The 288,358-nt window shown below is 36.8% G+C and overlaps 3 protein-coding genes across 7 annotated transcripts in view; 2 read left to right on the top strand and 1 right to left on the bottom strand.

The window, feature by feature from the left end:
• Positions 1 to 37,312, top strand: part of CNTN5 (contactin 5) — a 603,192-nt gene extending 565,880 nt beyond the window's left edge. For 4 of the 5 annotated variants that reach the window (XM_039718730.1, XM_039718731.1, XM_039718728.1 and 1 more), the window contains 8 exons: positions 198 to 347; positions 9,467 to 9,537; positions 11,662 to 11,896; positions 23,564 to 23,673; positions 30,529 to 30,715; positions 31,169 to 31,281; positions 32,697 to 32,865; positions 34,477 to 37,312. In XM_039718730.1, coding sequence (XP_039574664.1) covers positions 198 to 347; positions 9,467 to 9,537; positions 11,662 to 11,896; positions 23,564 to 23,673; positions 30,529 to 30,715; positions 31,169 to 31,281; positions 32,697 to 32,865; positions 34,477 to 34,580 — 1,139 coding nt within the window. In that variant the 3' untranslated portion in view covers positions 34,581 to 37,312. The remainder of the gene's footprint in view (positions 1 to 197; positions 348 to 9,466; positions 9,538 to 11,661; positions 11,897 to 23,563; positions 23,674 to 30,528; positions 30,716 to 31,168; positions 31,282 to 32,696; positions 32,866 to 34,476) is intronic. The other variant, XR_005628589.1, reaches the window with a different exon arrangement.
• An 84,411-nt stretch (positions 37,313 to 121,723) lies between these two features.
• ARHGAP42 (Rho GTPase activating protein 42) lies at positions 121,724 to 264,035 on the top strand. The gene is made up of 24 exons (XM_039718509.1): positions 121,724 to 121,913; positions 153,340 to 153,435; positions 170,537 to 170,598; positions 197,962 to 198,033; positions 215,382 to 215,483; positions 219,858 to 219,968; positions 226,294 to 226,398; positions 229,919 to 230,048; positions 231,912 to 232,012; positions 234,319 to 234,428; positions 235,210 to 235,288; positions 236,152 to 236,191; positions 237,689 to 237,751; positions 239,543 to 239,617; positions 240,313 to 240,397; positions 241,612 to 241,670; positions 242,450 to 242,555; positions 246,757 to 246,916; positions 248,734 to 248,878; positions 250,827 to 251,207; positions 252,248 to 252,404; positions 253,526 to 253,588; positions 259,594 to 259,673; positions 259,884 to 264,035. Exons 1-24 carry the CDS (start codon positions 121,760 to 121,762, stop codon positions 259,970 to 259,972), a joined length of 2,625 nt encoding a protein of 874 aa, XP_039574443.1. The 5' UTR covers positions 121,724 to 121,759; the 3' UTR covers positions 259,973 to 264,035.
• Positions 264,036 to 278,606: 14,571 nt separating this feature from the next.
• The window catches only part of PGR (progesterone receptor), a 30,922-nt gene continuing 21,170 nt past the window's right edge, over positions 278,607 to 288,358 (bottom strand). The window contains 4 exon segments of the mRNA XM_039718755.1: positions 278,607 to 279,318; positions 280,727 to 280,884; positions 283,971 to 284,101; positions 287,314 to 287,458. Coding sequence (XP_039574689.1) covers positions 279,163 to 279,318; positions 280,727 to 280,884; positions 283,971 to 284,101; positions 287,314 to 287,458 — 590 coding nt within the window. The 3' untranslated portion in view covers positions 278,607 to 279,162.

The following is a 288,358-nucleotide window of genomic DNA, read 5'->3' as shown; positions in this document are numbered from 1 at the left end:
CTCCCCTAAATCCTTCAATCTGTGTCTTTTCAGGAATACTACAGTGCCAAAAACCTAGCTGCGATTTCTGACATGTTAGATCCTTGATGTCAATAATTTCGAATGACCATGTTGTATCACAAATTCTGTTTCTGTTGAGATACTGTATGCCAGCTTCAGATTTCTGAGTGACCTATACATTTCTTTATTCTCTCCAGTTCCAGATCTGATAAGTGGTGACATGGAGTCTGCTATGGCTGTGGAACTGAACCCTTGGGTGGAGTATGAGTTCAGAGTAGTAGCAACCAATAAAATTGGGACTGGAGACCCAAGTGCACCATCACGAGTGATCAGAACCAATGAAGCAGGTAAGGAAAGGATAGAAAGATTATTTTTACAGCACTATCAGAAACAAAGACTGATTCAATATACTAACAGACCTAATCTCTTTTCACTTGTACACATCTGTGCGTCCAGTAATCATTGTTCCAAGGTGACATTCTTTGTAGTGGGGAGCCAGTTTGTTTTAATTACAGGGATATTGTTTAACTTACAGAAATTTCAAATAAAACTATTCCCTGCTCTTCTACTCCATCTGAACTACCTTACTTTTTATGTTACGCTTATGCCATTGCTGTCTTCCCACTGATAAACCACTTCTGCTCTTAAATTAGGCTATTTTGCAGTCTCTTCAAACAACTGTTACTAAGCAGCCTCTTCCCCCAAATTTTTTACTTCTCTCACTGACAGCACGTGGAATTTTTTTCAAGCAAGATAGGGAAGTTATAAAAGGCTTCTTAATTTAAAATACTTCATATACTAAGTGTTCACACTGTTCACACTCTAGTGTGAACAGTTACTACATTTTCATTTTAATTAATTGTATTTCTAATTAGGATAATACTGTTGGAGACCAGAAAAAGCAATATATCTTATTTGGGTCTCTTGAAAGTTACAATACACTTATTGACAATATCTTTATCTTCCTTCATTCTGCCCAAGTTAAAGAAGATAAAAAAGGACTGGGAATTGAGAAAAATACCTAGGCACTTAGAAAAACATGTTTTAAGAAGCAGAAAGAGGGAGAGATAGGATTTGGACAAAGATTTGGACAAAGCCTCAGATGTGAACTACATGTCAGAACACTTTGAGATCATTCTTCATTCTTTTTTGTTATTTAGGATGCCTAGACAGATTGTTTTGTATTTTGATGTTTCATCAGTTGAATAATTTTTAAGTAACTGTTGTTCCACTGTGAAGACCTTGCCCTGCCTTCTAAGTGACCTCCCCATAGTCACTGGGAGCTGCTCTTAGGTCACCCAAGACCATCTCTTCTCCAGGCTGAACAAGACCAGCTTCCCCAGCCTCCCCTCACAAGGCCACTGCTCCAGCCCCCCTCCACCCCAGTGGCCTCCCCTGAACTTGTAATAGTTGATCAATGTCTTCCACATTGTGGCACCCAAAATTGGATGCCCTGTTTCAGATGAAGCCTGACAAACCTATCTGCAGTTGTAATAACAAATAGTTATATTTTCCTGCTTTAAATAATGGTGTAGTTGCTAGCTGATATTAAATTTCACTGTAACAGCACTGAAGTGATTTGATTCCCATTCACGTGTGTTCAAAGATGCTTCCTTTCAAACTCTCCCTCACCTTTTTCAAGCTCCCCACAGTGTGAAACTCAACAACTGGATAGCAGAAGCTTGAGATGCTCCATACCTTGTTCCATTAAGAAAAAGAGGACATGAAATAAGAAACACAAATTTTTATTTTTTTACAAACTCCCTTTTTTCACCACCATTATTCTTTCCTTAATTTTGTACCATATTTCATTGGCAATACAAATTCTTCTGGACCGCAGTGTTTGAACAACTTTTCTATTTATTCAGATGATACAAGTCAGAGAGGAGAAAAACATTCCGGAGAAAGTTTGTCCTGAAAAAGGTTGCACCCCTGGTATTATGCTCCTTCACACAGAGGAATACTTTCCCTGTTTTCACAAAGATGGCTCAGTATCTTAATCAATCAGGCGTAATTAAATTGTGGGCTAAAGTTTTTCTGACAATCTGAAGTTTGAAAATGTTACATTTCTTCCAGCAGATATGTTTTTAAGGTCCTTCTTCTTTCCCAATGTTTAACTAAGCCTCTATTTGCTAAAACATATTCATATAACTCAAATGAAACTCTTCTTAATGCATATTCATTTTCAATGTTCTCTGCAACTTTATCTCTGTAAAAATGAATTGATAAATCATAATTTGATCAGCAAAAACAAAATCATGGGAAAGAAAAATCATGTGTGATTAATCTTTACCTGGTGTTTGGTATTCATTTCTGAGTAACATTCCACTGGTTTTGCCATCAGAAAGAACAGAGTTTTTAACTCATGAAACAATCTAGTATCTGCACATAGTTGTTAAATTGGAGCAATAAAACAATGGATTCTGTTTTAAATAAAGAACCAAATAAATAAAAAAGCCCAAACTGTTACACACATAGTTCTTTAAAAAATGGCATGATGCACATAATACGTATGGCACTCTTGAAAGGTCAGAGCCTTCATGATCAGCTTCATTCAGGCAGCCAGCTTTTCCTTAACTTCAAATATTCCTGAAATTCAGTCTGGTACCTCTGTATTCTGAAATGCCTTTCACTGATTTTGTGAATCACCCTTGTTATAGTTTTTAGATGCCAAAGAGACTAGAAACCAGTAATAGCTTTCATTGTCTTACAGTAGTTATCATATGGGTTTTCAAATTAGCACATAATTGCCCATTTTAGTAAACTCATTGATTTCAGTGATCCATTATTTTTCACAATCTCTCTATTACTAATTGTTTTTATCTGAAACCTTCAAGGGACACTGTCTACTAATATGATGCCCAGTTCTAATATCATAGTTCTCAATTCTTAAAGGACATTCATGTGACAGGTCATATTTCAGAAAGAACATGGCTTGAACTTCTTCACTCATGATCCAGGCAGAATAACCTGGCTATTTGCACTGATGGTAGATGTGACCAACAATTGCAAACAGGCAGGGTGCCCCTACACTGGGTGGAAATCCAAAGATATTCATCTCAGTCGGGAAAGTGACTGTGACTCGTTTTCAGATAAGAGTTGAAAATCATCAGACTGAATGGTAGCTGTTTAGACAATCCACAGAGGCAGCAAATGTGTGATTCTAGTTCCATTAATTTACACTTAAATGGAAATCGGCATCTGTAGTTTAATGGCACAAGAAAATTTGATTGGAGACTAAAGCCTCTTTTAACCCCATGCCTCACTAATTTTATCACTCCTTATCCAAGATAGCAACAACACCATATATTAGTCCATTATGTAAAAATACCTACAAAAATAATAATTCAGATGGTGTAATAAAACCAACAGAATAATAATCATGTTTTGAGTTTTTGTTTTTTATTAAACTCTAATCTTGCTACTTAACTCATATTTAATTAACATGATTTCTTTTCATTGCTACTACCACTGGAACAAAAAATACCACCGTTTGCTGGCACATCTAACTTACAGCCAGCTGCTGCATTTTTGTCAGTTCTAGCCTTGATACATATTTTACAGGTCCACAAGTTGCAAAAAGCCAATAACATGAATTTAAACATGTCTGGCATTCCACTAAGACAGTCAGGGCATTTGAAGCCTGGGGGCAAAGCATCAGTTACATTATCTATTCATGGGGAAACATGGAGAGAGAGAAATTGAGTGGAATCAAAGTTTAACCTGCTAATCATGCATGCAAACTTGATTTTAGGAGGTAGCAACGTAATGCACTCTATTAGTAGCAGACTCTACACTTGCTCTATTTTTAATAAATCCTTATGTTGCATTAAGTTGCCCTTATTCTCAGCTAGAATTCCTTCACAGCATGACAAGAAATGTCTCTGTCCCAGGAAAAAAAATTGTCAATTTCCGACTGGCTTTATTTTCAGGGTTTTTTGTTGTTGGGGGTACTGTTTTATTTGTGGTTTGTATAAAAGAAGTTCCAGCTTTTCCCATCATTAAAATAAAAAAAACCTTTTTTTTTTTCTAGTACAAAACATTTTCTAGTTTTGTACTAGAAAAAAAAAAGAAAAAAAGGTAGCCTGCTGCATCTGGGACATTTGCAGATGAAGGCATGATCTACCTTTGTAGTAAATGTGCTTTTTCCATGAAGAAAAACAAAAGGAGAAAGTTGGCTATAATCACTGGAGGCTGCTTAGCCTTTGGATTTCAGGCTCAAACTAATATTGACAAGGAATCCAAATGTGCGTGCGACAGAAAATGGAGCAGAAAAGACCTGCATTTGTCCCGTAGTATTTTATGTGTGCCACAGATTTCAGGATTTCAGCTCTGTAGGTGGTGATTTGGAGACTATTCAGGCAGAGTCTTGCAGTCACATATGACCCTCTTGTCAGAGAAAAGAACTGAATTCAAGGTCATAATTAATTACAAATATTAATAATACAGAGGAAATTAGAACAACATTTCAGATGTTGAGACCAGTAGGGACATCCTTATTTTCCAGTAGTTGAATATGTGTGAAATCCCCTTCTGAGATGCTGGCCTGTTGTACATTTAATTCCTGAACAGGTGAGATGTGCCTTGTTATCCTTGGAGGGTGACAGCTTGAGGGCTGGTCTTCCACAGAGTGAAAGCATTTTCACTTAACACCCTCCTGTTTCCCAGATGCGTACTGCAGGAGACATATAGAGATAGATACACACACACATATATACATGCATATAGAGGGAGAATAGAAAGCAACTGGGAAGAAAAAACTGAATGCGTTATACCTTTGGTCTCACATTAAACAGTTCCACCAAGCTGGTGACAAGCCCTCTTTCCCCTCTCTATATCTTCTCTACTAAAAGCTAAAAAAATTTTCTTTTCAAACTACATCTGTATCTTAAGTTATAAAAAGCTTTAAAATAAATAAGTAACAGCAACTGTACCTTGAGAAAACATACAAGTCATTTCTTAACGATTAAAGCCAAGTTCATTAATCTCCAAAAAAAAAGTAGCAATATCAACATTTTCTTCCATTTTTCTTTGTTTGACAAAAATTTCAGAATTTATAGAAAAAGTATCCATGTGGAAAATATCTTAAAAAATACAGGATTCAAGTAGAGTGAGAAAGACCTTGTGAACTAAGTATTGAATTGGAATTGGGGAAATCTGGACTCATTTGATGATGAGAAAACTATAAATTTGGGCTGCTCAGCTCAACATCTCTGAGTCTAAAAACAGGAGTTTAGTAAAACTTTTACTTCTCTTTGTCTTCCCTTTAGCTCATCTATTCTGTATTAAAGGATAGGGACCAAATCTAGGTACAGTTTTCTACTGCAATAATGCAATCAATTATACTCAATTATAATCAATTATAATTTTGCCTGCTAAATATTTTTGTTCTTCTCAAAAAATTAAGACAGAATACAAAATTAAGAATCTATATTTTCCCTTCACAATAAACAAAACACATTGAAGTAAGCCACTAGATATTTCCTTGGGGAAAAAAAAAAAGTAAACAAATAAAAACACAAAACAGAAACACTTTTAAAGTATTAATTATTGATTCAATAATATTTATTAAAATTTTTTCACAAGACTGGAATGTTAAAAAGAGCATAAACTGACCTACAAGTACTTTCAGTTTTTCCAGGTTCAGTGTGATATTTTCTTATTTATTGGCTGCTTATTTATTTTTCTTTAGCAAATTAGAATTAAAATAATAATTCTGGATTAAAATTAAAAATCTTTTTCAACTCAAGCCGAAATACTCTCATCTGTCTTTCTAGTTTTAGTTTTTCTATTTCTAAAAACTGAAACAAGATACAAATTATATTTTTGTAAGGTCAAATTGCTATGTTTCCGTTTTTTATAATGTGAAAAAAAAATACTTAGTGAATCATAATATTTTTCCCGAAACTGAGTCCCATTAATCTTTAAATCAGCTCATCTTTGCAGTCCACCATTTTTATGCAAAAAATTTTTTAAAAACCCTAAACTAAAAATTGGAGACTACAAATATTCATCAGCCTTGCAGACTGAAGAAAAAGGAATTTTTAAAATCTAATTAAATCACCATAAAACACAGAGCAATTTTCAAAATTTTGGACACTTAAAGTGAAAGAAATAGTGAGCATCTACCCCATATGTTTATGGTTTCATAGCTATGGTATCACCCACCATTTCAAAAGGTTGCCCATTTAAATGTTGTACATTTAAATACAGGTTTAAAATATATACATGACACTGTCAGCATTTTTCACCATGTTAAAACCACTGTTCCTATACATAAAACCCTCTGCAATAGCAATTTTGCGTATATATTTTTTCCTAAATTAAACTCTGCTTTTCATCCATATTTAGCTTGTAATGATAAGATACACATGAATTATTAAACAATTGTCATAGCTTCGTGTACAAGCTTTATCCTTCCATATCACCTTTTCTTCATTTATATCTTAAGTATCTTGTCAAATGTTTTGTAGGACTGCTGAGAGCTACATTCTCCATGCCTGCTCTTAGAGAAAATGTTAATGGGTTTTTTGTTTGGTTTAGAGGAGATAAGTTTTAATAGAGTATAATTTGACTTTCATTTCCAGCTTATCACAGTAATTTTATGAAAATGGAAAACAGTAAGAAAAAAATCCTGTTGTTTGCATTCGAATCAAACTCCTAGCACATTCATTTCAAGATTTTTGTTTGTTTGCACTAAGTAGGGGGGGTGTATTTATTCAGAAGAAAAATACCAAACTTCTCAGCTTTGATAAACCCTAAACAAAAATGGTCCTGATGTCCTTGTTCCCCAGGTGCATGTATCGTTTTTCTAGAAGCCAAGTTTAGGCACCATATTTGTGTATTTGGTGCAAGTGCCACTGCTGAGGATTAACAGCAGAAAGATTGGGAAGTCATTAATTGCATGGCAACAAACTCAGGCCATAAGTGAGTAAATTCAGATATAACATTGATATAAAGGGGATGGTGCTGAAATGTGGCTGATGTACAGCCTTGGTGTCCAGCAAAAAATGTTTCTTTTTAATAGTTTTCTTCACTTAATAGTTACTCATTTCAAACTGTCTCCCTCTAACTGTGTATGCTTTGCTTTGCTGCAGTGCAGAGGAAATTTATTCTTTTGACACATTTATTCTTTTAATGGTTATTCATTTGAAAGAGTTTCACTGTGTGAGTGTACATTTTAGTTTCATGCAAAAGAAATTCATCGTTTTGACAGTTTTATTCTTTTAACGTTTATTCATTTAAATAGGGCCACAGTCTGCAACACTGTTAACAAGAAAACTCCAGAAAGAGGGTGCTGCAGGTTAAATAAGTTCATCATGTTGGATGCTTCAAAGGACTACAGCATACTGTCTCATTTCTAATGTGGCAGGCACCTACATAAAAACTTCATTTGTCTCTATAATTTACCCAAAAATACCTTAAAGAGGCAAGAGAGAAATGGATGCTAAACAAGGTTTGAATATGCTCCATTAGAGATGACATCGTAAGTTTTGGATGTTAATTAACTGTCAGATGAGGCTTCATCTGCATCTTTTCATGCTAGACCATTCGTCACACTGCTGCACATTGATTGTATTCTTTCTACTCCTTTTTTAAATCCAGAGGGAAATTCTGTTTCTGATAGGAAAACTTCATTGCCTTTCTGCCATGTCGAAGGGAAAGAAAAGGGAAGGAAGGAAGTGGCGGAAGGAAGTGGCGGAAGGAAGTGGCGGAAGGAAGGAAGGAAGTGGCGGAAGGAAGGAAGTGGCGGAAGGAAGGAAGTGGCGGAAGGAAGGAAGGAAGGAAGGAAGGAAGGATCTGACTCCATGTTCTCAGAAGGCTAATTGATTATTTTATGATACTATATTATAGTAAAGAATACTATACTAAACTATACCAAATAATATAGAAAGGATACATAAAGAATGCTAAAATAGACAATAATGAAAACTCATGAGTCCCTCCAGAGTCCTGACACAGCTTAGCACTGATTGGCTGCTCAGTCAAAACATTCACACCAAAACCAATGAAACAATCACCTGCTAGTAAACAATCTCCAAACACTTTCCAAAGGAGCAAAACACAAGAGAAGCAAATGAAATGATTATTGTTTTCCTTTTTCTCTGAAGCTTCTCATCTACTCAGGAGAAAAATCCTGAGCAAAGAGATTTTTCAGAAAATATAAATGTAACAGCTGGGCAGAAAGCCAAAGCTGTGACATTGGACCAAGCTCCCAAGAGCAAATAGGGCTGCAGATAAAGTAACACCTGCTTCATTTCCAACATTATGAATCAGAATCAGTCCCTACACTTTGTAGGGTTGCATCATTTATGGGCAAAAGCAGAATCAGGTTTCTGTTCTTTATAGGGGGAGTTTAGGGTTCAAAGAAGTTACTACCCAAATGAATTCTGAAATCTTAAATGAACAGACAGGATCTAACAAAAAATTGCATTTTCATTGAATGGCACAGGAAACAGAGAGCACTGTGTACATTTATTTAAATACATTTTATTTTGTCTAGTTCAAAGCTACAGTGCTACTCACTAAATTATCTAAACATCATGAAATAAGGCCTAAACAATTAAAGGCTCACAGAACACTTCTACCAGTGACCTATGTACTGCTGTAAAGAAGAAAATAAAAAGTTTGTATCTTAGGACATATTTAATCAAATAGAGAATGCAGGTAAATACCTCCTTACAGTAAATAAACTCAAGACTTTGGCCATTTGAGAAGTGTCATTAGAGACACTAAACAAGGTAAAAGAAATTTTACAATACCAATAGAACAATAGATATTTCTGGTTTTGCATAACATGATAATACAAATAAAAATGGCAATGATATCTATAATTTACTTTAAAGAATTTCATCTGCTGCTCTTGTGCTTTAAAGCTGAAATTATGAGATCAATTTTAAAAGAACTGTGGGTAGTACTGCTTCTAGCATTTTGTAAGAAATCGTGAGGGATGTTTGAGGTTGGTTGCTTTAAAATTTCTGAAAGTTGGCTCCCCAGTAGAGCAATGAAAAATAGATTTACAATAATTAAAACTTTCTAAATCACTAACTACTTGAAAAATAATATTATTAATTATGTCCTATTTACCTGAAATCTGAAATATGTCAGGCTCCCTGGCATTTCAGTTTGTTTGTTAAAACATGACAAAGATTAACAAGGTAATTCCTGTTTTATCTCTTAAGGGATCTGTACATTGAAATTTTTACCAATCTGCAGAAGACCTAGTTTTTTATTCCAATATTATTTTCATTCTCAGCTTAAGTTTTATTTGATTTTTCTAGCCTGTGTGTGCAATTCTCTGAAATGAGGCTTGAGCAAATTTTCTTTACCACAAGAGTGCTGTGTTTTTATTCCTGTTCTGATTTAACAGTCTCATGTCTTCTGCAGCAACTTATTGCAATGGGGAAAACTTCAATAACTTGGATATTCTGTTTTGTTTTGTTTTGTTTTTCCTTTTTGCCTACAGTACCAAAGACACCTCCAGCTAACGTAAGTGGCAGAAGTGGAAGGCGACACGAATTAGTAATAGCATGGGAGGTAAGTGATTTTTCTTTTTAAAGGTTTTCTTTCATGTTAACTTCTTTGAGGCCAAAGTAAAGAGTAATCTACTGGGGTTTCCTTACAACAAATCATGTCAACACATGAGCATAAAATACTACTCCTAAATATGTTCTAAAATTTCAAAGTATTGTGGACTTTCATGAGGTTTGACTAGAAGACATTATGGCATCATCTCTGAAGTTCTACTAATTCATCAGGCTTTTCTTCTTGATGTACTGCTTGGCTTAATTTGTTGTTTCTGGATCTTATGTAAACACCAGATTAAATTATAGCTAAGACAAGAGAAGGAAAGACTTGTAAAATGTTTTGAGTGTCAATTAAAAAACAATTATTTTTTAAATTTTGAATAGAAATAAACTAAAGAGAATTTTGAGAACATATTTGGCACGCAAGATGCAACACAGATGTATGGTCATGCCAGTGGGACAGTTGCTTTCTCTGCTAATTATAAAAAATAATAAAACAGAGACTTTTCTTAAGGAGTTTTTAAGACTTCTAGATTAATCATGAACAGTTTCAGATTCATAAAAACTAATATATACATGTATACATACTCAAGAAAAATTCAAATAAAGATAGGGGGTTATAATGAAAAATGTTTTAGCTCAGGCAATTGGAGGAATGATTCAGATAGTAAGAGATACACTAAATTCTAATTGTTTAAATTGGCAAATTTTAAGACAACTAAAGAGACTGCCTTCTGTTGGTGCATCTGCCTTTTTTGACATCAGCTACCAAAGAGCTGAGCCAGAGCTGGTTTCAGTTTGCTTTATATTCTACAAGGGTAAATATCAACATCTTTCTTATTAGGAGAGAATTTGCTAAATCCTGAACAAAAATACCAGGTACCTACAACTGTATCTGATATGAACAGACATAACCCCAGTCCCTAAGATATACTAGTATGCAGTATTCATATTAAGTGTCTTTATAGTACTTCCTAGGTGACTGGGAACGACTTCCTAGTATTTCCTACGTTGGGGAACTACTGGGGATTGTTATAAGTCCCCCTTTTTCACTGGCCAGACTTTTCTTCCAAAAGAAATCAGAGACCCATGGGTGAGACTAATTACAAAGTCTGTCTTAGATTTTCATGGAGTCGTGATACTTTTTTTTTTTCTGGGATGCACAGTGCTCAACTTCAGAAGGATGGGTAGAAAATTTTGTCTGCAAGTGAAGTGCCAGACAATGAGACATTCACTTGAAACATGGAGGAGAGAAAATTCAGGGTCACCTATGCCCCAGTTCTGATTCATCTGTCCATTAGCTACATCTCTATGATGGGCATTCAAAGAGAGAGAGTTTAGACACCCATTTTTAGACATTTCACAAAGGTTAAATATACAGGCAGCTGTTAAATATAGCCTAGTCCTTAAATTAGTCCATTGACTTAATAATAAATGTAATCTACTGCTAATTTACTAATTACCATGAAAAGTTCAATTCATTGAGTTGGACACGTAAGTTTTAGTTTTTGCACTGTTGAGACTGTAAAACAGATGCATCCCTTTTCTTACTGCCTGTTTATGTCAGATGTGTCCCAGTTTAAGTGGCTAATTTCACAGGTCCTCTGAAGAGAGAAAAGAAAATGTGTTATTTTCCACCAAAAATAAAGTAAAAACCCTTTGAGGCTTAGACCAACTTAGATTTATTAAAATGTATTCTAAGTATTAAGTTGAACCCTGGAATTGAATTTCTAAGACTTAACACCCCATTTGGAACAGAATTTAGACAGTCTGGCACCTAAAACCCAAAAGAGTCCCACCATACATCATTTTACTCACAATATATTGGTCTATATTTTTAACAAGGCCACTGATAGGGCAATTCCACCTACAGACAACTGGTTGAAGCATCCCAATAAAAAGTGGGATATATAAATGAAAACACTTTTCTGAGCACAAGAGCCCATTCAGTCCTAGGACAATGACTTGGCTATGGTGATTAGGTGAGGAAATGTTTTTAGAAGATACCTATTTGGAAGCACTTTTCCTTATGAGGACAGGTATGTTAAGTGAAATCCTATAATGGAATGTGATATTTTTTATATTAGCAAAACTATTTCTAATCATAATTAAGTTTCTGAATTTAATTTTTCAGCCAGTGTCAGAAGAGTTTCAGAGTGGAGAAGGATTTGGATATATTGTAGCCTTCAGACCCAACGGGACCCGTGGGTGGAAGGAAAAAATGGTGACATCTTCAGACGCTTCAAAATTCATCTACAGAGATGAAAGTGTGCCACCTCTGACTCCTTTTGAGGTAAAAGTTGGTGTTTACAACAACAAAGGAGATGGTCCCTTCAGCCCTATTGTGGTCATCTGCTCAGCTGAAGGAGGTCAGTTCTACATGAAATTAAATTGCATATCATGAACTATATTAAGCCTTTTATATATAATGCATCCTCTTGTGACACACTTGTTAAACCTTAAATTACAAATTTCACAAATTTCTTTGAAAATGTGCTAAATAACATTAAACAGGTTTTGCAGAGAAGGAAGGAACTTGCCAAGCTTACCCATAAAGAAATTTAAAAGTTTAGGAATAGACTTCAAGCCATATCAGTCATATTAAAAAAAAAAAAAAAACAAAAAAAAAAAACCACCCCAAAAAACCCCCAAAGCCATGAAAGTTCATCCTTTATATGAAATCATTATTCTTAATTTTAGACCGGTCTTTCTTTAAAACTGAGCAAAGAAAGGATGCCATTTTCTAATGTTTCTGAGATTTACAATCCTTTTTTTTTTGATGGGTTAATCAGACAACAGCTCAAAGAATAAATAAATTCACTTATGAATGTTCATTTCCTAATTAATGCATTCTAAAAGTGCACAGAAATAAATTTTGTTTTAATTTTTATTTCATTAGTAGAAAGTTCTGAGTTTGCATTATTGTCCCAGTCTTCAATGTGTATTATAGGAATAGCTCCCATGAAAAATGAAAAATATTTCTTGAAAATTTCTATTGAGAATTGTTATAAATTCTAAACAGTATTTTGTGGGGCAGAAAAGAATGAAACAGAAACAATCAACAAACACTGATCGGTACTAGTAAAAGAAGTTTTTCTGTTTGAACAGGACCCAGTGTATAGAAATTCCCAAACACAAAAAAAAAAAAAAAAAAAAACAAAAAAACCCACCCCAAAAAACCCCCACAGCCATGAAAGTTCATCCTTTATATGAAATCATTATTCTTAATTTTAGACCGGTCTTTCTTTAAAACTGAGCAAAGAAAGGATGCCATTTTCTAATATTTCTGAGATTTACAATCCTTTTTTTTTTGATGGGTTAATCAGACAACAGCTCAAAGAATAAATAAATTCACTTATGAATGTTCATTTCCTAATTAATGCATTCTAAAAGTGCACAGAAATAAATTTTGTTTTAATTTTTATTTCATTAGTAGAAAGTTCTGAGTTTGCATTACTGTCCCAGTCTTCAATGTGTATTATAGGAATAGCTCCCATGAAAAATGAAAAATATTTCTTGAAAATTTCTATTGAGAATTGTTATAAATTCTAAACAGTATTTTGTGGGGCAGAAAAGAATGAAACAGAAACAATCAACAAACACTGATCGGTACTAGTAAAAGAAGTTTTTCTGTTTGAACAGGACCCAGTGTATAGAAATTCCCAAACAAAAAAAAGACAAATAAATGTTGTCCTCAAGAATATTTACAGAAGCTCCATTACTGAAATTTATAAATATCAGTTTTTCTTTGCTATACTATCTTGAATTATTGCACCATATCTTATTTAGAGAGTAAAATTAGCAGCGTCTTACTGCAGATGAGAGGAATTTCATACTCTCGCTATAAAAAAGTAATGCAAAGATAATAATATTTCATGTGAAGCCAGAAAACATTAAATGTTACTTCATATTAACCCACAATAAATCTATAACTTCGGAACCGTGATGTAGCAGACATTGTCTACTACTATTCTCTCATTGTAATTACAGAGATTGGAGCTGCTGGTTTTGCGAAAAGTGGTCCCAGTAATTTGGGTTATTCCACTTTTTGAATCAAGATTACCAAGTAGTCATATTTTTATAAAAACAATTATATTTTAAAATGTAAAAATTGCACATTACAAGTTGAAAATGTATACTTGATTTTCCCGTTTCTCAATGAAAATTGATACTGTGAGGCCAATGGTGATGTTTATATTTTTTAATAATCTAAGCAGAAAGTTCTTTGCAAATAAAGTTTTTCAAAGGAAGGGAGAGAAACACTTTATTTTTTTCAGTAGCAAAAGCTATTAAAAGCTATTTTAACAGAAGCTGAATGCTGAATTGTAATAATAATTCCTTATACCTTTACTTATTTGGACAAGATTGGAAATAGAATAATTAGTAATGTATAAACAATTTTTTCTATCAGTTCTTTTAAAATGAGCTTTAAAAATGTTCTTAATAGAATATTAAAATGAACTTTTTCTAGAAACCAGCTTTTCTGATTTGAATTCAGTAACTTGAAAGTATCTATCCATTATAGCTTTGCTAATTCAGTCTCTGTATGTGTCTGCACATAAGGAATTTTATGGGCCTAAATATTTTACAAGATATATTTCAGGAAAAACATGGGATGCTGTGACATTATAGTACAAAATTAATTTATAAAAAGCTTTCCTCCAGAATAAAAAAAAAAACAAGGTAATTTACTGAGAATTTAAAGGAGTAATGAAACATTTTATTAAAGCTAAATTCTAGGCAATATGAAGGTTGAGGACAGTAGACATTGCAGTTTGTTATGAAAATGGGGAGCTGCTTTTAAAAGAAGTATGGACTGTCATGCCTAGGGCGATAAACAACGGAAGGCACAATTTTTGAAGGATTTCTATTGAAAAGTAGATATTAAATAACAATTGATAGTCCAATGTATTATGGTTCTAGGGGTGATCCAGCAAAGCCTTAGCTTACTTGCTTTTCATCACATATCCAATTCACTCAGCAAACATCTAGAGAAAGCAATAGGATAAAATTATTAAAGCTTAAGTCATTATGTTACATATTACAAGTTTTCCCATATCTACAAATGGATCTACAATTGTTTAATGATGTAACAAAGTTGTCTAAGGAAGTCTAAATTATGTTGCTTTTATTAAGCACACTGGAAAAAACAGTTTTCACAGGACAGATTCTGAACCATGAACAAATCTTGCATTTATTAAGAACGAATGCATCTCCTTCTGTATGACTAACAGCAGTGTGAGTCACAGTGTGATTCAGAGCCCTTTGGTAGTGGCTTTAAGTTTTCTTAAGCAAACAACTTGCCAGGTGGTTTTGAGTAAGGTGTTCCCTCAGTGAACACAACACACTGCCCTCTGATTTCATAAAGTGATTCTGTGTGGGGCAAAAGGCTTAAAACATTGCTTTCTAAATAAAAGAACTCAGAAATTTGACCAAAATACTGAGCACTTTTTCAGAAGTAAATAGAGTGGCTAATATTTTTTCTGTCTGTTAAGTCAGATAATATAATAGAATCATAGAATGATTTGGGTTGGAAGGGATCTTAAATATCATCAATTTTAACACACTTGGCTGTGGGCAGAGAAGCTTCCACTAACCAAGTTGCTCAAAGACCCATCCAACATGGCCTTGAACACTTTCAGGGAGGGGCATTCCCATCTTCTCTGGGCAGCTTGTTCCAGGGTCTCACTAACTTCACAGTAATCATTTTTTTTCTAACAACTAACCTAAATCTTTCCTGTTTTCATTTAAATCCATTCCCCCTTGTCCTGTTACTATGTTCCAGTATAAAGTATGTTTGCCTTTTTTATAAGCCTCCTTTAAGTACTGGAAGATTGCTAAACGATCTCACTGGGGCCTTTTCTTCTCCAGGCTGAACGAGCCTGTTCTCCAGCTCTCTCAACCTATCTTCATAGGAGAGCTGCTCCAGCCCTCTGATCAACTTCATGATCCTCCTCTGGACCTGCTAAAGCAGGTCCAGGTCTTTCTTGTGATGAAGACCCCAGAGTTGATGCAGCGATTGCTAAACGATCTCACTGGGGCCTTCTCTTCTCCAGGCTGAACAAGCCTGTTCTCCAGCTCTCTCAGCCTATCTTCATAGGAGAGCTGCTCCAGCCCTCTGATCAACTTCATGATCCTCTCTGGACCTGCTAAAGCAGGTCCAGGTTTTCTTGTGATGAAGACCCCGGAGCTGATGCAGTACTGCAGGTGGGGTCTCACTAGAGCACAGCAGAAGAGCAGAATCTCCTCCCTCGCTCTGTTGCCCACATGCTTTGGATGCAGCCCAGGATATGATTGGCTTTATGGGCTATGAGTGCACACTGACAGCTAATGTCCAGCTTTTCATCCATGACAACTCACAAGTTCTTCTCTTTATGGCTGCTCTCAATTAGTTCTTTTCCCACTCAGTGTTTAAGGCTTCCCCAACTGAGATGCAAAACCTTGTACTTGGTCTTCTTAATCCTCATGAGGTTCCCACAGAACCCCTTCTACAGCTTGCCCAGGTGCTTCTGGATGGCATCCTCTCCTTCAGGTGTGTCAGCTTCAGCACTCAGCTTGCTGTCATCTGCAAATTTGCTGAGGGTGCTGCCCTTGATCTCATTGTACATATCATTGATAAAGACATTGAAGGACATTGGTCCCCAGGCAAAGCCCTGATGGACACTACTTGTCACCAGCCTCCACCTGGACATAGACCAACAGGTATTTAGAAGACAAAATTACACCAATGGTCATTAAAACAACAAGGACAGTGGTGACCCAAAGTTGAAGAGGCAAGAAATTCTACCTGGTCATAGCTACTTTAAGGCCTTTTTCCTCCTTCACCAGTCTTTTGACTTTTTAAAAATCATCTCCAGAATATAGTTCATGGGAAAGACTGTCCAGGAGCTAAAAGTGCAGATGAATGTAATGGAAGAATAGAGAACAGAATGGAGAATCAGTTAAAAAGGTTGTACAAAACTAGACGTATAACCCATGGAGGGAAAAAAAAGGCAAATACATGTGTGACTCTCTGGAAAAGGTGTCTTAATTCAGTAGGGAATTTTGAAAGAAAAGCCTTTCCTGGAACACATAGAAAAGGAAATAAAACAAGTAATCAGAGAGAAAAGATGGAAATAGAGGTCACATGTAGTGATGTTAAGGGGATGATGGGAATCAGGAAGCAGCTCTGAAGAGGGAATGAGGATGATGCTCAGAAGATGCAGGATAGAAAAAAGATGCACAATTACCTCAATAAGAAGGCAGAACAAAAGGAGACTGTAGGCATCTCCAGCAGCAGGGACAGACAAGCCTGAATCTTACATAAAGGAAAACTTTAGTAAGAGAAAGAGACATAAGGGCACAGCAAATTAGGCTACCTGCCAGGAGAAAGGTTGCAGTGTGCAGGCCTGAGGCTGAAAAGGATCTTGAACAAAACAGAGAGAAATCTTCTGACCATGCTTTCTGTCAGGAAAATAAGGTATCTGATTCTTGCTAGAAAATACTGAAACAGCACTGTAATTCAATGCATGTACAGATGATTTTTATCCACAGAAGAAAAAAAAATTGTAAGGGCACTAGACAGTGAGGATAAAGCAATGAGCAAAAGCAATGTTAGCATGGTTTGTTACAACATAAACATTTATGCGTTCTCTTTTTATTGATCACTACATTCCACCTAAATACTAAGGTGACAAGAATTCCAAGATTGCTAATACAAGCTTTCAGTATCAGGGGAAAACCATATACAATCTCTATGTGTGGCTTTAATTCACTAGAAAATGAAAACTGGGGAAATCACAAATATAGCAATGGAGAAGGAAATACAAGTGTGAAGGTATGACGGCAAGAAGATTGGAAAGGCTGTGCTGATAACAGTGATGGCCAGGCTGGTTTTCTGTAACAAGCATGGCTAGACAAAATATGAGCTACACAAGAAAGACAAAATAAAAGTAAGAAATTGGTTGTCATAGCATGCTGATGATGTGATAATGCATCAGCAAATACAAAATCAGTGTTTGGATAAAACAGAATAACCTTGGGTTCCATGTAATTTTGGAAAAGGGCAATTACAAAAGCTGGAAGTCAAGCTAGAGGTCAATTGCTGATTACTCTGATTAATTTGAATGCTGAGAAAGACATTCCTAATTGTTGAAAAATACTAAAGAATGTTGTTATTTATCAGAGAATTTATCTGTTCAGAGTAGTTTGGATAGTAAAAACTAATTAGTAAAGACTAATGACCTTGTGTTCTGGCTGTGCTCATTAGCAGATTCTTTATCCAGTACTGACTAAGTGAGAAGAAATAACAGTACAATAGCCTTGTTCTGATGAATAATTAAGACACTATAGAAAAGCTGATCATAACAAATAACAGTGGAACACGTCATCATTAAAAATCAGGAAATTATTTTATTAACTGGAATTAACTTTTGAAACTAAAAATGGAAGTGTTTGGAATGTCTCTTATCAAAATATTAACAGATATTTGAGGTTTATATGGCAAGAAATGGTACATTTCTGAGACAGGACATTAAATCTGAGCATCTATAGATGTGTCCTCTAAAAGATATTCAGAATAAGTAAAAAACATATATAATACAATCCAAGTAATGAAAAGGATAAAAATAACACAAATATAGACAAAAAATTAAGGTTGTTTTTTTTTTTTAAGTTGGGAAAGTAAATAAAGCATGAAAAATTGAAGTAAATAAGGAATTGAACTTAAATATAATCAAGGAATAGAAAACAATTATGAAAAACGTCATCATTTATTTTAAATAAATAAGATTATATAGACAGGATAGCTAATAAGAACGTAAAAGTGAAAATTTCTATATCTGTAATGAAAACTTCTGGTATTGTATTGCCAATTGTCAGAAATTCAACCCTTTTCAAATTAAACAATGCAGACTTTACTATTCAAATGTACCATAAATAAAATTTAATCCGTTCTTCTACTCATGGAGATGAGGTAGAAATTATGCATTAAAAAGGCTCAAATGTTTTAATTTACATCAGGGCCTTACTCTGATAAAACCATCACATCCTGGGGTAGCACATATTGCCCAGAGTCAACCCGGATGATGCCAACAGTGTAATGCCACAAATAGCTGTTTGTCCATGTTCATGGAGGTGCCTTGTCTGTCCCCATTTAGTTTACAAGTCTAGATGCAGCCTAAAAGCACAAGGATAAATATGAATTAGAGTACTTTACAGTATGGAAATAGATGAGAATATAAAAGAAAATAGAAACAAGTTTCTGGGAACCCAACTGGTTTCAAAATGAGTTAGGCTTTTTATAAAGGGTATTTTTGTTAATGGTTGTCATAATGGGTGATACAGGATCAGTTCTGTTCATTTCAGTAACTAATTTCTCCTTCAGGCATTGACAGAATCTTCTTCACAACAACTGAAAGATCTATAATTTTGATAAAGGGAGTAGTGAATACTACTAAAAACATATATAGGAAATAGAAAACCCTAAGCAATACAGGTTAAAGCCTGAACACTCTCACACACTGTTTGAAACCTCCTGAGGGACCCCAGATGCACTTCTGTAATACGTACAAGATGCAATGATACTGCACAGGGCTTCTGTTCTTACTTTGTATGGATTTGTGGTAATTCATTGAGCCAATGGAGATCCAAACCTCTCAGTTATTTGAAAGGCAAAGGACCATACAAAAGCCATTGCAGTTTTGTTTCTCCATATTTAGACAAATAAATTACTATTTTCTTTTCATTGAGAGGAAATAATATGCAATTACACACCTTTGAATGCAGTCCCAATGTCTTTAATTAAAATCTTAAATTCTTGAAGTTCTTTGATTCATTTCATAGCTAAAGCTGAGCTACCTGGGGCTTAGGTGAACCTGAAAACTAATTGGCAGATTAGCTGTAAACTACAGAGGGTTATTTCCTGATTCTGCCAGATGATCTGTCTGGAGAGATGCTGTGAAAGCTCAGCTAGAGCTGTCTCCAATGACTTTTTAAGGAATGAAATTACAGTCCTGACATACAGGAGTTTATTAAGCACTCCTCTTCTCAATGGCACTAGCCCCATGGGAAGCAGATGTGCAATCAATATAACAGGACATCTTCCCCTCACGTGCTGAGGGTAACTCTGTCTGCAATCAATATAACAGGACATTCCCCCCTCACGTGCTGAGGGTAACTCTGTCTGCCACGTCACTTGATGGAAGCAAACCATTTGTGTTCATAAAGATGACAACACTCCTCTGGTAAATTCTTTGTGGAATGAGGCAGCTCCTTATTCCCAGGTGACACTGCTGTGTGATAAATCTGGGTTATTCCACAGGGAAGGGACAGTCACAGCAGGATGTACACTGTGAGAAAGTGTGCAGGCGAGCATCATTCCAGGAGAAGTTCTCAGAAGTTCTACCCAATAAGAAAGAGTATTTCAGCACTACATCAAAAATATTCAGGGCAGAGGTCTTCACTTATAGCTCATTCCAATACTTTTCTAATTTTTCCTCTGTCTTAAAGTCTTTTGCAAAGACATTGGTTAGAGAGAAGGTGAAAATAGAAAGGACTTTTGGAAAAGTGAGAATTCCAAAGGTCTGTCCTGGAAACAGTAATCTTGTTTCTGCTATTGTGGAAATTGGATATTTTTTCTCTTTTGAGCACAAGATTCTGGAAAGAAAATTCTATATCCTTCAGACAGACATTTCACTGCAGATCTGGTAGAGTCCCCCATTTCTCAGGAATGGAAAAAGTTCACTGAAGGTTCTCTGACTTGCAAGATAGTCCATGTGGTTATTTTTAGCAAGGAAGCAAATGCTACCACTTTCTTTACCTACAGGTTGACAAAGAGGGATGGATTTTCCTGATTTTCCTCCTGATATATCTCTTGTGGATTTTTCCACAGAGAGGCATTATCACAGAAATACATCTTGGCTGAAATCCCAAAATCTCAGCTATGAAGAACTGCCTGCAGTCATAACGCAATTGCTCAGACTGAGGTTCTTATTTCAAATAAGAGCTCAAATTTGAATAAGACTACTTTGTAAAAATCCTTTTTGGAATCAAAATAGGAACTGAACAGATATGAAGTGATTGATTGAGTAGTCCAGACTGAGGCTCCGTTCCACAGAAGAATTAAAGCAACATAAATTTGAGTAGGCTCTTGGACTTCATGTGGAAAACCTTAAGGATTAATATTTCAGGAAAACAGTTCGGCTTACAGTCATAAACAGGTACAACACACTGAGGGCTAGTAATTGGTTATTTTCTTTACTTCCCAGTGTCAAAATTCAGGATTCCCTCTCTGAACATTAGCAATGAAATTAGTACAAATGCATGTCCTGCCATTTTACAGCCATCCCAAAAACCTACATATTGATCATGTTTCTTTAAAGTGTGATTGCAGCACAGGGAAAGTCAGTGTTTCATGGATATTGCACACAACCTTATGATAATTTGTTGTATTGCATCTTTAATTCAAAGCAGGGAATATTAAAGAGATTATTAAAGATGGCCTTTTTTCAGGAAGTATGACCTTAAGTAGACACCTATAAATTTAGCATAATGACAAGATCTGAAGAAAATAATATGATTATAACATCAGTGACCATAATAGAAAAAGCTAATGAACCTATCAAACTTATCATTAGTTTTAGACACAGAGAATAAAGCATGACATTGGAGTGAACCACAGACTGTATTATATTACCGGAAATTATATGGTCCTCATCATATCTGAATCAATAAAAAATGCTATTTAGGCTCCAAAAACTTTCAGACAGTCATGCTATATCGTATTCCCAAATAAGTAATTTCTGTTGTTTTGCTGAACACTATTCTCAGTGCCTAATATCAGTGAAACTGCAGTGAATTATTTCTGAATATGTGAGAAATACATTTTCTTCACATAAAAAAAATCCAAACTATTTCTGCTCCATTTGTTGAAAACATTTTTAAAAATATCAGAAAATATTCTATGTTTGTATTCAAGCAATGTATAAACCACTCCTAGTGAAAGCTATGAAGAGAAAATGATTCCTGCATTTATAGAAAAAGTAAAGTCTGCCAACCAACATTTTGTGTACATCTCAAATTATTTATACCACTGCAATCTTTTCTGACAACAAGGTAATTGCTTCAATAATACAAAAACTAGAAAATAGCTTTTGCCACACAAATCTTAGTAGTACATAAAATAGAAAGCAGGATGTAACTGTTGAGCAGAAAATCATATTATGAGCAATATATTTCTTCATAATGCAATTCTTTCAGTATTGAATTCAAAAGATAATTTCTCTTATTTCTGAACATATTTTTTATTCTTTATTACCTAAAAAGTTCCAAACATATTTTATACTTATTAGTAATACTCATTGTTGGCAAACACCACTTCATATCACATCAGATTTTCTTATTTTCTTCAGATGTAAATTAAAAAAGAGATCAAAAAAGAGTAACAAACATTAAAACTCTGACATCAAAAAGGATGAAAAATTTGTATGAGCTGTGTCAAAAATATTTGTAGGGCAGCAGTGCCAGAGCAACAGCTGCAGAGAAAGGAGGGTAGTTAATGAGTCAACATTGGTATTAGGTATCTTACATATTAGGTGGTTTGATCACTGAGAAAAATATGTAATTTTATCTCAGGCTGCTCTGTAAAGAGACTGCTTTTCTGCAACCCTGCTAAAAAAGTCCCCAAAACCCCATTTTTCAGAAAGCTCTTTGATGTGTCTCCCTATGACATAAAAGACCTCTGCCTGCCCTTCAGGAACAGGTCAACACATTAGAAATGTAATGAGGAACATTATAAGGCCAAGGAAGAAATCACAGGTTCTGTGACTAGAGGGGAATGTGAATTCACATTTTTGCTAAATGAACTACACTAGAAAGATGGAGAAATGCCCTATTGTGTCCTGCACAGTATATGGAGAAGCCTTGCCTCCACAGCTTGTCTTTAAGAAAGTTTTCAGTCATATTTAGGTAATAAAGAAAAAGACCCACAAGATTTTCTTGACTCTTGTCCCAGTTTCATACAAGACAATTTTTGGACCCTTGTCACACCCAGTGTACTGTTACAAGTGATACAATTGAGTGGTGGGGTGCCCAGTAGCCTGTCTTGGCAAATATCTGGGGACATTTATTCAACTTCCCAACCACTGAAAGAAGCTGGGCCTCTATAAAGCATTCATTGATGTGAAAGTACAAAGGCAAACACGCTGGGCAAGTGTGGTGTGTAAAGCATCCCACAGCCTTCTGTGAGCATCCTGGCCGTGCCCCAGCACCACCAAATGGTACCCAGCCAGGCTGGAGGACAGGAAGGGTCCTCTGTTGCAGATAATCAGGAGGTCAGGACTGCAGAGTGTTTTATGAATAGCATGGAGATAGAAGCACAGACAGAGGGCCAATGGAAACAAACACAGGCAGCCAGAGGGATTGACATTAGGTCTTGGTGCCTTTATAAAAATGTGCACCCCAGGCCTAAAACAGTAAATGTTTCATGGCAGAGAGAAGGTGGTACATCCTAAACACTGACGCCTGTGACTTCGAGGATATAATAACATAGTCCTAAAAAAAGAAGAATCTTTCACATAGCATTTCACTACAGTGCTGGGTATCACTTCCTGCTCAGTATTGCCCCAGGGCAGGACTGACTGAGCAGCCCAGCAAGGCATTGCTCATCCTGAGCTGACAGAATGGCACTAAGAAGCCACAAATAGAATGAATGCTCTGTTTACTGCTGCAGTTAGAGCTATGAAAGGGGTGTGTGGAGGCAGGGGACACATATACAAATATTAAAGCTTTTTTAAAAAATCACAGACAAGAGATTCTTTCACAGTTTGCTGCACCCATCATCAGTGATGAGATATTGATGTAGCATGACACAAATAAAGAAATACAACAATAATAATCTCTTCATCTTGTTCAGTTTTTCATGTTCCCCCTAAGTGTCATACCTTCTTGAGAGTATTAAGGGAGAATAAAGGAAGTAAATGACAGTTTCAGACAGAGTGTTTTTGATAAATACAAGCTGTTACAGTGGAGGTTTATTGTTTCAATTTTTCTTAATACAGAACCCACTGCTGCTCCCATCGATGTCAAAGCTACGAGTTTGTCTGTATCAGAGATTCTTGTTGCGTGGAAACATATTAAAGAAAGTCTAGGAAGACCACAGGGATTCGAGGTATGAACTCAGAATATCGTAATGAGAAGTCTTGTTGCTTTTGAGAGTGTTGCATTCTGTTAACATGTGCAGTAGTGAAACTTCAATAGGAATTATTCTTGTTTTAGCATACGTACCACCGGCTGTGGAACAACAGTCACAGCTGTAGCACCGGAACATTTTTTATTTACTTGTGCTTGAAAACTGCTCAACACCAATTCTTGTAACATCTCTTTGTCACTTCAGAAAGAGCTGAAAGAACTGCAAGTGACCCAGCATGCATCATTCACAGGCTGGGGAAAATTAGGTATTGACTGTTTCCAGCTCTAAGCGACCAGTTCAAACTTGTTATTTACTGACAGCAATCAGCACAGAGAAAGGAGAAAGCCTCTGCATCCATGTGCTCTCATCCCACAGTGGCCGAGGGACATCTGCTGGGCAGACAGTAACAGGATGTCAGGAGGGAAGCAGCAGCTGCACAGTCCATAAATAAAACGCTGCTTAGAGACAGCCCTTCCTGGCTTGGGAGAGTGAGCCAGCCCTGGCAAGGGACCTCCTTGCACTTTTGGATACAGTTTACTATCCAAACTTCCGGGAATAGATCAGATCTAGCAGTACACCTGTCTATTCTTTTTGGCCACCACCACAACCCACTCTGACCTGGTGGAGCAGGCTGTGGTGGTCCTCATTAAATAGTCTAGCTAAACCAAATTAACTGATTTTGGGATGCAGGATATTTGTTCTGCTTTAGACCTTTGGACAGTGCTGGCTTTTTCCTGATTTTCTACTGTAACATTGAAAAGAGGGTAAACATGTGGGTCTGAGGTAAACACCAGTCATGTGGGTGTCAAAGGATAATCTATAGGGTGTCTCCCTAGTAGCATGTCTGGGCAACCACAGGGGCTGGTGACAGTCACCAATAGCCTTAGGAAGGAAATGTAGGTGTCTGGGCAGCACCAGAGCCAGCACCTTCTCCAGCCCAGCCTCCAGCTGGCCAGCCACAACCAGGACAGCACATTCACCTCATAGCTCAGATGCAGCCAGTTAATATTTTTTTACCTCTCTCTGTAGCCTATTGATGTGTTGCATAGCAATATCTCTATTAATATCTAGCACCGTGCAAATGGGCTGTGACTTTGGCATGTCCCCTCAGGTCTAGCATTTGTTCAGGTCTTTTTCCCATCTATGTCTGCATGCTGAACTCTGCTAACCCTCTCTCAGTTTTCCTTCATTGTTCTTTTCTCCCACTACTTCCTTACATTAAATATGTTTCTATTCCTTTGCTTGCTTTGTGCTGCAAAAGATATTTTTGACCATTTTACCTTTAAACCTGCCATTTATAAAGAGAGCAAAACTGTATCTGATAGAGATGATATTCATCTTCCAAATACTATTCCTCTCCATGTTGAAGTGTTCCACTTGTTACTAAGCTGACTTCAATCTTGAGACCAGTCTTTTATCATCTGTAATAACTTACTTGCTGCACCCTGTCTTTTTTCTTTTCAGAAAGGTGTCTGGTTTGGTTTTTTTTCCTCATCTATCTTAACATCTTTTAAATTACACATACTGTTTTCACTCTTATCTTCATTCCATCAATCAAAATGATTCACAAAATGTTCTATTAACTTTGCATTACATATTTTAAAATAAAAAATAGATTTTCTTTCTAAAATTGAAATTTATTTCTCTAGAGGCTTATCCTTTCATAATGTGAATGGATTTTGCATTTACTTGCTTGTCACATAACACTTCCCTTAGCTCTACAGGTGTGTCCTAGCAATAGATGGCTGTTAGGTAGGACGGAGGGCTTGCTTTGTGTCAGAGGTGGTCTTCTGCACTTGGAAAGTGCAATACCCTTGGAGTTTGGCATACTCTGACCCAAACAGTAATATTGTCTCTACATCTCTGCAAGCTCTACATCTCTCACAGATTTCTCAGGTACAAATCTGAAAATGTCCATTAATACAGGAGAAGTTACTAACAGTGAACCTTATTAATAATTTGGATCCTCACTCTGCTGTACACCAATTTTAGGATTATAGCATGAGGATTACAGACTAAATATTTCAAACCAAAGGCCTGCAATTGACCTAACAAAAAAAAAAAAGAAATATAAAACATAATTCACTGCTCCCTTTTACCTCCTCCCATAAAGGAATTAGAGGAGCCCTCTGAGTAGCAATACCTTTTAAGGTACTACTTTTATCTGGGGAGATGAGGGTATTTTTTCTTCCCCATCCTACCCAAACCCGTCCTGCACTTTTCATCTTTGTTCATTTAGCCAGAATTTCTCTGCCCACTTTCTGACAGACAAATCTTCCATGGAGTAATTTACTCTCCTCCATCCTCACAGGAATGATTACAATCAGAGCAGCACTTACTCAGTAAACATAAAAGTAAATATTGCTGTTCTGCACAATTCAGCAGGAGAGAATAACTTCTAAGGATAGTATTGCTAGATCTTTCCAATTCCATTTTTGGGAAGGATTGCATCAAAAAGGAGGTAATGATTTATAGGACCAGTACAGTGAGTCGGTGCATTATAATATTCACTTAAGTACACTAGGTCCATACTATCAGCCCAATTTTCTTAACATACTAACAGTTTGCCTTTAAAGCATCCCCACAGAGCAAAAAGGAAAGGAGTCTGTTTGGGAAGACGTTGGGGCTAAATCCTACCCCCAAAAGAAATCACCCAGAAGTACAGAACAGCTTTATATTTTTCATATTATTTACTTTCTTAAGAGTGTCTTTCACTTGTTGGAAAAACTCTTAATTTCAAAACTGATTCTGAAAGTTCATAATTTGTTCAGTGCAGTGGAAAACAAAGACTGTAGTACTCCTTTAATCCACAAACAGCAAATAGATAATGCACAGAAATACAGTAATTTTGATAAAAGGATGAATTATCTTTTTTCAGTTTTTTATTTATTTCCTAAGGTAGAATTATTGTAGGACACAATTAAAGATCTGCCTTCAGTTCAATCTGAATGCAAAACAATCTGACTAGCCACTCTGCTTTCATGTCTCAATTTGTATTCTGGCTGTGGTCATCATAGCAGTGACAACCTCCTACACAGTCTTCACATTTCTGGCCTTTTGGCAACAGCATTATAAAAGAGGAAGCTATTTTCTTAACACTTGAATGTTTGGGCTTTAATCAACCAAAGTGACAGAATATTTACTAAATGTGGACAAGTTCACAGTGACCCATTTTTACTGTGGCCCTCCTTGCCCTTTGTAGTAAGGACTACAAAGGCAAAGGAACTTGTCCAATTTCACATTGTCATCCTTGAAAGGCAGTGTTATGTCACATGAGTTTTATGCGAGGTTTGCTGCCCTCATTTGCATCTTCCAAAGCACATATTATTCCTGCCTTCAGTACAGGTTTGTCAGCTGTCCGCCCGACCTTACTAAATATATGCCAGCTACAGTCTGATAAAGTAGAAGCAGCTCAAAAAATTTGTCAGAATTGTGGAAAAATAGAGGGTGTTGTTCATACTTATTGTTTGGAATCTATAAGATGAAGGTTATAAAATCTATTTGAGCCAGAGGCAGTATTTTCTTTTTTGTTCACTACTGGTAAGTAAGGAAAACAGAAAGAATTACTGACTGGAAGAAGAGATATTTTGAGTTTCTTTTATCTTTTCCAGAAAAACAAGGCCAATACTTAAGTATGAATGAAAAATCTCATGTCTTTTTTGCTGGAGTTCCCCTAAGGGACAGGAGTTTGGTTAATACAATTAAAAGATCCACTTGGAGCAAACAAATAAACAAAATCCAAAAGTAACAAAAATATAAAATATGAAAAAAAAATCTTGAATGCCATTTACAGAGAGGATTACTTGACATAATAACTTGGTTTATTATATTATTTATTTAATAAAACCATATTATGGCATTTCAAGGAGAATTGCTCAATATTGTCCTGCTTTTTAATTGCACTTTATCTATTTTTATAATGGAATAGATAATTTTATCTATATAGTACTTGGGGGTTTTTTTGTTTGTTTGTTTTATTTAGTGAAGTACACCTTGAAGTAATTTAGAAAGAGCACATGGATATTTTAACTATAGCCTGGAAAAACTAGACAAAAATTCTACTTAATTTACGCTCTTACTTGATATGTTTAATTTGTAGCTTTCATTTTCTGCAGTCAGCAGAAAGAATACCCAGCCAGTAACTCTGATTTTACTGCATTTAGTGAAGATGACCTGCAATTAGATCCAATTAAGTAATGACAAAGCCTGTATAACCTAGAAACCAACATAGGGAAAAGAGTGGTGTCATTTAAGATACTTTTTAATTTAAAACTTCAATGAAGTGGTCTACAACTATCAGAGGTGGAAGAATTTTAGACAGATTTTTTTTTTTTTTACCAAGATTTGCTTTTAACTATTGTTTAACCCATGATCAGAGCAAAGCAGGTTGCTCCTCTCCAGTTCAAAGGGATGGGTCTCTGGAAATCAGGTATCAAAATTTACTATTCTTTGGCTAAAAACAACAGAAAGTCCAGAAAAATGTAAAACCTTGTAAACTAGAATGCATTAAACAGACAAAATGCTTTCTTCTCCCATTTTTCTTTTAGTTTTCAAATATGGGCTACTTTTTGTGATTTATGCTTCATACTAATATCAATATTCAATGTTATCATTAATGAAAACCTGTTCTGTGTTATAGATCCCTTCTGAGAAGTATAAACTAAGGTTACAGAAAATAAGATTTAAAAAAGAACAAGCAAATGCAAAGAAGTGTAAATAAACACTCTATTTTAAGATATGTCTCTCACTTTTAAACATCAGAAGAATCTTCATTTCAGTTCAAATCAATGTAAATCCCCACACCACCTACCTCAGTCAACAATCATTGGAATTTTTTTGTTTTATAACTACTTCTTCTTTTGTTTTCTTTGGTCATCAACAAATGTGTTGATGTGCATGTGTTTCCCAAAAAAAAAAGAGATCAAAGTTAATTCATGAACATTTCATTAGCATGCGACATGATGTGTCCTGTGAATAAACACAGCTACTTGAAATATTGCTCCTGGCATTGCTTTCTAGAAAAAGGAGGAAAACTGCAGTTGCATTTCCACCCCTGCTACTGTTCACCTGTGTAAGCTTAGTCATCTCACTTTTCCTTTCTGACCCTTTCCTGGTTGTATCCTCAGCAGCCTGCAGGGTCTGGATGACAGGGTCTCCAGGACATGTTCCCCGCCACTGCCTGTTCATGCAGTGCTCAATATTGTGCAGTTCTCACCATCGTAGCACCGAATTTGTAAAGATGCATCACAAGTAAAATGAAAGGAATCTGACTGCCCAAGAGATAATGAGCATTGGAGATTCAATAGTAGGATGCAAATAAATGGTTATTGATTCCATTTTCTTTTGAAGAAAAGAAAACTGACTCTGAATAGGTGTTATTTCAAATATCAGTAGCTTTGGTCAAATATTCATCCAGCAAAATAGCTCAGTGAATCACACTTATTGCAAAACAAGTGGTGATTGCAGCTAGATTTGTGAACTGAGCTGTAACTGATCTAAGAATTAAAGCAACAGCATTTTAACATGAGATAATGCAGGCACACACACAAATACTTGAATTTTACAGTTTAAAGAGTGGACTGTGAGGTGACACAAACCAATATACCCTCAATAAAAGTTAACAGAGGCACTTCTGTCAAGTGAAGATAGGACCTCAAATGTATATTTTTGCAACCAGATCTTTTTTTTTTTTTATGGCAGTCCTAATGCAACTATGAAAGGTCAGCATTGTGCTCATTGGTCTTACTTTCCTGTGAACCCCTTGGGGTTTTTTTGGCTCGCCATTTCCTGGGAGACATTCTCAAGAGTTCTGCCTTGTCTCTGACCTTTTTTTCTCAGAGGAAATGTTATCCTGATACAATGTAAATAACTTATTAAGAAACAACCAGCTTCACACAAAAGGTCAAAATGTGGAAGAAAAGCAAGTAGGTCTCAGCATGAATAACAGTAAGCTGAGTATAGGTCTTTGAATGGCATTTTTGTGACATCTCCTGTTAGGCAAAATAGGGCCCCATGATAATTGCCTTATTTGTGTAGCTCTCCTAGATACATTGTCTTTAGTTACACCCTGGAAGTGCTTGGTCCCTTAGGACAAAGACCAGCCAAATTCTCAGCTCAGCTTTATAACCTCATTGAGATGATGATAAATTTAAAGAAACTAGAGAATAAGAATTAAGAACCCCCAAAGGTCATTTAGGGAAGAAAAAAGAAAAAAAAGGAAGACCATAAACATACTATCAAAACTTCATTTACCAGAAACCTGTTTACATCCAAGAACTAAAACTGAATCCGTTTCCTTCTTTTTCTTCTGTTAAGATTTTTCAAATGATTGAAATATTTCCATCATTGTTCTGTCATTGCCTATTCATTGGACTGATAAGAAATCTCCTGGATCTAAGTTGCACCAGGCCAGGAAGAGAATATTGCTCACAACACTTAACTGATGCAGTCAGAGTTTTCCAGGGAGAACATAGACGTTCTGGTGACCTACTAAAGGATGAGTTCTCCTTAAATGGTGTCCTTCAATGATGAATTCTCCCTGACAAAGTTCACCCTCTCCTCTTCTGTCTTATAGTAACCTGGTTTTGTTCCAGTACACAGCTATTCCATGTGCTCCAGGTCACACCACAATATTCCATGTCTTGCCATTTTGGAGAAGAGAGCACTGAATATGTTGAGGTCAAGCTGCAAATCCCATATGCTTAAAGGGGTCTGATGATCAGAAAAAGGCATAAATGGCAAAAATACCTTCCACAGGATAACAAGCACAAGCATCTGGCAGCATGAGCTTGCCAGGTGCCTATATTAATCCTTCGTTTGGTTTCTTGTTGGCAGGTTGGTTACTGGAAGGACATGCAGCAGGAAGAAGCAGCGCAAAAGGTCAAAACAGAGGGAAATGAGTCATCCATCCTCCTGACAGGATTAGAAGGAAACACATTATATCACCTAACAGTGAGGGCATACAATGCTGCAGGGTATGGACCACCTAGCACTGCTGTGCATGCAGCGACCAAAAAATCCCGTAAGTAGTCTCAGTACCTTTGATAAAAGGAAGAAATCAGGGAGCAACCTCTGTCCTCTTAAGCTTTTATTTATTAAGAGTGTATAATAATCAGGAATCGTGTATAGCTTTGACTCATGGCTTTGCTTTGATGTTTAGGCATTAATTCATATGACTTTGCATTCATAACAAAGGTTAATTTCCTAGAAAACATGGCATTTTTTACAAAGGGAGAGAAGAGAGTTCAAGTCCAGAAGCTTTGTGGAATTTATGGGGTGGGTGGAATAAATACACTATAATGTACCAAATTACACTACTGATGAAAAAAGATCTTCAGTGTTCCATCTGGAGTTGGAAGCCTGGTAACACTGCCAGTTTTAAATATAATGAAAGATTAAAATACTTTTATTTTGTTTTTAAAGAAACTACTTACAAAAAAAAAAAATATATATATATGTTATTTTTTTTTCTCAGCTCCCAGCCAAGCACCAGGCAATATTATGTGGATACAGGATGGCTCACATGTGTCTCTCGGGTGGGAGCCAGTCAGACCTCTAGCTAATGAATCTGATGTAATGGGATACAAGGTTAGTGTTTCCCCTTCCTTGCTCACCTTTCTCTCTTCCAAGCAATTGCTCCTCTTCTTTGTTGGCTTTTTTCCTGTTCTTGTTTCTCTGTGCAGGGTATAGACCACCTAGCACTGCTGTGCATGCAGCAACCAAAAGCCATAAATAAAATTATTTATTTATTGAGAAGGAATAAATAAAATTAAAATCAGAGAAATGTCCCAACATATTTTTGTGTTATGATTTTCAAATACCAAACTCTATCTGACTCCCCTCTGTCTCAGGGAGTCAGTCCATCCTCTGAGTCAGCAGTGGCTATTAATAATATCAGACTGCAATGAAATTCCTAATACCTCTTCAATTCAACTGTGTTTGCAGTAGGATTTAGAGAAATGCAGAATAATGAGATATCTTTAATTTACATTAAAATTAATATTTTTTTATCAGAAACACAAGTACTTAAGTTTGTTTTGTGATCATGTTAGTGATGGCCAACCACACTGATGGTAATATCTGGAATTAAAGTTTAGAAATTTTAAATAATAAAATCCAGATTAGCACTTAAATAGCAAGTCATAAAATGAGAATTCACTGCAATACCTTAAATAAAAGTAGAATGATTTCAGTGTTTTTAAAAAAGTGTGGAGTCTGGGTTTTTTTGGAGCTCATATCAAATCATTTCTATAGACTACAATCTCCTCTCTCCTCTGATATATCAGGAAATATCACTGAGAAAGTATAAAATGGTTCAAATAAACCAGAAACTGTTCTAACCTTTATCAAAATAGTTGATATTCTGAAATAGTAGAGTTGACTTCTTTGGTTTTTCACACCTCTCTGACCTTTTCAATTTTCTCTGGGAACAGAAACTCTTATGCAGAAATACCAAAAAGACAGCTACGTGCTGACTTGCTTTCCTCCCACATGCCATAAATTTGTATTGAGTTTCAGGGGAAATGCAGGGACAGATCTGAGCTGCTGTCAGTTTATTTAGCCAGCTAAGGTAAACACAGTAAATACATTATTCAAGTTATTTTCCTTACATTTGAAGTTGGTTTCTTGAGCCAAAAATATGAATATCAATATGAACTTTGGGATAAGAATTTCAACCAAGTGGAACTCAAAAGACACTTTGAAATTTGGGAGATAAAGTTGTGCAACACCTACTGCTAAAGAGGGCAAGTCCTCTATCTTTGCTCTAGGTCATAATCTATGTCCTTTCACATCCATGAATCTCTATAATATTTTGCTCTTACTGTTTTGAAGCCACTGCAGGAAAGGAAGAGTAAAAGCAAAGTCTGTTCAAATGCAATGTCAAGAAATCCCTAATGAGAGCATGAAACAGTTAATATTACAGTGACTGTGTTAACTACACAAAATATCTGGCACAGAGCTTGAATGACCGCTGTGACCACGATCTACTTGATTCACCACAGGTGTTATTTCGGCAAGAGGGCCAGAGCAATAGCCAAGTTATAGAAACACAAAAAACCTCTGCAGTGGTTCTTCTTCCTGATGTTGGGGTCTACATCATTGAGGTCTGTGCAGTCAGTGAAGGAGGGGATGGCACTGCAAGTCCCCAGATCAGAGTTCCATCTTTTTCAGGTAAGGTTACACTTTTATTTGAAAGCGTGGTGATTATAGCAATGCTCATTAACTCTTATTCTCTACCAGAAAAAACAATGTTCTCACAATTCTTTAGCTATTAAATAAATTCACTGATCTGAGTCTTTAGTTCTTTAGAAACAAAGGTATCTAGTGACACATGGGATGTTTAAGATCATCTGAGGCAACAATGTGAGGCTGATGAACAAAGAAGATGATTTATAGGAAACCTCTTCCATTTGAGGATAACATCTAAAAACCTACCTGAGCTATAGATGTTTATATGTGCACTAGTGCACAGTGATATAGTCACCTGGGATGCAATCCATGGAGACCAGCAGTGGAGCCTTGACATCAATTCAGCTAATCTTCTGAATTTTAGTATTAAGACATGAGCACCTAAGGATATCTGCAGTGTCCTAAGGCATCCCAAACAGAGCTGGCAGATGAGGTGTGGGACTTAGGAGATACACACCCCATTCTGTACCACCAGCCAGAGGTGTACTATGTAACACAGCTTAAGTGGCATGGATTTAGGTAGCTGACCCCTCTGTACATGCCTCCTTCAGAATAAGCTGGATTTCTCTTTAAGTTCCAGTCACTTCCTTGCGTAATTATTACCATTTAATGTTTAACTTATAGCAGTACTAAAGTGTTTTCATTAGGTAAATTTTGATGTCTAGCTGCTCTCTTCTGAGTTACTGTGATATGTTGAAAGAATGTAAAGTATCACTATTACAAAGGTAAGTAAGGGATGGGAGGATTAGTGGCAAGAACAACAAAGAAATAACATAATCTTTGCCTAAACACAACAAGCCATTTTAATTATAACCTTCTGATAACACTTTAAAATTTTATTAAATTTTTCTCTCTGATCCTTAAGAAGCACAAAAGGTGTGACCCTGAAACTTCAATCTAGAACTACAATTTCAGCTCTAGTCTGGTCACAAACTGCAGTGGTATCATCAGAATGTAGAAGACTAATACCTACCCCATGGAATATTTCTTTCATATGCCATAATTCTAGGCCACAAAGTCCTCCATCTAATTAAACTATGCATATCACATTTGATTCATTTAGGGCAATTGCTGTCCAAAGAAACCCAGTCTGGTTCCCTGCTGATCTTGTTGCCACTACCACCCCTGAGCACAGTTCCCCTTAGCATGGCCTTTTAAGACAGTGTTGTGATCAAAAATTAACACTGCACTAGTTGATCAAATTCCACTTTTTCCTCTGGACAAGGCTAGGGATCAAGGGCTAGCTTTCATTCCTTGTTCTGGGACAAAAATTTGTGACTCAGGGCAATTTCTGCAGCCTAATGCTTTTTTGAAGATTAAGACACAAAATCATATGTCCTTTTGGAATTTCTTATTAATTTGCAGACTGAATATGAGGATCCAGAATGCGAGTTCCTGTAGGTATCATCATAAAATCCCATCTGTGGAGGGAGCCCGTTTTGTGACTGCAGTTCTCATACAGTAATCCATTGCTTAAAAAATTAGTCTTTTGCTGCGGGTAAAAGAATATAAATTTGGACAAAAGCTAATATCTAAATATACTGAGAACCATTTGCATAATTTTTTCACTAATTACTTTGCTTTTCATTTCAGGAGGGAAAGTAACTAGTGCTCAGTCCACCTTACATGTGTTGTCTACTTCCTCATCCTCTGTAACACTGCTTTTGGCACTGATGGTACCTTCAACCTCATGGTGAAGGCTAAAGACTTTGTTGTCGTTGTTATTTGTTTGCTTTAACTTGATGACACCAAGGGATGCAGTTTTATGTCCGTGGAGAAGCTGAAAACCCCAGCTAATGCTTAAAGATCCATCGAAATGCCTGTGGTGCACTTAGAGAAGTGTTGGAGACACGGTCAATAATTCATCAGGTTTTTATCTCTTCTTTATTTGTAAAAGTCCTCCTGGGAGGACACCCTTCTTGCCCCAAAAATATGCAGATTGTATGTAATAAACTTTTGTAAGCAAAGGTAATTTCTGTCAAATGAATTTTCCTTTTTTAATATGTTCATATTTGGTGAACCCCATCATGTATCATCAGGTGTTTTAAGGGGAGTGTCTAGTACAGAACACCTGTATGGTTTGGAGAAGAGAAATTCTTTTTTTAATATAGAAAAAGTTTGATACAGCTGGTTGCTCCTACTGACAAGGAAGAAAAACACAGTTGATATACAAAGATCTCTGCAAAAGTAAAGAAGAACTTGTTCTGAAAATGTATAATATGTATTCACTTAGCAAAAAGAATTGTCAATGAAACAGTAGACAGCTTACCCCAGAAGGTAGCAAAATGGAGCAGAAAATCCATTTGTTTTATTAACAGGTAAATGGAAAATTATTAAACACAAGCTTAGGAGGAAACCAGTCAGTTTTTATCAAATACCACAAGCTTTTATGTCCAACGGAATTTTCAGTAGAAAATAAGAAATCAATTCCCACTGCATATGACAATGAAAATTCCACTGGGCATTTAAGCATTATATACATTAAGCTACTAAGAGGACAAGTAAAGCAATGCAAGATAAACCTTCTTTTCCCAACCACTACTGAGTTGTAACTTTCTTTTTCCTCTGAGTCCAATTTTTGGTAGCATTCTATGCTTTTCAGAATGGCATTATCCACATATCTACAGACTGCAGTAGGATATATTTTGGAGAATTTTGTTTCTGAGAAAAAAATACTTGGAAAAGTGCTACAGAGCATCATTGAAACTATTTATCTAATTGGCTCTATTTCTATAGAAATAGTTGCTCACTGGTGACTATTCTTGCTGGTACTGTGTGCTATCAGTTTTAATCCCATTTTTTGCTGTACCAGACAATGTTTTACTCAATAGACAATTTGGGCTGTTTTTCTGCATTGGAAGGCCTTCCCCCGTACTGGAACCTGAGGAAAAACTACTCCTAGAGAAGATGGTGTGCACGTTTGTACAATCATGGTGGGCACAGAGTTGTGAAAGGCAGCATTTTGCTAACATATGTGGGGACCCTGCCTAGGAAAAACATTGCACTACCTGGAAAGAATCAAGTTAAAAATGGTTAACATGAAAGTCCTAATAGCATGGTTCTTCTAGTTCTTCTAGTCTATCCCTCTAAAAGTTTTGATGAAAACCTGTTTTAGCTGATGGGTTCCCAATTCAAAATGCTATTATTTTGCCAGTTCACTAGCAAAATAATTTTTGGCATTTAGGTAGTACACTGCAACTGTACTCTTTCTCAGCTGCTTCAAAACAGTAACCAAGAAAGCACAACAGAGATAAGAAGGTGAAAAGTTGATAATGACTAAATATTTTTGCTTTTGAATATTTTATCAGTAAAATTTTTCAGAGGAGGTTCAACTTAAATCTTTGCTACCCACTAATGTTTTCAATAATTTTCTAAAAAATGGTGTTTAAAATTACTTGAAGTCACCATGTTGCTCAGAAAACAAAAGCAGGATCGCTAGCTAAGAGTTGACTATAGATATACAGAAAGAGGTATTCTGTTTCTCTGCTTCTGGAAAAGCCTTTGAGATCAAAGAGAGGAAGGTGTAAAGTACCTTATTGATAGAGGAAACTCACAGAGAATAACTACCTGCTGTCCCTTGTAAAACCGCAGCACTGCTACTGTGCAGAGCCTGCATCAGCAATCCATCATCTGCCAAAATGTTAAAAGAAATAAGAATAAAGTGATGAACCAAAAAGTCAAATGGCTATTTTATAAATTAGTTATGCATAATTTCCTCTATTTTTTTATACAGTTGCTTGCCAATGCAGTTCATTTCAGAGTATTCAAAAAGGCTACATTCACTGCTGGTGGCATTTAGTTAAACTTTCTGATAACAATAAATGGACATACTTTATAGGACGAAAAAATGCCTGATAAGGAGACAGAGCTCCACCTAGACACGTCTCCCTGTCTAGTATGAAGACACAAATAGAAATATTGAACATACCATCAGGTAATGTAGTTGTATTGCAGGGACAAAAGGAGGTATGTTTTATACTCAACATGAACAGAATATGTATTTTGCATCTTAAATATATTAATAAACATGTTTTAAATGTTTAAGTACCTATGTATTACCTATTTGTTACTTTGTAGAAGATGTTTCCTTATCATGACATTTTTAGTTTCAAGGGAAAGCTTTTTCCTTTTTCATGTAAAAGATTGTAATAGTGCAGTCTGGCGTCACTGAGGAGACTGTATTTTTGTATAATGTCACAGGATCTGTTCAGAAAAAATAATAATTAGAAAGAAACCTTGTTTCACAGACCAAAAGAAAGTTGCTGTCATGGCCCATAGCAAAATGTTAGATATATTGTATACAATCTGTATATATGCTATATATAATGGTATATACAATGTGGAAGACACAGTAATATAATAGTTTCTGTGTACTGTTCTTGTAACATTAGATCTTTTTAATAAATTATTCTCTTTTTATTGACTTTTATCTTATCTCCTGTCATCTCATCAGTTATATTCATAGATTTCAAGGAGACACAATTGTTTGGCTTTCAGTAGCAAGAACTTTTAAATTACATAATTTTCAAGAAGAAAGAGATGAATCTGCAATGGTGATTATGGAAAATGTGGGCATTAAAATGAAATAATTTTTGACATCATTTTAATTTCACCTAAATTTTGGTTTTTCTAGATAAATATTTTTTTACAGCTAAAAAAACTGAAAGATAAAAGAAGCCCTGAATTTTCAAAACTAAACTACACCTAATGAAAGTTGCAACATAAATCTACAATTCAGCATCAGAGATAAAGGTTCTCTGCCTTTAAAAAATCATGAACAGAAGAGAGATTTATACTAGACTTTAGGGAAATCTAATCTTTCCTGGGAAGATGGTGAGACTCTGGCACAGGTTTCTCACAGAAGCTGTGGATGCCCCACCCTCAGAAATGTTCAAGATCAGGTTGGATGAGGCTTTGAGCAACCTGGGATACTGGAAGGTGTCCGTGCAATGGCAGAGGGCTGGAACTGGATAACTTCTAAGGTCCCTTCCAACTGAAACCTTTCTATGATTTCCATGAAAAGAAATGCTTTATAAGGAGGTCACCGAGGTCAATCCTCTATGTGTTGGATAATTACATAATTTCTGAGCCCTCTCTTTAACATTCTGTCACGGATCACTTGTACCCCATGTCAGTGCAGGCACAAAAGCATAGTGTGGTCATGTCATGTTCAATTAAAAAGTTTAATTGCTTGAAACTCTTGTGTAACTAACCACAAAAGAATATTTTTCAAAAATACATATATCCTTTTAAGAAAAAAATGGAACAATAGATAACCCAATTATAGCAAATATTTTTGTTAGAACAATTTGAGCTCTTAATAATCCCCAATCAGCAATCAGCTCTTCATGAAATGCATATTTATAGTAAATGACTTTGCAATACAGCACGAAGTCAAAAAGCCCAGACTAAAAATAAAAAAACGTTGCCACAGTCATTTGAACTGAGACTTCAATTAAAAAATGGTTATGGCTTAAATAGCATATTATATCAGGACTTCCATTAAATTAATTACGAATGTCACAGAAAACTGTAATGATCTGATTTTGCTGACATGGGAACCATGAATATTGAAAATCCTTATCCTCTCAGAACCAGTACTAATGTACAATCCACTCTTGCCCTATAATGGCCATCATCCCAGTTCATCTGAAGATGAAAGACATTTTATTTCTTAATTACTTTTTGTGCTTTTGAGCAAAACAATGTCAAGGATAAGAGAAAATGAACAGCATCTCCCTACAAGTTACTTGGCTTTAGGCTATTACAAATATCCTCACTAAGCATGCTGACAGACAAGGTGCTTCCAAAAATACAGGAGTTTTCCCTAAGACTTTTCTCTCAATTTCAGTAAAACTTTGTCTTTATTGTGTTTCATATTTTTAATACTTTAAACAAGATAATGATAGTGTATATAAGTTAAAGCCTCACAAGCCTGAAAGAGAAAACTATGGATAATTGTACAATTTCAATTTACAATATTCACACTACTTCTTACAGATGCCAAGTCAGTTGTAAGGTTCTTGCAGGTCAGTTGTTTGCACAAAGTGGCAAAAATATTTAGATGTGCAGCTATTCATGCTTCCTGTGCTACTTTTCTGCTGTCAGATTATTAGCTAAGCACCCCAGTGTGTATAAGAAACCACTGTTATCAGAAGAAACTGATTAAGAAATGTAGGATGCTTTGGTTCATCTTTTGTTATAATGGAATATATATGTCAGGCTAGAGAATAATACACTCATTTTTTGTATGGTTTGGTGGGGTTGTTTGCACTTTTATGCTCAAACACATGAATTCTAAAAAAAATATAGAGCAAAAATAGAAGAGTGCTCATGAAAAATACAGTTAGCAAGATAAATAGCAAAGGCAGGAATTTGTGTTAATCACAAATAAAGGTATTCAGCATATTTTGCTTTTTGTACAGAAAATAAGATGGGAAAATATATCCATTTCCTTTCCATAACAGAAAACAACTGAATAAAAACACTCTGAAAGCAATTGAGGCCCATCATGATCAAAGCTTAAGCAAAAACAATTTTACTTAAAGATGTATTGCTCTGTTCCCTGGCTGAACAAGCATTTCCATTTCATAATGATACCATCTCTTATCTTCTACAAAAGGGACTTTTTAGGGTAATAAAATGGGATAGTTCTCTCGACATTTCCTTAAAAATTTGTCATGTGGAGTAACTGAATGACTTGGAAAAGAAGCCCCAGGTCAATTGCCTACATTTGTGTAACTCATTCCCTTATTCTTGAGTGGTATATACACCCAAATTTATCATTTTGGAGAGAGTTATTCTAGATGATGATGTTTTAGATGTGTGTTTGTTCCAATTACAAACAAGTTTCATATGTGCCTTAGGCAAAATAACTCAGTATCTGTCCTGCTCTGACCACCACCAAGGCTGTAGTGCATGAGCTGCCAGATGATCAGTAGAGGTAAGGCTCAAAAGACTTACCTCTTCCTTGGACAAGACTCAAAAGCAAATTGTTGATTTTTTCTGCATATACTACCTTTATTTTAAGTCATATTGGTAAAAGTTGAATTATCCATGGTGCATATTATCCTTTTTGCTCCAGTTATAGAAATGAAAAAGCAGTATTTCACTGTCCTACAAATTTCTGGACAGCCCCTCTTTCCTTACCCTACCCTGTCCTGTACAAAAAGAAAAAGGGTAGGTGTGTGTATGGAGAGGGATGGGCGGGAGGAGAAATAAAGGAGGCGGGAGTCCGTGGGCACTGTTTCCCACAAGGACAATGTGAAATTAAGCCTCTTGACCTGGCAGTGTTTGCCTACCAACAAGCCATCTGAAATAGTAAGACTTTTACCTTCCAAAAACAGGATGCATTTTTACCTGTCTGAGAATGGCTGCACTAGATTGTCCAAAACACTAAGCTACGTTCCCACTGCATTGCATCAACACTTTCTGACTTTCCAGTGGGAATAGAAGCAAATCCCTCTGCTTTTGAATGGGAAGTGAAATTAATTTCATCACTATAAATTTTTCATTTAAAAAAATCCTCTTGGGTGCCGAGGGTACATACAGTAAATAGTAAATATCAGTCTTTAATGCTCTTAACAAAGCTTTGTCCATTTAATGCAGGAGATAACTTTAGCAGGTTGCAGACTGAATGTATTATTGCATCATGAGAAACAGGCTTGCAGTGGCAAAAATTTTGGCAGATTTCTACTTTCTACACTTGAATGTTGGTGGATCTCTGCATATTTGCTTTCCAGATGACAGTTCTTCATTTTGGGTCATTTTTTGTTACACCCAAACATCTCTTGAAAGTTTCTGTTGTACTAAGATCTACAACACTGAAAGTCCTCTGGCACAAGACATCTGCAGCACCTTAAACTTTGGCGTGACAGCATATTGGCAAACATAATCTTTGCTCAAGGCATAGCTACTTCCACAGTTCTTCCCTCCACTAAGAAAATATTTACCTTCATAAACAACAGTGATTTATCTTCATAAACTACAGTGAGGTATTTCTGTTCTTATATGGCTGCTGAACCCTTTCTTCCTTCTCTTCAAAGAATATGTTCTGTTAAGGTACTGTAAGCATCTAAAAAAGATGTTAAAAATGCACACAAATTCATCAGGTCTATTTTTATAGGTTAGCAAACAAACTAAACCAACCAAAAATAAAACTATGCTCTATCCAGATTAATGGTGGGGGAGGGACTGGAAGTCTATCAACCTGCAAAACCAATTTCATTTGTGGAATGTCAGTACAGAAAGATCTGTAGTGCCATACCAATTTTTCACAAGGTTCCTGGTAGGATCCTATAGAGGAGAAATGGCAGTCAGAAAAAAAGGACAAATAAGATTTCTGTCCATTTTGTGGCTGATGCTGCCATTTTTACAAAGCTCAGCAGCAAGATGAGAGATGTCTGTCCATCTAATATCTCCTTTGTAAACCTAAATCTCAACATTATGATGACAGAAAGCCCTTTAAGATAATTAAGTGGTAGATAATGTAGAAGCACTTATGGACTGCTCAAAACTGATTGAGGGGCAAAAGGCAGTAACTACCTTTTAATGCCAAGAAAGGTGAGATGAAGAAAACCTAAACTGTGAAAACACAATGCTGAGTGTGGAATTGACAAGTGAAACTCAGGAAAGGTGACCTGAAATAATCTCACAGGGAGTCAGAAACTCATGGGTCACCACACAGTAGCTTCTAGAATTTATAGGTTGAATGCCACCAGGAAGGTTACTAAGACAAAGATTAAAAAAACAATTTTCTGCAAAAGAAAAGGCAAAATTTTGTTTTTATCACAGTATTGGTACTTTGTGCACTCAAGGTCTTGGTACCTCAGAAAGGCTCAAAATAGAAATAGCAAAGAGAAAGATAACTCAGCTGACTAAGGGTATCGCCTAAAAGATCCGCCACCTGCAGAAAGGCTAAAAGGACTAGGGCTCCTCAGTTTGGAGACAGCAGGGCATGAATAATAAGCTATCATACCCTAAAGTACTAAAAAGACATATGAAAGACTGACTCCCAAACCACCTCTGCTTCCTATTTGGAAAACGTGCTTTAAATTCAAAGATCCTACTTTATCTGTCCAGTGAATGCTGAACTATTCACAAAGAAAACTCCAACACCAAAGAGATGCTGTTTCAGAATATTCCCTTTCCCAGGAGCACAGTAATCAAATCTACTCCCAGTTGTGATACAAGTTAGAAAGAAAAGGCTTTTGAGATCTGTGAAATCCTCAGCTGGATCTTTAAGTAATTTGCAGCAGACAGAAGAAGGAAATGTGTCTTCCTCTGTTTTAGAAAGGGACACTCCCAAGTATTCATGGGAGCTTATGAAGGTACCCAGGCTGATGAAACCATCCCTCCCACTTGGACATAAAATGTAGGACCTGAAAATCCGTATCCAGAATCACTGTCTAGCATTTCCACCAGTGACTGGATTTAAGACTTTATGGTTATTGCTCTAATTATTGCTGTTTAGGTTACATCCTCATGGTAGCTCTTGCAGACCATCTGTGTTACCTGCTAATAGCTAATAAACTCAAGACTGTATAAAAACAAACTTTAGGATCTTCTTATCCTTGCACCATTTTTTAAGCTATACACAGAGCCTGGGAGAGTTTTAGCTAAGACCACAGAGGAAAAGGCAATATCTGTTCCTACTCTTTTATGGCTAACAACATCACATTTACTGCCAGACCATCAGAGACTGGAGGAAATGAAAATGCAGCATTTTTACTCCCTGTTTTATACCGAATACACTAAGTGGAATGATTTTGATATAATGCAGTAAAGAGGCCTGATTGATGTAGGTTATAATTTTAAAACTTAGTTTTCTGCTTCTGAGTACACACATACTCACTAATTAACTTGAACAGCAGTTTATAAGACCAGTTTTGACTCTGCCCATTTAATGAACAAAATCCAATCAACCACCCTGTTAGCGTAAATGGAAAATACATGTCTGCAAGAATGATAAATAACTGATTGCCATAGTGATTAGCATAACAGGCCTTGTGGAAAGCTATTTGGCATTCAGCTCTCACTAGCACGTTTTAAGGATTGATACAAGCCTTGGTGTACTTTGCATTGGACGTGCAGCTGATTTAAATAGGAAGACATCTTTCTAGATCTGGTGACTGACATTTTAATTTTAAACTTTTACATTTCTGTTTACAAGAAAATGAATCATATTTTTCAAACTGCTGTGGATGTTTTCACATAAAACATATGTTTCTGAAAAAAACCCCAACCACTCTTAGTGGTACCAGATGCTCCAAGCATTATTGCTGAGCTGAACTAACCTCAGGAAAGCTGTGCTGACTCACGCTTAAGGGACCTGTTAACTCTGGACTCTGTGTGCTCCACTCTGGAAGTTTTTAGACCCTCTGTAGACTTTAACTATCTGGGCTATAGAAACATCCAGATATTGAATACATCAGATTATCCCTTTGATTAAAAAAACCTAGATGACATTTTGAATACACTCAAGGTGATTTGAAATGCTGCTAATAAATAACAGGATATATGTATTCGAAAAGTTATCAATTCAGCTACTTTATTTATTTATTTTTCATTCTAATTAGGATGTGCTTTAGTATATTGGTCCATATTTTTAACATATTAGATTGTTCAAATTACAAAATAACTTTAGGGAAGCTTTTCAGAGGTTGCCATGCCTGTCACAGAATTGGCTTAATTTTAGGCCAAAGCTCCTCCTGGACTGCAGGGTCCTCAGTCACTATCTCAGAGGGGGTCACTAGGGCTGCACTCAGTGTTTCTCCCATCTTGCAAATAGATGGGTTCACTTAAGCCAAAAAGAGTTGAGTTGCAAATAAATTATATTTAACTTCCACAAGTTAATATAAAGAGCTTGAAGTAACTGATTGCTACAAGCAACTAATATTTTCAAATTACTTTGTAAATTAAAGGGGCACACCTTCAGGGACACAGTGAAATCGAGGAAGGGAAATAACCTCTCAAGCTGCCATAGATGCAAAAGGGATAAAACAAATGTTTTAACAGTTCCTTGAGCTCCTAAGAACAGGAACTGAGCTATCATTCCCAGGAAGCACACAATGTAAATAAAAATATTGCATTCAGTGTTTTCAAAATCTTGGTTAACTCCACAGCAGCACCTAAATACACAGGCAAATTGTTAATTCAAGGAACACAGATATGAAACTGGGATCTCACTGATCATACATCTGGTGCAAATAAAAGTGGGAAATGATTGCAGGAAGTATAAAAAGAAAATTTAAAATCTCCACTCTTACAAAGTACATAATTTTAAGTCTTAAAAATTGCATTATACTAGCTGGAAGAAAAAAAAAATACCAGCAAAACGGAAATTAAATTAAATATCTTTCTGGCAAATTTGAAATATCTCTTGGACATCCTTCCTTTATTAAATATTCATGGAAGACCCACCAGATAACTACAGGATCTTGCATGTAAACTCTCTTGCCCTTCTTACCTGTGCATCTCACTCTAAATTGTCAGTCATAGGAAGGAAAGGTCAATAAAAGGTTCCCTCTGTTCATGGCCTCTTTCATGCCTGAATGGTGAAGACAACTTCATCCATCAGTAATTCTGAACTGACTGAAGACAAAACCCTGACCTTCCTTTGGTCCCTCAATACCAGCACCAACCTGAGCAGCTGCTGAGAAGCAGTGCTTCCATTTGCTGTTTTGCTCCTGCAAAGCCTGGCATGATCTGTTTGGGAAGGAAAACACCCACCCCACCTTAAAGCACACTGTGGAGGTGGGCTTCAAAGGCTTGTGAGTGTTGAATTTGTTTTGAAAGGTTCCATTTTCATAATTTCTAATACCTTGGAAGGTTTTGCTTTCATCAGAACTCTGGTAAACAGCTCCAGATGTTATGCTGGAACAGCAGCTTCCCTGACTCTCCACTCAGATTATCTCAAAGCAATCTCTGTACAGCACAAATAAATTCTTGTTTATATCATGCATACATGCAAAAAAGAGATATGTTACACTACTGCTCACTTAGCCAATATTTATAAAAGTGTCCAAAACAGCGAAAAGCAAAGACTGAATCTAAAAAAAAAATCTTTCTGTATATGTAAAAAGGCATCCATCACAACTTAAATGATAGTATATTATAAAGAGCTAATTAAAAAAAAATAATAAAAGAACCCTCCAAAGTACTCACTTTTCCACTGAAAAAAAAAAACCAACCCACCTCTCTTCAGGGTTTCCAAAATTATTCTGTGAAGTTTTCTGAAGAATTTGGCATTTCCAAAGCAAGGCTGCAGAATGGAGACTAAATGTTTGTGACTTCTTTTGTTCTTAGTTTGTTTGAACATGTAGTTTTTATGACACTCATTGATTGAAATGTAAACTGAAATAATTTCTTCGCTGTGAAACTCACTAATAATATCTGCCTGTCTCACACCTTCAGACTGGTCCTTCTCTCTGGCATTCAAGTTCAAACTGGGCATATTTGCTATTGTATTTGTCAGTCAAGATGGTCATGCTGTAGCTAAAAGCATTTTTCCATCTAGTTTTCTAGTGTCTGCATTTCAGCCCAAGGTTTCCCCCATATACTCCAGGAGAAAAGCAAGAATCTAAAACTTCTTTTTCTGTGATATAGTGGCTGTATCTACAATTCAGATTGGTTGTCAAGCACACATGCAAACTTGTGTGACATCTCGTGTACCTAAATAAATATCAGTTGACACTGTCATCATGGTTTCGTATCTCTCCTGGAATTCATTTAAAACAGCATGCAATATCACACAGCTAAATGTGTGACATTGCAGTGCCTAATTAAGCAAGAAGTGACTAGGATAGATGGTGACCTTTTCCAAGTGATTTTCTATACATAACATGCTGCATGAAAAGTGAAACTGGCACCTGAATGAAAGCCATCAAATAGGAAGACTGCTCTCTTTTATGCTACCATTCTAGAGCACTGTGCAAATGACTAAAATCTTTAAGGCAAGAGCAAAATCCTAGCATGTGGCATTTCATTTTCATAACCTTTTCATTCCACAAAAGTATGTTTTTAATGGTACAATCCCTGTAAATTATTAATGACTTTTCTGAATGTGACAAAATTTATAAGGCAATAGTCTCAGCATCATTTATAAGAGTACCTATTACGTGTACTGCAGGCATAGGGAGACAATCGTAGCAGAAAAGTGAAATAGTCAAAAAGATATGTAAAATAAGCTGTGATTTGTGTATCACTGCATTGTGTTATTAACTTGAAACATAGTTCTACTTCAAAGGAAATGTCAGAGAGCTTTGTACAGTTTTCAAGTAAGGCTCAATTTGGAGTAATAATGAACCTATCTTAGGCAGAGATGATTTTTCACACAGAAGAAAATTTTAAATTATCTCTCTTATACTTTGAGCATCTTTCACATAGTCCTTGTAAAGATCCTAAATATATATCCTTTAATTGGATGAAAAAGCTTCTGATGCATAGGTAATAACAAACAGGTTTCTAGCATATCAAGTCAGTTCAAGAGGACATTTTCTGGTTTTACATAAAAAGGTAAAGTTCATCTCCATTTTAAAAAATCCTTTTTTCCCTAATTATTCAAGCTCTACTGCCTTTTTTTTTAATTGCTGGGAGATTTAAGAGAGTGAAGGGCATTATCAGTGATGATAAGCAAAAAATTATCCTGCTTAAGGCAGAAGCCTGGAAATTCAACACACAGGGCCTTATTTTCTGTGCTTTTTTGCACCTTTCCACCACTCCTTTAAAATCTTGAGCTACATGGAGAAGCTAAAGAGTATAGAAATTATATTAGCCTATACTTCCCACATGAGATTGCAAATTTGTGAAAAATGACAAGAAATTCATACTGGAATGTCTTTCATTGGTATAGCTTTCTATTACTGAATGGGTATCATAGGAAAAAGAACTGGATTCGTCTCCTTGAGTGAAGTGACCATCTCAGTGTTGGCCAAGTTGGATAAGCTGTTTACTATAGGAGATGAACTGTTACAGTAATACCCTCCACAATAGACATAAGAGTCAAGAAACAGGGAAGGAAATAGTTTCAGGTTGTCACAGCAGGATGTAAAAATGCTCCTCAAGAGCTCTGTCATGAGAATGGGGATAAAAACCCAAAACAATGCGAACTAGCCGAATACTACTATAATATAGTCTGTGTAAAACACGACATTGTACCTTCTAAGACTCTAAGGCACTGGAATCACAATCCAAGGAATCTCAGAGACAGTACTGACTGAATTAATAATGGTCTGCTTAAAAATAAACATTGTTTTCTGTGTACCACTTTTTCAAAAAAGGGAATATTTATTTGTAATGCAGATCAAGAATTTTCAATTGCAAGTCTAATGTACATTTATTCATCTCCACAGGTATTGCTGAATTGTTAATATTCACATCAGAACCTGATGCTCATTAGATCTCAGATGCCTTGAAATTAGTTCTTCCAGTGTCATGCTCTTTAATTTAGATGTACAGATATTTCTTCAATGTTTAATTCCATAGCTTTATGCTTATTCAAATATTTTATTTAGTTTTTTCTGCAATTATGTTACAAGTTTAAAAAAAATAGTTCCATTTAATCCAGAGACAAGATTTTTTTCAAAAATATGGGTCTTTAAAACTTACAGATGTGTTATAGTCCTTAAGAAAATCATTAGGAAAATACAGCATTTTTAGACCAAGGCAAGGTGACAATAGCTAGTGAGCATTGTCTTGGGTTAGCAGTAGGAGCTCTGAAAGACAACACCTCAATTAAAATAATTGTTTGCTCAGAGTGTGGAAGAGAACAGGGGAAAAAAATAAGACTAAAGACTATGAGATGAAATTTTCATTCAACGTAAAATCATTATGAATTGTGAGTGGCTATCAAGATTATTCTATTCTTCCACATCAGCATCATCAATAAAGTGGCAAAAAAGATTATTCTGTTTCAGTTATAATACCAGCAGCAGGTTGCTAAGACTTTTGTGGTCAGTGATCCTTTTCCAAGATGTGGCTCTCATTATGTGGTAAATTTATTTCTGTGTAATTAAACTCTGCCTTGAGTAGAGGGGCTTTTACTGTCCTCTCTGGTCTGGAGCTGTGGTACCATGGTATTAGAGAATATAGACTTCATCATGAGATTCTTCCTCAGAAAGTTGGATCCAGCATTTGTCTTGATATTTTTCTATTAATTTGTTTTATTGATCTTCCCTCCCTTCAAGCACACACTCTGCTTCTTCTATTTCTGCCATCACTTGAATTTCCTCATCTTTGTAAAGTTAACAAATTCAAATCATGACAAGATCTAATTTTTTCACAGACATTTTTCCCTTCTGATCATCTAGCCAGAATAAGCTGGCATTTGCTTAAAAAGACCCTGTGCATAAAATGTACTATCTGTGAGCTATTTTTAGAAGGGAATTAAGCTACTGGAGCATGACTCTCAATTCTGATTACCCTGATAGGAAGAATTAAGCCCTAATGTTAAGTGAATACTCAACAATCTATGAATCAAGTATTTGCAACAGCAGGAATTGAAACTGATACCCCAGATAATCTAAGCATTTCAGCTCACAGTCATTCATGGTCCCTGGGAATTAGGTCACTTCTCTTTGACCTAATCAAATTTGGTATAACCACTAGAACAAAAGAGGACATCCTCAATAGTGAGTTATGTCTTAAGAACAAGCTCTACTGCCGTCTCCTCATTGGTGGTCTCCTCATTGGTGCTGTAGTAAGTGAAGTAAAAGGGGGTCTGAGAGGAAATACAATTTGTAATATTAGATAAAACAGGCAAGAACATAGAAATACTCAGCTTTTGGAAAGTGGAGTTAAATAAAATCAGTGTAGGAGTAAGGTGTGGATTTCTAACTACAAGCATAAACACTGGATCTATTGCTGTCTCATGGCCTCTCCACTGGACAGAACCGTCTTAGAAGGTTTAGAAGGTTTAGAATTCTACCATTAGGTACTCAGGTACAGCCAGACATTAAAGTTTCTATGCAGAAAATTCCGTTTTCCACAGAAAATTAAGGTTGGCCAGAGTATTCCCATCTGTTATGACAATCCACAAACTGTGTAAACCAAGAAGAGCTACAATCCACTATTTCCATGTGCAGAGCTCTGGGGTGAAATAGAAGCCCTGCAGGTCTCACCACAGACATGCTGGAACAACAGAGTTGTACTGCACTAGTCAGATCTTTTGAAAGTAACAACTTCAACTATTTCAGCATTTAAGACTGATTTGAAATGTTTTCCAATAAAATTTTACCTCATAAACAATAGAAATATTCCAGTTTTTAGAAGCAATATGTGCTAATTATGTGAAGGCATTTCCAAATACTAAAGCATATATTATGTCCAAGATTCACTATTTAAGGGATAAAAAAAGAGAATTCTCACTAATTAAAACAAGAAGAGAATAACAAAAACTTTATCACAGAACAGAAAGTAGGAGGAAAAATAGTCAGGCGTTTTACCCTTCAGAAAGATTTGCTGAAGTATTTCAAGCCATTTCAGTGCTAACAGGTCTCATTTCCCTGACGTAATTAGCAAAGGAAACAACAATTACCTGCAGATTCATTAAATAAATCAGTGCTGTTGCTCATTGTGAAGTTAATGATCAGTAGTGCAGATGATTGTTATGGACACAGTTAGTACAGTTGATATTCAGCAGTCTCTTTACGAAAGAATCTATTATAACATTCCTAAATTTTGGCATTCAAACATGTTTCCTGCTTCTTCTTTTGATAACTGAAAATTATTCTAACTGGGACTGAGTTTTCCAGCCTAATTAAGAAAAAGATTTTTCAGAGTGAAATGAATTAACTGTCTTATGGCAGTTTCTATGAAACTGTTTTGCTTACATTCATGTCATGTAACTCAGACCCACCAGCAGCATAATGCTGGCAATTATTGTTGTGAAATTCCCATTTTAATAATACTTAAGGACCCATCAGAATAATAGCTATGTTTGCCAGGAGGTAGCCTCTCATGCAGCAATTTCCATTCTAAGCTGGCAGGGAGTTCTGTCTCATCCTGGTTTCCAGTTTTGTGTTGTTCCACCTGGACTGCCATAGAGCAATATACACAGGCAGGAAATCCTCAACCCTTTGAGGAACATGTATGAACTGTTCTTACACTTCTATATACATTTTCCCCAGAATCTCAGGTTCACATTAAGGCTTTTGGTCTTTATCTTCAAGATGATTGATCACCCAGGTCCACTGTGTGCATAAATATATATTTGTATTAAAATAGTAATCCAACACTTCCTGAGGAAAAATAGTGGAGAACAGCTCTATTCTCAGAATGAAAAAATAAAATAAAATAAAATAAAATAAAATAAAACCAGCAAACAAATCAAACCTTTCTAGCATAAAAGCATAGCTCATTGCTCATGACAGATATCCTCTGAGAATTTCTTGAGACAGCGACTACACTTCTACAAGAACTACAGAAAATGTAGCTTCATCGTCTCTGTTCTGATTTCACATTTCTTACCAGTTTCCACAAGAATAAACTCAGGGCAGCTTTGTTTATACTAACTTTTATCACGTATACCACCTTCAATCAATCTAAGGTACCAGCATGCAATATTTTCCTTAATATTCTGTTCCAAGGGAATGTGACATATTGATGTATAATAACTACTGACCTGAATTTTATAGAATAGTAGTACTGCCCTTTCAGCAGTCTTTCGGCTATCCAAGAAAGATTCCCCCAAGAAGTTCCATCTGTAAGGGTATTTTTAAGCATTTTGCAGCTCCCTGCAAAATGCTATATAAGTTATTTAATATTAAAAAGTAATTAGTGGCAGTTACTGCATTGAATCATGAATTTTTGATCATTTTTTCCCTCCAGCCAGAATTTACCAGGATTTTGTAAGAGAGGAATAAATGTGGTCCCCATTGCCTTGGCTACTTTAAACAGAATTCAACAGATGGAATTTGTCTTGCCCTTCCAGGAGACAGAAAGCCAAGCAACATCCATCTGACCAGCAATCTGCGAGTCAGAGGAAACCTCTCCCCTAAACTGACCTGTTTCCTATTCATTTATCTTTGTTTACAAGTGCCAAAGAGCAATCAAACCCAAGGTTTTATTTTACAAAGCCTTAGTGTGAAGAGTAGAGTAGGATTCACCGTACGTCCAAAGCACTTGGAAGCCAAAGAAGAGCTCACTGTCCCAATTACCATGCTTCAAAAGATGGAAGAATTTTATTTTAGACCTGGCCTACAGGTAATGTAAATAACATTTTCATGTAAACTAATAGAAGGTGAAGAAAGAGGATAAAGCTATTGTATCCATGTAATATCAGTAGTTACCTCTGAAGTGAATAGCTTCAGAAATAAATATCTGTTAAATCAAATATAAATCAAAAATATGTAAGAGAAAATATTGAATTTGCTTTCAGAATTTCTAGCAGTATACTCAACTACAAAGTGGCAGGACACCTCAATCCAAGTAAAAAAAATTATGAGGCACATCAAAATAATAACATATAATTTTAAACCCCACTTTTTATTCACAGAAGCCCACCTACTAAATTTCTGTATAGGAATATTTCACAAACCCCAGACGTTCAGCAAATATTAGTTACTCTATTTATTCCCATTGCAGTTGAAGGTTATTCAGCTGGCAGTTTCTAAGGGAACAGACTTCAATTATATAAAGTGTTATCAGAAATAGAATATCTCTCTACAAGAGATAAGTTTGCAAAAAAGTAACAGTAGATCTAAATAAATGAGCAAAATATCTATGCATTTATGTATGTACATTCTTACACAAGCTCAGAGGTGAGGGATAGATGGTGTTAGATCAAATGAGATTTGATCTAATACCAATACTAAGTTTTGTCTAATTATCAAATTTTCTCATCTGTTTCTTACAGAAAAGGCATGAGGCTAATCTCAAAGAGTTCTCAAACTTTGCTATAAATATCACTAACTGCAACCATTTCACATTAGGCCATTTCTGGAATACAGGTTTGTTTTTGTTAAAGAGAGCACTTCAAGTTTTGCAGATCAGGAGGTGTTAATGATGTGGCACACACTCAAAAGGCAGCCCAGGCTAACAGGAAAGCTAAGCTTTTGAAGGATGAACTTGCCAACATCAGCAAGGGAGACTCAAGCCTCCTATGTGTCTCATTGTTGTTAGGCAGAAAAAATGTCATGCCTTGAGTCAGAAAAAAAATCAACTTCAAAGCATGTTGAGACAATGTCCTTTCCTTTCCTTTCCTTCCTTAGCAGCTTGGAAATCTTGAAATAAATTGAAGTACTTGAAATCTCTCCTCTAGATCTTTTACATTTTTTCTTAGGACCTGGCATCCCAACAGGCAGTGAGGATTACCCCTTGAAGTAGCCCCTATAAGCACTTGTTCTGATGAGTAGACTAAGTAAAAGCGTGATTCCTAAGGCCTAAATCATTGCAGGGGAAAATTTCGCTCTTGAAAAACTGGCTGCCCTTACCTGCCAGGAAGAACAAGAGCCCAGAAAAAGCATGTGGATAAAATAAACCCAGCAGGATAAGTGTTAGAACTGGGCTATTCTGCAGTGCACTGGTGACTTCTAGTCATTTTATTTCAGGGAAAAGTTGTCAAAAGCAAAGATGACAGCCATTGCTCTTCTCCCCCAGTGTACAGCATATAAAAATGCTGAAGCTGATACAAAGCAGCCTGTTCTACCCATTTGTCCTCTAAATCCCTCTGCCCTTTCCTAAGCTCCAAAAAGAGCAATTTTGCAGCCAGCTCAAGACAACCTAGCAGCCAAATGCTGCCAATATACCCAAAGGTAAGCTGTATTTTCAGAAACCTTTCCCTCAGCTGAATAGCACAGAGCTGCAAGGCTTTTTTTATTTGGGCCAAATCCCAAATTTTTTACTCACAGGTTCTCTGTTTCTGCTAAAATTACATTGGAATTCTGTACAGGTTTCCTGAGGAAGGAGTTTGTGTAAAAATGGAAGACACATAGTATGTACAAAAATACTCCACTATTATTTGTCTTTCAGGAAAAATGTAAGGATGGAAGTTTTAGGATCCAAAATGCACTCCAACAACAATGTTCCCTCAGAACCAATCTTATTTTACTCATTTGGGACTTAAAGTTGTTTTTTTAATAAAAAATAAGTTGCTGGGTTTAAAATCTTTTCCACACATTTCAGTATAATTAGTAGTTGTGCCTCTTCACTTTCAATGGGCATAAAAGGCTAAAGAAAAGACACCCCTGCACATCTGTCAGAGCAGAGTGCTATGGAATTGACAGAAGGAAAAATGATTGCAGCATCCCCACACCATGCTTTGCTTGCACTGTGCAGAATACTCCATCAATTTTAGAAAATTCTTTCAATTTCACTGAAAGTTAGGAATGCCATAGTTAGTCCCCAGCTGACATGCTGGAAATGGGCTTCCTTTAGTTTTATAAATCCTGCCAGGAATTTTAAGACCTTTGCCTCCATACATAAGACATCAAAAGGAGCATTATGCAGGTACCTTCATATTTATAGTTTATTTTGAGGTATTTCCATGCAGAAGGTTGGAGTGAGGAAAACAACACAAAAAAACCCCTCTCTAAAAGTCACAAAAAGCAAAATAAGGGAAATAATCTATGTATACATAAATATATCAAGTTTAAGGATTGGAGTAAAAATAATTTCTTTAAGTCTGGTTTGTATAAACCATATCAGCCTGTAGCAATTTGCCTGACACTGCGGCAAAACTTACACTGTTTTGTACAATACCACTACATTACTCATTAAATGGCAGCATTAAATTAACAACTTGAAGCATCATGGGGCCTTTGCATGCACATGGAGTTACTGAATTAGCCGCAGCAGAATAAAAGACCTTAATTCTCTACTTTTAAATCAAGCTACCTCCTTGCATTTTATGAGTGTGATTTATTGAAGGTGCATCAGTGCACAGAAGCTGTGCTTGTATTGCCTTCCATGCTTCATTAGGAAATCCTCTACAGGCAAGACAGGTTTTATTATCACTGACAAGGAACGTGATAGCACAAAGATTGCCAGATAAATTCTAGAGGCACAGAAGAGGCTGTATACCTGAAACACACCATCAAGTGAGCTGGGAGGGCTGCCCACCAGGGCATCTGCCCCACCACATCACAGATGTTGTCTATAAGTTAAGGCTGTCCATGGCCTTCTCATGAAAAGAGAGCACTTTATTGTCCTCTATCAGTCACCTCTGTTGCTGAGACACATAGGAATACAGTGAGAGGGCCACAGCTCCAATGACAGGATCTGGTTTCAGATGCTTTACATACCCTGCACAAGACCAGGATGAGAGAAAGGCATGAGCACAAGGACAGTCACAAAGACTTGAGCGCAATGAAAAATGGCTGTTGTGCCAATGGAATTGGTTTGTGATGGGATAGTTCATTTTCTGCATTGTGCCTGGTATGAGGCTGCATTTTGGATTTGTGTTGAACACAGTGTTGATCACACAGGAATTATTTTGTCACTTCTGAACAGTGCTTACATGGAGTCAAGGCCTCTTCTGTTCCTTGTCGCACCCCCCAGTGAGGAGGTTGAGGGGACACAGCTGGGCTGGCTGACCCCAACAATGGCCCTGTGCTCAGCATATAATTCTTGGGGAAGGAGAAGGAAGGAAGCAGGGGGCATTTGGAGTGATGGCATTTCTCTTCTGAAGCCACAGTTATGCATGATGGAACCCAGCTCTCCTGGAGATGGCTGCCTGCCCATGGGGAGTGGTGAATGACTTCCTTGTTTTCCTTTGCTTGCATGTACAGTTTCTTATTCACCTATTAAACTGCCTTTATCTCAACCTACATGTTTTTCTTTCATTCTTCCAGTTCTCTTCCCTTTCCCTCTGGGAGACAGTGAGCAAGAGGATGGATAGGGCTGAGCTGCTAACTGGGATTAAAACACACCTACAAAAACTTCACAGGCTGAGCAAAATAGACATACACAACAAAGAATGAAATAATTTAATTTCAGCCCCTTTAAAATATTTTTTTTTATTGCAAGATTTTCAAATCGCTTTGAAAATGAATATTTATGCATTCATTTGTTAGGAATAGAATAGAATAGAATAGAATAGAATATTGTTAGGAAAAAATTAATTTATTTTTCACCCAAAGCAAAACACTTCAATCTCATCAGGAAGATAAAGAAATTAATTCTGCACAGGCCCCAAAATATTTTTTTTAATTCTGATAAAAAATATAAAAAACCGTTATTGGCATAGCATTCTCTTTTCAATGTTAAACATTTATAGTCTTACTGAATATTGTTAAACAGCTTCAGAATGTCATGCCAGAGGCTTTAATTTTAGCACAGTTGAAATCACATGCCAAGAGTCACTTTTGAAGTATGACATTTTTAGCTAATTCTATAAATCCTGTTAGTGATACTGCATACTCTAAATTGCCCCTTGTTGACACAGTTATTTATACCTACAAAAATGCAATTCTTCTTTTAGTGTAATTTCCTTAGAGACTAGACATATTGTTTTTACTCACCGATTACAGGTACACCTAAATAACAATTGGAAAATATTAAAATATAAAAGACAAATAAATATTAACAAAGGGGTATTAAATGTTTAATTATTGGTAATTTAAAATGCTAAAACACATTGAAATGTTCCTGTTATGGGGACATTATTACACCTATCTTTACCCATGAAAAATTCTAGGAAAGAGTTTATTCAAGAGATAGAGGCAAAATCTGTCCTTGTAGTTGAAGTTTTGCAGCATCCTTCATGATAGAAAATAAGTTTTCTTACAAAATGGTTGCAGCAAAATAGTCCCTAGAGTAGAGGTTAAAAAAGCCACCAAGAAATACTGACCAGGCAGTAGTCTCTTCCCTAGAGAATTAATTTAAATTGTGTATAAATTTAAATTGAGGAGATTCCATCTGGAAGAGAGTCATATATATTTAAATAATGGTAAATAATTTTGCTTCCTGTTTCTTTACCTGTGGCTAACTGTAATTAAAAATTTGCCTGTGAGTCACCATGAATCAAGTAAAACTCTGCAGCAGTATTTTAACTGAGTTTTACATTGCTTTGTCTGATTCTACTTTTAAATTACATTGTCATTACTATAAGTTCTATTACTCTAGGTAAAATGTCTTCCAACTTATCTTTTGCTCAGTGTCCCTCTAGGGAGTTCAGTGAAGGAAGCTGAGGGTGTAGAATAAAAATTAAAGGGAAGAATTAGAGAATGCTACTATGACTCTGTTTCACAGCATTAAGACCTGGCTTGGGAAACAAATTGTTCTTGTCCCCAGTAATAAGCTATGTTCCAGTTGTGTTCACCTTTTTCTATACACTGTAAATTGTTTTGCTGTCAGATATTAGCTAGGTCTACTATCCAAGCAGAAAATCATCTTAAATCACTCATACAAGACAAATATTGTCCCCTGCAGTAGTAAAGAGGGAACAAACTAGGAAAAATCCCATCATTACAAATATAGATTAAACCTTTCCCACAAGAGCCAAAACTACATTGATTATATCAAATATAGTCATAATAGCACACAATGCACTTGCATTTTACACTCTAATTCCCAGAGAGTAATAATTCTGTAAATAGACAAGTTCGCAGCATTCTCATGCTTTGCTGCAGTAGGTGTTGTACTTGTATTCACATATGTACTGTAAAATTGAATTCATTGGTCTTCTAGATACATTTAAATTGCTCAGATTAATATGGTTTTCCCAATCCAGAGCTTTCAGGGCAGAGCTGTGTAAAAATGTAAAATATTGAAAAAATATGAAAACACAATTACAAGAGTTCACAGTATGGAAAAAGCCTTTGAGAGCCAGTTTTGTGGGTTTGTGTGGATTCCCGAGATTCTCCCATCTTACCCATACAATTAAAAAATGGTTAATCCAAAATTCTTTAAGCTTATTCTTTGCCACTTAAAAATTATGAACCCAGCAAATGAGTGGCATTAAAGTAGAAGTAAAATTGAAGTTTTGTACCATTTCAAAAGCTAACATAGAAAGTGCACATTTCCTTACTATTGAAATCAACTTGTGTTAAGCTCTATGGTATGACTGACATCTTGCCCCATTTTCATTGCTGTTCTTTGAGTGGCAGACCTTTATTCACTATTGAAAAGACTGAAAACAGTGATTTGAATTATTCAGGAAGGTAAATAAGCAGCATAAGCATAAGCATAGAGAAATATGGTGAAATGTATCATGTTTTGTTTGCATGGTTGCAGGGGCAATAGTTGATCCATGCTTTGTAAGTACTAGCTGCTGCTTTGAAGGGGTATTTAAGTCTATATGTAAGGGAAAACAAGGAAAAGAGATATGTCACAAGACTGCTATTGAACTTATAATTAAAGAGAGAGGATCTAATTTATATATCTCTGAACAACATACACAATATACCTAAAGTCATCTTTCAGTTACTCTTTCCAAAACTGTGAATATAGATATAAAATTCAGCTAGTTTTACGTTTGGGTTTTTTTTCTGATAATCCTCCCCTGTAGTTTCCTGTATTCTATATTAATATTTTTCTGATTGTTTTCACAGAAAACAACATAAAGTCAAATGCTGCCAGTGTAAAGAACATTAAACATTCAGATTCATCATTGTGTTTGTGAAGATACATTTCCAAATCCCATACAACAGCTCAGTGGTAATAATGCCTTATCAGATGTAGCAAATGCCACAGGGACTAGATCTGATAATTATAAAAATATTGAGAAAGAGAAAAAAAACTAAGAATCTGTGGGGAGTGGAAAAAGATGAAACAAGAACTGAAACAGTAAATCCTAAATAAAGTCAAGAGGGCATACAGAAGCATCCAGGGGGAAGAGCTAGCACACAAGAATGTAAAATGAAAGACACTGACTTAGCAGGTTTTGGAAGAAAATATCAAAAAAAAAAAAAAAAGCAGGTACAGTCTCATGTGTCTGAAACAGAAAAGAGTTGACACAGATCAGCTAGACAAAGATAAATATGTGACAGTGAAAAGAAATTCATACTCACAGACACAGAGACACAAAAAAGCAAAAAGGTATTGTTTCATATTTAAAGCCAGGATGTCCTTATAACACAATGATGTTTGCAAAGTCCTGACGTGAAACCTTTGAAAGTGTGATCCCCATGGGATACCACCACCTTACAGATAAAGTGGCTTTTGTTCTAATATTTGAACCTGCCATTTTGAACTGAAGGTCTAGGTTAAGTCCTAATAAATAACTGACACATGAATGCTTCAGCTACTTATGGGTAAAATCATTGAATCTTTAACCTTAGTTCTACATCACAGATGTGCATTGATCACAGTTGTTGTTCAGATATCAAAGGCCATAAATATAGCAACATTTTTTCATAAGATTTGTTTAGCACAGCATTTACACAATCATTATCCATTCTTAAACACAAAAAAACACATTCAGGGTAAAAAAGTTAAAAGTAAAGGACAAGGATAGGAGAGGCAGAAATCAGTACAAACCTGTCATCTTTTTAACAGAGTACCAAATGTAACCATTCTTAAAGCAGAAATTAAGAATTATCACTCAACCATGCTGTACCCAAAAATTCATGTAAATCTCAGGCCCAGAATAAGCACACAAGACAAAACATTTAAGAAACATTTAGATTTATATAGCATATTGTATTGCACAGAATTGTAAGTACATTATCTCCTTCCTGTCTTTATCTCCAAGAGGGACAAAGTATAAACTTGAACAGAGATTAAATGATTTTGCATTCATGATGTGATGTATAATTGTAGAATATTTTCATAGCTCCTGATGGAGCCTGTAAAGAGATATAACATAGAGGAACTTTAGATCCATCACATTTAAGCTCAACTCCCCAGCTGTGGAGAATAGAACTCCAATCTGTTCTTTGCTTGGGAAAACTTTAGTAATTGTTGCAGATAAGACTATCACACATCCAATTTTTTTTCTAATTTTCTTTCAGACACATGGAAAAGATGCGTAAACCTTTTATTGGGTCATCTGTTAAAGGTAATCCCAGCATGAGCTATCTGCCCTCACACTCAAATTTTCAGAAAAGTCTACCAGGGATTTCAACCTTTCTCTGTCTCTCTCATGCAATTTGGATCAAAGAAAACAACTTCTTGTTTAGTTCTGACATCAGACAGAGGCCTGATTTTTGGTAATATCATCAGGGCAAACATAAAAGCAGCAACCTTAAACCTACACTGCAATTGAGATACTAAGCAAACAGTTCCTGAGAAAATCATCTTAATGAGGACTCAGCAGGACAATTCCTCTGGTGAATGGATATTGCACCCTGAGTGAGTGCTACAGGCAAGGTGGAGCTCACTGGAGAATAACCCAAAGCCAGCTATTTAACACTATGTTACTGTTTCTTTCAGATTTGAGTTTCTATCTGTATTGATCTGCATTCTCTTCTGCAAAGTGGGGTGTGCTCAACATTCTAGAACAATATAAACAACTACCAGACAGAATTAATTATGTAATAATGAAAAAAAAATCATAAAGAGGGAGAGGAGCATGTGCATGTGTGGATACAAGTGGAAGATAAAAATGTGGGAGAAAACAATGCGAAGACAAAATGAGGTAATTGAGCTTAAAGGAAACTAGAGGAGAAACAATGATTCTGTTACACAAAGAAACTACAGTGGCTGTATGAGGGCATTACCATGGCACCAGATAAACTGGAATAAAAAGCCACTAACCACTGAGTGAGAATTAATCACATGGGATGTCTTGCCCAGTATTATGCACAAGCCCTGCCAGAGAGCTTGTGAATAAATGAAAGGGACTTTTGTAAGCATAGATCATATGGTTCTCTGTGGTAAAACCATGCACAAAAGGAGGCAATGTCTAATAGCTGTATCTGCTCAAGAGCTTAACTTTCAGCAGCTCCTTACTGTCACCAGAATTTTAGGGGTTGCAGTCTATTTTATTTATTAGTTTCAGAATAAAATGCATGCCCATGGCAGGTTAGAAATGCCACAATAACATGACATTGAATTATGTCAAATAGACATTCTCAGATTGATTTGAGTCACTAGTGATGGCAAATACAGTGCCTCTATTCATTCATCTGAAAACCATTTCTCTCCTTGTTTTTCCTCATGCATAAACATATAGGCACTGCAACATCTGAGAAATAAATCACTCAATAAGTAAATCCACTAGCAAGTATAGCGATATCACCCCAGCATAATTTTATTCCTTTCATTTAAATGTATACAAGTCCCTCAATTCCCCCATCCTTAATAATGGGGGATTCATCCCCCATTTAACATTTGTGAAATGAGTCAAGGTGCCTCCTGCTCATTCATTATTGTCATTAGAAAATTAAATGAAACTGTATCTTTCTGCAACTTGTAAATGGTCATTTGACAACACTTTACATCAGGAGAGCAATTTCCTACTTATCACTCCTAACCAGGCCAATCACTTTCACAAACTGAACAGTAAATCTATAAAATACACTTCCACGCTTCATAGTGTTTGCACTAAGTAACCAGCAGTTAAAATTATCAGCAGAGAAATAAATTTGCACAAGTCAGACTGCAGAAAATGGCAAATAGCCAATAAAGGCATTAACAATCATAAAACAATTCCACAAAATAAAATGTCAAGGGCTTAATGGGGGTTAAAAATGGTGAGGTTTACCATAAAAATGTTTATGACTTGACTTTCATCTTCTTTATCCAAATTTCTCATCTGATGAAATGTTACAGAAGTAAGTTCTGTGTACAGGGCTTGTGCCAAGGTACTGGTAATGAGGGTCTGCAGGGATGGCCTCTGTGAGAAGACAATGGGCTCTGCCTCGCATCAGGAACAGGCTGCCTGCAGAAGTTGTGCACACCCCATCCCTGGAAGTGTTCAGCCTGATCTAGAGGGGAGCATCCCTGCCCACTGCAAGAGGGTGAGAACTACACAATCTCCAAGGCTTTTTCCAACCCAAGCCTTTCTATGGCTCTGTGCTGCTGTGTCTGACAGAGCCAGCTCCAGCCAGCTCCAGGATGGACCTGCCACTGCCCAAGGCTGAGCCCATCAGCAACAATGGTGGTTCCTCTGTTTCAACACATTTAGGAAAGGGAAAAACTGCTGAGTAGCAACCAGGAGAAAAGAGGGAGAATATGTGTGAGCCCTGTAGACACCAATGTCAGGGAAAAATGAGGGGGAGGAGATGCTTCAGCTGCTGGAGCAGAGTTTCCCCAGCAGTAGGGAGAGGACCATAACATGGAGGTCCACACTGGGGCAGATATCCACGCTGCTGTCTGTGGATGATCCCATCCTGGAGCAGGTGGATATACCATGAAGAATTTTCAGCCTGTGTAGGTCCCAGGCCAGGAGTGGGTTTTATGTCAGGAAATGTGGCCCATGGAGAGGAACCACCATAGGAACGATCCACTACTGAAGGACTGTACCCCATGGAAAGAGCTCACTGCTGGAGCATTTTTTGCAGCCCATGAAAAGGACCCATGTTTAAGTTCATTAAAAACTTTTTACTGTGGGAGACACCCCACATGGCTGAGGAGCAGGAGGGGGAAGGAGCAGAAAAACCAACAACAAACCCCATTCCATATCCCCCCACAGCACTCAGGGAGGAGGTAGGGGAGTGGGAAGTGAAGTTGAGCCTGCAAAGAAGTTAGAGGGGTAGTGGGAAGGTGTTATTAGCTTTGTTGTATTTCTCAATATCCCACTCTGTTAGTGAGAATAAATAAAATTAATTCCAAAAATATCCTCTGTTTTGCTCCTGTTGTTCTTTCTTCAACTCCTGAGCTTTTTCATCACATTTTTTCCTTTTTTCCATATTTTCCTGCTATTGAGGAGAGGGAATAATAGAGAAGATTGGTGGACATCTAGCAGGCAGCCAAGTGCTGCTGTACCAGTCCAAAATCAGGGTATTTTGCATGGAAAATATATATTTTGAAGACAGATACATTTCATCTTTTTGTATAGACACTCTATAATGTGAACACCAGCACTTTACAAGCTTTAAAACTCTGCTAACAATGCATACACTCCAAAACACTTCAGTATTTCTGAGGCTGAATGTTTTTCCTATTTTTTCTTATGTGTGCTTGATCAGGACACAATAAAAAACCCCTTAATCTGAACAATCTCTAGAGGAACCTGTACTGATGATGTTCCAAAGTTAAAAATATACTGCTAAACATGAAAAGTAGATGCCATCTGCATTATTTGAGTGACTCAGCTCTGTAGAAGGGGCAGACTCATTACATTCCATCCAGAACCACAAGAGGGAACAGAGTTCTGTGGCTTCAGGGCCAGAATATTGACATGGTAGGAAGGATTTTAAATTTTTTTCCATCAAATATAGCAAATTCACTGATGAAGATGAGAATTTTCACAATTTTCCCCCAGAGACTACTAATGCTGAGGCTTTAATTTGTTGCTTCTGAAAGGAAAGAACTTGCACCACAATTTTGGTGGGCTGTGGGTGACTGAAACAGCCACTGAGCACTGAGCCCTGCAGAGGATGCAAGTGACTGATGATAGCACTGCAGTATGTGCTTAAAACCAGAATACAGAAGCAGTTGTCACACACTTGCCCTCAGCTTTCCTTTTATTGTTTGCTCAGATTAAGCTTCATCCCACCTATTACAATGATTTTAAAGTAGTTCCCTTAATCTCCTCCACACCTGACTTAAAGCCTGTTTTCCATAGAAAGTCCATTTACACATTAAGAATAAGTGCTATCTTCTTACAGTTATACACCTATAAATAGAGAACTGAAAAGCTGAAGTCCTTTGAAATTTCAAAGTCCTTTCAAATTTAAATCCAAGGAAGGATTGCCAGTGAGACTGATGCCCTAATTGTAGTCACATTTTGTAGCACTGTAGCTTTGCTATCACTCCTGCTTCCATTTGTGAGGTTCCACTTACGTCTGGTCAACTTAAAATACTTTACTGATCAACCCTTCCTCTCTCTTTACCCTCATGCTGATGCACCTGTCTTTTTTACATGTTTTGATAAAAAAATATTCCCATTCATTTTAAAGTAGTTCCAACAAGAGTTACACTTTAAGGCCTTAAACAGCTGATGGGCATTCAAAAAACAGAATTAAATATGCCACATTCACAGAATACCACACTCACATCATATGAAGATTTCTCAGGGCTACTTTCAGACAAGAAAGAAGGCTTTTCTGAGTAAACCCAAAAATCCAGTGAGATAACTACATCACACCTGCCGTGTGCCTCTGAACGTGTTTTGAGAATTTTTCCACAAATCTAAATTCAGCCTTGATGAAAATGCCTGAAGCTCTGCCTCCTTTAGTCTGTTAACACTAAGGTGAATTTGTTCAGTGTTTTGAAAACTAAACAAACAAAAATCAGCTTCTTCATCTTCAAAAGAATACTGTGGGTTTTAGACAGTAGCTGGCATGAAGGTGCAGTAAACCTCTAGTGCCTCAGGGGCTGAAAGAGATTGCATTGCAGGGAAGCATGCTTTTTCTTCAAACTTGTCTGCAAAAGAGGAAAAAGTGATCTCTGGTATTCTCTGCAGGCACTGGTGCTTCCAAACTCTTCTGTCTCCTGAGGAACAGCCTCATAGACATAAAAGGAATGGCCTCTCCACCCCACTGAACAAAGTGTGAAGATTGTAACAGGTTTTCCCATGAGATACTGTTCCATATTCTGCATTTCTCAAAAACACATGAGTGCAAATAAAACCTTTCGTGCGTCACGTCCAGATATATATCCAGGCAGGCTTCTCAGTCTCAGTGATTTACATTGATATGTATTTGCTTCAACTCTAAAACAACTTCTGCAGCAGAAAAATTACTGCCAGAAAAGCACCATCTTCCAGAAGAAGCTATTTTCTAAAAGTCACAAACATAGGGCAAACCAGCCCACAGATTTCCAAATAAAATGCAATATGCAGCTCTCAAAGATCTGACATCCTCCCAGATACACAGACTGCTATCTCAAAGAAACAACATGACCTTTTGGGCATAACCAAACTGCCTCATTTTGCAAAAGTCAAAAATCAACAGGAAAATTTTGCTTCTTTTCCTGTTGTGTTAGTATATAATGAAATGATGAGGCAAGATTGCTGTTTTCTGCAGAGAGATAGTTATTTTGTGTTAAGGTCTAGGGAATGTGACATTTTTCTGTGGAGCTGTGAAAGGGACAGATGCTCACAAAGGAGTGTGCACACTGGCAGGCCCTGCATTTTTTATTCTGGTAGATGGAGAAATGTAAGTATAGAAGGAATAATGAAGTATGCCTTAGAGCTATTCACACAATCTCTCTTGTACAAAATTCTTCTGCTGCTGAAATTAAAAGTGAGAAAGTAATATTTTCTCTTTCTGACCCTGATAAAATCCCTGTATTCCAGAGAACAACCTTTAGCCTGAACACATCACTTGCAGGCTTTTTCAGATGAAAAGAAAGTACATGATACAAAAATGTGGTCAGGATTCACATAAGGTTTAACACCTGCACACAAGTTGGGTTTATTAGGATTCTGGTTACTAGGTCAGTTCACCACATTCCTGAGAAGCCTAAGAACTTGGCTATAAACTGCACTGAGTCATCTGCCACAATATAGAAAGTATTCCAAAACACCCTCCCATATTAGTGTTTAATTTTCAAAAAAAAAAATTAAAATAGAAGTTTCATGGCATGAGATTTACAATTAAAATTGAAAACTTGTTATTTAAGGAACATAGCAATAATTCCTTAGCAATAATTATATTTTAAGTTGAGATTTTCAATAATGCATATTGAATCAAGGCCTTAATACATATGGAATGCACCATTAAGTAAAATTATACTATGCATGCCATGAAATAAAATATATATTTCCATGAGAAAGATAAACATAGACCTCAAACTTCAACAATCCAACAATAGCAACAAACATTTTTCCACTGTAAGAAATGTGATGGTTTCCAGAGAAGCTCTATAAAGAATGAATTGCAAAATATTATTTTTTAACTTTCTCTTTGCCTATTAGAATTTTTTTTAAAGTTTAGGTCACATAAATGCAAGAATGTGAGATAAAAGTTTCTATTCTTGAATCTTTAAATATAAATGTCTCCAAAGTATCAATAACTAAGCAACACGGAGAGGTTCAAGTTATAAATACTTAGTTAAACAGAGACCTACTAAGTGTGCATGTTGTACTAGACTTCCTCACTTAATTCTTAATTGAAAGTAGTTAACCACAACAAATGAGAATTAGGGACCTGGAAAATCACAGGAGATAATGAACAAGGATACTCCAGAATTAACTTTGTCTTATAATGTCTTGGCATACAAAGACTCACATTGCTGCTGAATGACAAGTCTTTTTATTATTAACTTGAAAGCCATACATGTGAAATATGTGATAACACTTCCTTTACATTAAAAAATGATGGCATGGTGTGAAAGTGATGTTGTGAAAAAGAAATGAAAAATAGATAGCTTTCAGGCAGCGGGATGACATCATGTGTGCCACAGTGCACTACTACAGATGACATACTTAAGTAGATCCGTGACTCCTCAAGTCTGTTCCCAAAGCTAACTTTGTGTTTCAAACAGAAGTTCATTTTTTCTAATCCAGAGCCTTGTCAAAGAAACTGTGGACCACCCAACATGTTTGATGCTATGACATAGCAAATACATCAATTTTCACAGTTTTTTGCAACATAGAAGAGAAAATCAGTAAAACATGTCAATCAGCAGGTCATGTTAACAGCTGCTGTGCCACCAAAGCCAGAAAAATTTCAAATTTGGCCACATTGGATAACTTAGAGATACTTCTCTGTATAGCAAGAGGGCTCTCGGTAACCAATCTTGTCCACGTAATTGATCATCTTTCTGAATAATCTCCTTGTATTAAGCAAATCAGCCTGATTAATTAAGCATGCCTGTGTCTGTAGCTTCAAGCAAGGACAACAAAGCAAGTGCAATACAACTGCTTAGTGTGGACCTGCCTATGAGCCCACGTCTGCCAGCCCATTCATTTTAGATTTTATTACTTGAAAATTATGGGTCAATCATACTATAAGAAAAGTTAGAGTATCCAGAGTATACTCTGAGAGATATTGAAAGATAATTTTTCTGTACTTGACTTTGGAGACACTGGCCAAAGAAAATTAAATCATTTGTCTTAATTTCATTGCCCAGAAATAAGAGGATTTAGTACCACATTGTTTGCAATGTTTATAAAGTTCATTGTAAGAACAGTCATATTACTGCATGAAATCAAAGAGATATATATATTATTTTTTTACTGTAAGTAATTATTTTACAATTAATGACTAATTATCAGATTAGGGTGGTTCAACTATAGTGCTTAATTTATCTTAGGTACTCCTTAAGATAATGGTCCTTTCTTGTTTATGATCACTGATCATGTGACTTTCGCTCTTTCACAAAGCCAAGCTGATATTGATTTTTCTCCTGGCACTTGAGGCAAAATTCTCATGCTGACTCATAAAATCCACCAGACTTTGGCAGGTGAAGCTAGTTAGTGTTCAGCTACTAAGAACGTGGATTGGAAAACCTGAATACATTCAGTTTTATGCCCTGCTCTGTAGATAGTCTCCTCTTGCAGAAAAGCTAGTTGGACTACTGCAGTGACAACATCTTAAATCACCACAAGTTCAAAATCAGTTATCAGAGATCGCCATTACTGCCTTGAAAAAATTGTTCATACAAGCAAGATCTGTGATTTTATAGAAAATTAAGGCTGTGTCTTAAAAATATTATAATTCAATTTTTGTATGAAGGCAGTCACTCTTTCTTTCATAGCTCTGTTTTTGTATCCACTAGATGTTCAAGAAAATATTGTTTTCTCTTTTATACAGGTATATCACAGTATCCAAAAGTAATAGTTTAATTTGGGAACTGTAGACTTCTTTGCAGACCTCCTTTCCTCTGGAGAGCAGAGAATGTCATGGGTTGGTGTGAAAGGATTAGACCCAACACATCCTTTGGACCTCTGAAGAGGTCTGGCCAACCTCTTTGCCTGTTGCAGAGTGCTAAAAAATCTCTTGCAGTGAAAAATGAGATCCAAAGGAAATTATGACGGAGAATTCCTACCTACAAAATAGGCTGCAAAGCAGAGAGGAGATATTGCTAACCAAAAAGTAAAGACAAGAGGCTATTTTAAAGACTGTGGTAGGAGCATTTTAATTGCCACGGCTCAATGGCAACAGTGTGGGAATGTGTGGGAACATATGGGAACTTACAGAGCTGTAAATGTGAAAGTGTGACATCTTGATGATCTCAGGAACAGACCTTTCATGTCGTATTCAAAGTCAGACCCATGCTTTCTTATCTGTTGGACTGCATAATATTCAAGATACAAACCCAAACACCAAGGAGAAAGAGGAAGCCTGTTGTCAGTTGCTACAGCACAAAAAGGATCATACAGCAGAATAAAATAATTATTTGACCATTCCTGGAAAATCAGCTATATGTAAGAACAAACAATAAGAATTTTACTAAGAACCAGGTGGTGATGAGGCTGTGAACTGGTTTTCGCATCAACCAAGTCATTTACCAGAGAGTAGCTTAATAAAATAACATTGTCATTTGGCTTGGAGAACTGCAGCAAATATTTTCTTTAATAAAAACACTGAAATATACTTTACATCAGAAAGTCATGTGGATGCATATTGTGCTTACACTTAAATGATTGGAATAATTCTATGCATGATCAGAAGTATCTTTTGGATCTATTGCACACTTTGGGTCACTCCATTATGCTCAGTCCTTTGATGAGTTTTAATGGATGTAAACTGGTAGATAACCTAAAACTACAAAATCCAAAATTGCTTTTAGAATGATGGACAGCACTTCTTCAAAACAGTAAAGTTGATCAGGCCTATTCTAGTGTTACTCTATTATTTTTCTCAAGAGGCTGTTCTAGAAAAAGCAGCCATGACCAAGTAGGTGAGATAACCAGGACCAGGCCAGTGGGACAGGCCAGTAGCCAGCCCTGGGGCAATGGGATAGGTATGGTTGTAGGATACAGCTCTGTTTACCTCTTTTTATATATCTGTTCCATATGCTTCAAAACAGTTTAGAAATATTACTGAAAATAGACTTCATGTTTATATTGTATTATAAGCACTACTATTACTGCTGTTATCGCTATCATTACTATGCCATTTTTCAGCTAATCAAAGTGAAGCACAAAGACATAAAGGTAATAATTTGAAAGTGACACACATATAAATATTCAGGAATCATTTTAGTCTTTTCATTTATATTATTAAATCTGTTACTGAGGCTGGGAGCAGCATACACATCTCAAGGTCAGACTTTTATTTAACTACCTGCACCTAAGGATTTGGATCAAAAGCTAGTTAAAAACCAAGGTCACCAGAAAAATTCACAGTGGGGCAAAAAGTAAACCCATGTTTTCAAGTGCTGCTCTCTAAACAGAGGATCTAGTCTGCTGCAGCTCACAAGGTAAATATCTAGGTCCAATAAATGAAGTCACTGCATAGCCAGCCTTCCATCCACACAGATAAATATATGCAGATGCATTGGCAGTGTAGACACTTGACTTTTTCTGCTTCTTTGTATTTAACACAGAAGCAGTGGACACAATAGATTGTTTCCTTTATTTATAACCCTCAAGAACAGCCAAAGGCCAAAGCTCTCAGGCTCATGCCCTATCAATCTTGTTGAAAGGTACAGAGTGTATGCAAGATATAAGAAAGCAATGTTGCAGTGTATTGACTAATCTGAGATTGCGTGTCTCCAGAGACTTATACCAGTCTTTTAGAAACTAAAGATGGAAGAATAATAGGAATGAGAAGACAAGTTGAACAACCTCCTGCCAGTTCACTGATTAGAAAGAGATAATTAAAATGCTTTTTCCATGGATTTGGCCTTGTAGGAATGAGCAGACCAAATGCCAAATTGATCTTGAATCAATGAAGGAAAACTACATTGTGAAGGATGAGGAAACAACTTGAAATTAACTTCCTGTGATACACTGACAGAAATTAGGTAGTATCTATAGTTTAGAGGACAGACAGGACTGGTCAGAATTGCTGCTCATATTCAACAAATTCTGTGATACAAAAAGTTGTTTCAGCTGGTTTAAGCAAACAATCACATTTACAGCATGGTATTGTTTTCATCAGAGACTGTTCTTTTCTGTTCAATTCAGTGCAGGTTTACTTGGGGATTTTTTCCTGGCTATATCTTTTCTTCCCCTTTTTTGCTAGCAACATCTTCCTATCCAGTGTCTCATCTTTGACATAACAATAGGAGTAATCTTCTGTTCTGTCACAATCAATACTTTTCTTTACTCTCACAGAATTTCCAACACACTCAAAGTCTAACACAAGTTCTGTGTCTTCTATACCCAGAATGCAACATGAACCTTGCACCAAATGAGTTGTTCCCTTTGGCTTATTCACAAAATCTCACTTGTTAATTGTTATATCATTTTCAAAGATATAATCATATTTTGTCTGTGGAGAGATATTTCCTATGTTTCAGGTTAAAATCCTTAATCAACATAGAGGTGTGTAGCTATTAGTTAACTCATTGTCACTGGCTTCTTAACCTCCCCACTCAGACACCGTGCCCTCTTCTTTCTGTATTCTTAAAAGTAATGTTACGCATCTTCCTAAGTGCTCAATTCTAATTACTCAGAAAAATTAGCAAGAGCATATCTAAGAGCTAGAACAATAAAAGATACTATTTAAACCAAAAGAACACAAAATGGGGTGAGGATTAGCTCAGTTGTTAGACCATGATGCCAATAACACCAAGGCCGTAGCTTCAATCCCTGTACAGGCCATTCATTTAAGAGTTGGACACAATGGTCCCTGTGGATCCCTTCTAACGCACAATATTCTGTGATTACTCTGTAATATTTAACAACACAGAAAGCAACTGAAGAACATTCATAATTTTCTTTTATACAGGACACTATCAAACAATATTATTTCTGTAAAGATCTGGTTTTAAGCCACTTTCTGTAAGAAAATATATGCATGTGAAAGTAGCATTTCTCAGATGCAATGATCAAACTTCCTGTCACCAAACTCTGCACTTCTATATTGTTTACATTAAAGCACTGAGAATTTTCTAGATCTCACTTTGTGCCAGTAGAGAAAAAATAGACAATACAATAATAAAATTTTTTGTGTCAAAAGGGATCTTAATGATCATCTGGTTCTAGTCTGCGTGCCATGGGCAGGGACACCTTTCACTACAACAGGCTGCTACAGACTGGTCATGAATACTTTTGGGGTGGGACATCCACATCTTCTCTGGGTAATCTGTTCCAGTGCCCCGCCACTCTTACAGTAAAGAATTTCTTCTAAATAACTAACCTAAACCCACTGTCTTTCAGTTTAAAACACTCCCCCTTGTCCTGTCACTACATCCTCATGCAAAATGTCCCTCTCCGGCTTTCTTGTAGACTCTTTTCAAGTACTAGAAGGCTGGTATCTCCTGCTGCAGTAGACAAGTGAAATTATTCAGATGCTTTATCTCTTTAGAGATGTTTAAAACTTTCTTTTCAATATAGTATATTGACAACTAATTCAGATGCAGATGTTTAGATTTTAGATGATTAAATGTTTGTGCTGAGCTTACTGGCATGAACTTCACTGATTCTTCCTCCACAAAGTGATACCTTAGTTTCAGACTTCACTATTTGTTGAAATTACAGTTCAAGGGAAAGCTAATACATTTTGCTCTGCAAGGAACCTAACAAACCATTTGTGATTAAATTACAAAAGAATAAGTTAAAGGTGAAAAGGAGGTGAAGATCTGATGTTTGGCATTCAGATAAAATTAGAACACCAGTAATGTATAGTGTAACTTCCTAAAGGAAGCTAATTTATGTTACTAGATCTTTGCCCTTAGTTTGAGAGTTACTGCTGCTGAAATAAATGGGCCATGCTAGTTCTCACTCCCTTAAAATTAGGCTGGTTCCTTGGGTCAGGTATGAGTGATAAATTCCTAACACTGAACCTGAATGTTCCCAGTTTCAAGAAAATATTTTCATTGTTCATAGGCTAACAAAGAATAACATACTTTCAGATTCTCAAATAATTTTAAGTGACTTGGGAATATTTATGATGCATCTTCCACTGTATTTATTATAGAAAATATATAATGTTACAAAAAGTCACTGAACGTGACCTAGGGCTATCTAAACATGCCTTTCATCAAAGGGAATTCACTTTTTACATCAAGGAAAGGTCTTTCTCTTGTGTCTCTTGTATTGTGAAGCTCAGGCTAGCAACATACATATACCTTTAGAATGGAACTTGTTTGTATAAGTTAATGTAAAATTATTTTCTGATCAGTCTTAGCACTGGAAAAGTAGCATAGGTGAAAGTAAACATTAAATCATTGGTGTGATCAAAGTATGGCCTTTCATTTTTTTCTACCCAAAGAACTTCCTTTCAAGTGCAGCTACAATTCACATTATAAGCCAAATTATTTTGTGTAAATTTGTCCTCTGTATTTCTAAAATATCCTTTACAATTATAATTTCACACAGTTTAGCAATAAAAGTATGACTTGCTAGAACTGTAATTTTATGAATAGGACAAACAAAAGGCCATACTTCAAGCATCCTCATTCAGTTGTTTAGAAGCTTATATAAAATTAAATTGTTAATGAATTAGTAGCTAAATTTTGCAATTAACTGAAATTAAAATAGAAAAGTTACAGTGTTTTAAAATGCCCATATTAATATTTTATATATGTTTAGCAACTCTCTCTGTAAAAGAGGAAAAAGCCCTGCAACAGCTGACGATCTACAGAGATCATCCAAAGCAGCTTGTTTCTTCCTTGGAGTATTTCAGTGCCTGAATTCTGTCATCAAACTGTCACTATGATGGTTCAGAGCTGAAGTCCAAAGGCAGCTGTGCACCCAGGCACATCCCATTAAAGTTGCTAACATACTGTGCATCCCCTGACTCTATGAGTGCACATGCCCATACAATCAGAGCCTACCCATTTATCTGACACACATTATTGCTACATCTGAGCATGTACCTGACTTTCATGTATCAATGTTCAATTTATAAGCTTGGACAGTACTGTTACTTTATTTTACAGATGAGGAACAGGCAGACGTATACAAAGTAGAGCTCAATTCAAAGTATCTAACTTAGTCAACCATACTGATTCCAGTGCAGCTTTCAGAGACAGCTTTTTCTTTTGCCTTTGTCATCACATTGACATAAAGATGAAGATGCTGTGAGAAGATTGAAAACAAGAAATACTCCTGTGATGAATGCCATTACATATTTTTTTGTGTAAACATCATGCAGGTTATTAAATAGCAAAAAATTCTTCTTATATTTAGGCAGTACTATACAAATATTTTCAATGAAAGATGGAAGAATAATTCTATGTTTAAAATTATATTGAAGGAGATATTCTATTAGGTGTTCAGGATAATATATATGGAATAAAATGATATCAATTGATAGGTATTTCCCATTTCCAGGTGTCTCATTTACTATCCAATTTTGCTGTCAGTGTCTCATTTCTTTTCTTTTTTTCCCCAGATTCCTCTCTTTTTTCTATTACTATTTCTTTGTAACTTCAGTTATGTCTTTCCTCACCCATCATTCAATTTCATCATAAAGCCATTGTAACTGTGTTTCTCTCCTAAAAATCTGGATTATAAGGGAAATTTCTGTGCTTGTAATAAATGAAAAGCAAATATTGCTGACTTTGAAAACAGTGTAATTAGCATACTAGGTAACAGCACACAAACATTGCAGATCCTGTTATCTTGCAAGTGTTCAAGGCCGGGCTGTATGGGTCCTAAGCAAACTGATCTAGTCACTGGCATGCCTGCCTACGGCAGAAGGGTAGGAATTTGAAGGTCTCTTTCAACCCAAACAATTCTATGATTTTATAACAAAGGCAAGAACCTCATACAAACGGCAACATTTATTTATTTGAATGTCTGTTTAAACCCAGGATCACAGAATATTCTGAGTTGGAAGCGACCCACAGGGATCATTGAGTCCAACTCTTCAATGAACAGTCCATATGGGAATGAAACCTATGACCTTGGTGTTATTAGCACTATTCTCTACCCTGTTGAGATAATCTCTCTTCAATTCATGTAATTCAATAATCTATTTCATCCTATGAAATATTAGAGATATATATATAAATATATATTTATATATATATATAAATATATAGAGATATATCCTTTGTCTACCTTTGTGACCTCCTGGAGCCATCCTAAGTGTTGGATGCACAAAAGAGCTTCACACAGTCTGTCCTATAATTCTCAGAAACCCACTGTATTGTTTCTTTCATGATGTCCCAGCCCTTAACACAATCCATTTTAGTGTTTGTGCCACATGCCCAGATGCTGTTAAGACCCAGTGGCTAAGAAGATTGCTTTGTGGCTGTTAACCTGAGCCATGGCTATGTTAGCTTGCAAGATAATACAGCAGTCATGTAGAACAGCAATCCAACAGCCCATCTGTGTAGATAGTTAATTGCTCCTATACAGAATATGTGAGAGTGTAGGTACATTACCATTATTATCCTACTATACCACCTATTATCAGAAAACTGAGTGTGCAATCAAGGACACAGCATGCAAAACATATATTTATTCTAACTGTGAGTCACAATGCAGAAAAAAAGCAAAAACCAGCAACAACAAAAAGCAATTCACAAGATGTGTCTAAACTCGGGATCTTGTCTTTCCAAAAGGAAATTATTTCTTATTTCTGCTTTAGTAGGCAGATATGTTACTCTACTATATGTGAATAGCTACTTAAAATATTGGATTTGGTTAGAAAAAGATCATTTGTATGGCTTTCATTCTAATTTAAGTACTCTTCCAAATTAAAATTTTAATAGCTTTTCCCCAGTGGGACAATTCATTCTACTGAGAACAACTTCGCTAATACTGCACAGAATTTTAAAGGTTTTTTCTGAAAACTAGTAGAAGGTAACCCAGTCTGCCTTCAGTGTTTCTCTCTATTTGCCATCTACTTCTAGACCAAGTTCAGCGTCTGCGTTGATCTGTGAAAAGCCTAAGGCCCAGGTGCAGGCAATGACAGCAGCATTCCTAGGAAATGCTAGGAAAGCAGCCCAACTGCAGCAATTGTGCCATGGAAACAATGATATACCTGAGCAATTTCATCAGCAGACAAACAACAGGCCACCAAGCAGAACTTCCTTTACCATCAAAGGACTAATGGAGGTCCACACAGGACACTTGTAGCATTACAAAAATGGAAATATCCAGTTGTGAGTGCATCAGAATTTGTGGCAATTAAAATTTAAGGTAATTTTGGAATTTGAAGGTAGTTAGAGTGCAGGTAAAGTAAGCATTTCCCAAAGGCAAAAGGTAAAGATGTGACAGAAAAGAGAAAAATTATAACAGACTATATATGTCTTGGAGTGTTTTAATCTGGGCTACTAAGCACATAACCCCAAGTATGACAGCACTAGTACAGCATTTTTTACATTAACTGCTTGCCATTTACATCAAATAAAGGAACACCCATTATGAAGCTGATCTTGAATTCCATGGTTAAAGATCAGTGGGCACATTTCTAACTTTGAAGCAATCAACACATTATTGAACAGTAGGTAAACTCTTCTAGGCCCAGCCCTGAGAAAACATAACTTAAAGCATCAATATCTAAATATTTCTGACTTCTTTCAGTGCACCAGTTCAAGGTCTCTGTGTTTGGAGGAAAAGCAGGAGAAATATTCATTCTATTGTCCAAACACAAGGACATCAAGTCACAAGAGGTGATTAAACACCAGAAATTTCACAGAGATGATGAAATTGTAAAGAAAATGTTATGTCTGATGAATTAGCCAGAAGATCAGTGAGGTGCTTATCAGACACCCAGCTTTTTCCCCCACTCTCTTAGCATTCAGCATATAGCCAGACCAGTCAATAAACTGTTATATGGATAGGAAAACTGAAAACATCTTTCCTACACAGGGACCCAGGTGTGGTCATTTTTTATTTAGCTATTATCTAACAGAAACTTCCCTAGACTAAATTTGTCTGTACTAGAGTCTATGAACTGCTGTGCATTCAAAGAAAGGGTTAATCCCATAGAAGATACCACATGATTGTGTCCAAACATTTTTAACGTGGGCTATTTTTTAGATGACAGAATGAGAAACATTCTCTTAAATTTTCCTCCTAGAAAGATAATCTGTATACTGATTGTTTTCATTTTCATCTCTTCCTTGAACACTCTCTATGCAAAATAATTTTTGAACTATGTAATAGAAAAGAATCAAAGTCTGCCTCAATGTTAAATAATTTCTAACTAAGAAAACTCTTTTACTATGATTTACATATATTTTTAGGGATTCAAGTATTAATTATGTCATCTTATATTTGAGTACAGTGCATACCCTGGATGTATAGTTATAAAACTCTGATGTGTAAAATGCATAATCAAGTGAATAATGTGACAAACATTCATGAATATAATTATCCTGCTTTAAAAAGGCAGAGAAATTAGGATTAGATACATATAAAATAATAACTTCAGTCATTTAGTTACAGATTTACCGGAAAGATGAATATTTTAAAATAAAACTTTAATCTTAATGTTGACAGTAGATAAAATTAAACAGGTGATTCATTTTTACCTCATACATGTTTCTAACACCTATAAAATGTATGCACTTTTGAACTGCTCTATAAATCCAATCCCATTCTTATAGCTCACACATAGTAATACTTGTTTCAGATTTTTACAACTACCTTCAGATAAGAGAACTAATGTCACAGCACCTACATTTCACAGTCTGTTCATGGCATTTCATAGTCAACAATATCTGAGTATATTCTATTCTTTTGCATATAAAAGTCATCACCAGTACTGATTACTCCAGCCTTTATTTCCACTAGTATAGGACTATTATTCTTTTGAAGTAGAGTCTAATAAGTTTCATGAGTTGAGGTATGCACACTCAATGCAATTTATATGCTGTTTCCTCTACACTGAGCCTGAGCAATACAAAAAAATAAAAATACTACGGAAAAATACCTGTGCTGCTGTCCAACAAAAGTAGAAGGCACCTATTTTTTTATGGTCTCAAAACTACATTTCTGAATGCTACCTCGGTTAGCAATCCATGTTTTAAAATTTGGATATTACATCTTAACATTGTTTCAGCAGTTCTAATTCAGGTCACTTATGTACATGCATTATTATGGCTTGGACTTCCATATAAATCTTTTTTCCTCCCAACCTTATGATTATTTAATGAATTATTCTTGAATAATTTGTGTATTTATACTGCCTTGACATATTGCTATAGATAACTAAAGCTTTGTGAGAAAAATTATTTTCAAATGCTTCTACTATTCTTTATGAATAACAGAATTTTTTATTAATAAATCTACATTTTCATCATGTCATTTGACCTTGATAAAAGGTACTACTCTGTTTTATAGGTAGAGATATTGGGCACAGGAAATGGAGAAGGCCTTGCTTTCACAATGTTATTACATTACTTATCTATTAAATACATTCAATAATACATTAGACTGAGATTAAGATGCTCAAGGAACAGCTGTCTATTTGTACCTATGAGTTTTTGATCAAATAGTCCTAAAGTACAACAGCTGGGCAGCCAGAAAAGAATTAAAGTAGCACAAGGAGTGGATGAAGTACCTTCTATAATCGTGTAGAAAAGACTGGGGAAAAAGCCAAAATCAGATGTAAAAGACTGCCAGGGACTGATCTCTCACCTGCCAGTGGCACTGTCCAGCTACAACACATTTCCTCCAGGTCCCCTCTGAACCCTTTGTGGAGTTCCTGCAACCAGATGACATTTTTGTAGCAGATGACTGGGTGGGAGCGTGTCAATTCAAAGTGTCTGAAATAATGTGAAGGTTGTGTGCCAAGAGATCAAATTATTGATTTTATTAGGTGCGAGAGAGGCTATGCACTGATTAAAATGGAATATGGCATGAGGGCAGCCAAGTCTAGGGGCATAGAGCCTGATGGCATTGAGGCTTACACGGAGTAGAAGGGGCTACCCCTGTCTGAGACATGCCCATGATGCCTCCCAGGAATGGTCCCTAGCACACACACAGTTCCAATCACTACACATTCTATCAGTTGTTTTATCTGCTCAGGTTTTCATTGCTCAGGTTAAAAGTCCAATTGTCATGACCAGGTGGCAACACTGAGCTCAGGCTCCTGATGGGAAACCTGTTCCACTGTTCCATTAATCTCCTTGAGATTTTTTTTTTCCCCTAAAGTTATTATGAACTTCATAAACCAGAATTCACAACTGGTTTAGTTTGTATCATCTGGCATTAGCAAGTGAAGTCTGTCAGCATTGTGGCTTTACTTCCAATCTCTTGAGACAGATCCTGCAACCTCTTTTCACAAGTGATGCCCTAGGCCCATGTCATCTTGAAGCTGCCAGCTGAACCTCTCCAGCTTCTCCACATCCCTTTTGAAACATGAGACAAGAAGTGGACTTGGAATTGGGGATAACTGTATATGGGATAACATTTGTTGGTTGGCTGAACTTGTCTTTTCTAAGGCAGCCAAGTGAATTTGTGTGATTTGCCAGGAGTGCACCATGCAATTATGTGTGGTTCTATTGCAGTGTGTGTCCACAATATGGACTGGCCTCATATTGAGAAGAATCATCTCAGAGAGTGCTAGTCTGAGTAGATTAACATAGTTAACTTACAATTTGATGTCACCTGGGAGATAGCTCCAAAGAAAAGATGTCTATAAAACTGAAGTTTTCCCTACTGACAAGAAAAAAGATAGTTTCTAAGACCTTTGTTCTTATTAATATGACTTAAGAACATAATTATTTTTAATAATATCTAGCAGCTTTCTTATTTTCAAAGGGGAATGTTGAGTAGACGTAGTTACTTCTAGACATAGTTTATTTACTCCTACTCCCAACTGTATTTGTTCTGAGCATTTCTGAAGTTCTCAATTATTCACAAGTCTGTTATTCTATTTGCCATCCCTGTGGAAATTGTAGGCTTATATTATGAGATTAAATTGCATATTTCTGAGTGTTAAATCCTACTACTGAATATTTTTTTTTTAGAATATGACATCAGATGTTGATTTAAAAAATCCTACTGATTATTCATTTTTCAGTATTCTTCTCTGGTGTTTGTCTGAGTGTTTATTACCAGTATATAAATGCAACAGGTTGTTATTTTGAAAGTTTAAAATATAGTAGAAAAGACTAGGCTTTTACTCTTCATTGTTTTCACTATGCTAAAAAAGGCTTTTTGCCTTTGTACTATCACATAAAAAAGAAAAATTATCTATTTAGATTAAAACTTACTCTCACACTGTGCTTAATAGAACAATATATCTATTTGTTTCTAGTATCATGAATACATTTTTATGTGCTATGCTGTTATACATGAAAAATTCTATAACTTCAGACCAGAAAATAATGCTTATCTCACTGTGGTTTATGTTATATAATTGATCCAAACACATAAGCACTATGTTTTTTGTTGTTTTTGTTTTCCCACAGAAATAGACAAATGATTTAACTTTTTAATTAAACTTTAAAGCTTTTAATTAAATGCCTAAATTGCAAAGAACTATTTCAGAGTAAACTGTCTGTAGATTGTTGGTTATGTATCTTCCTATTGCATCTGCTCTGATCTGGAAAGTAACAAAGAGCAATCACTCACATTCTCACTTGTTAATTGGTACAATTAACACTACTTTTATTATCCAGGCAGACAAGCAGTGATTGTGCAAGTGCTTCAGGTAAAACAGAAATTGATGCTTTTAAACCAAATTCTGATTTCAGATGCTTTTAAAGTAGCATTTTAGCAGAATAACTTTATTTTCTTGTTTTTCACACTATTGTTGTGTTATTTTTCCAACACCTTTCCAAGAGAACGTTGTAACCCAGCAGATAAAGCACAGCTTTTACAAATCCTGTAGTCCTTCCATCTGACTTCAATTTGAGGTGACATCAAGCAAGGAGCTTTCAGTCTTCATATTTTGGACACTTCTGCACCTGCCATATAAGGACAGAAGAAATCAATCCTGAAGAAATCAAATTATCAATAATCAAATATCAAAGATATCGGCCCAATTTCTGCTTTGTTTTGAACCTCAGCTATGAAGGACACTATCTTTTCATGGAATATAAATCATCTTTTTCTTCCTTATGGTGTTGCTGTACACTGTACAGCAGTGTATACTACCAGACCTCTGTTAAAAGTGTTGATTGGCATAAGCACTATGCCATGGTGTCAGGTGTCAGCCCCCAGAGAGGGACTGGGGCAATGGTGTGGCAAGGGTAAGCAGCAGCAGGGTTGCTCCCTGAAGGAGAACCAATGGTCAGAGCTGTGCTCTCAGTGACCACCACACAGTCCCACAAGACCTGAGCAGGGCCATGTAGTGAGAATAAGAGGTTTATTCACCAATGCAGTGCGCTTCAGACACAATCAAGAGCAAATGTGGTCTGGGGTTCATCCAAAAAATGCAATCATGCAAAGCAGCTGACTGGGCTGCTGGGTATCGTATTTGCAGGGCCCCGACCAAGCTCCCAAGAGCAAATAGGGCTGCAAACAGACTGCCTGTGCCACAGGACTGAGGTCTGTGTAGAGAGCTGGGCTGCTTCCAGCACCAGGCTATGGCCCCTTCCAAAGAGCAGCCACACTCTCTGAGGTCACACTGGATCCTCACTTTGTAGTTTGCAAAAAAAGCAATCCCATTCTTTCCAAAAGTTTTCCATCATAAATATCTTCTGCAGTGACGCCCAAGGAAAAGCGGAATGTCAGGAAAACTGAGGAATGTATCTAAATTCTCTTCTAATTCAGTAAAGGCTGGGCATACTCTTCAGCTACAAGAGATAGATTTAAGCCAATACTATAAAATCTTGTATCTAGCAGAAGCATGTTCAGCAATGAATGTCTGAATCAATCCTTCAGGTTCCCTTTCTATTTTATGCAATCATCTCATCATTTTAATGAATCTCATCCTTCAAATATGACAGTCCATTAGATACATAAAATACAGTAGGAATAGAGACATGCTAATTAATGCAATTAAAATTGGTTTGTTTCCCTTATATCCAACAAAGTGTACCTATACAGCTAAAAGGGATTTGGTAAATTTTTTTTTTAATGTGCAGCTGATATAATGATATAATATAAACTGATATAATGTAAAGTTTCCTTTCTTCAAGTACATCCTTGAGGAAGCTGTCAGGAGGTGCTACTTGTCAGATTAAGAGCAAAGGAAAATAAATTATTGTTTTCTTATTCTCTTTCTCTGCCATTTACCTGTGGAGACTGAAAGTTCCATCTTTCATCCCCAAACACAAAATGTAAGCTAAGTATAAAAGATGACAACTTGGTACAGACCTTACTTCATATTTATTAAATCAAGGAAGCTATTTAACCAAAACTTGCCATTAAATCATGCTATCATTTAAAATCTTGAAAAATAATGAATCTTAAAATTCAAGCCTCTTTTACTGTACCAAAATAATTACCATACATTTCTTATCATGCTCTCAAGTTTGCATTTTTATTGTAATGACAGCCACTTTATGCTATTCTACTATTTTTTTTGAAAAATAAGAGCAGACTAAAGCTCATTATAAAGTAAAATAAAATCATTCAGATGAGGTAAAAGCAAATCAAAGATGAAACTTAGTTTTTTATTCTAGTATTTTAGGAGTGGCTTCTATTTCCCTAACAATGTGATGTTACATTTAGTCTGCTGAATAATGCCATCACATAATGCTGGTGATGGCAAATCCCTCACTGTAAAGGAAGAAGAGGAGGACATGGCATGTTTTTCAATCTACTTAAAATCAAACCAGGTAATGAACATTTACACTTCACAAGTGTTTACTTCATGATGAAGAGTACTATTCATTCAGACTTGAATTTATAGATTCAAAAATCACAGTTTTTCTTTAGCCTAGAAAACAGCAGGACTTATAACAGAACTTTAACCAGCTTAAGTGATTGATCAGAAATAAGATCAAAATTTCATGTAACTTTAATTTTATACTTTGGACTTAATTTGCATAAAGTCTGACAGGAAAGAATGTTGGCCATTGTAATATCTCTGATAAATGGATTAAACTTAAGACGTTAAAATCTTTACTGAACAGGTTTAAAATAACAGTCCATAATGCCTTGAGAAAAATATTTAGATAACTATTGTTTTTCTGAAGATGCTTCACAAAGTCTGACCAATTATGAAAACTTGAATTGCAGCAAATCAAAACATATTAAGGAAAAAAAAAAAAAGAAACATATAGGTACGGTTTGTGGGGAGAAAAAAAATTTAAATAGTTTTTTAATATGAAATTCTATTTCTATTACATTTGACTGCACTCTCAACAAGTTTGTGTGATGTGGTCAACACTCTGGAGGGAAGGGATGCCATCCAGAGGGACTTTGACAGACTTGAGGTGTGGGCTTGTGTGAAACTCATGAAGTGCAGCAAGGCTGCAAGGTCCTCTCCATGGGTAGGGGAAATCCCCAATATCAAAACAGTCTGGAGAATTAATGGATTGACAGCAGCCCTGCAGAGAAGGACTGGAGGCTTTTGGTGGATGAAAAATTGCAAATAAGGCAGCAATCTGCTCCTACAGGACAGAAATTAAACAAAACACATCCTGGGCTGCATCAAAAGAAATGTGACCAGCAGATCAAGGGAGGTGATTCTGCTCTGCTGGTCTGCCCTCATAAAACCCCATCTGAACACTGCTCTTGGCCCCACAGTATAAGGGCATGGATCTACTGGAGAGTGTACAGAGAAGGCACACAAAGATGATCAGAGAGCTGGAGGACCTCTTCTATCAAGACAGGCTCAGAGAGTTGTTTTTGTCAGCCTGGAGAGGAGAAGGCTCCAGGGAGACTCAAGTGTGGCCTTCCAGTACCTAAAGGGACTACAAGAGAGCTGGAAGGAGATTTTTTTACCAAGGCCAGGAGCAACAAGATAATGTCACTGAAGGCGATGGTTTTAACTGAAAGAGGATAATTTAAAGTGGACCTAAAGATTTATTAGGCACCAAGAGGCACACAGAGGTTGCCCAGAGAATTTGAGGCTGCTCCATCCCTGGAAGTGTCCAAGGCCAGGTTGAATGGGGTTCTGAACATTCTCATTTAGTGAAAAATGTCCCTGTCGATAGTGGGAGAGGGTTGAAACTAGATGATCTTTAAATGTCCGTTTCAACTCAAACCACTGTATGAGTCTTCATGAAGATAATTATATAGTAAATAATAGCACAAAAAGAACATTCAGATTCAACCCAAGAATATCTATTATTAAATGCATATGTTAGGAATAATCACTTTTGAATCAACTGTTTTCTGTTATTTGTCTCAATATCCATCACAGTTGTTTAAGTAGATGACTGGAAAGTACTGAAAACACTATGTTTTATTAAACCAATGAATTCATGGCATGTTTAAAAATAAAAATCTCTAATGTTAATAAAGAAACTGATAACTGAATAAGGTGAACAGGATAACCTAAACAGCAAAAGACAAGATCTTCTTCCAAGCCTAGCAACTTGGAGGTCAGATTTAAAAGTCACTGAAGATCAAAGATGTCTCTAATGCCAATCAGCAAGATTTCCTAGAAGAGAGAACTCATAAAGCAAAACTGATTTCATTCACAGGTGTGATTACAAGGGTGATTGATAAATATGGTTTTATAGAACATAACAGACATTTAGAAAGTGTTTGACTTAGTACATGCTATCCTGACTAATAACCAAAAAAAAAAATCAGAATATTTACGGCATTGATAAACACAATGTTATGAAAATACAGATTTTATAAGCATATATAAGCATATTGAAAAGTCCTATGCTTCAAAAACTGTTTGAAATGCTAATTGAAAGGGGATGGAGAATTTTTGGTAGAGCACAAGATGCATTGTGTTTTTCCAAATTCTATAAAATATTTTCAGCAATCATTTTGAAATACATCACTCTTGCCTACATAACTAGGTAGCAAACAGTTCATTGAAATCATAATGACAAAGCCATGTACTCACACATTTATGTGCAATCAATTACTCACAAGAGATCTCAGTTCTCAAGCCCAAACAAAATCATGAATACCATTTATCCATAGTATTAATTCAATTCCATCTCAGCATGTGGAAACAGACTTCCAAAACAGTGGAGACCAGATTTAGGGGCAGAAGAGCTGGTTTGCATCTCAACAGGTAACACAGGCATGATCTTGAAGCAGGTCTTTATCTTTTTTTTCCCTGGATTACCTCTCTAGACCCCACATCTCTTTTCCAGAAATTTCTCTGCATCATGTAAAGTCTTTCTTTTCCTGGGATAACAAAAATACAAAAACCCAACCACTTAGAAGCAATCCATTTGCTAATTGAATTCCTGATCTTTTTTTTACTTTTTTAAAGATTACCAATTTTGATCCAATTTAAGTCTAAAACAGGGGAGAGATGGAAAGCAGGTGGAAACATTTTGCAACATTTCTGGGACTATTGGCTCTGTTACTACTCACATTTTCTAATAGAGGAAAAAGAGATTCAAAAGATCAGCCCTATCCAGAAGGCAGTCAATTTGACTTTCACAGTTTCTTCATGGATTTTAATCATCATTCCATGGAAGAAGGAAGAAGTAGAACTATAGTTACAAATCCATATAATCTTAGAACAGTGAATATATTCCGATTTTTGAAAACAATTGTTTATAAGCTAGTCAAAAAGCACATTTACTTCAAATACAAGGAAACACATGCTTGCAAACAGGTCTGGCACACATTGGCATTCTTCCTGGAACATGTAAATCTAAAGTACGTGGAAAAGTTATTTGGCTAATCTGATGTTTATACCATTAGAACTCAGCCTGAAGGAACATCTAAACCACAGTTTAAAGGATGTTTGAAGGCTGTAATATTTGGGAAAAAAAGTGATTGTTATCTAATTAAACATAGGAAAATAACGCTAAACAAGACTGACTCAGGGTAAACCACTCATTCTGATTAGTATTGGAAGGCAGGAAATAAATATTTTCTGCAAAAGATATATTAATTTTTAGCATTCAGAAGCTGGTAGGCTGCTAAGAAAAAGGATAAAGAGAGTTTATAAGGGGAAAAAGACAAGTAATTCATTCTGTAATATCTTCGTGTTGTAGGGAATTAGACCATAATATTTGAATTTCCCCATAACGCAATCATGATCATTTAGGTTCCTGCTGTGAATATTTTGAAACGTTACCCTTGACAATGTTAATAAAAAGGTCAGTTCTGTTTCTGCTTTGTTTTGCCTCTGTGCACTGCAGGTATTTTCATTGTGAGAGTAAATATATTGGTAGTAATCTTTGCATGGCTTCTGAATCCCTTAACCTTTAATGTAACATGACTGCAGATTGAGAACAATGATTTGTGCTTTACAGATTTTGCTAACTTAATCAAAATAGCAGACTGAATCTTGACTACTGAATGAATAACATTAGGTCCAGGCAAGGCACCAAGAAATCATTCCATCCACTAGGACACAAACCACAAAATAATTAGGTTGGAGCATAATGGCAAAATTTAGAGGAAGATCAGATGCTGAACAATTATTTCAATGAATTTTCTGATTTATTCCATCTCAGGATATTTACATTAATCAGGGCCAAATTAGACCTTAGTAATATTGACCATCCTCGGTCTTGTCTCTGAATATTATAATGTTAAAAGTGATAGAACTGTTGTTTCTTCAACCATAAAGCAGGCAGTATATGCATTGCAAGACAAGTTTTAGAAAGCCATTCTGTCTGTAGGATATGCTCAAAGATATCTAAGGCTTATCTGCCTTTGAGGAGGACATTTTTGAAAGGAAAAAGATTTTGAAAGCTTATTTTCTGCAGATCAAATAGACTTCTTGTTCAGTTGTTGGCAGTAATTAGTAGAGCTTTTTAATTAAGAGTACTAGTTAGTTGGGGATTTTGCATGAATTATTCCCATTTCATCTACAATTAGTATTTTTCTCTTAAAAACCAGTTATGTAAACTAAATCTATATTTTTGTTAGTTGCAATTGGAATTCCATCCAAGAAACCTGACTATTGGAGACTGCTGTCCTATGTCTTGGCAATTTAGTCTTTAAAATTTGTTTCTTCAAGGGTATCAGAGTCTGCTAAACAGAAAAAAAAAAAGGATTCAGGTCAGTCAGTAATTTAGCAAATATTTCAAATCCTGTAAAAAAAGCTTTCAAACCATGGACCTGATGAGAACCTTGTATCTCTTCAAGGATCTCTGAGGAGAGCTGTCTTTCTAATTTGTCTTGTCGTGACGACTGGTACTGTGACCTCAGACTTGTCTTCTTGACATCCAGTATGAATCAATTAGAAACACAAGACTCAGTACAGAGAATCTTTTCAACACTCTTCCATCATGGGTAGATTTGAGAAGCCTACCTAGAAGCAGCATATTTGCAACACTTACAGTTCTGGCTCCTCACTCCACACCCTTCTACCTTTTCATAAGCAAGAACATTTATTTGGAATGCACAGATATTTTTCCCAAATTTAAATACAATTCACTTTTACATCCCTAGATAATTCTCAAGGCAATTAAGTCATCAAGACAGTTACACACATTAGACACTGTATATGTTAGATTTCTTAAAGTAAAGTTCAGCTAGCTACTTCAGCAAGTAATTAGAGTACTTAATATTATGCAAAATAGAATCAGGAAAACAAACCACAAATGGATTAAAAATGGTAAACATCCTAAGTCAACACCACTCAGAATGTATACACTTATTCATGGTATCTTTTCTAGCACTGCCAGCACACAGTTAAATTAATCATGTCAGTAGATGCCCCTAGATAAGTGATTAACCCATCTAATTGCTGCAGATAGGAAAGTTTTTCAGGAAGGATATAATTTTTTATAATATAGATTGACCACTCTCTTCCCCACAATTTTCTCTACTTTTATCTCTTTTTGTTCATGCTCAAATGCAAATGCTATATGCTTAGTTTTTCTGAATCATATTTCTTCTTAAAAAATTGTTAAATATGTAATGTTTATTTCCATTCTTCACACAATCAAATCATTAACCTAAAATAACAAACAGGAATATGAATGCAATGGGTATTTTTCAAAATAATTTAAACTAACAGAAACCATTAAAAGTTTATAATGAAATCAATAAAATGCTAAAACTAGCTATTCACCATTTTATGTTCTTACTTTGAAGGGCTTTTATAAGTGCTCTCCTTATTGATTCATTTGTCTGCAAGAACAGAGAAATAAAACTACCTAGCTGGTATGAACCTCTTTGCACCAAAAATATAAATCTATGTATTTCATAAGGACTTAGTCTTGTAAAATGTTGACATTTTCATTTCTTTTTCACCATTGGAGTTGTCTAATCTGAAACAGGAACAAGTAAAATGGAAAATATTTGTGAAATGGGGTTTATAAAATACTGGTGGACAACAGAAAAAAGCCTTTATTGGACTCACATTTTACATTATTCTCAAACTGTCAGAATATGATTTTGCTCCCATTCAGATATTATAAAAAACTGGTAAATGAAATAAAATTAATGTATTCAAGATGCACACTTCCATTCTACGCCCCTTTTTCCTGCTGCTCAAATCAGGACCTGATTACGTGATGTTCCCAATGCAATGTGAGGAATTAAAGGAGGATTTTTATTGCAAGGATTATGAGCTTTGTGTTGGATCAGGTAACAGATACATGAGCTTGCAGGTACATGCATCTCATTCTATAAATCCAAATAGTTCAGATGTTAAAGAAAGGCCTGTTTCAGGTTACTGTGCTTAGCATACAGATACAGCAGGCAAAGTGGGATATTAATGATGCACAAAATGTGATCTTTTATAGTCAGCATACATAACAAAATGTTATATATTATATACACTGGTGATGAAATCAAAGGGAAAATGTGAGCCCTGGTTATCATGGACATGGAGAAGGCTGAGCAATGACTTTTTTGCCCTAGTCTTCACCAGCAAGTATTCCAGCCACATTGCCCAGGTTACAGAAGGCAAAGGCAGCACCCAGAGAGTCAAGAATCACCTGCTGCAGGAGGAGATCAGGTCTGAGAACATCTAAGGAACCGAAGGTGCACAAGTTTATGGCACATGATGAGGGACCTGGCAGAGTATGTGGCCAAGCCACTTTTCAATCACATTTGAGAAGTCAGAGCAGTTTAGCGAAGTTCCCACTGACTGGTAAAGGGAAAATATAACCCCATTTTCACAAAAGGGAAAAAAGCAAAAGACCCAGAGAATTACAGGCCAGTCAGTCTCGCCATGGTTCCCAGCAAGGTCATGGAACAGATCTTCCCGGAAACTATTCGAAGGCACATGGAAAATTAAATGGATTGGTGACAACCAACATGACTTCTCTACGGGTATATTGTGTCTGACAAATCTGTTGTCCTTTCACAATGGGATGACAGCATTTGTGGATGAGGAAAGAACAAGAGATATCCTCCAGCTGGACTCAAGCCAACAGCCCACAAAGCCAACCATATCCTGGGCAGCAAAAGCAACATGGCCAGCAGGTCAAGGGCGGGGATCGTCTGAAGCAGAGTTGCACTACAGCCCATATGAAGAAAAAAATACATATATATAAAAGGAAGTTTTAGAAATGTAACAAGGTACTCCTTACAAATAATTCATAGTAAGCAATGTACTCTTCTTGGCAAGCGTTGTTGGTTGGAATGCCAGGGCTCTAAAAAGACCTTTATTAAGGTGTAACAAACTGTGAAAGTCAATTTTTGGAACAGCAACTGTAACTGCAACAATAGAAAGTTGCTGCTAAAAGAATTGGATGAATGCGAATTCTGTAAGAAGCACATGTCAGTGGCCAGGAGCAGACAGAAAGCAATTTAAGAATAAAAACAGTCATAAAATATTCAAGGAAGCCAGAGGATTAGCACTGAAAGCAAGTTGCATTAATTATGACTTCTAAAGCAGAAAAAACTGCTGATAAACCAAACGCCAATTAATAGTAATTGCTCTGAGCCAGATTTTAAACACATTACATGAAAATGGTAATTGTATAAGGCTATGCAGTAAGAGATGACACAAAGTTGAGATCAAAGGTTAATTTCACTACTGCCTACAAACTTATACTGAAAAAAATTCCAAGAATATTAAGGTCAGCAATGGGTTACTTTTGTCAAGATAGATAAAGACAAAGGGACAAACATTTTCAGAAATAAAAATAGTAATTATTCATGAAATTGTGGCTACCATCAAGCTCACAGAACAGCACTCTTCTGACACAGTCACACCAAAATATTCAGGAGTCTCAAAAAAGCAGTATTTTTCTAGACACTTGAAATAAAATGAAATCTGTCCCTCCCCCAGAATAGCTGAAGATGTTAATTTATGTGCAATACAATCAAATATCTAATTCAAGAAAAATACATTTTTTACTGTGATAAAAATGTATAGAAAGCAAGAGCAGTTTGCAAGGAAACTAAAGCATCATTTAGAGGGCTATAGCATATGGATTCAAAGAGCTCACATTAACATGCTATTTTCTGATATTATTATTACATATCACAACAGTATTAAATGGTGTTCTGGACAAGAAGATCTAAAACTTACATTAGAGAAGACTACCAAGCATCTTTTACTTTTTTCCTTTTCAACTTAATGTTTCAACATAGTGCCAAGTGGTGTCAAGAATGCATCTTTCCTGACTGATATTATGACTCGTTTCATTTTAAGAAAAAACCACTTAGACACAACCACAGCATTGGCTGCTACACAGGAAGTGCGCAGAAGATGTAATTGTAGGTAATAAAACAGATCTTGGAAGTAAAAGCTCAACTAACATGCAAGCAAGGAACAAAAATAAGTACACCATCCCAAAACAAAATTAAATGAGAATTTCTTCAAAACAAGTCATGACATATCCTTAGAAGACAGGGAATGTGAAAAATAAGCTAATTTACCTATTTTGGCTGTAACATGCAACATGTAGGGACATCAGGAAGGAAATAATATTAAATCTATAAAGTAGAATATTGGTATTAATATTAATATCAGTTTTGCTTAAAAAAAACTCAAATACCAGACTGCATTTTCAATTCAAATTCTGTTTTTGCCACTAGAATGTAGATTTGAAAGCTGAAAATCTTCCAGAAGAATAAACAATTACTTAAAAGCCTCTTAGACAAAATACTTGAGGAAATTTGTGCATATAAATCTAAAAAAATTAAGAACTTTCCCAGACAACTTCATCTCACTCTAAAATTCAAAGAAAACCATGAGAGCATTGAAAACAGCTAAAACAAAATCATCTTCTGTGACAGGTATTGGATAATACTGAAGTGTTGAAAATTTCAGGCAGAGTGACTTGAACAGCATTAATAACCACAAAGGTCATTCAAGGACATTATAGGTTTTTTTCTGCCCATGTTACATCTGGTGTTCTGGGAAAAAAAAAAAAAGTGTATGTTGTCCTGCAATTAGTTAATAGGATACACAGATATTTCTCCTTGCAGCTCATTAAGTTCGCCATTACTTTAACTTTCTCAGCATTTCTAATCCAGAATTTAATATGAAGCAATTGATTTTTTAGTTAGCACAAGTTTGTTAAACTAAGGGGAGCCGTTTTCTCCTTCCCCTTCTGTATCTATTAAAAAGTTGAGTTCTGTTCCTAAATAGAGTGTGAACTACACAGAAAGCATCAATATCATGCTCAAGCAGTGACAGGTAATGCAGAAAGAGATCCACTCATTTTGACATCAAGGTTTAAATCTCAACTAGTCTTGGCAGGCTCCTTCTGCAGGCCACTGAAAGAAACAGGCGCTTCCAGAGGGTGATTGACACCAGAGTGTAAGTCACTTCTCTCCAGTCTCCACAGACTACATGGGACATTCTCTGAAAGCATCTATTAGTTTTCACTGACTTCAAAAGCAACTGGGGTGACAAGTACAGACTTAAACATAATCTTTCACATATTTAAGGCTGGCTGAGGTAGATCTCTGCACTGCTAGCACTGAAGGCCTCTAAATATTATGATTGGAATTGGATGGATTAATGGATATTTGAAGCTGTCTTAACACAAATATAGAAACTCGGATCAAGTCTAATTGAACAAAACCCTCAGACTGTACAGATTTAAAGTCTAAATATATTTTCAGCTTATGCCTTTTTCATTCCTTTATTTTTTATTTGATCTTGAACCTTATCAGCTCTTTTTTCCCATGAAACCAAGTATAAGCATAGAAGACTACCACCTTTTAACATTTTCTGCTCTTTGTAGTAGCACTCTGTTTTCAACTACATTTTAGTTGTAGTCATGCCTCCTAGAAAGTATTCATGCAAAATAATTAGTATTAGTTATGATAGGTTTACTTCTCCTACCCTCTACCCAGGAAAATCTCTATAAGGAATGCACAATTATTTAATTTAGGTATGTTTTCTCATGCTGTAATGTAGCATCACTACAATACAGTAATTTCCTATGGGAGAAAAAAAAAAAAAACTATCCAGTCTTATTTTCAGTATATAGAGTTTTTAGAAAGATTCTTTTTTATTTATCAGTACTCAAATATATAAAGAGTACTTCAAAAATGAAAAAGAAAAATAATTATATATGTACTATATAGAGCACAAAGGGGAGAAAAAAGAAAGCATTCAATCTTTCCACATCAAATGCAAAGAAACGTTTGGACTACTTACCCAGTGGCCTTGTTTTCATCCTTAGCTTTATGCAGCACAATACAGAACTCTGTGCAGAATATATCACAAGTTGATGAAATTGACTTGCAGTGAGTAGTATGGAAAATAGCAAAGCATTAATGCCCTGCACTGACCTCTTGCTTCTGCTTGAGTGAAACAATGGAGAGGGAGAACATGATATGAGTTATTTCTATACTGTATTTCTATACAGTATTTCTTGTGCGCACTCAAATGAGTGAGAATTCAGACAATGCAGTTTAGAAGGAGCCTCACAGTATTAGAAGGCCTGGTAAGAGGTTCTCATCATAGTACTAATTGTGATGATAGACTCACAGACAGATACATAGTAAATTAGATAGATAGATGATAGATAGATAGATAGATAGATAGATAGATAGATAGATAGATAGATAGAAAAACTGTATGTGTTTTAATTAAAGAAGAAGCAGCTAATGGAATTTTCTTCACAAATTTAAGTGCATCTTCACTTAATGTGAAATAAATAAATGTTCAGCCACACTCTTTCTGAAATAGGAAATGTTCACAGAACTGACACTTTTGTATTCAAGCGCTTATTTATTATATACCCCATTAACTCCATTATATGTTCGTACACACTGTTTTTCATGAATTATCACAATTTTACTTCTGATGCTTTGCTATTGGAGGGAAAAGAAGGAACCTCCATTGCTGCAGTGTTAAAAGCCAGAAAAAATTATGCAATAAACAGCTCTAAGTACATTTTCTCCCCTGCATTTTAGCTGTTCCCTCTGACTTGCTCCTTCTCTCTTGCTTTTGAAATGTAAAATAATGTAATTGCATTCATGTCACAGGAGCTATACCAGAATTGGTGATATATGATGTGTTTTACCAGCTCTGCAATACCAATTTATTAGCAGTCTTTAACTTTACAAATCACCCTGTATTTGAATAGATGATTTAAGAACACTTACTTAGGTTTATTTACCCAACAAATTGCTTGTGGACTTAATAAGGAATTCAAGCAGTTTCCCTGGGGTTTCGTGGTGAGAACTTGTTTTCTCCTGTTGTCCCTGAAACAGAGGAAAAGAAAACTCTCTTGGAGTTCAGAGGTATCAACACATACATAGTCAATTCCACCATGTAACTTACCTAATAAAATATCACTAAGGAGTGGTGCAGTGGCCCTGACTGTTTCACCACTGTACACAGAAGGAATGATCAAGTACATGCAGGACCAGCACAGCCCTCAGGCCAGTGCTGCACAGAATTTGGCTGCAGGACAAACAGAACCCGCTGGTTTTAACAGAGGAGCCTGTGGCAGCTCCTACTTCATACTGGCAGCTCCACTCCCTGCCTGGCCTTGCTTTCATCCAACTGGACAGCTGCAAGCCCCACAAAAACATCTCTCCTGTCTCAGAGCAGAAATTATGAATAGAGCTCCTTCCATATAAGAAAACAAGGAGTAGCTCCAAGGATCCAGAGGGGAGGATGTGTTCTATGGATGGGGTCTGCTTGGTGTGCTGCACAGGGGCTGAAGAGACAGTGCTACAGCACCTAAAGGGACATAAAGATTACCTACACTCTGCTCTTCTTGTCGTGCTGACTCTGATAAATACATTTTTATAGATACCTTACAGAGCAGCAGTGGCTTTCTTATTGCAGTTATGGTGGGCTGGCAAGCATCTCCAGGTACAAACCATTTATCTTGACTTGAGGATATACCTCCTCATTCCATATGAGAAACTTACTTTGCTAATGCAAAGGTTAAATTTAATACAGACACCTCCATTGTAAAATTTCACCTCAAAAAAAAAGAAAATTATATTAAATAGAGGGAATCAAGGTCATAATTGGACACAATTTTCTTGTCTGTATTTTAAGAATTAAATAAAGAAACGTGTAAGAGTAAGATCCAGAACCAAGGGAAATAGAGATGACATACCAAGCTCTGCTAGAACTCCAAGTTTAAACCCAAGTTTATTTAAATCAGTGGACTTTAGTACAAGTCTTCAAAGCTTATCTTTATTTTGAATGAAAATAGCACAAAAAAAGCATTCCATTACAGGACAACATATAACCTTCCTGATTATTATCTTGTGCAAATCCTTGAGAAGGGACAGCCTCTAAACCCACATCCATAAATTTGAAAGTTACCTCCATAAAATCAAAGAATTAAATTTTCCATCTTCAAAGGACCTAATTAGCATAATTAGTCCTAATTACCATAATTAGTGAATGGAATAATTTGTAGGTGGAAAAAACTCCCCCAGTTTGACAGGGAGCAGGGGGGAACAGTAAGACGCCGCAAAAAGTTTCTATTGGCAGTTTTATTTAAGTGCTCAGTGCAATTTTGCTTGTTGAGATCTTTAAAGAAAAATAGAACACAGTGAAAGTGGTCCACAGAAATATTTCTAAATTTATTTTTGGTAGAGGCAGTGTGTCCTTTCAGTAACCTGTGGGAGAGAAATGTACAATCTAGAGATCTGCTTTGTTTTTTGTTTTGCCTGTTTGCATAGTGTGTAGAGTATCCCTTAGCAGAAGAAAGACTTGCCATTAGTTTTACAATTGAAGAAAGAGATATATTCCTGATGAAAGAAAACCATTACAAAGCAAAGATACAGAAGGGGAGGGTGGAACAACTGCAGTAAGACTCCTGCTGTCTCCCTTTTCCAACCTGCTAAGGGATATTTCTAGCTGAGGCTGGATGTACTTTAAGTGCAGAGAACCATGCAGAGGAAAAAGGAGGAAAGTTCATCTTTTCTGTTAAAAGGAGTAATACAATTGTAACTAGCTGCTTATACTGGCTCAGAGCCCAGCATGATTAATGATGCTTTCAAAATGGTTTTAAAGAACCACTTAAACTTGCTCTTATGAATTTCAAGTGTGTCAGTTTTCCAGTGCTTGGCCTGTTTATTTGACTGCCCTGTTGCTCTGAGCAAACCAGCAGGCTAAGACCGAGGAATTTGCACTTTATTAGCTTATATGCTGTTAGATGGAAAAAAAATCTGCAAAAACTCATAGAGAAAGGGAAAATATGAACCTTGGACTGTGAAATTAGTGTCAGTAGTGATAAAATAGGTTTTATTTGGTGTCTGATTATTAGCTATATTGATCAACATGTTCCTGGTGTACACAAAGTCTGTGAGAAAAACTTCCTTCCCTGCTTTCCTCATGTACAGGAAGAACTGCAAGTTGTGGAAAGGTGGGTCAACCAGGAATTAAGTCAGTGCATCTGCTTTTGTTTTGCATGTGTGAATTGATCCACGCTTTTAAAAAAAACAGACGGTAGTACTTAGTGTAATTCAGACTGTTCTGTAACTGATGTAGTGCACAGCATTGACAGTCCCTACAATAATTACTATTTGAAAGAAGGCAAAATTGTTTGAAATTATTAATTCTGCACACAAAGAGGAGGCAGATAAAAGCATGCTATACATTTTAATTTACATCTTTCAAAAGACAATTTGCCCTGTGCCTAGGAGGACATTAGCATCAGAGGAACTTTCCCCTTCTACATCTATCCAGCTTTGCCCAATATACAGAATACTGATTAGAGCACTGCAAGAAGCCCCAGAGAGAAATCAATTTTTTTGGTAAACTGTTTTATTTCAGTGTATTGAAAGTGTTCCCAAATAGATCTGAGATGCACAAATTTTATTTCAAATTGTGAAGCAAGCTTGTTCTTGGTCTGTATTTCCAGAATTCTTGATCATTACAATAGCAATTTTCCTACCAATTCTTTTGATTATATAGGAGAGAGACCTGATAAATTCTTAATTATTTCAGACTGGGATGAAAAGATCATGCCATGCAATAAGTATATTTCAAAGAGAAAAAGAGAGAAAAAAGAAAAAAGAAAATAATTACCGAGAGAGACCTGATAAATTCTTAATTATTTCAGATTGGGGTGAAGAGATCATGACATACAATAAGTATATTTCAAAGAGAAAATTATAGAAAAAAAAAAGAAAATAATTGCAATTATAGTTCTCCATAAAATTTCCTGACTTTAATTTGGTAAAATCATTTTCTAGCAGGAAAATGAAAATATTTTATTACTGATACTTTGTACATATAATTCAAGAAATCAAATAATTTCAAATGAAAAACCAAAATATTATTTTGCCATAATGTTCTTAATGGACACCTCCACTTCTTTTTACTTAATATTTCAAAATTTTCACTTCTAACAAAAAATTCTAATCTTCATAACACCAGGTACATTGTTACAGGAAAATAATTACCTGCAAATATTCAACAAGCTTAGCTGCATTAGAAGTACTATTTAGCAGTGACATAGTTTGAACAACTTGTTCCATTGAGCTCCCTAAACTATCAAAACAGAGGATATCTATGCTGGCAGAGAACATTTATCACTCATTAACAGCTAATTAGTAAATTCCTTAATTTGCTCCAGTTCTACTGAGACTTATCTAGAGAATTTATATTGAAATAAAATCTTGTTTGGCTGATTTGTGTTCTGAAGTTTTGGAAGCAATGACTTGCTGTTTCTGGGGGAAAAAAAGAAAACAAAAGAAAAAGAAAAAAATAGATGACAGATAGTCTTCTTTAACTGACAGTGAAATATACAATAATCTACTGATATATTTATGTCAGATATTCCAGCATCGGAGAGTGAAAAACATCAACTCTAGCCTCACCATACACCAAAGAAAAGATTACAAATAGACAGCTTTAAGCCCAGCATTTTATTAGCAAATTGGTATATAAAAATGTGGTTGTAAATCAGGAAAGCAAAAAAATCTTGGCTTCATCACAAAAAAAAAAAGAAAAAAAAAAAAAAAAAAAAAGGCTAATTTTAAGGGAAAGAAAACCTCAGTACTATTAATAGACCTGTGGAAGAAATAAGTCAGAGATCTTTCATATGTAAGGTCTTTCCTCAGGCATAAGAATTGAGAGGAAAAGTGCAGAAACATAAAAAAGTAAAAAAAAACATATCAAACTATTGATCCCTTGTACTTTCACTGAGACCACAAGATGAATTTCTCCCTAAAGATCTTGCTTTGGGAAGGAAGCATTAACTTTTTTTTGCAACATGAAGGATTTGGGAAAAAAGGGCACTATTTCTGAAAATGTGAACTTTGCAAGATGAATCCAAGAATACATTGTCTAAAAGGAGTAATGACCATAAATTCACTACCAGCTGCACAGCTTATAAATCAAGTTGAAAATTAGATGTCTAGGTCTCCAAATTGGCAAAAGACAGATGCAATGGAAGAACTATGTATTGCTTTTAGGCTTCCACTGGAGAATCCATATCCAAGGGAAGAGAACCAATTCTGAAAGAAAAAAAAATAAGCAGTGACAAAACCATTTTATTTGATGTCTCACATAAGGATGAGGCAGGATTTCAATGTATAAAGCAAAAATATATAAGCTCCATAAAAAACTAAAGAACATTTAGAAAATAAATCAGCTTCCAGTAATAGATGAAATACATTAAAGGAAAACAAGTGGGTTTCCCTTTCTACAGACAAACACTACTGAAATAATAAGGAGGATTTCCTACCTTTACAGTACTTGTTTTTTAAAGTTCAAACATGCAAAGTTGTTAAAAATATTATCAGATTTTTTTTTTTTAAAGTACAGGGACTTGCTAAACAAGTCCATGTGGCACACATTAATATGAGAGCTTTCAGTAAAAAATAAAGAGAGCAAAAGATCACAACAGCTGTGGATTGGAGCATTTCCTGTGCAGCACAAGGGGCTGTGGCCATCATAGGGATTTTACGCATCACAGTAAGGCATGTCTCCTCTGTGAAATATCTCCTGATGATGTATTGACCAAGCAGTATTTTAGCAAAATCTGTTGTTGAAATACAGAAAAGGTTCTAAAGTCATTTGAACAGGGGGAATTGGTCTGCAAGCAAAAAGTATTTCCTCTGTTTGTCCGGATTGGAGTCCTAGTTAAGCAAGGTTCCAAAACATTCCCCATTTCAAGTGAAAACAGAACTTTACCTCAACTTTGGAAAAAGAAAATCCCTATATATATATATATATATATATATATATATATATATATACACACACATATGTATGTATGTATATATGAAAAAATTAATTTTAATGTGGGAGATAAAGCAGTAAAATCAATTATTTTATGCTACACAAAAAATCGTTCTTAGTCTTAGCATTAATGTGATGCATATGCTTCCTTCAGTGAAAACAGGCAATATTATCTTCATTAGAAAGAGTATTTCTGAGGATAAAATACTAGCACCTTCTTAAAACAATGCACATTGAAGAAGAAATGTGACATGGCTCTGTATAAACATTTAGAAGGAATTTCAGTATTCCCCTTCCTTTAGAGAAGATGCAAGATGCACCGGGTTCACAGTAAGGTTTTGGTAGCGGGGGACATGTAGGGGTGGCGTCTGTGAAGAGACAGCAGGAGATGCCCAAATGTCTGAAAGAGCCCATTCCAACATCCTTCCAGTGGTGTTGTCACCTGCGCGGCAATGTGTTTAAGAAAGGGTAAAAACTGCAATGAAGGAGCTGGGATAACAGGAGTGAGAAAATGTGAGAGGAACACCCTGCAGACACCAAGGTCAGTGGAGGAAGAGAGGCAGGAGATGCTGGAGCTGAGATTCCCCTGCAGCCCATGGTGCTGGCCGTGGTGAGGCCGCTGTGGCCCTGCAGCCCAGGGAGGTCCACCATGGAGCAGAGATCCACCTGCAACCCCAGGAAAACACCATGCCAGAGAACATTGATGTACCTGAAGAAAGGTGAAGCCTGTGGAGAGAAGCCCACACAGGAGCAGTTTCTCTGGCAGGAGCTGTGGCTCATGGGGAACCCACACTGAAGCAGTCCACTTGTGAAGAACTGCACCCCAGAGAGAGGACCCGTGAAAGAGCAGTTTGTGAAGAACTCCATTCCAGTGAAGCACCCAGGCTGAAGAAACTCATGAAGGACTGTATCCTATGGACCTGACCCAATGCTGCAGCAGAGGAAGATTGTGAGGAGGAATGAGCAGCAGCAATGAAGCGTTAGGGACTGGCCACAACCCCACTTTCCATCCCGCATGCTGCTCAGAGAGGAGGAGGTGAAAAAATTGCTACTGGAGTAAAGTTGAAGCTTGGGAGAAGGGAAGGATGAGGGGAAGGTGTTCTTCACTTTATCTTTTATTTCGACTATACTACCTAAATTTTAACTGGCAATGATTGAAAACAGAACAAAAGATGTCCTGGCAGCCACTGTAATATTACCGTAAATATCATAATATCAGATGTTTTCTAAACCTCAGACATCAGGCCAAAAAGTATGTTCCTTATTCAGAATGGCTATGGGGTTTTGGTTTTGTTTTTTTTTTTCTAATTATTTCTTACAAGACAACTGAATTCACCATCATCCTGTCAAAATGCCAGATATTACCTATCATAAGTTTTCGAGTTCTTAACATAAGTTTGCCAGTTCTTACTTTATTATCAGAAGAAAAACAGTCATTACGAGGTATAGGGTAGACTGAGGGCTGGTATAAAAATAATAAAAGGAGAAAAAAAATTACCAAAAATAACCTTAAGGCATTTAAAAACTGTTCCTGTCCAATAAATTTGACATGTGCCTTTGCATCTTTCTTCCCTGCAGGTTGTTCTGTTACAGTTGTGGAGAGAGATTTAATTTTCCTCCTTGCTTGCTTTATAAACATGATTATTTTTCTTTTATTTTTCTAACATGAAGTAGCATATTGTAGCAAACAAGATAACAAATGGTATGGTGTAACATGGTGACAAGACAACCATATTTTTTAACACAGATTTCAAAATTCAGGAAAAGGCAAAGCAAGTACTTTGGAAAGTACTGCTAGTTTCACAAAAGCCCTAGTACATCAGCAGGTCTGGCTTGTTTAATGAGCATAACTTGGACAGCACTCTTTGTTCAGTTGTGCTGTTATTTTTCAATTAAACTCTGACACTTTATTGTGACTACTTTTACATGAAATAGATTGAAATTTTCAGATGGATTATCAACATATGTTGCACAATTGCAGTTAAACTAACAAAGTGCAGTACACGACAATTTTAACTCCATTTAATTAAAATGCCTTTTTTTACTAATCCATGTCCATCTGGACAAAAAAAATTGTTTCTGACCCTATGAAAGATAAGAGTCAGAAGCCAAGAAGTAAAACTCTGTGAGTCAGTTAATGTGCTGCACAGAGAAAACACTAATGTAATACATACAGAATTTCTAACATATTTCATGTTAATCATAAAGAATTAATAACTCCAAATTACAAACCTATTTTCATGTACCCACATGCCAAAGTCTTGGTTGCTTTTTTCTCCATTAAAAAATATGTATTTAGACGCGAGAAAAAAGAAAAAATCCCAGGTTCCAAGCAAGCACACAATATCTTGTATCTGAAGAGATTTGAGATAAGTTACTTGATCTTAAAGAAAGACAATACAAATAGTAACTGTTTCTTGCACAATCTTGTTAAGCTGTTCAATTAGATTTCACACACCAACTTATACAAAACACAAGGAGTTCCAATTTTGATTAGTACACTGAGGTAATATAAAGCAGTAATGTGTGGAGGCTTGTGTTCTATGGCACTGGACAAGGCCACAAAACATACTAGTGACAAGTTCAATAACATCATAAGGATTTACATTCAAACAAAATATTTTACAGCTGTCAATGCAAAGTTAAAGCCCAAGCAGGTTAACTCCTAGTTTATCTCATACCAAGCAGAATACCATCCCTATAGGTATATCCCAGAGCCACAATTAACTGACCTGATCACATTACTGTCCTTTAATCTCTGGAGCCATTTATCCATCAGATATGTTTAACAATAGAAAGCAGTTGAGATCTCCCCCTCCTACTTATACATTATCATCACATTGGGTAGGGAAAAGAAGATCTGACAGAACAGTGAACACCAGTGATGAAACCCTCTACTCTCCCTTAGCTCCAATTTTATGTAACAAATGTGGCTTCTCCTGGCTCTACAATTTTAGAATATCAAAATGTTAGATTTTATCTTTTTTTCCTCCAAATACATTTTAGTTTATGTAACATAATGCTGTTTGTATCCAGAAATGGAGAAAAAAAGAGATTAAACCAACAAAAAGAGGTTTAATCCCAGTACAGGACTATTTTTCTGTAGAAACATATCTAACTAGAAGCAGCTAATTTTCTCCCTTTTAAATTGTTCCATGTTACACACTCTTGAGCTTTAAATAACTTTAATAAGACATTCCTTCAAAATTTAGATGCTCTGCTAGATGATGCAAGTCATATGATATCAGTTTTGCCAACATTAAACACTCTTGCTTCCCTGGCTCCTGCCAGTGCCCAGCAGAGGGCATTTTAGGACTGAGCTATGTGAATACAAAATGAAGAGACCGAAATTTCTATCCCACCAGTTTGCTCATGTTGCAGAAGTACAGGTTTGAGAAGATTAATAAATATTTGAGTATAAACTGCAGTGTTTTCCACACAAATATCAGATCCCTAATATTTAAATAAAATGCCACATGTGACATTTATTTTATTAAGAGCTATGTTTTAAAACTTGCACTTGTTCATACTGCATACACTGAAGTACTGTAAAACTGACATTTAGACAGTTAACTGTATAGGCACATCAAAACTTGAGGAATAATACACTTACAAAGCAGGGGGAGCAACCTGCACAGAAGTCAATGACTGAAAATTTTCATTTTAGAGAGCAAAATTCTTCTTGCAACAATACTACTATTTAACTACATGTTCAATTACATTATATAAATAAACTCACAATTTAAGTATCAGTTTAAAACTAGCTTTATGTATTGGCTGAAAACCATAAGTTTATAACATTATAACGCAGTTCTTCAATAAACTTTCACTTTCAGATGTGGTTCTTTGAAATCACCTGAAAATCTGAATTGAATATTATAGCCAAGTTCCTACAAGTTAGCACAAATTGGAACTAGTGCTAAAAGTGCAGCCTGACTGGATGGTGTCAAAAGATGCACACAAAAATCTGCTTGCCTAAGTACTTGCTCAGTTACATCATCTGGGTTTTCCAGACATGGATATTCAGTTACATGCCTTGACTTCGGGGGATAGTTCCACTTATGGTGCTTGTGCAACTTCATACAGCCTGGCTGGAGTCGCAGGCTACAGCATCAGCAGAGTCAGCCACAACCGTGCCCGAATTAACATTTTCCTAAGGTTACAGAGTTTCAGTTTGCAAGGCTGAATGACAGAGCTTCCACTGCAGCTTCCATGAGCTCAGACTGATGACAAAGGAGGGACATAGTACTAATGTGACACACATGCTCTCAGCGTCCAAAAATGTTGCCTACTAGGCCATCGTACAGAGTTTGGGCATGGAAGAAGGAATCGACTGAATCTCTTCTTCAGCCTTCTTAAGATGTTGAAATCATATTGTGACCCACATCTCTGAAACTGTCACTTTCTCCTGCATGACCAGCCTCCCTGTCAGAAGCACATATTCAGGATCATTCACAGTCTAAGCACTGGTACTGAACACAAATTCCCACACACAAAGTATTACTTTGGGGAAGAAGAAAATTCAGATTGCAAACCTTTGTAGTTACAATTAAACTGCTGGGTTTTCCCCCTGTTCCCCATCTATTTTTGAAAATGACAAAGTGTTTCAAGTTTCAATCATATCAGTAATTGAAACAATTATTTAATATCAGATGTGCAGTGCTGATATTAAAAGGGTAAAAGGTTATGGAACCATAAGGACTATGTGCTGGCTACAATCCTTGGTTGCATTGCTGACTGGAGATTATTTGGGGAGCTGAAAGAAGCTGTACAAAACAAGAAAAGTTTGTGACCTTGATGAGGCTTTTTACAGAAAAGTGCAGTTTTCCAGTCTACATATTTCCAAATGGTTTACCACCAGGAACCTGAAAAACCTGCTCTTATGTAAATCTGTCATAAAATAATACCACTTTTGGCAAGGCACACTCCTGGGGGAAATTCCCAGTCAAATGCGCAGAGTGATAATGATCTAATGAAAAGAAAATTACAATAATGACAGAGAGGAAAAAAAGAAAGGATGGCTACTCAAAGGCATACATGCCTAACTTTGAAGGAGAGCTGCAAAATGGGGGGGAACCCCCACAAACACACCAAAAAATCCATCAGGCTTTTCTCCCACTGTGGGCTTATTAAATGAGGAACCTGCTTAAGGTTACCTCCAAACTCCACCTAAATATTTGTAAACACTTTCAAAGCTATGCTTACACCATACCCTTAAATCACTAGCACAGGAGCTGTGATTAGTCTTAGTCACTTCAGGTGACAAAGCTCTGGATGGAATACCAGTTTTCTGAAGTTAAACCCTAGAAAAATGGTTATGGATGGTGAAATTTCTCTCGAGTGTAAATGCACCTCACATCCGATGCAGCTCAATTCCTGGTTGCCAGTGAGAAGGACTGCCTCACTCTTCTACCCACACTTGGCCATTCTTCCTTTACATCTGCCTGGTGATGAAACCAGGGGGTGATCAGCACTCCCTAGCATGGAGCAGCAGGAAGATGCTGTCCCATGAAGGAGGGTAAGCAAGAGCCAAACATGACCGTAGTACAGTGTCCTCATCAAGCAGGGCAGAGTCCTGCTGTGCCTGCATGGCAGCCCCACACCAGCATGACCCATCCAGAGAGCAGCAGGGTGGAGACAAACCTAAAAGGTAGGACTGAAGTCCATCCAGAAAGCAGCACTGAAGAAAATTGACATTAAACATATGTTTGAATGCAGCCAGGAGACAAGACCACAACCTACAACACATCTCAGAGGAGAACAGGTTTCACATGCATGAGCTTAAGATGAGCCCTGACCTATGGTCTGCAGTTATGGGTGGAGGTCCCAGGTGGGGCTGGGCAGAGTATTTAAAGTATATTACTTCTCTCAAGGCACTGCCATTTGTACCATGGAAAAATAAAGTACTAAGGAAGGCTACACTACCACAAGGAACATTTAAAGCTATAATAACAGGTTACTTGAGTCTAGTCTCTTCAGTGTAAGTACCAAATACACTTCTGATTTATAAATTAAAATACTATTAATAGAACTAAATTGATGAGCTTATCCAAGTCTTCAATAGTGGAAAACAGTAGCTAGTATTGGTACCTTGACTTCCTCTCGCTCAGGCTTTAGGCAATGATATGTTAGGGGAATAATGGCAATATGCACTGATTTATATCCTCTTATCTGCTGACAGATCTTGCCAACTGGAATTGTGCACTAGTGTCTCACGTCAGTAGTTAGAAAACATGATGAGGCATTTAGAGCTGACCTTTATCCTACTAGTGTCTCACGTCAGTAGTTAGAAAACATGATGAGGCATTTGACCTTTATCCCATGGTTAGTAAAAGAATAACAGATGACTGCTTTGGTAAACCTGAAGAATATGAGATTGTTTGAGAGGATCTGAGTAACTGCCATAAAGTCAGAAGTTCAAAACAATGCAGGCAAGAGGGCTTCATGGCACAAAGCTCTTCTGGGAGAGGGAATGTGTGTGCCTGTCCATATGTTGAGGGGAAGAGAAGTTTTTCTAAACTGAGAAGGGGACAGTAACGTTTTTGCAGAAGACGGTAAAGATAGAAGAATAAAGGGGTTTGCAAAATCATATCCAGGATAATGATCTGGAATTTCACTTCTTCCTAATTTTCAGCCAAACAGCTTCAGGAAGGAGACTGTGATACATGAATCACCAAGAAAAAAATGAGTCAAAACAATTTCACAGGGATGAAAAAGGAGGTATAAAGAGTTCAAGGTCTGTCATGGGCACAACTTAAAGTGACTTCTTGAAATAGCAGCAGCTCTTCCAAGTTGGATGTCTAACTCTCCCCAGGTAATGGATAGGGCATATTTTTGAAGGGCATTCACAGTAATCTGTATCCTGACTATAGCAGGCCAAGCCAGGAATGGATACAAGAATATAATCAAAGATCTGTTTTCTTACTTCTTTTCCTCCAGCATTTTACCATAGAGAGGGAGAAGGACTGAAATTTGAGAATAAAGCAATCAGGCTTGCTTTCTGTCCCTGCTGGACACTGGCACCTACCCAGCTGCTGAGGCTTTAACTACCACACAGGCATGCAAAGAGTTGCAATTTTTTTTTCAAGCTGTGGGGCCAGAAGGATGCTAAGGTCACCAAGTTCTACCAAACCCACGTGATGCATTTCAGGATGGATTTTTTACTATTGTTAGTGCAAATGTTTTATCATCAAGAGGTACTAGTTCTGCCAGCAAGCATCTGCCTTCCTTGGAAATTTGGATCCTCACAAGGCTCAAGTTCTGGATAGAGATTTCATCAAAACCTGCGTGTACCAAAGTACAGGGATAGGACAGGTATCTACCCACAGTGCATGTCCTCAGGGAAATCAGACCATCATTTCCTGTGAGATATCCAGCACAGCTTCCAAATGATACCACTTTCTTTACCTACAGCTGGATGGAAAAGACTGAGTTGCTGCCCTTTAGATCACATCTGCATTTTGTTCCAAAAGTCTCATAGCTCACAGCTCTAATAACATATCAGGTCTCTCCACAGACTACCTACTGTTAGTCAGAGTCATCCTTCCTGGCTTTGTAATTACAGACTGTGGGAGGACTTGGACTTCATAGCAGCCTTCAGAGTGCTTTGGTGTGAGAGGAGAGGTATGTCTTCCCGTCAGCTCAAAGGTCAGGGGATGTGAGGAAGTTGTACACCAAACTCTTGCTTTGACTGTACATAAGAAAAAGGGAAAGAAGCCATGAGGAACATGTGGCAAAAATAATTGGAGCTGGAGGTATAAGATTCAGCAAGGAATGTGGCTGCCTGACCCTGCAGGGAGTGTTGGGAGATGTGGGATGAACTCTGGACTTTGGAGGCCTGTCAGGACACTTCAGTACAGTTGTGCATTGAAATCCTTTGGGAACTGAACTGCAGAAGATACCTAAATGTATCTAACAAAACAAAACAGAATATAAGGGGAAAATTACCTAGGATGCCAATAATAAAGTGTAAAGTTTGTGTACCCTAAGATGGTTCATTCAGATAAGTCAATGAGATCTTCTTTCTAAGGAATAAATGATAAAGGTTTCTTGCCACAAGGTTCTAAATTCTAATACTTTCAGCAGAGAACTAATTCACCATCTATTTCATGAGGAAATTCAAACCATCTTATTTTGATCTACCAACATTTTGTCTACCAGACCACAGAGACAAATGAGCAAAGCAAAAGAGGAACATCCACTCCTTGTTTGTTGTGGGGAAATACATAAATTGAAAAATTAAAACTAGTAAGTCTGAAGATATTACAGTAATAGAGGTCATAAGTAAACAGTCTAAAAAAAGTCTTGCATTTCTTAAATGAGTCAGACTTCTTGGCAGCTTCCCATGTAAGTGGTGAGGCCCAAGACTGTTTACCTCATAAGACAGCAAGCAGATAAGACCGTGTAAGTGATGATTAAAGATATAAAATGTCCAACATGAGATGAGAACAAGGGAGAGTCAAAAGCAGCCTGTGTCAGTTTTAAAGAAAATGTAAAGCAAATAGCCTATGCAGACACTGAATACACAGCGGTTCAAGGACTGAGAGTGTCACCAAACAGGCAGTGACACTTCAGGTCTGCACAAATGCAGAGAAGTCTTGCTGGAATCTGTTTCTCCATGTGTAGGAATACTTTATATTAAACATAGCATTGAGATACCAAAGAAAACAGAAAATGTTAAGCCTGTAAACCAAGAGCAGCAAAATCATGCCAGCACAGCAGCAATTTCATATACAATTACTGTAGCATATTACAGGTTTGGTAGCTGAATCAGCAGAGCCTTCAGAATGGAAACCCATGAAATGTAAATCTGTGTAAGGCTTACTTGCTATCCCACATCCCTAATTTTCTAGAAATACAAAAATCTGTTAGTGAAGACATCTGAAAGGGATGTTGTTAGACACAGGATTTTGATTCATCACGTACTTCAATTTTATGGTTCTAAGTTTTTGGTTTTCCATGGTAAATATCACAAGAGCCGTACACTAAGAAAACTTTCTTTGTTGTCATAGCCTATTTTCCCTGAATCATCTGATATTTTTAAGAAAAATGAGAAAAACATCAATTTTTCTGACAGGTGGTATCAACTTCAATGGAAAAATCATGTTGTTCACATCCAAGGAAGGTATGAAATTCACTAATGCAGCTTTTGGAATAGTCCAAAACCATTTACAAATGTCCATTAAAAAAAAATTTTAAAAATACTGTAATTTCTTATTATAAAGACCACAGAATGCTTACCAGCACACATAGAATTTTCTCTTCAATAAAAATATTATTCTTTGAATAAGCCAAAGAATACTTGTTCAAATTAATTAATATGAAATTGCATGGGCTGTAATATAAAAAGAAATCAAACAGAATCCATCAGAAACGGAATCTAAAGATTTATTACTGAAATAAAGTATACAAAGCAAACAAAAACCTCTACAACAAAACACCAGAAATATAAAAAACAAACATGAATTTAACTTTAGCTAAGCAGCTTCAGATGTTATGGTTTTGTGTTCATTCCAATAGAAATAACATATCACTGCAGTTGATACATTTAAGGCTCAAATGAACAAGGTTCCTTAAGATAGCAGTAGAAGCAGTCACGTTCCTCATTTATCTTGGCCAAGGGTCATCTTTTATATTTCCTTGTGTCAAAAAATTTCCTTCCACATAGTATGAGCTGTTGTCTCTATTCACCTGCTACTGTTCTGCTGGTGATCACTGGTTTGATACCTGCTGGTTCACTTTTAGGACTATCTCATTTGATTTAAGGAAACTGAGAAAATGAAAACCTCTGTAAGAAAGGGATTACCTGAAACACTGAATCTAATTTAACAGAATTGTTTCCCCCTTGAATTTCACAGATAACTGTCAAAATAGCAATGGCACTAAAACTAGTTTCAGACATGAAAGTTCTTTATAATTATGTCTGATATTTATGGCAAAAGAAAAAGCAAACTTCCCAGAGTTTTAAAAGCACTTCAAAGTGCTTTTAAAAGCACTTCAAGATTCTTCAAAAGCAGCCTCCAGTTTTTACTAAAGTAATATTTTTCACTTAATATAAGCCCAAACCAACTTTATTTTTCCATGTAATCTATCCTTGGTTTATCATCAGGGGGTACTAGTTGTGCCAGTAAGCATCTGCCTTCCTTGGAAATCTGGATCCTCACAAGGCTCTAGTTCTGGATAGAGATTTCATCAAAAGCTGCATGTACCAAAGTACAGGGACAGGACAGGTATCTACCCACAGTGCATGTCCTCAGGGAAATCAGACCATCATTTCCTGTGAGATATCCAGCACAGCTTACAAATTATACCACTTTCTTTACCTACAACTGGATGGAAAAGATTGAGTTATTAATAATATTTCCCATTTTGGTTTTTTGTTTGTTTGTTTGTGGTTTTGTTCATTCATGATTTTGCTGGGCTTTTTTCTATAGCAAAAAGCAATATAGAATCTTGCAGAAATCACATTGGTTTAGGATACATTATATGAATTACAAACAGTAAAACCATAAAGATATTTTATGTAAACTTTCTTAAAACTGCCTAAAAATGAGAGCAAATGACTGCAGTCACTGCAAAGGCAACACTTCCTCAGGAAAGTGGTGGAATTACCATCCCTACAAGTGTTCACAAGGCACATGGATTTGGCATTTGGGGATATGGTCTAGTGATGAACACTGTGGTGCCAGGTAAATGATTGGACTTGATGATCTTACAGGTTACCTTAGTAAGTCTATGATTTGACAATAAAAGGGGAGCTTACTACCACAGCCCAGTTTCCAGAAGTTGCAATTAGAAGGATAAAAATTGAGATACATATAGTACCTCAATACAGTTTAGGAAACCTGAAACAAAAGCTTTAATGTTTCCTAATGTAAGAAGCACACACATTTTACCAGTGATGTTCCCTAGGTCCTAAGCTAAAAGACACCAAACCCAGTATCCTGACGTACAAATCCAGTAAGAGTCCTCAAGTCTTTTACCTAAATAACCAATAAAGTTTCTTTCAATAAAATTTCCCACATCTCTCTGGATTGGTTTCTGCACAGATCCAGACTCTTGATCGACATGGTGTTGTGATTTAACCCTGGTTAACTGCGGTTCTTGACTTGTCACTGTGATGAAAAATAATTCTACCCCATCCAAAACAAGCACATATGGCAGTGCAGGCCTGTAGCTGCCCCTGTGCTAACCCTGTGGAAATAAGCAGTCACCTGCTTTTCAACAACACAGGTCCATGGCTCCACTAAGCCAGTGCAATAGAGCAGCAAGGTTACTTCTGTACTGGTATGTCTGATGCCTTGAGGTCAGACAAAGGTAAGGGCAAAGGAAAGGGCAGAATCATGCAGCTGTGAGCAGGGAAGAGCACTGAACCACTCACTGAACTGCATTTCAGCTGAGAAACTATACACTTATGCATTGCACTCTGGAGTTGTGTAACAGTTACAGACCAAAACAAGTGCTGTACCAACACATGAAGCAAATACTTTCATTAATGAAAATAAACTATAGTTTGGGTTTGTTTTTGTTTTTTTTTCATTTCCAAGGCAATGTCAATCCAGACTGACAGAGTATTTTCAGCAAAATAAAGGGATCCAGACTTTTAAGCCCCTCTCATCTTAAAAGAGCTTTAAACTTTTAACCTACTCTCTTCCTCATGCAATTCTCTCACCTTTCTGAATCTGTATTATGACCCTACAGCACACACACAAAGCTTCAGATATCCTGCACAAGGAGATTTGAGTTTGACTTACACTCCATTGTGTTCTGTATGTTGCCTTCAGGGCCACTGCAGCTTTTCTTTTCTTTTTTTTTTTTCTGTTTGCTTTTAATATGTGATGCATGAACCAGTCTGAAGAACAGCCTATGAACTTCATATAGGAAAATACTTAAATTGCGCAGTCGTTCACTTTAACCCAGGGATGTCTGAGGGGGTTTTTTCAGTGTGAAGACTAGAAAAATTATTTAGGGACATTTGTGTCCATTTTTATATAAAATGCTATACAAGTAGGCATTTTTAAATTTTAAATTTTAAATTTTAAATACTAATTGCAGTTCAAATCTGAATAAAATGTATCCTTCATGGGATGAACACTAGCATGATCAAAGCAGCTCCAGGAGTTGATTTGTAAATATATTACAAAGGAGATGAGTTAGATCCAGGATTGTTGCTTGTATTGTAGTTTTTACAACCAGCCTTTTGTAACAGACATCCCACACATATTTTGCAACAAGGAGGCAACCCTTGACTGAAACAGTTTACAGCAACTGTTAAATTGGAGGAATGAGAATAAAATATTCCAGGCAAGTGATATAAAGACTTCGGAAACAGAAGCCTATGTTGTTTACTCCAAAGTAAAAGCAGATACCATTATTCCAAATGTTCCAGATGTAAATGAAACCTCTCTTATAGCACAAATCCACCTGGAATAAGAATATCCACCAAAGTTAAAGACCCAGTTGTGAAATTAAGTTAATAGTAGAGAAGAAGTGGGATGAGAAAGGTAATAGATTGAAAGCAAGAGATCTGCAGGTGTAAAAAGATACATCTGACACAGCATCCTGATCCTGTCACACTTAAGGCCTGTCCACAGTGAATCTTAACAAAATCTATGACATGATAGAGATCACCTCAAGCAAGGATGTATACGTATAATAAAATGTATTTTTACTGTTTGTGAGAGGAGAAGAAAAATTTCCATCAGGAAGTAACTTACCTTTTTTGTCTAGTGACTTTCTTGTATAATAAGTAGGCAATGTGACCTATGCCTGCTTAGAAAGTCCCCAATCAACATCTTCTCTTGCACATCACATAGCCCCAGAGACCAAATTCAGTGCACCTCAACACTGTAAGAACCCCCAGACAGGCCTTCTCTTTAGATTAAGTGAGGAAGACAGCCTGTTGCCAAAAGCACTGCAGATTGGCATGTTTCCTCTTGATCTTTGGATGAGAAATACTGTTCCTTTGGCATATGTCCATCTCTGGTTCTGTTTAGACTCTGTTTTGTCTCTCTGCCTCAGCCATCTGAAGCCATAAGGCTAGCCTTGCCTTTAAAAAAACCTAAATTATATGGTTGGAAGGTTCTGCTGTTGCCTGGAGGATGTTGTTTCATTATGGGCACTACTATTTCATTTAGTCCACAAACTGGTTTTCCATGTTTCTGTTATCACAATACTGTATTATTATGGTTCCTCTAATTGGCTTCAAGCAATCATATTTTTTTTTTATAAAATAGAACCTCTTCTCCATTAAAAGAGGATTACATCAGTTTATTTAAGCAGAAGAGTGAGAATTGCACAATTTATCCCTAATACTAATCTCTTGACACAGAATCATGTTCACACTATCTCTGTCTTTACTGAAATGCCCATCAGAGCAGGAGAAAATCATGATCGTAAAGCTGTGACTCTAATTCTGAGCTCAAAAGACATGAATTAGTTTCATCCTCTGTCACAGGCTTCCAGTGAGACCATAAACAAGTCATTTAAGTCACCTGCCTCAGGTTTCTCCCAGAATGGTACCCTACTTCCTCATAGCACTGATAAGGCAAAGGGGTGTCTGTGTAGCCTGACTGTCTACGGCAGTAATTCTGCTTTTTTTCTAATATCCTGCATGATAGATGTTATAAAGGCACAGCCATCCAAAACAGTCTTTCAAAATAGAATCTCTAAAATTGTGCAATCTTCATAAAAGACATCTGAACTTATTACACAGTAGCTGCCATGAAATTTCCAGACATAAGTCTAGGATAAAAGAACTATTAAAAATATTTGTGCTGTGAAAGTTAAAGACATACTGTTAATTACACTACAAGTTTGTGAGTGCTCAGGGTAAAAAATTAAATTATTAAAATTATTAAAATTATTTAAAATCTCCACTGCTACATACACGCAAAAAGTCCACTTCCATAGGTGATTGTAGCTTTAAAAATTCCCAGCCTTTCGAATATGTAGATATTGTTATTGCTTCAAAATGGTTTTTTGAAAAGACAGACTAATTCTCCATTGTGAAATTCCCTGGCTGCATGAAATCCTCTTGCTCTTCTCATGAACTGTGAACACAACTCTAAACTCAGCAGGATTGCTTCTAAATCTGGGATCCCTCTCCTTTGCATCAGATTGAGATGTAGAAATCGAGAAAAAACTCAACAGCATTTTTTTCCAAGCACAGTGAGACCTCACTTTGAAGTGGCAAGGGTGTAGGAAGTGGAAACATACTTGTTTGTTCTAAAGACAGATGGGTAAATGCTCATTTTGAGAAATCAGTGAAAAGCTCCCTTCTGCCACAGCAAGGAATGGTAAAGAGTTACAAAAAAATTCTTTATCTACAGCAACTTAAATACTGGGATGAAAGCGTTTGAGGTATTGGCTCAAAAGAAACTGAAATGCTTGAAGGAAATATTGCAACAATCTTAATATGTGGGGAAAAAAACCCTACTTTTTATTCCAGTACACCAGTGATTTCAGAAAAAAATGACAAACTAAAGCATACTAAATCTCTGGACAAGGACAGGTTGCTCAATGAGGATTTGGGGTTAGAATGACAAAACTAAAGTAAGACATGTTTAATCAAGCTAAATATTTTTAGAATAAAAGCCCCCTCAAAATAGTCAGAACTTCTCTTGATTTCAATAAGGCCTAATTAAGCTTAGTCTTTGAAAAGATAGATTAAAATGTGAATGGCCAACATAAATGTTGGGATTTCAATAATGCTTTCAGTCAATCTGATTAATTCCCTATGTGTGGGAGCTATGAGTAGTAGACAAAATAGAGCAATTCAGAGAGATAATACAATCTAGAGATGTCATAACCTGAAAATCAAGGTATAAGAAGAACTTTGAGAGATTTTCTATTTTAGAGAAAACTGATATTACTTAGGGACAAGGATGAACTACAAAATTTTCAACAAAAAAATGCATTTCCATTATGATTTATAGCTTTTATGAATAAACTGGACTATTCCAAAATTTAAGTATCCTTATCACCAGCCATTTTTCCTAGTATAACCCAAATCTTTCATGCTGCAATTTGAACCAAATACCTTTTGTCTGAGCGTGTAAACCAAATATCCCCTTCTCTCTGAAGCAGTCTTGTATCACTTAGTATGCTCTGAGTATTCTCTCTGCATAAACCACACATTATATTCTTTCAGCATTTCCTCTTGTTTCCTGGACCTCTGATCACTATCACTGCTCCCTGCTTATCCCTCTGCACCTAGTCCACATCCTTGAACTACCATGTCCAAGAACAGGACAAAGTTGTCCAGGCCAGAGCTTATTTGAGGTTGATAGAAAATATGCCTTCTTGCAATAATATAACACTGTTCATTCAATTTCAGCTTCTTCATCTGGTATAATCTCAACATATATAAAACATATAAAACTTCTATTGAAACAGTTGCTCAAGGCATCATAAGCAGCAACTGATATTTAAACTGTTTATTTAGAGAGCAGTCTCTTCTTTCATAACAGTATTTCTTTTAGATATGGTTCTAACTCCTGGGAAAGCATAAAGAATTATCTCTAGGGGATTATATAAAGGAAAAATGCTATTGCTCTACTGAAACAAAGATTGCAAAAGTAGTTGAATAGGGAAAGAGTTTTTAGAAATAAGATTTCAGAAAACAGGGAGATGGTAAATAGACAGAGACATTTTCTGAAAGAATTTGAAGAAGTACAGGTAGGACTACATAAAGGTTATCTTGTAAGTCAAACTCTTAAACAGGAAAGGCCACACAGTAGAAGTAGCAGAGACAATTATGTCTGTACTGAGAGCTCTTCAGTAACTTGGACCAGTGAAGAATGAATACAAAAACCGAAAGCGAGGATGAACATAAACCAAGGACATGTCAATGAAAGCAAAGATGTGAGTGGATGTAATGTGACATAAAGAGTTAGGCAAAAAAGTAAAAAAGTTCTGGCAGTAAGAAGTAACTGGAAGAAAAAGGGAATAGTGAGCATATTTTTGAGAAACAAAAGATGCTGAGGAAGTGAAAATACCTAGCAGTGCCCTGGCCTGCTGAGTGTCTTGTCCTGCTGAGAGCTCCCAAAGAGATCTAAGCTCAAATTCTCATTTATCAAAATTAGTCATGATGAAATAGCAAATACTGTTGGTGAAAGGATCAGAATTAAAAATAATTTTGTCAAATCAGAAAGACAACTGGCTTTATCTTACTGGGGTTGGAACAAATAACAACAAAAAAAAAGTGCAATGGTGAAAAGAGAAAATAAAATTCAGAACACAAAATACAGAATGAGAAATGTTTAGCTAGATAGTGGGGACAGAGTTGACCTATGGTTACAATGATTTATAGAGTGATGTCTTTCCAAAGAGCCACATCCTTAAAGAATGCAATAATGAGAATGATAATCAATCTTACAAATTCAGCTTTTGTGAGTCCCCACAGGTAATTCTGTGTCTGGTTTAGGAACTTCATGTCTAGCAAGAAACTGAACAGAATTCTGACTTATTTTTCTCTTTTTTTTTCTTTTTTTTTTTTTTAAGAGCAAGAGTTTTTAAGAAGAACATGAGTTTTTTTCAGAAAAAAAAAATAACATAATGCAGTGAGTTTGTTTGGTTTAGAAAACAAGATGAAGGAAACATGGTAAAAATATCAGAATAAGACAGTCATTGTTCTTCCATGTACAAGGGAGAAGAAAAAGAAAATACTATTGACAGTAAAGGTTAGAACTGGTGAAACAACAGAGGATACTATTTGAACAAACTAAGAAAACTTCACATTGAGAACAAGAGGCAATCAAGTTCTTTCTCAGGGATGATTTAGGAGAGGAAATTCACACTATATGTCTTCTTTGACCCTCTCTTAAATTTTTATATTTTCAGAAACAGAGGGAAGAGGGGGGAGAGTCATTACAATAAACGCATTACATTATAGTCTTTTTCCAGCGCAAGAAGGAGAGAGCTAAAAAATGTATATTTTTTTGAATTCCAGATTAGGAGCATCTGTTTTCTAAGGTATCTCTCTTCAGCCAGTATCATTTGCATAATTATAGTGCTAGACAAGGACCACACAGAAGCAACTCTATATTGAATAGCAAAGCAGACTAACAGCAATTTGAATCACAGCTTGATTTCCCATGACTCTGAGAAACATCAGATAGTTTTGTTGGCCACGTGTAAAATAGACTGAGTATAACCTCCTCCTCTTCTCCCAAATATGGGCTCATCATTAGGCAATATTCAATTTTTTAAGTTACTGATACGAAAAATGAAACTTGAATTGGTTTACATAATAGAAAACAATTTCAACAGTTGTAGACCATCTTCTATTTGAATCTTTGCAATTACATGAAAAATTACCCAGGTTGGCTATAATAGTCTAATTTAATAGCTTTTTAGATATGTGATTTGTTTATTTTTAAATACATTTGTAATATATCTGACATGACTATCAAAAAGTTTCTGGTTATACACTCTATGAAACTCAAAACCAAGAGGGCTTTAACTCAAACAAAAGAAATTACCCTGAGGACTAAAGCATAAGGACAGATAGCTATTCCACTATCTACAGGACGGATTCCCTGTTGTTCCCTTAATGTAATGAAAACATTATGAATTAAACAAAAAATGAAACACTGATGAGAAGAGGAGAGAGTTCAAAGAAAGAGCATATTTCCCTTGTTCACATGAAGATCTATTGAGCATTCATAGATGAAGCCATGAAAAACAGACTACACCTTCTATTTGATTTGGTTTATTACTAAAACAAGAAGCACTTTTCTACTTTTGGCAGTAAACACTTCAATGTCTTGGAAATTACAATGTAAGTCACATGTTTTAGAGGATGAAGAGAAAAATCTACATCATAGCAGTTATCACCTACAGAGTAAATGGGAAAAAACTTCCACAGAGTTCCCATATAAAGAAAGAGTAAGAACATGCTCAGCTAAAATATTCTTGGGAAGTTTAAGGTTTCACTATATTTCTTTTATGCATTTTGAGATTTACTGAGATAGTTATCACTAATGTATTCTAGGATGATCATTTTGCTGTAAATCCTCAAGGGGACACTGCTTTTCAACAATAGGTATTTTAGCAAACTTCCAAGTGCAGACAAGTTTATGGAAGTAACTTGCTCCTGCATTATTAATGTCTCCATTTCCCTACCTGTAAAAAGAAAAATATATTTCACTGCATGTATTCTGTTCTAAATCTGATCCAAACACCCAGAATCATAGCCTGTGTCTTCCACCCTAAGACTGCTACTCAGTGATTCTCACATAAATTACTTGACTAGTTTTCAGAGAAGGACAGGATTAGAAAACATCCTTGTAGGCTTTAATGAGTAGGCATGTAAATTATTCTTTCCTTATATGCTATAAAAAAGAATAAAGAATACCTTTTTTCTGGATTCAGGCAGAACTCATAAACTCAGAACTACTTATTCCTATCAAGACCTAGGTACTTCTGACCATGCACAAAAGCAGAGCTTTGGGTTACACAGAGTTAGAGAAATGTTCAGGTAAACAAATTATTGATTTAGTTTCTGGTTTATGTACCTCTGTAAAAGCAGAGCTTTGGGTTACACAGAGTTAGAGAAATGTTCAGGTAAACAAATTATTGATTTCGTTTCTGGTTTATGTACTTCTGTAAACACATAATTATATTAGTGAAAAAAATACTCCAAGATTAACTTCAAAATGGCATTTGTTCAGTATTTTCTCTGGAATTGTATTACTTTCTGAGTAAAATTTTCTGCAATTAAATTTAGTTTTTAGGGTAGGGCTTGCTTTTGAAAAACTGGTAATTCACGTGTCATCCAACATTTGTATCGCTGTGTTTAACTTGGCCTAGTCCAGATTTATCTTTCCGAACTGAATCCAGCCTTTTACTTGGCAAAATGCTTTCACTGCTTTACGTCTGCCAAGTGGCTTGCAAGATTTGCCCTTTGGATGGGCATTTCAACTGTGTTCTTCCTGCACCGGGAAGTCCTAGCAGGCTGACACAGCTCGTTAGCAGTGCCCACTGCCCAGAGCTGCTAATGAAGTCCCTTCAATTCCCACAGGTGCTCCGCTAGGACAGACCTAACAGATATCAACACAACCAAAAAAATATGACATTTAATCATAAAAGCCTTCCCAGTTATCTGCTGAGTCATCCTAAATGAAAGTTATGTGTTAAAGAGTACTCACAGCTAAGGACTTCAGTCTTCTGGTGAACAATAACTAATGTGAGCATGCAAGAGCTCTTGGCCCTACTGACATCTGTGTCATAACTTACAGACAGACAGCAGAGATAAACTGGTATCTTCTTCCACCAAGTGCAGAGGGTGCAGGTTACAATTACTACTTCAAATTTACAGAGCAATGTATGAAGATAAGTCATAAATTAATAATGACCTTTCCTTTAAAGATCTTACATACTTTCAAATCAAACTATTAAATTACTAGCTGGTGAAAATGATGCCATCTCACTGCCCTGTATTCATAGATCTGATTTGGCTCCTGAAAACTCAAGAAGCATAGCAAAGATTTTATGTGTGACACCAATTGCTGCCTCCTGAGGTCTGTTTCCCCTACACAGCATGGCTGCAATCGGCGTCCATCTAGGTTCCATGCAATAGAGGTACACATGAAAAAGCAGACAGCAGAGCTGTCTGTCCACTTTCCTTCTCTTGCTAAGCTTTCTGTGGCATCCTTTCTACCACAATCTTCCTAAGTGACTGAGCTTCCTTCAGGTACCTTCTGTAATTCCTGTTTCTTGATATCTATACAGTCTGCAGTCACCACAGACATCCACTTTGACCCAAACACTGTGCAAAGGTGCAGCACAGGGCTGCGCTGAATACACCCAGCCTTTAACTGCTCATCAAGATCATGTAATCACCCAGTTCTTATCTGGCACTAACTTGAAGTCTGCTGACTAAGGGCAGGACCAGAATTTGTTTACATCTGCTACAGCCTTTCTTCTTTCATGTTCAAAGTGATACACGTGACAAGGCTAGTAAGGAAGGCATCCACTTAGGGAACTGGATCCTGGATATGAAGGAATGATTGTGGATAATGATGTGAAAATTTAATTTCTTGGTGTTCACCTTGATGATGATTTTCACAGTCCCATTGTTTACTTACTTAAAGAAACTATAATAAATAATGTAAAAAAGTTACTTGCAGAAAAATAGAGGCAAGTACGGAATCTCACCAAAGAGTAAATGAATCCATTTCAATTAAGATGATACATCTACAACCTCTCAGATGCTTCTCCTCCAAAGTGAAAACTAAAGAATGGAGGTATTTCTCTCCTGTATAAAGACATGGAGCGTAATCCATGGAGCGTAATTTCATGCTGACATTTAATCATAAAAGCCTTCCCAGTGGAAACTCCCAAAAGCTTCAAGAAGAAATGCAAGGCAAAGTGTGATCTGAATTTTCCCCCTTCTAGAGATAGCGCTGTGAACCAAGACTGCAGGTACCTAACATTCAGCTTTCCTACTCTATAGGCTAAAACTTTAGGTACTAGGATACATAAAGCAGTCCTCATTACCTTGCTGTGATTTTTAAGCTGCCACACCTACTCCTTCCCATAGAATGTTGACTAGCCTTCATCTGCTCAGTCAGGGAGCCTTCATCTGCTCCCATCTGGGAGCTGGGAGCTGCTTGTTTCAAGTGTCTGTAACTCACGTGGTGTCAGGCACCTACTTCTTGAAGTAAATGCTATTTTGAGCATACCAGAAGGCAGAATCACAGCCAGTTAGGGAATATTCAGATTCAACCCAGAAGTACCCAGGAGGCTTAAGCAAACACAGCGTAAAAGTTACTAAACATGATTTTTAATTCCAGCTTTGAACTTCCCTGTTTGAAGCTTCTCCAAACCACTTTGAGCTAGTTCATGTATTAAAAACACCACATTTTTCTCTAGAAAGTTTACCAATCTGTAATTATTGATGACAATCTGAACCACTGATAGGAATGCACATGTGAGTTGACCTTTGTGCACAGAGACCAATATTTCAGATAATATGGTCTGTACATACTAAATTACAAGGCGTGGTTTCCAGACTATGATTTTGTCCAGCTACTCTCCTCCTCTGACAATGTTAACTTACAGTGAAAATACCCAAACCAACAAAACAAACAGAACACATTGGCAGCTATGTCATTTAGCAGTCAGTTAACAACATGAGGCTGTATTCCAGAGTAGTATTACTTTCAGTTTATATATGCCAGGAAATAAAAAACTTAGACCTACTTTTCTCATGAATTTTTATTTATTTTATATTTTTTAAAATTTAACACTGTTCACCAATATAAACTTAGCATGTAGCATCTTAAATTAATAAGGAGAAACTGAAAACTTTTAATAGAATTTATCCTAGCAAGTTCCTGGGAACCTTGACAATTCCCAAGAAGAAACCTATGGGAAACTTAAGTAAAACAAGCTCTTTTGAGAGCTAAAACAAATTCAAATACTCTGTAAAAAACTGCTTGATGGGGTTTTCTATTCTATTAATATTTTCTATGCTAGATATGTACAGAGTTAATATTGTACACTTGAGTAGTTCAAGAGGACTTACAAGCATCAGTGTCCTTGTATTTTTCTGCCTATAATCCCACAGTCTCTCAAGGGAAAACAGCAATTTTCAGAAGACAGAGCAATGCCACACAGCTCTATAAGCAATTTTCCCATAATTGTGTACATTGAGGCAGAAGAAATAACAAGGAAGTTGGCAAAGTCTCTATCCTAAAATATTCCCCAGTAGATAAGAGACACTCACAGTCCTTCTCTGCATTAACTGACTAGATTAATAGTGTCTAACAGAGGAGGATAGGAGGATAGAGCCTTAAATGTTGGGGACTGCATGTGCAGCCCTATCCTCACACTACGAGTAGGCAGCACCTCCCTCCCTTTTCCCAGGCTGTCTAGAAATAGGCTTGAGGTATCCTCTGGAGTCAGACTAGGGCCAGTGCCCAGAAATTACAGTTCAGTGTTTACATTTAAGATGAACGAGAAATCCACAGTAATTGATCTGACCTCATTAGCATGTAAGATATCAGAATAAGCTTAGAATAGCAAACATAGAAGTTGATGAAACAGGACAAAGCTCTCTGGGGCTCAGAAAAAAAAAAGGCATCCCATTTTTAATTAGTCTCTTCATAGCTAGAAATAACACCAGGCTAACTCATTGACTAGAGCCTTCTATTTGAAGGACTGGTGCTTGTACCTACTTAGGTGTCTAAACTGTACTTCAATATAGTTCACACTCTTCTAGCGTACTATTACTTCATAAGAAAGTTGCTGTTTTGGAAAGTTTAGGCTTCTCCCCAGTTTCTCCCATCTTTTCAAGTTATGAAACCTACTGTTTCTACCAGGGCACTGTGAAAGAATTTTCTAAGGAAAAGAAAAGAAAAAAGAAAACAAATAAAATACAGTTCCATCCTGCTCACTATAAAGTTTGGGCCTCTACATACCCCAAGTACATCTTCAAATACCTTGTTTTCTTTAGAAATCAGCAAACTCCTAGGTCCCACCTAACTCCAACACAAAACACACCCTAGGACTTATCTTTCCATCAAGACTTTTTTTGATAGTTGAACTCTGTAAGTGTGCCAGATCCCTCATTTACCCGATCCTCCTCCAGATGCAGCCATAAACGCTCATTAAGCTCACAGGTTAAGTATAAAACTTTTCTCTGCTGGTGGAAGATAATGAAGGATTGGGTGTTCATTTGGCCACATATAGCCTTATGAAGCAAAGACAATTATTAACAAATCTATTTTCTTAAAAAGAATGTTTTTTTCTGAGAAAAGGGAACGGTAGTACATGTGAACTAGTAGAATTTTTACATGAACTTTGATACACTATATGCTGAGAAAAATCTGGATTATTCTGAGAAACATGGAACCAGTTAAATGGATAATGTCAAGTTACTTGGAGGGAATATGCTATTAATATTGCTTTCATTATTATTTCCACTTGTGATCTTGATATCAAAAGCAGCAGTGTGCTTATGCTTAAGATGAGAACATTATATAGTAAAAATCAGTCACCTTGATTACCAGCATAACATGAACTAAAATGCTTAGTACATGGTTTTGGGACTAGCAAATGTCTCTGTTTTCACTTTGGAATCTGCTAGTTGAAGACAGGAAAAGAAAGATCTAAGAGCCTTAGTGAAGCACAGTAGTAATTTTGCTGTGAAATAGACAAATGCAATCTTCATCACAGGTGTTTAGTTCAGTAACATAGTCATTAATGTGACTGAAAAAGGTCTTGCATATAATTTCAGTAAACTATGATGAAGTAAGATCAAATCAAACTTAGAGACCTAGACAAGAACAACAAGAATAAAAAAGGAAATTAGTATTTTATTATATGACAGAAAGCTTTATTTCAGTATTGTATGGAAGAGTTAAGAGATTACATTATTGTATTCTAAAACTACATCAAAGAATAAACATGGTAGAAGACAAATAATGTTTTCACTTCCAGATTATATTGAAAAGAGACCAACTGTGCCTAAAATGACCTTGTGAATATATGTAGACTGAAAATTTGGTTTTTAATAGTCAGAAAAAAGATCCACTTGCAACATCCTTCCAGTAGTTCAACTGAATTCTAAATAAAGTTTATTAGTTTACAAGTGAAATTACATGCTACTGCCTGCAAAGGCATGGAAATAACCAGCCCTTTTCAGTCTAATTCCTCCTATTATTAGAAAATAGGGAACATGTTAATGAGCAGAGTTTTGCAATCACTATGAATTAAGAGACTTCAATGGGTCTATTAGTATCAACACTGACAGCTAACTCTGATACTGTGCTGAGGAAGTCTCAGCCTTGTGAAAACTGAGAATTATTATTTTTTTACTTGAAGAAATTCTCCAAGCTGTATTAGCTGAAATGGCAGCATCTCTTCCGCATTTTTGACACTCACAAAAATCTACTGTGAATACAAAGAGGTAAATTTTGATGAACAGTTAAGAAGAGTGAAAACAACAAATGATATCAAGGAATTACAGTACAGCATGTAGGAGCACTGAGCCTTCCCGCACTTCCATATTCAACTGTGTAGACATGGTGTGTCTATTATTTGGTAGGAGTGTGTGCATGGCTGTCTTCTTGAAAGCAATTTTGGGCAAGTGGTGGGCTTCTTGAAGTACAATTACTTTCACAGCCATGCCTTGATGATTGCTTCCAATTGAGTTGTTGCCGACTTGAAGGTGTGTTTATGGAGAGATCTCCTTAAATTCAGTATGTGTATTTGTGTACATGCATACTGACATGATACGTCGGGATAAACCACTCCAGATAAACAAACACACAAGAATCAATCAAAGTGTTTCTGTTTACTGTGAAAAGCCCACTCACATACTCGTAAAAACCAACTTTGCTGCAGAAACCAGGCTTGATGCTCATCTTTAGGATGGATTTGGCTCAGCTGTATCCCCTTCATAGCAACCAAGTGCTACGGCAGAACACGGATGCTCCCATCTTTGTGTCTGCCCGTCCCGGGGCCGCTGCCCCGCCGCAGGCCGGACGCGCACCCGGGGCAGGCTGGCCAGGGTGCCAGCGGGATCCCCTGCCAGAGCAGGCCCGCTCGGGCTGCCTGCCTCCGGCCCCGGCTGCCGCGGCTCCTCCAGCGGGGCAGGAGCCCCGGGGCTGGCATTGCTCCTGCCCCAGCAGCCGCCCCGCTTCACCCCGACAGAACCAGCCTCCTCCAGGCGCACCCTCTGCAATGCCCCTGCGCCTCCGTGCCCCGTGGTGCAGCCTCCCTCCCGACTTCGCTCTGGCCGTCCCAAAGCCCCTGGTAAAGGAGGCGGCGAGCGCCGGACCGAGCCGAGCCCGGACCCTCCACCTCGCCCCGGGTCGCAGCGGCCCGAGGCCGCGCCGCCGCTGGAGGGCAGAGCGCGGAGGGGCGGCGAGCGAGGGGCGGGCACTGCCGGGCCGCGGCCCCGGCGTGTGAGCATGCCGCGCCGGGAGGAGGAGGAGGAATTCCTCGGCCGGGCCGGAGGAGGTTCGCACTGGAGTTAGCGCCGGGCAGGGAGGAAGAGCGAGCGCTGCCGGAAGCGGCGGAGCGGCGGCGGCGCTGGGAGCCCGCGGTATCCCGCGGGCAGCAATGTAGCTGGGTGACAGCGGCCGGAGCGCGCCGCCTCCGCTGCCAGCGGGCCGGTGCGGCGGGTCGGCAGCTTCTCCGGGGAGGCGGCAGCCGCGCCTCGTCTCGCCGCTCCCCCGCTATCCCCTCTGCCCTCGGCGCCGTCTCTCGGCGCGGCCCTCCCTCCGTTCCTGCCTCTCTCCGCCGCCGGCCGGGGGGCTGCGGCCGCCACCGCTGCCATGGGGCTGCCCACGCTGGAGTTCAGCGACTCCTACTTGGACAGCCCGGATTTCAGGGAGCGCCTCAAGTGTCACGAGATCGAGCTGGAGAGGACGAACAAGTTCATCAAGGAGCTGATTAAGGACGGAAGCCTCCTCATCGGGGCCCTGCGAAGTGAGTGGGGCGGTGGGACCGGCGGTGGCTGGCAGGAGAAGGGGCTTCTTTTGTTTGAATGGGCGCCGGGCGCGGGCTCCCCTGCCGGCGGCCGCCGAAAGGCGCCTCCTCAACTTTCTCTGCCCCGCTCCCTCCCTTCCTCGCTCCCCGCCGCCGTGCCTCGCCTCGCCCGCGGCGGGGCCGGGTGGGTGTCCCGGGGGAGCGGGGGCGTGGTCCCGCCTGGGGATGCGGGCAGAGCCCGGGGTCGGGCATGGGGAGGAAAGTCGCCGTGTAGATCGCTGTACGCTGCGAATCAGTGGAGTGTTGCGGCGGGGTGTGTTTTCGGCACGCTGGCTGCAAGTTGCGTGTCTTCAGATAAAGAAGATGTTCGTAATGAAGCGGATTTATAGGAGAGTTTATGTCTTCCCCCCCATAATGTTTTCATGTGGTAGATTAACTTTTTATGTATTTTGAAAGTTCTGAGAGCGGAGATAAACACGAAGAGCGTAGCGCTTTTAAAGGTCTGTGAGTTGAGCAGTGACAGCTTTCTGGGGCATGAAAACAGCAGTCATGCTCTGAAGATCATAAAGTGAAAGCTGGAAATTGCCCAGGAGTGTCACTAGACTCGGATTGTCCTCCCGTCCTGTAAACCTTGCCACCTACTTCTTGTCTTTATGTCACTAAGTCACTTTGGATCTCTCACCTGTTGCCCAAAGTTTTCCTTCACCGAAAGCAGAGAAGTAACTTACAGCATCTCTTTTTGCAACATGAGATAGTCAAAAGAAAGAATTGCTTTAATCCTTAAAAATATCTGCCACATTGTCATGGTATGTCGGTTTTTGTCGAGTTAGAGGTAGCACTACTGCTTGTTATGTGCACAGGGAACAGGTGTTGCTCTGAGCTCTGTAGTTCTTAAGAACTGTTTCTGACCCAGAGTCTAAACCCAAAGTTTGTGTCCTTATCTAGGAGGTAAAAATTGTAAGGATTTTATTTGCCCAACAGTAGGGTTTAATTGGACTTGTTCATGCATCAGCTGTATATTTACAGCACTGCATTTACATAAAGCAGCTATTGCCTTTTTGAGAGTTTTTTTCATATAAATGCATGTATTTCTGGACACATCTAATTTTTAGTGAGTAGCTGGGTAGAAGTTTAACATCTTGTTTGAATTTCTATTAAATTTAATAAATTTCTGAACCCATGCCCACAGGATGTGAGATGACCAATTACACCCAAAATGTGCGTGTGTGTATATATGTGTGTGTGTATCAGTCTACGTGTATCTCTGAAAACTCACTGGTACAGTTTTCTCATTTACAGTTTTCTTTCAAATAAACTAAAAAAGTTTATTTGTATTTTAAACCTTTCTTGTTGCTAAGAAGTTTTCTCAGTGTAACAGAAAGTCTAAGCTTGTTTTAAGTAGTAAAAGCTTACTATTACAATCCTGGTCCAAAAATTAGTAATGACAGATTGGGATACCACATGAGTACTTTTTTGACCTGGACTAGCACTGTGAGCTGACTGCTTTTGGGTCCAGATCAGATACGAACAAGCACAACTTTCTTGTTAGGCTGTCTGAAGACAGGCTGAGAGGTTGAGGCTGTTAAGCCTGGAGAAGAGAAGGCTCTGAGAAAAACTTCCTTCAGCTCTGCAGTAACTAAGGAGAGGCATACAAGAGCTGGAGCAGGAGATTTTACAAGGATGTGCAGTGAATAGTCCAAGGGGTAGGTCTAGATTGGATATTAGGGAGAAATTCTTCTCTGTGAGGCTAGTGAGTCTCTGTAACAGGTTGCCCAGAGAAACTGTGGATGCTCCCTTTGTGGAAAATTTCAAGGCCAGGCTGGGTGGGCCTTGAGCAGCCTGGTGTAGTGGGAGGTGTCCCTGCCCATGGGAGGGGGGGTGGAACTTGATGATATATAAGGTCCCTCCCACCACAAGCCATTTTATGGCTGTCAAAGACAGATTGTAGTGGAACAAATATTGTATTTGGGAAGTAATTTGAACCCTGGTTCTGAAGTGAGTAATCCCATTAGTTTTGGGGAGAACACTTAGAGTCCTTGCAGGGTTTAGAGCAATATTTATATCTCAAGTAATGACTACTTAATTTGTAAGTTCTCATGATTTTTCAAACCTTTTAGTTCAAATGTTATTCTATTTGACACAATGCTTGTTGTATCCTATATACAGATCTAGAATCTTTCAGCCTCAGAAAAAATAAAGTTTGTTTTGGTATAGTAAGAAATCTTTGTCCTCTTGTTCATTTCAAATCCCCTGATTTCATGACTGTGTCATTTTTTTATAGAATATTGCCTTAATTCCTCTGTTAGGACTGCTGAGAAAATGCCTGCATTTTTTTCTCAACAATTTAGAAATCCTGTACTTATGCTGTAAAGACTATTGTAGATGCTGCAAGGACAGTGTACCTGTTACAGCAAGTAGCACTATTTCTGTACTAGAGCACAGAAATTTGACTTGTTTAAGAAAATTAGTGGCTCTTACTCACCTTTAAAATCAGTGAAGTGTAAAATACTTATACAAGCCTTTTATTTTTTCAAATTTCTTAAAATGTGTTTGAAAATCAAATTGTGAAGTACTTGACTTCAGTGATAACTATATTATTAGATTTTTGAATATTTAATAACCTTAAAGCCCAGTAACAAAACAAGTATTATTTACCAAATTTTATCTCTAGGTGATCTAGGATTTTTATTTACACATCATTTTGTAGGATCAGTTCTGATGGGGTAAAAAAAACTGCACTGTGCTGTAGAACTTCAATGGAAATGAGTTTTGGAACATGTCACCCTGACCATGCTTAGAGAAGAAACAGTGAAACTGACTTAATGCAGTTAGAAAACACATTATTCTAAAGATTGCTAAATGTAAGTTTTATTATATGAAATGACAGCATGTCCATGGTTTTTCAGGTGAAATTAAACTTCTGTATTACAAATGTTACAAAATTTTAATATTTTCACAATCAAATATTCAAGTTACTGTAACAATGCAATGTTTATAAATACCTGGCAGATTGCCCTTGAAGGTAATTTAAGGTAGAACGAACACACTCAATGTAGCATGCAGATATTTTGCATTTCATTTGGAGTCATCCCAAAATGAGTCAGACTTCATTAATGTGGTTTTGCTACTTTAATTGTGGAGAGTGCTGTTTTCCAAGGTGGCATGCAGAGCTGTAGTACTGTGTTCCATGAAGCAGCAGTTGACTATTGTGAATACAGTGGGAACTGATAAAGCTAGAATTAATAGAAAATCCACGGCAGCTTTTCCCTGGCATTTTTTGCACTGCTTCATTGTCTTTCCAAATAAGCAGGATTCTGTGAGTAGCCCAGAACAACACAGATTATATGTTTCAGTTTAGTTTTAGTTCAGGTGTTAGCATCCCATCTGCATGGCCATTGTGCCTGCTTTAGACTTGTCCTACAATTAGTATTTAGTATTGGTATTAGGACTACACTTCCTTTTTCAAATCAGCTGAGGTACTAAATGCATTACTATCTCTTGAAAGATTTGGATTATGCATGTAAGAGACTTGCCTATTATATTAAAAGTGTATATTTTGACAGAACTTTAGCCCTGGCTATAGGCACATTTCAGTAGAAGTATATAGTTTTTTAGTGCACCCAGAAGAGGGTTTTTGTTGTTAACTTAGGAATTAAGAGGGTAAAAAAATTTATAGAAAGAATGGTTTCCTGTTACAACTGGTCTTGATTATTAGGTAACTGTTGTGTTCATAATTTCTTCAGCCACCCAGTTTAATAGCTCTTTCAGGTGCATGTTGAAAGTGCATATGCCTAAATGCTTCACATTGTGAGCTCCAGCTGTAGAATGACTCCTAAGGCAGAATTGATGTTTCTCCTTTCTGTTCATTCTAGGTTGTTTTCAATTAAAACATCAAGTCTGTTTTTCCCTGTACTTTTTTCCAGTCATGTACTTTGTAATTTCTTTGTAGCCATCTTCTGAAAAAGCAACCTAGTCTAGGGTGTTGTCGTATAGATTATATAGACAACTTCCCTTCTAGAATTACTTGTATGCTTGTAATTTCCATAATAGGCCTACTGACTTGCCAGAGTTAATGAATATTGTATTTAACAATCCAGAAAAGTGACATTCATCTTGTACAGGTGATCTTTTGGCTCAGGGTGTGCAGAAGTCTTCTGTTTCTCCCTCTGATTTTTGAGGCCCTCTCCATCTTAAGTCCTGTCAAATTCACATATTTAAAGATGAGAGCTGCCTAAGTTTTGGGTTAAGTGGTTGAAAGTTCAATATGTTTACAGCTGTTTTAAGTAACACTATACTTTTTCAAGTGTCTTAGAATGATGCCAATAGTAATGCAGAGATGTGGTGTTATATGTACATGTAATATAAATAAGATTTAGGAGATATCTTTAGAATTTTGTAATTTAGTAGCAGTCATTAGTTTTATTTTATTACTTGACACAAGGAGAAACAGACAAGATGGAAATACTGTGTTTTGCAAGGGGTGCAAGGGGATGTCATTTACCAGGGTTTTATTGAAATTTCACACATAAAAATACTCAAGTTGTTTGGCATATTTCAGGGTTTTCAGGGATGATTCACTTCTCTACTAAACCTAACAATAAAAATACAGTGATGAGCCTGTTTATACATAGGGAAATTTTGGGGATTAGCTCCCTGGGAAAAAAAGGGACAAAATTACAGCATAAGAATTTACGATCTTTTTATCTCTTTGGGGGATTCATTTTTTCATGAAAAAAAACCAAAACCTTTGTATCTTTCCAGAGAGATGCATTTTCCCAGATACCTTTGCCTCGCATATTTTCATAAGATTATGTCTTTTCCAGACTCTAAGTGAAGCAAGACTGAGTTCATTGAATGCTGACTGCTGAAGTTTGATAGCAGTCATTCTCCTTGATTTATGTAGCTGTAGCTTACATTTCTTAGTCTCTTAAGTATATTATTCCCAATTTAAAAAAAAATATTTCCCTCTTAGTATGGCCATACATAAAGATGTGATGCTAACTAAACTAGACCATATGTTCTGTGTTGTTCTGGGACATTCCCAGAGTCACACTTACTTTGTAAGTAAGCATTCATGACAGTCAGCAGCAGCTTCATGGAGCACACGTGTGGTCATCATGCCTACTCCAGCCGTGTCCTACAACTAGTATTTACTGGGAGAAACTACATTTTCTTTTTTCCCACTTAAAGGAATTGAAACCTATTCATTGCCATTAGGTTTTGTTTTTGAAGTTATTGGTTCCATTGCTGTTCTGTTACTTCTGACAAACATTTGCAGGGTCCTATGCAACCTTAGATGCTGTCTGCAATGTCTATGGATTATGGATGTAACTATCAAAAACACTTCTAACAGTGGTCTGCCTTTTATGCAGAGATACCAACAGTAAGCTGATTGGTGGCCAGAGAAGGATCTTAATTGCTTCCTCTAGTGCTTAAAGCAGCTGCAGTCTGTATCATATTATCTTTAGCCAAATATATGGGAAGAAAACAAATATCAGGATGTAGTGGACTGTTACAGAGTGCATTATTTTCTGGCCATCACATGATGTTTAATTTGGAACCAGTAGTACCTGCAAGTGAATTTCCAAACTGTCAGTAATGATTACTGTATTAACAAAACCTTGAATGACTCAACATGGGTGTTCTTAAGCCTTAATATTGTATTGAAACTGGTATTCTTTAGAGAAACTTGGTAATTGGATTATGTCAGGCTACCAAAGGAGCAGATTTGAGTTTCAAATGCCATGTGAAATGATATCTCTGCTTGAAAAAAATATTGTGGATTTTTTTTTTAATTAGGATTTTTAAACTGATTTCTTTAAAAGGTCAAATTTAATCTGTTTCTTAATAGGCCAGTTGGCTCGTTGTCTACTGTGTGCTTCATTTGCTATGAATAAGATAAATGAATTCTATTAATAAGAGACCAGCTGCTTCAGGAATATTGTCTTTACTACAATGGAAAATATGATGCTGTGGTCACTGAACTTGTCCAGATCTCTTGGGTTTTTGTGGGCAGAAGTGCTACAGCAATTTGCAGTTTCCTGTAATAGTAAATAACTTCGTATTCATGCTTCAGGAATATTGTCTTTACTACAATGGAAAATATGATGCTGTGGTCACTGAACTTGTCCAGATCTCTTGGGTTTTTGTGGGCAGAAGTGCTACAGCAATTTGCAGTTTCCTGTAATAGTAAATAACTTTGTATTCATCCTCTGAAAAAAAAAAAAAGCAAAAAAAAAAAAAAAAAACAGAGGACAATACAATCCTTTTTCCTACTGAATAAGTAAGACAGTGCTGTATCTTTGCCTTTCTATTTTTCCTGTATTCTCAAAACTGTAATTATAAGTAAATCTGGAATACAGAGAAATTTGGTACCATGGATTTACTTTATTAAATCCAGTCTCCTGCTAGTATTACACAATGTAATCCCTACTTGTCAAGTTCCATTTTAAAAACAATTTTTTTCCTTTCTATTTCTGCTAGAAAACTGTTCTAGAACCTTGTTACTCTGAGAATTGAATAACTCATTAAAAATAAATTTCATCTGGAAATTCAAACATGTTTATGCTAATTTTCTTTTCACTCAACATTGTTGTTTACTTGGATTTGCTTGGTGAATAATCACATCCTTTTGCTGGACTGAACAGGCTATTCACATCCTCTCTTCTAAGAGGTTCTCTGGTTTCTTGGTCATTTTAGTAGCTCTTTTCTATGCCTTTTTAAATTGGCTTTTAAGTTTTCAAGAGCTCACAAAGTAGGGAAAACAAGACTAGTATAATAGTCTTCATAATTTTTATCTTTCCGTATTCTGTAAGAACATCAGTCATTGGATCAAATCAATGCTTATGGTCTTTTGACTATGTGGTGCTATGGATTCCTCAAGTGTATGATTAAAGGTGAAAAAGTCTCAGGATCTTGTAGGCAGTAGCAATGAGGTATATATTTAAACTGAAGAAAAATAACTTGACCTTCTTCCATATTAATATGGAATTGAAGTACTGTTGGGCTGTAATGTAGCCTCCCATTGGCACCCTGTGATGTGCAAATAGCTTTCATTAGAAAGATATATTTCACAGCAGGTTATAAACTCCAGGCTATGTTACAGTGTAGTTTTTCAGATTAGTTAGAAGTTATCAATTTAAATCACTTCCCTCTTCTGAATTATGCAAACTTGTATTTCACAGGACACAAAAGCTTAAACATGTTACTGCACTCTAGTGTTTTGATTAATATCGTTCAGACATGGCAAAACAGTATGGAAATGCTGTATGTCTTAAGAAGTCTTGTCTTCTTTTAGCTCAATATTTAAAGCAGGATACAAAGTGCTGCAATGCCTCGGTCATATAGTTTGTTCTACTGCTCATGTTAGTTGATTTGCAAGTTGATTGCATGCCAGATGTGGGTTATAGTGTCTGTTTACAAAGGTACTCTTGGTCTCAGAAAGATATTATGTAAATCAAAGTAGGTATCACCATTAGGATTAACTTTCTACTGTAAAAGCCTGTAAGTAAAATAAAAATAATGAAAAGTAAAATAGGTAACAATAAGAAGAATTGGTTTGTGATTTTGCCAAGAGGTTGGATCAGATGACCCTTGAGGTCCCTTCCAGCCTGGTATTCTGTGATTCTGTGATTTGATTCTGTAGAACCATCTGTCTGACATGAGATGAGCTTCTGATGTCTTCTCGCAGAAGCTGCCTCTGCTGCCCTCCTCTGCCTCTACCTTGCCGTGTAAACCCAGTAAAGCTCTTCTCCAAGTACTTTCAGTGCTTCTGTCTTTGGAAGAGAAATGTTTTAGTTCCTCTTCTAACAAGCAGCTGCTGTCTAGGCATTTGATGACTGAGAATTGTTTTGTTGTTCATGGGGACAGGTAAAATTAGGAAAATAACAGGGGAATGAATTATTAAAAAGCTACAATGGCTTTTAATTCTTTTACAGTATACATTAGATGAGGTGGTCATTCAGCTGCCCTGTTTAGACTTTTGTTAAGGATATAATTTTTTTTGTGATGACCCCATCCTGCTGCTTTCTGCACAAAAATACCTGATTGCTTCTAGAAAATTATCAAATATAAAAATCACCTTTGTTCTTCTTCCCCAAGTCCACACCTTTGCTACTGTCTCACCACCATGCACAGAAAAACCCCACAAATCCTTGGTAAAACAACCAATACAGGAGATAGGGTTTCCTAGTAAAGACATTTGTTTTTGAGTTAAGTTCTTAGTTTGCTAGTTGAAAATGCACAAGAAGAGATAACTGTATTTATTTAATTTTTTTCCTGCTGTAACAATTAGATTAATTTCAAGATGTGGCCAAATGTCAGTGAAAATATGTGCAAATCAGTCCTTAGAAGCCACAGTTCTTAAAAGTGCAGGTCATATTTAAATGGAAGAGCTGAGAGATTTGCGATGTTGTGGTAGTACATGTTGATGTTCAAAAGCCTGCTTAGATTATCAGTATTGTCAAAGCCTTTGGAGTTTTGGACCATGCTATCCAGAAAGTTTATATTCCTTTGTAACTCCATTCCTTCCATGTCATCACCCTTTTCTGTCTTATTTACCTTTAATCTTTGTTTACAAAGGATGAGGAGGAATTGAGAGATAAAGGTAGAAAGAACACAAGAACTCATCTTCTGTGGAATTTACTATTTGTATAAACTGTTACTTTATATTGAATATTTATATTATAATGAATATTAGGGGGGTGATTTTCCTCTAACCCTAGAATTACTTATAAATTGCAGGGAGCATGCAGAAGAAACTTGCTGCTTTAAAAAAGATTGCTCTGAGCCTGAGGTTATCAATTTAAAAAATTGTTCCCTTTTTGAACCTTTTCATGTCTAGAACTACCACTGTCATTAAAACAAGCTGTATAATGATACTTCAAGAAAGAAACTAAACCTTTCCATGCTCCTCTTGTGAGTTACTGTTTAGCCTACATGGCAGGGAAGCTGTGGAGCCATGTCGCTTACCTTCCAGGAAACCTCAAGATAAGTAAGACTTGAGCTTTACCCTAGGAGTGGTAAAATCCCCTTATTCTGGGGAAAAACAGAAGTTATGAGAACATTTGAGAGACTGATAGTGCTAAAACATATATGTTTAAAAATGCATCTATTAATTTATAAAGTGTTATCAAATATTTTACCTCCTAGGGTAAATAAAAAGTATTTATAAAATATTTTACCTCTAGGTTGGATATTAGGAAAAGTTTTTCCAGCCAGAGGGTGGTTGTGCACTGGAACAGACTCCCCAGTGAAGTGATTATGGTAGCAAGCCTCCAAGAGTTCAAGAAGTGCTTGGGCAGTGTTCTCAGGCACATGTTGGGATACTTGGGCTTCTCCTGTGCAGGGCCAGGAGTTGGACTTGATGACCCTTGTGGGTCTATTCCAGCTCAGGATAGTCTATGAAGCTGCACCAACTTCCATACTTCTAGGAAGAATCTGTACAGAAAAATTAAAATTAACTAATGGCTTCTTAATGGAAAGTAATAGTTGGCTTATAATAAAAATTTTAGTTTGCTCTGTGTACTCAGAGATGCTTTTGTGAATCTCATCTCATGGTATGTGTTATTTGCATTAAAGTCAGTGCAATCGAGTTGGGCTTTGGCATTCTCAGCATTTAATGGGCTGGTTTCTCCATCTGAGTTGTGCTTTGAAGAGAGTAGGGACCAGGTAGAGGTCCAATAGTACAAAACAGACCTGAGGAAAAGAATTGCTGCTTTCAGTTGATATCTGATCTGGTTAAACAGGAGTTGGTTTCAGCTGCAAGTAGGTGGGGTTAAAATTATCTTTGGGAGCATTAGTTTTTGATTAACCATTTGCAGATACTGAAATGAAATATGGCTAGTACTACTTCTTCCCCTCTCCTGTTTTTTTGTTTATTCTCCCAGTTTCAGCATATTATGGGCCAAGCCTGATGGTTAAAACTAAGGAGAAACAGTGCAAATTGGAAAAACTAACAGTGCAATTTGGTAAGCATCATGAATGCTTATTGAGATGTTTTTTGACTCATAGGTCTTTGTCTAGGAATTACTGACTGGTTATTTTTGTACAGATTGGATATGAGAACTTGTTACCTTAATTTGATATATTTATTAGTGTAAGTCAGTTTATCTGAAGTAGCAAGGAAGTGAAAACACTGCAGGTTCTCAACATGTTTTCTTCTTGACAATGGCCAGTGTTTCACTCTGATTTTTAGAGGGAATTCCCTTGCTTCTTGTTTTTAAGAAGTGTGGTAAGACTTCTGTGTTGGAAAACATGCTTTTCTTTTTTGAGAGTTGAAAGTTGTTGGAATCGCAGTAAATCAGTCTTTGTTGTCCTTGTGTAATCTTTTTGGGAACATTTTCAGCAAGTCAAGAAACAGCAAATGTGGCATGCCTACAGGGCAGCTACACTGACTGTGGGAAGTATCTGGCTGGTGGAGGGGAAGATGAGTACATTTAGTAAGGTGAACATGGGCTTGCAGGCTGACAGATGCCAGAAGTATGTCTGCAAGTATCAGTTAAAGGATATCCATTTTATGGATAGTCTTTGCATTTATGGATGTTGAGTCTGGTCCTGCTGCTCATTTTCTGGAGAATGCTGAAAAATTGTGAAGGCACAAAGGAGACACTTTTGAACATTTGAAGAGCATATAAACATGCCTCAGCTTCTTGAAGACCACAAACACCATGTGGCACATGTTTTTCACCATTACTTAATCTGAAAGTTAAAGATTTATTTATATTTATATATTTTGTGTTTATATGTATATTTTTATTTATATTAAAGGAAAAATTATTGATGGGAGGTTTTGCTAAGACACCAAGGTGTATGAAGACCCAAGTGTTGGCAGAAGCTATACAAATTAAGACTATAAACCTGCAACTGCAGAACTAGTAAGATGCTTCCTTAGGACTATAATGGACTTTTCATTGCTGGAAAATCTTAAGTTGTTTGGATTTTTTTTTTTCCCCTAAGTTGTAGTCTTGTTCACTTATGCCTGTTGGACTTGAAGTATTAAATCCTGAATCTTCTGTTCAGGGTAGCAGCGCTTGTTGATCACACTGGGGTTTTTTTTGCCTTAAAAAGAAATGTTTTCAGTCTACTTGCAAGTCATGAAGTTACATTCCTTGAATGTACATGTGTGAGTGAAACTTTGAAATCTGTGAAGAATACATCCTTAAGACATTTTGCTTTAGTTTAATGTTTTTCTTGTAAAATACTTGCAAGCAAGGCCTCAGATGTTTTCCTCTGGTACTCTTTACTTTGGTATCAGTATTGTGATTCAAAATGGACGTGCTGTGCGGTAGTAACTGTCTTGGGGGGATGGTTTTGGTGTCTGGTTTTGTTGTTTTGTGTTTTTTTTTTTCTTTTCTCTTTCTTAGTTTTGAACGCTAGACTGTATTATTTTAGTGTATGTACATGCCTGTGGAAATATACATTGAAACAAAACCAAATAGTTGAAGATAGTAATACTATGTTTCTTTTAATATATACAGATACTAAACATGCTCAGTTCAAGTTTCTGTCTTACCGGTGTGCAAAGGTAGCAAACTTAACATTTTTCAAAGATCCTTAATGTCAAGAAAGTGGGTTTAATAGTTAGCTTTGTTAACCTATTGAGATAGAGATAGTCTGAACTACTTAAAAAACCTTAAAATTCTCACAGTTCTTGTGTATACAGTGTTTTTTTGTCTACTGCTATGACTGGTTTAGTTGGAAACGGACATAAGAACGCAGAAGTGTGTCTAAGCTGATTCTTGTAGGCATAATTGTAAGCTTGGCAATAGACTTAACAAAGTTTTCTCACAAATACAGTCAGTATGGTTGGATTTTCACTGCATGAACTTAGAGCTGCTGCATCTTGGTGCTGTTTGGGAGCCTAAGGTCAAATGAGAAATCCAAAATATTTCATTTTATGAAGAGGCGTTTAGACACAGCAGGATATTTCCTGTTTACATAGCCAAATCTTCTTTGTATGCTGAGAGATTTCCTGATTCACTCATACAGAATTTTTGAGTTTGCTCTTTAAGATATAGCTTCTGTTAGCTGGTTGAAGATGCCATCTTCTGCACTCTAGCCAGCATGACACAGCTCATTTTCCCATGAACTGATGGGATGTTCGTCTAAGTCTTACCATCTTGTTTATCCCCAGATTGCAAGATGAAAGATAAAAATGTTAAGGCCATGTTCAAGAAATTTCTTCGGCATTTATTTCTTTAAGTCTAATTGAGAAGTCAAAAATTACTAGTTTTGTAAAAGTACATTTTTTTGCCATTCTTTTTCCTCTGTAATCCAAGAGACATCTCTGGTCTAAGTAAATTTAACTCACAAATTCACAGGACCTACTGATTTCCTTTAGTTCCATACAGCCTAAGAACTTCTGTTTTTTATATTCTCATACAATATTGATAACTGTACATAGTGCTACTTTTTCTGTTTCATGCCTTCTCTGTGTAGTTGAAATACAGCAGGTTAAAATGTGTTTATTCTTATTCTGTTTGCATTGCTGCAGCACAGCAACAATGTAATTCTTTATTTTGTTTGTTCATTTAGTTTTACTCTTGTCTCTTAATGCATCATATCCCAAATCTCCCTGGGAATGGTAATCATCTTAAATTTACTAAAATGGCATTGCAGATCATGTGGATTTTTTTCCTCCACCAGCTTTCTGACAGCTTCCAAATCATTTGTCAATGAAATATGCATTATGCTGTCACAACTCCTCCTCACTGACACTCCAGAGCCTCTCTGATGCTCTCTATGAGAAGCCAGAGTTGTCAATGCACCTTGAGACTTCAAGACTGTTTTACAATAAAAACTCCCTTGCATGCCTACTTCTGTCACTTCTCTTGACAAGTCATTATGAAGCTCTGAGTACTGTGTTGCTGGGTTGAACATCAGTTTTGCAATGTTTTCTTGAATGTTTAACGTTCCGAAAGGAATCCATGATATTTTGACAAACACTTCTCTTGCTCCTTTGTAAATCATAATGGCACTTGAACAACAATGCATTTGTACAGATGGAATAAAACACAAGACAGCAGTGTTACTCTTGATAATGAATGGGTTGGGGGCATGACATTTTAGTGATTTGATATTTTCTTGGTTGGTTCGTTGGTCTGGTTATCTTTTCATAGCATATTAAGTGATAAAAATCTTGATCCCCCTTCCCCTTTGTGAGATATGCAAGAGGGGCTGAGTACAGTGAGGATGGGCAGAGACTATGAGGTTCTGCACCAATGGGAGTTGGAGTGTGTATCAATCCCATGTCTGGATTCTGGGCAGGTATCAAAGTTAAACCAGTTGTAGGCCAAGTTCTTGCCTTTCTTCTTGTTCCACAGTAAAATAAAACCTGTGATTTGGGGAGATTTATCTTTAACTTTTACATTTTTCTGTAAATAGTACTTTGGTCTTTTTCTGTATATAAGCAAGTATTGAGTAATTTAAATGTCTGCTATGTGTTATGGGGTCATTTCATTTCCATCTCAGTTTTTACATATGCTTTTAGATTGAAATTTTAAAAAAGTTATTATCTATAAAAGTATTAAATACTATTTTAAACATTTGAATTACTATTTGAGTTGGCTTGATTTAGGTACTTATAAAATAGGCACTTTTTAGTACAGGAGTGGGATCTTAAAACAGTTCATTAGTATATTTTATTGAAATAGGCGTTCATTTTTTTCTGAAGCTAAACAGATTGTTCAGGTAATCCCTACTATCAGTGCATACTGATAGTGCATAAAATACTATCTACTACTGCCAGCAGACATTTTGTCATACTGTTTTGTTGAACTTCATTAAAAGTACGTTAGCTCTTTAAATATGTAGTCTTACACTTTTGTAACTCCTCATTCATTCCAGTGAGGACTGTATTTTTACTTCTCAAATTTAGGAGGGAAGATTTATGGTGAGATCCTGATCTGCAACATGAAATTTGGTCTCTCAGAAGTTTGCTTCTGCTTCTAAAAGGATGTCAAGTATATGGAAAGTTTGGGGATTTTTAAACAAACAAAACCCCATAAATTGATAGGCACTTCTGCAAAATCTGATTATTTCCCCATGAAACAAATTAATGTAGTCAGTAGTTAGGTCCTATTATTAGTGAGATGAAAGTTTCAGATTTTGTGAGGATATTTAGATTCAGAGTTGTGTCAGCATCTGTGCAGTCTCACTGAGCCATGCACTATGCCTTCAGACCTCCAGAATAAAACTGCCCAGTCAGTGGCTCTCACAGAAGTGCTGAGCTTCTATAAGTCAGACAAGGAGAACCTCTAAATTGAGCAGCCTTCTGCTTAAAACTTCCCCAGGTGTCATCAAATAACCCCTTTTCAGAAAGGGATTTATCTTACCTGGGTTGAAATGTCCTGTTAGGCTCCACACCAGTCTGCGACAGCCGGCAAGGAGTTCCATGATTTAAGTGTGCACTGCAAGAGCAAAAATGTTTCCTTTGTTGTATGCCTGCTGCTTATTTTTTTTATCTGACAATAGCAGTTTTTGTTCTATGAGAAATAGTAGCTGTTGTCTGTATATATTGCCTGCCCTGTTCATCTGGGTTTGCTATATATTTTTAAGGTCTTTCTTTTATTTTCTTTCTTCATTCTTTCAGGTTTTGCTCCCCAGCTGCTTTGAAAAGTTCCAGTCCAGTTAGTGTCTGCTTTTAAGTTAGCAAATCTGTCCTCTGGTTGTCCTTTGTACCTTCTTTATGTAACAATGCCCATTCTGAGTTAGATTGCAAGAAACTTCATGGAATATTCAAAGCAAGAATGCATCAAATAGTGATAGTTTCTGCTTTTGACATTCTTTCCCTACTGGGCCTTAATATTTGTGACTGTTGCTGATTGTTGAGTTGGTGTTATAAAATAACTGCCTGCAGTGACTCCCAAGAACTTTCAAGGAGTATTAAATAGAATGTAAATAGCACCAGTATGTGGATATAATTTTTTTTACTATGTGCATTAGTGTGTGCTTCCTAAATATTATTTTCCCATATCACCTTGCCTTCTTGGCATTTAAGATTCTGCCAACCTTCTGCTTTTCAAGAAAGGAAAAAATGAAAGTTGATTGTGAATACAAGTATCAGCAGCAAAATATGTTACTCAGTGTTAACACCCTTTTTCCAATTTGATCTCCAGGTTTTATGATGGATCTGATGAATAGTAAGACTCCTTGGAGATTCAGAAGGGAATTATTTGGCAGGAAGAAGAAGTGTTAGTACAGAAAATGTACTAAAGTTTGATTCCGTTATAAGAAGCTGTGACAACTGAGTTAAGTACTGCCTTCGTGCCCTGGCAGTTGTGAAACCAGTTTGGTTGGTCTGTCGTGTAATATTCCAGATGATTGAGTATTTTACTGGCTTAAAGCCCACATCCTCTTGTGTTTCTTTCAAGATAAATACTTTACACAGCTGGAATATGCACTTTGCTGAGTTCAATACTTAGCAAAACTGAAGCTAAAAGAAGAGCCTTCTGACTTTTTTACAGCTCTACTACTGCCCTACCTTGATCTTTAAATGAAAATATTTGTTTGGACTGTAAAATATTATAAGGATTATGTAAATTGCTATTGATATTTTCAGAAGTATAAATGAGCAAGAGCTAAATGCTCTTGAATTTTCAATGGAATATGATTTTTCCAGAAATACATCTCTCTTTGCTCAAAAAGTTGTTGTGCAAGTACCTCGTGGTATTGCTTATCTGTGGAGAGATGATAAAAAACAGAATCTGTCTATTTTGCACATACAGAAACATGTTCTGTTTTTTCATGAAGTAGGACAAACCCACAAATTTTGAAATTATTTTTTAGGTGTATTTATTGGGAAACTATATAACAACTAGTGAAGTTAGCAGCTGCATAATCTTTTAGCCACTTGGGTAATTTGGTTCAAGGAGACTTCTTAAGCTGAAACCTTTACTAAATTTTCTTGCCAAGACTGAACTTTTGAGGGTTATTATTAGATTTTGTTTTTCTTTGAGGAAAGAGAAGTTTCATTTTTCATGTTAAAAACAGGAGGAGGAAGGATTAGCTGAAAAAAAATCAGCACCTTGAGTGTCATTACTGAAAAACTGGCACTGTAAGTCCTTGTTTTTGTTTGACTTAGTGGGTGTTCTATTTCTAAGTAACTGTGTGCATATTTTGGTGACCTCCAAATCCAATAGGAAAATAATTCTCAATGAGGCTATTTATGTCAAACTTCATGTTGATTCTCTCATCCATATTTATAGTTACTGTTTCCCACAATAATTTTGAGAGCAGTCATTGCTTGTCATTACCCAGTTTGTAATTATTATTCCACAGTGATTTTTTAAAATTTTATTTTCAGACATTATGGGAATTAAGAGCAGAACACACAGGATTCACTTATATGTTTAGCTTGAGGGTAGGGTATCAAAGTTAAATTTTGCTAGCTCTTTGGCCACTAAGTAATGATTGTGACCAGCTAGCATAGAGGTAGCTCTGATTACTTCAGTGTTCTGTGCTCTTGTCCATGCAGAGTTTATCCCAGGAGTATTGTTTTGTGTTGCAAGGTGCTTGTAAAAGGATTTAGCAAGCCTGTCTTTGAGAATAATTGGCTTGATAAGCGATGCTATTGTATGTTTAGGGAGCCAGAGGATCAAAATCCTTAATAGCTGAGCTATTGCAACAGTCAGCAGGAGTCATTATGATCTCTCTTAAGAATGTATAGATTGGGCATCCTAAATTTAGGTACAATTCACAAAATAGATTTGACTTTGGTGAAACTATGTCTTGCCCTGCATGTTAGAACCAAAGATAGCTGCAAAACCATCTGCTTACTGGTGGCTGTAATTTTAAATAAAAGAATTGAAAAGTAAACATCATCCCTACCCCCTCCCCTGGCTAGTTAGTGCCATGTTTTCCTCCTCTTGCAGTTAATATTTTGATTGCTCTGTTTGCTTATGTCAAGGAAGCTAACATGAATGTTTTGGGAAGAAGGTGTTTTGCTGTGCTGTTAAATTAATTCTCCCAAGTAATTCAGAGACTCTTCATTGATTCATGTTTATGTACATGTTCACCTGCAGATGAACAAGGATTACAATCTACAGACATGGAACTCTGAAAGGAGTATCCATTGTAGTTAAGCATTTTACATGGTCACGGAAAGAAAAAATATGCATTTGGGAGGCAGTGTCCAAAATGCAGACTACCGTGTTTGTACTCTGTTTGTTTGGTTCATATTGCTCGTTGTAGACAGTAGACATTGTCTAGACTGAAACTTTTCACTGCACAGAGAATTCCGCTTCCGGTTACAGAACTTGTTTGGTTTTAAGCTTGCTAAGAATTGTCATGCTTTTTGAAAAGTATACTTTCATGGAAAAGTTCCCACTTGTATTAAATGGAGTCTAAGTCATGGTGCTGCTGGATATTTGAAATAAGACTTTGAGCCACTTTTCATTGAGAAAAGGGAGAGGAGGAGGCTGTGATGGAATGAAAATCCAGCTAGCCAACAAACTGTGAGGCATGCAAGGCTGGTCCTCCAAGAGCAACTTCTTTCAGCAAACTTGAGGGAAAAATATGTTATGGTGAGGTTGGGAACATTCTGTAGTCATTCTTTGGATAAAAATACAGTTCTAGGTTTAAACGCCAAATTTTCCTTCATGAATATTATAAAATGACTGGTTCAGTCTCCAAGTGTTTCTTTTCTTTCTTTTTTCTTCCTTGTCTCAGTGAATTATTGATTCATTGACTTGTTATTGACTTTTCCATTGTGTGCGGAAACAAGATGGGTGGGTATTTTCCAAAAGCTTTGTTATCAGCTATTTCAGTGTTGTTTTGTATCTTTAAAGAAGGATTTTTTTTCCATTTCTCTTAGTGAAAACCTCTGTAAGCTTCTTCTAGAACTTCTATGCAAAGAAACACTTTCTTCAATATTCCTTCAGATATTGATTCTTGAGATGGAGCTGTGATGAAGTTGGATTGAAATCTTAGTTGGAATTAATCTTGGTGGAAATTTATATGTTTTTTGAGAAAGATAAATAACATCCTGCAGCACCTGAAAATTTATGGACACATTGTATATGCAAAAATCCTATATTAAACTTAAATGTAAAATCTTCTGATTTAGAAACATCAGAGTTCAATTGTGCAAGCCTTAATACTTCTGTCACAATTTTGTTCCTTTTTTTAAAATTTTTTTTAAAGATGCTTGAACTAAAGTTTAGCAAATGACTGTTAAACAAGTAGGCATCTTTGTGTGTCTGGTGTTCTTCATTTTCATGGAGACTGAGTTGAAACAGAGAGCACTAACTGCTGTAACTTTGGAGGAGCTGTAACTTTGGAGGAGAACTTCTGTAGGGGCTGCATTAAATAGATCAAAACAATTTTGTGCTGCTTATTTTTTCTGTTATTTATTTCAATGAAATTTGGGTCTTCTTTGCTCCTTTAATATAAAACTATTTTTCAAAATTGTGCCCCTTTGGAAGAAGGAAGTTTCAGATTTTGTGGTGACAGGAAAGTGTGAGAAGTTGTGTTGTTTGTAGCTCTGGTTAACATCTCCTGGTGTGACGGAATGGCATCTGGAATAATGGGCAAGGACTTGGGAACTATATGCCTAATCTTGGGAAACCTGCCTAATCACTTTAGGGCATATGGCCTCAGGTAGTCTTGCTTTCAGCATTTCCATCTGTAAATAGGGTAGTGGAGCTGGATATGACATAAAAATATACTGTTATTTTTTTCTGGGCTTGGCTTTCTTGAAGGCTGAGATAACTCTGTGTTTATTTCTGGACTTGGGTGCTAGGCAGTGAGCAATAATGGGAAGAGGAAGGAGCAATACTGGTTGCTGAGGTAATACTGAGGAAAAAAAGAAGAGTCATGTAATAGTTGTTCACATAGTGACTTCCCTCATGCTAAGAATAAGTTAGGAACATTTTTGAAGGAGAAGGATGAAGATAATATATATGTGCAAGGAATTCAGCTTTATAATCAGTCTTCACTGAAGCCATTTGGGCTTGGTAGTCCAAATCAACTTTTTGTCAGCTATTTATTTACTAATGCAGTTATTTTTACTGTAAAAAGTTATACTTAGTTTACCTCACAGTAAAAAATAACCAAAAAAGTCCTTTCTGGAAGAATTACAGCCTTGTGATATAACTAAAGGTGTAATGGCCCACATCCTCAGGCTGTGGAGCTGTTGGAGATAATACAGCTTTCATCTACCCGCCATTGCCTGTACACTGGAGAATATCTCCTTGTGGTTCAGGCAGGAGGGCAGAACATTTTCATGCTCCTTACTTTTTCAGTGTGAACTCAGTTCCTTCTCCTGTTGTTGCCTGTTGCTCAATCAGATGTCCCTGGATAGGTGGCTGAAAAGGGCTTACCCATGGATCGGCTCATCCATGGCAGTGATGACCTCCTACTAGCAGGTGGTGGTCATCAGCTAATGGTGTCTTGAGGCACTGAAGCAATTACAAAATATGTGTCCAAATCTTCCTACAAAGAGCATAAGCACAACTGTGCAGGGCTGGACATGAAGCTTATCTGGTGTTACATCCTGTCTCTAGATGCGGGTGAGTGCTGTGCTGTAGGTTCTGTTTTTCTCTCACGCATGGCACTGACTGTCTAAGGCAGAGAAAAACAGCAGGCAGAGTGTAGTGAGGCTTCCACTGCCTGCAGTGGTTTGGGGCTTGAAGATTTCCTAAGCAAGGGGTTAGTTATGTCTTCAATAGCTCTCAATGGATTTTTCTTCTGTGAACTTGTCTAGTCCTTTTTTGAGCCCACATAAATTGTTAATATCCAAAGTATCCGTTTATAGTAAGATGTGTTATTTAACTATGTTAAGAAATGTTAAGAAAAAGCATCTTCTTGCTTTGTTTTGAGCTTGCTTCTTGCTCTGTTAGACAGCCTTTTGTTTCCACTTGGGAAACAACCATCATTTTTGTACTGCTTGTCATTTTGTAGACGACTTGTGGTTCCCCAGTTACCCCTTTCAGGCAGATTGCTGTGTGTGCATTTCTTTAAACAAGGTTTTCTTGCCATTTTCTTACCATGTACCTTTGCCTCAATTCCCTGTACCTTTGATATCAAGAGACAGTGTCAAGGAGTGAGACAAAATCTATGTATAGTTTTTAAGTGCAGGTCTCTTGTCGCTTGATGGATTGGCATTAATGATGTGTCTCTTTTTCCCAGTTTCAAATAGTTACTAGAATTTAATATGTTTCTTGACCATGGCAGAGTGTAGAGTAATAAAACAACCCGGTTATTATATATCTGTTTTAATGACAAGGTCTCATTTATTCGTGATAGTAGTTAGTTCAGAACTCATTACACATGCCATAATATAAACACTACTAGTACTAATGCATGGTAAGATTATTAATTAAAGGATATCACTCTGCTAGGAAGATAACAAGAGGATGTTTTCATATGTTCCTAAATCTTTTTGTGACAGGAAAGAAGAACAAAATTCCAGAGAACTAAATTTTATTTTTTTTTAATGGTACATGAACCATGTAGAAAGCTTGTTGGTCCTTCTTACATGTTTGTTGACTTAAGAGAAACTAGTCAGACTTCTGCTGAAAGTCACTCAAACTCCTTATTTTTGTCTGAGAAGTTAAATAAAAAATCCAGTTAAATGAGTATGAGTGATATTTCTCTCTCTCGCTCTCTCTTTTTTTTTTTAGTAGAAAGATCCTGTTCTTTGAAGTGGCTTTATACAGAGAAAGGAACATCATATGAATACTGTTTTTTTACAGGGGTTATTTATAATTCTCTCTAACTAAATGCAATAAAGTGAAATGCAAAACAAAAAAAACTGTTAAGGAAATAGTCTCATGTAAATTTGAGTTAACCCCAAACTCCTTGGGAACATTTAATTTTAACTTCTTTATGCTTCACCTGGTGAAGCTGATTTGTAGTTGTGCATTTCATTAGTTAATGAAGCATATTTCATTTGGCTGTTATCTTTTTTCACCCATTTTTAAAATATAGGTATTTTGGTAACAGTTTTTTTTAAATTTATGATACTGGAAATTATTTAATTTAAGCCCTCAAAAATGTATCTTTAAAAGACTTTTAAGTGCTTTCATGGCTCTCATATCTGCTGTTTGTGACGTGCTTTCATATTTTAAAGGGAGACAACAGTTTAAACTAGCATGTTGAGCTTGTTTGCTGTATGAAACTGATGTGTTCAGTATCCATTCTCTCTAAGTAGTGAGAAGTAGCTAAGCAGCGTGTAATAGTGCACTGACTGCATGGTACACTGAATGGAAAAAAACTTACTTTAGGCCAAGTTTGGTCAAGACATGTAGTGACATTTAAAGTCACTGAACAAAATCCTGCTTGATTAGGAATCTCAGTTCTGCCCTCCATATGTGGAAGTGCATATCTGACTCTCTAAACAAATGTTACATCTGTTTGTGTATGTGTGTTAGAACTCTCACACCCCCACCCCTGTTAAGTGCAGTACTGAAGTACATGTGACTGTGATATTACTTGTCTGATCAAAAGAATCTAATCAAGCATTGTATTCCTGAGCTTTCAGAGCCCGAAAGAATTTCATATGGAAAGTGTTTCATTTCCTTTAAAGCCAAGTGGTAATATTTTCTTCTTTTTTAAATAAGCTAAATATACACATTTTAATTTTTTCCCCTCTCCTCCTCCTTCTGGTCTTACAACACATTTTACTTTGTTGCCCAAGCACAGAAAACTTTGCCAGGAAGAAGGGTGAGCAATGCTTCTGTTTCCCATGACCCTCAACTCTAATGTTGTTCCAAGAGCTCACTACTTACAAATGCCTTGATAACTGCTTTCATTCCTTTCATCCCTCCCCCGCCATCCAGCACAGGCCAGCGGGACCGATCCTCCTTTGAGCAGCTCTCTTCACAGAACAGGGGAATCTACTTAATGTAAAAATCATGGAACATAAAAGCATTGAAAGATATATTGCAGAAGTTTTTACAGCTGAGGATCTGCATGATAATTGCTGTAGTGATTTATTCTTGGTTTCATAGAAGCAGCTTCTTAGAGCTCCCTGTTCATACCAGAAATAATCCTATATATTATTTTTTCCTCTGGAAAGATATTTGGGATGGGGTACTAGTGGGGACATTGCATCTCATCCTACCTGTGCACAGCACTGAACTGGCAGAACTGATCTTGGTCCGATAGTCAGAACTCTGGCTCCTTAAGAATGTGTTGCAGGATAGGCTTTAATTATATTCTGATATTATATTGTATATTTCTTTATCTGCAAATAGGCCCGAGTATTTTTAAAATTTCTTTGGGTGCATGGCAAGATTAAGAACAAACACAGAAAAATGTCTTTTCAAGTACTGCTGTAAGATCATCTGATGCACCAATACCTTACATTTCACTAAAAATCTGGGAATTCCCATGTTTTTTCTGGCAACTCCCTAGCTGCCACACAGGAAATCACTCTCTGCTTTTTCAACCTCTGGCAGCATCTGCTCTTCGTTTCTTTGTCCTCTTTTTTGTGGTGTTCTCTGCTCAGTGTTGCTGGGATGTGCCAGGAGGAGTGAGAAATGACGTAGCATGCCTGATAAACCGTGTTTCATTGGAAGAGTCTGGGGGGAGAATATTGGAATGTGGACCCAACTCCCTGGAAAAGTCTGACATTGTTCTGGGAAATAAACATCCATGGGGTGGGGGAAGAATGTGGAAGATCATGAAAGAATATTTAAAATCCCCAGATGGAGCAAGAGAAAGTATGTTGAGGGTCAAAGCAAGTTTGCAGGGATAAAAGTTTAGGAATCTTTGAGACCTTCCTGATAGAGAACTATAGAGCAGTTTTATCAACAGACAGGGAAAATACTGAGAGTGAAGATGAGTTAGTAATAATATTTAATTATTTGAGAATGGAAAAAAAGCAGGGAAGTATGCTTGTTTTCTAAGACTTATTTTTCACCAAGACAGAAATGTTGGAATATTTCAGGCCTTTACAGAGGATCTTGGACAAAAGTATACAGGATGACAATAAGCATATCTGCAAAACTGTCATTGTATAGAAATGTTTTGGTTGAATGTAATTTAGAAAAATATAATTATATGCTAGAAATAGTACTAGTTTATACCCTACAGCCAATCTTTACAAATTCAGAAGTAGAAAGAAACCAAATTATTTCTGAAAACTGTAGCCATATTTGTGGAAAAAGACTGTAAAAAATTGCAGTGGTGGCAAAGGAAAATTTCCTGTTCTGCCTTGTACCATGTGATTAGTCACCATGTGATTAGTCACTTGTAAAGTGTAATTCTGTGAATATGGTTTGATGATTGAAAGGTTTAAACCATGGTAATTCCCTGCAAAGTCAGTTTGTTTTCTAATCAAATGCAGCAGTATTGTTAAACAGTCTTATAAACTAAAATATTGAGAAAAGATTTTGTAAGAATGAGGTAATGAGAAATAAAATACAAGAATGTGGGAGTATTGAAACAAAATGACATCACTTAATATGAGAAAGAGCGATGAAGTTACATACATGCTTTAACTTCAGAGAAACAGATGAGCAGTATGCACTGTATTGTGTCCTCCACATTAAGGGTTACAGGACATACATTTTTAGGTGCATTTGTATTATTTCATGTATTTATAATTAAGCAAAGTCAAAACATGTTAGTAATTTTAATGACTTTACTGCTTTTGCATGCTAAACTAAGGTTCATTTCTTTCTGTTTTGATTGTGTGAATAAGGTTAGATTTCCACATCTACGCACAAAATGAGTGGAGTAAGGAGAGGAATAGTGAAAAGAGGAATGGAATTGATCAATACTGTCTTTTGTCTGTATAATATTATTTGGTTCAATAGCTATTTTTCAGGGAAGTTTTAGTATGTTTTTTATCAAGTAAGCATGCCTATGTGGTGTAAAAATCCCCCTGTCATTAAACATCAATGTTGTGTTCTTGGAGTGTCCTCAAGACTGTATTAGACTTAGTTCTTAAGTGTAGAGAAGTTCTAATATCCAAAGTATTGCACAAGTGTCTAACATAAGGAAGTTGTGACTGAAGAGTGTTGGTATGAATAGCTATGAAGTTTATAGAACATACAGACTTCTCACTAGCTCTTGCCTCGCAGTTAAGAAAGTGGGGATTTTGTTGCATTTGATCAAGGGGATTTCTCAGTGCTTTCTAGAATGGGAAAGTAAATTGTACATTTTTCTCATGGAAATATTCATGAGTAAGAGAATGACACTGAAAAATTTCAGTGCCTTATGTAACTGCAGAGGAATGCGGCAATGCATGGGCTACATGTTGACATATTCTCCTGATGTCCTTTCCCTGGAGATTGTGGGAAGAAGTTAGCTTCCCTGGAATTAAGAGCAAAGCATAAAGTCTAAGGTAAAAAAGTAATGTGGGATTGTAGGGGTAGGGAGTTGGTAGAGAGTTGTTTGTTTTAGTTGCTTATTATTGTTCCATGAATAGCAAGTTGGCAAAGAATATGCACTGATGAGGCTGGCAAATAAAGGGGAGAAAGAGTTTATTGAGAGCAACAATGAAGGACTGTGTCAATACAGAGCAGTGGCCCTAAAGCTGCAAAATCTCTGGCACTGGGCACTGGATTCTCTATTCCCTTGTGGTGTTTTCTTGTGGATTCTTTAAAAAAGCATTGTGGCATGTGGCCAGCATTAGCTCCATCAGCCCTTGCAGATAGTCTTTACTCTGTGCCAGCCTGCCCTGTATTTTGCCAAATTAAATTTTTCTGCTGAATTTGGATAAAATGTGGTCAGTCATAAGGGAGGATTTTTTTCTTTCTTTTGTCTTTTTTTTCCTTATGAAAATCAGAAAAGTTTATATGATCCAGAAATTAACTCAGCATATGTGCCAGCATTCCAGTTTTCCTTATGAAAATCAGAAAAGTTTATATGATCCAGAAATTAACTCAGCTCAGAAGTAAAGAATAATGAGTGTGTGTAAATAATTTCATCAAATAGACTTCTAAAAATAGAAATACCATGGAAAATATTCCATTCAAAGGAAGGACTCCAGGATTGAAAGCTGTGAATCTGAAGACATCAGAAGCTTCATCAACTGGCTATCCAGATCTTTTTGTCAGTGTTTAAAAGGCATGTTAATGTGCACTGTAAATTGCTCTCTAACTATAGGTGATCTGGACATGTTATGGCGGTGATGTTTTATTAAATTGGGAATACCTGTTCTGGCAACAAACCCCAGAATTCTTTTCATATGCAGTTGAAGGAATAAATTGTATTGCTGGCATATGTGCCAGCATTCCCAGACTCAGGATTGCTGCTTTGGGCTGATTTGTAAGACATTTTCAGGTCCCTTTATTTGTGCCAACCTGCTACTATATATGTTATGAGCAAGAAGATTTTTCTAAATATAATAATTACCTAAAACCACTGATAATAATTTATTTTTAATTTTAAATTATTAGTGAGCAATGAAGAGTCAAAGGCAGAAATTTTGAAGAAATTTCTGCATTTTGGTGCCTTTCTCTGAATTAGGACCTACTACTGTGAAACTGGGAGTTTTAATGAGAAAGCCTTTAAGCCAGGAAGAAATTTGAAATATAGTAGTGATATACACAATCTTGTTTGATCACTGCTTTTAACTGCTTAATCATTCATATTGCCTAAACATAATTTTACTGCCAGCTTCTGTGTTTACAGTCTATGGTGTGGAAAAAGATATCCCACTGTGACATGTTCTACTTACAATCAAATTGACTGTAGCAAACACAGAAGCTGTTGAAGTTCAGTGCTTCTCAGTGGGGTGTTCTTGTTCCTCCGGCTTATTTCTGGCTGTTGATATAGCTCAAATCCTTGAAGCTCATTCCCTCATAAAATAACAAAGCCAAGGAAGTTCTCTGTTCATCTTCAGTGTAGAAGAGCATGTCATGAAGTATTTAGGGAGACATGTATCTCACAAGCAGTTTCCTGAATAAATAGTGTTTTACAGATTTCTATTTGTATTACTGAAAGCCCTTTTTTCACTTTTATGAATTTTTAAATGCTTCCTTGCTTCTGTCATTTAGTGCGGTAAGAATACTGCAAATCATGCTCATAGCTGCTATTTCATAATAATAATCATGTCTCTCATATAAAAACTACTTTTTTAAAGTGTTTAGACAACTTAGCCTGAACAGTTGTTTATAGAATGAGAGTTGCTTAAGAAATAAATCAAGAAAATAAATCTATTTATGAAGCAATTTAAAAATAACCATAATAATGACTCATTTTCAGGTATTGAGGAGTAGATGTCAAACTAGATAAATGTTTATCTGCATTTTAGTATGCTGTTTTATCAAGTACTTTGGCAATACTGTTCAATTTCTACTGTGTGTTATTCATATATTACAATGCTGAGTTTTGCTGACTAGCTTGGGTTTTAATAAACTTGTATGTCAGTGCATGACCAAATGAAGTATCTCATCAAGCAGAGCACCACAATGCATCTAGTCATATCTGGTGATGGACTCATATTGCCCCAAAGGTTTGAAACACCAAAGGTGACCGTACGTGGTCTCCTTTCCAGTCTTCAGCTGTCCTGAAATTCAGCTGACTGAAGGATTGCCTCTAATATCCTGCTAGGTCAATCATCACCCCTTTGCTTCTGCTGTCTTTGAAGCCATGGAATAATAACTAGCTTTGTGTTAGATGGCCAGATATGTTGCTGTTACTGTATTAGCCAGGGTGTCTGTTGTTTGAAGTCCCACTTACTGCATTCCAGCTGGTGCTCAGGAGTTCATTTAGGCATGTTTAATCTTCTCACTAAGTTTCAACTGCTGTTTTTCTTTATTAACCCAGTGAATAATACCAAGCTTTCCCAGGATGATTGACATCAGTCAGGAGGATTGTTGGTTATTGGAACTCCATTTGCTAATGAAGTCATCTTTGTAAGCAAACAAGTGGAAAGACTTTGGCTTTGATGTGTTTGCTGAGAACACTTTCTTGCAGACTGCTGCTAGGGTAGGGATATGAGTCCTCTGCAAGTGCTCCAAAGTTTCTGGTTTTGGAGATTGATTGATCCTTGTCAAAAGTTTGGACTTTCTGCTGTTCTTCCAGACACTAGACTGGCAAAACCAAACAAATGACAACCATCATAGCCCAATAAAAAATTCATTGTGCTTACCAACTTGTGGAAATCTTTTAAGGTGTCCTTATCTGTAGTACTTTGTCCTTGTTTTGACAGGCTGTGCCATGCCAAAGCATACTCTTGTTTTTTTGTCCTTTGGGAAATAGCATCCTTCATTTCATGACATTGTTGCAATGTATTGTTCTCTCCTCCTCCTCAAGACTCTAAATAAGAAATTATTTTATGATCTGTTTAACAAATCTAGGACAAGAAAGTGGAAGAACAATTCTGGTGATACAAAGGGTCAGAATCATAGTTTTGTCGTCCTATATTCAACTGTAAGGCCCTGATACCTAAAATAAGTTCATATATTACAGTTCATATTACCTACTTCTCTTTGGCAATTTCAAAGAAGTGAGTCTTAAATAATCCTGCCTTCTAGAATAATCCAGAGGAATTTTTTGCTTTTTTAAATGAATAATATGTATTAAGTAGATTAATCAAATATATAAAACTTCAGGGAGAAGTACAATAGCGTTAGTGCATTTCATGATTCCTCATTGACTCTCCTGAATGGATGATGACTTTAATTATTCTTTCATTAGCATTATGGCACTGATGGTTGATATTGTATGTATCCATATGCAATACTGGTGTTATATTACTTTGTTGTGGTTAAGCTTTGTTGTAGTTATGCTTTTATTATTTCCGGTCACAGTGTGGTGGCTTCTTTAGTACTTCCTCTGTCAGCTCCACAAAAAAAAAAAAAATCTTGTGGGCCCCTTGACTTGCTGCAGCCCTCATTGAAACAGGCAACTCTGTCACAGTTATCTCCTTGCACTGACAGTATGTAGTGTGTAGATGGCTGCTCTTGACTATGTGCCTCACTGCAAAATGGAACTAAATCCTTCTTTGGAATCTGAGAAAGCAGGGAACAAGTGGCAGAGGTGAGTACTCTCAGAAAATACATATTAACAGAACTGCCCCTCTGGCAAATTAGGGTTATCAGGTTGCATTTTGCTTCTTTTGCTGGCACCCAGAGAGATTACTTCATTTGAGTGCCTGCAGAAGAGCAGGGGCAACAACATTTGTGAGCTCATTGAGGCTTTCAAGCAGCCATCCTTCCCTGGATGATAGACTTGTACTGCCAGTTAGTAAAGCTGGTGAGCTTTGTATAGTAACTTAGAAGATCAGTTGTCTCTGCTTGAAGGAAAATTTCTGCCATGAGCTAAGTGAATGTCCTAGTTCATGTGGATTCAATGAAAAGAGGGACATGACTTTACAATGTACTGGCTGAGTAAGAGCAACGCTGAATAATGCCACAGATTCTAAAAAGGTGATTTGTGTGGTGATTACCTTCCTTCTGGAAGCAGCAGCATGCATTGAGGACTCTCAGTGACTTTAAGACTTTGGGATGTACAGGGATAAATTATATCTTATAAAGCTGGGCGAGGTCTCCACTCTGCTCTTTTCATTTTTTTGTCCATCATTTGCCTCTTCTTGATTGGAGACCTTTGCTCTTAAATCCATTTTAATTCACTTTTGAATCTTGGTATCTTTTAGAAAAGATATGCTTACTGCACAGCTGCTCCTTTCTGTGACTGGATTTATAATTTTATAATCATTTAAAGTGATGATGCTCCTAAGAAAGTGATAAATACGACCAAGTAGCACCACTTGGTCCATTGTTGGTGATTCAACTGCAATGTCAGAGTCTTAGAGAGTAACTTCTATTTCAGCCTTCAGGAAGCTGGCCAAGTGAGCTGGAATTTTCTATAGAATAATATTTTTTTATCTTTTCAGGTTAGATTAACTTTGTACAGAATTTGTAAATGAGTATTACAGGAAATATCTGACCTTGGAACTTCATTTTATTCTTTGCTACATTGAACAGCTTCAATCTCATTATGGTATTGTCTAATACTCTCAAGGTATGAGGAAAGGCCTCATATAGAGGCAGATATCTCCAAATGGTATCTTGCTGCATGACTTTATCAAGTTATCTCATAAACTCCTTAATTCTTCATAGCCACTATTTCTGAAGTAGGTTAAACATACCTCCTTCAGGTTCAAAATATATAAGCTGTGTGGGATTTGCTGACATAGTGAAAGGAAAATTGGCATCATATATCAATAATCCTGGATATGAAATGGAGACTCCATCTTTGGTATTGTTGACATTTATTTTCCTTAACTTTGACATTTGTTCCACCAAATCCTGCCTATGTGGAAGAATGATAGGGGAGAACACATGCTCCCTCATTTCGTTTCACATTCACAGAGATGCTGTTCATCATAGGCAGTTATTAGATTGTCCAAAGGAAATAAATCTCCATTCCTGTTAGCAAGAGTTAATTTTTACATTCCAGTGTACTTGAAATATAGAAACTTTTTCATTCAATTACATTAAGGCCATGTAATTTGTTTTGGCATCACTTGCCATACTACAATTTTGTAGAAGGGCTTGGGACTCCATGTAGTAACCTTTTGAAAGAGAGAATAATAAAACTGTATTTCTTCCTTTAAAACTTAAAATATATTACTTGACAAATTCAAGTTTAGATCTTTCTGACAAATGTAAAACAATAATTTACTTAGCTATGAAAGAGGTTGTATTTGCTTAAAACACAGTCCTTCATATTATAAAGATTATTTTGTTTTCATCTATACAAACATAGGATGCATTTTTTGTTTAGCTTTCAATTTGTTAATACACTTAATAATATAATCTTCATGTACAGCACAGTAAGAAATATACAGTAAGGATGCAATAAATCTGGGTAGCATTCTTTCCTGTTTTCCATGTGCTTTATCAGAAAGATACAGACTTTGTTTACCCAGCTCTTTACATCTTAGTTATTTATCAGATATGCATACAGAATTCCCTACTAGTAGAAGAAAAAAAATCTGTTCATGTCTGTATTGTCTAAAGATGATGTATCTCTTTTTGGACTGATGTACTCTATACCTACCTATAAAAATACAAGAGGAACAGGCATTGAGCAAATTCTGGGCACTACAAAATCCAGGAAGGCATTCTCTTGCTTGATAATGATTAGCTTTAATTAAAATTTAAAAAAAAACAGTCATCTTGTTTTGTGGATTTTTGTTTGGAGGTGTTTAAAATCTTCATTTCAATCAATTTTTAATTCTTATTTCATTTAAGATAGTGGAATGGTTCTTACTGTTGATCATTCAATTTTAATCATGCTTTGTGTGTATGGGAGTTGTTTGTGTGTTGATTTAGGATATTAGGCCAATTTGTATATTTATATGTTAGGTTTTATTCCTGCCTGGAAAAAGGTTAGCCCTCTTAATTTAGTGTCCACCACTGAGTAAATAAGTATTTATGGCTTTATAATAACATAGGGTAAAGAAATCACAGAATCACAAAATGACTGAGGCTGGAAGCGACCCATGGCAGTCATCAGGTCCAGCTGCCTTGCTCAGGCAGGGCCAGTTGCCCAGGACCATGTCCAGACAGCTTTTTACCATTCCCAAGGGTAGAGGCAGATATGTGATGCTTTTGAAACAGAATTTATGACTTGGCTTTCATTAATAGCTTATCCTTACCATGAATTTCCCTTAGATTTAGCAGATGTCAGATTCTTAATTGTCAATTTTCTTAGCATCAAATAGATGCCATAGATACAGCCTCTAAGATGAAGAAAATTTTTGGTTTTCTGGGCTCATCTGGACTGCTGGCATTTTTAAATCTTGACCAAATCTATTCATTATCACATTAATCTCTCCATTTGCCGTTAGTATTTCTAAAAAAAGAAAAGAAGATAACAAATTTATGTGGTTGATATTCTGGGGTTTTTATGAAATTCTGCACTATAAAGTTTGGATTGCTTTGTGAAATTCACTGAAAATAGAGCTCATAATCCATGGATTACCATGTTGATTGGCAAGCACTTGTGTTGTTTTGTTTTCCTCTTCAATTTCTTTTTAAACAGGTTTTTCACTAAAGCACTTTACAGTGTGGTGTATCAGGATGATTATAATTAAATTATTTTGATAATGGTAATTAAAAAAAACTATCATGAGATTTATTTTAATCTGTGAACTAATATTGCAGTACTTTAAAGAGTGTTATACTTACATATGCAATTTATCACCAGACATCAATTTCTTATGGAATTTATTGTTTTTCAAGATGTAGAAAAGTTCTTTAGTTCTCAATGTGATATGTGTATTGATGTTTGAAAGCTTACATCAGGCTGTTTCATAGGTGTCTAGGATATCTCAGGTATTTCATTTTGAAAAGGTGATGGTGATTTTAAAATGAGGTTAATGTCCAGAAAAGGTACTACAAAGAAAACTTTGTAAGCAGAAAAAATACTTAATGCGGAAATGCATGATGCCTTGCTCCAATGAAGTTCTAGTGGAGTAACTCTGATTTGTTTTTTTGTTTGTTTTTTTCTTGAATTCTAGATTTATCCATGGCAGTACAAAAATTTTCACAGTCTTTACAAGATTTTCAGTTTGAGTGTATTGGAGATGCTGAAACTGATGATGAAATTAATATTGGTAAGTATCCTCTTTGCTTTGCTGGCAGTAGCATTTTTATAATTTCTTATAGCATTTTATCAGAAATACAGTGGGGCAGTTCATAGTTGTTTTTAAATGGCTCATGTCACAAAAATAGAAAAAATTTTGATAAGTAGAAACCATGCAAGACTTTAAAAATACATGTCAAAAAACTATGTTTTAATGGCATGTCTTGATTTATTGCAGCAGAAAGTATGCAACAGTACTTTTGTAAACTGAGTCAATTGTGAATCCTCTAAATTCTGCTGCTACTTTTATATTTCAGTCAGTTTTCAGTGGGTTACTAAAAGGTACACAAGCTTTCTGTGATGTAACATAAGTCTGCAAAATAACACCTAAGTGCCTGGTAATACACAGGAAGTATTTAAAGGTCTAAAAAGAGGAATATGTTCATTACAACTTGTGCATTCCTAAGTATATGGTTGTCTGAACTTTTGCCAGGATAATTTACTAGCTGCTTATTGTTCTGTCTCTGTACACACCAGAAATTCTACATTTGCAGAACTGAACAGCTCAACTTGTCTTGAATGTAATCCTCTTTAATGTCATCAAAGTACTCCTCCCTCAGCACACTAATCCTGGAAATGTTTCGAGGGTTCAGAAATTCAGCTGCTCTTTACTGCAAGACATTGCTGCAGTTGTAGTGATGCTTTTACACAGTAGCACACCAGCTGGAGTGCTAACCCCCACTGGTAAGAAATTTGGATTACAATCCATCTTCAGAAAGGCTAAATTCGGTATCATGAGTCTTACATACCACATGGCCCCCATGCGTCTCCTAAAACATCTGAGAGGAAGTAAGATGGTTCTTCAAGAGTACTGGCTTCTAAAAACAAATAATTTGGCAGTACAAGAGGGAACGTAGGACTTGTTGGTATTTTTTGAAGAAGTTCTATGTAACACAGAGAGGAAATTCAAATTTAGTCTTTTCCAAGTGTATCTATTATTATGGTTTATTTTCAAGTCTGCTCTCCCTTCAATTTTTTCCTTTTCCTGACTGAGTCATTGGACAAAAGGTCTGAACTGCATGTTTTCACTTGCAAGGTTTGCCTCATCCTCACCCTACAACATTGTGGTAGTCAGAAAACTGTCATCAGAGATGACTGGTATTTGGTCACGGTCTTCCACTAACTCCTGGCAGGGAGTGGGAGGGGAGGTTTAATTTTACTGGCAATTAAAATAGGGGAGTGAAGTCACTGAGCTGCTGCTACTCAGATGTAAAACCGCATGCATTCTTCAGGTGTGTCCACCTTGCAAAGAGAAATGGTGTGCATGTACTTTCTGTCATGCTACATATTATTTCTTGGCTGTTAAAATTATATTATGTATGTATGTTTTTAAACTAAATCTGCAGTATCTCAGTTATATGTCTTAGATTTGGTCAATAACTTTTTTTAAAGGTTTTGCATTTAAAATCAGGTGACTGAGAACAAAGACAACATTCATTTTACTTATAACCTAAATGTAGCAAAGAAAAGACATTTTATTGTTTGGACATTAAACAGGCATTTAAAACTGTTCAAGAAAAAAACACAGTTCATGAAGCTTGACAGCTGATTTATTTCACTTGAAGCTTCAAAGAAGGGATTTCTATCTTCCAAAGGACCAATTGCCTGATGGATTGTCATGTACATCAAAGAAGCTTGTAAGAGTAAAAGGTAAACTGACAGGAATCAAATTCAAGTCTAACAGAGCTTGAATGATACTGTGTGCTTTTATAGGGTAAGGCTCAATTTTTGATCTCCCTAGAGCAGTGACCTAGAATTTATCCATATCTTTAACATGCCCCAATGAGATAGATGTTTGCTTATCATCAAAGACAGCTTTGTATAGATGAATCTTGCTTTGTACCTCCTTCTGCCTTCACCCTCTTTTTCTAAAAATGTCTACAGCTGTGCAGGCCAGTGAGTTCTGCTTCAGTCTGCAGTGATATTCTGACTTGATAACATTTGTAAAACCCTATGGATATATGTATAGGGGCTTATTGTAAGGACTACATTTCTATTTCAAGCTTAGCATTGAAAATCTACCCTAATAACCCTTAGCACTGGGAATTCACCTCTGAACAAGACTTGTTCTGTCGGCATGTATTTGAGTATTTTTTTAATAAGGTTCAGATTCTTTCAGCATTAAATATAAGTGATTTAGATGATTTTTTTCCTTTCTTTTCCTTACCAATAAAAAATATTTGGAATTGAATTGGTAGCTCCATTAACATTTTTGAGGCAATAATGGAGTTGAGGGTCTCTCTTTAGTAACTAAAGACAACTTTTTTTTTATTGGCTTCTTTTTGCTTTCCAGTCTGAGATCTAATAAGAGCAGTTTTATTTGCATTTCCTATAAACAGTGCATTTTTAGTTGCTCTTTTAATATAACTTATTTATTCCAGTAATCCCATTACATAAAATACGTAAGAAGTAATTTTAGTTAAGCTTCATAACACACTCCGCATAAACAGAATTATGGTGGTGTTATTCATACTTATTTTAATCCATCTCCTGTTTAATCCAGTGATTTATTTGTGTGGGTTGGATTGGGTATTTTAATTCCTGTATTTGATTTCTAGTTTTGATGATTTATTATCTTTTATTTACAAGATTTATTTTTTGCATTGCAGAGGTGTTCTTCTTTGACAGAAAAAATCTTATCTGTGTCTGTGGCTGTGTAATGCATTTTAGGTAGTTTTTTCATGTTGCTGCAAGTTAGGCAGATTTATCTTCATAGTCACTTTCAGATATACCATGCCTAGTTAAGAGTCATTTTATGCATGAGTTGTGAGGAATTTCTGTGACTTTCTTGGATAAGCAGACTGCCTTGTTCCTCAAATCATCTCCAGCTCTTATGTTTTTGGTTGGTTTTTTAACTGTGAGCATCAAAGGACTCAAGCAATAAAACCTTTTTTAGTTTTCAATCTTTTTCCCAGAAAATTTGGTTTGGGAAACAGTCCCCATCTTTACTAGTTTTTCTCATTCACAAAATAAAACAAGCTAGCAACAATTGCTGTTTTTGTCTTTCCTCTGGTTTGGAATGCTTGTGGAAGCATGTGATCTACAGCAATGCATGACTGTTTAATGGCAGAACATATTTATTAGCTCCAGTTGCATGTGATTCAGTGAAGCTGTAACTGTGTTTTGTGTAACTGAAAAGTTTTGCAGAAGATGGCATTTTCAACACAAAAATAACAAGATGAGTGACAGCGAATTAATAACAATAAAAAGCCATAGTAATGAAAGTTTTATGTAACTTGCCCTTACTCTGAGAAGAGAGTGTTGCTTTCCTAATCTAACAATTGTGTTTTCCTCAGAAATAACAACACTTGATAACACTCTGCCATTTGCTCTTTAGACATATCACCCTGTTCTCAGCCCTCTTTGTAAATATTTTGCACAAAAATTAAATACTTAAGACTGACAGTAAAGGAGGTCAGTCATTTGTCTTGCACAGTGGGAGTTTTGTGTAAAATGGATGCATGATTTTTACAGGTTTCAAACCTTAGAGGTAACATAGAACTTAACATGCATGGGACAGCTGCAAAACCAATCATGTCACTTTTTCCTCAGTATATACTGCAGGCATAATTTTTGAAATGAGGAGGTTTGCTGAGCTCATCCTACTATTATCCAACTTGTGTCACCTGGATCTCTCCCTAGGAATTTCCCTGTTTTGAGCCTGTTTTATTCTGTTTGTGTTATCTGTTTTATGGCTAGAGATGAAAATAATAAACATTATTAACACAATGGAAATCTGTCTTGTGGCTTTAAGAAATTTGTGTCTATTTTGTCTTATGGCTAATTGTATATCTGTGAGATTTAAATCTGCAGTATAAGACCATGCTCTTCAGAATTAAAAAAAGAAAAAAAAAAAAGAAAAAGAAAGAAAAAATATAAATAAATACTGATATCCTGGCATTTTATTTTAGTATCTGTGTTTTTTTGTCAAGTGCTGTTTAGGAAAGTGCACTGAAAAGCATGTGTCTTTCACTCTGTGACTGCTGGTTTTGAAGTTTGGGGTTTTCTTCCCTGCAGAGAATTGTATTATGACAGATGTTTCAGATAGCATCAGATGCTTGATTTAAGAATGTAATAGGATTATGATGATTTATGAAATCATTATTAGTTGAGCCACAAAGAATAGGCCGAAAGTTCTAAAATGTGGTATCTTTTCTTGTGGGCATTGAGTTCTTCTCCTGCCTCTAGCGGTTGGGGCTCGTGATCTTTGCTGACTCACACCTCAAGTTGCTAATGGGATTATTAAATTGCTTGCAACTAACCATCTACAGAACTGTTAGCTCATACCTGGCAGTTATGTTGTTTACAGCAGTTAGTTTCAATTTGAACTTTGAAAAATTGACTCAAATGTGCTGGAGAGAAAGAACTCAAAACCAAACAAACAAATGTAGAATGCTAATAGTAGTTGTTTGTTAGAGTCCACTGCTGTGTTTCCCTTTCTTGTTTTAGTTGAACAGTAATGCCAGACGCTCAGTCTTTTTTTCTCACACTGGGCATCCATGTGTACAATGCTTTTCAGTTAGCATTTGCTCTACCCTCTTGGAGAGCTTGTCAGAGGACAAGCATCCTGTAATTCAGAGCAGCAAATAGATCTGGACTGGGAAATTTGTATATAAAACTACAGGAAAAAAAGGAAAAGAAAATGATGTTTCATTTCCCCCCCCCATCTTTTGTAACAGTGTAAAAGTTTCATTGACTTTAAGAGATACCAAATTCTATTTTTAATGGTTCATGCTGTGGATACAATGCTCTACTCAAAGAAATAAATTTAAAACAACAAAAAATGGCATAGGAGCTTTAAACATGCCTACAGTGTGTAGAGACAAATCTTGACAATCAGTCTATGAACTTGGCAGTCTCCAGGTTAGGACACTGCCTTTTGGAGGTTCATCAGGAATCTGAGAAGGTAGATGTCAGGTTACTATTATTTCAAGCCACTGTTGCTTGTGGTGTGTAATGGCTTCCTGAATTTGCTTGGCTCTTCCTGAATTATTTATTAAATTTAATCAAACCACCTACAGTCTGAATAATTTGGATATCTGACAGGTCATCTCCTTAATTACTTGAGGTTAAGCTTTCATGTTCAAGAAAGTTCTTTTTGGGGTTAATATTCAACCTGCTTTGCACTGAATTCCCATTTGCAACCAGACTTCTGAATGGAATTACCAAATTCCAAATAAGTCTAAAATTACTTCCAGCATCTCAGGTCTACTACTGCCTTATCCAAAGCAAAGAAAAACCAGGATCTCATCACCACCTTGAGGGCAGAGTTCTGGGGGTGGATTTTTTTAGTGTAGGCATCATCCCAACAACTTTTCCAGTGCTTACGTTTGTTGACCCTGTGGAACACATTAGGGACAAGTGTATTTACAAAAGGTGTTTTTATTTTATATGGGTGGGGAAGGGTTGAGTCCTAGCCTAGAAAGCTATTTACAACGGAGAGTGAATTTGCATAGAAAGATTGTATGCTGCTTTCCACAGTAATTACCTGCTTAGATTTGCCAGCTCTTTTTCCTCCAGCTGAAGGAATGAATTTTAAGATTTAACTTTTTAGATTAGTTTCAAAGCAACTTTGCTTAAGTTACTTGTAAGATCACAGGACAGGGTTCTTTGGTACTTGGATTATTTTTATCTAGAGAAGTTCAATGGTAGCAATTTATGGAACTCAGCACAATTAGGGTGTGAAATGCCTAAAGTGTTTGTTTCAAATATGTTGATTCTGTTCCTACCATTATTTTTTTAAATCCCTCTTGCATATTTGACAATTTGAACAAATGCCACCTGTTTCCGGAACTCTATTGTTTCTTGACTTCAAGAAATTAATGATTTTATGCTAGTGCTGGGATCCTATCAAGGCTTCAAAACAACATCTGCCCCAGAAAGTGAAGGTTGCATTCTGTTAGTCGAGCCCAGAGCTCTTGTCCTTGCTTTGGAAGGGCAAATGGGGCTGACAAATCAGGAAACAAAATAATGGTGCAGTACATTTTTATCTGTTCAGGAGGAAAAGGTAACATAAGATCAACAACAGAGTCCTTGTTGTTTCGTTTTCTCTTGGATACCTATCAGAAGGTTACTGGAATTTGCATGCTTCATTCTCTGTTGACCTTAAGATGAGTGTTCAAATGAAAAAACTGAATTGGGGTATCTGATGCAGTTACTGCCATTTTTGTTTGTCCTACCTTTCTTCTGTGTCAGTAGCTGACAGCAGGAGCTCTCCTGAGTCCCTGCTCAGTACAGTTTGCATCTGTACTAACAGAAGCTAAAATTCATGTTAGTTCATTTTACTGTATTGGACTGCATACTATGGTGTCTCAGATACAGCTCCTACTGTGCACGGAAAGAGGTTAAGGCAGGCAATGGACAACAACAGCTTTGTTGCCCTGGTGCATTCTGCTAAGGAGTTCAGATGAGTCAAAATTTGATCTGAACAGCTGAGTAGATGAATGGACAAGTCCATGCCACTCACAGAATACAATATGAAGTAGCTTTTGCCTCTCTCTGACATTTCAATTTGCTGGATTCTTCAAGGTGTATTCTACTCTATTGTCCTCTTTTCGTGCCTTCAATATACCTCTTTTCCTCTCCTCTGTCACTTAACTTCGTGGACATCCTAGCAGAAGAATGAATGCTCATAGGGAGACAATCTGAGGACTAGAGTTGTTTTATAGAGTTGTTTTGAAAATAATGACTGTGTACTCTTGATGCATATAATGCACTTCTAATAAAATGCATAACATTTTAGATTTGTTAGGCTAGGCTAGAAATAGGAGAAATAGGACCTCATTTTCAAAACAGACAGTAGTTTGATCAACTCAGCTGATCAGATATTCATGTTCAGGTTTGGGCAAGATAAAGGATTTGTGCTTTCTGAAATCAAAATGCTTAGTAGAGTTTAGAGTTTTAAGCACAGAAATTTTTTGATCCTTTGTAGGCCTAAATTCAATTAAGCAATTATAGCAAACCAAACATCTGTTGAAGTATTTGGTGATATGTTTTCTCAACTCTTCCACTTTTCAAGCAATAAATGCAAAAACTTTAAAAATCAGAAAAACAGTATTAATGATTCTCAGTTGCATTCTGAATATATTGCTTTTGGTTTTACTTCCCCTATTTCAGCACTCATAAAGAGCCACATACTAATAAGATTTGTACAGCTGGGAAGACAAAAATATCAGGATTTTTTTCCTTCACTTAAAGTATGGATGGGCCTCTGAAGAATTGGGGATTGGCAAGCTTGAAATGTAGTCATAATTACTTCTAATTCCTTTGTTTATGGAATGCTATGATTTAATATTACTTTTGCAGCATAACATTGCTGCAAACAATGTTGTACATTGCACAGTGGTTGTTTCCTATGTTGTTTTGTTATTCAGCTGTTAAAAAAAAACTTGAGGTTGAAGCAGTAATTCCTATCTTCAAATGAAAAATTTGTATTCGGTACATTTATATCACAACTCTCTGCTGGGAGGGAGAGCAAGAGAGGACTGCAGTTTGATTGCATCAGAATCCATCTTTGAACTTAACTATTTCTGAGTATTCCGTGTTTTTTAGAGCTGTTCTTCCCCTGACATGTGATAGGATATCAGTCAACTCTGGCGAAGCCAGATCTGTTGAAGTCAAAGGTTAATGGTCAATTTAGTTGAGGTAAAGATTAATTGAATGAAATTAACTCCTCTGGAATGCTGTTAGTTTTCAATAGGGGCCAATTCAAGCTGCTAGTTTTTCAAAGTAGGTCTCCAGCAGCATTTTAAGATCACTTTGTACCTGTTAGACAGAATTTAATGTATTGACTATTGTTCCCCACATCCTGCTGAGTTTGGCAGCTGTGGAGCTCAGCCCCACTGCTGTGCCTTTGGCTCCATCAGGTGAAAAGAGGGGCTGATTTCACTTTGACAGATACAATAATGTAAAACCCCATTTTGTAGTGTGGCATAGAGATGCAGTATTTCTTAATGATCACTTATCTAAACCCTTATCTCTTTATTCTATGAGAATATGGCAGAAATGGTGTATTTGTTGTGACTCGTCCTTCACAGAGCTGTAGAAGGGGAGAGACATGAAAACAGTTAGTCATTTGTAGACAGGTTTTGATATAGAGCTCTGTGTGAGCACATGACTGCTTGAGAGATCCCTTTCATGTTGCTAAGAAAATGGAAGAAATTATTTAGATGATTTAAAATGTTTTTGCTGATGCCACTCCAAGATGCCATGTTTCAGAAGAGGTGCTGTAGACTAGTAGAGTCTAGAATGAACTTTTTCTACCACATCTCTGCCATGTTGAAGAATTCATGCTACACAAGATAGGTAAATTTTCCAAACAGAATGATGTTTTTCAATATATGTACTGTTTTTATAAATAGAGTTGAATACTAACACAGGGTAGATATGCAGCTGTATTTTTAATGAAGTGTTAACAGTGTAATGATGGTAGTGGAATTATTCTGTGGTGTGGGTTTGTTTTTGTTTTGTTTTTGCAAATATGCTGAGGGATAGATAGCCATTATGAACTTTAAAAAATTTTCAGGACTCTGAAGTGTTTTGCCTTTGCTTGATCTATTTAAAATTTTCTACTTGTATTTGCTTTGTGAGCTTCTGCATGAGTAGGGCATGGCAATTTACTGATGTTAAGTCAAGTAATGGGATTTATTTAAAATGTGTAACATTGCATGTCTTCAGGTATCTCTCCAAGTGTTGTGTTTGGCGAGTGCTGACAGTAAATCTGGGAATTCTAGATAACCTGACTTTCTTGCAAATCTTCTTAGTTTGTATATGAACATGTAGCCTTCTGCGTAGGCCTCTGTTGATAAGTAGTGGAGTGGAAAGTGAAAATGTATTGGCTCAAAGAATTGTTTTAACTTTTGTACAAGGCTTGTATTTGTATGTTTAAATATTTGTGACGTGATAGCTACTTTTTATAGCAAAGAATTCTCAGATATGACACTGTTTGCAATTGGATTTAGATGGTTACCCTGACGGAGGTTTGTTTCTGTAAAGGGGAAAGGATTTTTACTTCTAATAGCAGCCCTGCACTTTATGCTTTACATGTGTTTAGAAAAAAAACTTCAGAAAATACCTTGCTAGATTTGCTCATTAAGTTTTGCACAGTGAAAATACTCTTGAGTTTAAATTGCCTCATATGGTATGTACATGTTATACTGTCCTGCCAAACACATCTTGCAGAACTTTGGGCTTCAGTTAAGCTCAGATCTTGATTTGGTGCCTTTTATGGTTCTCATAGTGGCATGCAGTATGAGGCATCACACGTGTGTGATGCTCAGGCAGGAGGTTCCATTCTTGCTGTGGGATCGCTGGCCTCTTCTGCTGGTTTGTGTCACATTTACAGTGTGACAAAACCCAAATGCTTGTGCCTGGTATATGGCCTGCAATTGAGAGCTTTGAAACTTGGTGGGGAACACTGCCTAGAAACATACAGGGATCAAATGCTATAAACCAGGGGAGGTCAAAGGGGGGGCTGTTGCTGAATATCCGATAGTTTCACTGTTGGTTTTGTTTTCATGGGGAATTTGCAGCACTTACTACCATCTCTCTGTTCTAATACTGTGAAGAGCCAAAATGCTCCTAATTATGATATGGAGAAAAAATTACCACTGAATTTACTCTTGAGTTTGCAATGCCTTGACTCAAATGAAATAGAGAGAACCCTTGGGTTTTCTTTACTTTTAGTTACATGTATTTGAGTAGCTGTGCCCTGAAGAAATTCTCTGCTTGCCTGCATGTAGTGGAGCATGTGATCATATTTGGATAACAATGCATAGACCTTGAAGCATAAGTTTGGTCATAAAAGGCTTAATTTTGTAATTTTTCTTGTTTACTCATTTATGTAATTTCTTTGCAGAAGCTTTAAAACAGGCATTTTTCATTTCTGTCTCTTTGCTGTTATCATACTTTTTGTTCCTGATCTATAATTAATTTTTGACAAATTTGGATTTCCTCATATGAGGTAGCACACTTATTTTCAATAATTAAAAAAAGTTGGCAAAATACCTTTCCTCACAGTTCAAGGATGGAATTTCTACAGGAAATAAAGTTGCCACTGAAACTTGTACTCCCTGGGAAATGCTTCAAAATCTGAAAGATCACAGTAGTATTTGATTAAAAAAAGCATTGGATTAAGTCCTTGCAGGCTAATTATGGAGAAAAAAGTACGAATGTTCACTTATTGAGTCTGAAATAGCTTCACATTGCCTGCTTTAAGAATGTCTCGATTCTATCACAAGAACAGTACAGACCAGACAGGGTTGTCTGTACCTTAGTGTGCCTTGCCATGATGGAAGTCTTCAAGGAAATTTGTAGTTATTTGGATTGTAAATTTAAACCACTGTCTTCTGGCAGAAATCATTGTCACTTTGAGAGTGTATTTCCATACTGTGGTATGTTGATGTAATCTTTTAACCTTTACACTTGAATTTTTGTTTAATGCTATGTGTTTTACTACTAGAAGTGCATTTCATTGTATTATAGGAAGGTTCAAATAACTTTTTTTACTGTTCTTTTACTGTGGAGGCTGTGGTAAATGTAAACACAGACAACAGGAATGCATAAGGTCCTTATTACAGATCCATAAAAGCTGATACCTGGATTAGGAAGGTAAGAGGAACCAAACGGAGAGGATAAGGCAGTACATACAATAATAATTTCCCAATTTTAAAATGATATTGAAACCCCTGAAGAAATGAACCATTATCTTGGTATCCTAACGTCTTTTTTCACAATGGAATCTTCTAACATAATTAATGTCCTGACACCAATACGTAGCTTAAAGCATATCTGACGTGCTGCAAGTTTGCAAACTGGAATTCACATAAATATTTTAGTGGTTTTTCTTAAACTTTAGCAAAAGAAAGCAGTTGCCGCATCTCCTCTATTGTCTTGGGAATGATACTCAGATGGGGACAAAATAGCTAAGATAAACATTGATTTAAAATTCTGTACTCCTCTCCTATTTTGTGGTCTTTTCTGCTTTCACAGTAAATATTATTTACAGTACAGAGCTCAGTCTTCCAAGCTCAAGGTTCTCAAAAAACGTTGCCATTTGGAACGTGAGGGAAGATGGCCTAGGGTAGAAATAGTGGCAGAAATAACAGTAGGTAAAGAAAACAGAAAACCTGAGCAATAATTGGGAATCAGACATATCAGACATATGTCTTCTTGTCCAAATATAGCTTTTCTGAAAATGTGTTTTAAAAATAAAACCAACAGCTGTTTTCTGTAGGAAAATGTTGCAGTCATCCTGCACTACTGTTTTTTAAATTATGTTACAAAGGTGCTCCAGCTCAGTCAACATTAATTATAAAATACTCTGACACCAATACCCTGCCTAAAGTTCAAGGACATTTCACGTTTTTCACATTTTGCATAAATTATTCATTACTTCTGTTTGTAAACTAAGGTGTTGATCCTTCACCTTGTTCCCATTGGGCTCAACTGTAATTCCCTTTAAAGCTCTAGGTAATTGTACACTTTTTATGTTTTATAGGTTTAATTCAGTAGGAAAAACAGGGGGAAAAAGGATCATTAATAAATCAGTCCAGGTCATGACAGTGGTAAAGGAAACCTCTGTTTTATAAAATAGTTCATTTTAAGTTTATAGCCAACATATTGAAAGACCAAGATAATGACAGTCTTTGGGAGTCTTTTTTTTGAGACAGTCCTTCTCTGCATTCCATTTTGTAATGTGAAAACTTGCCATAGTGGTGATATTTTGAGACATCCAGTTTAGTTACCTACTGATAGACATTATGGATCCTCTGTGGCTTTAACGACATCCACAACTCTTGTTAAGTAGAAATTACTGACAAAGCAGATGATTGTCTCTTCATACCTGTGGTGGCCTGTCAGTGTTACTCTGAAATTTTTCTGTCTAAAAGGAAGCGTTCTGTGGCTTCTCTTGTCCTACCTACTGTACCTGCCCATCACCACCACCACCTCACATACTTTTTCAATATGCCTTAAAGCCATAGAAAGAAGGATGGAAATTTTATTTACTGTTGTAATTTGTTAAAAAACTGCTTGTTGTGGCTCCAACTAATACTAATCATTAAAATCTCTGGAAATACAAATGTTAATTAGCAACTGTTTAGTAATATGTTTACTGTAATTTTAGATATGGAAAAAAAAGCCTCTTCTCCCAGCCTTCATGGATCTTACATTTATTCTGCTTTCTCATGGAAGTCTATTAAACAAGTGCTAGTCCATAGAAAATTTCCTTATGGGCCAATTATCTTGAATTCTGTTTCAGTGATGTATTATTTACAGGAAAAACTTCCCTCTAGCTTCAGTTCGTGCTCAAGCATAAATTCAGGCCAGCCATAGCAAGTTTGTGCTAGTTATGACCAGTTCTGGAGGATGTACTTGACTGACCTTCCTGCCAAAGAGTACTGGGAGCAATGTACAGCACAGTCCTGGCAGTTCCTCAGTCAGATCAGGAAAACATAAGAAAATCTCTCACAATCTTGCTCATTTTTGCCTTTCATACCTTTCATTTGCAAGGTGTCATAAGAACATGCGACATATATCTGTACATATTATTTTTTTCCATGCTGACATTCACATATCTGAAGATGGTTGTGGTATCTGTTCACAAGGCAAAAAAATCTTGTTTTGTTTACTTTAGAGTAATTAAAAATTGTCTACGCATAATTTAAGACTGAATGTATAAATGGAAATTAAAGCAACAGTCCACAAAAATGAACATTCTGTTATATTGTCTTCCACAGTAACTTTTAATTTCTGTTTTGGGTTGAACATTACCTTCCAAACTTGGTTTTATCTTTTTCAGTTCAGTATTGGTCATGCAAAGCTATTATATGTGGCATACACTTTGTCAGCCTTTTGTCATTAAATGTAGATGATGTATCTATTGCGTGTGACATTTAGTGGTACAGTGTAACACTGCACTCTTAATTATTAAGCTAAGGTTGATAGAGTAGCTTCAGTAATTTCTACAGACATGCTATTTTAAGGTAATACATTCTCTACACAAGTATATAGCAAAAATTTAATAAGATTTATTATGTGCACTTTTTTTTTCTTATGAACAGCTGTGTTGATTTCAATGTAGTAAGCCAGATTATACATCAAACTTCAGTTCCTTTTTAATTATGTGAATGTAGTTCTTTGTGGAGCTGTACCATGTGTTTGAAATGATAAGGATATGAGTGAAAAAAACACATTGTTGATCTACACCATTAATGCTTAAACTGTTGGTAGTTTGTTTCTTTATGAAGCAAATTAATTAAAAGACTTTTCAATTAAAAGTAAAGAGAGTAGCTTTTTTTTTTTTTGTAAATAAAATAATGGAGCCCTTTCTGTTGTACAAGGGAAATTTTGCAGCTCATTGTTGTTGAGTTGGGAACACTCCAGAGAGAGCAGCTGGCAACCTGTTGTGATTGTGATGAATGAGACCACAAGTGTATATCTGGGTACACATTCAATTGTTTTTGCTTATTGGGCATTGCTTTTCACAGGCATCATTTCCATCATGATACCAAATGTATCTTACAAGTCCTTTTGAGTAGCCCTTAAATAAAAAGCAGACTGTAAAACTGTTGGGATTTTCAAGTTAATACCGCCTAATAACTTAGAATAAAATATTGAGTCAGCACTTCATTTTCCTTTAAATGGCCCCCACCAATAACAATAATTCTTTATTAAAATAGTTAAAAATGTCTTTATATTTAATGTTAGGCTACATATTGTACTTCATATTATTGGTGTGTTTTCAGAATTTATTTCTTATCAGCACATTCCCATGACATTTCCTCTTGCAAAATACTTGACTCGTCTTCCTCCCACCCCCTCTTGTATTTACAAAGTTCACTTTAATTCCTCTCTGTCTATTCTGATTTTAAATAAGTAGATTTTAAAAAATGTAGCATTACTAAGAAAAGATTGTGAGGCTGATGTGTCCTGAATGTCCTGACAGTGGGCTGCATCTGACATAGACGTATCTGATTTCTATATCTTCTGGTTTTCAACTGCACAACAGCAGTTGAAATTATTGTTGAAATATCTGTTTGTTTCCTGTTGAGAGCTGTGAATCCAGAGTTAGATGTGTGTGCCTGTGCCCAGGCTTTGTGCTGAGATCCTGATGAGGATAGTAGTTGTGGAAGGGAAGGCTGCCCCCCCCTGCCCAGATCTCCAAGGTGCCCAGTGCCCTGTGGGTGAATTGCCTGGGAGGCCTCAGCCCCCTTGGTGAGCTCTGCCCTCAGCATCCCTCTGTCTGCCCAGTCCCAAACTGAGGTGAGGCACAACTGCTGCTTCTCTGCAACCACAGGGCTCCGTGGGAGAAGGGGGGAAGAAAGAGGGAAAAGGATACACTGGGAAAAGAGGAGCGAGGACTCTCTTTCCTTCCCTTCCCCCTCCCACTGCAGCTTCCTGCACAGCCAAAGTTCTCTAGGGACAGACCCTGGCTTTTAATGAGGCCACACTGAGTGGGGGTTGTATGGGAAGATGGGACAGTAACATGAAAGATCAGTACTGCAGTATCCAGGGCCATTGTAGGAGAGCTGGCATGGCTAAAGCCTTTCTCGATGTATGTGCTGGCATTACAAGAAAAGAATAACTGCTGGGGTCACCAGAGATGTCCATGTTGCAGACATGGGTGTGCATCCTTCACTATGCTCTGAATAACACAATGCACAAGTTCTCCCTGTGCACCTCCTGAGCTGGAGAAGGACATCCCATGGATGTAGGGATGCATGTGGATGTTGGGCAGCGAGCATCAGAGGTATAGTCAGTTTTGATGCAAACGTGACTCTACAATCAAAGTCTCATAAGATCAGGGGGATGGTTTGTCTTAGAGCTGCTGAAGAGTGTAGGTTCTGTGTTCGTAGTGAAACTGACCTTTGTAATTCCCCCAAAGGTGAGCCAATGGGGAGGAAAAGATCGAGACAATTTCTCAGTCTTTAGCTGAGGCACTGTGCAGATGACAGACTAGAATCTTTGTATTAATATTAAATATTGAGGAAAATATTGGTTTTCATATGTACTTAGAGTACATATGCTTTTTTTCCTGTGGCTGACCTGAATTTATTTAAATCCTAAGCAAATGTTTCAACTTTGAAACTAAAAAACTGTCTGGTTCTGCCTTGAAATTTGAAAGATGAATCAAAAGTTTCTCGTACTAGTTTTTGTTTCATGTTTCTTTTACACTTCCCTTCTTCCTCCCCCCCACCTCTCCACATCCTTATAGTTTAGCCATGTCTGTCTGGCTAATTGTTTATTTAGATTTTAGCATTTCATTTTGCGTACTTAAGATATTCTTGAGTGTTGCGCCCTACAGATTCCTAGTCAGGTATAGCTAACCAGTTTATCATCCTCTTTTGTTAACTGTTGTTTTTTGGTTTAGTTTTTTTTTTTTCCCATGGGATATTATGAGCTGACTAAGAGATTGGGTTAATTCAGTTGATATCAAACTGAAAATCTTGATATCAACATAACTGGCAAAATCTTCTGACACTTGTTTTCTCAGGGAAAAATATTAAAGGAAAAGATTCAAGCCCCAAGTAGATGGACATTTAACTTGCCAGGTGTATTTTGACTAAACCAAGAACTCATAATTGGAAAAAAAGAATTTGTCTGCCAACAACAGCTTAGAGGTCAAGATATGCAAGTATAGCATCATAGCTGCAAAGAATGTAGCTGCGTAATTTCTTGCAGAAGAAATTGGAACAAACAGCAAAGTGTTCTTCAACTGTAAAAGTTAACAGAGAGGAAGGAGACCCTCTGCAAGGTCCAGATGGTATAAAGGATAGAAATTATTGGGGAATGGTCCAAAAACTAAGTAGCAGTTCATGAATGCAGACAAGACAGTTAAGGCAAGCCAGATACTAGTTCCCACTTAAAGGATCTGTTCCAGTACTTTCTAGGAAATGTGCTTATTTCCTTAAATCTTTTAGAGGTGGTGAGAAGGGATAAAGCTATATTATTGGAGACTAACACAAAAAACATTTAAGATGATGAAAAAATAACTAGGAGGTGGAGTTCCATTAGCCGACGGTCAGCACTATATGTTGGTTAACTGTGAAGATTTTTCAGCCCTGTTCTTTTGAGAAAATCTGAGCTTTGTTTCCATGTTTGTTTTTTATCTCTTTCAAAATGATTGAGGTTGCCTCAAGTTTATTGTGAGAAACTGTATTATTTAGCAATCTCTATTCTGAGTTCAGAGCTTTAAACCACAAAATGTAGTTCATCCTGTCATTGGTAGCAATTACTACTAGTTGCATCAGGAGAAAGTAAAAACAGATACTTAGCTCTTGTCACGTGATTGTTTTTGGGGATTGTCACCTATGGGACTGTGATGCTGAATCTGAGTAACCCCTATGCCCTTGAGAAAGTAATACAAATGGAAAGAAATATTTTTCAAGACAGATTTGTACCACTTGCTTACATGAGAATGAAGTCTTAAGAGTTTTCAGAATGTTTTCCTCTTTCTTGCCCTCTTTTAGGGGTTAATTCTTGTATTATGTTTCCATTGACTGTGCTTCAGCCCTTTGACTTCTATTTGAAAACAATTTTGAGCAAAGACTCTGTCACAGTTGTAACAGAATTCAAAGCTTAAAAATCAATCATCTGTTTGGGTCACCTGAGACCTTGTCCTTGTAAAACATAAAGCCAAAGAGCAGTTAAATCTAAGCACTTGGCATTTCTTCTAAAATGTTGAGTTTCAAATATTTACCCAAATGTTTTTCATAGTTCTTTCATATACTTGTTCTCCTGCCTTAGTGGGAGAAACTCAATTATTTTCTTTCTGCTCCTGAATTTTGTGGCTGAAAGCAGAATTCTTCTGTTTTGAGACTGACCTTTCCATGTTTCAGGAAATTCAGTTTGCCATGTTCCATTTAAAAATTATTTTTAAAATACATATGACTCTTAAGACTCAGATTCTCTTTCTTTGCTCTTGACCTGCTCCCTGCTTCAGTCTATCTCATTTAAGGCTACTGATTACATTGCAGTATAAGAGAAATATTTTATCATTGTAGCTTCAATCCAGGTAATGGACTCACCTAGTCATTTTAAGCAGAACTTTCTTTTTCTTTGTTTCCTTTCAGCCCAGTCATTGAAGGAGTTTGCTCGGCTCCTGATTGCTGTTGAAGAAGAGAGAAGACGACTGGTAAGTTTGCTGGCAGTAATCTTGGATTGGATCTCTTCTTGAGTAAAATAGTACATTTTTTTCTATTCTCCCTGAAGTGATTTTTTAAAAATTTTATTTGTGTAGTGGAGGTTAAGTACAACATAAGAATTCTTTGGAATTCTTACACAAAGGCAGAAATGTACTAGAACAAACTACAGCAATTTTTATTAAACTGTTCAACCAAAGATGTTTGTATTGATTTAAAAATTGTTTTCTCTCAGTTTTCTACCTTCCAGCTCCCTGACCCAAAACAAGCTTTGAATCCTGGTGTATCTTTCCCTTCCTGCAAGAAGCTTATACTGGAGGTGTAGCTCTGTATTTGTATTTAATGAAATACTCTTGAGAGTAGTCCAGTGAATGTATGCTAGTAATCCAAGAATTTGAGAAGTAATAAGAAAAGAAAGCAAATTCATCGCCCGAGAGAAACTCCTATAGAATACATTATGGATCAATCTGGCTAGAGTAATCCATTGATATGGTGTCCTTATGCCATTTGAATCTGCTGTTTGCTTTGATTTTTATATTTCTATTCAAATATAGCTTTGTTAAAGAAGTTTTCAGTATATTTTTATGGAACTATTAAAAAAAAAAATCCAGGTGAGCAGTGAAGCTATTTTTGTCCTTCTGTGGGAGTCAGTCATGAATAAAGAAGTGAGCTAAGAATTAACATCAGTAGGGGGATTTTTAAATATTGTGAAAGTTTAACTTGCTCTAATCCATCCAAAGATTATGTCTGTGCTGGTTTTCCATTCTCTTATGGGTACTTAGAACATTGAGGTAGGGCTTTTATGACTCAGATTGGAAGAAATTTACAAATTCAGAAAAAAGTTTATATAAATTTGTCGTAACCTAGAAGTAAATAGCCATAGAATTGCTCTCTCACTATTTCTGTTTATATAAATATTTTAAAATGGCATAGTCATAACATTTATTTAGTGCAGTTGCATAGTTAATATCACTTAAATGTATAAAATTATAATTATTTTTTACTTCATGCAAAACATTTTTTCCTGGGTAGCTGGAAGAGTGAGGTGACTGTTCTATACTTGCCGCCTTAAAAGTTGTTTGGCAGAACACTTACTAGTTCCTTAGTTAAACAATGTTTCAAAATTAGTAGCTATCCAGTTTAAGTTAAAGATTGTTATGAGCTAACTATTAGGGAAAAAAAAAAACATGAATAGATGAGGGTTTTATTTTTCAAATTCGTTAGTCTTTCATAATATGTAAAAAAAATTCCTATTATTTTCCCTCTTTTCTTTCCCCTCTTTTTTTTCGTCTCAGAGGAGTCACTACCATTTTCAGTTTTAGAAATTTATGGCCTCTCTTTGCTTTATAATGTGATCTATAATTTTGACAACACACATATAGTGTTTTTGTAAAAGATGTAGGAACTCCTTTAGCATAAAAGAAGGAAAAAAAAAATATTATTAAGTGAAAAAAGACCAGTCAGATGGAATAATATGTTTTGTTCTATGTGTAATATGAATTCTGTGGGAATGCATGGATTGTATAGCTGAGTGTGGTAGGTTGACCCTGGTTGGATTAGCAGTGCCCACCAAAGCTGCTGTGTCACTGCCCTCCTCATCTGGGCAGGGAGAGAAAATACAAGGGAAGGCTCATGGGCTGAGATAAAGGCGGGGAGAGATCACTTGGCAATCACTGTCATGAGCAAAACAGACTTGACTTGGGGAAATCTGTTTAATTTAATGGCAAATCAGAGTAGGGTAATAAGAAGCAAACCCCAAATCTTAAAGAAACTTCTTCTGCCCCTCCCTTCTTTTGAGGCTTTACTTTAATCCCGGTTCTCTACCTCCTCTCTGCCAGTGGCAGAGAAGGGCAGGGGATGAGGGCTGCACCTCCTTCCTCCCCATGGGGAGGACTCCTCACACTCTTCTTTTGTCCCAGTATTGGTCCTTCCCTTGGGGGACAGTCTCCACAAACTTCTCCAGCATGAGTCTTTTCCATGGGCTGCAGTTCTTCATGACCTGCTCCAGGGTGGGTTCTTTCCACAGCAGTGAGTCCTCCAGGGACAGGCTGCTTCAGTGTGGCTTCCCATGGGGTCTTCATGTATGGAGAAGCTGCTCTTGACAGGAAATCTTTTGTAACCAGCTTTTCGCTCAGTTTGGAATAACCTCATTCAGTTCCCATTCTCTGTCCAGGATGAGAACATTGAGTTCATTGAACGCGCATTGAATGCACAGTTTTCATGGTAGTTACATTTGCATAAGAAAATTTATCAAACTTAGGATTTCTCTAGGTTTAAAATGTTTGAGCTGCCTGTTGGTGGACTTTGTTTAATTACTACTGGAGTAAAAGTATCACCTCTGTCAAAAATGTGGATTTTTTATTCCACCGTTTCTTACTGCAGTTTTCTACATGTCATCATAGAATCCAGAGGTTCCTGTGAGGATCAGTGTGCCAAATAGATTCCTAATTAAGGTTTTTGCTTGACAAACTGGTAATTTAACTGTGGAATCTTCAGAGCACTTTTGCTTGCTTCTGAGAAAGTTTGGAACATTATGGATACACTAAGATTTCTCTGCTGGAAGCACTTAAAGCCAGCCAATTTGCAGCTTAGTGATGATATTAAACAAAGTTCTCAGGTGATGGGAAGCTTGAGACACGGCATGCAGGTCTTTAAGAACTTAATTTCCTTCTGCATAAAGACAGAAAACATGCAAAAGTTATTTTTAAAAAGCTTGTTCTTTCTGACATTTTGTAAAAGGCTTGGAAAAAAACATCTATGCAATGTTGTGGCTATTTTTGGATACACTTCATCCTACTACTTTCAACTTTATTTTAATTCTTGTAGCATGTGATAGTAAAATGCACTATTGTATCAGTGAATGCAGGGTGTATGAGAATAAGGAATGACAGATATTAATTTTGCATACCAGCTAATGGCCTTGTTTCCCTGCCTTGAACTTTATTTTATTAAATTGTGAGCATGCATCTAAGTGTATTAATCAGATTTTAATATGAAAAGTATTAAAAAGTATATATTCGTGTGACCAATTTATTTCTAATCTGATGCCTATTAAATTCTTCATAAGTCAAATTATATTTTTGTCTTGGTGAACACAATGTTGGAGTGCTTGTCCACTGAATGTATAAATGAAGTGTTTCCAGTGGTCAAGGAAATAGTTTGAGGTGTTTAGCAAGTCTTCTCTCCTTCCTGCATAAAGAACCAGAAGGAACTATTTTTCTTCTATTCAGAAGAAGCTAATGAAGCAGGACATTATGAACAGTATTATTGGGAAAAACACCGAAGTATAAAATTAAATGAAACTGAAATATTTTGTTTTGTAAGGCTTTGTGGCCATTACTACTGGCAGCAGTAATAATATGGTGATTATTGCAAGTCAGTTTCTTTTATCCTTGTCTTTTATTTTCTGATACTAGAAAATTGATGAGTGGTCAGAAAAAACAAAGGCCATGCACCACAAATTTCCCCTTAAAAAGGAAATAAAGGAAAAAGTAACTCATAAGATGCCTTCTTTTATGATGCACACCCTTAGGTTTTGATGAGGTCTGTCATTTTGTGGTGGTGTCAGTTTAGTGATGCTGTTCGTAAATGGTGCATTAAAAAAACTTCAACCAAACAGCACTACTCTTGGGCTTCACATGTACTGTAAAATAGGATAAAAAAGTCAGATTCATCCCCACTGCATTTCCAATGACTTCAGCAGCAAGCCATCAGGGATGTAGAATAATGACCTCTATTTCCTGCTGTTTATTAGGGAACAATAGAGATGCTATAATTTAATCCCATGTGAATGTTTGAATCTTTATCAAGGGAACTTACTTAAAATAATTTCCTTCCTCTTTCACTGGATTTGCATTCTTTCTGCTAAATAAGTGATATTTTCTATTTTACAGATTCATATTTTATTTATGCTTCCTATTAATTTTATATTGTTATTAAAATTAATAACAAAAATTATCTGGGAGTAAAATAAAATTCTGCTTCCTTTTCCTCTTGTAGGATTATTCTGTGTTGGCATCAGTATAGATGAACTGGTTCATGCTACTGGTCCTAGAGATCCTCTATGAGTTTGAAGCATTGAATGAGTTCTCTTAAGTGTCAGTGTTATCTTGCTGGAAATCCCTGATTATTTCTGAGAGTTTACTAAATCCAAGACTGAAATAGGTTCTTAATTCTTAAATTCCTTGCTATTTATCCAAGTTGGGTTTTTTTTGGCTGTTGGCAGGTGATGAATGGCCCCAGAGCTTTTTCTCTCTGGCATCATGAATCAGTGAGATTCCTGTCCAATATTAAATACTCCAGGGGATAATATAAAAATTCTGAAGTGAATAGTTTTGTACTATGCTGAATGAATATTTTTCTTTATAAAGTCCACTTTTTTGTATCTAATAATCTTCATGCTTCAGACAGTATCTCATTTTTGTGGACTTTTTTTGTATTAACTGGATGTTCTCATTGTAGTTCTGTATTTGCCCTCACACAAGGGGTCTGATGCTATCTGCTTCCAGGGAAAGCATCAAAATACTCAGTTTCAAAAGCTGCACTTGAAGAAAAATAAATGAGCTGTTAAAACCAGCTATCCATGGAATGGTACATAAAATCAGATATTGGAGGGCACAGCATGTTGTTGAGCAGAATTAACCTTTTCCCTATAATGCAAAGTGCATTACAGATTCCATCAGAAGAGTAAGCAGTCTCCTATCCACAGGGGCAGCTTATTTCCCAGTTTATACAGGGGAAAAATAACATTGCATGTACTAGCACCCTGAGACTGCAGAACAAACACCTGGCATTTTGTTTTGCATGGTGTCTCTCAAATTGAAAAAAAATAATGTTTAATGGTGTTTTGATATAATTGGTAACTGATTTCAGTGTTTTTCACCTCTCATGCAAGATTGGCATTTAAATTAATCTCCTTGGTAGGAGTCTGCAGGGAAGAAGACTGAGAGCTTATTACTGTAAGTGAAAGAAAATGCCACAAATAAAAGGACTTCTTTGAAGTTACGACTGTTTTTTTGTTTCTTTATTTTTGTTTTTACTCTACTCCCTCTCCCCCCACCATGTTTGCTGTTTAAAATTAATTAAAAGCACTTGGGTTTAGCGAGTTTAGATTTTTTCTTATACTTAAGATGGCTGTACATCCTATTGAGTCATTAAGGTAGCATGGACTGTTTTCTTAGGTAACCTCTTTGGAAAGTCTTTCTGAATTTCTGCATCAGATTACTAATTTAGGAATACCTTTTTGAGGTTTCTATTGAGGAAGGACCAGTAAATGAGTAATGAATTTTTAAATTTTCTTCTAAAAATAATTTTAACCTACATTTATCTATTTATTTTTTCACCTTTTCTTCCTCCTATTTCATCCCAGATATAGCAGAGAACATATTTGATATTAATTACAAAAAAATCCATGCCTTTGGTAAGGGAAGTTCTGCGAGATAGGAAAATACTGGTTTCAACAGTTTTGGGCTTTTTATTTTGTTTTGGTTTTTTTTTAACTGTCAGCTTACTGTCTTCTGACAAGCTAAGTTTTAGAAATCATTGGGAAAATTACTGGAAGCAAATAGGATGCTTTCACAAACCTTTTTGGGAGCCCCCATTTTGAATACTTGCTATATGCATTTCTGGCCAGAAAGTATTACATAGACTACAAAAGAAACAGAGGAAGGCAACAAGGAAGGCTTAAGACCCAGAAGCTGAGAATGAGAAGAAACTGCAAGGAGGCCTCTTTGATTAGCTTTAATTCAAACAAATTAGATCAATGTTATTTGGAGGCCTGTGGTCCATTAATTGAAATGACATCTTTAAGCACACTTGAACTAGTCCTCAGCAACAGGTTAAGACTTCAGCCCTTGACATCAGATTTTTCTTCCTTTCTTTTTTTTTCCTTGCTGATACAATTGTCAGTCTTAATTCGTAAGGATAAACAAGAAAAAACCTTGCAAAATCACTTGAAGACTATTGCAGAAGCAAGAGTGTGCTCTGCAGCATTGCATGGTTTTTTTACTGTGTTTTAACTCCAGAATGACTGGAAGAAATGTGCTACACAGAATTTTATCTAATTAGCAGTTTGCAGAACCAGCTTTGCCTTAAATCTAAGTCAGCCTTGTGTTAACTCTTCATATTAATTGCATATCTGTAGACTGTAGACCTTTTGAGAAAAGGTCTTCCCTGTTGTGCTGGTACAAATGTTTATGTGACTGTGTGGTGAACATAATTGGAGAAGTGATCCAGCTGGAAAAATAATTCCTCTCGCACTAACTTTCTATTACTTCCTTCCCATCACTGCAGTGCACACAAGGAAAATTAAGACCTTCAGGGCCAGAATTACTATCCAGAAGACAGTAATTACTTTTATATAATTGGTATCAAAAACATACTAGAACTGTACCTTCATTTCCCTGCAGATGTTATCTCTGACCATATAGCTCATATATGAGATCAGGAAGTGATAGGTGTATTTCTGTCATGCAGACTTCCTAGAGAGCAATAGTCCATGCTGTCTTAATGATTGTTTGGTGGGTTCTTGTCGAGAGGGAACTCTCAATGCAGTTTTCCCCCTTGCCCTGTCTTGGGCTAGAAGGAATCCTGTTTGTTGTCTTTTTCTGCACCACTTAAGTGTGAAAATACATGTGTTCAGTGGATGTTTCTTAGCATTTGTGCTCAGTTAATAAAACCACAAAAAACAGAGTAATAAAAGTAAACAGTTCATGTTCTGTTATCATTAAGGTAATTTAACATATAACATCTGTACATATTTCTGAACTTTTCTCAGATAAAGAACACATACTAGGCCAGACAATTTGGAGATAAAATTATGAGTGCTATTAGTACAGAGCATTAGCTGGCTTTTCCAGATAACACTGCATCAGCTTCCATAATTGTACACTTGGTATGTTCCTGATTTGTTAAATTCAATTTCTAATTTCACCAATAATATTTGTGATTTAAAATATTTTTTCCTTTTTTTTTTTTTTTTTTTTTTTTTTTTTTTTTTTTTTTTTTTTTTTGGAAATGAAGAAAAAATAGTCATCCTGGGACATTTGAGTATGATAATTTTTAAAAGATCAAACTGGTCTCAACAGAATTAAGTTACAACTTGTCCCTCTCACATCACTGTGACTGCCATCCTCTGGAACTGAAAATACAGGTCCATATTTTCTTTAACTGTGCAGAAGGTACTTTCGCAATCACTGTGTTGTGACAGAGCAGTACTATTAATTCAGAATATGTTCAGAGTTTTATGATCATGAAGTCAACAGAGAACCTACTGTTTATGTTTTGATCTGTATTTCTTAGCAGCTTTCTCTCTACGTTTTTCTTTTGAAAATGTGAGATATTTCCTGTTGATATGAATGTCCAGAGTGCAGAACCATATCGTATGCAGAGCCTTTTGTACCCTGTGCTCCTCATCCTGGGCCTAGATAATTTAATTGCCTTAAAACCTACCCGTTGAGGAGGAAAGCAATTTTACTGTTTTTAGAGACTGTCTTTGCTGTTTTCCAGGATAGTTGTCATAGAGTTGATTTGTGACAAAGTTATTTTTCTTGTAGTCAGCAACTTTGTAAGAGGTGTGAAAATGTAGATCTCCCATGTTGATCTATGCTGTTGTTTTGACTGGATAGTTGGCATCAAAGAGGGATCACTTGTCTGTCTTCACGCGGCTAAGAGGCTGTGAGTAAGACAGGAGAGTGGGAATAGGATAATTGTTCAAGAGGAAAGGAAAGGGGAACAGAGATAAAGGGATTTATAAGATTCACATACATTCCTTTGCCATCTTACATAAACAGTGATCCAAGCCTTAGTAAGAAGTCTTTGGTAATTCAGTGTCTATATACTATTTGCTTTTTAGTCTTCTGCAGAGAATGCAAATTAAGAAAATATTTTTTAGAAAATATTTTTAAGAAACAAAGTGTGTTGCAGGAGATTAGTGTAATTGGTTGTTGCAATTAGTTTCTCCTGCTTTCTATATTCAAGTTGTGAGTATTTGCCTCCATATGGATATACAATTAGAGAATGGCTAATGGGTTGGAAGGGATCTTAAAGACCATACTCCAACTCCCCCTGCTGTGGCAGGGAGGAGGCCACCCACTAGACCAGGTTGCTCAAAGCCCCATCCAGCTTTCAACACTTCTGGGGGCAGGACATCCACAATTTCTCTGGGCAACATGTGCCAATGTCTCACCACTCTGAAATTAAAGAATTTCTTCCTTGTATTTAACCTAAACCTACCCTTTTTGTAGGGTAGGTTTAAATGTTTAAAGACATTCCCCCTTATGTAGTCGTTACCTTGCAGCATTTTTCAGTGAGAACATTCACAAAATGAGATTTTGTGAATGTTCTTGCTATTTCCAGTTTTGAAGAGTATCATGGAGAGAGATATGAAATGCTGTCTTCATTAAAATATAAAATGAAAGGTTAGTTGGAAAGCCTCTTGCTACTTGTCATTTTATAAATCTAATTTGTTCTCAATTCATATGTTCACTCCATGGAGGCATTAACTGCATGTAGTATTGAATTGCGTAATAGCTCTTCCCAAAGTTTTGAGAAGCATTCTGTGAGTAGCATGGCTGGAAGGAGTTTGTTTTAATGATGTTTTAGTCTTCACAGAAATGTGGTAGTTGCAATTTTAGTTTGCAGATTATTTTGCTTCCACCACAATCACTAAGTGTCTTTACAGATGACTCTTGACAGAGAAAAAGAAAGAAAGATTTTGCACTTTCAAAAGACTATTTTAAGGGAACGTGAGTTCTGGATCAGCCAACCTTATAGACTTTAAGTTTTATGCATTTATTTTCTTACTACAGAGGGAGGGAATGGAGCTGGTCATAGAAGAGGATATGTGCTGTACCCATTGCTAGGTTATAATCATGTCAGAACATGATGCTACCTGACATGCTACCACTTTCTACATTTTTTTAATGGATTCTGAATTTATCTGCAATTCTTCTGGAAGTATGAAAAAAGGTGCTTTATTCTTACAAATTTAATTTTTAATTTTTTTTCGTTAGTCTGACCTCCGGAATGAAACCACAGTATTTGTTGTTCTTATGTAATGTCCTGAGAAGTGTGATTAAAAACAGAAAACAACACAAGCACTTTATGTACCAAAGGGTGTGTAGAAACAAATATGCCTTTATTTAAACCAAACAAACACCAGCCAAAGTCCCCACCTTTTCGCAAGGAAGCAAAATATTCTCCCTTGAGCAATCTGTGTAATCTGCATGGGCTCATAGCTGTGTTACATACAAAGGTGTTTTATATAAGTATTCTCTGTCAGGATGTCATGTTAATATTTGCAGAACACCTAGGTTGCCTTAATTATACTTTTCAAATGTCTGCAGAGGCTTCAGTTAGTGTTGTTTTGAGAAGCTTTCTTGGATGTATCTCCCAGATTAAGTGCTTTTGCTTCGAGCTAAGACTGAAACAATTTAACAGTTTTGTCTGTTTCTTGGCAGCCTTGCCAGTTTATTATGTACCTACTTCACAAAACTGACCTGGCTAAAAGCAAAACAAACAAGATATTTACTGGTTATTTTTCAACCATGTTGCAACAGACTGTTTCAGTGTCACAGCAACAGAGGACAGAAGAAGTCAAAAACAGGATGAAGGGGCAATTCAAGATCAGCAAACTGCTTAAGCTAGCATGATCGCCAAAATAAATTACTACAAATCTACTTCTTGGTGCAATATTTGTTGCAGCCCTGCTATTACAAGTAGTTGCAGTCAGGGAAGAGATTATTTTTCTAGTGTTAAAAGGAAATTAGAGTAGAAATCTGGAAGCCATGGTCATATAGTCCTGAGGAAAGTGTTGAAGTATGGGGCCAAGGAGTCTGGTAGCCTTAAGGATTAAGATATTGTGAGAGCTACTTCTTTGGATAGCTGTTCTTTATTAAAAGCTATTTTTCAAACAATGTTGAGTTATGTTTCCTTTCTGGGTTAAGTGGAGGTGGCCCATCCACCTTGGCCAAAATCGTTAACATTTTGGCCCAATTTATTGTCATGTGACATGTCATGACGTGATCTCATGGAGTTGATGTGAAATTGCCCCTGGAGTCCAAGTGTCATAGTGAGTATGGAGTGGGCTATGGCGAGCCAAAGCGTGCAGCGGGGTCTGGCACTGACCTGAGTCTCCACGTGTCCCAGGGCCCTGGGCTGGGGCCAGCGCGGAGCCGTCAGTGGCCGCACACAGGCTCAGCCCAGGCCCGTGCACATCCCGTCAGTCCTGACAGCACTGCCCGCCCAGCTGCTGTCAGACTGTACCCAGCATTCCCACCCTGTGGCTAAAGGCCAGTTTTTCACCAGGGATACTATTGAGGGGGCGGGGGAGCTGCTTGATAGGGTGACACCATCCATAATTCCCACACTGAGGCAAAGGGTGACTCGGTTTCCCTGATGGACATCCAGCAGGACCACAGGGAGGCACGACCTCTGCAGCTGAGCCCACTTAACAACACACAATCCCATCTTACCAGAGTGACAGTTTAAAGAAACCAGACTAGCCCTTTGTCTCCCCTAAGCTGCCTTTTACACTATATTGAGACCTTTTTACAAGCTAGATGAGAGCTTCCTAAGTTGACTTGTTTTGTTAGTTGTATTTGCATGAGAGCAGAAAAAAAGGCTAAAAAATCTGAATCTGATACTATTTTTAGACCTTTTGCTCTAAATGTCTTGTCATGGCATGTGTCATTACATGTCATGTGCTCCTTTCTTAATTCTGTGTGCTGTTCTCAACATACTCATTTTGAATTTTCACCACTGACAGCTGTCAGAACCTTCTAATTTATAATAATTCAACATTTGAGCCTTAAATAATATCTTCAGTGTGTCAGCTACCAGTAAAATTTAGTATGCTAATAGTAAGGAGAAATGGAAAGGTTTTCTATGGATTCTATATCTATAAAAGCTCCCTTACCTCTGACTAGTTTGCAGCTGTGGCTGACCTGCATTTTTTCAGAATATATCTTAAATGTTCATACACGTGCTTTTGTTTCCTGAAAGGATACATACTTCCAGTTTCAACATTAACAGTTCCTGGGCATAGTACCATTACAAACAGCTAAGCTGATTTTGGCTTTATGCCTGGCTGTGTCCATTCACAAAGTAGTTGTTAAAGCAAAATACAGCTTCTAATTACATTAATCTCTTTGAGTAGCTAATTTCCTCAGCACCAACTTCTTCTTGTTGTTTTGGTTTGGTTTGGGTTTTTTGACAATGCTTTTTGGGGTTTGGTTTTGTTGGTGCTAAAGAAATAACAAATAGTAGATAGAAGAATCATGGCAGTATCCAAGCTATCAAGAATGTGTCACTGAAGCAAAGCATTGCACTGTCAGACCACCTTTCTCAGTGTTTTATTTCACAGCAGCTGTGTAATATAATGCAAAGTGATTCCTCATAGTAACCGATAGCAGACCTATTAACCCCACTTGTGCAGTTAGTGGCATTGGCCCATGAAGACCTGCAGTATCTGTGAAGGTGCAAATTAATTCTCATACTGGAAGGCAGCCCCTGTTGATCACAAGTAGTGCAGGGCCAGCTGTAAAACAGCACAATTTGGCCTGGCTGTTTGAATTCTCACCTTCACTAAGAACAGCAGACAGGTATTATGTGACTGCTTACATAGCTACATAGTCCCCATAGCCATCACTTAGTCACAGATAAGGCATTTTTTTCTTCACATAGAAGTGATTGCATTGATTGCTAAAAGAGAAAGTAGGTAGACCAATACTTAAGACCCCTTTCAGTTTGAACTGTTCACCTTCTCAAGCTCTCATGCGGACTTGAAACTTTTATTTCTTTGTCTGGGAAGTGTAAATGCTGCTTACATCATGTAGCTAAGAAGAGACAATCATCTGACAGGAAGAATTTGGGAGAGAATTTAGGCTGCATGTCAGGAAAACTTCCTCATGATGAGCTGCATTGTGAAATACTTTGCCAAAGAAAATAGACTTTGCTGAGGAAAATGTCTATAAGGGACAAACTGAGATTAGGCCAAGTTGGAAAATGTAATGTAGAAACAAAGTACTTTTTACTGCTCAGTGACCATGCATGCCTCTTAGCTGGGAGTGTGGTTAATCAGATTGTCATTAAGTATCTTTCAGTAAGTTATTTCAAGGGTGCCCGTCGTGGTAATGGCTAAGGGAATGCTGTATTTCTCAAAAAGACTTCCACACTCTTTTTTGATTAGGGATTACGGGGAAAATGAGAAACACGCAGAAGTTGGACAACATCTAACAAATCTACTTTTCCAGCTGAATTTAAGAGTAACATCCTCACCTATGATATTTGTCTTGAGAGTATTTTGTGCGAGGCTCTAAATAGGTTGATTTCAGTATTTTGGAGCCAAAATTTCTATGGAGAGTTCTGTTGCTGGCCATTTTTATTGCTTGTGTGTTTGAAGAAAATCAGAGCTACTGTGTAAAAAATAACCATTTCTGGCAATTAAAAAAAATTATTGATATTCTCTGACAGATTCTTCAGTATGAAATATTTAAAAGAAAATCCTAACTGCAGTAAACAATCCTGCCAACATCTTGGCTTCCATGTTGGGTTAGCCATTTGGTTATTTTTATGTCTCACTGCTAAACTTACATTGTATTTATTTATTTGTTTCAAACTTGAAATTTTGAGGTGTTTGTTCTTACTTTGGACTCAGAAGTTGTTGCTTGTGACATCCAGGCAATCAAACTCTTGATCACTTAAGAAGTCTGCTGCTAAAGAACAGCTTGTCTATCTCCTTTAATGTGTCCAGCTTCGATCTAGGAAGAAGGAGCCTGCACTCTGACTCTGTTTTTTTAAGGAAAGACTATTTAAAGGTAGTTTCAGGAATTCTGACAAATAAAGCTTGTCAAAATAAATGTTATGATGAGTCTGGCAGCTCAACATCCCTTAAGGAATAATCTACACTAATTAAATAACATTGCTTTTACTTTTTATGGCAAGTTAGAAAGTTCTTACTTTGATTAGTTAAATGTTTATTTATTCTTTTATTGATTTCCAACTTTCCCTTCACATCCTAATGGACCTCACAAGGAGGCCTGTTCAGGGTACATTCACTCCGCTCTGGAGAGGTTTTGTTGACATCTACACAGTGAGGGAAACAGGCCTGGCTGCAAAATTTACAGATCAGGATTTGGAAAAGCAAAGAGACAAAATAATAAACATACAGAGCTGATTTGGGGTAACTGTTAAGTAGATCTACTGCCAGATTAAAAATGTCTTGGAAAGTTTAAAATTACCTTTTTGTAGAATAAAGCTTTTTGCTTATTTGCTAGAATTTATCTTAATCAGATAATTTCTGTAAATGTTAATGTATTGAACAAAATGTTAAAAAAGCCACACAACTCTCCACAAAAGCAGAGACCTTCACTTCTGCACTTCTTAAATTGAAGATTTCCTCCTGTAGAACAAGATTGTGTTTTGTTTTGTTTACTCATTGTTCATGGGAAAAAATGTTCCATGGGATAAAAGTTTAAGTAGGTAAGGATACTTGTAATATCCTAAAATATCTATATTTAGCAGAGTACTCAATAGAATAATGTGCTGTTAACAATGTTGTGAAGTGTGGTATACTTAAATTCTGGATCCGTTTTTTTTCTTAATTAGTTCTGTGCTCCAATTATGCTGTTTCCTGTGTTTATGTAGCCATTTCCCACTTGATAATATGTAGTATAAACGTTCAAGCTGAGAAATTTTTTGGTTTGTTTGGACAGCCATAAAGGGGGGTTAAACCAGGAAAATTTTCTTCTGCTGCCTATCTGAAACTATATTCTCAAGCTCTTTTCCCTTCTGTGTGATTTGAACTCTCAGCCTAGTCAAGAGACATGCACTGTTTGTATTAATGGTAGTGATAAAGAGATAAATGCCTAGACTTGCAAGTACACTACCAAACTGTTTTTCCTTCTGTTTAGTGGTGTTTGTAGCTGCTTTATCTTTTGCTCAGTTTTTGCTGAGTTACAGTCCATAGAGTAAGCTGTAAAAAGGAAAGGTATCTCTTACTGGATGATTAGCTACCTACCATGACCATATCCGCAGCTGATTTATGTCTTCTAAGTATTTTCAGAGTGTTGCTAAAGAAAAAAAGGGACAAAAAACCCCAACTGTTGTTTTGGTTTGTTTTTGTGGGTTTTTGTTTGTTTGTTCTTGGTTGGTTGATTGGTTGGTTGGTTATTTGGGGCTTTTTTTCCCCTTTCATTTATCACCAGGTAGGTTTTTTCCTCCAAAAGGAAGAGGAAACGTCTAGCTTCAGTCATCTTTGTAATTGCGCATATATCAGAAAAAGTTAAATGCATTCTTTAACGCTTTATAAAATGTTCCTATGGTGGAAAATAATTTTGCCATTGCAGCTAAGCAGTAAGTCTAAGAGACATGAGAGGCTGTGAGTGAGAGGAGGGAGAAGGGGCACACAACAGTTTCCAGCTCAAGTTGTTATTGCCAGTAGTGATGGAAACCCCACTGAGCTCTTGCTCGCTGAAGGAAAACCAGGAATATGGGACACAGAGAAATCGAGTTTTTGAAGTGTGTCCTTGTACAATGAAAGAGTAGGTGACATGCATGGTCTTTGTTATGTGAAAGGATTTTGAGGGAAAAGAAGGCACTGGCATATCTTGAAAATAAGTAAAAGCACAGGAGGAGATACAAAAACAGAGCCAAGGTATAGCAAATTTTTCCCAATATATTATCTTCTACTGGGCTTTTACAATAAATTACGAGGTATAAAAGTTGGGTCTTTCCCCTTTCCTTTTTAACTTACTGGCCACTGTTTTCTCTTAACACATTAAAAACTCCTGTAGGGGCAAGATGTGAGTATTTTTTCACATAGACTAAAAATACTGAAGCACATTCCTCGATATACAATGCTTCTGCATTTGAATTTTACCTTACAGTGGTCAATGCATGTAGTGTGTGGGTACTTATAGATAACCAGATTCTCTGTAGCATCTACCACTGCTTCTGCTCTTTTGGGAAGTTGCTGGGTGTTATTGTGCTCAGTGCCTCCTCAGGAAAATGTGTTTGGTAATGGCTAACATTGCATTAGAGTAAGTCAGTCTGCTTAAACCCACACATTGAGGAAGTGAGTGAAGAAGAACCAGTTGATGCTTTTGGCTTCCAATTTCTGAACACACTGAAGATAAGACAAGTCCTTAAGACATTGTCTCAGGACTTTTATTGTCAATACCTAGAACAGGAATTTATCAAAATATATTAATGTGAGAGTTTTCTAGTGGATCAAAACATCTTAGACTCTAATTGTAAATGTATTTTACCTTCAGGTTGGCTAAGTTTTTTTCTGTTTTGAAGTGATCTCTTTCTTCTGTGTATTAAATGCAACAGTATTGGGGTCCCTCCTCCCAGTTGATCAAATTTAAATGTCTTGTCCTTCCAGTTTTTGACACTGACTCTTTGTAGCTGAGCTGAAGGAGTGATGGCAAGTCCTTCAGTAGGCACTGCTTGGGCACATTTGGTGTTTTCCTAATGAATGAAGGTGTCCCAGTTTTGGTATTAGTTTTGAATGCTAGGAATCTTGAGCTCTGCTTTTTGTCTTTAGCATACAGCAGGATCTGTGTTATTTACAAGCAGAGTAGCCCATGCTGTATGAACCCTCCCGCTGTGTAAGATTACTAAATCATGGAGCTAGTACTGTAGCTTGTCGTGTTTGTTCAAAACTCAGTTTTAGAACTGTGCTATAATGAATATTTCTTAAAATTGATCTAGGTATCCTATTTTAGATGTGCATCTGTGGCCTGAAAACATGAATTAAAGATTGCTTAATAATGGTAATGTCACCAGAATTTAGTTTACAACTCTGTTGAGCTATAAGTTACTTGAGTTATGACATTCTTGATTTTCAGATTGGTTCAGTGGTGCTATCAGTAGTAAAACTTAAATATTTTATGCTGTTACTAAGGTAGTAATCCTCTCAATACCTGCATAGTTTTCTGAGTAACCCTGAATAATTCTGATCCTTTCCTGCAGATAAACACTGCATTTAAGAATCACCAGCACCTTAAATTTTGCTCAGAAGCTAACAGTGTAAAAAGAATTTGAGCATTAATACTCCTTGCATAATTCTATCAGTTTTCACATTCTATCTCCCAGAGCACATTGCAGAGCCTTACTAGGAGTTGAGTCACTGTGAGCTCCACAGTTGGTAGAGAAGGACATCCTAAGCGTCACTATCAGGATGAAACATGCATGTATGCTACAATTTTATTCCTCTGTTGCTGTTGAAGTACCCGGGAGCAGCAGCTGACACAGTAGGACCAGCAGGCTGGGACTGGCTTGTGCAGACTCTGCTAACAAAGTAAGCAAGCACTTTAGCAAAGCAAATTTCAAGCAGCACTTCCCTCCAAACTTTTATTGCTAATGAGGGCCCTTTATTCAAATCCATTTCTTGGCAAGGATTGTGAGAGGATTGTGAGAGGAATGAAGTCAATTTTGTTAAAAGTTACTGTGGGAGGGCAGGAGCAGTATTGTTAAACCCATGTCTGGACAATTCCCTTGGTATTATTCTTTGCATCTTAATTTCCCCATGAAGACTAATTTACAACATACCAGTATTTACATCTTTATTCAGTACTTGTAATACTTGATACAGAGTTGGACATTCTTGACACATGAGAAGAGCTGTGGAATTACTTTTGTTATTTTATTCAGGCTAGCAAAGGGAAGGGCAGAAATTAAAATTTAAAATCAATAATTTTAATATAATATTAATGTTTGAATTTTTACCCTTACCACTTCCACTACATTATAAAGAATAACTTTTCTGAGTTTGTTTGGGCCCCTTTTGTACACAGATGTTTCTTCTGGGGGCTATCCAGTGTTCCAACAAACACTGGACTTCTTTGCCATTTTGTAAGCTGTGAGTGGGAGATGACAGATAAGTTACGTGCTTACTCTGAATGCTTTAAAATTTAAGATCTGATTTCCTTCAATTTAACACATGCAACTAGTGTGTGTTTACTAATGGTCATAAAGCTAGCCAAGCCCTTTAATATTTCAGCTGGATTTTTTGTCTTGATACTGACCTCTGGCATTCAATTTCTTGAGATTATTATGAAATACAAGCACACTCTGCTTTTTATTTCTCTTATCAACTGCTGTTATTCATTTGTCCATTTCCATTTTTGTCTTCTGAATACTTTGTGTTGCTTTTCCAGGAGGCTGTTTGCTTTTACATTGGTGTTATTTATGGATCATAGCATCTAAAAGTATTTATGCAATTTTTTATGTAGTCTTATTTTATAAGATGCTATAAATGTAAAATTTTGGTATTATTATTTTATTTTTAAAAAGAATAAATTTTAAGTGTCTGGTAAAAATTTAAATACATTCTTGAAGGCTACCATCACATGGTTTTCCTATTGTAATCTAAGTTTATAAAAGTCTGTTGAATATGATGGTAGCAAGAAAATATTCAGTTTGGTCTTATTTGGGTCAAATAATTTAGGTATTTAACTTCTTTCTTCATTCACCTTCCTAAAGAAAATTAAATCTAGCAGTCTTTTGAGATTTGAAGTAAAATAAAGAATTATGAGAAAAAAGAATATCTGATTTTTTACATGGAACATATGTGAGGAACATGACTGTTTTCAATAATCCATGTTTGCTTAAGACTTTTTTTGCTTAAGTTTTGTGCATCTTGAAGATGTAAACCAGAATTAACATAAAGGTATTTGTAGCAATTTCACTTCAGCAATTCCAAATGCTTGAAAGGCATCTAATATTCCTCCTCAAACAAACCTGCTTTCTGTAGGCAGATGACAATATACTATATGCTGTAAATAATTTTTAAGGCTGTCTGTAAAATGTATTAGATGTCTCATTGCCTCTGCATGTTATCAGAGGCAGTTTTTTCACTGGGCATGTGACAGGTTTGTAGCCTCTGACTTTACTCCTACTTGGAGTGATTGATAATATAGGTCTACTGCACTTTCTTAACTCAGCAGGTAAATTTGAGCATCAGCTTTTAAAATGTAAAGTAAATTTGGTTTGCCAAACCAAACCATTTGGTGGAGGATGATTATAAATGTGGTATCTGTCCACATACAAATGGTAGGAATTGAGTAGCTTCTTTTTGGTGCTCTTTAAAGTCATGCTTGAAGTATTTGTGGTCCAACAATGCCCAAGAATCTTGTGTTTATGACCAAAACGAATTAGCATACAAACATTAAAACTTAACTGCTGTAAAATAACAACAGTTCTGGGAGTTTAAATATAATGATATTTTCTCTTCATGAGGCAAGAAAGATGTATTAAGTTTACTGCAAATTCTCAAATGGGGAATTTAAAACAGGTGGAATGAATATTTAGCTTTTCCCTCCAGAGAAATCACAGACAATGAATAAATTAGGTGAACAAGATAATTAAAAGGAAGTCGCATTAAAAAGAAGTATTAAATGAATGTGTTGGTAATATACTTTATCTAAACATGCCAAACACCATTTTTGCATCTTTAAAATCTTTTAATGTGTGGAAATCTTGTTGCAACTGTTACTTTCTTTTGCCTGCAATGACAAGTTCAGTCACAGATAACCTATCTTATTGTGAAAAACAAGAACTGATGAGATGCATTCGAAACTTGCAGCTGTAAATTCATGGCAGAAGTATTCTTGTCTAAGTTCGTTTTTACCCTTCCTTACATGTCTTGTCACTCACTGAGGAATATCTACAGTCTAGTCTTGCAGTCTTTGAGAATTATTTCTTATGGTTGCCGTTCATGAAAAGGTGAACAAACCACTAAGAAAAATAATTGTAAGATGTTTGAAGTCATTTGTAAGACATGCTGCATTTTGTATAGTTCTGTTAAATATTTGTTCCCTTGGGAATTTCTTCTATAAGATATTGCCAGTGAGTAGCATAAGATGGTTCTGGAGCATCACTAAATGAATAGAATGAGATAGTAGGAACTTTTGGTTTCTGATGATCCAATTTTTTCTATTGGTTTCCATGCCCAGCTTCAGTGAGCTCCCTGTGTGAACCCTGTCTTGGTCAGACACCAATTAGCTGCCACATTCCAGAGTCAACTGGTGAATCTGGCATCTTAATACCCATGAATGACAGAAAGTGTGAGTAGTGGAGGTAGCATGCTGCCAGGGGATGGAGGGCAGAATGGTTATTTCTGAGGCTGAATGATGTCCCCTCTCAAAGAGAAGTGATATGCAATGACCAATTTGGATTTTGACAGAAAAAAAAATAGTCTAGATGAGGTGTGAAGTTTTGATTACGTACCTGTTCCAGCACTGCACATGTAATCACTTGGTAATAAATGTAATAACTATGCAAGAAATTAATTCAATGAAAGGAAATCAGGAGGCATAAAAATATTACTTCATGTTGGGATTAGATTAAGCCATATTTTGTATGACCTGATATAATAAAATCTAACTCATGTGATCCCTAGTTAGCATGATGACTACTTTTTCTTGTAACTCTGAAGCAAGTAATTTGTTACACTATTCCATTGGTTGCAGTGCTTTGTTAATTTTTTCTTCATTTATTTGAGAGATGGCTACACTAGTAGTTCATCTGTTTGGTTACATTAGAAGCACCATATAACTTTGTAAGTGTAACTTTAGGGTGTGAAAGTAACTTTTACTGAATCCTGTAATGTCTATAATGTTTTTGCTGTCTCTGTTGAATCCAGCTGCTTTCTGCTGAATGAAAAGCAAATCTTACCCAGTCCCAGATTTCTTTGGCTTATCACAGAAAACTTTAAATGGGTTTGCAATATCTCTGAGGGAAAGCAGATTTCAACCCAGTGGCCCAGACATTAATTTGCTTTCTTTTGGAAATTTCTAAATACTGTTGTATTAAGCATTTATACATCTACACGGAATTACATTTATGTAAGCAGATTAGCAAACTTGAGCTTGATTGCAAACAGCCACACAATTTCATGATGTGATATATCTTGTCTGAATGGATCATAGACTTATTCTCCCCATAGTTTGGGAAGGGAATCTGTTACTTAAACTCAAAAATGCATTTTCTCTTTCTCTATTTTCTTAATGCCAAGCCTTAGAGTTAATACTTCTCTGTTGTTCCTTGGCCCTAAAGCAAGTTAACCAGTGTTAGTATAGCACGCTTTTAAAGACCCAAGCTTTCAGGGTCATTCATAAGGCTTGGCTTCCTGGGAGGAAGAAGAAAATTTCTGCTCCACAGACATTGCAGACATGAACAATATTGGTGCCTCCTTCCAAGAGAATCAAGTTATTGTTTTAATGAATGGTTGTACTGGACCTTGGGATCTCTGAGTGCTAAAGTACCAGAGCTACTACAAAAAGGTAGAGGTTGATTGGGCTGTATTTGGTAGGTACTTGCTATGTTGTACCCTCATCTAAGATAGCAGAGATCGTCATAACCCTGTTTAGGAACATATGGAAACAGCACAGAAGGCATATGCCTCAACTTTGAGACTGCTGGGGTATAAAGTTAATTAAATGTGGCTTATATAAACATTTCATTCATGTGCTGATGTAATGAAAACATTTTAAACTTAATTCTTCTTAATTACATACTGTGCTTAGTAGGATAGTGGGTAGTTGAAAAATAGCAAAGGGAAAAGAAGATAGTACAAGGGAATATTTCTAAAATAATGTCGACTCACTCATTCCTGCCACTGAGCTCCCCAAATGTATTGCTTATAAACTATAACTATTTTCTTCCTTGGCTAATACTTGGGAGTAACAGAGGAAACTACCAAATGGGACAGAGAGAGGACCTCCTGGTATTTGATATTCTCCCCAAATTACAAGACAAATTTGCATCTGGTTAATGATCACAAAGATAGTCACAGTACTCACTAGTACTTTCAAATCTAGTTTATCCACTCACCCATAATTAGACATTCTGATAGAAAAATGTATCAGGAAGCCTTCATTTACCAAGACCTCTACTGAGTAATTGCAAAGTCAAGATACACAAGACCCTGAAGATTGGCTCAGTTGGTCAGAGCTTGGTGCTGATACCACCAAGGTTGTGGGTTCAGTCCCTGGATGGACCACATCAAGTCCAAGATGTGGACTTGATGATTCTTGTGGCTCCTTTCTGACTTAGAATATCAGTGATCTGAAATTATGTTTGCAGTGTTAATTTTAAAGTATTATATCTACATATTTTTTCTGCTTATATTTACATACATATCAGTGTGTATTTTTTAGAATATCAATGTTATGTTTAAAAAGAGATGGTAGATCTGAGTCAGATTCTTCATGAAGACTTTTTTGAAGGTTGGCTGATTTTTTATCTGTGCGGTCTGTAATCAGTCAAAAGAAAAAATCTCCTGAGGACACCAAACATCTGAAATTTTTCAGTTGTTCTTCAGATGAGTTGTGTTCTTCCTCTAATGTTTTGTGAGGACTCTATAAAGAGACTGGCTTTTCTGTCCTAAAGGCAGCCTTTGTGCATATTCTCTTGTGTAATTTTTTATTATACTAACAAACAATCACTTCAGGTTTGACACTACGGTGATGTATTTTTAAACATAAACTATACCATATAGAAAATTGAAGTTCACTTGAAAACGCTGAGAAAAAACCTGATCTAGTGGAAAGCATTGCTGCCTGTGACGGGGTGCAACCTGATGATCTTTAAGGTCCCTTCCAACCCAAACCATGATTTGATTCATGTGTATGACTATCCCAGCCTTGACTAGAATGTGATTTATAAGCATCCCCTTGTGGCATTGAATTAATACCACTTGATACAGCTTTAGGTTTTGGTAAGAAGCTGAATGTTGCATTGCACCTTGTACATGGAAGTGTCCAGCCTATGTTATGAATCGTATGTAGTTGAAACTTCATAGTCTTTCAATCTCCTTTAACATCAGCTTTACTTTAAATAAGTGGCAGTGGTAGTGATATCTTTAGGAAATTAACATAAGCTTAGACATTGTTTGATGTCTTTTTTTTTTTTTTTTTTTTTTTGTAAAGGTGAGAGGTATTAAGATGAACTTTGAGTATATTGTTTGTTGTTAAGTATGTGATTTGTCTGTGTAGAGTTTTCTGTACAAAGCTGTAAAAATATTTGTCTTGCTAAGGTCAAGTAGTTACAGGCATTGAAATTCACAATATTAACTTTGTGTAATATTTACACTTTTTAACTTCTAAAACAGAAACTGTGCACTTAAATACATGACCAGTGTTTTAACATGGCATGTTTATATTCTTTGTAGTATTCAATTTGATACATAAGTTATACAAAAGTCTGGTTGTCTGTATTTGGTCTCAACTGTTGTATTTGAAGTTGTATTCATTTGGAGTTGCTGATACAGGCCTCAGACTGAAAGAAGAGGTATTTTGACCAGATGTTAGGAATTGTTAGGAATTGGGAGAAAGATTTAAAATTAAATTATGTCTTTGTGTCAAGTAAAGAAATACTTTTCCAAATTAGAAATACATTACCATGCATATATTACCTATGAGATTTGTTGCCCCCTTTGAATGAATTTAATTTGTGTTTTCTAAAAGTCTTACATTGACATGAAAAAAGTTAATATTTGTCAGCATTCAGAATTTGCAAGCCATTAAGGGTTTCAGGGAAATGAGTTCTATTTACCATGTGCTAGTGTGGTCATTCTGTATTGCCATGAAAATAGTCATAGCAGATTTTGGAACAAAAAATGTTTTTCCAAGATACACTATATAAACACACAAATTTTTTGTAGTTAAATTGTTTAACTATCATTCAAATTATTTTAATATAATTCTTTACTGCAAATGTTCCTCACTTAAATTGTTGCTGTCTTCTTCTGGCAATTGGTAAATCTGTTAACTCCGTTTTTTCTGTGATTTACCTAGTCCTTATCCCTACAAATGAAAATACAAAGCTAAAAAGGTATTAACTGTCCTTGTTACTGCTGTTCAGCCTGTAGACACTAAGGTGAAGATAAAAGCCTTTAAAACAATTCAGGACTTAAAATTTCTGTGTCTGTGCTGTTAGAATTTAAAATGAATTAGCAGCTGCATCGATGTTTTTTAGGTTAATTTCTGTTTATATCCACTGGTTCTACCAAAGTGGAATTACAGATTGCCTTGGGTTGGAAGGGGCCTTAAAGGTCATCCAACTCCAACTGTCTACCATGGGCAGGAACACCTTCCATTAGACCAAGATGCTCAAAGCCCCATCCAAACTGGCCTTGGACACTTCCAGGGATGGGACATCCACAACTTCTCTGGGCAGCCTGTGCCAGTGTCTCAACACCCTCCCAATAAAGGATTTCCTTCTAATATCTAATCTAAACCTGCCCTCTTTCTATGTAAATCTTTATCTACCCTCTTACAGTTTAAGTAAGAGAAGAAGAACGTTGCATGCACATGCTGTATATCATTCACTCTCCTAAATTCAGAAAAATCAGAAAACTAATTAGAAAACTCATTAAAATGTTGACTTGAATCTAAGAAAATCTAGAAATTGAAATGTTCACATATATTTGCAAGAAATTTATTTTTCCCTAACACTATATAATAATTATGATTCTCTTAATGGTCTTCATTCTAATGATTGAAAGTTTTATTAAAAGAGGAAAATTTTAAGAAGTTGCTCGCCCAGTCTGTCTTCAATGTATAGATGTGGAGTTTCTCTCCACATATGCAGTTTGGGGAAAATCACAGTTTAATCTCAGTATGGGTGCATAAATTCAATTTCACAGCTAACTCCTGGAGGGAAAGAGGGTAGGTTGGAAAAGTGGATGATCATGAATCAGAAAAGACAATTTAAGTGGCTTCACCATGTTGTCTCAAAGGCTGCCAGGGTATATTGAAATGTTACAGTTATGCCAACAGTGACCAACCTCATAAGTTGTTAAACTGCCTTAGAAAAAGTATTTTGAATTTTGAAATGCTTCTATTTCAAATATATTTTACAACTTCTGTGTGGTTTTAGTGGTATTTTTTTCATTAGTGCTTTTTTCAACAAGTAGAATCAACTAGAACTAAGTGGAATTATATAAACCAAAGATAAAAATCTGAACAAGCTTTTTGTTTTAGAAAAATCTGTTTCTTTATTACTGTATCTAATATAGCTCTTTCAAATGTCAAAGTAATATTCTTGTATTTTGTCTGCTAATAATTATCTGGCATCTTAATTTAAAAAAGACTGATGAACTGTTAGTAAATTAAATTGTGGTATTCTTTTTCTTTTATTTTTCTGGAGAAGGACCACTGCTTTTGCCAAACAAGAGAAACAATCACGTAATTTGATTGACTGCCACATGTTAACCATGCTGAGCACTAGAACTGTGTAACATTCAATAACTATTAGATCAACAAAATGTGACTTTCTCTAAAGGTGTGACTAGTCTGGATAAGCATGGAAGGATAAGATCGATATTTTAGACACAACATGGATTTCTGAAGTTGCTGTTTACAAAAACTGTTACAGTCTTCTTGGCATTATTTGCCTGTTCCCACTGTCCCTGATATCAACCTAACACAATAACTGAGTAGGAGAGGGATTATAATCTTGGCAGGAAAAAAGATACTCTATTAGGACCACACAGTGAAAAAATTCAGATTATCTAAAGCAATCAGATTTCCATAGAAATGGTTGTTGGATATTGGATTGCTACTTTAAAAGGGACAACTAAGGGTCGGGGGGGGTGATGGAGGGGAGGGCTGAATGTAGATTTATAACCATTAAGAAAGAAACTGTGAGGTAGTTGCAGTGATAGTAATAGACAAAGAAAGGAAATTAATAAGTGGATATGTAAGGCAAAAGTTGTTCTTTCCAAAAGCTAGGCCCAACTTGGTGGAAATTGATGGAAATCTTTACACAGTGGAGCATTCTACATCCTGTAATAGTGGCTGTTGAAATGCATCTGCTGGGATTTTCTTAGGTCCTTTGCTGCCAAATTCTCCCTCCCCAAAACCAAAGCCTATTTCTTTCCTAGCTCCTAATTTTGCTGGAAGATGAATTGTCACAACAGGGCTCTTGCCAGTAGAACCTTTCAGCCCAGGGATGAGCTTGCAGTGTGTTCTGTTGATGTGGTTTAGCAGGTCTATTGAGAGGCCAGACCCCATCTAGGTGAAAGCCTGGCAATGCCTGCTGTCCATTCCTACTTCATGTATAACTGTGAGTATAACATTTTGGTTCAGCCCAGAAAAGCCACTTACTTCTCAGACAAATCCTCTCAGTTCCATATGCTCCCTTGTATGTTCTTCCATGGTGTTTGAAGCAGGATTCTCTTTCTCCAGGTATTTTATAATTTACTTTGCATCATCTTTGAATGAGATGGGTAGGAATTGTGTTTCAGTCACTTTAACACTGCCAAGAGGACAATGTATGCAGTGAGGTCTCCTGATGTGGCATGGAGGCTGCGTGACCATGGTAGCCTTGAGTCAAGGGAGAGGCCATTCAGCTCCACATGGGGTTAGTTTGACTGGCAATGACTAGCGACAAGACTAGGAGTGATTGCTGGTATGAGAAGTAGCTACTTAATGATATATATCTGTCTCCCTTAATTGAACTGCGATGTATTTAGCAATGAATCTAAAGGGCATAGAAAAACTTAGTTTGGGACATGAAAAAAAAAATTGTATACACATTTCAACACCAGTGACTCCAGTAATCATTTGTGGTTTCTGTATATGTTGCTAAAAGCCATGTACATGCTCTGTAAGCTATCAGAACTTCCAGTTGCTACTTCCAGGCATATGCACTGATATTTTGCTTGGTAGTAGGCAAGTTATTTAAGTTTTGCACTGCTGTTAATCTGCTTTAGTAATCCTTGGGATTGAAATTATCTTTTGCTAAGTGCATGCACTTTGCCTTGTAAAAGTTGTTGAGTCCCAGTTATTAGATTGCTGGATGACAGCTAAAAATCTATATATTGTTGGAAAGCATCCACTTGAAGAGTAAGGTAGTGTTGTAGTCTGGTCCAGTGGAACTGATGGAGGATGTTGAATGCAATGAAAACATTTCTCCTCATCCTCTGTGCCTTATTTTTGTTTTTAAATGTAGCACATTTTGATCATGGCATCACTGAGCATTCCAGTGTTGCCATTGCTCTTTTGGACTTCTCTTCATAAGAGTGTCAAAGAGAGTCTCATCTTCTCCTAAAACTTTGCCCTGCTAAGAGATGTGGTGATTCTGTGGTATTTTGAATTGTAATGTTAGGTTTGGGGGGGAAAAAAAGTGTGTTTGTATTTCAATGGGTTTATTCTATATGGTTTTTATTACAGCCTTTTGGGAAGTTTTTGTGCTCAACTGACAATGTAACTTATCAATTACTGTTATGGAAGAACCACAAGAACTGTATTCATTCACATTTGGCTTAAGTACATGTTAGCTTTGCCCAGACCACTAAACCTGCCAAAGCCCAAATTATAAGTCTTGGTAAAGACTGTACTGGTGAGGAGAAAAAAAAGCTATTTGTGCAGAAAACCCAGAGTTTTGCCTGTAGTCAGTATAATAGAATATTGTAATGTGTTTTATTCTACTTTATTTCTGATATGTTGACAGGTTTTAGTTTCTCTGATTTTCATCAGCAAAGTCAATTTAATTGGTTATTCTTCCTGTCCCTAAAAGGCATATGGGGAAATTATGCTTCCTTTCCTTGGAGAGTGGCATGATGGCTTGGCTGCCATTTGTATTCTCCTGCTTGTGTGTTTCCAGTCCCAAATGACTACAGAATCCTTTGGGTGATTGCTGCTGGGAATGGGTTTCAGGGAGGAGTTCCCAGGACTGGATTTACACTAAATAAACAGAGGCCAGAGGGGAAAACTGTGTTTCATTAAGAACTCTGGTTTAGGTTAAAGGGATAAAAATAGCTGCAGGACATCTCAAATTAGTTTAAAAATTAGAAAAGTGAAGGAACCCAATCTAGAGTATTTCTTTTAAGTACCCACATATCTTTTTAGAGTTCTCTGCCTCACTGTCTTCTGCTCAGTGTACCTAGGTCTATAATCCAAAGGGACAGCTGAAAAGATTCAGCTGTCAAAGTTTCAGATTCTGTAAACACAGACTTTTTTAGTCAGTGCTGTCAGTGTTCACGTGTTTGTCTTCTTTGTTCTGCCAAAATATATTCCTGAAAGTTTTCGTTTTCTATTCTGGTTTTAGGCAAGATGCAAGAAATGGAAGTAAAGTACCAGAAAACCTTCTGCATATTGGAGAGAAAATTACTGCATCTTCCATTAAAATTCCCTTAGTTATTCATAAAAATGTTCTGTAGTAGACTAGTGTGTGTGTGTGTGTTGTATGCTTTGTCTAAGGAAAACATAATTACTTGCCTTCTGCTCTTACCAGAATATTTTGGACATGCATTTTTCAGTGTTGCACATTGGCAGACTTACAGTGACTGCACTTTCTGCAAATACTCTGTATTAAGAAGATATCCTTTATGTTTAACATTGCAGATCCAGAATGCTAATGATGTGCTAATAGCACCGCTGGAGAAGTTTCGAAAAGAGCAAATAGGAGCAGCAAAAGTAAGTGGCTGGAGTTGTTTTTAGTTTCGTGTTTATTTGAGTTTATCAATGTATTTTGAAGGCTGGACTAAAAACAAGCATTTTGTATTCAAACAGACTTGATACCATCCTCATTAATATGTTAGTAAATTATACTAATTCTTTGCTTCAGAGGAGAAGACGATTTAGAAATGGAGCTTAAAGACTGATAATATGCATAGAAGACAGCTCTTGCTACTGTTGCACATTCCTACCATCTGGCATTGTGTTCATCTTCTGATGTCTGCATTTACATTGTGCTGCATCTTGGGTTAACCCAGAACCACAGGGAGGATTCAAACAGCTGCTATGAGTCCCTCAAGCAGACATTGTATAAAGACAGAAGACAGTTTCAGCACGATCTCTGCCTCTGCTGTCCCGCTCCTCTTTACATGGCTTGTGCAGTGCAATGGTTCATGTTCATTTTGCCAGAGTATTCATCTTAATATTCTTCAGGGATTTTCCCATGGTGGAAGTGCTCCAGTTGGTAATTTCATCTGGTTCTTTGGTGTTAAATGTTGTATCTGTGTGAGAGAGACAATGCAGGTTGTCTATACCAGGGTTCATTAGTCAGCTCAGGAAATTAGCTATACTGGGGAAAAGTATGTTGGAATTAACTGTTGGTCTAGAAGAGCTGTTTCCAGTGTGACCCTGAATTTTTGAGTGGCTGTCAATGTCTGCTTTCATTACAGTCTCTGGGCTATGTGTGGAGGCTGTGGTAGTCAATTAGAGGTTATGGTGCTTCTGTCTCTATAAATACACTAGTTCTGAAGCATTTTGCATCTTATATTAGTGCTCATAAAAATTTCTGGGAAACGTTCCATTTGTAGGTTAAATGAGTACAAAAAAAAGCTCTCTGGTGTTGCAGGTGAGGTTGTGCTTGTGCTGTACTCAAAGAAACCCAGAAGAATAACAGAGCTATTGGAAAGAGACACCAAAGGTTTATACTTCTTGCACTGTTGTTGTGAATGTGTAGCAAACACGTGGGGCTGCTTCCGCACAGGAACTAAGTAGATGTTTGTGAAGAATGTGTACTGCGAACTTGAGGTCAGATTTGTCTGAAGTGGGTGTTCTTTACCCTTTCACTTGATATGTTTTTGTGTACAACTACATTCTTCTCTTGTCCCACCCCTATGCTGCTCTGAGATGCAGGACTGGGAGTTTATTTACCATGCTGCTTGAATCAGAATTTAATCCCAGCACAAAATTATTTTTAGTTTTCAGTAGGTTTTAGTAGTGTCATCCAGTTCTTTGTGTATGTTTCATTTCCTATTCCCATAGTTTAAGGGATATCTTTCTTCAGAGCACCCTATTTGAAAGCTCCACCCACCATACTACTGACTGTCTTGCTGCATGACAGAGACAATCCATAGGTGGTTCACAGGGCTCTCCGCAGAACTCTCTACAACACTCAGGTTTCCTTTGAATAAATATATCACTCAGTAGATGTCAACACATGCATAATGATCTAATTGAAGATGACTCCTTTGTTTTTTATATCATCAAGAATATTAAAGGCAGGGCACTACAGGACAGGTTGAGTTCTCTCTGTTTGGTGTATCACAATGGCTGGTTTCTTTTCCATATCTCTTCCATGTAAAATATGGGCATCTGCTCCTCTTAGAGTTGTTTTGACTTGTCTGTGGTCATACTACACTGTACAGAATGAGTTCAGGAAGGAGCCTGGCTCAGCTAACTCTTATTCCAGCATCTTATGCACTTTATTATGCAGTGCTGTGTGTTTTGGAGAGTCCAGGATACTTGGCTTGACACATAGATACCCTAAAGAGAGCTCTCCCAGGTCATTGTTTTATAAAATGTCAAACAAACATATTTTCTAGCACTGCACATGGTGTTCAACTGCCAAACTCAGAAATGAGAGATTCAGAAAGCCGTCATAACCAAGTGTGATACATTTGCCTTTGAATTGATTTTTATCAGTGGAAGCAATTACAGTTGGCCTTTAACTAAATGGTATCAACGCAAACAAGTCAGAGCTTAATTACATTCAGTATTGTTTTTCTAGTAATTACAAAATAGCAATGTATGATCTAGGAATAATGAGACCCATATGAAGCAGAGTAGAAATTTGGGCTTTGTGAAACCCATTATTGGTAAAGTGGAAAACATAGTCAGATTGCTTACCCTACTTCTGTTCACTGGGATCAGCACTTAAGCATTTATGAGATCTTATAAATATTGAATGAGTTGAACTTGCTGGTTGTTTATCTGCAGTTAAGAAAGGTTTGCACAGAGATTTGGCTCTTTGAGCTCCTCTGGGGTGATCTGTGCTGATAGTCAAACAGAAGATATAGATATTTCTTGTTGTTTGGATTTTAGCAGCAAGTTTTACAGAACACTGAGAATGTCACTTTTTATTTGTGGTGTTTTCTAGACACATCAGCTGAGTGGACCTTACCAGGTCCACAGCAGGTGTGAGCTGTTTTTTTCCCTGTAGCATTAGTCTAAAACAGTGTGTAGAACAGTATTCGTATCAAATCCAAACTTGCTTCTGTTTCTCCATCACCCCTCTCCTGCCCAAAACCCCAAAACATTTCTGTATACGAGTTGTTCTCTGACGAGAAACAGGAGATGTCCCAGCTGACTGGATGCTGGTGAAAGTTGTCCCAGTTTTCAAGAAGTGCAAGAAGGAGGACCCTAGAAAACACAGGCCTGTTAGTCTGACTTCAGTACCTAGTACAGTTATGGAGAAAATTATTCTGGGAGGTATTGAAAACACCTGAAAGGCTGTGCAGCATTAGTGACAGCCAGCATGGCTTCATGAGAGGAAAGCCCTGCTTGTCAAACCTGATTTCCTTTAATGACAACCTAACCTACCTAGCTGATCAAGGGAAGCCAGCTTATGTGATTTCCATGCTGTCACAGGATCCTTCTGGACAAAATGTCCAACATTCAGCTGAATAAATACATTATGCTGTGGGGTGAGAATTGGGTCAGCACAAAGGGTTTTAATGAGTGGGATGGCATCAGGCTGGTGACCTGTCACTAGTGGGGTTCCACAGGGTTCCATCCTCCACCCTGTGCTCGTCGAAATCTTTATAAATGACTTGAACACAGGGCTGGAGGGGATACTAGGCAAGTTTGCAGATGATGCAAAACTGGGAGCAGCTGTTGACTCCCTCAAAGACAGGGAGGCCCTCCAGACCAACCTTTACAGATTAGAGGACTGTGCAAACACCAAACAGATGAAATTCAACAGGGGAGAGTGCTGGATTCTGCACCTGGGATGGTTCAACCCTGGATGTATGGACAGACTGGGGAATGAGATGCTGCAGAGCAGTGCTGCAGAGAGGGACTTGGGGGTCTTGATAGAGGACAAGCTGAACATGAACCCAGTGCTGGGGGCAGTTCTGGGTGCCACAGGAAGCTATGAGAGAGCATCCAAAGAGGGGCTATGAATGTGGTGAAGGGTCTGGAAAGGAAGCCATACAAAGAGACACTGAAATTGCCTGCTCTGTTCAGCCTGGAGAAGAGGAAACAGGGAAAACTTCATCACAGTCTGCAGCTTCCTCATTAGGGCAAGCATAGGGGCAGGCAGTGATCTTTTCTCTGTAGTGACCAATGACAGGACCCAAGGGAATGGTCTGAAGGTGAATCAGGTGAGTGGCTTTTTAAAAAAGGTTTCACTAGAGGGTGGTTGAGCACTGGAACAGGCTCCCCAGGGAAATGGTCACAGCACCAGCCTGTCTGAGATCAAGAAGCATTTGGACAATGCCCTTGGGCACATGGTGTGACTCTTGGGGATGGTCTTGCACAGGGCCAGGAGTTAGACTTGATGATCCTTTTGGATCCCTTCCAGCATAGCATATTTTGTGATTTTGTGATTCTGTGGATGGTGCAAACTCCACAGCATATTCTGTGATTTTGTGATTCTTTGGATGGTGCAAACTCCGCAGGATAGCTGATAGTAATGTCACATTGTTAAGCTGTGTTTCCAAATTTTGTGGAAGAAAAATATTATTAGACAGTTGCGTTACCAATATACAAACCAGGAAATTATATTAGGTACTCCTGTCAGATTTTGCTGGGAGCAAAGATTATGTGAGAGAGCACTTAAAAGTGATTTCTGGGCTTTTTTTGCCTTTTTTTAAATAAAACAACAGTTAAAATTCAGTTGCAGGTAAATACAAGCAAATCCCACCCTCCCAAGGGAAAAAAAGGGAAAATGTTATAAATTATGAGAATCACCATGTTATTTTAGCAATAAACAAGTTCACAAGATTTTTTGCTACCATGATGAATATCATATAGATGTTTTTAATACAGAGAATGAGAATATTTAATTTTTTCTTCAAAAGTATAATGAGTTTAGGCAAAAATATGGTCACAGAAATCAAAAAGAATATGGAGGATAAAATATATCCTGTTGATGTTACAAATCTATATTTTAAATACAAGGACCGTATAAACCCAGAGTGCAAAGTTCAAGTGTTTTTGGAACATCACAAGAATAACATTAAAGACCAATTCTTAACATGCACTTCAAAAACCTGAAGGTACCCAACAAATTTGAGAAACATTCCCCATAAAACATTAGTGTTTGTAATATAACCAGCAATATACAAATCTACATCACTTGCTCTTCTTGATTTATACTACTTGCTCTTCTGTTTTTATTGCACATATTTCAGTTATTCCTTTTCTGTACACACTCAGCTTAAATAAAGCTGAGTTCTCTCCAGAGACTACACAAACCTAGCTTTGCATTGGACAGCCTGTTGATTTACTCCATCTGAGTTTAAAAAAAATGACCTCTCCAATTATTGTAGCAAATCGAGCAGAAGCCGGGTGAGGTAACTGGGAAAGGATTCCAGGCACGAAGCCTTTTGCCTTATTTGGTCAATGTGGTTTGTGAGGCCCCAGCTGGTAACTCTGGTGAGCTCATTGTGTGATGTGTTATGGACAATAAAGCCAAACCTTCCTCTTTCTTTGTATCCATTGAGTACAGTATTTAGCAATATTTGTTCCAATGTTCATTGACCTTTAATACAACTTAAATCAGATCAAAGACAACAGAAGCAATTTTGGTTTTAAGACTTAAAAGGAGAGTTTTATTTCCTCCTTACAATTCCATCTGTTTGTTTCATAAAATAATTTGTTTTGGCCAGGAGGATAAGTTTTTATCATTATTTAATTTCATTCATTTATTCAAAGCAGTGAATTCCTTTCTACTTGGGAAACAAATCCATATTCACTGCTGGGATTAATTTTCCTGCAACTTTGCTCACATCTATCTTCACATGTAGGCATGCAGGAGGTAGCACGTTCTCTCTGTGTTTAATTTGGATTGTCTGGAAATTGAGGAGCGTGAAACAAACAAAAACCCCCCATTTTTTAAGGTCTGTCAGAAATCTGTCAAAGCAGAGTTTTAGATAAGTATATAAGATGGTTAGAAATACCAGAATGCCCATTTGGTGAACCAGTTTCTTCAGTATCTGATCAAGTCATAGCACTTGTTGTCCATTAACTGAGAAAAATGGGTGACCTTGTTGTAGTAGGTACAGCAGGAGGTGTTTCATTACAAGTGGTGTGTGTCACTCAAGGTTTGGTATTTGCATCCACTAGATTTGGTGTGTTTTAATGTCAGTCTGAACCATGGAGGGAGGGGGCCAGGAGAAGGAAGCACAAAGAGAGGACAGGCAAGGAGAATTATTGATGACCAAATGTTTTCAGTTAAAATGCAGGTTTCTCAAGAATGGTTAGTACCAGTTACCTGATATCTTTTTTGGTAACTTATTCTGTAGGCAAGGAAATGCAGGGGATCAAACCTATTTGTATTTCAGCCAGGCTTTTATAACACTCTAGATGAGTCATTGTAATGTAGTTTAGATGGGGCTTAGTATGAGACACCCAGTCTGTCAGAGGAACTTAGCTCATGGGAAAAGGGCAGTGAGTTTTGTTTATGGGAGAATGTCTGGTTAGAGAGAAGTCACCAGTTAGAAGAATCTTTGGGGCGATTGAGATCAGTCTGTTGTTTTACTTTTGTTAATGACCAGGTGAAAAAAAAATCTGGTGTTATTCCCATAGGTTGCTGAGAGAGGAGGAGGACTGGAGGATTGGGAATAAGTGTAAGATGAAATAACTGAGCATGAGGAACTGAGGCTACTCATGACTGAGGTCATGAGACAGCTGCATACCAAAAAATCTGCTGTACTGGTAAATAACTCATGGCAATCTTTTTAGGTATTATAGGCTAATAGGCATCTGTCTCTGGTGGATAGAGCAGTACAAATTCTCTCTAACTTTTCATTTACTTACATAAATCCTCAAGTTTTGGTTAAAGTTTCTGAAGTGTGAAAGTTGTGAATTGCACTAGTAAATGCATTTCATTCCAAGGTTTTGGCTTTCACTTGAGAAATAATCCCATATATGTTGTCTAATCTGTTATTTTACTTAAACTAGCATTATCAAATGCAAGAAATGAGAAATCCGAACTTGCATTTAATGAGAATGTATAATATCAAATTATTTTTAAAATAGATCAAATGCATTTTCCCTTATTTATTCAAATAAATATAGGGAAATATCAAGTAGTGAAAAGCCTATTTTTGCCACAAACAAAATAATTGTAGTGCCAGTATGATTAGCCATTGCTTTGTCTACACTTGTGTGTGTGAAATATTTGGAAAGTTTCAGAAACAGTGACGAAGAGCACTCTATGCATGCATTTCATCTAAGAAAGTCTTACTTAATAGTGCAGAGCCAAACTATTAAACTGGAAGACAACACTGGCTGTGCGCTTGGACCCAGAGTCTTTTGAAGTGACTGGTCTTCTTGGGACAGCTCATGCAAATGAAACAAAATTATTTTCTCATTGCAGTTTGCTTCAATTCAATTACTGTTTCATTCAAAGTTGAATGAAACTTTTGAAACTTTTAGGAAGTTAACAGAAAAACAAACAAAAGAAAGACAACAGTACTAAAAGCTTGTTTCACTTTTAGTGTATTCTTTTAAAAGATGAGAGTGAAAACTCAAGTCTCATAACTATAAGATTGTGGACACTGTGATTAAAAACTGTTGGTTCAGTGTGTTAATGAACTGCAGGTGTTTGGGAGGAAAACAGTTAATGTTATGTGCATAATTAGTTTTAATAAATTCTGTTAAATGCAGTCTCTCTGTTATAAGTGAGTGTGATTAACTGGCTCATTGACTAAAAATGGTTTCTGAAGCTTCTTTTTCTCTGCAGTTTAATAAGATTCTAATTTGCATCATAAAGAAAACAGATATAAATTAAGGATAAATAAATTAGTCCTCTGTAGTAAATTGGAAAATAATTTACTATTCTGCCATAACATTTAAGAATTAAGGCTTAGAATGAATTTGTAAATTGGTGGAATTGTTTAAGTGAGCATGCAGTATACCTTTCTTAGCAAAAAGAACCTTTTATTTTTTAAAAATGTACAGTTAGTAAAAGAAAAAAATTAAAAACATAGGTTTTATCAGCCTTTTTACTGAAAAAGGACAAAAGAATATAAAAATGCAAGAAAACTTGGACATTTTCTAATAAATAAAGGCTTTTTTTTCTTGCTAATCTGCTGCAGCCTATTATAGTATGTGTCACAGGAAGGACTCAGGAAGGTTGCATCCTGACCCTGCACAGCTGCTAGAATCCTACTGGACTCCTGAGCGTTGATCAAAAGTATGAACAAAGACATTGACCTTCAAACTTAATTTCCAGCTTACAGGGGAACTAAACTTCTTAGTGAGTGTTTGAGGGCATGGAGGATTTGGCAAACAGATCTCTACTGCTCTGTTAAGTTCTGGTAGCTCTACTCACCTGTTAAGTTCTTTCTAGCCTTGCTCTTGGCCACAGCGTGGACAGGATTATGTTCCCACACCTGAAAAGCAGTTCTCAAGGTTGTTGACAAGATTTTAAATGTATCAAGAAAGATTTAAGAGAAGTAGAGGAAGTGGCCAATTGCCCAGGCACAGGGCAGGACAGAACTTAAAGAAGCAGAGTTTGGTATGATGCTCCCTGCACAAGGTGTCAGTCTTTATTCACCAGCTCAAAGGCACCTAGTCCCCTGCTCTTCCTCCCCTTGTTCAAAATTAGACTCTGTCCTGAGTTTTAGCATCCTTTATCAAACCAAATTCATTATGTTTTGACAAAGGCAGTTATGTTCTCTTTCCTTACAGGGATTACTTCAGAATTGTTCTTGTGGGTGTTGTATAGTGCCACAGCTGTACTGAACATGCTTAAGTCATGAGGTACTGTACTGAAATGCTTAAGTCATGAGGTCTTATACGTGGGTATGAATTCATCTGTTAATCTTACTCTGTTACATGTTGGGGTTTTCTTTAGCAGTTTGGGGGAAAATTAAGATCTCTTTCTGCATTGCTTCCTTTTGTTTTGTGGTGTAGTTAAGTTAACAGCATAAAAATAATTACAGTTATAGTTACAATTTGGGGATTGTTTGGACATTTCTCAGATGTTGTGGGGTATATGGGTCTTTATTCCATATGTATGGTGGAGTTGCCTTTTTCCATTGTAAACAGAAAATCATTTGATCAGCTGTATCGCCATAGGTTTCTCTTCATCCAGTATATTGTTCTGTCTATGCAGCAGATTCTGTAGGGGCCTGGGAATATACAAATTTGAATCTCCTACTAATACACCAATTTTACTTTTGGTAAAGCAAACTCTGAAATAGCTCTATTCCAAAGTGAAGTGGATGATTGTACCTGGAAAATATCCTTTCTGTACTGTAACATAAATGGACATCATTGCTTCAAACTTTATTATGTCTCGGTAGATATGGGAGCATCAAGAGATCCATCCTTCCACCAAATAAAGCAGTTTTGTTATTTCAGGACCTGTCAGGTTATAGTAGCTACCACAGAACCATTTGTTCCTGTGGAGTTTGCCAAGAAGGGGTGGTCTCAGATTCTTGTCTCGATGAGAAGATTAAACACCCAGTCCCAAGAAGTAATATGAGAGCACTCGGTGAGCTTAACAACGCCACTAGGGAGGCTTAACTTTTCACCCCAAAGTGATAGTTTGTGTTCTTTTATCAGTGTTGTAAAAGGGACTCTGAAAATAGATGCTTTCAAAACAAAACAGAATCACTTCTGACATTGACCTCAGACTGTTTCCTTTTTTTTTTCTCCTAAAATATCTGTAAACAGCACAGTTTCCAGTTGTGTGTATTAATCTAAAAAATTTCTCATAGCACGCCTCAAGTTCTTCCTCAGGTCAGCACTGCAGTCCTGTTGAGATGACATCAGAGGTGCCCTGGGACCATGAGTGGTGCTGAATGTGCTGCTGGCACGCTGGGATCAGTGATGTTGGCTGATTGGTTGGCATAGATGGGAGATTCCCAAAGAGTGTTTAAAAAAAGAAATTGCTAGTTAAAAAGGAGATATTTTTATCTGCAGCTTTTAAAATAAAGCAGTGATTATGTGAAGTTTTAAGCTGGTCTGTTGGAATTGCTTTATTTGAATGACATTATGTTCTTTGCAGCTTTTTTCTTTATCTTTGCTCTCAGTGCACAAAGAAAAGATGTTGCTAACTGTGCAGATGAAGTGGCCTCTTCGTGAGCTCCTAAAGAGTGTAGCTAACTTTGTTTTTGAAATCATTTAAAGTCACAAGCTTTTGTACAGGAACAAAACTCTTCCTGTTATGATAAAATATTTTAAACTTCAGAAAGCTATCCTAAACCTGATGCAGAGAAAAGTAAGTCAGTTTCTGATGTTCTAGGGGGCTTCTCCATATTATTTAAGCAGTAACTTGATAATATCCTAAGTAAGCTATTCCAGCAAAAATACTTCATATTTAGTAGACAGTAAAGCAATAAAACTAGGTTACGTGTGTAGACTTACCAGTCCTGCTGTTTGGGCAGGGATTTAGCAGATTCCCAGACACAGAGCAGCTACTCCTGGAATCAGCAAATGCCAAATAAACTCAAGACAGCTCTGCAGTTGAATAACAGGGAGTCTGTCCTGCTTTGTGACCTGACAGTACTGGCAGGTTTGCTTGTCTTTTCACAGCAATGCTGGGAACTTCTAATATTTTTGTTTCCATTTCAAAAGGGAATTTTTTTTGAGAAAAACAAGTGACATCCTACAAGCACATGTTCTTATCTAATAGTATCTGCTTTTTAATTTGAAAACATCTGTGGAATTACATAGGGAATTATTAGGAAATGGATTCTCCTCTTCCAGGATACACTTTTGAAAGTACCTGATGCTTGGATCTCTAAAGGCATTACAGAGGGAAAAGAAAATTTTCTTCAGAAGTTTATGAACCTGAAAGTAAATTATCTCTTGGAAGGTTATTCTGTATTTTACACAGATGTGAATTCCAGTTAAACTTAAATTAGTTTTGGGTTGTTTCAAGTATATTTCAGTTTTATGTATTCCTTACCTGATTTTAATTGAGGTTATTTTTTAACTGCCAGTTTCTAATACCTGTCTTCATAGCTTTAATGCTGCTAAACAGTCTTGTATTCCCAGTTTATTGCCTTGTTATACTTCATAGTTGCAATATATTCTTTTTATTATAATTATTTCTGTTATACACTATATTGTTTTCTGGATCATCATGGTTTGCATATGGTTGTTCTTTTTTAGTAAAGAATTGGTTTTAAGATTTATAGTCATTTGGACATTTAATTTTCTACATGATGCATTCTGCTTCAATTTGGAATTGTTTTCACTAGCAGTTATGAGGAACATAAGACATAATTTATTACTGTATTAACCCTATTTTATGTCGATCAACAAGAATTTCTTTATGAACTATGGTACAAATTTGCTTCACTTTATATTATATGCTAACAATACATAAACCATGTCCTTTAACTTTTCTGTCTTAGTTATGGATTTAGGGAAACCCTATAGCCTGACAATACATTAAATTCTGTTTTGCGGAATAAGAGGAGGGAAGGACTTTTATATTACCTTTTCACTTTTTCTTCTGGAAAAAAAAGCTTGTGATGTCTTTCAACCTTATCTTGAACCCTTAGCATTCACCGAACAAATCAAAATTTCTACCACATAGAAATTTTTTCCATCCAGGCATCTATCAAAATGCACCCTCTGGTCTCAGATGCCAATGATAATTTTAATATTATTAAAACCAACCAAAACCCAGCAACTCACCAGCTATTTCCATGAGAATGCTCAACAAAACCTCAGGCAACATAAAATGGAAGGTGAATTTACTTTTTTTCTCCTCAAAGGAGGAGTTGTGAGACTGTGAGATTTTACATTTTCCAAGAAGTCTATAGGATCTTAGCTCAAATCAGTCTTTCCAAAACTAAATTTAATTTATTTTCTAGACTACAGTTCTACTTTTTTTTGTCCTGCTACTTAGTAAAACATGGTCCCCAAACTTACATCTCCAAACAAAATCCCACTAACTTTGTTGAAATACAATTTGGATTTTTGTCTGGGAGGTAACGAAAAAGATGGCTTCGAGAAAATATATTTGAAGTCTAACATTCTAGCAATAAACCATCTCCAATCTTTTGTTGCAAAAATCAACATTTTTGCAGTTGTTGTCAAAGGGAAAGAAAAGGGATGTGGCTTTATTGATCTCCACAGAGTTCACTGTCGCCTTCAGGTTCTTCAATTGACAAATGTGTCTGACTTGATCTATATTCAAGTCTTACTGTTGTATCTATGTGCCCGTTTCTACAGTTTCTAAACCTCAATTTGAGTTAGTGAAAAAAATATGTACTAATTCTGGTTTGAGAGGAAGAAACAAATAATCATGGCCATGTTTCACAATGTTCACTTGCTCTCTAATTAAGGTATTCTCCTCTTTTCAAGGTATTGACTTCTTTTTTCCAAATAGTTTCTTTGCAACGATTTCTGGTTTAATTTCCTGTATTGATAGTTTTAAAATAATTTATTGCAAAACATATTTATTTTATGGTTTCAACAAGACAATGTTTTGGTGGGACTTTTTAAGGATTACCTTCTTAAAGTGTTAAATATTAATTTTGGACCCAAAAAAAGAGCTAATAGATAAATAAAACACCAAAATTGTTGCAACAAAAAAAAAGGGGAGTGAATGAGAAGGACAGTAGAGGCTCTTTTCGAAAAAATAAAGAGAAATAATTTATGTAAGTATTCTGAAGATAAGTGTAACAGTTTTGACATTAAATACTGCACACAAAGTAGTGGTAGACCATTATAAAAACACCAGATTTCTTGATATTTCCTCTGGAAAAATAAATTCAACTTTAAAATATAATGACGATTTATGCTTTATATCTAAAAATACAGCTAGTTGGTAAAATTTGTAAGAATCATGCCAATGATTTGTAGCATGTGTATGATTAGTTACAGCATGCAATCAAAATCTTTCTGAACAGGAGAAAAACTATCTGACTAACTTGAGTCAGCTTTTTAATAAACTTCTCAGGAATTGATTTCTGGACTTCTCACAGCCATAAATATTTGTAAAACAAGAGGAATACGAGAACATCTTTGGAGTTAAACTTCTAACTGGCATGCCTATAATTAGAAGTATCTCAAGCAAAATTTATTTCTGAAAATATTTTTTTGAGGTTTTATAATCAGTTTTGAAATAAAACTATGCAGGAAATCTGAGCAGAGAGAATAAAACCAGGAATTAAACCTGGATCCAGTATTACATGACCTTAGTCTCTCAAGAGGGTACTGGCAGTTAGTAAGGCTCCATTAAATGCTGTCAGGCGAGTGTGTGGTTAAGCGCTTTCCTAATGGGGTTCCTAGAAATTTGAAGCATTTCAAACTGTAAATATTTTTGAACTGATATAAGGCTTGACACACCTGAGAATGGTTAAACAACTATACAGAGACATTTACAGTGTTTAGAATCTGCAGGACTTAGTCTAGACAAAAGGTGTTGATGACTTATATCGGTGTATGACTTATATGACTGACTTATATCAGTGTAAAACATGCCAAATATTAATATTACGTAATTTTTGTTTTTCTGTGCTTAGATTTTTTTTCCACCCTCCCAGTTATCTCACATGGATTTTGGGTGGGAGTTTTTATCATATGTTCTAGCTGATATTTTGAAACAAATGGTTGATACTTTTCCAGGGCAAAGAGAAAGGATGAAGTTTACTTGCAGGAAAGATGTGCAAGGATGAAAGCAAGCTGGAGTCTGAAGGGAGTAAGAGACAGTACAGAGGTCAGGAATTAGCATCTTCCTTATGGCCACATGCCTTAAGCTTTGTGTCATGCCTGGTGCAGTCTGTTCTGGTAACAGTACAGCACAAGCTTTCTTATCCAACCATCTCTTCTCCTTGGGGTTTGATCCAATATGGAATCTAGGCAAAAGCAATCATCTGTCTCCTAAACTTTGAGGAGATGTTTTTGCATAGAAACTTTCTTTGAAAACCTCCTAGTATGTGGCAAAGTAGATTTCTCAGTCTTGTGGGCACAGATTGCTGGGACCGGGATTCAGATAATTCATTTGGGCAGTGGTTGTGTGTAAAGTGTTTTGAGGGCTGCAGAAGAACAGGCTAAAGCAGGAATAAGCTGAGTCTGTGACTCCCCTTAGGATGCGCCTGTGTGCTGTGAGTCACCGACTGAGTGTGTGAGACAAGAGCTATTTTGGCATAAACTGTTTATTCTCATCCAGAACATGAATCACCTGCTTCTGAGTGTATCTTCTTTTTTGTTAATTTGTATTAAATAAACAGATTTCAGAGGCTTCAATACATCCAAATATGTGGGCTTAACTGGCACAGTGGAGGACCTTTCAAGCAAAGGAAACTCACTCACCTGTTGGGGCTGGTATTTTTTTATACTTTTCCCAGAAACATGTCTGAGTAATCAGAGCAATGCCAGAAACACTGTCCTGCTGCAAACTTATTCTCAGGAGTATCGCCAGGTAAAAACACTAACGCAGTCCAAATTGCCAAGAGATCTTTATTTGCATTTTACTTTTGTTAGTCTTTTTACTTTGTCAACTTCTACCTTTGGAGGAAGAAGGTCTTGTTAAGTTAAAATCTGGAAAAGGAGGAAGAAGTTGATCAGATGTGCTGTGTCTGGAAACACTGCACTTGGGCCAGAAGTTGTCCTGGTGACAGACAAGCTCCAGTTTGTAGTTTTCTCTTTAACATAGCTGGTATAAAAACTGTGGAGGCTGAGCAGATTTGTGGGAGTGTAGAGGTGCAGTCTGGATGAGAGCTGGCAGAAGACAATGAGAGCCTTCAAATTCCTTGTTTCCTTATGGATGGTGCCATGGATATCTTTATGAAGCTTCTTGTGAGATATAATATGTCTTAAAACCACAATTAGTTCATTTGAACTTCTTTCTTTCTTGTTCTTGGCAGGCTTGGGGGGGCTAATCTGTTTAGATGTGATCATTTAATTTTTTTGTTTTCCTTTTATACGTATAAAGAGAGGATGTGATATGTAATTCACCGGTTTTGATATAGATCATAGCAGAAAATAAAAGCAATGGGAGTCACATTTGGTGTATCAATAGTCCTCTTCTTGACATTGACATGTATTTGATGCACTGTATGCAGGTATTTCAGATGGTGAATTCCTGTTGTCACACCTTTTTCTTTGATTCTCACTGGGCATTTGAGACTTCAGACTCTTTTCCAGCTCTTGTTAGTAGAAGTTATGTTAGTGTCAACATGAGCTCAAGTGGCTAGCCAGATTTTGGCTAGCCAGACTTTGGCTATCAATCACCTTGGTTCTGAGACAAATAGTTCACAAGGCAAGACAAATACCTACGGTTTGTACCATAAATCTGTTAGGGAAGGAAAAAAAAGATGGAAGAGCTGGCTGGGCTGGGTGATCCCAGTCTGAAATCGGTAATCCTGTAGGAGCTTTTCCCATGGCTCCTTGGCTCATTCCATTGATCTGACATCTGAGACAGCAGAGGAAAAGACAGTATCAAGTCCAAATGTGCAGTATCAGCACCTGGGCCTCATTGTCAAAGGCTGTGTCAAGTTACCTTCTGAGGTAGGTGGTCTAGTGGACAGGGTATCCACCACTGAACTCCAGTAGCTTGTGACCAAAGGCTTAAATACTGCAATCAGGCAGACTCCTTTCCCACTTTACAATTAAATGGGGAAAAATCACCTAAAAAGTAATTTTCTTGACATTTTTCATTGCATCAAGTTTGGCCTTAACTTGAGTATTTCCTGAAGCTGATGACTTTGACACCTTTGTCACTTGGATTTTAAAATACTCTGATTCATATTTCTAGTCCAGCACATAACATCATTATCTCTGAAGAAAAGACAGTATGTAACTGACTGCACCTTTCATTCAGTGATCAACTGAACTGAATTTCTGTTTGTGACCAAAGGTGCTGTTGAGATACACAGCACCTTTGATCATGCTATTGAGATACACAGATTGCTCTTGCTTCATCATGAAGGCCTGGCACTTGAGTATTTTCCAATAAAACAGTGCCTGTGGAACTGACCTGTGATTTCAGTCCCACAGAAGTTGATTTCTTGACTTATTTGTCACAACTCTGTCCTTCTACCTCCTCTCTTTTAAGAATGTGTTTGGGAAAGATTCTGGAAGATAATTCTTATAGCTTCTTTTCATTTGCTAAACAAAATACAAACTTTTATTTGTCCTTTTTTGCCTTTTTGTCCTGATATCCACCTATCTGTATTTAAATATAGAAGGCATTAGTAGTTACTCTGTAGTGTTATTTAATCCTTTGTTGGGTCAAGTGCCTTTTTTTTCCTTCTGGTGTCTTTTGAAGATATCTTTGTTGTGAAGTAGTGAGAATATTAAATTGTGCATATTTTTCATACTAAATATATTTGAACTTTTTGCAGGATAGAAAGTATATGATGTGTTTTACAATCTAGTATAATTACTGTTGTAAGCTTTAGTAACTGGAACTAATCATTAAGTGGTTTGTTGTTGCAGCTGGTTGATAAGTTTTAATTCATGTCATTAAAATCTTCCTCCTATTTCTTATTTCTCTGACTGACCTGATTTTCCCATGATATGACTAAGGAAAACAGGGTGGTGCTACAATGCAAGCCAGTTATTTGTTTTTGTATAAAAAAAATTTCTAGAGAGAAAGAGGTCAGGGAGAGAATCACTACAGTTCTTAAAATGACCTGATGTTACTGCATGATGTCCAGTAATTAGTTTTTCTATCATTAATAGCTTTTGCACATGTGTAAGTAGGACTGTTTGTCTTGAAGCTTTTTTTTTGTTTTCTCAAAATATTCAAATTATTAATCATTAGGACTTAACTAAGATTATAAAAATCACTGGCAGAAAGTCGTCTATATTTAGGGAATAAATAATTTTAATTAACAGGTATAGATTTATCATTAATAATACTCTGATGGGATATCAACTTCAATCAGTTCTCCTATTTCCTGAAATTTGACACTCCTTGAAGGATGGAAAAGCTTCTGAGAAACCTATCTTTTTCTTAAATTTCAGATTTAAATTTCAGAACAGCAGGTTTTAAAAGATTTGAAGTATGAATTCTGAATTTGTTTGCAGAAAGTGAGATGTTTCTTAATTTACTCAAAGTAGTAGCTTTCTTTTGTATTATGTATCAAAATAGTTTTGCAGTAGAAATGTGAGGATTGGCTGCACATGATGGGAAAAACAAAGAGAAGTGGGAAAGGAAAAAGACAGGATAACTTTTAAATGAGACAAGCTTAAATATTCAGACACATAGAAGTATTATTGGAAACAGACTTTTGGACCAATTTCATTTTGCAACCACACATATGCTTTTCCATCATCCTCGTATTTTAGGAGAGTGGGTGGAAAATAAGCATATTAGTCTTAAATGCAAAGAATAGGACTATGTCTTTATCACATATTATACACTCATCTATGTCCCCCACAGTGAGGCGTTTTTTGGGGGTTTTTTGCTTGTTGGGTGAGGGTGAGGTGTTTGGGGTTTTTTGTTGTTTGTTTGTTTGGGGGTTTTTGTGATTTTGGTTGGGTTTTTTGTTTGTTTGTTTGTTGGAGTTTTTTTGTAAAAACAGTGTGGCAGTTAGGTAGATTTAAAAAAGGTAGACTTAAAAAACTTGGGGAAGATTATTTTGTATTAAGTGTCTGCTTTAAAAGATATCACTTACATAAAATCTCATGTATATTTACTGTGGAAAACCATGCAAGTCTGTTGTATGGGTTTCTTATTTATGGGAAAAATCCTGCTTACTATTGCTTTCAATAATTGAAGCACTTCTCCTACTATCTTAAGTTCCACTTAAGAATTCAACCCTAAAAATAATGGAATCAACAAAAGTGGTTTAATAGTGAGGCATATCTTGGCACCTGTTACTTCTTTTAATTTAAGTTAGCTGTGATATTTAGTCAAATATTTCACTTGGGAATGCTTTGTTTTTCAGGATGGGAAGAAGAAGTTTGACAAGGAAAGTGAGAAATACTACTCCATCTTAGAGAAGCACTTAAATTTGTCAGCCAAGAAAAAAGAATCTCATTTGCAAGATGTAAGAACTGAATACACTCTTACCTAATTTCACATTTGCATAGAAATCATGATAACAAACTGGTTCTCTTCAAGACATGCTGTATTTTATTTAATATGAAATTGTGATGGTTTCTTGTCATGCTTGTTGTGGGTATAAATTCTTGACTGGAATGAATATGAGCCAAATAGGAGTTAAATATCTGAACAAAGCAATATTCTGTGTTTGCAACTTTATGTATTTCAAGTACAGCTAATGTTTATTGCTTGCAACAATGGAATTACATTAGTACAATAAAAGTGTGAGTTTTATAAGCTATATGTGGAATACTGGAAAGCAAATTAATTAATTGCTTTAAGTTTGCTAGTTAATCTATTAACTGATGAAATTGCACTTCTATTTCACATAAATTCTAATCCAGAAGACTGGACTGAAATCACTTTAATGATGCTCTTTTCTCCTTCTTTTTTGCTCTTTTTCATCTTATTCTGAGATTGAGGCTCCTGAAATTTCCTTGAAATTGTATCTGTAACTTCAGCTTTGAAGCATCTGTATGGCTAATTGTTTTCTGTTAAAAAAAAAAAAAAGCCATGAAGACTTTTGGTTTAACAGGAGGATTCCAGGGCTTTTTAGTATCCTGATAGAAATTAATATAACTTGTCTTTGAAGCAAATTACACTAAACCCAGCAATATGATACCAATGACACTTTGGGAATTGTGCCAAAAGTAGTTAAAAATCATTTTGATGGGACTGCTGTTGTCATGGTGAATCTTAAATCATGGGAATTAGTTTGCACATGGAATTTTCACCAAAGGTGTGACCATCACTTAATCATATGTCGTAGGATTTCTTTTTTCATGTTTACCAATAATATTATAAGTCAAATAAAATAAGGTTTAGAAATTAAACATTTCTAGTAATGTCTATATGGCTGAATTGCTGTTGCTGTCTGTATAATAATCAGTCTAAATAAAAAATTAGTTATGTAGGATTGGTTTATTGTTCCACTTGTATGTCATGGCTTTCACTTTTCCCAAATATCTTATGTATTGATGAAGAAGCCATTCTATTAGAGGCTAAGGCCCAGCTTAAAAAAAAAAATTCTTACCAAATTGGGGAAAAGTGAACTTAAACACTAATTTGTTCTAGAATAGAAGCTAAATAAAATAAATAAAATATTTTACTCTTGAGACATGAGAATAGTTACAGTCTAAAAGCAGCAACTGAAGTGCAAAGTAACAACTATGAATCTAGTAAACTATGGTAGAATAACAGTGGATTTGGCTCACATCTATAAACTGATGGAAAACCGGAATAATTTTTTCCAGTGTGTCCTTAAGTGACATATCTGGATTTAAAATCTTGTAACTGAGGCTGAGGTTTTCTGATTTCTAGATGCCTCCCTTGTAAAGGATAAAGGGCACAGCTTGGCATTTCTGGCTTCCCCAGTTTTGTACCACTGTAGATGTGCTGAATCAGCAACATAGACCCACTGTAAGAGAAGACACAATAGCAGATCAGTACCAAAACTGTTAACCTGGGAGGCTTTTGGCCTGTGTCTGTATTAGAAGTAAAAGGAGACCGAGCTCCATTCCTGACCTGAAATCCAAGACAGCTGTTGGTTTGCATCCCAGTGGTTTGGGTGAGCCCCATTTATAGCCCATATATCCAGAGTGGAGTTGTTGGAGCAGCCCACAGCAGAGCAGGGCACGAGCAAAGAACCAAGCAGTGCTGGCAGCTCAGCTGGGGCTTTGGTACCCAGGGCAGGAGATGGGAAGTCCATGCCTCAAGCCAATGTGATGTATTCAGGGAGGTGAAAACACACTTTTTTGACTGCTACATGGGAAAAATACTGTTTCCTTGAATTGATGAGGTTTCTTGATACCTCATCACATTATGTAGGTTAAAGAGTACTGCAGTGAGCAATGATCTTGTACTCTGTTGGGTTCTTCTACATATCTCACTTGAGTGCAATTGAGACCACCTTAATTAGGTATCTGAAGTCTTATGGTTGAAACATATTCTGTAGAGAGTAGTTTGCATATATTCACCTAACTGAAATATGTTGGATATTTTAAGAGCCTTCAAGACTGCTGAAGCAGTTTGCACAAGTGACTGGCTTTTTTCCTTTTAGCATCAAAAGGAAACTTCATAGTAGCATCTTTTCACTGCCTACAGAAGCCTACAGTAAAGAAGAAAATGGGCAGAATTGAGTAATGTGAGAAATCTAATGAACTTCTGATTTTATTTCTCTGAATTCTGTTCCAGAAACAGACTCCAGGTTTATGTGAAGTTCTGGTATATGTATTGAGATGATAGCTTACATCAATGAAAATATTACTCACTATAACTATGTATCATACAGATAGAGACTCAAAGTCATATCCATCTGATCTCTTTATTTTTTACATGCAGTTTGATGTCACAGAAAAACATGAAAATACTTTTAGCTTTTGAAACATTAAGATCACTTTCGATGCAATTCTTACAAATCTGAATCCTTTGGTGTTAACACAAATTCATAAGCTTCTATAGAATATAAGCGTGGGGAATTCTGATTTAGTCCCTTTCAGTGATGGTTATTATGTCCCTAAAACATATTTGAGATGGCACTTGGTTGTTGTAAGTATCATTAGAACTGCAACCTGCTTAAATGCTGTTCAGAGTAGGGATGGATTTAATTAGGTGTTTAAATAGTTTTTCTGAGGCAAAGCCACAAAGAGACAATTTCTAAAACTATGTTTCATTGTTTACGTATAATTAAATGAGAGAGCTGAGATCTGTTTCAACTGCTTATTTATGGCATTTGTGTGAGCAAGGCATTGCTGAATCACATCCCAAAGTGGTGGCAACTGCTTCTCTTCAGCTATGTAGCACTGTCTTTGTGATAGATCATTATTGTGAAATAAAGCTATTAACAGACTATCAGGGAAAACACACTACATGAATGGCAAATGTCAGAGTTATTTTGAGGTAGAGCAGTTCATTATTTTGAGTGCTTGTTTTCAGCTTCATATTATTAGTTTACTGATTTTTTTTAATAGACATAGGAAGGAAATGCTGGTAGTGAATGATTTGAAACATATCCTTGAGGCCCATGTGTTGAAGTTGAGTTAGAACTCTGGGCTAGGGAGGTGGATCAATATTGTTAAAAGCCTGTATAGCCAAATCACAATAGTAGCTTGTCCTTGAGCAGAGAAGCAATCTTAATTATATATGGTGTTATTGATGGCCAAATCCTGCCTGAAGGAAAACACTGACTTTTTGCTTTTTTACTGTTAAAAGTACTAAATCTCTTTTATGTGTTTGCTGGTTTATAGTTTGTTGTCAAGGGAAGACAACATCAAGCTTTCCCAATTTCCCTGCATTTGTTAATTTTAATGCCAGAATTAAACTAGAGAACGTGTACAAATATCCTTCTGTATTTTAACTGGCAAGTATCAAAAAGAGGTGATCTTATTCATGTTATTAATCTGCTGTATTTTGACCAAAGAGCAAAGTCTAACTAATACAGCCCAAAAGGGATTTGCATGAGAAAATTATTTGTTATGAGGAAGAATGAATTAAATGGAATCTGCGCGTCTTCTTTAAACATTATCTACGTGCTACACTGCTTGTCTGTTAGTTCCCTCTCTTGTGGCTTGTTTAAATTGAGGATAAAAGCCTATTACTGTTTATCAGCTGATAAGAGTTAATTCATTAGCTGTTTAGGCAGAAGACACTGTTCTGATATTGGGTCTCCATGTTGGGTGGTATTAGGCCTTTCTGACAAGTATTGCCTTGTCGTTCTGTCACTTGGAAATTAAAACTTTAAATATATTTGATTTATGAGGTTAGGGATTTAAATATGTTTACATTCCAAGAAAGTATGACTCATACTATAAAATAATAAGTTGCAAGATGTCATTGTTAAAGACAGCCTATTTAAGAAAGAAAATATATTTTTGTGAAGGTATTTGAACCTGAGAAATAGATACAATTTCAGGGCATATGATACTTAAATATTTCAATAGAAATAATTGTCTTTTTGTCTGTCCTTGATTCCTACAGTGTTCATTTCTATTTCCTTTTCTAAACTTCCATATACCAAGTACCTGCTGCCACCTTTCTTTCCCTCCAGGCTCTCCTAAAAACTAGAATATTAAAGAGCAAAAAGAAAGAAGAAACCAAAAAAGAGCAAGTAAAAGGCATAGGCTGAAATGTGTAATGTTAGCTTCTTAAATGTGCATTTAGCTTTTTTAAGTAGGTGTTCTAATTTTCAGACAGAAAACTGAACTCTACGAAACTTATAAAATAATCTTATGGAAGATCTGTTTGTTAATGACATAACGTGTTTTTAAAGCAATAACAAGACTAAACTAATGTTTAGTCTCTATTTAATTTTGTCTTTTAGGCAGATACACAGATTGACAGAGAACATCAGAACTTTTATGAAGCATCATTGGAATATGTTTTTAAAATCCAAGAAGTACAAGAGAAAAAGAAATTTGAATTTGTAGAACCTGTAAGTTTTATCATTTATTTTCTTTAGAATGCATGCATTTAAAGCTGAAAATTGAATTTAAAATCTCAGGTTTTTTGCTCTCTTTTTAAGTTTTGAATGCAGGTTCTTTGTATATAGACAGACATTAAGATCTTGGCTTGGGCACTTTCCATGTTTATTGAAGGATTATGTAAGAGTTTAGTATCTACTGTGAAGTGAAATGTCTGATGACTTGAAGTGTGTGTAACATTTTAATGGGACATCATGTAATGTTGTGTCTGTGCAACACATAATCGATGTTTCCTAATACCATGATTTAATGGCTTAAATTTTAAGTCAGTTTTTTTAATTTAAAAAATATTCTGGGTAGGTAGTATACACCAACATTGTTCTGAGTTACACGTGAAGTAAAGTGAAAAATCAATTTTTCTGTAGGATAGGTAAGTTTATCTTTTTGTTGCTAGAGTCATTTGCCTTTAGTTTGCAGATAAAGGAATACATATGTTGACATGCCATTAAAGAGTAAGATAAAATTGTGTTTCAGTGTTCATATTTAAGTCTGGGATTTGCTTCTGGACTGTGTTTCCATCCCCCACTCCTAACTCTCTACTGTATCAGTCAGTTCCAAAAGCAGCTTCATGACATGCTGGTATATTTCTGACGCCTGGTAGCAGTGTTGCTACCGTTCATGTCATACAGACAGGCCTGGCTTGCCACTTGCCTGATGCAGTCAGTACCTCTAGCCCCTGACAGAGAACTTCCAGTGCCATGTGTCCCTTCCCATTAAGCACACTGAGCACAGCAGAGCGCTGCTTGTCAGAGAGGAACACGAGGAGCGTAACTTTCTCTCCACACCATCTCCCACCTTCCTTGTTACTACTGAAGCAGCACTCTTGACTGTGAAATGGGTTGAATTATATCTCTAACACCCTGTGTCACCAAGGAGAGCGTCTCAGATGCCTTCTTTCCATGAGATGAGAGTGTATTGTATACTGAATGTTTGACATTGATGCAAACTAATGAACCTGGATTCAGCAAGGAGTACTTTCAGAAATCCTATCTTTATGGCATACAGCTGCCAAATCTTAGAGACTAAAACTTTGCTCGGATTCCTAAATAAGAACATTTTTCTACCTGTCACAGATTAATCCAGAGTGTGTGTCTCTGTCTCCTTCTGCAAAAATCTCACATCCTGGAAAAATCTAGCAATCTTGACCTAGCTCTCACCCTAGTGTAGAAGACTTTATGCTCCTTTAACGTAATAGAAACTTTCTGTATTGAAAAGACCTTGTACACTGGAAAATATTGTACAACTGCACAATAGTTAAAATAGGTAACATTTACTTTTAAGTGCATCCATTTCCATACTGTCTCAGATCAGTAGGCATTCCAGCCCAGTATGGCATACTTGATTGTCCAGGGGAAGGTACAGGAAATACTCTGGTGACTGGGTAATGATAGGCCTTGAAGGTAATGTCTTCTGACTTTGGGTGTGAATTTAATTTATAATCAATATGGATATAGATGGAGATTAAATTATAACATCAGTTATAAAATTTTGAATCTTCAAAGGTCTTAATTTTTGTTTGTAGTCTGTTGCATACAACATGGTGAAATAAGAGCATTTGCTAAAGCCCATAAGGCAAAATATGCCTTATGTGAAAAAGTAAATTAAAATACAAATCAGCAATACCATGAGATTAAAAACAAAACCAATCTAAACAAAAATACCCAAAGACTTCAAAATAGACTTTCTAAAATTCATGTTTATGGAAGTGATGTTGGAAGTATGAACATGTGTTCCTAGATGAAAGGTCTACATAAGGACAAAGCCTAACACTTTAAAATCAGGTACCAAAAGAATTGTCATATTACTGATTTTCCTCTGTGTGCTCTATAAATGTGTGTATGGCAGAAGAAGCCTGGTGGTATGTCCATATGGACATTCCTCAGGAGCTCTGATGGTGGTGGGACATTCTAGTGTATGTGCTGCCTCTGCCTCTGATTCATCAGCACAGTGTCACATCTTCAAATAATTCTCAGTCTGACATCTTGCTAACGGACTCGCTGAAGGAAGTTTAACAAAATAAATCTGCTAGTGCAATGAAGGAGGAAACTGTGGTGCCCATGCAAAAGAAGGATAAGTTTGTGATGTCAGAATAGAACTTGAAAAGCAAATGGTCTGTTGAACACCCTTTCAAGACCTTTAATTTTTCTACACCAAAGGATAAAGACAGTCTGAGAGCCAGAGTGGGAGGAGAAGTGACCTAGCAAAAATTGCCAGGTGGGTTACAGGTAGGACAGTGGGAGTGTAAAAATGTAGTGTGTTCCCTCCTGGAGGAGACTTGGGAAAGATTTTAAGGTACAGATGCTAATGACTCATACAGTGAATAGAAGATTATAATATTTAGAGTAGACTTTTGCAGCTGCTTCTCAGGCCCTGGGTTTCTGTTTGTTCTCTGCATCTTGATCAAAGTGGTTGCTAATGTGTACTAGTGTGAGTAACTGGCATATTCCTATTTGCAAGCCTCCTAGATCTTGATTTTTCCAAGAAAAAAAGCCTCAGGTTTCCATACAGATAATGAATTTAAACTTTTTCTGAAGGACTTATTAGTGTTCAAATTTACATCTGGATAAACAATAAAGCAAATTAAGTGACAATCATCTGTCTTGCTAGCTTTTCTCTTGTGATCCCTAAGAAGCTAGTCCAAGCCAGCAGTGCTTTCTGAGGATGTTATGCTTGTAAAACAATGCAAACACCTTCCTAAAATTCTGCTTTGTCCTTTGGTGGTGCCAGGACTTCCTTGTCCTGTGGAAATCAGGGCACAAAGTTCATAAGCAGTAAACTATCTGAAATGTGAGGGGTGGTCAGTTAAATGTTTATTTAAAGAGAAGAAAAAAAAACCAGCCATGCACTTCCATGAGACTTCACAGTGGGCGTTAAATTTGAATTTCCCTTTCTTGCATTTTCAACATTATTAACTATGTTCACTTTAATCTGAAGAATAAGCGCTATCTTCTTATAAATAAAATGAAAACAGGGAGACAGGGACTTCTGGCTGATGTGCTGCAGGCCAAAGGTTAAATTCCTCCCCTATCCAAAACCTAAGTACAATCTTCTTCCTGTGAGAATGAAACGACCAGGCAGCCTTGAGGTCAGCAGCTCCACATAAAAATAAATAGAGTCTCAAGAAGTAGTTGGATTTTGTTTCGGGTTCTGTGTTGAAATCCTCATGGCTCTGGTGTGATGAGCAGCTTTGTATTGTGGAGTTCAGACCTCAGTCTTTACTGATGTGAATGATTAGGTACTCAGAATGAGATAACGATAAGACACTTAGTAAAATGTAAAATTATTGATATGAAAGCATCAGACATTGTTTGTGATATTTGATGAAATAAACTACCTCTTTATGTGTGAATACCACCTCAAAATACATTCTGAAAATTTTCTTTGAAAGAAAAAGAGGCTGATTTTCTATTCTTGTTTTTAATATTTTTTGTTCTATTTAATATTAATTTCTTTAAAGTTATGAGCCTGCCTTTAGCAGTGCTAATTCTAATGCCAGCAAAAAGAAAACCCCACTGTAAGTCTAAACCTAGGGCAAAAGACCTTGGCTTTTAAATCTCTTCCATACACTGCTATGCCTGTACCTGTTCTAAAGGAGGTGATTCTGAAGATGTCTCAGCAGCACAGGCCCATTGGGCAAAGGGCATATTCTGCATTCCTGTTTTTCCCTGCTAGTGACATGTACATTGAAGTGAATGCCATCCTCAGTGTCACAAATCAGCACAGAGCTTCAAAATGCTGATCTAGGACTTGCATAATACTTCTCTTTTTTTCTTATTTTTCTGAGTGCTCAGAGAGTGTTTAACCAGGAAAGCCTAAAGGCCAGATCCTCTGCAATGCACAACTGCCAGAATACCTGAGAAGTACGTTAACTAAAATTACTTCAGATTTTTGTCAGGGTTGGTTTTTTCGGTTGGACTTTTTTTTTTTTTTTTTTTTTCTGATGCTGTTGTTATTTTGCTTTCAGATAAATTCAGTTTTGCTGCCATCTTGTGTTAAATATTTTCCTTGGTATTTCTCAGTGTACTCTGTAAAATGATGTAAAACATTTTCGTTCAAGTATTGAAGCTGAAATTTGTACAGTTTATTCTCCTGAAATGTTCTTTGAACTGATCTCTAAAAGTCGGACATAAGCTGACATACTGAAACTTTGTTCCACAAAGTTTCTTTATTGTAATTTTGGTGTGCCTCAGTTTGGTGATTTGGCTGCAGTTTTGCAAAGATTGCTCCTGCACTAGGGGTTTGTTTAGCAGCAGGCTCCTGCTTGCAGGCTGTGTTAATCCATTAGTCCATTCTTAGTCTGTTCTTTTGACTTGACTAAGTCAAAGTAAGCACATGAGTAGTTGTGCTGTGACATCTGAAGGAGTTGTAGTTGGGGACACTGATGCGTAGTTGAATCTAGAGTGTGAGAACAAGCTTCACATAACAGGAGGCAAAGCAGAGCTTTAGTTATAATTTGCGTATTTTGTATTTTATTCATAAAAAAGATTAATTTTCTTTATTTTCTTTAAGTAGTTATTTCCAGAATGACAGAATTAGAATTAAAATCTATAATTACAGAAAATTATAGAGCTCTTTCTATCTGTTTGCACAATTGGCAGTTTTTAATATAAACTATTGTACTTGGACCTTCCTCAGAAACACTTGAATAATCAGTTTAATAATAATAATTTCAGGGCCTAGTCCTTAGCTGAGGTAATAATTTCGGCTGGACAGATGAATCATGTTAAGGTGAGATTGATTTACACAAGATGTGGAGCCCTTTATTTGAGATTGCATTGCCTTCATTGTTTGATGGTGGACTATGGTTCAGGAATTCGCATCCACTGTAGAGGCCTCCACAAAAACTTGCTTTTTGTGTCCAAAGATCTTCTCAGTTCTTCAGGCTCCGTGGCTGGCTTCCTGGGCAGCCGTGGGCTTGCACCATCTCTGCCTGAGGCCAGGTTTTCATCTGCTCCTGAAATACCAGTAGAAACCAAGGGCAGAGTCCTTCTCCCAGCCATACCTTGTATTTGTGCCTGCACGGATGCTCTGTTCACCTCCAACTGCTTTAACCTACTAATGCAGGAAAGGAGCAGGCAGGTAAACAGGCTCTCAGTAGTCTCATAGAGAATAATGGCAGAGAGGAGGCAGAACAATTTTGCTACAATTCTTCAAGTAGAGCTGAGAGTAAATTTAAAGAAAATATAAGCACAGTAAAAAGTACATCTTTATGCTATTCCACTTGCAGTAAGCTATGGCACTGATAACACAAAGCAAGCGCTTTAAATATGAACGATGGCATTTTTGTTGCCTGAGTCTAGACCACTTCAGTAGTCAATAAAGAGAGATAAATGTTTCCATTGGATCATTCATTCCATCCTGAGAGAGAAGTCTGAAAAAGGGAAAAGAATTATGCTCTGGAATACCTGTGGTTCTTTACTGAGTCAGAAGACAGCCTGGACAGCCAGTTAGTTAGCCCAGATGATAATGGTGTAATATACTAATGCAAATATTTTTTATTGTTAAAACTTTTGTTATTGTAAATCCAATTTTTTTTTTTTGCTGTTTTCTTTAGTTTTTTTCTTAAGCTAAATTACATAGACCAAGAAAGCAGTCCATGTTAAGAAATTAAATGCTTGTTATTTAACAGCGGATAGGGTGACTTGTAGCAATGTCAAAACGCTTTTAAAATTTAAAGCAGAATAAGTTAGAAGGTTTTTAAAACTAAGAGATGCAGGAATGCGTTAATTGAAGAGCTAAGATCTAGTGGCACTTTTTACTACTTGAACATTGTTTTAAAGCAAACTTTAGAAGAATTTTTCAGCTAGATATATGCAGAGTATGGTGGTTCTGTTGGAGTTAATCACAGACATACCAGATAGTGTTTGCTTTTTCTTCAGAGCTGGAAGAAATAGTCTGGGTTTCTTGTGTTGTGCTAACCTATCCAAAACATATTTTCTAGAGTCTCATTTGTGGAAAATAGGCTGGAGACCAAGCAATTGCTGTGAAGAAAGTGAGAGAATATTTTAAAGAAAAAACACTTGAACTCTGAAATTTTAGACTTGGAAAATGCACACCAGCAAAGACTCCAGCTGAAATACTAGATAAAATTACTAAGATAGTGAATTAAATTATTATGGAAATTACAACTTCATGACACAAAAGCATGTATAGCATTTCTCTTTCTTAAGGTCTCATCATGGATTCCTTCTCAGCAAAACTTTGCTTTTGCATGTAAAAGCATAGAGTGTTCCAGGAGTAAAAAATGTATAATGCTTCTCAATTTTACCTTTTCAGCTCTTGGCCTTTCTTCAAGGATTATTTACATTTTACCATGAAGGATATGAACTGGCTCAGGAGTTTGCACCATACAAGCAGCAACTGCAGTTCAATTTGCAGAATGTAAGAATGATTTGTATTTACATAATTTAACTTCTTAATTTGCTAATTTCACTTTAATATATTAGACATAGCACTTTATTGAAATTCATAATCTTGCAATGTTTTAGTAAGCTGAAATCAAATTCATAAACAGATACGTAAAATTATTTTCATAAGGTTAGTGTAGTTAAGATTCCTGACAACAAATTACTTTGGATAGTAAATTTGTGGTTTCCAGATCAAAACTTTGAGAGCAAGAACAAGAAAAACAGGACAGCAGCCAAGTTTCTATTAGAAAACACAGCGGTCCAGATAGATTTAAACTTATATAAATCTTTCTTGAGAATGAGGCCTGTCTTCTGGACTGAGTGGAAAAGTGCCAAAAATGCTCCAGCTGTATAGAATGATACAGTTTGTCCTGCTGTCTGCTAACTTCCCACTGTATATAAAGCAATCTTGGGAAGCTATTCTCTGTACCATTGCAGAATAGGTGGGACCCTCCTCCATGGTGAGCAGCTCTCATGAGCATTAGTTTTCACCAGAAGAAAGAATCTCTTTTTTGTGTAGAGAGTTACACTCAACTGAGCAGATGAATCTTTTCCTGTAAACTGGTCTGGATTTGGTAGTCAGAGCCATACAAGATCCCATTTTGGGCACAGACTGCCCAAAAAAATTCATAGCTATCAGAGATAACTAAAATGTATTTAAACAACATACTTTTCCACTCATCATAACTGCTTTATACAAGTGTATACTTGTTTCACTGTGTAATTCAGATATTACACTTCCAAGGATATACAAATAAGTAGGTACAAAATATACTTACAAATAAGTAAGTACACACTTTGCTTTTAAGCAAAGCTTAAACGCTCTGCTTTTAAGGCAAAAAGTGATGTCAGTACATGTCAGTACTGGACAAGCCCCACATATTTCCTGACAAGTAAAATCAAAGTCCAGAACATTGTTTTTTTTTAAAGTTAAGTCCACTTCATTCTTTCAAGAAAAGACACATACCACAAATTTTTGTAGCTCCATCTTCCCTTTTGTATCTCTTGTTCATATATATAGATCCCATTTTAAAGAACTTGAAGAAATAAGGCTAAACTTCCTAGATGACTAACCTTTTCCTTTTGGGTCAAAATGCCAGTGGTGTCTGTAAAGCATCCCAACTGCTTGTCCTTTCCAATTTTGTGTTTTCCACATTGTTTGCTACTAAGACACTTTCAGATAAAGACACGAGGGGTCAGTGTTGTTGCACAGCAGTTTTGCTGAAAGTGAAAAATGTGCTTCAGTCCAGAGATTTACTTCCTTTAATATGGCAAGTTCTGAGAGGAGCATGATCTCAGAGCACAGACCAATACTGGCATTTTAAGTAATCATACGTTTCTTGTACACGTCTCTACAGAAGCAAAATGATTAAAGGACTTTTTTCAATTTCAGTGTTATTAAGAGATAGTTATAGTTAATGTTTTCTAACTATATTGAAGGTGTAAATAGATTACAGAGGTAAAGGGAGATACGAAGTTAGACAGAAGGATCAATGTATTATATACTTTTTTAAATTATATATCAGAAAACATATACATGAAGATAGAGTGGAGATCAGAACATCACTCACTCCTGTTACACAGCAGTATAATTTCTGGCTCCAGATCTAGACCCACAGCTTCTTACAGCCAGCTGGGTTTTCTACTTGCCATTGAGAGTATCACCCAAAATCAGATGGAAGTGAAATAATTTATTCAGGTAAAGGCAAACTGAGGACAGGAAGAAGTGCATTCAGCCTGTCTGTAGCTGTTAAAAGTACTCCTCTCCATTGCATTGTGTGTTCAGGTCTTGAAGAACAGTTTACCTGAGCTACTGTTTCTATTCTTAAGAGTGTTCTACAGGTTAGAGCAGGAGCAGTAACAGCTGTAGAAGCGTAGGAGCAGACCAGCAGCTCTTAACAGGTCATCTTATTCTAACATGACCTGTTGTCACTTTAGCTGTCTCAGCTGGCCAGTGCTGTACTTGGTGTGTAGGTTTGGCTTTGGTTTCTGTGATTTGATTCAAAGACCTGGCTGCTTAAAAGTAGCAATTAAAAACTTTAATAGGTGGAGACAAGCTCTCAAAATGGAGACATTCCTTCAATGTCTTGTCCTTCTTGAAGGTCTCAAAATGACCTCTCTTAAATTTGGTCTGAACTGATACTTCTTCTGAAGGACATAATCTGAAACGTTCAGATTAGAATTTTACCTCCCTCTCTAATAATAATGTTTGTCTTCAAAACCAAGATTGAGCATGTATATTTTTATACTATTGTGCAACTAACTACACAAATGGCCCATGAAAAGGGGAAGTATTCACTGGGGTATAAAGTCCTGAGAGTATCTTTCTGACTTCTGAGGATTTGAGTCCATAGATGACTCTGTAGAAACATTACAAAAATCTTTATTGTTTTCTTTGACCTATATGAGCAGAGTGTTCAGTATCTGATATTTAATCAATCAAAACTCTGGCATCTCTCAATAGTTCTCTTCTGTTATCCCATACTAGGTGCATGGAGGGAAACCCTCACCTCAGTGATTTCACTAGGAACGAGTAGCCATTTATATGCATATAGATATAAGAAAATATGGAAACAACTCACCTTAATATCATAATTGTTTGCTTTGTTGCATGCCTGGTTACATACATGATATTTAGGACAGGCACACTTCTTCCATGCTTTTGGCATAGTTCTGCCACTCGTGAGTGTTTCTTACCTTCCTTATTTTTTTATTTTTTTTTTAATATTGAACTGTGGTGTTTGCCGAGTCAAAACTTGTTCACGGCAGTGCCAGTAACCTGACTGTTCTAAGCAGCAGCACCTGTGGTATCACTGCAGATATGGATACACAGAAAGTTTGTCTCTTCCATGTGTGTAGAAACTGCAGCTGTCTGGACTCATTAACCTGGCTTTAACCCAAACTAATGTTTTCTGCACTGAACTTAAAGTGTGTCAGTGGATCTTACTACTTCAGGTTTAGGGCTAAGCTGTTACCAGCTTCTAGTTTAGCCAAATATCTGTCTGAGAATCGTAGAGTCTACAAAGAGAAGGCCTGTATCTGTCTGCAAATTACTGTGTAAGCATACTTAAAGATATGAAATTACCTCCTGTCTGATGTTAGTGACCTGCAGAAAAAGGAATGGTGCTATTCTCAGCTATGTTTTCCTTACATTTGTGTGCCTAAGTTGAATTCTTCATTACTATGTTATTCCCAGGCTTCTAGCAGTGAAGAGTATTATTCTTTATTGCAGTTTTTTTTTTTCCTTTTACCCCTAAAGTTGAATTCTTCATTACTATGTTATTCCCAGGCTTCTAGCAGTGAAGAGTAGAAGAGTATTATTCTTTATTGCAGCTTTTTTTTTTCCTTTTACCCCCTTTTATGTCTCTGGCAAATGCTTTTGTTGGTCTCCAATACAGTCTCCTTGGCATTATTTCTAATTAGTTGTTTGTTGTTATTTTAGTACTTGCATGAGATAATGTGGCATTTTGTTTGTCTTCTTTTCTGGGTGTTAGACTCGGAATAACTTTGAAAGCACTAGGCAGGAAGTGGAGAGACTCATGCAGAGAATGAAATCAGCCAACCAAGATTACAGACCACCAAGCCAATGGACAATGGAAGGCTATCTCTATGTGCAGGAGAAACGTAAGTAAAACAAGGAAGGTCGTGCTGTTGCTTGCCCCAGTCGTTGACTGGTACCAAGCTCTGCTCTGGCTGGGTACCCTGCACCTTGCTGCAAACTCCCAGCATCCTGCTTTGGCTCCCTCTGCTTCCTGTACTTTCCCTGCCTAAACAGGACCTGTAGTTCAGCCATCAAGAGCACCTTGTACCAGAGACCGCCACTGACCCAGCCATCTTAAATGAACATGTGCTTAATGGAAATCAAAGATGTAAGAAAAGGTCATCTAAGTACCATCTTACCATAGTTAACCACAGCCAGTTTTATCCTCAGTAGCGCTGCAAGTTTTAAGAACACGGTCTATATTTTAATTGATTAATAATCATAAAAGAAATCTGTGTTAAGTGGAAATTACACTGAGCCGTGCTAATGGGGGAGGGAGAAAAGGAGTGAAGCACCAGGCACATGCTGTGCTTCATTAAATAGTGAGAGGCCAGCTTGACATCTTCTTACTGAAAAGAAATTTTTATTCTGAAGTAACAGGGTCTGTACTCACTGTGTAGCGGGAAAGGTACTAGTTGTATAATTCCTTGTCATGCAAGTTTACTTGCCTACAGCCCTTATCCTATAGGTTCTTGTCAAATTGTGAGCAACTGGGTTAAATGTTTGCTCTTCTTGAGAGTAAATTTTGTATATATTTATTACTGATATGCATCGTGGTAAATGTAGGGGTTTTTTTTAAATGGCACTAGGCCATAAATTGTTTTCTTTCAGATGGATGGACAAGAGTAGCAAGTTTAAACTTAGAACACAGGTGTCTGGCTACAATTTTGTAATGAAAATAAGTGACTTCTTAACTCATCTAAAACTGCATTGAGAGTGCTCATCCATCTTATAATGTGCTAAAAGAGATAATGAATTGCCATCAGAGGAAAAATTTATTCCGAATAATTACAGGTTTTGTTCTTCTAAGTAAAAACAACTTAAAATATAGGAGCAGAAGAGCTAATTTTTGAGGGTACATAACCACTTGGATTTTCGATTCATGACTTTACTTTCTTCCAGAACACAGGCAATAGGAAAGCTTTCTCAAAGTCAGTGTAACAGACTGTTTAAATTTACCCAGCTTGGATTCTGGATTGACAAACATCTGACTTACATAACTGATTCAGTCTCTCATATAACCACCACCTTGGTGGGTACATTGAGAAGGAAAAACCTGTGTATCTATAGTAAAACTACTAGGGTTTTTTCCCAGCATTTTTATTTAATGCTTCACATTAAAAAAAGGAAAAAAAAACAAAACACCACAACCAAACACAACTAATTTTTTTCTTTAAAAATTAAAGTACCATTTTTTAAAGTTAGAGTTGTTTTCTTTTGTCTTGGTTCTAGACAGGACAGGGTTAATTTTTGCAGTAGCCAGGAGTTGGGCATGACTAGGTCCTTACTCAACACCACCTCATCATTTTCTGCACATAGGGGAAGGGATCCTTTCTGGATCCTGAAGGTGGCAGAGAGAGTGCTCAGGTATTGTCAGGTGTCTCTGTGTGGTAAGCACTCACATGTGAATCATTTGCCTCTTGTACACTCTGGTATTAATATTGTTGAAAACTCCTCAGGTCTGTTCTTGCCTTTTTCCTGCCTTGTTACCATAATAGAATGCTGCTACCCATCCAGTTGCCAAAGAAAGTCAGTCTGCTGGAACTTTGTTGGGCAAGATTATCAAGATGCAGTATTTGAAATTTATACCAGAACAACATGTTCAGATTGAAAAATAAGGAGTAGGCTGCATGTGGATGCTACTATGTATCATTTTACTACACTAATTCCATCTACAACACTGGTAAAATGACAATTATTTTTGATACTATCTCTCTTTACTCTAGGACCTCTTGGATTTACATGGGTAAAACATTACTGCACTTATGACAAAGGAACAAAAACTTTTACAATGAGTATAGCTGAAACAAAATCTGGTGGAAAAGTGGTGAGTTACTGATACATGAACGCATATATGAGCTGTATATTCCTTCTTTTTTATTAAGCATTTAAGAACTGCTAAAAGAAAAAAATGCAAACAGATAAGGCTGATCTCATAGATGAAGCAGTGAATGTATCATATAGCATGGATAAATATTTAAGCAGTATTTCTTTTTAAAACATATTTAAATCACATTTTAAATAACTAATGTGGTTGTTATAAAGGTATATGAAATTTACCACATTTGCACAGAATCATAGAATGGATGAGGTTTGGAAGGGGGCTCTGGAGATCTCTAGTATAAATGCAATTCAGGGTCAACCAGATCAGGTTGGTGAAGTCTGTGTCCAGTCAGGTTTTAGATATCTCCAAGGTTGGAGCCTCTATGAGCAACCTGTTCCAGTGTTCAATCACCACAAAAAACTTTTTCTAAAGTTCAATTACTTTTTCTAAGTTCAAATACAAATTACTTGTGTTTGTGCCCGTCACCTCTCTCCATTCTTCTGGACACCCCTGAGAAGAATCTGACTCAGTCTGCTTTCCTTCCCATGTGGTATTTGTAGATCAGTCACTGATGTGATCCCTCTTCCCCAGACCAAACAGTCCCAGCTCTCTCATATGACAAATCACAGGATTTTCAAGGTTGGAGGAGACCTTCAAGGTCATCTAGTCCAACCATCAGTGTAGCACCACCACAATCACCCCTAAACCATATCCCCATGTGCCACATCCATGTTCTTCTTGTACACTTTCAGAGATGGTGACTCTACTTGGTTAACTTATTTCAATGCCTAACCACTCTTCCAGTGAAAATTTTAGTTTTAATATCTAATCTGAACCTCCCCTTGCACAGCTTAAGGCTTCTCCCTCATATTCTTTCACTGCAAACATGGCAGAAGAGACTGACCCCCAACTCACAAAGCCTCCTTTCACATAGTTGTGCTCCAAGTCCGTAATCACCTTGGTAGCCATTAGCTGGACTTATTCTAGCACATCACTACCTCTCTTGTACGAGGAAGCCCAGCACTGGGCATAGCATTCCAGGTATCCCTCAGTAGTGCTGGATGGAGGGTGAGGATCTCTTTCCTCCACTTGCAGGCAGTACCCTGCCTGATGCATCCCAGGAGGCTGGTGGCCTTCTTTGCAGCAACATCACATTGCTGGCTCACGGTCACCTTGTTGCCCACCAGAACCTGAAATTCCTTTTCTGCCAAGCTGCTCTCTATCCTGTCAGCTTCATCCTGTCCTGGTACCTGCTATTCATGCTGAGCAGAATTGACCCCATGGGCATACCACTAGTGCCTGGCTGCAGCTGGACTTCTGTCGTGAGCTCAGCAGTTCAGGCAGTGTTCAGTCCACCTCATCATCTCACCCATATTTCAACTGTACTTGTCCATGAGGGTGTAGTGGGATGTAGTGTCAAAAGCATGGCTAAAGTTGAGATAAACATTAATTGTTCTTCCATCATACACTGAGCCATCCAACACATTGTAGAAGGCTATCCGGTTGATCTTGTGTGATTTTTCCTTTATTAAATTCATGCTGACTGCTTCCAGTCACTTTTCTGTCCTTAATATGTTTGGAAGTGCTTTCCGTGATTATTCATTTCATCACCTTCCCAGGGATAAGGTGATGCAGACTGCCCTATAGTTCATGTAAAATGATGCTTCAGGTTGCATCAGGGGAGGTAGGCATTACAGAAAATTTCTTCACCAAAAGGGTCGTCAAGCATTGAAACAGTCTGCCAGGGAAGTAATGGAGTCACCAACTCTGGAAGTATTTAAAAGATGTGTGTAGATGGTTTAGTTGTGACCTTTTCCAGCCTGAATGGTTCTATGATTCTATAACTTTCTCCTTGCTCATTGTAAAGACCAGAGTGACATTTGCTTCCTGCCATTCCTCAGAATCCCCAGTTGTGTCAGCTTTGCCAAAATTATAGTGAGGTCTCATAATCATGGTGGCCAGAATTGGGAGTTAGTTAGCTTTATTCTTCAGAAATCTTATATCTGCATGTAAGAGTTGGCAAAACTATATGACTTTCATCCTAACATGCATGCAATCAAGTTATATATGCAGGTGTTCGTAAGATTTCAATTTAGGGAATTTTCTGAAATGTAATGATTAAATAACAAATATAAGACAGAAAGCTATTAAATGTAGTCTTAATATACAGAAAAAATGTAAATATTCCTAAATAATTTTAATCCCTATGTTAAGACATGCTCTTTGGACTGATCATGAAGTTAAATTTAACATGAAGCCAAGGTGTATAAGCATACTGCCTGTGCTAATTCCATTGTGTTGTTTTGTAGAATGGCCTTGTCACAAGCTCACCAGAAATGTTCAAGCTAAAATCTTGCATCAGGAGAAAGACAGATTCAATTGACAAACGTTTCTGTTTCGATATCGAAGTATTTGAAAGGTTTGTTTACGTTGGGTTAACAATTTGAAAATAATTGCAACTGATAAAAAATTATTACTCCTGTAATAGGAACATATTTGCCAATATATTTGTATACAGACAAACTAGGCTTTCAAGACTTAGTACTTCTTTGTTCTAACCTGGTTTTCTGGTTAAATTCACTACACAGAATATATGTTGTCTTTACTACATGATGCTTGCATGCAGATACAGCATGGATTCTTATGGAACTTGTAGCAAAACTGACTGTCCTCTTTTAGAAACAGCTCATAAATATTCTTATAAATATTTTATAAATACTTGTTAATAAGTATACTCTTTACAAATATCTATTACGTTCAGAAATGTGTGGTAGTACTTTTTTTTTTCTTGAAAATTATGTCCACAATTTTTTTTCCACTTACTCCTGGATATTATGTCAGATACATGAGAATAGATTTCCTGTATTTAAGATACAGGCATGCAATATTTGTAGAAGTATTTTTTCCTCTTGGGAATAAAGACAGATATTGAATTAATTTTTGTGTTAAAATATGATCAATAGACTGACTTTTATAGTTATTCTCCTAAAAATTGTTTTATGACTGTTAGCAAGCATTTAAAAAAACAGATGTGTTTTATACGTAGCTCAAAATTATTCTGTTATATCAGAAGCTCTGAGATAACTTTCTCTAACTTCTGTCTGTCTTTTTTGTATTCACGTCACTATGCATGTGGATTCTGATTTTGGATGCTGTTTAAGAAAAACAGTAACTTCAGTGAATGTATGTGTTTTTGACAGACCTGGAATCATCACACTACAAGCTTTTTCAGAATCCAATCGAAAACTTTGGCTAGAAGCTATGGATGGAAAGGAACCAGTAAGGATATTTTTTAATTTTCATTTTACAGTTTTCTGGATCACATATTTCAGAAAGAAGCTAATATACATTTCAGATACTCTGTCACAATACCAACAAATAGAGTTATTTTCTTTGTGAGACACTAATGCAAGTATATAGTGAGGATAACTACAAAGTAGAAAAGTAGATCTATTAGTTTAAGCCTACACTTATATATGTAATTATCCTATGTTAGGATATTTAAAGTAATACTATTTTAAGTAACACGATAACACATTGTCTAATTCATGGTTCAAGTAGCATATGTGAAGTGGTTGTTATTACAGTGGTAAAGAACAGCCATCTTTTGGGCACTTTCATGGAATAAGCAATTAGTACCATCTCAAAAGGCATTGCAGAGAGCAGAAATACATGTTGAAAGCTACTGAGAGACAGGCTTGTCTGAGTTTTCTTCCCACTATTTTTATGCTCTTAAAATAGTCACTGAATGAGGCTGATGTCAGATCTGTATCTGATAGGAAAAGAATGGCTGATCCGTTTTATGAACTCGATGAGTGTTTTTACATGCTTCTTCTTTGCCTGGACCAGTACAGGAATTATAATCACAACCTGGTTTGAAATTTAACTCATCTGGACTCAGTAAATATGATTTCTGATGCATTAGTTACATTATGGTAGCACAGAGCTGTTAACCCAGCTGTGTGCTGGAGCAGTAAATATCAAGAGATCGTGAAAGGCAAGGTTGGGATTTCCCTAGCAGCAATCTAGTACATAGCATGTTGCAACTCCTCACAAACCTGGCAATAAAGGACTTAAAGCACAAACATTGTTCTGATGAATTGTTGTTGTTTGACTGGTTTTTGTTTTGGCTTTTTTTACAGATCTACACACTACCAGCCATTATTAGCAAGAAGGAAGAAAGTAAGTTCTTTATGTTGAGTTGCCATATCTTTCTAGATTCTTGTAATGTTGCAGTTTGTTGGTAAAGCGTGGGAGAAAGAGATTATTTTATATTTTAGTTATATTGCTGTGGAATAACTTTGGTGTGTTATCTAAACTTTCTCTGGCACAACTGGAGGCCATTTCCTCTTATCCTATTGCTTGTTACTTAAGAGAAGAGGCTGACCCCCCTGGATACACCCTCCTTTCAGGCAGCTGCAGAGAGTGATGAGGTCCCCCTGAGCCTCCTTTTCTCCAGGCTGAACACCCCCAGCTCCCTCAGCTGCTCCTCACAGCACTTGTGCTCCAGACCCTTCTCCAGCTCCGTTGCCCTTCCCTGGACACGCTCCAGCCCCTCCATGTCTTTCCTGCAGTGAGGGGCCCAGAGCTGAGCACAGGATTGGAGCTGTGGCCTCAGCAGTGCTGGGTACAGGGGGACGGTCACTGCCTGCTCCTGCTGCCACACCAGGGCTGACCCAGGCCAGGATGCCATCGGCCTTCTTGGCCACCTGGGCACACCCTGGATCATCTTCAGCTGCTGTTGACCAGCACTCCCAGGTCCTTATCTTTTAGACATCTTTCCAGCCACAGCTGCCTGGGGTTGTTGTGACCCCAGTGCAGGACCGGGCACTTGGCCTTGTTGGACCTTATACAACTCACTTTGTCTATTACATCTTTTTAGTTTAAGGTGTATATGCACCTGTTAGACATACACTGAGTAACAAAATTAGTGTATTTAAAGGTACTATGAGTTTTATGTGTATAATTGTATTAACACTGTATTAACACATTGGTTATTATCATATTATATTACACAAATATGTAAAAATAATTTAAATAATATATCTCAGAGAAAGAGATTTGTAAAATTTGGACATACATCTTCATTGGAGGTATATCTGATACTCTGAAAATCTAAAATTTAAGCCATTATCTGTTCTTTTATATGGTGTTTATTTTAATGGTGACAAATATGCTGTTTTAAGATTTTTATTTAGATAGTTAGAGCAGTGGGTATTGAAGATGCAACATTAATGAGAAGTACAATCACTTGAAATAAGGTGATTAATTAAACTCAGTAACAAGGATTGTTCTCCTACATTACCATTCTATGAGTGATTATGTGCATATGCAGGGAACGAAGAATATTGTTGTGTTAAAAACAATGAATGTATCCTGTTCATAATGTAGGTCCTGGACTCTTGAAAGCATTTTGCTCAGCAGCTTTCAACTGTGTCTTTAGAGAGGCTACTGATTGCTGAGAAAAGCAGTAGAATATTGAGCTTCTAATAGTACAGAATGACTACAAAGTTGGGTTGTGAATGCTATGATGTATCTAAAAAGAACCTATTACAGAACAAGTATTATAATGTAATGGATAACTGTGTATTAGCCCTCCTTTGGCTAGTGCATGAGTATAGCTAAACAGAATATTTTGTATACTTATGTTGGAGAGTAATTATCCTTTTTTTTTTATAGTGTTCTTAAATGAAGCGGGTTTCAACTTCGTGAGGAAATGTATTCATGCTGTAGAAACAAGAGGTATATATTAAACCACAAATAAGGTCTTAGATTGTTGTGACTTTTTCTAAAATCTGGCTTTTTTTAATTCTACATGTTTTACATCTGTGCTTTAAAGTATATCCATTATTTGGGTTGGACTTTTCATAGTTTATCTGGGTGCTTTGCACTCCAAATTGTTGTCTTCAGTTCCAACAACAATTCTTAACATATTTGAGATTTTTTAACTTTTTCTGTAATTTCTTGTTGATTAGACAGCTTAATAGACAATTGCACACATCTTTAGTCCTTCCTTTATGTGCTCTGACTTGACTTGTGTTTTGATACAACTGTAGGGAGTGTCAGCTCCCAGCTTTGGTTTCAGGTGTGAAATCAGAAGACCTAAAAGTGATGTTAACATTCGCTGCTAGTACATCTGGTTTTTATAGAGTATAACCCCTATAATTTTATTCAGTAATGTTGTACATTGTTTTGGTTTGTTGTTTTGGGGTGTTTTTATGTTCAGCAGCATTTAATGTTTAGCAACACTTTTCGTTAGTGGGAATGTAAAAAATTGAAGTAATAATCACTTCACCGATGAGGTGGTATCTAACAACTCACAGTAAGTTTTAAATAGAGACTGTATCATCACCTGTAAAATGAGATAGCCTTTCCTTGAGTTGTCAGTGTGCAGATCTCTTCTAATCCAAATGTGGTCTCTCTGTGCAACTCTAAGCTCAACTTGAATTCAGTTTCTCAGCCAGCAATGTTATCATTGTTGAGTCACTGCTGACTCAGAGCTTGCATTATTTTCTAGGGCAGTGAGGGTAAAAGAGGGTTTCAAAACAAAACACCTAAGTTATCTAAGATCAGATTTAGAAATGTTGTTTTCAAAGGAAAAGTAGACAATTTTTAAATGCTAAGGCTTGAAGTAGGGAGAATGGAAGACATTTAAACCCTGCTGATTTTAGAAGGCAGTTAAAAAATAATAAAATAAGAGATAATCAAATAAGTGTTCAGCTGTGCCAAGGGTAATATAGGTTGGATATTAGGAAAAAGTTTTTTACAGAAAAATTGATAAAGTGTTGGAATGGTCTGCCTGGGGAAATGGTGGAGTCACCATCCCTGGATGTGTTTAAAAGAAGACTGGATGTAGCACTCAGTACCATGGTTTAGTTGAGGTGTTAGGGCATGGGTTGGACTCAATGATCTTTAAGGTGTCTTCCAGCCTAGTGTTTCTATATTCTAAATACTGTATTCTGAATGTCACTCTTTAATATTATTTGTTATTATTATCTGTGCTATTAAAAAAGGCCTGGCAATTTTTACTGCAACATAAATTGCCAATTGATGTGTTAGAACAGTATACAGTATATATTTTTGTTTTTGTGATTCATAAATGTCAATCACGTCTAATTTGAAAGGGAGGATGGTCTAAGCAAACACAGTAATTGCACAGTAATTCCACTGACATCTAGGTAATATAAACTTGTTCATGTGTAATGTGTTTTAAGACAGTTTTTGGGTCTTATTTTTCACTTTTCCTAGCCATCACCTTGTTGTTTGTTAATATGGGTAATTTCTGTGCAGAAGGGTTCTGTTAATGTAAAATTATGCTTAGTGTATAGTATGGTGTGGACTCAGTGGAATGAATTTGTTAATATCCCACAAGAGGTTACAGTAGGGTAAAGCAGTACTAAAGAATGTAATGGTACAGTTTTCCATAAATACATTTAGATGTTTTGAAAATGTACTCCAAGAATGCATCATATATTGAAATCACCATATTTTCATTATTTTAATTTTTTTCATCTACTTGTTTTCCCAATGTAGGTATTACAATCCTTGGGCTGTACAGAATAGGTGGTGTAAATTCCAAGGTGCAAAAACTGATGAATACCATATTTTGTAAGTATCTGAAGTGAACTTGTGTCATTGTGCAGTGTGTATGCTGTGATCCCTTTTGCCTCAGCTGCTATGCTCAGAAGAGTGTGTTGCAATATTCACAATTTTGTATGTGCACTGGCTGCCACTGAACTAAGTTTGCACTCTTAAAATGAGTGATTCATCTTCAGTTTCTTGTGTGCATTAGTATTCACTTCTGCATGTAACACATGAGAAAATTACTAATAAAAATGCTTTTCTTCTTCTAACTTTAAAGTTCTATTTATTGATATATATTTGTCTTGTTCCACAAATTCTCCAAAGTTTAGTTCCATAACACATCATGGAATGATGTGTTATGGATGTGTCACCTTAAATAGACACTTGTTCCAGTCTTTCACTTTTCTTCCTAATTGATCTCTCTGATGCTTGTGTTTGCATGTTTGAGACAACTGAATTAGTAATTCTCTGTGGACTTGGGCTTACTTAACACTTTGATACAGTGCATAGTTAATTTTTATGGTTACTAACTATGAGCACTGAATTTATTTTCATTTATAATTTGACAGAGATGAAACAATTTAAATTTATCCGATTGGTGGTTAGTCTAGCTAATAATTAGTTGAGCTAAATGGCTGATCTAGTAGCTTCTGTTTACTACCTTCCTAGTTAATGTGTAAGTCAAACTGTAACAAAATCCTAATTCAAATTTCTAACAGCCCCTAAATCACCTCCTGATATGGATATTGATATGGAAATTTGGGACAATAAGACAATAACAAGTGGACTAAAAAACTACCTCAGGTAAGTATGATGCCACACAGTTTTGGTATTCCTTTTCTGGTCCATTAATCTTTGGCTTGTTAGTATTTCTTGGATACATTTCTTGTATCCATTGCCGTAGTCATAAATGAGTATTTTATTGTCCTGCTTAATATGCCTGTGATTATGTATAATAATGCACACCTTCAGCCTTTTAAAGATAATCCTGCCTTATATAGCCCTAAATTCAATCAATTGCATATTTTTATTTAAATTTTTTATGTTAACCACAAAGCATGTTGTGCTCAGTCTTTTCTTTGTGAATCCCTTAAGTTGTGTGCCATAAAATTTCATGACATTATGGTTGAATGAAAATCCCAGCAAAAGCATAGTTTTTTTATCTAATGTTCTTAATATCTTCACAAATAAAATACCCCTCCTGTCATTTCTACTGATAAGAGACATAATATTCAAAAATTATGGTAATTCTGAGATAACCCATTTGGATGTCAATATATAATGTCCAAAAAGAGACATAATAAAAAGTATGCAACCAGATGGTGGGTGTACTATGCCTTTTACAAATCCAGATTTCCTATACAAGTCACCTAACAAAGAGCAGCATCAGAAATCCCTATTAACCTGGAAAACATGCCTAGGATTTATAGCAAAATGCTCTTGTACATTTCATTGAAAAGACTGGCTTTGGTTGAAGAAATTTATAATACATCTTCAGAAGCCCAAGTAATTGTTGCTGCTGTGTTTGTGAAATTTGGACATGAGTGAGCAATGTGTGTTTGTGACATGAGCACAGTAGCTGTGTGTTTGTGTCTGTAAGGCAGCTCACAGTCTGCCTTTCAAAGGATGTCTCTTTTCAGATCTCTCAGATCAGAATTTCAGTCCAAATTTCATCATATTTTTGCCTTTTCTTGGGCAAAGTTTGCTTCTGCAGCCCATTATACTGTGTTTGCAGCTGTATTTATTCCTCTCCTACAATATGGAAGACAGGAAACATTGAGGCTCTGTGATGAAGTGACATTTTCCTTATTAACTTACATGGTGACACCAGATTCAATTCAAATTGATTTTCAGTGTACATTACAAAGTTTTATACTACTTGTAATCAGTCATCACTGAATTGGATTTCCTAGGACCAATAGAGAATTGTGCAGATGTTGAGGGCTATCATAATCACATTCATAGAAGTTAGATTTTGAGTCTGTTTTAAATTTAAAATTTGTTTTTTTCACAACCAGGTGTCTTTCAGAACCACTGATGACTTTCAAGCTGCACAAAGATTTCATTGTTGCTGTTAGTAAGTAAAAAGTAAAATGATAAATACACTTTCATGAAAGTAGTATTTTTTCTAACCCCTAATCTCCTCAGTCACTATCTTTACTTTTCTTCTTGCTCTAATATGCAGCGATCCAGCCCTCAAAACAGAGAAGTCACACTAGATGAAGCTGTTGAGTGGTTTGTTCTGATCTTTTTAGTGGTTCTGTGTGACTGCCTTCTGCATGAAGTTTTGAACTCTCATTTAGATGTTTGTTTGTTTGTTTATTTTATATAGGCTGATAATTCTTTTGTAACATTCATCCCTCTCATCTAGGGACCTTTATTTTCCTGGCTTGCCTTCAGAAATCAGAAAGGGCAAAAGTGAACTCCTTTTCACAAATGAAGTAATTGGATCCCGATATAATAGAGATCATTTTTCTAATGGCTTCAGTTTAGAATTTGAAGATATTTCTCCATTTTCTCCTTTCCTTTATAAGAATAAAAGACACAAAATAATTTTGTCTATTTTAATCTGTATTTCTTAGATTAAATTTTAGGCCTCACTGAAATGGCACATCAGGTCAATACTGCCATTAATTTGTTGGTTCCAGTATTGATAGTAATTGCTTTAGGCGAGTTCCTTGAAATACAGATTTCACAGTGTAATAAGTATAATCAAATTTTCCTCACGATTTGAAAGCTAATTTTGTTTGGCTCCTCTTAATGCATGTTTGTGTTAGCATACAGGCACTGATGCCATTTGTAGTCACTTCTTAGCACATGTTCTGATTTATCAACAATTTGTTTTCTGTTTAATAGAGTCAGATGATCAGAACTACAGAGTTGAGGCAGTGCATGCACTTGTGCATAAATTACCAGAGAAGAACAGAGAGATGCTGGACATCCTTATTAAGCACTTGGTCAAGTAATTATTTTTTATTTTTCTCTTTGGTATTATTGTAAGATGTTATCATTACTGCTTTAAATTTGTCAGTGTTGCTTAATCTGTTCTCTGTGCTGAAACAATCACACTCGAAATTACATTTGATTTCTAAAATGCTGTTCTCAAGTTAACTGGAATAATACTCCCTATAGAAACAGAATAAAAACATTAAGTGTTACCAAGATGGCAAACTATGTTTATAAAATAAACGTAGTCAATGTTTTCATTCATGCTTTTAGTACAGGACTTGTAACCAATTAAATAGAAGAAACATCTAACACTATGCCAAGGATAATGGAAAACTGGTTTGAATCTGTCTCAAAGTCCCAGAGTGTTTCAGGAATGAGACAGATTAGAAAGAGATAGAATGAGATAGATGATATGATAATTCCTGTTCTTTGTGTTTGATCTTATTTTTCTCTTTAGCAAGTCTGAAGTGTAGTGTCACTTGAAAGCACTAATTTGTATTATTATTTATATTTTTGATATCTACATAGATGTCCAACTTTTGAATCTCCATTAATATTCCCTTGATTTTTAATTGTCAGATGGAAAACATTTTGCATTTCTTGAAATTGGTGACCTTTTGTCTTCACAGAATTACACTTGGCATGTGCTGTGAAATAAAAAAAAGACGGGTATTTATTCTCTTAAGTGTCTGTACATCTTTGGTTAGTTTTTGCTGGTATTAGCTCAGTACTATTGAGTATGTATTATTCTTTCTGATTTAGGATGCTGTATAGTACATTTATCAGTCATCTAGAAATGTGAATAATGAAACAGTAGTTGTTCAGATAAGGCTCACACGACTCAGGCATTTAGAGGACATGAGAAGAGTCCATGTTGTGTTCATTCAGTTCACTACATCGCAGATGTTTTGCTTTCTTGATCACACCTTGAGCTACAGGCTGCAGTAAGCTGTCTAAAGTGGAACCTAATGTAGTTTTTCTTCCTGCTATAGAAATGAGTACTTTGAATATTTCTTTGACAAGAAATCATTTAGCCCTAAAAAATGGTTTTAGCCCATTATGTCATTAGCTCCTGGAGAACCAGCATTATAGCAAGCTGCTGTAAATGCATTCATTGAAAAACCTGTTTAGGCAGACCTTGCCTCTCGTTATACTTGGGCTGACACAGAGAGCCAGATGGAAAAAAAGTTTCATAAGTTTCTTTACTCACAGAATTGTTTAATTAACTAAAAAATACAATACCTACTCCCTCAGAACCCTCAAAAATGCAAAAGTATTTAATGAAGGATTAACAATTTTGTAAAAGCTTCTGGTCTGGAAGTTTCAAAATTAGAGGAATGTATAAGCATATGAACTGACTTATTTTTTGGTGCAATTACTGTTAGGCAAGGATTACTTTCTTATTTTCATTTCTTTTCTCTTTATTCTCAATGTGATCTCAGATGCAATTCCAAAGAAAAGCATACCTGTAGTATTCCCTTATTTCATTGTTCTCTTTAACTTTTACTTTTCTCATCTTTGTTGTGATTCTCATTTCATATAGGTGTGATCTTAATTTTACACTGAATGCCTTCAGTACTTTTCTTTTCAACATAAAATTCACCCCTTCTAATTTCCATGTAATTTGCCAGCTGTTGTTTATGCTAGCAATTCTAATGAGACCAAATTTAAAATTAGTCTCTTGAGTGCATTAGCCATCTTCCTCCCTCATCTTTTTCCTACCACTGTGTGGAGATTTTTCAAAGAACAGATAAATGGCAGGTAAAGTGCCTAATTTTATGGAAATGGGAAAATTTGGGGGAAAAAAAATCCAGCCTACTTTTTTCATCATTCTTTTGTTGAAGATCTAATTTCAAAGTGCATAATTCCTTCCCTACATTTCTTTTAGGTGTTCAGTTCCTTTATAAATGCTTTTGCAGCAAAGTGAAAATACTGTATCTCTGGGTTATAAAATAAGGATAATGTTATTTTTTTTCTTGGTTTAATTCTTTACATCTTTGCCTAGCTTGACTTTTGTGTTACCATACAAATTTAAATAGGATCAGATGTTGGATGTAGATCATACTAAAAACAAACAAACAAAAAAGCAAAAAAGCACTTAAGCATCCTCAAAAGCCTGCTGGAGAGAGGTGATACTGCATGGATACATAGTCAGTAGCTAGGCAAACTTGGCAAGTCTGGTGTTACTTTCACATGAGTAGCTCGTTTTTTGGTTTTTAAACCTATCTAGACAAATTATGTCTACTCTAAAGAATGAATCATTCTTTGGTATGATTTAACAATACAGTGCTTTTCTGTGGTAGGCAGTTGGGAATCTGCAGTCTGGCAGTATCACAAATTTACTGGTGATACATCAAATGAAGAGATTCAGAGGAGAAAGCAATGGTATTTCCATGAATGCCCTACAGATATCTGAAATGCATGATTACCTCAGCTTGTGTCTGTGCTGTAGCTCAGCGCCAGTAGGAGTAGGTCAGGGGAAAGTGGCTATCAAAGTGATCCATTTACAGCCCTGGGTTCTTTTTCTTTTGCAAGAAGTCGAGCCTTTGAAATGCATTGTAGAAAGCTCTTTCCTGCTGCAATGTTATTGAATTTGCCATTTCTTTTATTAACCAAGCTCCCAAATTTGTAACCAAGGAAACCCAAACACCAGAGAAACACTACCTTCTCTCTTATGCTATAAGATTGTAGTATTTGTGTAACAGACTTCTACAGTTACTGTGCAGCACACAGCAGAGTAACATTGCAAAGGGAGGGTTTTTTTAAGTTTTTTTATAGCATATCTAGAGCTGAGTTATTCAACATTCTAGTTTCATTAAAATACTAGTGGACTTCCCAAAAGACCCTTAGTCATCTAAGATAAACTTAAGATCTGTTTCAGAGAAAGTTAGATTAAGCTAAAAATGTGCTTTAACAGTGGAGTAATTTTCATGATATGGCTTCCAAATAATGATCTCTGCCAGTGTGTCTGTCTGAGGTAATATTTTGGAAAATTTTGAGATAACTTACTGAAGCAATATAAGAAATATGTAAGAAGATAGGCATTTGTTTTCCTGCAGTTTATAAATGTGCAGCCTCCTATATGAAACCCTTTTCCATATTTCTCCTACTGCTTGATGTAAATGGGGTGCTAAAATCTTCCTGTCCCAAATATTAAGGGAATGTTTTATAGATTTTACTATTTCTTAATTTTAAAAGTTGCAAGCGTTATTAATTGCGTAGGAAATGGCTAAAAATGCTCAGCTTGACCATAGTAGCAGATGGCTGTGAGAAGGAAGAGGAAAATGGGAACCAGTGCCTCATTAATAAGTTAATTTGGTAACAGTTTCTGTACGATTAGGCATTAAGGTGATTTTAAAATCCTGACTTGGCATAATATTATTCAGACATGAGGAAATAGGACAGGTATGACTGGGGAATCACTGGCAGATGTTTCAAAAGATCTATGATGATACAGTTTGGCAAAACTTAGTAGTAAGAAGATAAATGGATCATTGAGTATTACTGATTGAAATTTAACTATCTGATAAGTTATTGCGAAAACTAAGCTTTTAAATTCTACATTAAAAAGAAAAGCAGAAAAGCTAAAGTATGTGATAACAGAATATACAGAAATAAAAGCTTAATATATTTTAAGCCAGATGTCATTATGATCATCTAATGTTATCTATCACACAGAAACAATAATTTCACTTAATCTCTTAATCCTGTGTTTTCATCAAATTGATAAAGAGATCCTATTGCAAATTAAGTGTTTTCAGTAACTAAGCTTCATTCCTTTACATGAACACTAAGGTATATGGTAGATCTCTGTTACCACACAGCACCAGTCAGATGTATGTAAGAACCTGTATAATCATTTGAGAGAGACAGTGCTTGCCCTAAGACTTCTAAACTGAGGTGTTCTCAATCTCTCTGTGTAGAACTCCAAATACAGCCTTTCCCTGTCAGGCATATCAGGAACTGAAATACTACTCTAGGAAGACATACTGATTATTCATTAAGTTATTGCATGATAGGAGCCTTAATGGAAACATAGTTGTTGTACTACATTGTATTTTGATTCTAATATAAGTGGAAGCTTTAAAAATGTATTTTAAAGAGAGGCATGAACTTGAGATCTTGTAAAAGTAGTAGTCTTAGCAAGTTTTTGCCTGTTAAAATTATAGTTTAGCACAGCAATTAAATCACATATTGTTTGTGTTCATTTAAAGGGTATCATTGCACAGTCAACAAAATCTAATGACTGTATCCAACCTTGGTGTTATCTTTGGACCAACTCTGATGAGAGCACAAGAAGAAACCGTGGCTGCTATGATGAACATTAAGTTTCAGAATATCGTCGTTGAAATTCTGATAGAGCATTATGAAAAGGTAGAAAGAAATTATGCTTTGTTATGAAGTGGAACTAAGATCTCATTTTCATTACCATCATTAGGTCTTTAAGAATAAAGAGTCCAAAATGTGTAGAAGGTCATTAATAGAAATAATAGCTTCTTCCCACTCCATGCTGTGGATCTCTATTCCTAGCAATTTTTCATGGCTGTGCAAGGTACAGATCCAAGACGTAATTTTCTATGTTTTGAAGGCATTGCTCTGAATCTTCAGTTGCTTTCTAAATGTTGCTTCCTGAATCTAGAAGCAGAAAGAGAAGGTCATAACTTTGCTCCTGGCTGCTCCAGCTCTTTCTTGCTACTATTGTATGAAAGTTCACCCTGGGTGAATGCACAGATTCTCATCTGAGTGCATCAGGTCAGAATGTTTCTGGCCATTGCTGTCCTTAGGGGACAATGTCAGCTGCATAGTAGAGATAGTCACTAGAAGGGTTGAGAAGGACTTGAGCAGGAAATTTTACACACTTGATTTCAGTCACTACCATTGCTGGTATCAGCTTCACTGAAAGACCTCCTCATATTTTTTGTTTTAATTTTAAACTATTTGATTTCAGAATTCAGCCAAACATTCAACACCTCCTTTACTTAGTAGTCAAAAGCAATTTTATTCTAGGGATCTTAGTTGAGCTATGTCATCTCCTCTGATGACTGACGAAACAAAGTGAAAAAACTTGGAGTTTCTTTCTTTACATACTACTCAGCTAAGGGGCAGTTCCCAGTCAATACCAGGATCCCCTGCACTGGTTGATCAGTAGGTGCTTACAGTACAGCTTGGTATCATCAGTTATGATATCATCACAGGGACTCCTCAGAATGGCTGTGAGCCTGATAGACTTCTTGGCTCTGATTGCAAAACATATATATTGCATTTTCCCAATACTGAATTTCTTTACCAGAAAATCAGAGCTCATTCAGGACAAAGACTCTGACTGCATAATCAAAGTCACTCTTGCTCTATTTCTCTGTCTACAGATATGTTTTTATATTGATATGCTACTCACTAGTGCTTAATACAGTTTTAATGTACTGCGAGAGCATCTCAAAATGTCCACCCAAGTATTTCCTACTGTGGAAGTACATTTGCTTTCTTCCACTTCTATGGGTGGCACACAGGTGTTCTTTTCATGGTTTGCTTCATCTTCTTTTGGGAATGCCCTATGGCTAGAGGGCCCAGAAATCCTTAAAGAGATGCCTTCTGGCAAAGCATGGTAAAAAACTTGATTTTTTTTCTCAGCGATGAAGTGCAAAATTGACCAGTGGTAGCAGTGGTATGTAAAAGAAGAACCAGAAGATGCCCTAAACATAAAGTTGTTCCTCATTAAACTTGCCTTGTTTGTTCAAATAAAGCTTTCTGAAATCTAAATTAGATTGTAATAAGTTACAACTGTGACATATTTCTGTGATATAGAAAAACTTCCTCTGGAACACAGAGCAAAAAAAAAATCAACTTTGTCATAATATTTAAAAAAATATGCTACTTCTTGGAGAAGAATCATTAGTAGGCACCTATTTTGTTTTACAATTTCAACTGTTAAGCCCTTCTTAACAAGAGCTAGAAAATAAATCTACTTCAACAAATTAGTACAGATATTAAGTACAGCTCAGTATTGTGGTTCTTGAGTTGTAAAATGAGATAAAGCAAAACTTATATTCTGTGCCTTTACTCTTTTGTAATATATGAGACTATGATAGTGTTCATTTTAAGCACAGGGGGGAAGAAAACAAATGGATTAATAATGAAAGTGTAAGAGTACCCCGTCGTTTAATGTAATTTTTTCCCTTTTTTTAATCATTCAGATATTTCACACTGCACCAGACCCCAATATTCCTCTTCCCCAGCCTCAGTCCCGATCGAGTTCAAGAAGAACAAGAGCAATTTGTCTCTCCACAGGCTCACGTAAACCCAGAGGAAGGTACACACCATGTCTAGCAGACCCTGACAGTAAGTTTGTCATTGCATATGGTTATCTTGCTTTTTATGTCATCTTTTAATTTTGCTTGAATAATATCCTACAGATACTATATTCCAATGATCATAAGAATCAGCTTTTTAATCTCTGTGTGTCACAGCAGCACTGTTGACTGACTGCATTCCTCACTTCTCAGATGAGGAGGGATGTTTGGTTAGGGTGTTGGATGGTTGGATGTTGGTAGGCAAGTCTTGTGTTGCATACAGTGTTCAACATCATTTAAACATTGTATCCACCTATAAAAAATGTAATTCAATAAAGGATAGGAGATCAAAACCATCACTTAGCTTTTTTCACATGCATGAAACTGTGGTCATTGCTTCAAAGTCAGCCACTGCCTCAGCTGCCAAAACCACTGAAACTTTCTTAGGTTTTCTGGAATGGAAACAAACTCTGCTATTCCTGGGAGAAGCAGTGCACTCATCATATGGCTTGCTGTTTAACAGCAGGGAGTTTTATCTATAATTAACTGCTTGTTTAGAATGCTTACTTAATTTTATATAGATGTAATTAAAACGTTTTACTTCATTCATTCTCATCCATTTGGGTCACCACTTTTTTACTTACTGGATGGACCTGTAAAGAGTATTGAAACTTTATAAAAGCTTATGTCGTTAACAATTCTACTACTGCAACAGACTTCCTAAAGAATTTCTGTGTCCCTTGGTTCCTCAGAAAGATTTATATGAGAGTGGATCAGTAAGTTAATCCACAGTTAAAGTACATCTGTTCTGGAGGATCTGTAGTAATTCTGAAGTCTATAATGTTAAGAAATCTGTCCTCAGTATATTCTTGCACAGCTGCTGCGCTTTCCATAGGCCTGTGTTACTTGTTTCCTGCCAGGGAGAGTTTAAATACTAAATAACAATAGCTCCCTTCACATGGATTGTCAGTGTGAATGACATGGAGTCCCACGTAAGAAGTTACAAAGAAACAGTCAGTTACACTCACACTGGATAAACTGGCAAGTTTCAGGTGTTTTTCACTGTGTAATTGCAATGAATGAATACCAGTATAAAAAAGGGGTATTTCTGTGCAAGTATTTCACAGAGTGTATGTAAGCTTCTTCAGGTTATGCCGGGAGAGCTTCAAGTTGGACATCAGGAAGAATTTCCTCACTGAAAAGCTTGTCAAACATTGAAACAGACTTACCAGGGAAGTGGTGGAGTCTCCACCCCTCAAAGTGTTCAAGAAATGATGCAACATTTAGTGCCATGCTTCAGTTGACATGGTGGTGTTCAGTGAAAGGTTGGATTCTACGATCTTGGGGGTCTTTTGCAACCCGAATGATTGTATGACTTCTGTGATGCTGCGTTTGGTGGCAGTTTGATGGCCACTCAGTCTGATCCAACAGCTCTCCATTTGTGTTTTGCTTATTAGCTGAAACTCAGCACATGTATAAGCAAGTTCCAGTTAGTATCTCGCTTGTGCCATGAAACACTGAGGCAGAAGCAGAAGTATTCTTCTTTCCAAATATCTCTAGGTGTGGCAGGTAAGAGGGAGCCAAGGCTTCTGGCAATAACATTTTCAGAGTAGAAGATGGTTTTAAGTCATCATTTAAATGAAGCATAGACACAGTTATATTGCGGGAAATAAAGGAAATCTGTGTGGGGTAAGAAAAGAGATACAGGTTTCATATGGTAGGGAATGCTAAAAAATTATAGAAAGTGTATCTGACAGAAAATGCATCAGCCAGTCTTACAACTTTCAAGGGACTGATGCTCTGTAAACAGGCAACATGCGTCTTCAAGTTGTAAATAAAAAGAAAGAGTTGTGTTCTTTGTGCAGAAAACCACAGATTAATTAATTTGATAACAAGTAAGGTACAAAGAGCTAAAAGTGGCAGGATAGAAATGTACATGATTAGAAAATGCAGATTATGTTTTTCACTCTCTCTCCCTTCCCCTGCCTCCTCCCCAGGTGACTCGTACAGCAGTAGCCCCGACAGCACTCCCATGGGCAGCATCGAATCTCTGTCTTCTCACTCCTCCGAGCAGAACAGCACCACCAAGTGCACGCCCTCACAGCCAAGGGAGAAATCAGGAGGGATTCCATGGATTGCCTCTCCCGCTTCTTCTAATGGCCAGAAAAGTTCAGGCCTGTGGACTACAAGTCCAGAATCCTCATCAAAGGAGGATGCAACCAAAACAGATGTGGAATCAGATTGCCAAAGTGTAGCTTCTGTCACTGGACCAGAAAATGCCTCTCCACCGACAGACCTGACCAAAAAGAGTTCCTACAGTCTGTCTGGCTTGAAAAGGTCTTCAGCATCTTCCCTTAGATCAATTCCATCAGCTGAAGGTAATTTCCAAGGTCTTTTATCACATCAGTTTTAACTTATGCATCAGAAAACAAGAGCTGGGTCTGAAAGCTAATGGTACTCATTAGTCTTATTTGTTTGCTTGTTTTTAATTTTTTTGGTATGTTGTTTCAGTTTTTAAGCTGCTTCTGACATATTTCTATTGCTTATAACCTGCACAGTTCACACAGCTTAATAAAAAAGTTTCTCAAATTTAGATCACTCAATATCCTCTTATGATTCATCTATAATCTATGATACAGAATAATACTATCGATTAGAAATATTAGTAACAGAGGTATTGTGCTTCTATTTTGGAACCTCTGTATTATGACAGCTTTTAAAGCATTATTAAGCATTGGTTGGTCTTTGGCATAAGGAGAGAAGCAGATGCAGTTTTCGTCTTGCAGAACATCCATGGAAACGGGGCAGCAATCTACTGATAATTCACCTGAAAGACACATGTGGACATGGCTTACATTCATTAAAAGGATTTCTTCTGTGTGCTATACAGGCTATACACATACAGATTTGCTTTATCAAGTTGCAGTGGCAATTGTTTAAGGCAAATCATGGTCATTAGTTCCTCGATATATTTTTTAAACTGCATGAAGCTTTTGTGGATATTGAAATGTTAATTCATACAAATTATTGTCGTCTGATTTCACACTATTTTGACTTCCTGAGAACCATTTTCCTGTCAATTTTTTTCAATTTTATTCAAAGTGCTGTTTTATAAATGTTTTTGTTGTCACTTTTTAGTGATTGTACTGTCTAGCCATGTAATTGCAATGTAATTTATTAGCCTTCTCAGCTTTAGTGTCATTTCCACATTCTTTCTGTTGATTCTTTTCTCCTGGCTTTTTATCTGAAAGATGGTTTCTTCTTGCACTTAGTAAGTAGTTTCTCTGCCTGTTTTGACTCCTAAAAAAAACCAAAACCTTAACAACAACAGCACAACCTTTGCTTTGCACAGTTGTACATGTTTTGTCACAACTTCAAATCAGCTTTAATGTTCCCTATAATTTGATATTTTCTTTAGGTAACAAAAGCTGCAGTGGATCTATACAGAGCTTATCTTCAACAGATACCAAAGATACACTAAAGGCTCCACCAAACCCTGACTTGCCTCCCAAAATGTGCAGGAGATTAAGATTAGATACGGCATCCAGTAATGGCTATCAAAGACCAGGATCTGTGTAAGTCATTAAGGCCCTTTGGAGATTTGTGTTGTTACAGTATTGTGTATTATAAAGTGATTCCAGAAACATTCATAAGTAATTAAAAAGTAAGCATGAATACTTGATTTTCATATTTCTGTATTTGTCAATTATTTATCTAGTTTTGTTAAAAATGTAAACAAAGGAGATGGCACGAAGTCTGTTTAAGTCAGTTGAAAGACTACCATTGACTTTATTAGACTGGAGATAAGATAGAAATGTTTCCTAGGAAAATTATTAGTATTACTATCTCTGGTTCTTCTGGAATTTAATATTTCAAGGAGCAGTAATGCTGTTTACTATGATTACATAGACATAGACAGCTATGTCTATGCTGTTATCTTGGAAAAATCATCAGATTTTATTTGTGGAAGTCCAAAATTGGAGAAAGGAAAAAGAAAACAAAACCAACCTTCAGCTCTGAAGTGTCTTCAGTTGCTGCATGATAAATAGTTGATTTTTAACAGCTGGGGTTTGGTTTGGTTTTTGTTTAGTTTTATTTCTTTAATGCTAAAAGGAAGATAGTTCTAAGCAATAGAGACTGTGATTTAGCCTATTGAGGTTTGGGTTAATAATGTTTCTCAGTGCTTTCAGAAGACTGGAAAGTCAGGAGATCTCTCCTGATCTGACTGTGACTCAGAGTATCCTTGTCCCCATGAACAAGTATTTCCAGATCTGCAGAGCATCAAGAAGTTTTTCAAATACTGCAGGATATCATTCAGCCTCTCCACTTTGTATCTGGAAGGGATCACTGTAGTCATTTCACAGACTCATGTGTCTTACTTAAACAGAGAATTCTGCACAGCTCAGAGTTCCAGCATGATAGTGATATTTTCAGTAAAAGCATTTCCAATATATCTATTGGCCATCCATGAATACAGTTTTAGCACAAGATGTTGAGTTTTCCATTGGTAACTCAGCATAGCACTGGAGCATGTGGAAGTCTGTTGCCCTGGTTGGGTTACGCCCTTTAAAAGTCTGGTAAATAGAGATGTAAGTGAATAATTATTAAAAAAAATTCAAATGTGTCCATGTCTTTAGATGATTAGAAGTGAAACTAGTGTGTGTAGTATAAAGCAAGGCTTTGCATTTATTTTCAGAGTGGCTGCAAGAGCGCAGTTGTTCGAAAGTGCTGGTTCACTTAAACAAATTTCTTCAGGACGGTAAGTGCTATAAACTGTTTGACATTCTGTAAAATCCTTTCTGTTTTGCTGGCTTCAGATACTGAAAAGAAGAGTTGGCGCTTTGTTCTATGTCTTTTGGACAGCATCATGTGGCATGTGAATTTTTTTTTATTTACTAAGCTCATCCTTTCTTCAAAAGAAAGGTAAATTTCACAGGGAATAGCAGCCAGTCTGGTTATTCTCTCACACGGGGAAATAGTTAGAGAGATTCAGGACAGCTGTCTGCTTAAGGACACAGATGCAAGAGAAAATTACCAGTATTTAAATTATGATGAGGGTGCTGTATTTTCTCTATATAGCTTTTGTAAGCCGGATGGAATGGCTTCAGCAGAGTAGCAAACCTGCTGGTTTATGGTAAATCGCTCATATAGGCAGGTCTGGACTTACATCTACTTCAGAAAGTTCAAGATTTACTTGATCAAGATATCTGTCTCTACCATCACACCTTCCATGCCTCGGTGTCTGTCTGGAGAAACTGTTGACCTTTCTTCTTGGTAGAGTGCAGCAGAAAGTATTGGCATTTTCTTTACAATTGTTTGCATTTATTTCATTAATTTGATTCGTTTTTATATTAAATGAATTTAGAATGTTCCAGTAAGTGTTTGTCTAGGAAGCAGTATCTTCTATACATTACTACTTCCCTTACAATTAATGGACAAAGCAGATAAGTAAATAAATGTGTGAAAACATCTGTCTCTATTCTCACTGTCCCAACCTTTAAAATTCTTTGGGACAGAACAGATATTTAGAGCAGATCACTGCTTTACTCACTGATAAGCCCACAACTTACCAGAACTGTTGAGCAATGAAAAAAATGTGTCAATCCATGAATCCAGAAGTAGTAGCCTAAAGTAGCACGGATGTAAAGGAAGATGCCAACATGCTGAAATGTGTGGCCATGGAATGTGTCTGTCCTCTCTGGCAGATCTAGCAGGGGAAGGAAAGAAAAAGCTCTCCTGCAAAGGCCTACTGATTTTTTGAGAGAAGGAGCTTTCAGGAATCAAGGCTCTTGTTTTGTGTAGTGCCATGAACTATGAAATGAACAAAAAGGATGGTGGCAGGGGAGGAAAGGGGTGTGAAAGGATCAGAGCGATAATTTAAGGAAGAAAAGTATAAATGAAGGGTCTGGAATATTCTTAAGCCAGTGCCCTAAGTTGAAAGCAATGACTTCTTCACCAGTCCTGAATCATCTTTCATCTTCAACACTGTTCCTTTTCTTCTTCTGTATTACTTCCTTCTTTCAGACTCTCCCCTGTTGTTCCTTCAGAGCCTGTGCCACCTGTATCTGTATATAAAAAGCATGTAAGAAGCAAAAATCTGACAAAGGAAAAAGTAGCAGTTTGGTAATGGATGTGGAGAGGGGATAACAAAGCTGAAAACACTGAAAGGCTGAATAGCTCCTCTACTTCAGGCTTCATAAGAAGGCAGAAGAGCAACAGGAGCAAGGAGAATGGAAAATGAGAGGTTAGGAGGCAGAATGAAGGAGAAATCAGAAGTAGCTCAGCTGTTCTTATAGTGCTGCTTAAGTCTGAGTATGATTTTGCAATTCAGAGCCAGCCATTATTTAGCTGCATTTTATGAACACGATGGCTGATTTAAAACTGTAGAATAGCCTTTGTTGTTTTGGGGGTTTTTTGGCTCTGAAGTATGTAGAAATCATGGTAACTACAACTTGATCATGCAGTAGAAAGGCCTCCCGTGTTCATAACTCCTAACCAATGAATATATGCAAGGCCAGGTGTAAGGCAGAAAAACTATTTTTAAACTGCCTGATTTGGTGCCAGAAGTACTCAAGTCAAGAGAGTGTTGGACTCTCTGCATGGGTAATTTATCCTGCTAAGATAAACTTTAAGCTACTGCTTACCTATGCAATATAGAATGTAAGTAAGTTCATCCCTGCTTGAAGCTCCTGTTGCCTGCTGTGGTCTTTTGCACAGATGGTGATCAAAAGTACCTGTATGGTTTTGCAGTCTCACATTGTTTTCTGTATTACAGCAGATAATGCTCCACTTGATATTTTACTGCCACAGTGGTCTGCTCCTACTTAGTTCCTTCTTATATGCAGTGTTTGCAACCCTGCTTTCTGACTTTGTATGATGCAACAGGTCTCTAATGAGTTGTGTGTCCTCTTTTTAATGCATTATTTCACCTGTTTTCTCTCCTTGTATACATGAGTATATGCTCCTGTAACACTAAAGGGTTTTTCTAGTCAGAAAGACAACAAGAGACCACAGTACATGTGTTAGGATTGGACAAGGAAGAACAAAATTTGATGCCCTGTCCAGCCTGTGCTCTCTTTTTCCAGTTACAGAGTTACTTTGACTTCACTCTTCTTATTTCCTGATTTGAAGTTAATTATTCATCAGTCTCCCTTACTGTGGTACTGATCTACTGTGTACAGTGAAATCAGTCTCTGTCACTAATCTAGTATGCACTGGAAAGAGGTGAAGGAGTTTTCTTCCTGTTTTCACAAGTACTGCGTTAGATAAGTCAGTCAGGCCTGAGGTCTGTTTATTTCAGCTTCTGTACAGAAATGCACCGACATAAAATCCCTGACTCTACGTATTCTTGAGTTTGATTTAGAGGCACACAGAAAGTCGAGTCTCCTGAAGTGAGAAATTGCATTAGAAGAAGAATTGTCACTAGAAAAATGGGAAGGAGTAGGTGACAGCAAAAGGCTCAACCTTTCAGCAGGATCTCTGTGTGTCAGGCTGGGACTTCAGTAGGAGCAGACTGATGTTTTGATGCCCTCTAGACCCATGCTCCCTTCCCAAACATATGATTAAATATTCTTTTCCAGTCATTCTTCTGTTCTTATTTTCATGCTAAATTTTCATTTGCAACCTAAACCACCTGAAATGCTTTGCTCAGACCAGACCAGTGTGTTTTACTCAAGCTTGGTTTTGAGTCTTCCATCTCCAGGGCTCTATAAACCTTTCTTTTTCCTGTAGGATAATATTAACTGGTGAGTCATCTGAGAGAGATTCATAAGTTTTTCCTCATTCATTCCTGTTCTGGCTTTGTCTCGCTATACTGAAAAGTCATTAGGACAGGAGCATAGTTTTAAAGCTTGTTTATCTTTCTACACAGTTATTATTACTATTATTATTATTATTAGCGCCTCAGGTATTGTTGACTGTGCGTAGTCAAGCAAAAGAATTTATGATCTGATGAGTACTGATCCTTTGACTGATAGTATATTTATCATTATGGGCTCAAAACAACCGTAATAGGAAGTAAGGAAATGGAAAATGCATTTTTCTCATCTGGAATCTACCCAATAAGGTCATGGAAAGAAGGAACTTCTAGGAAATGTGGGTAACATTTTCTGAATTTGCTTTTTTTTTCCTCTGCTCTAAACAATATGAATCACACTCCTCTCAGGTTATTAGCATCATCTTGCAAGAACTCTAATAGATGATGGTGATGTTGTCACGTGCTTTTTAACAGCCTTGTTTCTAGGGACAGCAGCATTAACACCATCAGTAACAATGTCCATTTTTGTAATCACAAACAAAATGCCCAAGAACCTGCAAGCTTAGTGCCTCCAGATGGATAGGATTGAAGTGAGTAATAACAAATATGAAAACCTAAATAATCAAATCAAGTGTGGAAGCAATAACCAGGTGCTTGAACATTGCTCCAGAATTATGAATAAATATTCTTGAATCTGTCACTCATTATACCATCACAGATGATTTGTAGATAACTTTCGGGTGTAATTGCACTGCCTCAGGAGCATGGCAGTGTGATGAATCCTATCATTCATTAGCTTTTGAGAAACTGACTTCTTGTGTTTCTCTATCTGTATAAATGTCAAGTGCTGAAAACCTTTCTCTTGCCATCGGAGATGATTTTAGAGGTATTTTCCAACCTTAGAAATCCTGTGATTATCTAATTCTAATATACAGTCTATGTTTTCTTTTCTTTTTTTATTTTTAAGGTAAACATCCTTGGATCAGATAAAATTGGAGGTTGAAAACAGAATAGCTTATTAGACATTAGAGAATAGAGGAGAAAATTGCATTAATTTAACTTTTTCTAAGGGCAATAAAAACATGTCATATTTCAAGAATGACTTAAGAAATTCTGCCTCACATTTAAATATTGCCTTAAATGTCTTTTGTCACAGTATTACTCAGGTGTCCCATTATTAAGATGGGCACCTGGCTTGATAATCAAATTATTCAGATTTGAAATAATCCTTGTGATTTAGTAAATTCATTTCCTACTACTTCGTGTTCATTACAACTACAGCAATCATTAACAGTTACTCTACTGTTTTATATGTGTAAAATCCATGATTATGCCACACAGATGCATTGGGTTTGCATAACAAGGAGTCATGCCATGGTCAGCCCATTTTGTCATAGTGTTACTTCATAGTGTTACTGATTTGGGTCAGGATAATTTGAACATTTGTAGTGCTCTCTGTAGGCTTTGAAGAAAAAGAAGATTAAAAATTTTAGTTTATGTGTAACCTTTGCTAAAGTTATCTCAACTTCCTCTGTATATACATTATGTAAATTGTTATGTATAAACTTCTACAGATTATGTAGAGTAATGAATCAAGACACCTCTCTTGTCAAGTGTAGATGGCAAACTCTTCACAACAGGAGGCACCAAGGAGTTCTTTTGGGAAAATTCTACTCAGAGCAGTCTACACCAGCCAGAGAACAAGCTAACATTTAAGCAAAGTGAGCAAACCTGGATCCAGTGCTCATCTTGTTTTAGTTAGCTGATGGGATGTAACCAGGATGACAGTACTAAAAATCAGAAATATTTCCCTGAAAATAAACTGCCCCTTGGATATTGTACAATTCAAAATTCCTGATCTCCTCTGAAAATCTCATCCTGAGAATGTAACCCTTGAGGAACTATTAGTTCTCTTAAGATGAAGGCAAAACATGCCATTTAGTCTAGTCATAAGTCAGAGAATCAACAGCAAAGTGTTTTATTCAAAGGGATAAATCATCTCTGGAAAGCTCTCACACAAAAACTTCAGAATATGTCTATCCACTCTCATACACTTTTAAAGGTTCAAGTGAATGATGATAATGCTTATGATGTGGCACTGTTAATTAATCTATCTTGCAACTCTTTTATCTCACTATTTTGGGAGAAAGACATGATAGATTGCATGCACTTGCATATACACACTCTATGTGTATGCAGAAAGTATGCAGAAAATTTTAAACTTTGCCACAGGTCACATATTGGGTCATTGAGATAAATCCTGGCTAGAAGGAAACCTCAATTGGCAATTCCCCATCATATCACACAAAGGTGAAATAATCAACAAGTTCATCTTCACTTAGTGTAGTGTGGGTTTAAAGAAATTCAGAAAAATTGGTGGCTCATGTAAAATTATTCTGACTGTGTGAGTTAAAGCCAAGGTGTTAGGTGAAGTGCAGGAATCTAAAGAGAACTCCTAAGTTCAATCTTCATGTTCAAACACTCATTTTGTACTTTGCAGAACCATAGTGCCAGACCCCAGAGGTGACTTTCCTGTCCTCCTTCTCTGGGGCAGAATCATTACTCCTTTTCGTCTCAAGTTTACTTTCTAAGTATTATCCTCTGTAGACCTATTAACAATAGTTTCTCACAGGTCAAGTTTTTAGACCTTTAATGGCTTGATGGTCACTTTTGAATTTGTCTCCAGGCAATCAATGGCTTGCTTAAAATAGTATGCTCATTTCAGTACTTATTTGAATGACAATTTCATTTTAAAAGTTCCAAATTATATTCCTGTTTAAATATCTAAGTGGGATAGATAGCTCTTTTCTGCAATAACATGCTTGTTAACTCCAGCAAGCTTGAAGTTATTATCTACTATAATTCTACTCCTCTGAACTGCTGCGTGACCAGTCATTATCATATAGCATTTGTACATCTGCTTATTCCTACACTTCCCAGGTTTTAATTTCCTTTATACATTTTCCTTGTTATCTCATTTATTGCAAACCTGTATTTTTTTCTTTCAGACAAGCAAAAGCCATGTATTCCTGTAAGGCTGAGCATAGTCATGAGCTGTCTTTCCCACAGGGGGCAATATTTTCCAATGGTAAGATTTGTTCTACATTGCCTTATATATTAAAAAAGAACCTATAAAAAACTGAACCATATCACAAAATGGGGGCGTAATTTCCTTTTTAGCTCTCAAGTTCTGCCCTGATTTTTCAATTGCTCTTGAATAAATGCCATCTCAATAAATATATGTATCATGTATGGGATTTTCAACAGTGTTAAAAGTTATGTACATGTTTTTTTGCAGTGTATCCATCAGTGGAACCAGGCTGGTTAAAGGCAACTTATGAAGGCAAAACAGGACTAGTTCCTGAGAATTATGTTGTCTTCCTCTAGTACTCTTTAGTGGACAGCAATATCTTCATGGTATCCATGGTAACAAATAATAAGCACTATGATTTTTATCTGACACAGATATGGGATCAGCCCCTTAGCTGAGTGGTAGATTTCCTTCAGATGCTGCAGCTGCAGGTTACAGAGCTCCCTGCCAACGGAACAGAATGTGATGAAACAGTTAACAGTTTCTGTGCTGAGGATGGTACTCTGTTTAAATAACTTCCATTGTTTGCAAAAGGTTGTTCTGTTCTTCTTTTATGAGTAAGGAACTAGAGCAATAAAATAATAAAAAAATTGCTATTTAGCTGCAGACTTTCAGGTCCAAGGATGTTGTTCACAGAAATGTGAAATTTAGAGGCAGTGCACTCTATGACATTTCTTGTAATCTATGATTTTTAATATGGAAAATTGTGGACTTTTTCGTAATGTAAGTACTCCTTCTATTGTGATCTGAATTCTCCCTTAGAAAACTTGATTCTAAAATTGATCCTCATCATTTCACATAAGAAATTACTTTGCTGTAAATCAGAAGTTGGGACTTCTGTTAGTCATTGAGTTACAATATGGTATAGAATTTGTACAGCTGATATCAGTTTATACACTGCCTGCACAGTGAATGCTCATTCAAAATGTGATATGTTTAATGAATGTTTCATTCAAATACTTAGTAGATTTCTTTCCTGCTTTCTGTATTAGCAGAGATAATATTAACAACTTTGATTTCTATGATAACCATCATCTGGAAGATATTCTCTCTGTGTCCCAGAACATCTGTAGAAAACAAGGAGATTCTGAATCTGGACTGATTGGTAGTCATGTGAAGTGAGCAGTGAAAAACAGCAGTGTGTTTTGAAACCTGAGATAAATCATAACTCATTCTTTTTCCATTGCAAGTAAGACAAATAACCTGTGAACTAGCCAATTTTATAAGCTATGAATGCTAAAAGCTCCATGTAGCAATAAAACTACTTAGTGTTATTTCTCCTGACTTCTGCTAAAATATTTGACAAAGATTCTCTCCTTACTTTTCAAAGGTGTTGAAAAGACCTATTGATTGCTCCTGGTAGGACTGAAAAGGAAAAATAAATAAATATATAAAACCAAGTCAAAGAAAACCCCAGAAACCATAAGTAGCTTTCTCAATCTGAGCAGTTTTCTTACACACCTTGAGGGAAAACATGCACTGCTTACTTGGCTACTTACCATTCCTGACTGAAAACTGAGACATCTAACCTCCATCTTAGTATTTCTTCAACACCAGTGCTTCCAAAAGAATTCACTGGCTCATAGAACTATATAGGCTTAGTTTCATAGATCTCTCAAAGCTCAGTTCTTTCTTCAGTAGCAGAAATCAACATATAAATCATCTGTTGATTTCTAACTTGTACACTGCTTGAAGGAAGAGCTGCTGTTGGGGCTAAAAACATCAGTAATTTTTTACCTGCTGCTTTTTTCTTTCCATAGCCTTTTTCTAAATTGAAAAGTAAGATTGATTGCCAACACAAAGTAGCACATCAGAACTTTCTTTACTTATATATAGTGCATGAATTCTTCAGAGCAATTGCTGGATTTCAGGCTGGTGTCAGAATCCTGCAGGATCTTTCTCCTCACTAATTCAATTATTGAGTGATGATCTGAGAAAAAGAGAGGCTCAAAGAACATCCTTCCAAATATTTTTTTTTCATAGGGGAGGTCTGAGCAAGACTGGCTGCAGGCAGCTGAGGACAGAACTTATGCATTAGTGACTGAGTGACCTGGGTTCTTTCTTCACCCTAAACAGTTTTATTAATCCCAAATTGTGATGAAGGGTTGTTCCAGATGGCACTGGCAGTGAAGACAGACATGTGTGTGCTCATCTAATTTGCTCAGGGCAGATGTGAAAGGAAGTGAAGGTCTTTCCTCAGCCAGTTGAATCTTTCTTCATTTTAAGGCAAGCCAAGTTTTCTTAGTCTAAGCTATGCCTGAGACTGCCATTGCTCTGAGAAGACCAACATGGTTTTGGTTGTGTTTTTGCTGTATTTCACAATCAAAAAACTGTAGGCTGCCAAAAGGATTGCCTCTAGTGACCTTCCTTCCCAGGAAAAGTGCTGCTGCAGGCCAAAAGGAGCAGAAAGCAGAGGCTGGGAGCCCAGCACATCTCACACAGGCAGAAAAATGCAGTGGTCAGGGGAAAAAAATCCTAGCTTGTGTCTCTTGCATGGGGGTCAGTAGCAAACCTGTATTGCACATCCTTTGATGACTCCTCATACTTCTTAAGGGCAATTTAATTGTTGTGGAATTCTTGAGGAATTGTGAAAGAGAAAATGTAAAAAATGTTTGCTCTTACTTGCTTTGTTCTAGCCTGATTTAAAAATAAGTGGGAAAAAAACCCCTAAGCTTAGGTAATTTCACATCCCCTGTATGTGTCTCACAATTCTGCAGTACTGTGTTTTGAAAGCAGCTGATCTGAGTGCAAGCTAGAGAAGTCAAAGATGCCAAGTTCATTAAAAATTTTGTAAAACTGCCAAGTTCAGTTACAGATTAAGCAAGTAGAGCCTGTGAGGGCTGAGGGGAAGGTTGTAGAAAAATCTGGAGGCATCTCTGTGGAGGAGAGGTGTTTCATGTGTTCCCACGCATTTGTCTCACATTAGACCGAAATTAGGATTGGAGAAGACCATAAGAAACTGGATTCCATTCATGCTGCTCACAAAACAAATCTGTGTTTTCCTCTCTAATGCTCTGCAGCTTTGTCAGGCCCTTCTCCTGAACTAGCCATAAATAATCTTTAAGTTATTTAGCTTTAAAATGGCATTTCAATCTGAAAAAGGTTATGCCCATTCTTACTTACATGTAGCCACTCACTCTTCAGGAGCAGGGGTTTTCATTTTTGGAACTCTATGGTTTTTCCTGTACTCTCCTCTGCAGCAGGTAGTAGCACTTTCTGTATGATCTCACTGCTGGGTTGTGGGTGCCCCAGCCCATCCCTGCCTTTAAGGAGGGAGTTTGTCTCTACAAGAAGCTGAACAGTGAACCAGAAAGCTGAGTAAGCAGGGATGCAAAGACTGAAGTGGGGTAGGGGGCAGCACCAAAGCTTGTCTAATGATGATACTCTCAGGCCTGACCAAAAATCTTTTCTGACAATAGCAAAGAATCAGAAATCCATATAACATTTAATGGAGATAGAGTATTTTGATAATGCCTTACTGAAAAATTAGGCAATCTGAATTAAATTAGCTCATAATAGTGATTTACTATTCTTCATGGAAATCAGACTCACTCTATAAGCAAAGGTTAAACACTTTTTAAAATTATTATTATTATTATTATTATTTTTATTATTACTATCCTTCCTAAAAGGATGCAGCAGGTTTGTTCCAAATATCACTGTAGAACTCAAGGTAGATGATACATTGTTGTTGTTGTTGTTTGTCTTGTAGAAATAATGTCTATACCCACAACATATAATTAGCCATGTTTTTCTTTGTTAAACTTTTTGATACATGTTGCAGCACAACATGAATCAAATTAATAGTGTGAAGGATATATTGTATGATAGATATGTAAAGTATATTAATATTCTATATTCACACCTTTTGTTAATGATGATAAAGATTACATTTTTTGTGTGTAATTTCTTTGAGTTCAGTATTAAAATGTCCTTGCCATATTTTGGCATTTAGAGTTATATGTAACAAAACTGTTAAATTAAACCATCTTTATCACTTATGTCCCTAACTAATCTATAATGTTCATTGTACAATTATTTCTGGAAAAGAAAGATGCACAGATTTGCTGACCAGCATTATTCTATGATAGTAATAGTAACTTATTTTCCTTTTATATATTTTCTGGTGCTAATCTCTATTCTTTGCCTGTAATTGGATTGAATTGTAATGTGCCTTTAGTAACGACATGTTAGGAGAGGAAGAGCTGTAAAACTCTGCAGTTCAGAACAGTAATTACAAAAAAAAAAAAGGCACTGAATGGTAGTAATTGGATTTTTTTGTTGTTGTTGTTAACTTTTCTCCCCTGGACTATTTTCTACTTAATAAGATTGCATCAGAATAAATAATGAAACTAAAAAGCACATTGTTCTTGCTATTTCTTTTCTTAAGGCAGAAGGCTGTGCAATTTTGGCTTGGGCGGCAAGAAGAGAAATCCCAGTTGGGGAACATGTCCTCCAGACTGGGATGGATCTTCTCCACTGATGGAAACTCTCAAAGTTCTAGTGAAGTCAAAGACAGACCTTTGGCAATTTATACTGAAGGTTTGCTGGCCAGAAGCCTCTAGAAATATTCTGCTAACGTGGTAATCTATGATCCAGTTTGGTGTTGTCCTTTCCTTCAGCAGAGAGGCCTGGATGAATTGTTCAGTGGTCAGAGATCAAAGCCCTAGGCAACCTTAGTCCCTCTCTGCCTGGTCACAGGGCCCTGAAGATGGTGCTGCTGCTGCAGCCCGTGCAGCTCCTGCTCCTGATTAAGTCCATTGTCAGTCAGGCTGTGTCTGTACCCATTGGGAGCTCTCTTCTTTTTTTTGTTTAAGATTTTGCATAGGCTTTGGGAGTTCGCTTTGGTTTATTTTAGTAACGTGCTTGGTATCCTAATTCAGTCACTGAGGATCATATCTGTTCTTTAATTGTCCTCTGTGTGGCAGTGTTTAATAAGCCATCAGATTATTCTTGTTGTTTTAAGTGTAGAGCACAGTGCTCCAACCCTTGAACATCTCAGCTGAAAGCTGCTTGGCCTCTGAGCTTTCTGCAAGTGTTTTATTGGGAATTGTCATCAAAGCTCTGGCACTAAAGACAGCACCATTATCTCTGCAAGAGTTCCTGTTGGAGCAGAGGGCAGAACAGCTGAACAGGGCACATGGATAGTTTCCATTTTCAATCATATTTATGGCAATTTTGGAGGTATTAGAGTTTATAGGGGTTACTTTAGATACTATATGGTATTTTAATAGGAAAATATATACAATCAATAACTATATATATTTAATAAAGTCCTACTAAATTATCTTATTGAACTCTCTGTTTATTTTGTAGTGTGGTTTCAATAATTATCTGCACTCTGTATATATCTACATGTAAATAACTAGCATGACATGCATAAGCTGACTTTGCAGACATAATTCTATATTGTAGTTTGAAATACACTGTATTTCAAAAATTTGAAAAAATGTTTTTTCAAAATAAAAATCCTTTATACACAAACTGGTTTTTTATTTGTTTTAAATTTGGGCTCTGGTTCAGCTTTTTCTTTTTTCCAAATAAGAACACTTTGGTTCTACTTCTATCCATACCCGTATTTTAGGGTAACATTTCAGCCCTGAGGATGCTTTACGTAGATGGGCATGTGAATACCAGACAATAGTCTGTCATGCACTGTCCTGATCATGTGGAAGTCTCCAAAGATGTGGCTTTTGAGGAAAAGAAAATTACAGCTTTGGATGTTAGGTAGCAAGAAGCGGAGCCATGGCTTGGCAGAATCTCGCTGATGAGGTCTTTGCCTCTGGAATTCAGCAGGTGGATGGCCTCAAGGGAGGGCCTTCCATGGCTCCATTCCATCATCATCATGGCTCCATCAAACCAGCCAGCTGATAAACTCTTCCCTGTTCACTGTGCTTGGGCTTGGTCAGTGCAGAAAACTGCAGCAGACCAAGGAGGATGGATACTGCTCCTGCATCCATGGCTGCCAGCTGCCAGCTCCTGCCCTGGCACGCTCAGGCTGCCGTGCCTCCTGCCTGCCAGCCTCCTTCTGTGTGGGCACTGTGCCCACAGCTGTGCCCAGAGACAGACAGGAACAAACACCAGTGCCGTGGCTGTAAGAAAAATGAGACTTTTGAGAAGCCAAGCAGCATGGACCAGATGGAAAAAGAGTCTTTCCCTTCCGATGCTTTCTAACAACTGCTCCGAGGTGAAGCCTGTAATTCATAGCTCTCCCTGCTTGAGGTTTGAGAGATGTGGACTCTGCTTTCAGGAATCAAAACATCACCTGCAGCCTGCAGTCACCAAACCGTTGCACCTTGCTGAGATCCTGGTATCCCTGGCACGATGGGGCCAGGGAGAAGGCAAGGTTCCCCTTGTGACCAAGGGATGCAGTTGAGCTGGCAAAGCCCCTTTTGGCTGTATTAGTTCAGCTGGAAAAGCCTGAGAAGTAGAGGGGCTGCAGCAAGGGGTTAGAGCTGAGCTGAGGCTTTGTGCCCTGACTTCAGGTGTAGAGAACTGCCCCTGAGGTGTGGTGTGGAACAATAGCAATGGAAGCTATCACCCTGCAACACTCCTGGGTGCCAGGGGGCTTTTGGGAAGAAAGGAAGAGCAAGGACAGATGGCCTGAGGCATCTGCCCTTCCCTGCTGCTCTTTGTGCCTGGTGAGCTGTGCTGTGCCTATGCCTGTATCAGCACTTGGGACCAGCACTTGGATTCTCCTCCACTCCTGCTGGGGCCCATGAAAGCAGGAGTGTTAGGCGCTGGAAATGCCACAGGTGCCCAGCTCTTCACTGTGTAGGCACAAGAGGAAATGGAGAGTATCTGCATTTTGATAGTTCGTCAAAAATGACAGTTCATTACTGATTTTATGTTAAAAATCTGAAAAAAAAGGGCTGTGTTTCCTGTTAGAGTTTTCTGCTCTTTTCCACAGGAATGAAAGCTTCTTGGCTTTACAGCCCCTGATCTGCAGCAGTGAGTGAATGAACACTACTTTGGAGTATAGACTAAGCTCTAAAGTAGTTCTCATACTCATTTTCACAATGTCCCATTTTACTTGGCATCAGGGAATAACTACAATTTTAATTATTTCTGGGAAACCTGTGTTCTGTCTGGCATGTTATATTTTGACATTTCATTGAACATTTAAATGTAAAAAGACTTAAATTGCTGTTTAATCAACAGAACTGTGTTGAATTACCACATTAACACCCAATTTAAAACTCTCAAGGGGTGAGACATCTCTGCTTCTTACCAGAAAGGATGAAGACATCTCATTACTTGGTTGCATTAAAGCACCTTACAGGGAATGATCCTCATGTGTTTGGAAAAATTAGTATTTTTGGCTTTATTATTGATTAGGTTTCACTGTCAGCTATGGAGAAAGTGATGTGTGGAATTGCTTTGGCCACAGCTGGGCACAGCTTCCTGCCTCAAGAGGAGAAACCTCAGTGATCCAAGGAAACAGCACAGGTGTAAACTGAGCAGATGGCAAAGTCAGTTCAGGTCCTGGTTCGGAACATTTTCTCATTAGTTTGGCATGATGCATTCCTTCAAAACCAACCTTTCTAACACAAACACTGCTTATTAAACATGGTAAATAAGGTATCTGCACTTTCATCTTTTAAAATTTTATTTCATGTTTGTAAAACTTTTCCCGTGTCATTTGGATTAATTGCTGATACAGAAACAAAGTACTGAAAGATATTCTTGGCTTCTTTTGCAATGCTTGGCTTCTTTTCTATTGTATTTATGGCAACAAGCTCAAAAGCTGAACTAACCTGGAGCAAGTGCCTTTGCCAAAGATCATGGTGTGCTTTTTTAATGTAAACATGCAGGGATTCATGGGAACATTGAGTGACCTCCACAGCCGGTACAGAAAGGAGTCTTAATTCACTTGAAAGTACTTTGGTAATTGGAATACATCTTTCTGCCAGTATAATTGAGGAACTGATTAGTTAGACCCAGCAAGGGTGTATTTCATTTAAAATTACTGTTAATGGCTCTTGGGTGCCCTTAGAAGGGATCAGAGTCCCATCTGAATGAAAAACATCCACGATTTAGTTTTGTTGGTGGTCATTGCTTTTGTATTCCTACGAAAAACCCCACACATGCAAAGGGAAACATGTAGCACATCTGGGTTTGGGGTGTTTTCAAAACAAGGTTTGCAGTGCTGTGCTTCGGCTACGGCAGCAGGTGGGAGGGCTGAGAGGGTGGGGGCTCAGCCCTGGGTGGGCTTGGGACAGGGTGGGGTGTGGAAGGTGCCCAACTTGTCACAGCACAGCAGAGCTCGGGGCAGAAGCAATGGGCTCCAGCCAAGCTCGTTTGGGGTCTCCATGTTACAGAGATGACCAAACACTCAGGGCAGCCCTGGGGAAACATCGGCACAGTGCACCAGCAGCTGAGACAGCTGCACACTGGGAAGCCTCGTGAGAAGCCTTTCAGAGGACAATTCCCAAACCCAGGCAGAAGGGGGATAAGAAACCTGAGCTTGATCATTTTTGTGGAGTGTTCCTCCAAATAAATTACCTGGTATACAGGATACAACTGGTTCCTAGAACAGAGCACGTGCTGTTTGCAGGAGCCTCACAAGAAGGTAACAAGGGTTAGGGTTTCAGTGCACCTGAGCTGGGAGGCTGAGCACAAAGTGCTGGAAGCAGAGACTGTGTAAGCAGTGACAACTGTGAACCCTGAATTACCACAAAACAAGCAGGATGCCTCTCAGCAGGAAAAATGCACTAGAAGAAAAGACAAAAACCATACTGGGGGTCCCTGGTGCACCCTCCAGGGACATCTAAAGGAATCAGGTAGATAGTAGAGACCTCAGAGATATTTAGGTGCAAACAAATTCTGCTGGGCAGCTGTGATGCAAATATATCCTTAAATAAAACCTCATCTTAAATTGTCTTTTAAGTTTGTTATTTCCTGCTGTTGCTGTTGCTGAGGGATGCTTTTTTTTGGTCCTGTGAAGGGCTGTTTCTTTTCTGTAATTAGGACAAATTCCCTGCCTTTGATGGGAAAAATGGCCATTCTGCACAATGTCCTTTTCCCCAGACCTTCCCTGAGAAACCTGCAGTGAATGCCACAGGAGTGTGTCACTGTCTTCCAGCTGTGATTTGTAACATTTCCAGATGGGCCCTTCTCCCTACCCTCCCCATCCCCCTGAAGTTCAGACAATACAAAACAAACCAGCACAATTATTTTTATCCTCAGAGCAACACAGAATCATCTGCCCCTGCCAAACCCTTGCCTTAATATTTTTTCCTCATCTTTGTTCAAATGATGCCTTGAAATATTTCCTAAATTAACTGGGAAACCAAATGTAAGCATGATCATAATATCTGTAAGCACATTAGCATGAGAAACTCAGGTGAATATTGTGGCTTTTTAGCTAATTAGCTTGGCTGGATAGTTTATATCCTGAGGGGAAGTCAAGACAGAGTGCTTATCATGATGTTAGTGTGAATCTCTCACAAAGAGCTCCTCACCTGAAAGCAGAAGAAATAAGCACGGCTCTTTCCCTTGCGTTTAGGTCAGCCTTCCCTGCAGGAACATCTGAGTGAAACAGTGGTAACACCAAACCCAGTGCAGCTCACAGGGGGTGATTTAGGACACTGGACCTCCTCAGAGCATCACCTCAGCCTTGGCTCAGCTTGGTGCCTTCTCCAGTGCTGCAGCACCTTCATTACTGACACACAGGAAAGCAAATGATGGTTTCATCTGAATTCCCGCACGGAAGCATCTCTGACACCACTTATTTCTTTCATTTAGATAATCACAAAATGCCAGCACTGCCTTCCCTATGAGCAGGCAGTGATTATTGCTTTACTCGTTAGTATGTTTAAGAGGAAGCTCACTGTGCTGGGCAGAAATGAGTCAGGCTCGAGAGCATCTGCATCATTATGGAGTCTGAGATGTCACAATAAAAATCCCATCTTATTTAGGGGGACTGTTATCTGCTAAAGGTTAAAGCAAAACCTTCTACCTCATAGGGTTTAGACATCCTATGTCAAATAATGAGTAATCTTATTTTATTCTTTATAACCTTCTATTACCATGTCTACTAAAAAGAATACAACCCCAAACTATCCTTGAGCAAAAGAAGTGTGCATTGAGGCTGAATTGGGACACAGCAGATATAGATAGATAGATAGATAGATAGATAGATAGATAGATATAGAGATGTATAGAGATACATACATTCATATAGATATATATATGTACACACAAAGCCATTCCACTCAATCCTGAGAAACATCATTGTGTATATAAATAATTGGGGCCAAAATAAAGGTACTAATGGAGTGGAGCAGATGTGCTCCACCAAAGCCATTCCACTCAATCCTGAGAAACATCATTGTGTATATAAATAATTTGGGCCTAAATAAAGGTACTAATGCAGATGTGCTCCAATGAATGCATATTTAAGTAGGACCACATTCTTTCACTTTGACACCTTGAAGTTGAAGTGTATCAAAGGCTTTACGATTATGTTCTGTGTGCTATCTGCTAATAGAACTAAAAGAAATTAATGTATTTTTGTACTGACTAAATGCCTTCCCCACTTGTTTTAAACATGGAATGCTTAAAACTAAATTAATTTGAAAATGAATCATCTGTGTGGTAAGTTCCAGTGCAGTCAAACTGTTTGTGATGTGTACACGGAGCACTGGTAACATCCAGCATATCAATTGACAAGAATGAGGACATTCAGAAATGAAACTGCAACATCACTTTCAAGATGTTCTGTATTATGTGGAAATGATGTCCATGAGTATTGGCATTGTTGGCATGACTAATCTTTCTCTGAGGGCACACTAACACTGCAGCACATCCTTAGAAAGGGGTGACATCTAAACCAGCAGTCCAGTTTTTTTCCAGTATTTCCTTGGACAGGAAAGGAGGGGGGTGGTCTCTCCTGTTGATGGAGGACACCCGGCATTTCCCTGCCATTCTGCCTGTGCCCCTCACCAGGCTGCAGGTCCCACTCCTTGCCTGTTGCACACCACATCACAAGGCAGTGGGGTGGGAAGTGGAACACGTTAAGGATGAAGGAAGGATCACCTGAGCACTGGAGTCAGTTCCTTAAAAGCCAGGGGTGATGTGCCCGGTTGGTGCAGCCAAGGAAAGGTTGCACCAGTCCAGGTCAATGACCAGGAACAAGAAAAGCTCTTCTCCCCATGAATGAGGATCCCAGGGTGGATGGACGGATGGTGGATGGACGCATGGAGCACTGTGCTGCAGCTTGCACCTCAGAGGGCAGACCTGGCACTGACCATTCTGGCAGCAGAAAGCTCCAGCTTTAGGTGTGGACCACCTCTGTAAAGTCTGGGGACAATTTATTCTGAATCCCTGGCTTTTAAATAGTTACAAATTAATGATTACCCAATGTGTAGATTGCTGTGCTAATGGTGCCTCTACTCAGGTGCATTCTTGCTGATCTGGACCAGCAGCACCGTGCCAGCACCTCTTCCACAGTGCCACAGCCTCTGCTTCCACATTAGCACCTCTTCCACAGTGCCACGGCTTCTGCTTCCACATCAGCACCTCTTGCTAGTGCTGCTGTGCTTGGATCTTCTGCACTGCAGGGAAGGATTTTTAACAAACTTTCCCTTTGTATGTGTTTATGCCAGGAGATCAGGAATGCTTTGTAACTTATTTTGATGCCTCTATAGGCTGGCAGTTTGACTGCTTCAGTTTTGATTAAAGTCACAACCTTCCATGTAAGAATAAATAAAGATATAAATAAATAATTAAATAAGGTTTTATTGTGTCCTGTCTTGTGGAGGGTTTGAATGGCAAAAAATATGGAAGACAATTCTGCCCCCCACCCTACCCTTTCCCAGCCATACAGGTTTCAACTCAGTGACTTATCAATGTGTATTATCTCTAAGCTGGAGCTGCCAAAGTATTCTCCCCAAAATCTGCCTCCCAGCAGGTGCTCTGTAGGACTGCAGCACAATTGACTCCACCAGCCTGGTTCTGGCAGCTGCAGCCCCATGTCCAGTGACAGCAGTGTCATTCTGCAGCTTTAGCTTCTACTCAGTCTAATGGATTTTTGTACATCTACTGAAGAGTTAAACACTTCTCATACTACTACAAAGCACGCACATCCCCAGTTTATTGGACATGACACAATGGAGCTAGACAACACCTTTGCAAAAATATTTGAAGCTATTATTTCAGTTGTACAAATATAGAGATGAAAGCTCCTCAAGAGGAAAATACAGAAATCTTATACAAGTCTTTTTTTCCAAAAATAAAAACAATAGCAGCAAAGCATAAATTTTATCTATCAGGATCCTGAATGTTAAATACAGAGAAATATGAACATCAGTCCAAAGATGTCTCAAAGTTAATGATTATTTTTCTTTCTACAGATTTTTTTCCATTAAGGATTACAAAGACTCTACAAAGTGTTAATGTATTACACATCCAAGAAACCCATAGGGAAAATTAGGTGTGTTGAAGGCACAGGAAGGAGGGGAGAATAAATGTTTCACAAATATGGGAACTGGGATTTAGAGGCCATAAGAAATTCAGAAACTTCAACAGATCATGCATTCCAGGAGTGCCCAGCTTTTCTCTGTGCTTTTCTCTGTCATGTAGTTTTTCTTAAAATTAATGTCTGTCTTCAGGGAATGCTTTAAGGATACGTTAAGTGGAAAACCTCATTAAGTAGTATTTCCAAAATGTCAGATGTTTGGAGTTCTTTTTGGGTTTTTGTTTGGTTTTTTTTCTAATGTCAGATTTGTGCAACCTCTTGGCTGTGGGCAGCCAAATTGACACATGACCTGTATTTTGAAGCTTGAGAAAGGGAAGCAGTTTCTGTCTCCCAGTAAAACCTAAGCTGGCTGTAGCCATCACTAGAACCTGCTTGTAACAGCAATTGGGGATTTGAGTGTGTAAAATTATGTGAATGTGTAAGAAATGTACTGTAAGCTGAGCTTTAGGATACAAAGCATCTAAATTTTCAAATGAAAAGCCTTGACATCCTCAGCTGACCAATGCCTGATGTGTGGTGATGACAGCCCCAAAAGATGATATTCCCATCCGTTGTGTGCACTGCCCCATAGGCGAGCTGAGAGCCTGTCCTGACAGCATCATGTCATAGTTTTTTCTATTTAATAGTGGTAAATTTTTGTCAAGTGTCTTGTCCTTTGTCTACAACAGAATATGCCTACATGGCCATCAAAATCCATGTTTTACTCTTAGGAATGTTGCTGAAATCTAGGGAAATGGTTGGGAACATATTAATTGCAGGTGGCCGGGTGTTTCTTTTTCAAATACTCTCAGTAAGATCACATTCACACCTTTGTGGATTCATACTGCCATGCACGTGTTGGTTTGGTGCTTCCCCTATTCATGCTCCATATAGCCAAGACAGGCCTGCCAGAATAAATCAGATTCTTTGGGCAGCACCATGGTGAGAGCATTGTTCTCAGTTGGAGATACCACCGATTAGAGTCCCACACTGGACATCACCCAACAATACAGGGTATAAAGTGTAAGAGCATTGCTATATTCCCATCCACCATAGCAAAATAGGCCTCTGAGAGAACTGTACATCCCTGGAATGAGCAATTTATGGTGATGCTCCTAAAAATCTCACCTGTATAACACAAAGGTCTCTGTACTTCTCTGCCCAGTTATTTCTGATGCGATGTCAAAGGTCATTGTTATGCTCCCTACCTGCTTTTCATTTAGTCTAGCTCCTTGTTTGAAGCTCAGTGATGCAGTGTTCTGATTTCCTGACAATGATTTATTCTTTTTCTCCACAAAGGAAAAGGAGATTTTAGTCATGAACTGGCTGGGTAGGTATTTGAATTGAGTGTGGGAAAATGCAATAGAGTGAGACTATTTAAATGACACTGTGAGAACTTCCTCACTGATATGTCTGAACGTTAAATTGGTGAAACTATTGTACCCATAGAGTTGAAAAGGTAACATGGTTTTCATGGTCAGAAAAACATGGTCTATGACTAAAAGGCTTGTGATGGTATTTTTATAATAAGCCCACTCCACACCAGCAAGAAATTGATATGTTGCCAGTTTTAAAGGATATACTAGAATTAAATGAAAGCTCACCACTCTCTGATGTCCTCTATATATGCTTCAATGCCCCATACAGAGCACTGTTGGCTCAACCCAGGGAAAACAATTCCTGAATGTAAGCAAGAAAAATCATCAAGGGAGCAGCACTGCTCATGTATTTGAAGTTACTCAATTACTGCATATTTCCAACAGCACTTAAAGACTATTTTCTGTGGTTTATTTATATTCTCTTTAAGGTAAACAGACAGATAAATTTTAACTTAGTTATTAATATCTGTGCAGTCACTTTTACTGCATGTTCCTGTCCAAGCATCTGAGAAGCTACAGTACCATTCTGCATGCAAATAATGTCAATCTAATAAATTAATAACATTTGTTGAAAAAAAAAAAAGTAAATTTTAAACCAAAAAAAACCCCAAAAATATTAGAGCTCTTTTTTCCTTTTCATCTTCCAAGGGAAAAAGAGAACTAAACTGAAAGCAAATCTCTGTTCGAGTCAGGTCACCATGACACAAAGCAGTACAAACCAATAAATCCAGCAATGCTGACAGTCCAGCCTGGCAGTATGTTCACAGGCTTCCGAGCCCTGGAAAGTTGGGAGGGCTTTGGATATTAGCTCTGTGGCTGCAAACTGACTTCTCGGAAGGAAAGAAAGGTCAGCCTGCCACAAACAGCATGTAAGGCAAGAAATGTGTGCTTGGAATTGCACTGCATGGGTGGAGTGCAGCCCCATCCTCTCCTGCTCTGCAGATAAACCAACCTTAAATTTGGGCAGGGAGGAAAGGAGGTAAAGGAAAGATTCCTGTAGGATCCCTGCTGTTCCTGCTACTGACACATCACTGGTAACTGAGATGAATATTTGGGTGTAGGCAAGAACGCAGGAAAGCAGCTCACCTTCCCAACAAAGGTAATGGATAGAGACCTACTTGAAAAGAAAGGAAAAAACCCAGCTAGGGTACAAACAAGGCACTGGCTGTCAGAAAATACAAATTTAAGTCTCACTTTCAGTGTTACACATATAGCGCAAGAAAGCTTAACTGCAGTGCAGCTGAAGAAACAGCTGCAGATCAGAAATTATGTTTGTTTATTATGCATACAAATAACCAGGCCATTTCAAAGTGCCATGAAATCAACTGAAAGCTTCTCAGACCACATTTACCTCTGTCCATGGACTAGGTTTTAAGGAATTCACATCCCTCCACCCCTAAAGGCTGGTCCCAAATGTAGATGCAGCTGAGATCTTTCAAAACATGAGCCAAGTGCTTGATCTTTAATGTTTCTTGGACCACAGCAAGCACAACTGCGGAGCAGCTCATAGACAAGGAGAACAGCTTGCAGGGACTGGAGGTCTCAGCTTTCCAAACACAGGTGAGCTGCCATGGCCAGGCACCTCGACCTCCAAAACACTATTTAAAAACTGTAAATAATACCTGTAATATCTGTACAGAGCTGAATCACAGCAGCAGAGCTCAAAGGATAACATAATGGGTTGGCTTGTTTGCTTCATTCAAGCACCAACAGAAGGTAATGCTGAAGGGCTTTGGTCAAAAAAACCTCAACTGTACAGAGGAAGAGAGACTTCGCTTCAGGCACAGCCTGCATTATTCAGTGCGTGAAGAACTTTTAGTCTTAGCTTGAAACAAAAGCCTATAGAAAATGGCTGGCAAGCTTTATAATTAATACAACAGCTTTCATAGCTTTAAAATGTAATCAGGCACATCCTAAATGTCAGAAAAGAAAAAAAATCCATCTGCTGAAACCTCTTATTCCTAGTATATAAACACACCATAAGTTCCAGCATTCTGCCTTACTCAATATATTGAGAAGCACTAAAAGATGTCTATTTAGACCTATCTGTAAAGCTCAGGTCCAAAATGCTTTGCTCTTTAAAAAACTATTAAAGGACATAATCATATACAAAAATAAAATCTTGTACTCAGTAAAAAAATCAAGCAATGGCTCTCTGAACATTGCTGCAGGGTTGGAAAGTCATAGTACACAAAATTTCTGTAGGGAAGGAAGAAATCAGGTGAGTTGATTGATGTTCACAGAATCAGAGTAATTTAGTTTAGAAAAGACCTGCCAAGATCATTGAGTCCAAGCTTTGACTGATCTCCACCTTGTCAACTAAACCATACAAGTAAGTCCAGTCATTTCTTGAAGGGCATGGTGACTTCATCACTTCATTTCTTGAAGTAAGTCCAGTCATTTCACTTCCAGGGATGGTGACTTCATCACTTCCCTGGGCAGCCCCTTCCAATGCTTAACTACCCTTCAATGAAGAAATTCTTCCTGATATCCAACCTGAATTTCCTCAAGAACAGCTTGAGGTCATGTCCTCGCCTGCTGTCAGTTGTTACCCAGGAGAAGAGGTCAACCCCGGACCCCACGTGGCTGCACCCTCCTGTCAGGCAGCTGCAGAGAGTGATGAGGTCCCCCTGAGCCTCCTTTTCTCCAGGCTGAACACCCCCAGCTCCCTCAGCTGCTCCTCACAGCACTTGTGCTCCAGACCCTTCCCCAGCTCCGTTGCCCTTCCCTGGACACGCTCCAGCCCCTCCATGTCTTTCCTGCAGTGAGGGGCCCAGAGCTGAGCACAGGATTGGAGCTGTGGCCTCAGCAGTGCTGGGTACAGGGGGACGGTCACTGCCCTGCTCCTGCTGCCACACCAGGGCTGACCTAGGCCAGGATGCCATCGGCCTTCTTGGCCACCTGGGCACGCCCTGGATCGTGTTCAGCTGCTGTCAACCAGCACCCCCAAGTCCTTTTCCACTGATCACGGTCTCTATGTAAACCAGAGCAAATGACAATATCAAAATGGACACTAAAGGCCATTTTATAATCTGGGTTTATAACTAGAATATTTTTCAAACTTCAGACAATTACAAAATTATCACAGGACTTCTAGACTTACAGCAGACACAACTACCCAATCATTCTATTTTGTGTACTGAATTCATTATGGCCACAAACTTTTGGGAATTTTTTTCTGTGAGTTAGAGGTCTTTTAGAAATACAGTTTGGGAATGTTTTTAAGCTTTGTTAACTATTCCCAAAAGGTATATTTTCTTGCTTTTTGATTATGCCTTTGAGGGAAATATAGTGCATTTCAGACTAATCTGCCATGTTTATGGGACACGGTGACATGTCAGCCACTTAGGGATTGAGTAAAATGCAGATGCAGCCAGATTCATGCATTCCTAAGGCAAACATGCTGCCTGATCTGACATCTAATTTCAAAATTAGGGTGATGAGGAGTAATTTTTAGTGTGGGAAGTTTCTGTTATCAGTTTCATCTAAACAGTAACATAGATGGTCTGCTTACTCGGTGGTAAATCATGGCAATACTTCAATTCCATGAGAATGCATGGAAATACTGTTGTTACATGAAAGTGGAATGATTGAAATGGATTTTTTACTGAAAATCACAGTTACTGAATGCAAACACAAAATAAAGAAAAAAAAAACTTCAGGATGTAGAAATAAAGAATTTTGTGCTATTTATTAAAACATAATTGCTTTAAGGATCACAGTTAAAAGTCAGACTCTATGGAATATCAAAGACATTGCTTTTCTGGGCAGTTAGAAATGACAAACCTAGTCAACTAATACAAAAATCTGTCTATACCACTTTATCTAGGGTCACACATTTGCATCAGCTCTAGTGGGTTTTGTACTGCTTTGTGGGGATCTCAAAAATGCTCTTATTCCCAGCTGTAATGTAGATTCTTCTTTGTTTGCTTTAGGAAATCATGACCAGTAAGGACACCTTGAGACATTCCTATACTTGTCAGTTGTCCACAGTTTTTTCAAGAACCAAGATGTAATTTTTACCAACAAGCAACATCACTTATACTTTTAATGAGGGGCACCCTGATTTAGCCGGGGATACTGAACTAACATCCCAGGGGCCTTTGTTCATGTGACAAGGATATGTCTGTACAGACCAAGCTACACATCACCAGCAGGACACAGCCACACAATGAGGACAGCTAAAAGCCATGGGCAAAAGCAAAAGCATAAGGCCAGAAGTATCCAGGCAAGACTCGCCATTTCCTATGTTTATGTATCATTTGTAGTGACTGGCAAAATTTGTTGTGTTTTAATAGACTCATAAATTCTTCTTCAGGTTTATCTGTTTCTCTGTTGTTTGAATATATCTACAATTTACTGCCTTAAATGCATGAGTTGCTTCATAACCATATCAAAGGAACAAACAACACCACATTATAATTTTTCAGTTGAATATTCATTTCTATGGTAAAATATGTAATTCTCCTTGAATGCATAAAGCTAATTGAGTCCAATTCCTTTTTTACAGTTACCCCATTTATAATGGTGTGCTTTTAAAATAGAAAATATGTAGCTTCACCAAATCATACTGAAATTAGTCTGATGTGTATCAAAATGTTTGCAGTCATATTTTCCATTTCTTTTTGCATCTGATCTCACTATAATTTGATGCTAATGGCTGATTGAGTGTTCAGCATTGGAATTCAAAACACTAAGACTATTAAGAGTTGTAGTCAGTGAAAACATCTCTATTTAAAGCTTCTGAAATACAGAATGTAAGAGTTGATGAATTTAGGATTACAGCTAAGTGATTTAGCTTTAGTAAGTGCTGAACTTTTAAGGAAAAATAACACAAACCAAAGCTTAGTGGGTTTGCAAACACATTACTTCTGGTGTAATACACACTGGAATTTTCCTAAACTCTCTGATTTTTGAAGAAGAGCTCCACTGAATGATGCAGAAAACAGTATGCTCGATTAAGAGTTTCAATGCAACATGACCACAGATGAGAGTATGAAAGTATACTGTGTATACTTTCAGAAATAAATGCCATCAGAAATAAATAATGTGCTATACTGTAATGATGCAGAAAACAGTATGCTGGATTAAGAGTTTCAATGCAACATGACCACAGATGAGAGTATGAAAGTATACTGTGTGCCTAGCACATTATTTATTTCTGATGGCATTGCAGTAATAAAAAGTAAAATATCCATAAGAAAATGTGGGCAATATTTATTTTAATTCCTCCAAAATCTTACATTATTCATGTGCCCACATATACCCATGCACACAATGTGCTAAAGTAAAAATTTTGCACCATGTCATACCAGAAATTCAAGAGTGTGCAATGTGTAAGAAAAATGTGTAACTGTTGCTAGAAATCTGGAAAGTCTATTCACTTTCATTCATATGCATATCTAAAAAGCAGCTTAGACAAGTTTACAAAACATTTCTTATGACTGTTGTGATTTTTGCAGTTAAGGAATCAGGAACTCACAATATGTACATCAAGCTTGAATGGCTTGTGTATGTTACAAGTATAAAGCAGTCGGCAGGGTAAGTATGTCAAATATGCTGAAGTCCTAACATTTCAAAATCTTGACCAAAATAAACAAACAAAAAATGACCCAGGTATCATCTCTGTGATAAGAGAAAAGACATTTCACTTCTTGTGAAAGAGAAGAGGTTTCACCATCCCTGCTAGAATCTTGGGTAGCTGTGCAGCAATCACCTCTGACATCATCTCAGGGAATTCAACGCTCAGTGCACGGGACTGGAGAAATGTGTTCAAACAGAAGAGATGGAGCTGTTTCACCAGCTGGATTTGATAAAATACAAACATGATCAATCAGGCTAGCAGTAATGCAGCCACATAAACATGCTGTCAATCACTTATACATTCATCAGCCCACATAATTCTATACCTTACCCTGTCCTTTCTTGAATCAGTAATGAGGGTACTTCTCAGATCCTATTAATGACAAAAACCATACATATAGCTATGGCAAGTCATATAAAACCACTGCTTCACTAATATTACAAAGTATTATCACCCTCATTCAAGACACATGTGATGAACAATGGCAACTACTTAACAAGCTTTCAACCTTTCATCTTATTCTCACACTCATGTGTGTGCTTGGGTCACTACCTGCTATTTAAACACTGCTCTCAGAGGTAGCTTTACTACTTACCTGTGAGCTTTGTCATGGTTTTCACTATGATCATATCTGTGTATGCTGCAAACCTGAACTTCACAGACTCCCATCCCTTGAAAGCAACTGCTCAACATGTGATTATTACATCTCATCTAGCCTCTCTGAGAGGTTCCAATTTTTATTTCAGACCAGTGACTAATATGTTGTTAAACATCAGACTATTTCTGCTACCTTAGCTTTAACATTACACAAATCTCTCCAGTGTGATGATTTTTCTTTTCATTGCATCTCCCATCACTTTATCAGCCTGAGCTGAAACAGGACTTGAATGAAGATACTCCACGGATCAAACATCACTTTGTTATTTTGCAGCAAGCCTCCCTCCCTCTTTCTCTTCCTCACAGGTTATTTCAATGTGTGCATTTAAAAGGAAGAGACTGAATTAAAATAAAATGCAGATTTGCTGAGTTCTGAAGAACACAAAGATGCAAAGATCCTGTCCACCTTGAACTCCTTAGGAATTCCTCACAACCAATATTGAGTTCAAAAGTGTCTAGGGCATGGTATCTAGAATTATCAAAGATTACTCAATTTTCAAACCCTGCCAGATACTGAAAAAGTGGTATAGAATATCTACATAAAACCAGTTGAACTAAGGTTGCAAAGCCAGTTTTGGTTGCCCTTCACTAATTCTTAGTAATCTGACTTTGCAACTTGAATTGCCTCTTCCTCACACTATTTTCCTGAACAAGTATACATGTGCTCACACACACATATACACCACCCCTACCAAAGCCCACAATTGTATGGTTATGTTACCAAAACCTAAAAAAAATCCATAGCACTCCAGTGCATGTTTCAAAAATAATTCAATATTGTATACCATAAAATATGTGCACAATACATATACTGATGTATATAGCTATCTATTCACATAAATATACACAATAAAGGATTTTTTTTGTGTTCTTCTGCTGTTTAGCAATGGTGACAACTCCCTTCCATAGAATTACTGTTAAGAAATTCCTTCTTACATAAAGAGCAGAAAGCATTAACAAATAAACTTACATCATGCATGGAATCCATCAGTTTTGTAAGTTGATAGAAACGCTGTGAGTTGGCCACAACGCCTTTCTGGCGCAAACCAATTGCCTTCACCAGTTCTCTGATGTAACTTGTTCTCATCTCATCAAATTGGCTTTGACTTCTTAGACCTTCCAAAGGAACTAAAAAAAACCCCAAAAACAAACCAGATAGGCTACAATTTACTCTGAAGGCAATGAAATTTCAAGTCCAGGAAAAATTTACAGCATTTCATGCTGTACAGTGCAATTCATTATTATGTGCCAGGTATGTCTTCCCATTCAAAAGTTACTCCAAAACCAGTGATACAATTAATTAAAAGGGTATACCAGGATCAATCATTCAGCAAAGTTCATTTTGCTAATTGCCTTATGTCGAAAAATATCCCTAAGCTTCAGTTACATGTATTTGCTGGGGAAAAAAAAATGGCTTAAAGAACCACTCCTGCCTTTGAGGAAACATGTTTTGGACTGATCCATGTTTACTGCTGAGGGTCTGCCCTCTTCACAGCGAATTTTTGGTAGAGAGATCTAGCTGGAGTGCTTCAAAATGGAGTCAAGGAATGAACTAACAGCTCTAAAGTAGTGCAGACAGTAAAGCTGTCAGGGCTCAGACCTCCTGTTTGAACTGCTTCCTCTTAACAGAACCGATCAGAGACTTAAAGGTGAACAGCTTTTTAGAAAAATGAGCAAGGAGGAGAAATTGGTTGAACTCCCTCTTCTCTTAAAGGTCAGGTGTGAGAATCAAAATGAGGACATGGAGAGAACACTGAGAAAAGAACCTGTTAGTGGCTGCTAGTGATGTGTCATGGAAAAAGAATACCTTAATTTTCAAAGCCTGGATGATTCTGGACATTTCTTAACAGCAGTTCTATAGACAACTAAGGAATGCTTTCATATAAGATGACTGTGATGGAGTTCAGGGTTAGATGGAAGCTATCCTTGACTTACATCTCTAAACCAGCAATTAAGTCTTTATACTTCCCCTGCAAATTAATTTTGAAGGTATCTTCCATCAATGAACAGCCTTTTTCCTCTGAATTCTGAAAAAAATAGTCACATTCCTGCTTAACAACAAAAAGTTTCTTGTAGCTATCTATTTGAGCTGCTCCATTCCCCTGAACATATGTCAAGAATGAGTATGCTTTTATTCAGTGGCATGAACTGAGCCAAAATCTTATGTAACAAGATTTAGAAATTCCTTTAAATCAGAAGTCTGTAAAGCATTATATTTAAGCCTCAGCCAACTCAACTGCAAGTCAAATATAATATTAAAATTTAGGCTGGGAGTCCATTCAAAATTAGAAATTTATCCAGACTGACACCCAGTTTATTTCAAATTATGTTTCTTTGGAATTATCTAAAAATGTCAAAAACAGTTCATCTAAAGAATAAATTGAACAGAAGACACAATGAGAGACTAAAGGATTAGACTTGATTTACTGTTAGTACACAAAAGACTGAAATGGCTGTACTTTCACAACTGAAGTGGATTAAGATGAACATCATGACTAAAATAAAAGTAGTCTTAAAACACCTTAGAACAACAACAACAAGGTTATATAGTTTTTTGAAAATGCTTTTATGGAATTATATTTATACAGTACCAAATGGTTACTAAATGTCTCAGCAACAACTGTTAGGTGTGTTCCTTTTCCCAAACATCTGACAAATTGTTTTTTCCTATAAGACAATAAATGCAGGAGAGAACAAAAAGCAAAACTCATCAGAACAGGTAGAAATACTTTTTTTTAAAGTAATTTCTTGCATATACATATCATCTTAAAAGATAGCTTCTGAGTGCAATGCAGTGGATAAAGAAAGGTAACCAGATGAATTCTGTTACACTGATGCACCCAGAAAGGAGAGGGATTGGACCAACCACTGTAATGCTTCTTTGAATTTGGTATTAACTTTCTGGAAGAGAGATAGCTGAATTGTCACAAATTTATCTAAATTTAAGTGAAATTTCAGAAGATAGACAAGAGAGTTTATCTGGGATGAAAACACAATGGAAAACATTTAAAATAGGAATAAATTCATATTCTAACAAAGCAACTGGAGTTATATCAGGATTTTTATCCACATTATCTTTACTGCTTTAGCAGAGAGTATGGCATTTTGCTATTCTTTTAGCAATTTCCATGTTCATATGCACTAAATTTAATCTTTTTAAACTTACTTTCTGTTGAGATCAGGTTTTTTTTTTAAGAATGGGTTTATGCAAATATCAGCCATGTACAGATTAAGATGGACTAAATTTTAATTCCTTATCAGTTACTTTTTGTAAAAAAGCAATTTTAAAAAAAATATTATTTACTTTTATTATTTACTTTGTAAAATCAAGAAGCAGGTCATGCAGGATTTGCACATCTCCCTTCTGACTCCATTGTGTGTTGAGAACCAAACTTTTATATTCTTTCAAGTATATTTTTCAAAAATGCTAATTCTCATTTCTAACAGCACCTGTACTACTTTAAAACTTTCTATTTGGGAATTCATAACTAACAAGTATGGCCTCAGCAGATGTAACTTTTAGTATTTCAGAAAAGATTTTGGAAGAAAAGTTCGTCAGCAACCACATTTCCTATGCAAAGGGGAATGCAGCTGTATGCTGCATTCTTTAAAAGATGAGTATAATTAAGTGACCACGGATTTTGTTTCCAGAGAAACAAACCAAAGAAAAACATTTCCATTTGTTTATATCTGTGCTAAACTTCACTTATTTATAACTACAAAAAGTTGAATAAATGCAAGTATTGTTTGTCATGGCCACTTCCCTAATTCTTTTGAGCAAACCTGCTTTAAGATCTTGGTCAAGATAAAGCCCTCAGTCCTGATAATTTATTAAATATTTTTAAATATATTCTAATACTTTTAAGTTTGGTTTGGTTTGGTTGGGGTTTTTTAAATCTGTGTAGAGTCACTCGAACCGATGTTTCCAGGCAGAAATACTGCACAGTTGTTTTGAAAATTTTTAACACAGTATAGTCATATGTCAAAAGAGATTCAACATTTCCCCAGTATCTTTATACACAATAAAACCAATAATGAATCACAAATTCTTTGTTCGTTATAAACACTAGAAAAAAAAATTTTTAGTCTTAGAATACTAACATGCCATCTAGGACATTTCCATTTGTTAAGCCAGAGAGCTTAGTGACTGTCAAGTTAACATGGTTCAACACTCTTTTAGTAGTGATGTGTTACAAAGAAATAAAAGAACCTACTTGTGTTGAGAAGTAACAGTGCTTTCATACACAGGAACTCTTCTTGGCTAACTTGAAGTCTGACAAATTCCTGTGGGAGTTGCCACATGGATAGACACAGGGAATAGAACGATGATTCTTTCATCCTCTGTCTTACACCCAGAAAAGTTAAAAAAATAAATTAAAAACTATTAAAACAAAGATGAAGAATGGCTCCAGTACTAACTGCTTGAAAGAAAGGTCTTGTTAGCAATTTATCACATTACAAAAATTAAAGATGAGGTTATACACATAAACAATTTTCTGATTATTTATGTTCCTATGCTTGTTTTTTACTGTAATGAATGTGCTATCGTTTTGAATGTTAAATCTGCTACTATTGTCCAGAAAAGAAACAAAAAAACTATCAAAGCTGAATGCTAACCACCAAAAATAAGGGGAGTTTACTAATTAAAAATACCCTAGTGAATAATGTGAAGTACTATCTTATTTTAGAAGTTGATAGATTCTTGTATATCCATAAAGAGTTCAAAGCACAGAACTGAAGACTAAACTGAAAGTCTATAGAAAACTTGTTGTTAGGTTTTGTAAAACGTCTGTACCAAAATACTTTGTAGCAACTCCAGCCTGGTAGTTTTAGCAGCAATGGCATTGCTTTGTAGCATGCTACGCCATTAAAGAAACAGTTAAAAATGTTACATGCTAAGGAAACAGATACATTAAATACAACCTTTCCTAAACTCTCACAGAAGTAACAAATCACACAAGAAATAGATAAAACTGTGGGGTTTTTGCAGCACTTTGGCACCACTTTTCTCTTTGTGGTTTTGGTATATTGAGTATATATTATAGCATATATTTAGCAGAGAATAATTTTCAACTGTAATGACTGCAATGGTAGCATTACAAAGTTTCTAATCTAGACTGAATTCATCGCATGATGATCCAGTATCTTGGACTGATTTTAAAAGGTTGCACCCCAATCCAGACAAATTAGGTACAAAACCAGGAAGATTAAAGTTTGCTCACTCGCCTGCTAGGGGGTTCAGATCAGCATTCCAACCTGACTGCAAGTAGTGACCTCAGCAATCAAAACAGAAGCTATTTTCCATTTAAAAAAGACTTTTTCAATGCACTGAATTTTTTCTTATTATTTAAAGTGTTACTGTCAGCTTGAATGAAAATTATTTCAGTGTTGTTCAACATCTGATATCTTGTACCAGCTCTTAAATTACATAATCATAGAAATTTAATCTTTTAAACCTGAATAGACTTGTTTCTAGATCTACTTTAAATCTCCTTTTCTATTATTTTTTGGTAGCATCTCTTCCTAATTATTTTCTATGAAAAGCAATAGCAGCTTAAATGTTGTTCTTACTCAAATTTTGAGACACTGCAAAACACAAGTAACAGTAAATCCTGGTAGGGTATTAATACATAGAAATCTTGGTCAAACTAGCACTACTGGCTTTCTTGGTCTGAAATTGATGCTACCAAACATGTCCTTCCTCAGAAGCACAACAACTCAGTTCACCTAAATGATAAGACTGGCTGTAACACAAGCTTTGGATTGTGGTTTCATGGCTAACAACTATGAACATGAAACAACTGTCAACATGAAACAACTATAGTGTGCATTGCCCCCTCAGAAGGACTTTGCATTATCTCTTTCTACCTCTAGGCACACAATCCTGTGATTCTGGCATTAGTGCCTGCACTCCTACATGATGAGTCGTGTCAGGGATCACCTCTACCTGCTAATGAATGGCTTTTTCTGGGACACCTCTCAGGCATATAAACTCCTTATCTGTTTGACAGTGCAGCCAGAGAGTGTTTGATCCATCTCAGCTAAAATCATAGGGATGCATGACCAAGACAGTTAACTTTTTTTGGCAGTGTTCAGCAGTTACCCTTGCTTAAGGTGAACATGAAGGTACAAGCTTAGACATCATCATAGATAGCAAAGCTGTTTACATTTTACTGACCTAAAAGCTAACTTATTTCTAATAAATAGTTGCAGCTGTGATTCAGTGCATCAGTTACTTTTTATATCTCTTTGTTTATAACATCTCTAGTATGACCCTGATGAGATGTTCTACATCCAAGAGAGGAATATATTGTCAGCACCCAGCGTAAATGATCTTGAGTTGACAATAAGAAACTGTCTCTGGTGGATTAAAATCAGGGTTCATAAATCTCAACACCATTCCCAAAGAAAGTACTTAAAGTCTTCTTCACAAGCTCAGCAGTGGGGTGATACTCCAAGACATGACACTATTGCTTAAAGCCATCTCACTGTGCTTCTTCTGAATGTAACCATAAGATGCATCAGACTATGCTGGGACAACAATACAGCCAGAAACTCGGTCAATCTCATCACTTCTAAGTATTTCAATTTGTACCGCACAATTAATAAAAATGGGAGAGGAAAGAATTCATTACCCAACAACCTCACAGTGATTTACAGTGATTTGAAAGAGAAAAGGCCAGGAGCTATGGGGTCGGCTCTGCTGAATATCTTCTATAAAGAACTTCACTGGGAGGATCTTGCACACTTACAGATTTTAAAATCAGGTGTCTGGATCTTCTGCAAATCCACCCCTTAATCCTTAAACAATATGTCTTACAAAACACCTGTTTTTCTTTCAGCTTGCTTCATAGCAGTTCTTTTAGTATTTTAAGAAAAAGAAAAAAAAATACTGAGAAAAGTTTATTAAGGAAATATGGGGATTAAATTATGTTTTACTGTTCCTGGCAACCTCCCATGTACTATAACCAAAGAATATAAAGTTACAAGTCTGACAATATTCATTTGCAGAGCTGGAAAACTGACAGAGACTGACATGATGATTATCTAAATTAAACAGAACAGTGAAGAAAAATACAAGCCAAAAAGCCCCTACCATCCCCCAGCAGAAAAGAGCAGTCTCATATAATTTTTCCTTGATATTAAAATTACTACTTGATAAGTAGTTTTTTTACTGAGCATTTAGATTTTAGGCAAACTATTTGCAAAAACCACCCAAACAAAAACAACTAAAAAAAACCCCATACTCAATTCAATTTAGTAAACATTAACGCATGACTTATTCAGATTAATGGAAGTAAATCTTCTGACAGCATGATTTTTTTTTGTTAGATAATTAAAATTCTATTTGAACTGCTTTTGCTTGACCATGTACACAGAACAGTTGAGGTTCCCACAAAACCCCTTCCAAAGTTACTAAACTTTGAAATGGTCAGAGGACTTGGCCACTAATTTCAAAACAGAACAAGTAATGAATGAAATCTTGGCTTCAAGGGAGTCACATTCCCATTGGCACATAAAAGTTCAAGATGTTATTCATGGGAGCATTCTACTTACTCATTTAGAATCAGATCTGGTGCAAAATACAACATCTGACCACTGACGTGTTTGTATGATCTCCATCCCATTGCAAAAACCATTAGACTCATCCAGGAATACTGGATGAGGGTTATCTGATCGTCGATATGCAAATTCCGAAAACCTGGAAATTAAATTAAAGATAAAATATTTCATAATTCTTATCTAGACAGCAGCTAAGTAGATGTTTTGAGCTTACAAATATGAGCTATCAAACTGAGGACACCTAGAAAGACAAGCAGTTTTGGGGATGTAGATCTCCAATGCCCGAGTAATAGCTGCCTATCTTATTTTGACAGTTAACCTCTTGGCTTTTTGCTCTCATCCAATATTTTGAAATGTTCACACCAAAATTTATTTTAGCAAAAATGACTGTTTCAGAGGATAGGAATGCATCCCTTTTTCTTTTGGTAAAAAATATGACAGTTTGTAACATGATCACTGTAACCAACTCTCACTGAATGTCAATAGCTTGAACATCAGTGTTCTTACCATAAGATGTAGCTGTCATACAAAAATGTCCATATATGAGTATCTTTCTTCCATTCAGCTTAACAGAACCATACTCAGTTGTGCGCTTGTGTTTGATATGTTTGATCATTTTTGCTGTTTGATAAATTTAAAGACTGCCACGAATTATCTGAGTGAAACTAACAGCTTCCTGCCACCAAAAGCAGCATTCCTCACTGCATGGTCCTGTTACCTCCTTCAAGCAAGCTTTGGCACTCATGCTCCTCCTCAGTGAAGTGGTTCAGTTCATGAAGACATGAGGAAACACAGAGGGCTAAAAAAAAGGTTTACTTTCTTCTCATTTAGTGAGATGAATCAATTCACTCAAGAGGTGTGTTAAGTGTCAACTGCAATGGGAAGAGCAGTGACTGAGACTACTGCTTCCTGCAGCAGCAAAGTGTCAAACTGAGCTCAAATGAAACTGTATTTTCCAGGCTTTCTGCTCAATATATTGATTTCTACATATCCCAGGATGGCCATGATGATCCCTATCACCATACAGCACATATACATA

Source organism: Passer montanus, unplaced genomic scaffold, assembly GCF_014805655.1.
Source record: "Passer montanus isolate IOZ18808 unplaced genomic scaffold, ASM1480565v1 scaffold4, whole genome shotgun sequence".
Classification (NCBI taxonomy): domain Eukaryota; kingdom Metazoa; phylum Chordata; class Aves; order Passeriformes; family Passeridae; genus Passer; species Passer montanus.
The sequence above is the reverse complement of the archived record's forward strand: the minus strand, read 5'-3'. Positions and strand labels throughout refer to the sequence as shown.

What these genes read in the sequence shown, in the direction of transcription:
- ARHGAP42 (XM_039718509.1), top strand. Translation starts at nt 121,760, where the DNA reads ATGGGGCTGCCCACGCTGGAGTTCAGCGACTCCTACTTGGACAGCCCG. An exon ending in ATCAATTCCATCAGCTGAAG is followed by an intron (nt 251,208 to 252,247) that starts GTAATTTCCAAG and finishes TATTTTCTTTAG; the next exon opens with GTAACAAAAGCTGCAGTGGA. An exon ending in GGGGGCAATATTTTCCAATG is followed by an intron (nt 259,674 to 259,883) that starts GTAAGATTTGTT and finishes GTTTTTTTGCAG; the next exon opens with TGTATCCATCAGTGGAACCA.